The sequence below is a fragment of the Podarcis pityusensis genome (assembly GCF_964106645.2).
Source record: "Podarcis pityusensis genome assembly, chromosome: 4".
NCBI lineage: Eukaryota > Metazoa > Chordata > Lepidosauria > Squamata > Lacertidae > Podarcis > Podarcis pityusensis.
Genome location: NC_138027.1, coordinates 69,849,866 through 70,138,223, shown reverse-complemented (window position 1 = coordinate 70,138,223; position 288,358 = coordinate 69,849,866). Strand labels below are relative to the sequence as shown.

The following is a 288,358-nucleotide window of genomic DNA, read 5'->3' as shown; positions in this document are numbered from 1 at the left end:
TTTACTGTTTATGACTAAACTTTAGGTCTTGAAACTGTTAAGCATCTATATAAACATTTCAATGTTGCGACAATAGTTACGGCTTTTATTCTGCACCCCACACAAGATGCTGTGACCTCAGGAGCAGAATAATGGGTGTCACAGAGCAGAAATGGGTGAAGAGAGGCAACAAATTTATTGCCTACAGGAATTTTTGTGGGGTTCCCTAAGCATGGAACATGGATCAGTGATCTGAGAGCACAGCTGCTGTCCAATGCTCTCTCTCCTCCCTCCCAGCCCAGCTGCTGGGACCCCTCCAGGAAGTAGCCAAGAAAGGTCCCACTGTGGTGTGGTCGACTAAGCATTAGGGGTTAAACTGACTCCCTGAGTGTGTTGCAGAATCCAGCCCCTTGAGCAAAATTTTTCCAGGGGTTCCAGGTGCACTTGCGCAGAGTCTATGTTTCCTTTTGGGAATGATGCACAGCGGAGACTGTGGTATCTTTATGACATACAGTCATAACTTCTGAAACGTTAAAAAACCAAGGATCAAAGGGCTATTGGCAAAGTCTATGGTGAAAATTAAGAACTGCGCCTTGGAAGCCATTTGACTTCCAAGGCACGTTTGAAAACGGAAGCATTCACTTCCGGGTTTTCGGTGTTCGGCTTCCGAAACGTTCGACAGCTGAGACGTTCAAAAACCGAAGTTCCACTGTATATACAAGCTGAGCCTATGATGGAGGGGGTCACGGCATTGACATCCCAAGAAGGTCTTGCTTTTTCCATAGCTGAAGCCTTGGATTCAAACAAACACCAACCATGGTTCTGACTCTTTGCAGCTTGCTGACTTTTACAGACTGCAACCTTTCCCCCTAGGTCACTTCGCAAGCAACTTTTAAACTCTACTTTTAAACTTTGCTTTGTCTTCCAAACTAAACTCTGAGTTGAGGGAGGGGGCTTCTCCATTTGCTGTCTTGCAGAGAGCCCCCTCTCTTTGGATTTCCAAATGGCTCATTACCTTCCCTTGCTCTTTCTTAATGGCTCCTCTCCCAGGCAATTTCCTGACACAGGAAGCTGGCCTGGCTTATATTTTAATACTTGCTAAATCCAGTCTCTGACATTTAGTTTTCACCCTCTGAGCATTCATTAAATTCTACAGTTTGCTCAATCCAGGAATGTGGGGTGTCTAGCACCCACAAACTATAACACTACTGTTTCCTTTCAGGCTCTTTCTGCATGTGTTCTGCCATTGTGTTTCCTTCTTTTATGCTTCACTAACTGAATCAGTCTCTCTCCTTTCCTCTTTTTTTTAAAAAAGAGAGAGAGAATTGCAGGCACACATTGTGGCTATATTGTTTCTGTAAAGGAATTGCACCATTATTTTATTGGTTGAGAAGCCAGCTGAAACAGTTTGTCATCCGAGAAAAAGATTGTCAGCTGGGAAATTGTCATTAAAGAATGAAAAGATCCGAATGTGCAGCACAGTTTGTGGCAGCGAACATTGCTTGACGCAAGAGGGTATCATTTCTATTGTTTTGTTGGTGTGCGAGAGATTCCACTCAGAGGTCATAGCAGATCCTCTCCCCGTCTGTTTCTGTTTACGTGTGGTTTAAACTTGCCTTTGTCCAATTTGGGAGCAAAAAGAGAGGCAAATAAGAAACATTGCTAATGGACTAACTTTAATCCTTCGGGTATTATACCATGTGCTATGGAAGATGAAAGTTGAACTACATATGATGACAGACACAGCTGGAATCATGAATTCTAGAAGATTTTAGCAGGCCCTCAGCATGGTGCTGGTGATGGGACCCTGTCCAGTCAGAAGCAACACCCACTAGTACCGCTCCATGCTCTCCCCATGCTGATTGGTGGAGCAGCATGGCAGGCAACTGGTTACCATGTTAGAGTCCCCAAAATGCAATGTTCAAAATTTATTGTCATCAGGCATTGTGTCTTGTGAAATTTAGCATTTATTTTATTTTATAATATATTTATTTATTATATTTCTAGCCCTTCCTTCCCAAAGGAACCCAAGGTGGAAAACACCAAAACAATACAATTAAAAATAGAATAAACCTATTTAAAACCGTTGAATACATTTTAAGACAATCACATATTCTCACAGGTAATAATCTCAAGGTTGCCAGGAACAGTTATCTTTCAGCCACCAGTGGGGTTTGAGCAGGAAAGTTGCCCCATATTGGACTCCTGTGCGTTTTTTGGCATTAGTAATGCACCAATATATTTTTATTTGCTTTCCATTTTAGCCAATTTGTGTTTCATATGGCTCTTGAGGGGTTTTTTTTATCATCTCTCTGAAGCAGAGACCTTTGTTCTCAAATATTATATTACTGAAGTAAAAAAAAAGTCAAAAAGCAGCACAGTTCCGTAGATGCCCACAGTGGAGCATCTACTATATTACGTTGAATTTTCTTTAAACTCAGCAGTTCAAGATGCACACAGTGAGCAAATTCTAAATAAGGTTGGAAGAACTAAGAAAGGTCTTGAAAACATTATCTGAAAGCTGACCTCATTTACAGTTTCTTTTCATTGCAGTGTCCTTGCTTTCTAGCATAAAAAAACCTGTGTATTGTAAGGTGCCCTTACAACACCTTTTCCAAAGAAAAAGAAAAAGCTATCAAAGAGCTTCACAAATGCACAACTATTCTCTGCAATGTTGCATCAATAAATGTTCTTTTTGCTATTTTTGACCAGCGAAGAAATGAAATGCAGTGAGAGAGCTACTTGGGAGTATTCTAAGCATCTCGGCATTCTATGGCTATCTATGACATACTTCTGTCTTTTCGAGTGGAAATTATAAAAAGCCAGTTTGCTCAAAAGAAAAATGCTGAGACTTACTTATCATTCCCATCAGGGTAAGCAGAAAAATGGCATTATATGATTTCCTGTACTCCCTGGTGGCAATGGAAACTTCTAGGCATGCTTATAAGAATCCAGGCATGTTTAGGCGATGAAAATAATATCTCTTTCACTGCTAAAGCTCTTCACACCAATGCTCCTTCCTCTTCACCCAAGTCAGTTTTGGGAATGGGAAGACCAGTGGTCTTCTGCTCTCTTCTGCATGAGTCCTCTCATGCAGAAGAGAGCAGATCCACCTTCCCAACAAAATGTATGTTTGCAAGCTCGACACTCCAGCAATGCAAGAGAGTCTCACAAGTATGTGTACCACGCCTCATCTTTGAAGCTTGCCAGGAGGGATGGCAAAACTTGTTGGGGCATCATCAGTTCTGTCCACTTCTGAACTTCTTGGCCTGCTCCTGTACTCCTTAATCATGCAAGGTGTTGCAACTATGACATATTGAATTCAGCAGAAGGGAAGGTGAGAGTTGAGGGCACCAAATTTGGGCCTTGCACAGGACACAGCTGTAATTTGAAAGACTGAAGTCCGTCCCTGCTCCTGTGTCTGAAAGAACTCCTAGGGAAGGAAAGTTGTTTGTTGGATCAGCATCTTGGATTGAACTTCCTATTCACTAAAGCTGCAGAAGGCAAAAGGAACTCTTTCACTGCCACCATCTGGTAGGAGGACTGCAATGCACCCAGGGGCTGAAGCAGTAAATATTACAGTGCTCTACAAAGATTTGCCTCTGTGTGAAGCACACAGCTAACTGCACCATTGGATTAACTGTGAGGCTGAGGGAAAAAATGGTCCATCTCAACTTTGCAGAAAGTGGGGAATTTTGTACTTCTGAATATCTTTGTTGTTTTGCATGCATTACCAATCCCTTAGTGCTCCTCTAAGTTTGTGAATTTGATAAATACTAATGTTTGGCCATATTTCTAGGCTCAGATCAAGGGGAGAGGGACAAGAAGGAGCACATGCACCAGGTGGCAAGTTAGGAGCAACCGCTAGACAGTATCCTGCATGGAAGAGGTAGGAGACTCATTCAGTGTCTCCTTGAGTTCTAGCTGGGTTCCAGAGGCAGGCAGATGGCCTCTTCTAACAAGCAGAAAGAGTAAGTGAGCGTGTGGTATGGCCATAGTGCATTTCTCTCTCTTCCATGCTGGATGCTATAGATATCCACCCTCTTCCAAAACTGGCTGAAAGTTTCAAAATGAGATGGGGTAAATGAATTGCAAGGGTTAGCCACTGGCTATATGCCATTGTTACAAAAGTAAGCAGACCACTTATCTCAGCATGATACCTTACTCTCTTGGGAGAAGAGGTTCAGTGGAGAGATTATCAAGCATTATGAAAAATTTATATTTTAATCATAAATCTTTCCAGTGGTCTGGTTATTTGTGCACTCTGTATTCAAGGAAAAGGAGAACACTGTATCTGTCTTTCACTGGGGAATGGGCAAAAGAAAATCTATTTGTAGGAACCCTATAGTTAAAAAGTGAACAATTATTTTAAACATAAAAGGACATGTATAATTCCTCCTTCCCAGAATACAGTGAATGACAACTTTGTGATTTAAGTCCATGAAAGGCTGAACCTATATATTTTTTAAAATAAAGCAGGATATCAAATCCAAACTCTTCTTCTCAAATAACCCAATTATCCAAAGAGGTCCACAGTTTATTAGTTAATAACAAGCAGGCCCTAACAGAACACCAAAATACCAAAGTGAAATGGCGACAACAAGAGTAAATAACTGTAAAACAATTAAACTTCTCTCATGGAATGTAACGGGGTGGCCAAACAAGATCCAAGACAGTGATTTCTGTTCCTATCTACAAACACATGATATCATCTTTCTTCAGGAAACTTGGGCAAAAGAGGGCACTATGGTTGAATTACAGGTTTTGCATGTTACACTCAACCAGCTCTTAAAACTGTAAAGTATGGAAGGCCTAGCAGGGGGCTGGCGGTGCTGTTGTCAACATCTCTTAATGTATCAATTCAACAGTGTCCCTCACTGACCACCTCTAATTTTTTAGTATTGTCCCTTTCTGATAGTCTCTGGAGAAATACTTACTGTATCTGTATCTGCATGTACATACCTCCAGTAAAGTCTTGTGGGGAACTGAGATCATATTGGGAAAAACTTGACCAACTACTCAAAAGTATAGACTCTCTTTCTCCTAACCCTCGGCTTGTCTTGGGAGGCGACCCCTGACCATTAGGTCCAGTCGTGACCGACTCTGGGGTTGCGGCGCTCATTTCGCTTTATTGGCTGAGGGAGCCAGCATACAGCTTCCGGGTCATGTGGCCAGCATGACTAAACCACTTCTGGCGAACCAGAGGAGCACTCAGAAACGCCGTTTACCTTCCCGACAGAGCGGTACCTATTTATCTACTTGCACTTTGACGTGCTTTCGAACTGCTAGGTTGGCAGGAGCTGGGACCGAGCAACGGGAGCTCACCCCGTCGCAGGGATTCGAACCGCCAACCTTCTGATCGGCAAGCCCTAGGCTCTGTGGTTTAACCCACAGCGCCCCCTGCGGCCCTAAATATAATTGTACATTGTATTAATTAACATTATTTTTAATATATTAGTGGCCATGTGGTGATTTTAGCCTATAAATTTTATTGTTTAAAGTCTTGACCTGCATATTAAGGTACTTCTATAGCTCTGTTTAGAGTAGGTAATGTTTGGATAATATAAATGTTTTAAGTTTTTTTGTATTAATCCAGCATATTTCCTTTTAACTGTTGAATGATTCTGTGTACATTGCGGCAGCCTTTGGCTATGTGCAATAAAACTGACTGACTGACTGACTGACTGACTGAAGGTTGTTTACTTGCCCAGTCAACTTGATCTATATGCAGCTTGATCCATATGTGCTATGTGCATAGGTAAATTTGGCAGAGGCAGATATGTAGCAGAGGTTAAGCTGCTTTATAAAAAATACTGTATTTATAACAAATACAATGTCTCAGGATGTCCCAGGCTTTGGTACAGTTTGTTAATTATTTGCTAGCTACGGAAATGTATACCAAAAAAACTTGTTAATTTCCTTGTTCAGGGCAGTACCTTTGGGTTTTCACTTGAGGTGCTGTCCTGCTGCACAGCAGAAATAAAGAAAGGTACCTATTTTGGTCTGCCTTTCACCAAATATTCCTTGGTTGTGTTTTCACTCAAGAAACTCAGTACCTGGTAGCAAACTGAGTTAGTGAAACGAGCCACTCCCTTGACACTGATAACACTTTAATGAACAAACTAAACAACATAGTATAAAACTTGAGCTGAAAGAAACATATGTGGTTATCTTTTAGGGGCAGGTCTTGTTGAAAACAAGATTAGATTCAATCAAACATCCAGAGGAAGACTTCCTTGCAGCTACACAGGGAGAGCATATGCTATCTTGCTAAGGGTCATGTCATTTAACCAACTTCGAAGAAGAAAAAGAAGAGGAGGAGGAGGAGGAGGAGGAGTTTGGATTTGATATCCTGCTTTATCACTACGCAAAGGAGTCTCAAAGCGGCTAACATTCTCCTTTCCCTTCCTCTCCCACAACAAACACTCTGTGAGGTGAGTGGGGCTGAGGGACTTCAGAGAAGTGTGACTGGCCCAAGGTCACCCAGCAGCTGCATGTGGAGGAGCGGAGAAGCGAACCCAGTTCACCGGATTACGGGACTACTGCTCTTAACCACTACACCACACTGACTCTCAAGCAGCACCTCTATCACCCCATCCTGGCAGGTTCACTTACTGACAACTGAATTAACCTTTAAGTTACAAACTGAATGTGCTGTTGCATGTCCGACCAACTCCAGGATGTGTGAAGTAAAGCAAGTGCCTTTGCACAAACGCTGGATGCGTTTTAGCATCACTGATAGTCTACAGCCATTTCCATCATATCGCCTGGGTCAGAGGACATGATGTCTAAGGCGACTTAAGTCTCAGCACCTGTCATTTTTACAAAATCCAGCAGCACTCACATATATCACCATATGAATGCTCATATCACAAAAAGCACAGCTCTATTCATTACTTCTTCCATACCAGAGGAGTTTCAGAACTGGCAATTATTAGAAGAAAAGTCCAACTTCTGTTGCTTCATAAATAATCCTGTTCCATTTAACACAGAACAGAGATTTATTAGCTGCCTGTATGATTTAGCACCAGGAAATGAGATAACAACTTTTTGGGCTATTTGTTTTTGTAATCAACAGGAAATTATCTCCAGTTTAAACTAGGGACTGGGGGATGAATATATTATTTGTAGAGTGTAAGTGAACTGCTATTGTCTTTCAATATGAAGCAATTTTATTCACTGCCAATATTAAAACAGTACTGAGACAGGAGTGCATTTCTTACACAAATAATATGAATAATAGTCTGTGCATGAGACAGGACCTGACAATAGCCCTTTATTACATCACTCCCATGTTAGCAAAGTCAACTTGAATATCTTCTCATACATTTGATAAAGATCAGAAAATAATATTGAAAATATTGTTGCACTTCAACTCCCCTCATCCTTGACCACTAGCCACATGTTGGCTCGGGTTGATGGGAGTTGGAGCCCAACATCTGGAGACACACAAAATTCACCATCCCTACCATAAAGCATCCATGTTTACCCTGTCCTAATGCTGGAGGATAGTGAGGTCAATAAGCAAGAAATAGCTCTCAGGAGATGTTTTGGACAGCTCATCACCTCAGATTTTGGTTCCTATATAACAATAGATGCTTGAAGAATTCTATCGTTGTAAATTATGTTACTACGTAGTCTGAGCCACACTTCCTAGACGAATGTGTGAATGACAGTTCAGTTATATCCACCATCTTCCACACTTCCTGGGTGCTCTTGGTGCATACACACAAATGCATTTCAAAATACTTGTGCATGCAATTTAAATGTTTATTTAAATGCCATTTCTGTGGGGTTTTTAAAAAAATATTATTTCAAATAACAAATTAAGGTAGAAACAGGACAGGATAAACTCACTAGAATACACATGCCAAAGTGACATAGAATAGAAATAGACCATTACCTCATATGTAATCTGAAGAGCTTTCACCTGAATAATTTTAATAGTGGCAAGAATAAGACTGCCAACAAACAAGAGCAGGAGGAAAATCAGGGATTCATTGGCTCTTCATTCCACCCTTTTACTTCCATTTAAGCGCTGCATGATCCACTTTGGAAATCAGATGCTTGTGGAAAGTCTTTGGTTTTATGATAAATTAATTACAAGATGCTCGTGGGATGTACTGTAATCTGATAGCAACCTTTGGAACTGGGAGACAAATAAAATTATGCAAACCAAAGTAACTCAGAAGAGGACAACCAGATATAATCATGTTGCAGAGCCATCACATATAATTGCAGGAAACATAATAAGCCATGCCAGCTCTGCATCTGCTTCTGCTACTTTTTAATATATTATCCCCATACCTACTATGGCTCTCTGCAAGTATAAGTAAACATATTCACTCAGCTATGTGAATAAAAACATTTCTGAAGGCTGCAAAACAGCAGCAGAAGTATATTTTGGGAAGCAAGCTGCCTGCGAAAAATTCACATTGTGTAGCTCAATCTAAAACATTTAACTTGATTGCTCCAGATGAGAGCTTCAGAAATGGTGCAAGGGTGGCCATATTAAACCCATACCAGACTCTGGTTATACAATAAGGGCAGTAGCATGGTTACATGAAAATCCTCTTAATGCACCCATTAAGAGGAACCTGTGGTCTTTGTCTGAGTTTCATATGGTTGGGGGGAACTGGATGGAGTTAAGATGGGTGGGAAATTCAGTAAGCCAAAATGGATGGGGTGATGTAAGATGGAAAGGGGGTAAATCCTCTGCCAGTAACCAGTTCAGACCCCTAACAAGAGCAATCTGCCTCTTCTCTGGCAGCCTGCTGGGTGGGTGAGGGAGACAGAGAGAGTGGATGTGTCATCACAGCCACACTTGACTCTGGGCCCGTCCTGCTGTCAGCATATGACTCTTGACAGATTACTCCTGAGGGAACATTCCTTACCACTGCATTGGAATATTTATTACCAGTTTGGTACATAACTGTAGAGTAGGGGAGGGAAACGTTTTTTTCAGACCAGCGGCCACATTCTCTCACTTTTCTTTTAGGTATTATAGGCCCAGAGACTCCAAAGGACCAGATGAAACTATTCATGTACGCTGCGTGGATTCTTTTAGCCCAGAAATGGAAAGATGGTACAACTCCGACCAAGGAAAAGTGGCAGATAAAATTGATGAACTATGCTGTGAGATGGCAAAATTTACAGGAAGAATTAGAAACCAGGAAGAGATGGTCTTTAATAAAGAATGGGGAAAGTTTCTAATTTATTTGAAAAACTATTGTAAACAATTACACACACTGGTAGGATTGACAGAAAACTTTTAGCAAAAATTTGAACTGTGGAATGATAAAGGATTTATAAGAATAGAGTTATGAAAGAGATGCAGAGGAGAAAATCATTATATTAAGATCCACAATGGGGAGGAGGGAAGTCAAAGGCGATTATGTGTTTGTGTTTTAATTTCGCTTGTATATGTAGAATAGAAAATGCATGTGTGTATGTGTATGTTTATGTGTATGTGTATGTGTATATGTATATGTATAGCACATGGGCTTATGAGGCAAATCAAACATTACATTAGAGATGTAAAGGTAAAGGGACCCCCGACCATTAGGTCCAGTCGTGGCCGACTCTGGGGTTGCGGCGCTCATCTCGCTTTATTGGCTGAGGGAGCCAGCGTACAGCTTCCGGGTCATGTGGCCAGCATGACTAAGCCGCTTCTGGCGAACCAGAGCAGCACACAGAAACGCCATTTACCTTCCCGCTAGAGCGGTACCTATTTATCTACTTGCACTTTTGATGTACTTTCAAACTGCTAGGTTGGCAGGAGACATTAGAGATGTACTGTATGAATAATATCCCCATGATCTGAGGGCTTAAAACAAACAGCAAAGAACAGCCTGAGACTGCAACAGGGCATAGAAGAGAAGAAAGGCTGCTTAATTCTTTCTTTTCTTGCCATTAGGTCTCTCAAAATTCATTTCATGCTACAGGTAAGATCTCCAGATTGGCATCTGGTAGGCACAGTACTCAAAGGTCATATCCACACCATAGATTCAAAGGAAATGCTTATAAGACTGTAACCATTATCAAAACTAGTGCTTATGTTCAAAACCAAACTGTGAAGGGAAAGCCAACAAGTTTTAGGAACAAGACAGATGTAGAGAAGATGTCAAGCAGTTCTGGAATCTTTTATCCTTGGCACTAATACATTGCCATGGGTAATAATGTCAACCTTTTATGTAATGGCAATTGTTTGTTTTCCATTCATTTCATTTTCTATGTACTTTTAAGTATTAGTCACCAGCCTTATTTATATGGGGACATCTTTTTATAGAGCTAGCCCTTTCCCCCTTGCTTATGCTTTTTGGTTTTAAAAAACAATAACACTGCTGCATGACAACCAGCTAGCTGGTGAAATACAGTACTGTATAATACTGTCAACAAGAAAAAAGGCTCCCCCTCTCTTATCTCTCCTTTTTGCCTTCCGCTCCCAGTGTGAAGGAAGATCCATTTTAGAGAAAGGGAGAAGACATTAAGACCGGGGGGGGGGTGCACAAAATTTATTCTGCTCTGTAATATTCACATAAAATGTTCTAGCTTTGAAATCCATTTGAAAATATTTGCCAGCATTTTGACAATCACTATTGCAAAGAGGGGTAGGTACATTTAAGTTCCATTGATTTCTCTGGAAGAAGTAAGCACATTGATTGCTAATTTGCTTCGAGGCCTAATTGATGCTGATTTGGGCCAGGAGAGGTCTAAAGCATCCCAGGACCAGGGATGTAAAACATAGCTATTTTAGCTACAAGCCACCGGTACCCTTATTCTCAGGGAGTTGTCTAATGCTCTTTTGAAGCCGTCCAAATTGGTGGCTATCATTACATCTCGTGAGTGTGGATTGCATAGTTTAACTATGCACTGTGTGAAGTACCACCTCCTTTTATATGGACTGAATCGTCCAGTATTCAGCTTCGTAGGATGACCCTGGCTTCTAGTATTATGAAAGGAGAAAACACTTCCCTCTGTCCACTTCCTCCACATTATGCAGAACCCTTTTTCTTTTTATTTGAAAATACCTACTCCAGTGCACTTTTGAAATCTATTTTAGTTGATTGGGTTATAGTTTAATGATACTATAATGCAGTGCTATTCTTAATAATAATAATAATAATAATACCTTTATTGTCATTGTACAAGCTGTGTACAATGAAATTAAACAAGCCTCCCTCCCCACCCACCCGAACACTCAATCTCTTATTGAACAACACACCACCTCACAAGTCAATTCTTCTAGAAAAAGAGTTGCCAGAACTCCATGAGAGGTCTGGAGGGTGTCACATGAGAACGGGCCTTTTCTGCATGGCTCCTCAACTGTGGGATGTTCTCTGCAGGGTCGTTTGCCTGGCAGCTTCACTGTACATCTTAAGGCAAAAACATTCCTCTTTAACCAGGCCTTTGGTTGGTTGATATCATATGCCCTTTTAAAATGTGTTGGGGGGGGTGGCGATCACACAGGGCCCCCGGACGTTTGACGGTCTATTGACCCTGTGCCACCACTGTAGTTGCTTTCTTCGCTGCCACCAACCCGTTTCTTACGGGTACATACGGAGTCCAGACAGTTGTTAACATTAACAAATAATCAAGTTTATTTTATAGGCATGAACAAGCTTATGGTTTCAGTTATTTTTTCTTGGCAGTTTCTTATTCTTAGTTCCTTAACTGTCCTATTCGTTCCTAACAACTTCAAACTGATTATCCCAACTATCTATCTATCTGACTCCACCTAATAGTTCCTCTCACTCTTTCACCACACAACTCGACCAACCTACAGACTATTCCTCCCTCTTCCTTCTTCAACTCCCAACTCTCAACTAACTTTCACACAACTCTCCCTCTAACCCTAACTCCTCCTATCAGTTTCCACTGGCCAATCACATCACACTCATTTTAACCCTTTCCTTATGACCCACCTAGGAGGCAAATGCCACGGGGGAGGGTTATTGGGTTTGTTTTTATTTTGATTGTGTGTTTTGTGGTTTTATATTCTGATTTTATATTGTGAGCTGCCCTGAGACTTGTGGGTATAGGGTGGTATACAAATAATAATAATAATAATAATAATAATAATAATAGCAGCTCACCATGGACACCTCCCTTGTTCTCTTACAATGGCACCTACCTGAGAGGTTCCAGCAAGTTCCGTCTGGAAAAAAAAACCCTGCTATAATGAGGTGATTTGGTAATGCTTCAACCCTGCTTTAAATCATAGTTTGCATTTGAAGATTATGTGAGCCATGTTGGATATTTTCTAAATCATTATGGGGCATGCACGTATGCATGTATAGCATAATAATTTGGTTGACTAACCATTTTTCATCAGAAGATATTGGAAGACATTTCATGCTGGCTGGGTTGTATGCACAGTATTTCATACAAAAATAACAACGCAATCTCTAGTCCTTACTAACTGTGGAAGCGAAACAGTCTCCTCAATAGTGGGGCATCTGGGTTTAGCACTCAGGTTTCTGCCATTTGACATCTTAAAAGAACAAACCAACCCTGAAGATTGCTAGGTAAGTTCTCTATTATGCAACAAACCATTTAAAAATCTGCTTTAGGTATTCTCTCTAAGGAGCAGTAAAGCCTCCAATATATACTTGAATCAATTTTTAATATAGTTCTGTATAAGAGGTGCCCCCCCATCTGCAGTGATAAATACTTGGCTTCCTTACAGATCATAGCTACTAGTTGGCCTAGGGTTTCTTCCTTTACACACACACACACACACACAGAGTGAGAGAGAGAGAGAGAGAGAGAGAGAGAGAGAGAGAGAGAGAGATCTGTGAAATCTATACCAAAAAACCAAAAAACTTCTAATATAGGCTAGTTCCTTAGCTCAAAATATTTCCTGCTAAAGAGAATATGGAACTTATTTCCTCAAGAATGTAGCTTGCTCCGGGATTTCTTTTGAGCAAGTCCTAAAGATATTTCTTTTTCTATCTGCTTTAGATAAGGCACATTGGGACTGCCTGTTAATGTGGATACTGGTCTTGTGTTGGGAACTGGTAGAGCTGGTTTGGTGATTTTATGAGGATGTTACCATCTGTTGCTACATTTGCTTTTATATTTAAATAATTTTAAATTATGCATTGATTTTAACCATGGAGTTAGTACACATTGCTTTATCGGTTTTGTCCGTGATTCTTCTATTAACAGCTGCTTTGAGGGGTTCTGTGATCCTAAAAAGTAACACAAATGTCATTTAAATAAATACAAGCCATTTTTATATTTAATTTCTAGATGTAACTTCATAAATTAAAGAAGGCTAATACCAGTCTTAAAGTGTAAAATACTCATCATTTTTGACAGCATGGGCTTATATGTCTGACTTATTTTGCATTGCTTTAAAGTTGTGTGCCAAGGCCTTGTGACCTGCAGTTCCCTAGTGGATAATAAACACACAAACATGAGTATTTAGGTTTATGGGTTCAAATAGGCCACAGCTTTATTGGTTATAGATGTGAGCTGTTTGGCTTAGGCATTGAGTGAAACCAGGCTGTATCTCAACTCCTGCCCACCTGCAGGGAGTCCATCTAAGGGTAAATCACCAATATGACTTAAATCAAATCAGCCCCCCACCCCGAGGGATCCCTGTTGGGGTTGTGGCATGGCCCTAGCCTATGTCTGGGCATCAGACAGAATCCACACACCCCAGATCCCTTTAACAGAATACCCTTAATGAGGAGGGGCAGGTGGAGGCTGCAAACTTCCCTCCATCCAAACAAAGGCTTTGTGCCTAAACTCACAAAGTTGTGATGATTGCTACAAGGTAGACAAAAACCAAATGGCTGGTGCCAATTTGCCAAATGGGAGAAATGCCTACCCAGCACCAACAAGATGGCAGTATGATGTTTGTTCATAGCAAAGTCGTTTCAAAGCAAAGGAGAAAAAGAGGGTGGGTGGGTTGGGAGATCTGGCAAAGCGTGAGAAAGGAGGGCTCTCCGGCTGCACCATGGTTTAAATCTCTCACAGCCATGCTACCAACCGGCATTGATTGGTCAGTGGGGCCTCGCCTGGGTGGAGCCCCACCCAGCACTGGTGATGTTGCCAGGACGGCAACAAGGGGGGCATCAATTCCCATCCCCTGCCAGATCACAACAGGAACCTGGATGCCTAGCCTGAATGCAGCCCACCAGGAAAGGTGAGCGAACTTATTACAAAGGAAACCAGAGAAAACGCATTCAGGAATGTGTTGATGTCTTGCTTCACAACAACCAGTGTTGCTTCATAAAGTACCAATGCAATACGACCAATATCACTCAAACAAATGTCATTCTGATTTTGTAAACCAATACAAAACTCTGCCCAAATATTTTTTCAGAAGCATAAATCCTGTTATGTCATCAATTAATTATAAATAACTTTTCAGATGTAGACATAGGTGCTTGGGCAAAAAGGGTGACGGGAGAGATCAACTAAAAACTAACAGAGAAACATAAGAAGAGCCTACTAGGTCAGGCTAATGGCCCATCTAGTCCAGAGTCTTGCTCTCACTATGGCCAGCATGATGCCTGTGGGAAACCCACAAGCAAGACCTGAGCATAACAAAGCTCTCCTCCCCTGCAGTTTCCAGCAACTGGTATTCAGAAGTGTACACTTCCAACCATGGAGACAAAGCACAGCCATCATGGGTAACAGTCACTGATAGCTTTAGCATTACGTGCATCATTTCCTTATGACCTGCCACTAACCTAGTGACTTGTTACTGGCAGAAAGATGTTTCAAGTATATATTGCAACTAAGCACCATATATTAAAATACAGTCTTTGCTGCTTAGCCTTGATCGTTCACTTCTCAGATAACCTCTTGGTTGCCCTTTTCCATCATGTTTGCTTAGGTTTGTAGTCATTAGATCTGACATTCATTCCATAAATTGCATACTTCAGAGAAATGTACAACCAGACAAGCAAAGGGCTCTCCATGTCCTTAAGGGAAGAGAGAGACTGAATAATGCTTATTACCCATTAAGCATTGAAATGCTTGTCCTTCAGATGATTTTCTCCCCCTAAGATGCTTTGCTCTTCTGTAAGGGTGCAGATTATGTTTCAAAATCCAATGGACTTACAGTGGTGCCCCGCAAGACGAATGCCTCGCAAGACGAAAAACTCGCTAGACGAAAGAGTTTTCCGTTTTTTGAGTCGTTCCGCAAGACGAATTTCCCTATGGGCTTGCTTCTCAAGACGAAACGTCTTGCGAGTTCTTGCGAGTTTGTTTCCTTTTTCTTAAAGCCGCTAAGCCGTTAATAGCCGCTAAGCCATTAATAGCCGCTAAGCTGCTAAGCCGCTAATAGCCATTAAGCCGCTAATAGCCGTGCTTCGCAAGACAAAAAAACCGCAAGACGAAGAGACTCGCGGAACGGATTAATTTCGTCTTGCGAGGCACCACTGTACTTGGAAGGGGTGTTAATAGCATCTGGATCAGACAACATGAATGGATACTTAAAATGTAGCAAATGGAAACCCTTCTTTGGTGTGACACTGAAAGGTTAATTAAACCACAAGGTGGTCAGTGGGGCTGGGTGCACAAACTCCATCCAGTGCCACTGTTTCTGGTGGAAGGGGGCCATCTGCAAGGAGCAGCTTTTTGTAACTATGGAGACACCCCATGCATTGGAGACCCTGGAAAATCAGAAACTGAAGGGTGACCTGTGGATACAAAACCTCCTGCCTGCAGAGGTTCATCTTTCATGAGTTGGAAGCTGAGCGGAACAGCATTGGGGGTGGAGCTAGCATGTTCATTCTGGCTGCTATCCCCTCATAAGGTAACGAAACCAACTGTATGTCTAAAGAAAGGACCACAATGGGAGTTACACATTTTCTCCAAGGGAGTCCCTTTCTCTTGAGCTTTGCTATGCATTTAGTCTGTGTCCTCAGGTGACTGCACCCAACTCATACATGACAATATTCTGTTGTGCTATATTTACTGCAAGTTCTTTCCTTTCCTCTGCTGGCTACATCAGTAGGGAATCTACCTAATTTATGGTTTGTGAAACAATAGACACATCAAAACACAGTTGCCCTTCAAAATTCACACTTTCTGAATTTTGCAATGCAGTTCTTCTCTCAAGCAATGTGGACAAAAATGTATATGCTAAGTAATGTGTGCCTAAAAATGCACATATTGGTGAAAATAACATCCAAAACTTTATTATATTAGGGGGAATTGCTTGCAAAAAATGTATATATTATGCAAAAATGCATACAAAAATATGTATATTAGGAAAAAATAGAACTAAAATGCTAATGAATTTTCATGGGGTTTTCAAAAAAAGAAAAAAAGGAAACTATTGTGAAAATATGAAGAAATGAACTTAAGAGTAGAGAAATGGGAAACCGAGTGAATCCGAAAATGACAGATTCTCCCATCCGTACAAATCAGTGAGTCAATTACCGCAAGTTTTCTTCAGAAATGACTCTGTGGCACTCACAAGTATTCTATGACAGCCCTTCATGGCTGCCCATAACTGATCAAACTAGCCATTCATTTTGGTCAAACTTACTAAAGTATTCCCAGTCCCACTGCATGTGCCTTTTCCTTCAGTTTCTAATTCAGGTGTTTGCCTTCAGAGACCCTGATCTAAGTTTTACATTTATCAGAAACCCCTTAAATAAAAGATTTAGTAGGTAGGCTCAGGTGCTATAATGAACCAGGTTCACAGGAAGTCAAGCAACCTGGATTTGTCCTGGCCATCCTTCCGGTGACATTTACAGAAACAATATTACAGGGTTCACAGGTACTGAATGGGAACACAGCTTGCACATCTTATCAAGCAGGGCACCTAAAGTGCATTCAGAACAAGCTCCTTGTGTTTCCCTGTCGTATTATGATATGCAAAGCCATCATACAGTGAACATAAGAATCTAAGAAGAGCCCTGCTGGATCACATCAAATGCCCATCAAGCCCAGCAACTTGTTCCCACACTGGCCAACCAAAAGGCTATGGAGGGCCCACAAGCAGGCTCTGGGTGCAACAGCACTCTCTCAGTCTCCCTCACCTGTGATTCTTAGCAACTGGTATTCTGAGAGACAGTCTCTCTGATACTGGAGGTAATGTATTGTGACTTTTGCATAATCTCCCAACACTTCAACCGTACACCAATTATTTTCCATTTTAAAATTCACAGTATAATTCATGTAAGTAGTACTTGTTACAGTGAAGTTCACACTACTAGCTCCCTAAAACTGGTTATTTATATCATGTTTCGTCCCCCCCCTCCTCCCAGTTTTGTGCAGACCAGAATAAATATTTCCCAGATTGAGAAAATGTTGCCAGATACTGTACTTTTAGCAGACAAAATGGCCAAAAAACCCAGAATCTCATAATTGGCAAATTCCTGTTCCTGAGTCCATATATGAATTAATAAACCATTGGGATGTGCAACAAAATGTTGAAGTGTGAAGTTCTGTTTAGGGTTCCAAGGCAGCAGCCATTACTCTCCAAGATGTTCCATTAAATTTCCCCTCCCCCCAATTTTCTGTCATCCCACTCTACAAACATTCAGTATTCCATATCCACTGAACATGTACAATGTTTATTGGGCTGTGTTGGTGGGTGTCTCCTCTTAGTTCCCCCCTTAAATATTTTTTCATTCATCTAAAAAGCTCATGGTTTCCTCAAGCCTCCTAAGACCTCCCACTTCTATATGAATTTTGATTATATGTATCCACAGTGAGAAAATGAGTTCATATATGATCAATACTGAGATGTTCTACCAAAAATAAGGGCAGATAAAACATTGTCCCCCTCCTTCAAAAATAATGGCATATCTGGCAGAATCCAAAGTACTTACCAACTAGACAGATAACAAGTGTCTTCTGCTCTGCAGAACTCTAATTGTTATTTCCTTTTTCCTCACTGATGCATGAGGTGAAGGTTTCCATTTCCTTAGTTTCATTAGCCAAAAGAAATTACTGTACTGATTCTGCATCAGTGAAAACTTTTGAGACTCCATTAAGACTAACCTTGAGCACTGCTAAGTGAAAAATCCTTTCTGTGAAGCTCATCCACATTCTTTCAGAACGAAATGCACACAGGCAAGAGAAGGTTCTTCCAGTTGTTATGGCAATGGGGGTGTATTTTCTCTGACCCCATTGCCTTAACATCTGCCCCAATGCTGTTTCATGGTAGTGTGAAAAATTACCCAAAGTGAGGTGCTTTTCATAGGGAAATAAAATAGTCTGTAAGCCATGTGCCTCCATTTTTGCTACCTTCAAAACCTGAAGAATGCTCCTGTTATGGCTGCTGCAATGGTCACCTTGCCCATACTCCTGAACATGTGTTGCATTATGATAAAACAGCTAGAATTCAGATTCATCTTCAGCCATGCCTGAAATTTCATTCTTTTTCTACTTTTCAGCTCAAGATCATTTTTCAGCAGATACATAGTGGATCATTCCAAGACAGAAATAATAGCATTCAAGAGGGTCAGGAAGGACCAATTGTAAAGTTTTCATTTTTCACTGTCTTCCTTGCTTTATAAATGACACCCAAAAGACACAACCTGGCAGAGAAGAAGACTGCAAAAACAGATTAATACTTGTTTGCTATCCTTTCATCTAACTTTGAAGTTAACGGACTAAAAGTAAATCTCATACAGCTCCTAGTATCTTTCACTAAAATACTATGTAACAAAGCATTTGCGTTTCACCTTTGCACCAAAACGTTTCCATTTCTACTACAACTATAGTGTGACAGAGGTTTAATCATATAGATCCAAATATATGGCTTGACAGTTTGTAGAAGTAACTTTGCACCGTAGGTACTACCTCTATGGGCCCTGGGCCCTTTGCCCCAATAAAATATTTAGGGGGGGCACCTCCAAGATTTTCTGCAGGTTGGCACCTTTGTCGCTTGTGTTTGGAATCAGTGAATCTGGTTGTGTTGATTTTAATGGGTTTTTTCCAGTCATTGTTCTGTCAGTTTTTACATTCACAGTTAAACTATTCACATACACAGACATTTTTCTTCTTGGTCACTGCATCATCATTCTTCGTATTCTGCTTTCAGGACCTCAATCCAATCTGATCTGATCCGAGGTAAGCTGAAATTGAGAACGAAAAGACCCTCAGGAGCCCAGAGTCTATGCAACCTTTTGCCCATGAGAAGCTGTGAAGACACAAGACACTTCTCCATGAGGTTTCATCCGCAGATAAATTTTAGAAAGTGAGAGGCAGGATGAAAATAAAAGATCTTAACAAACCCTTATTTCATTCATATATATATATATATATATATATATATATATATATATATATTCATTCATTCATATATACACACACACACACACACACACACACACACATATATATATATGGGATGCAGGTGGCAATGTGGTCTAAACCGCAGAGCCTAGGGCTTGCGGATCAGAAGGTCGGCAGTATGAATCCGCGTGACGGGGTGAACTCCCATTGATCGGTCCCTGCTCCTGCCAACCTAGCAGTTCAAAAGCACATCAAAGTGCAAGTAGATAAATAGGAACCTCTCCGGTGGGAAGGTAAACAGCGTTGCCGTGCGCTGCTCTGGTTTCACTAGAAGCGGCTTAGTCATGCTGGCCACATGACCCAGAAGCTGTACGCTGGCTCCCTTGGCCAGTAAAGTGAGATGAGTGCCGCAACCCTAGAGTTGTCCGTGACTGGACCTAACGGTCAGGGGTCCCTTTAACTTTACACACACACACACACACACACACACACACACACACACATATATATTCATACATGCCTACAGGCATATGGATATGCTGTGCTTCAGTGCCAAAACAAAACTGAAAATAATTCACAGGTGTTCAAATATATTTGAATCTATTCTTCTTGTAATTCACATGCTCTTACCCAGAACCCCTCTAATAGATCTGAAAGATCCTGCTACATGCCACACAAGTCTCTGAGCAGTAAGAGATACCAGGGCTTCCATGCATTTTTTTCCAGGTTTGGTTTCCTTAGAATGAAGGTCAGAAGATACTGTGATGTCTTTCAGATAAATGGCTTTATTTACACATATACACAACTTGGCAACAGGATGGAGGGGCCTACAGCATCAAAAGCTCCATAGATCCTGCTTCTTCTTAGATTTCCAGGAGAACCCAAAAGATCAGCACAGAGCAGAGCATGTGTCTGTGTCTTCAGCTACTTCCAGCTCACTCGCACATATCTCTGCTGTTGTTCTCCTATGTAGCAGCTGGGTGAGAGGGGTGAGGGAAAGGCCCACCCATTTGTTCTATGGGACAGAACAACTTATTGGGTTATGCTAAATCATCCTACTTAACTAGCCAGCCCATGCCATTAACCTGAAAGAGGAATTGGTTTGGCAAGCTGCTCCTTTTAGATTTCACCAAGATCCCAGCTTTGGAAGTGGAAACAAGGTTTCATCCAGACTGACACCCCCAAAATCAGAACAATACATATACAGTCCGTTTTTCTATTCGTCCAACCAACCTATGCTCAAAGCAAAGCCTGATGTCTCCTCCATTTTGGCAGTTCCAATTGTCATCTATCTTCCGTCCCTCATCTCCCACTTATACTGCTCTTTGCTTCCTTTGACTTTCTATTCTGGGAACAGGTCCAATTGGTTAGCTTATTCTTAACACTTTCTTCTTAACAAGGTTAACTCCAAGTCTTTCTGATTCCTCAGAATATCTTAACTATAACATAGTCATGGCTTTGTTGTCAGCTTTTTATTTTTGTTACTTCGGGGCCAATAAGTTTATTACGCTGCCACAGGGCCAAAAAACTACAAACAAAAAAAAACCTGCTGGATTTGTCGAGATGGAACAGAATGTGCCAGAGATAGGGGAGACATAGTCAGGCCAATTGTCAGTTTTGATCAGTGGGGCCCATGACACCACCCTGGGAACATGCTGAATAGCAGGCTATAAATCCTGACAAATAAATGATAATATTTCTATATACCCAATTCAATTGTAAATAAATTTCTATTGTTTAATTATTTTAAAAAGAAGGAACTGTTTGTCAATACAAAAGAAAATCTAACCCATAAATGTTTACCTCACATTTTAATGATGGGTATTAAAGGTGTACATCTAAGAAAATCTACATAGTACCAGCTCAAATCTCAAAAGAAAGTATTTTTGGCAAGACCACATTTACAAGATAGGCAGCATCAGAATATTGTCACATATGTTAGGTATTTTAGGAATGAACCATAATCAAACATTGTTTCCAAGCAACAAGCATTTAAAGCAGTTAATTGAATTGATGGTGAATGGATTTTTTTGTGTGTCTTTCTAGGGTGCATTTTAAAAAAACAGCTCATGAATACCTTCAAATAAGAAGGTTCTCAATGTTACAAAGCACAATTTTGGGCTGCTGAGTTTATAAAAGATTAACTACAGTCTTTAATTTCCCCTTCCCTTTCCTAAGCAGTGAATGGAAATCCAGCTGACAATTAAGTTTTTTTGCTTAGTTTGGTGTGTGTCAATTCATTCAATATTATCAATTTCCTTTAATTATTCATTTGTGTTTCTCTTGTAGTAAAAATGTAACACAGGCTTTGATTTTTTAAAGGCTACATAAATCATTACTTTCTCACATGCATCTTTCACTTCTGGTTGTATTGCTGTATCAACAATGTAAATATTGTGAATGGAAATGGAAATGCTATGATTAGGGTTGAGGTCATTTTTCCAATCTTAAATTCAATTCTCCACATTTCCACAGCAATTTTCAATTTTAAAAATATCTTCAAGAACCTTTGTCAGCATTTTAGTGTGAATTTCTCCTAATCTACACATTTATGCTATTTTGAGTAATGTATACATTTTTGCAAGCATTTTTCCTAATATATTTTTGCATTCATTCATGTGGAAGATTTGTTGCATTTCTGTATATTATTTTCAGCAATATATGCATTTTTTGCATATTTCCCCCTAACACATGCATTTTGTACATATTGTTTGATTTGAGAACTTTATGGAAAAAAAATTCAAAGAAGTGTACATTTTCAAGGACAGCTAGTTTAAAAATTAGGTAGTTACACGTTGAACTGCAAGCACAACCAAACGTCTCCGTCAAATTGAAGTATCATTAGAACAAAGCAAGCACACGTATATTACCCATTTGAACAAGCAACTTGGTGTCAGATGCATTGAAAGTATCATAGATTTAGTACTGTGCTGAAAAGATCATCATCATCATCATCATAATCATCAGTAGTAGTACTTAACACAACCATTTGCCATCAATTCATAAGGAAAAAATATAATGAAAATTTCAAGGATGGGTTGCATGGTTTTTGTTGTGCTTGCCTAACTTTCAAGGTGGCCAAGGGGTGTTTGAGACTGCAGACTTCTGGGATACTTACTGCTAACTTGCACCTATACATTTTGGCATAACTGCTATGAAACACGGGGGGGGGGGAGGCTTGAGAAATGGATTCCAAAGATCAGGTCCAAAATTGGTATAGTGCAAAGATAATTCACTCATCAGACCAAACCCCACTTCTCTGTTCCAGCTTTTCCTCTCATGCACAACATAAATTGTTGCAGGGGAGCCAGAATTGTAAGGATACAGAAGTTTCAACCTAGCATATACAAAAATACATACTTAAAACCTCATGTGCATTTTTCACAACCATACAGAGCTCCTTAACCTCCAGACTAGTTCCTCCAAGGATTCACTACCATCGGTTCCTCTCCCCGTTCCACCTAGGCATCCCACCATCTAAACAATGGGAAACAGAGCCATATCTATCTTTCCTCCTCTGAGAAGATAAAAACCCTCCTGGGAGAGAATGTTGGCATTTATATTTGACTCCTAATAAGTGAATGTTTCCCCTCTCCTCCCCCCACCTCCTAGCCATGTCAAGGCAGAGATACAAAATATGGTGTAAACTTTAGCAACTAAGACAATTCCCCCCCTTGTGAGAAGCCTTTGCTACTAGGAATCCTAAGGAGAGGACAAACATCCTTTATACAAAGCACCTCAACAAAGAGTCATCTGAACAAATGAGCAAGGGCTCAACCTTGCTAGATCATCACAAGTTTTTATTTATCCCTGCTCTGCTTGGAGATTTCAATAATCAAAAAAAACACACAAAAAAACACAAAAAAACCCCAGAAACAACAACCTAGGAACAGCAAATGAATGCAGATCAGTATTTCAGACCCAAATATTCCTAAGCGTTTTTAGTGTCTAGAAGTTGAAGCCAAAACTTTTGTCAACTAGGCTCTAACCACAGGCTCAGCGAAAAGTAGCAATTCAGAGAGCTTTGAACACCAGGGAACATGAATTGGGGTTTGAGATCAAAATCCTAAAATTGCCACTTGGATACATCCCCAGCTTCAACGTTAGATATACAAGGGGATGATTCTGCATCATTTAAAGCTATTATACCTGTCCCGCTGATTAAACAATAGAATTGCGGCTTTTGCTGTGATGAGAAGGGGGAAATCATGCACCAGGGTGTTCAATATATTCCGTTCCCTAACGCACTGTGGTACATTGTGCTGCTGAAGTCTGACAAGGGCAACCTTTTGTATTAATCCACATGGAGTGCCAAATAGGATAACATTGAAAAGTTTTCAGTACACTCTGAGCCTGTTGTGTGTGTGTGTGTGTGTGTGTGTGTGTGTGTTTTGTGTGGGGTTTTGTGTGGGGTTTTTTTTGCAATCACATAGGAGGTCTGAGGAGGTTGTACGGGATGTAATAATGAACCGGATTAGAAACACCTGCTGCTCTCTCGTAAACAGGAGCAAACCACAGGCATGCTGTTAACATTCCACTTGGTGGAACTTGGAGCCTGATCAGATAAATCAGTTTATTAGTATTAAGCAAATGCTGCTTATATGACAGGAAAATCAGTAGGTATGTCTTGATAGTTTGCCTCAAAACGCTTATCATTTGTAGGCTGCCCTGTCATTTTCTTTAAATGGAACACTACCGCAGCTTGAGAAGACAAACAGGAAATGCAGATAGAAGGAAGTTAATCAAGGCACACAAAAAGCCATCTGGATTGGTTTTGATACGTTCTTGATCCATAAAACAGTTTCTCTTCTAGAGAATAGATCTCTAATAAAATGTTTGTTATTGTTAATAATAGTTATTAACTATTGTTGTTAGTTGGCATGATTTAATTTATATACTGCTTATTGCCAAAATAAGGTTCTAAGCAGTTTACAAGTATGAAGTCCTAGCAACAGCAGTGAGGCAGTAACATAAGAAGAGCCTGCTGTAGCAGGACAGTGGCCCATCTAGTTCAACATTCTATTGCAGTGGTCCACAAGATGCTTGTGTGAAGCCAGTTGTTTCCCCCCTACTCCCTTAGCCTACAGACAGGCAGCTCCTTTGAATATTGGCTTGGCTTCCTCATCATCCCTAACAATGAAATGACATTAATGGTATAGTCTCAGAGTAATAGGAAGGTACATTTAAGGCCACACTTGTAAACTGCTTAGAAGCTTATTTTGGCATTAAGCAGTATATAAATTAAATAATAATGCTAATGAATACTACTACTAATAAATTAATTATGTAGAGCATTTTATTTAAGAGCTATTGGTGCCCCTTTCCAGGAACGACTATTAAATCACACAGTCTTAGAAGAGAATCCTTGCCACTGCTGCCCAACCCATTTCAGACCAGAAGACAATCTACTCTAGGAATGGCTAACCTGGTATCTTCCAGATGTTGTTGAACTACCACTGCCACCATCCCTGACTATTGGCCATGCTGGCTGGGGCTGATGTGAGCTGGAATCCAACAACCTGTCCTAGGTATGTTATAAAGGGCATTTCATTTTGAGAGAGTCTTGGGAGGGCTCCAGTAAAGCCATTTCTAAGAGACCAGAGAAAAATCCTGGATTCAGTTTCAGGGATTTCGGCTTAGCTTAGTCTAAAGATCTGTTTTAGTATTTTAACTTTTGTATGTTTTAAAAGATGGTTATAATTTTCAAGTCTGATCTTTTTGTAAACCTCTTTGAGAGGTTTCTTTTACAGTCAAGAGGTGGATGAATGTTGTGGAATAAATAATCTAGTAAATAAAGCAGATGAAATAATCTTGGCATTTCCTTGGGTGTGGAACACTTCAATTTAGAGGAGCATAACTTGAAAGAACTGAACTTGGACTCGTTTGAACCTATTCAAGTTCAACAGGACTTGTGAGGAGATAATAAACTCACCCTACCCATCTCCATTGTTCACTAGGTGTTACAGGGTTATTGTCTGCAGCAGGGAACCCTCCTGTACTCATGGAAGCGCCTGCACATTTTGAAACCCTCAGAAATCACAGCTGTTGATGTCCAACCTCTCTGCTGTGTGGCCCGAGCTCTACTTGTCCAAAGGTCTTCAGCCACAACTAGTTTCCTCAGCAGTGTCCTAATTGCAGCATCATTTACTGGAGCAAGAGTTGTCACAGATACCTGCTAAGGGGGCATGGGAATGAGACATATGCCTTGCTGATTGGAGTGAGTGATTGTCTCAATTAAGTATAGAAGGCTGAAGAGATTAGTGACAATATGAAAGCCTAATGAGCAGAGATCAAGAGGGCTGCCATTTTCTCCCCATGTGTACAACATCTGATGGTCATATCAATCTTCCTGTAAGCTGCTTTGATGCCTGAGAGGTGGATTGAAATGAGGTAATGAACCTAACCTCATAGGAAAACAGGACACTGTTCCATAAACCACTGTTCCATTCAGCTCCGTACGGTTTACAAGGCCTGGCAGCATCTCTCTAGGGTTTCCCAGCCCTACCTGGAGATGCCAGGGATTGAACCTGGAGCCTTCTGCATGCAAAGCTGATGCTCTTCATCCCCTATCATAGAGTCTTCTGTAGTTTAGTCCTTACTGGTTACATAGCGAAGCATACTATGAGCGTCACTGAGTTCCCTTCTGTCAAACCTCAATTGATTTTATGAAATCAATTTGTATATCATCTTTTCACATGCTTGTGAAAGCAACGCCACCATATACAACCATATAAACAACAAAGGAAACAAACATCTCATAATTATTATTATTACTTTAAACAAAGATCCTATATGAAGTATATCTGAGCACTGAAAATTGCCACAGCTGATAAAACTAACTAGCTCCACCTTAGCTACCCTTGAATACTTTGATGAAAAGTGCACCTTGCATTGCTCTTGGAAAGTTCAGTGGGGAAATACTATACTGACCCTCAGGTCCAGCTCTACCATTAGGCAGAGTGAGGCCACCACCTCAGGCAGCTGATTTTAGATGCTGCAAAGGAGCAGTGAATTGTTAGCCACTTAATTCTCAGATTATTAAAAGGAGATATTTCCCAGTGCATGTAGGAGTGCCACTAGATGGACGCACGTTTGGTTGGAGAACTCACTGTGATGACTTAAATTGCTTGCAAAGTCTAGCAGTAGTACACAAGAAGTCCTTCTTCCACTCATCACAGATGTGTTGGCCTCCTGAGATTCAACAGCAGTGCAGTCAGTAGAAAGGAAAGTTGTTTCCCAAGATCAGCCTTTGCTGGCTGGGGCTGATGGAAGATGTAGTCCAAAATATTTAGAGACTTCCAGGTTGGTGAAGGGTGCCCAAGATGAAGGCTGATCTGAGGAAAGCCATTTACTTTGATAGCTGGATCATCTGCAGGTTTTCTTGTTGGATTGAGCATGATATGAACATTCTACCAACCGAGTTCCATCAGGCTAGAACACTCTACTGAAGAGATTAGTATGCTGTGACTCTCCAGAGGCTGCTCCCATCCTCCCTGACCACTGGCCATGAAACCCAGGAGCTGATGGGAGTTATAGGCCGGCAACAAATGGAGGGCCGCATGTTCCCCATCCCTGCTCTATTGTTTTAAGGCAGCAAGCAAAACTTGGCTGGATCTTTTCTTTGCCGGCTTATTTTTTGTTTTATTTTTTAATGCTGTTTTCATGTTGGCAGCTGTTTCCAAAAAGTGTTGATTTTTAAAAAATAATGACGCTAGTGGATTTGTGTTAGTTTTAGTTTTTTTTTAATGTTGCTATTAGTAAAGACGGGTGTCAGATATTGTTTTGCTATACAGTGGTACCTCGGGTTACATACGCTTCAAGTTACATACGCTTCAGGTTACAGACTCTGCTAACCCAGAAATAGTGCTTCAGGTTAAGAACTTTGCTTCAGGATGAGAACAGAAATCGTGCTCTGGCAGTGCGGCGGCAGCAGGAGGCCCCATTAGCTAAAGTGGTGCTTCAGGTTAAGAACAGTTTCAGGTTAAGAACGGACCTCCGGAACGAATTCAGTACTTAACCCAAGGTACCACTGTATTGTATTGTTTTCTGCTTTGGGGAAAAATAATGTTTAAACCTTTAAAACAAATGATAATTAAAAAAAAAAAAAGAGCTCCAATCTTAAAGGCAAACAAGGAGAGTAAACAGTCCAGAAGTCCTTAGTATGTAGATTAGAATGAAAACTACCTGGTCCAGTCAGATGCCTTTGAGAAGTCCACAAGCATAGAATGGAAGCCATAAATTTTCCTAAGCAACTGATATTCAGAGGCATATTGCTTCTGCCTATATAACCAGGTACAGCCATAGCTGCAAAGGAACAATCAGGAGCATTACAGTGCACTCCCAGTTATTCCTCTGTAAGCAGGGCTTACGTTCAGTGACTTTTAAATTAGGCACCAACTAGGAACCTTGCCATTTATGGTTTCTCTTGGGAGTCTCCCATTGCAGCCAGTTCCTGCTGCAAGCGGGGCTTGCTTTTGACACTAGATTCACATTCAGCACTGGATATAGGCTAAATATGCCCAATAATTCCATCTTTATTAATATTTTCTAACAAGTTGCCTGAAACACACATTTAGCTAACTGGCCTCTAACTTCCTCCTGCTGATTCCAGAGCTATGTTTGCTACTTTGTACTCTGTTAAAGAGATAAGTTTTAGTGACAACAGTACAGTAGTACCTCGGGTTAAGTACTTAATTTGATCCGGAGGTCCATTCTTAACCTGAAACTGTTCTTAACCTGAAACACCACTTTAGCTAATGGGGCTTCCTGCTGCTGCCGCGCCGCAGGAGCACGATTTCTGTTCTCCTCCTGAAGCAAAGTTCTTAACATGAGATACTATTTCTGGGTTAGCGGTGTCTGTAACCTGAAGCGTATGTAACCCGAAGTACCACTGTACTTCACTTCTGAGTTCTTTAAGCACTCAAGTATTAAGTGATTTCTTAACTTAACTATAACTTCATGCCTTGCCACCTCTATTAGATTCAGTTCCTCCAATGTCCATGTGAAAAAAATAGGTATCGGTAATAGTAATAGTTACTGGCCATGCTGCTCAAACAAATACCATAGCAAGCCCACAAACAAGGCATACAGATGACAGGCCTCTCCTGCTTTTGATCCCTGGGAATTGGCATTTGGTGGCATATTGGCAGGTTCCATCCCACTCACTCATGCCCACTACTCCTTCTGTAGCAAAGACAGATAGAAATTGTTCAGCTTACCTGTAATCTCACCATCCTCCTTTAGGAATCCCTTTACTCCTTTGATGTCCACCTGTAAAGGTCATTTACAGTTGCCCGCACATTCCTTTTTTTTTTTTTTTTTTTTTTAAAGCAATTTATTAAATTTTACAATAAAAATAAACATGATAAACAATGTAACATTGATCTTAACATATTTTCACATTTTCTTTGGACTTCCTCACATCTCCCGCTCCCATTTTCATCGTTAAAACATTTTGTCAGCAATTTATCCTCTTATTTAAATTCTTATATCCCTTCTATATTTCCTAATCTTATAATTCTCAGAAGAAGCTAAATTTCACAGTCTTACTTATTTTCTTAAAAACTTCTAAATTTAGTGGTGCTCAGTTATTTTGATCTAGCATCTTATTTAACATTCACTCAAATTGCAATACTTTTGTAAATAGTTCTTAAATTTCTTCCAGTCCTCCTCAATCCTCTCTTCTCCCAGGTCACGGATTCTGCCGGTCATTTCAGCCAGTTCCATGTAGTCTATCAGTTGTATCTGCCATTCTTCCAGTGTGGGTAGATCTTGAGTTTTCCAGTGTTTTGCGAGAAGTATCCTTGCTGCTGTTGTTGCATACATAAAAAATGTCTGGTCCTTCTTTGCCACCCCTTGGCCGACAATACCCAAAAGGAAAGCCTCTGGTTTCTTAGTGAAGGTATATTTAAATACCTTTTTCAGTTCATTATAAATCGTTTCCCAGAACGCCTTCACTTTAGGGCAAGTCCACCAGAGGTGGAAGAACGTTCCGTCACACTCTTTGCATTTCCAACACTTATTATCAGACAGGTGGTAAATTTTAGCAAGTTTGACTGGGGTCATATACCATCTATAAATCATTTTCATTACATTTTCTTTCAGGGCGTTACATGCAGTAAATTTCAATCCATTACTCCACAACCTCTCCCAGTCCTCAAACATGATATTATGCCCAATATCCTGTGCCCACCTTATCATAGCCGATTTAAAAGTTTCGTCTTGTGTATTCCATTTCAACAGCAAGTTATACATCCTTGAAAGTACCTTAATCTTTGGTTCTAACAATTCTGTTTCTAATTTCGATTTCTCCACCTGGAACCCTAGTTTCTTATCATTTTTAAAAACTTCTTTAATCTGAGCGTAATGTAACCAATCTCGCACTTTGTCTTTCATTTTCTCCAGACTCTGCAATTTCCAATTGTCTCCATCCTTTTCTAGTATTTCCCAATATTTTGGCCATTTAGCCTCCATATTGGGTCTTTTTCGGGCCTTGGCTTCCAAAGGTGAAAGCCACCTTGGTGTTTTATTTTCCAGCAAGTCTTTATATTTTGTCCAGACATTAAACAATGATTTTCTGACAATATGGTTCTTAAAGGCCTTATTTGCTTTAACCTTGTCATACCATAAATATGCATGCCATCCAAAGGTATTGTTGAACCCTTCCAAATCTAACACATCAGTGTCTTCAAGAAGTAGCCAGTCTTTTAGCCAGCAGAACGCTGCGGCTTCATAATACAACTTTAAGTCTGGCAGGGCAAAGCCCCCTCTTTGTTTTGCATCGGTTAATATCTTGAACTTAATTCTGGGCTTTTTGCCCTGCCAGACAAACTTAGAAATGTCTCTCTGCCACTTCTGAAAGCACTCCGTTTTGTCCAAAACCTGAAGTGTTTGAAATAAGAACAACATCCTTGGCAATACATTCATCTTGATAGCAGCAATTCGGCCTAACAAAGAAAGTTTCAATTTTGACCAACTATCTAAGTCTCTCTTAATTTCTGTCCAACATTTTTCATAATTGTCCTTAAATAGACTTAGATTTTTTGCTGTTATGTTTACCCCTAGGTATTTTACTTTTTTAACCACATTAAGTTCCGTCCCATTCTGAAACCGTTCTGACTCTGTATTAGTCAAGTTTTTCCCCAAAACCTTAGTTTTCTGTTTATTTAATTTAAATCCAGCCACCCGACCAAAGTCATTAATCAATTGTAATACTCTTTTCGTACTGGGCTCTGGCTTCTGCAAGGTCAAAACCAGGTCATCTGCGAAAGCTTTTAATTTATATTGTTTCTGACCGACCTGAATTCCTTCCACCAACCGATCCCTTCTAATCATGTTCAATAGCACTTCCAGAACCGAAATAAATAACAAAGGGGAGATAGGGCAACCTTGTCGTGTCCCTTTTTCAATTTTAAACTCTTCTGTAACCACATTATTAACTATCAGTTTAGCTTTCTGTTCTGAATATATCGCCTCAATCCCATTCTCAAAACCCCGTCCCACTCCCATCTCTTTCAAATTTCCCATCATAAATTTCCAGGAGATATTGTCAAAGGCCTTCTCCGCATCTATAAAAATTAAAACTGCTTTTGTGTTTATGTCTGTTTGCAAAAGTTCCAAAATGTCAATAATGTTCCTTGTATTGGCAAACAGATGTCTTCCTGGGAGAAAGCCAGCCTGGTCCTTATGAATTACTTCATTTAAAACTTTTTTAAATCTATTTGCCAAAATGTCTGCAAATATTTTGTAATCCACATTTAAAAGAGAGATGGGACGGTAGTTCTTAAGTTGTGTCTTTTCAGCTTCCGACTTTGGTATTAATGTGATAAACGCTTCCTTCCACGACTCCGGTGCCCTCCTCCCCTCCATAATTTCATTGCTGACCTCCATCAAAGGTTGTATCAAATAGTCTTTCAATGTCTTATAGTACTTGGAGGTCAGCCCATCTGGTCCTGGAGATTTGCCAAGTTGCATGTTCTGGATAGCTTGTTCGATCTCCTGTCGTGTTATTTTAGAATTCAGGGTTGTCCTATTTTCTTGTGACAATTTAGATAGTCCGTTTTTTGCCAAAAATTGTTTAATCTCAACCTCATCTTGCGGCCCTTGGGTGTATAGTTTTTTGAAGTATCTCTGGAAACACTTTCTAATGTCCACTGGATTCTGGATGTTTTTTCCATCAACCTCTAAGTTTGTAACAGTATTTAATCTTTGTCTTCTCTTCAACTGCCAAGCTAGCAGTTTTCCACATTTATTCGCCGACTCAAACGTTTTTTGTTTCATTAATTTAACCTTCCATTCAATTTCCTGATTTATCAATTTAGAATATTGTGTTTGATAAAGTTTAATTTCTCTCAGAGTTGGCTGTGACTTCGGATTCACTCTTAATTTCTTCTCTAATTCTTTTATTTTATCCAAGATCTTATCTTTTTTCTCATTTTGTGTTCTTTTCTTCACTGCATTCTGTTGTATCAAGAATCCCCTCATTACAGCTTTGCTTGCGTCCCAGATTATTCTTTTTTCCACCATATTATTCATGTTTATCTCAAAATAGTCCTTCAAAACTTTTTGGGCCTTCTTGGTAATTTCCTGATCTCTAAACAAATTGTCATTCATCTTCCATCTAAAGGATCCAGTTGGTAATAGTGTCATATCCATCTTTACTGCATTATGGTCGGAGCAGGTCTTTGGGCAGATTTCCACTTTTCTGACCTTAGGTGCCAGGCCTCTAGAAATCCATATTTGGTCGATTCTTGTCCAGGTCAGTTGGGCTTCAGAAAAGAATGTTCCCTCTCTTCCTAGTGGGTTCTTTGTCCTCCAAATGTCAATCAAATCCATATTGTCAATCATTTCGAAAAAGGTTTTAGGTAGTCTGCCGTCTTTTGTAACATTTTGACTTTGTGACTTGTCCATGTTAGTTGATACGACCCCATTCATATCTCCCATCATTATGATGTTGTTGTAGTCTAGATAGTCCAGCATTGTCTCCTGCAGCTTCTTGTAAAATTCCGATTTCCCTTCATTAGGTGCATAAATTCCTAATATCAGCAGTTTCTCTCCTTGATATTGTATCTCAATAGCCAAAATTCTTCCATGTTCATCTTTAAACAGGAATTTAGGTGACAGGCTCTCTTTTGCATATATCACCACGCCTCTCTTCTTAACTTTGTCCGAAGATACAAATTCCTGGCCCAATCTTTTATTTATTAACACTTTTCTGTGGAGCCTCGTCACATGTGTTTCTTGTAAACAAATAATGTCCAATTGTTCTTTTTTTAATATATGAAATATTTTCTTCCTTTTTTCCGGAATGTTACAACCATTAATATTCCAGCTCAACAGTTGCAGAGACATCCTGAACTATCTGGTTATTTTTCAAGGGGTGGTATCTTCTCAGGGTCTTCAGGTTCCACAGATGCTGATGTTGGTACTGGCGTTGCCTCAGGCCCAGAAGGTAGTTCAATTCTTTTTTGAAGGTCCTCTCCGTATGTAGACAGGAATTTGTCTCTCTCTTCAAGTGTTCTCACTTTGACCTTTCTCCCTCTAAAGGTAAAAGATAATCCTTGGGGAAATTCCCACCTGAATGGAATTGCGTTGCTCCTTAGTAGTTTAACAAGTTCAGAATAGGCGGCTCTAAGATCAAGCAGTAGTCTTGGGATATCTTTATAAATTTCAATTCTTCTATCCAACACCTCCAGTGATTTTACAAAGTGTAGTCCCAAAATCTTATCCCTTTCCTCCTTTGATCTCAATGTTATCAAACAGTCTCTGGGCCTCTCCTTCTTTATAAATCTTCCAAGTCTGAAAGCTGACACAATTTTAAAGTCCTTTTCTTCCAAGTTCCAGAACTTGGAGAATTCTTTGGTCAAAAACTCAGTTAGATGTCCTTCTTCTGCCTCTTGTAGTGATCTAATCCTTAAGTTGTTCTCACGGTTTCGCAGTTCTATCATCGAGAGATAAATCTGGTGTTCCCCGACTTGTTTAGTGAGTGGTCTTACCTCTTGCTCTAAATTTTCAAATCTTTGTCTGGTGTCCTCAGTCAATTTCCGATTTTCTGCTGAGGCCTCCGTTAACTGTCCAATTGCTTGTGCATTCTGTACCACTTGTGTGGTTAATTTATTTAGACATTCTGTGTTTTTATCAATCTTTACTGATTGCGCATCTGCTTTCTTGTCCAAAGCTTCCAATTTTTCAAAAATTTTGTCTAGTACAGAAACAGATGCTCCTGAGGCCATATCTTCCAGTTGTAACTGCTCTGCTTCGCCCTCTCCCTCCACTTCTGAGGGCAAAGTAGGCACAGATGATCTGCGTGTCTGTGAGGCTGAGGTTAGAGTTGTTAGAGTTGTTTGTTTAGCTCTCCCTCTTTTTCTTGTGCCACTCATTCCAACGTTATCTGTCAGTCAAGGTCACACTGAGTTGTTCCCATGGGAATGGAAAGGTCCAGAGCAAGCAAACAGCAAGGGGAATCGAAAGTAAAAAGTGTATGTAAAATCACTGTTATAATCCAATCCTCTAGAGGGAGCTTAATCTGTCTTTCAGAGTCTAATTTAATGTCCAAGAACCTTCAAATACAAATGTTTAGCAGAGTTTATAAATGGTCACTTTGTTGCAGACAGTGCTTATTTATCTCCAAAAAGAATGTTTCAAATTTAAAAGGTCTCAATACCCTCAGATTGTTTCAAGTTCCAATATACAGTATCCAAATCTGCAGTACTGACAGCTCCCTTAGTACTCAGGCAGCTCCTGATTCTGGGTTTCACCTTCTAGTTTGTAATCCAATAAGAGGAGGAAAGTCAAGTGCAAATAGAAATCCCAAATCTTTAGCTTAAAGTCTTTACTTTAAGATGCAAGTTCAAATAGATGCTTAGATCTGTAAAACTTAGAGTCTCTTTCTTTCAGCCTCCACTCCTCCAGCTGATTGCTTTTTTTTCAAGTTCAATGGCTGCGGAAGACGGACTTCCTGCTTCCACGTCTCTCCGCTCTCAGCCAAGTTCAAGCCAATTTAAGTTTCCCTTTTAAAGTCTCAAATTCAAGTGATTCAGTCTTTTACTCACGAGTTAGTTGCTTTTTCGTCCGGATCCGTAATTTAGCAGGAAAAGGGATCAGCGCTCACCGACAGTAGCAGCGCGGCTTCGCTCCTCAGGCTGTGAAACAGCTCACAGCGCCGCAACCCCCCTCCGTGCTCTGGAGCCCCTTACGGGGTTCCTTCTGCACTTGGAGGGTCGCTCTAGGCGCCCACCGAGCCTCAAGACCCCAGGCTCTTGCCGCCTGGGGTTTTCCAGAGTGGGTCTCCGCTTCGCCGTAGCGGACGACCCGTTGCCTGCGGAGCCTCCTCTCCCGTTCAGAAGAGGACCGCCATTGCCGTTCGCGCCGCCCCCGGAAGTCTGCCCGCACATTCCTTTGTGTTCCACCACCAAGAAATGTAGGTTTCAGAAGTTGTGTAGGATGGCAGACGGCACAGTTCTGACCTTTATATTCCATCAACATTGCAGTTTATTTTTTTAAAATCAAGACAGCAACTGTCTCTACTAACCTATTTTATATCTCACGTTCAAGCTGGAATATATTGTGAAATGCATTGTGTTTGCTATCATTTTCCCTAACGCAAAATCAATGGTAAGATACACACATTGGAAGTTGGTCGTTGTCACGGCTCCTGTGAATGCACAGCACTGCATATTTCCACAACTTATGCATTATCAAGCTGTGTGGTGCCTGGAAAACTGCCAGGATTTTCACTCCTTTATGTAATGATTGTCCATTTGGCTAGTCACAATGGTCACTGAGATTTGCTGAGCTGCAGGGTCACATCATAACTCCCATCAATACATTTCCAAATCATTTCATGTGGCAGAGGTTATGGAAAACATAAATTTGAAGTGAATATTATCAAACTCCAAAACTGTTTTCCTCCAAAAAAAGTTACCCCTTTCCCGTTCTGTTAATTCTTGTGTATTATTAGACCCAATAAAAATATCTTAAAAAACACACTCAAACAACTTAACTACAGATTGCCACCATACCGTACAGTGGTACCTCGGGCTACATACGTTTCAGGTTACAGTGGTACCTCAGGTTACATACGCTTCAGGTTACATACGCTTCAGGTTACAGACTCCGCTAACCCAGAAATAGTACCTCGGGTTAAGAACTTTGCTTCAGGATGAGAACAGAAATCGTGCTCCAGCGGCACAGCAGCAGCAGGAGGCCCTATTAGCTAAAGTGGTGCTTCAGGTTAAGAACAGTTTCAGGTTAAGAACAGACCTCTGGAACGAACTAAGGACATAACCTGAGGTACCACTGTAATGCAGAACACCCTCTTCTACCTGCTGAAAGCACAGCAGGCAGAAGTGCAAAGGTTGGGTATAAACGCAATACACACATAAATAAAAAATCTCAACCTGGTATACAAAAATACAGCATTCAAAAACAACAAATTTGTGCTATAAAAACAAAAATCCAGTAATACTGAGGTCCAATTTTATGAGTCAGGGAAAGATGGGTCTTTACAAGACATGTGAAGCAACTGGGGGATAGTATTTCATGCATTCTCTGCTGAAAGCATGGAATGATGCGAGAGTCATCACGATGATTCTGGGGGATTTTATTCTGTGACTATTGACACACATAGAGGTTTCAAGACTGACATTTTAATTCTACTGCTGCCTACATTCAGGTTCCTTAGCCACATGCCGAGTGAATGGCAATTGAACATTAGAGTGCTCTGTCATGCTCCTAGGGAAGCAAACTGATAGGATTACTTAGTGACAAGCTCTAAAAATCCTATCTAGTACAACCCAGTAGGATATCCAGCATGTATGACTAGGAATGGATTTCCCTTTTTTCTTTCTTTCTTTGTCTCCAAGCTTTATTAACATAATTCTATCACATAGTCTTCTAAGAGGCAGAAATCTCTGTCATAAACCCAACGAGGATCTCACTTTCTGTGGGTTAAAAACATTTCCACGTGTCAATAACCATTACTGTTTGCATGTGAAATGGCAAAACATGCAGACACAAGAAATCCTATTTAAACAGCTTCGGCTATTACTTAAAACAATCATAGCATAAATCCGGAGAAAATACTGCATTTGAAAGGATGCTGTACTAGGAAATGGTGGGGAATCCATAGTTTAATAAGTATTTCCGCTTAAGGTTATCTTTATCACTGACCATTTATGGTAATGCCATGAAGAACACATGCTGGACACATAATATGGATTTACAGTGATAACCTTTACAACTTTAAACTTGATCTAAAATGATGCATAAGGGACGTGGGTGGTGCTGTGGTTTAGACCACTGAGCATCTTGGGCTTGCGGATCGAAAGGTCGGCGGTTCGAATCCCCATGATGGGGTGAGCTCCCGTTCCTCTGTCCCAGCTCCTGCCAACCTAGCAGTTCAAAAGCATGCAGTGCAAGTAGATAAATAGGTACCGCTCCAGTGGGAAGGTAAATGGTGTTTCCTTGCGCTGCTCTGGTTTCGCCAGAAGCAGCTTAGTCATGCTGGCCACATGACCCAGAAAAACTGTCTGCAGAAGCGGACAAACGCTGGCTCCCTCGGCCAGTAAAGCGAGACGAGCGCCACAACCCCAGAGTCGTTCGCAACTGGACTTAATTGTCAGGGGTCCCTTTACCCTTTACCTTTAAAATGAAGCATATTTTCTGGAATCTGGGAAAAGAGCATAATCAGTCATTAGGTGCCACTGATAATAATTATGCATGCTGATTTACGCAAAAGCGGATGAGAGGTTCTGAAAGACAAGTCTTTTTTTTAAAAAAAAGACAGAAGTAAGCTCTGTGTTACTGAGAGTGATTTAACATCACCTAACACTAGCAGTTCACAGCTTCCCTCTCAGAAAATGTCAAAAAGTGAAATAAACCGTTTGCTACCTAATCTTCCTCGCCTTGTACCACTGTCTGCTTCTGACAGTAATCCTCCAAGTCTAATAGCATGATCCACCTCCAAACAAAGGACAAGGTAAAACTAAGCCTCCTACTGGAAGCAAAGGTGCAGTTCTGAAACTAGATCCAAAGATTGGTATAGGTAGGAGATGCGTCATCGTCTAGACTGGAATTGATTATGTTGACAGTAAGAGATACTTGGCTCCTGTTTGCACTAAGCGATACCATTCCTGAGCTTAACAGTATATTTGCCACCCTAAAGGATCCTTAACCATGGTATTCATCACGCTAGTACAGTGTAAAAATTAGTCACTGTGTCGATGTTTCAAACTGGTTAAGTAAGAGATGCCAATCATGGAGCGCTGTACAGAATAACTATTCTTTTGTTCATCAATCAGCAACAGAGAGTCATAACTCTAGCCAACTACCAATAAGTGGCAACACTGAAGATCAAAACTGGAGGCTTGTCATGGTGAACTGGAGAATTTGTGACAACCTGAAGCTCAGGCCTGTCTTGTAAAGAGCTCACATTGATCCACCTTACTTGCCAATTCATCTGCCACAGTTGGTTGGTGGCTGCAGGGATGGGCAGGCCTGTCTGTAGCAGTTCCACTACCTTCAGGGTCAAGGAATACTGGAATTTGCAGCATCTCAGGGTGCCTGGGACCCTGGGACACAGAGTTTTCCATGGCACCTGAGTACTTGGTAAGGATATCAAACTCCTGGCAGCTACATGTTCCATTTGTCCTTTCCTGCAGGATGCTGTCATGAGGACAAACAGCAGCACCCCAAATTTAAGGAGCCATGGGGCATGCAGTTTGCAGGGTACCTAAAATCACTCTTTTGAACCTGTGCTGGGAAAGCAAGGTTAAATATGCTTGAAATACAAGAAAGTCAATTCCCTTCACTGTCTTTAATGTCCAAGCAATTATTGGGGTATTCCAAAAAAGACATGGAATGTGTTGTTTTGATTGGCACCTTTGGATTTTTAGATAAGAACGGGGAGAAAGCCTGGAATCCATTTTATAGAGAAATAATTCTTAGCATTTCTCATGATAGTTGGATATAGTAATTATTCATTATTTGCTTTTTGTGCATAAGTAATCTCCTTTTTTCCTGACACATGATAGATAATTGTCCTTAAGAATTTGCAAGTAAAATGTGGCATTTGCATAAAGGTTTCCTTTTTAACTTGCTTTCACCTCCACGCTGCTGAGTTTCAGTCTGATGGAGAAAGGCACCTGGAAAGCAAAGTGGCTTTTAATGAGGGCATGTCTGATGGTGGAATAAATCAAGTAACCTTTGACTTCTGATGGATAGCTTGTCGCCTTGTACTAGAATGCAAAATCTGTGTAATTGTAATTCTGTGACAGTTGCCTCCATTGAGTAATATACTATAATACACTTGAAAGGAGGCCACTGGAGGCCTAAAGATGGAACAGGAAGCTTTGAAACCACATCCAGAGTCTGTTTATGATTTTTTGAGCAGAATGAGAATGGAGGCAGGAGATGGTGGAAACCCCAACGCAGTTCCTAAGCTCCTTCCTGAACAATTACATGCTGTTGAAACATGCACATCACACATTTAATCAGGAACAGGAGCCCTTTGGGTGAGAGCAATCTATCATCTGCTAGACATGGATTGTGATAGATGGTGGAACTTAGGAGAACCTGTTGCCCAGCTTGCATTCCAAGAGGTACCCACTTCTTTGAAGCATCCTTAAGGCTGTTTTCACACCAGGCAGTTAATGAGAAATTTAGCATGAGGCCTCTTGCATCCTATTTTGCCTCACTTTTAAAATATCTTTAGATTCAACAAGGTGTGCACAGCACACATGCTGTCATCTTTGGAAACAAAAATGATTGGAACCGAACGAATGTTCATTAGTTCTCATCTGGAGTCATACGTAATCACTATGGGCAAAAGCAAATTATCAGAGCTGTCATATGAGTGTTCTAGGATGGTGCCAGCTGAAACAACAGTAGGGGAAAAACTATATGTGCACTAAACACTGGCCAAAAACCTTTTGTCAAAGAGAATAAGATCATTATCATCATCAGCACTGCTACCAGCACCACCATGATTAAGATGTTTTCTATCATTACTACAAAAATCAAACCAATTTAGGAAAATAACCAAGCCAAATCTTGGCCTTGGAAATAAGTATCAGCTAAGGAAAATAACTGAGTGCTCACTAGAAGTGAGTACTCACTGGAAGGACAGATCCTGAAGCTGAGGCGCCAATACTTTGGCCACCTCATGAGAAGACAAGACTCCCTGGAAAAGACCCTGATGTTGGGAAAGATGGAGGGCACAAGGAGAAGGGGACAACAGAGGACGAGATGGTTGAACAGTGTCCTCGAAGCTACAAACATGAGTGACCAAACTGAGGGAGGCAGTGGAAGACAGGAGTGCCTGGCATGCTCTGGTCCATGGGGTCACAAAGAGTTGGACACGACTAAATGACTAAACAACAACAAGAAGAAAAATACAGTCTAGAAATTAACCACACCTTTGGGGAATAAGGATTCATTTCACCATAAAGTTGTCAAGCCTGAGACCTTAAGCAAGGGCAGCAATGGAATCAAAGGAAAAGAACCCTGAAACAATTGCAAGATGGAGCCCCATCTGCCAGTTAAAATCGATAGCACAAAAACAGGACATGATGGTATGACAGCCATTTGAAATCATAGGACTAGCCCACATTTATGAAGAGAAACACAATATTGAGTCTTTTCAGCCAATCACATGAAAATAAATGCAAAAGGGTCTGAGCTTATATGGTTCCAAAGACTGCACAGTGCACCAGTTGGGGGTATTTCAGTGGTGCAAAAGCACAGACAAAGTCCCACTGGCAGCACTGTTCACCTCAATCCTTTCACAAACCACTTGAAGATGGGGCTTTATGCTCTGGCAAGGATGAGGCCATCCCACATTAACATCATCTAACAATACACTAAAAAAAGGGGGGGCCAAGCGCAGTGCCGGACTGATTGTGGAGCAGCTATGGCAGCACAAGACACTTAATGGAACAAAGTAACACTTTAAGTAACACTTCAAAAGCTGAGGCTTGCCACTTAATAATATCAGCTAAGATTATTTCCTTCCCAACCCTGCACCAAAGTACAGGCTAAATTGATGTGAAGAACTATCCCTTTTAGAAACTAATGGTGAGATTAACTGTTGACTAAGTGGTAATGGTGGAACATTGGCTATTTAATATTCCAATGGCAATTTTCTAATTATCTAAGCAAGGAGACATTTAACAGGTCAGTGTGTGTGTGTGTGTGTGTGTGTGTGTGTGTGTGCATGCACCTCTCTCACACAGCTTGCTGGTGCTGAATCATTCTTTCTTTTTTAGCACTCCATTAACTTCCTAGATTTTTAAGTAGAAATGAGCTAAAACTTCTCAGAAGTCTTTTTTCCCCCTTTACTGGAAAATGTTTTGAGATTTTAATTTTTTCCCCTCAGCCCTGCTAGAAAGAACCAGCCACTTTGCAGCATATTATCTAATATTTCTCTATCACTTTTGGGGGGGAAGTGTGTATTGGGGTGATGGTGGTAAAAACTACCTCTTCCTCCTCCACCACTCCTACTACTGCCATGTCCTGGAATAGCACAAATCTGAAGTAGCAGCAGCAACAAAAATCGACAAAGGCCTTGGGGTAAAAGAAACTGCAGCTGTTCCCTTGCCGATGATGAGCCTCATCCATGAAAAATTGTTGAAAAATTTCTCCTTCCCTGAACAAATTTGGTGACTTTGAATTTTGAAGTTATTCTAACTTATATTTGGATCTGGTTCTTTAAATGCTCAAAATTTGATAAAGTTATGTTTGCAAAGGCAGGATACAGAGCTTATTGTGCATCCTCACTTCAGTGGAGTGTTTTCAGTTTAAATATATATAATTTAAAGTGTTTATTAAGAAACAATGTTAATAAACATGGTTGTAAAATGCTTTGAATACTCAAAGCTAGTGATTTACAAAACGAACTGGATGAATGAATTTTTGAGCAATTTGTTGTCCCAGCTGTTAGAATCATCATGAACTAGATGCTTTGAATTAAATATGTTATTGGTTATGTTTCGATGTATATTTGCAAGCCATTGTATTAAGGTTGTCTCTTTAAAAACAGGTAAGCAAAGAAACGGCAGATTCACTTCAAAATGAAAGTTTATTATGAATGCCACTTTTAAACTTTGGGTGCAATTTTAAAACATATCTACTATGGAATAAGTCTTACTGCAAACATAGGATTGCGCTTGCGTGTTTGTCTGTGATATCTGTCCTTTTGCTGCTGTTTCAGTTGAGAACTTATGTAGTGAAAAAAATGGAGAAATCTAAAGCAGTGGCCCATGAGAACCTTCTCCCACTATTATGGGGCAAATGAAAATGAGGGATCAGATCCGAGACCTAATGAAAAATAGTTCTGCTGTTCTCTCATCATACAAAGCACTACTTTTGAAATGCATCAATTGTAACCTAAGCTTGAATTATTTCTCTCCTCAAGATACCCTTTGGTTCTTTGAAAAATGGGGGTGGTGGATGGAGAATCACTTTTGTCAGTCACTCTTTGAATAGGGGTCCTTATGTTAAATCGTCATCTTGGTTTGCTAATGGCTGCTAAGTCAGCACTGTGTGAACCTTTTAGCAGAGAAGTGGAAAATTAGATAGTTTGCTTTTTAACACGCACCTCTCCCTCAGTACCCCGAAGGATCGTGAAAAGCAGACTTTAAAGGGCATCGATGGTTTGCTTTTCTGTGGGGCAAAGCAATAAATATGCAGGAAAATGGAAGTAGGGGTCAGCTGGGTTGTCTGAAAATCAGCAGAGGCGAAGAGGTGGCTCTTTAAGCATATGTGTGGTTACAGCCTAAATTGGTTAGGGATAGAGATGGCACGAGACTCTGCCTGAACCTGGCTCAGATTTGAACTCAGGGAGCTCAAACAACCCAAGTTCAAAGCACATGTCAACCTCTAGGCAGGCCCTAGAGGTTGTGGGCCCCAGACATGAGTCGTTTGTGGCCATTTAAAGGTATGCAAGCGAGCAAGGCATAAATTTCCACTTCTATGTGTGAAGCTGCAATGAAAGTAGGCATTCCTCCCTCCACAAGAGAAATACTGTATATAAAAGCTGGTTAGAATTTATAATTTAGTCCTTCCCACACTGGGAACCTGAGATCTCATTGGAGGAGGGGGAGAAGCAGAGGGAAGAGGGGAGGGATGCAACACATCTCCACATTGCCAGTGACCCTGAAAAGACAGGCACCCCTCCTAGCATTGGGCCTTACCACACCAGCTACCCATTACTGGCTAGCCCATACACTGCTCCCCTTGTCTCCCCAGGCACACAGGAGCAAAGGAGGAGACAAGTGGGGTAGGAGCTTCAGCACCACAGCTGAAGTGACCAGCTGCATGTCTGGCTCCTCAGGAGGAGATAGAAGCACATGGAAGTACCTGCCCAGATCCTGGCCAAGAGCCAAGAAGGAAGGGGTGGAGCCTTCAGATTCTCTACTTAACTCCCAGTCTGAGAAGCTTCTTGTTGAAGCAACAGCTTCTGTGCATCTCCAAGATTCCTGATCCAGGGAACTGGGCAGAGCCTTATTTTAATCTGCACTTCCACTGATCTTACCATTTTATCTCTATCTCCTAGTTCATGTATCTAGAAACAGACATGTTCATGACCCACCCCTAGCCAAACCTATTAAAATAGCTGAGAAGGCTGTAGTAAATACATTGGGAGGAGGGATAGAAATGTCCCCCTCATACCCAATGACAATAATAAAGCCAAAAGTTCAAGCCTAATTTGAATAGGAATATTTAAAACCAAGCAGCGGTTGGTTTGTTGTTGTTGTTTAGCTTGGCCTTTTCAAGAAGAAGCTTTGAAATAACAATTTACTCTTTCTCATGTAATAGAGGGGGGGACTAGGAATCCTGAGATGATTTTGTTAACTGTCTCTTTCCTGACAGATAAAAATGATTACTTTCCCCCACATTTCACGCATCCCTTTCAATCTTACTCATAAAAGGTACCAATTGCATGTGAGTCTGCTGCTTCCTCAAGTCGTAGCCTTGTATTTTAAGTGTCACAAAGCATAAATATTCTGAAGTATGTTTGATGCTGCCTAACCACAACTCCAAGAAGGTCACACCAATTACCTCATTCAGAGTAATAAACAAAGTAGAACAAAGTCTTTTTCACGTCGAGTTTGCTTGGTGGGAAAATGTGAACAATCAGCTTTTTCTTAAATAAGTGTTTTGCAAATATATGTCAAAGATGCTTCAGACCATGTCCATTCTAAGTTCACTTCTCTAATGGTGTTGTCAAGAGGTTAGACCCTGATATGCTACAATTTTGAAGCAAAACTTTCAAGGATTAAACACAGGCAACCACTTTTGCAGAAAGCCAGCTAACAAAATGTCTCCCAATTTGGTCAAAGAGGTTATTTTGGCCAAGCCTTGCCCACATGCCCTATGCCTGAGATATTAGGATACCAGGCAGATAAAGATGTGTTTGAGCCAAAAAAGGGGTTACACGTGCACATTCCTATGCATAGCTCTCTGTCCTCTTTGTGCACCCCAGCAATCAGCTGATAAGTACCTGTGCAGTGCTTTGAAGCCCCGGCATATTTGGTTGCTGGGGCTTCAAAGTGCTATTCATTCCACACAGTTTAATGTCAAATTGTGCAGATGAAAATGGGTTGTCTGCCATTATTGTAAAATCGGGGGACCTACAGGTGGGCAGCCCTATCCACTTGTCAAACCTGACTCACAAGGTGGGGGTAGGGAGACCTGGGCCCAGCCTGCCCACCAGATCCAGTTGCCCTTCCCTGGCCTGGAGAATACAATTAAAGCTTTAAGCCCTGATTACAATGATAATCCTCTTCAGGTGTTCAGCTTCAAGCATTAAGAGGAGTGCAGTGATAAGCCCTCTGGTCTCCATGTGTTGAGAAGAGAGTTTTTCTCTTCATGGAGCCTTCATATACAATTGAAAACCCCGGAAACATATCAGTGTTTATAAATCATGTGAGGCATACAAAAAGGGGCCTAGCTCTACATTCAGCCCTCCATCTCATGGGAGACGAGGGGACTGCTGACAGAGGAGTGGAGCTGGCATGATTATCCTTGCACACAATACCAATCATATGGGGAACTTGAACTCCTAAATAGGGCTAAAATAAATCATTCTACTCTTCTGTTTACCAAGAACCAGGTCATATGAAAGGTTCACGGAAAGGAGAAACGGGGCATTTAGCAAAACACAACAAAGAAAGGTAATGCATTTGTCAGAGAAAAACATTACCCTCTCCTTTATGCAACCTGAGGGCAGAAATCATTCTGAGGTACCTGCCGCAAAAGGTCTCCAGAAGAACCAAGTCTGTGTATACATCAGATCCAAATGCACCATAGGCTAGATTTCCTAGGAACACATGTGTTTCCTAACCAGTGCAGCAGCTCCCAGTGCTAAATGGTGCTATTTTGATGAAGGATTCACAAATTAGACAAGATTTTTTTAAAAAACCTCTCTAATTCCCAAACTATCCTGGTTCTTTTGATAGACAGTAAAACTACCTCCTTTCTCTGTGTTCGGCTTTGGATTAGAAGGGGTTCTCCGCCCCCTCCCCCATCCCTCGCCCTTCATTTCCCCAAGCAGATGAATGTCTAGAAGGATGTAGCTTGACAGCGCTGAGATTTCTGGCAAATTATTCCGGGGAGCTTTAATTGCAATGCAAAAGGGAAACCGGCCACTGCCCCTATGCCGGGGACACAACTCAGCAATGTTCATCACTTCTTACCTTCGATTGATACAAGAACATTTCTAGGCAGGAGCTTTCCCAATTAATGCATGTGAAGTAGTGTCACACCAAATGTGTGCATGTCTCCAGGTAACTAGTTACATTCATGATTGTTTCCTGCAGGCATTAAAATGCAAATGTTCATCTATGTGCTCCCATAGGATGAAAAATAAACTGCTTAATCAATGGCGGCGTGATGGATAGCAATTAAAGAAAGGCCTCCCTTATGTCAGTTGTAGCACAGAGGCCATTCGAAGGGCTGCATTTAGAGCAGTCTATTTTTGCATGTCTGTCATAACATACTTTAAAAATGTCCTCCGACCCAGAGCCATCAAACTACGTGCCTTCCATATGCTTTGCACTGCGCTGAGGTCTGTTCTCATGCTGATAAAAAGAAAATTAAATGTATTCTATGCTCAGGTTCTCCCCACCCCCCTCTTCACTCTCATAAGAGCTGCCTGAAAAGAGTCAAAGTGAATAGCAGAGTCAAATCTGAATCAATTTTAGTTAAAGGGAGAACTAATTATTGAAGGTTGATTTTTTATTTTGTTTTTTGGAAGCATTTTTCAGGGATGATAATAAAAGGTATCATCCAAAGGAAAATGCCAGGGGAGGTGGGAGAGAACAGTTTCATTTTTAGGTAGTAGCACTCAGTGTCTAAAAGGTGTTTGATATTCATTAAAAGAGGACGGCAGCTCATAGTAACTGATGTGTGATTAAACTTGCATAGAAGTACAAGATTAAATTTGGTCTGAATAGGAAAAACTCTTTAACCAGAGCTGTGCTAAATTGCTTAGGCAGTAAATGAAATGAATATGCGTTGCATGTAATCATTTTGCTCTCGCAAAACAACAGATTACTTCCTGAAAGAACTTGTGGTAATAAGTCAAATAGCTCTAGTTGGGGCATAAAGGAGAGCCCAAATGGGGGCCTGATGTTTGCTGACATTTTTACAAACTCCTATCAAGCATCCCACTTCTCTGCAATTACTCAAAGTATGAAAATGTTTGTGGAAGAGGAAACATTTCTCCAGTTTTAACAGAGCTAAAACACAGTGCTCAATGAAACAGGGAATGTTGGCTTGGTTATACTGGTATCTGGGATATGCTTTTTCTTCCGCACACTGTGTATGGGCAGATGACTGAACACAGCTACCATCAGAGAAGTCATCAAATATCCAAATATTACTGGCTGTGTGGCCACACGACATGCTGGCTACATGATTCCTGATTGGCTGGGATTATCTCCCAAGAAAAATGACCGCCTTTTATCCAAATGGCTCAGTGATGATCTGCACCACAATTTCAGTTCTACATGTACTTGAATATAGTGAATTGTCACTAAAAATCGCTGCCGTTGCATACTTTGTCACATAGAAACCACACAGTAAGTTCGCAAACGACATAGTCACAAACTGAAAATTTAAAAATGGTAGCAACTTCCTTCCACCTATTTAGTACAGAAAGGGAACTTTTTTTTGTTTAAAGCCCTACAATACATTCCCCAACCAAGGAAGGGCTTTTACTCCATTAAATGTACTAGCTATATAATTTGTAGAATTTTTTAGAATTTGATTACCAGTTTAAAATTAGTCATGTCAGTCTGAAGACTAAAATTAGTAATTATTTCACCTACCAATTTCTTATTTAGCCTGCAGACTCTGCAGTGTAGAGTAACATCTTAAAAACAGTAGTTCAAATGGCATTATTAATAGGTAGCATAAAAAGGGAAGCACATGAACAACCTAACACTTAAAAAACCGCACTTAAATTAAGTGAATCAGATTATGGATTTGAATATGCAATTTATACATAGTTTGAAGTTGTGTGAAGCTATTCAGGCATCTATTCTTAACACAACTTGTGAGACACCATGGCTAGTCTTTGCAACTATATTGAATATGCATGAGGGTCATTTACACACAGAACCCTTGATAGGTCCAGTTCACTCCTGCTTTCAAAGGCAGCAAAATCTACATTCATTAACCTTATTGCCTTTTTCACATTGGAGCTTGTGTTACTTCTTGAATTCATGGGAGAAGCCTGGATACGGATGTAAAAAGCAAGCGTAGGACAGTTTTTCAAATCCTGCCGCTGCTGCCCCACAAGTACCTCTGCATGTGTACACCAAAGGGAGTCAATTGTGCCTCCATTCATACTTTGAAAACAAGGAATATGAGATTACAGCTACTGTACATTTTGGGAAATTTAACATTCTTCTTTATGGTGTTGGGGGTTTTAACACATAACTGCACAATCACTATGTCTTCAATTATGTATTCAGTTTATTTATTGTGTGCTATGTAAAGCATCTCTCCGTGGCTTACAGAATCTTAAAAACATGAAGCATAGCATAAAAACCAGAAATTATTGGGGGGCACGTCAAATTTCGACCTTGGACAGGGTGTCATATCCATGGTCCATCCCTGTGCTGAGTTTTGCTTTTCTGAACAGAAATATGTAATCCATCAATAATGCCTCCCATTCTTTCACCTTAGAGAGTTGCCATTGGTATGGAATTGAAATCTGAGGGTGCATTCAGATTTGAGGATTACTGTATCAGTTCTCCCAGTTATAATGCTAGCGCTTCTATCCCACGTTCCTTTTACATTGCATTATTTGTGGGACTGTGGCTTTTTGATCGATATACTGCCATGTTGTGCTAAATTTTAAATAGTGGGAAGGAACTGTATGCCGGGATACCACCCGAAATTTCATCAATTGAAATTACAATGCAAAACTCCTGCAATTTTCTGGGTTAATGGGGCTGCAAATGGATTTTTTCTGGAAGCAAATAACACAGAAATGAATGCTAAGCTTCCGCTAGATTCCACTAGTTTTCCAGAAGTAGCTTTTACGTTGTGTGAAGTATAACATAAAATGTTGACATTATCAAGCAAGGAGATATCAGGAAAATGGAATGAAATGCTATCTGAATGCAGCCCAAGTCTTTGGAAATCTTCTTGTGGAAGTCATTTACATTTTGGCTGCAGTATTAAGCAGCATAATGTTCCATCGAAATCATATGAAATATTGAAATGAATGTTACTCACAACTATATTCTTTCACTGACTTCAGTAGGAATTCCATTCTTTTGATTGGGATCAGTATGTTTCCAGCAAGGCAGGATATAATCTTATCACAGTCTCTTGGGACCAGCCACTTGCTTCTACATTGAATTAGGTTATTTTATCCTCTCCACAAAAGTCAAAACTCCAGAAAGAATTTTTTTAAAAAAACACATAAGGAAACAAACTAGATTTTTAGCTGAAATGTTGCCTAATTTCTAAGTGCAGAAGGGTAAAAATAAAAGGATTTTAAAAAAGAAAAGAAGAATATTCATGATATCCCTGCTCTGGATATTTTGGTCTAGTGTATAATGTCTATAAGCACTGCTTCTCTTCTGCTCGTCGCCTAATATTATGTTGTGCAGTTCACATGTTCTAAATTATCCTTAGGCAATGACACCCATGTGTCATATTGTGTATGTAATTCAAGTGAAATTCATTCATGTTGCAGGAAGTACCAAGCCCCAGATCACAATGAAGCTGACTGCAAACCAGCAAATTGCTCTATTTACAACAGAGAGAAAACATTTTCTCTCTTTCCTGTCTCGAAACACTAGAACTTGGCGTAAATGAATGTTATTGGATTACTCTATGTTCAGAACACCAGCAGAAGTATACCCTTATGCTCATAGAACTCAGGAGTCTCGGCCATGATGGCTAAAAATAGAACCTCTTTGTATATTCATTTATTTAGATGAATTATATACTGTCCTGTGAAATAACTGCAGGGCGGTTTACAACAAAGGCAGCTAACATAAAAATAACACAATAAAATAACAACACAATGACTCAAACACAATAGCAATTTCCTAATAGTTGTACTAGCAACCAATCCAATTATCTCATCATGTCTCTGCTCCTTCAAATCTCATAAGGAAAGGTGCATCTTAACCAGCAGCCTAAAACTATAGAGAGATGGAACCAGACACTTGGCAGTAGGGAAAGATTTCCTCATGTAAGGTGCTACCACTGAAAAGGCACTGGGTAAGTAACATGGCTGCCACCATAATCACCTGATTTGTAGTTTCCCAGAGGCTACTGAATGGCTACTACTGGAATCACAATGCTGAACTAAAAGGTGAGAGCAAATAAGTTTCTCAGTTCAAAAGTTTATTGGTCCCTAGGTAGTGTGGCTGAGGAGCTCCTAGAGCCTGTGGGTGACCTTCTTTGTGTGCAAAACATGAGGTCCACTTTCAGAAGTTCCCTGGAGGGGCAGTGTCATAGTCTCATTGCTGAGCCACAATGTGCAGAGCTCAGTGGAGTGGGAGTCCAGCCAACCAGTCTCTGAGGTGTATTTGCCTAGAGGCAGGGTCTGCATCCGAAGTCAGGTCCAGTCCTAGGGTCAGGTGAACAGCAATCCATGTGGTCAGATGGTCCAAGGGTCAGGGAATCCAATGATCATGGGATCAAGACGAGTAGGAAGCAGCAAGGTAGCGCCAGGAACTACAAGCCTTGTTACTTGGCTACTGCTGGAAGCTCTTCTTGAGGAGGCTGGAGCCAGCTGGTTCTCATCAGCTCCTTCTCCTCTGTGTCCTTGAATGCCGGACAGCTGCAGGCGGGGCCACTCCACCTTCTTCCCCTTCAGGATGCTGTTCAGCAGGTGAAGCTGACTCCTGGCTCATGACAGGCAGCAGAAATCTCCACCACTGTTGTTCTCCCATGAAGGGAAACACGGACTGTGGTGGACCCTGAAATGGGACAATTCTAGAGGAGGCCATGGATCCAGAGAATCCTGCACCTCTTTCTTCCTCCACATTCCAAAGAAATAAAAGGCCACTCCCAAACTCAGTACACCTTAAACGACCTTGGCAAGAAAGAGACGTGGGGGACTAAAAACCAGCAGACTATAGGAAGTGGAAATTTTCTCTACCACATAATCTCTGTTCCAGGACCTGTGGATTGCTCTGTCCATTAACTGCATCAAGTCCCCACTGTAATAAATGATCTGTACATTAGACATGACTAATTTATTTCAAGGGGACCGAAGTGTGACTAATTTCTGGATCCAGCCCAGTGTTTTATGTGCTACTATACAGGCTAACTATACAGGAAATCAGCCCTGAAAGGTGCTCACTGGAAGGACAGATCCTGAAGCTGAGACTCCAATACTTTGGCAACCTCATGAGAAGAGAAGACTCCCTGGAAAAGACCCTGATGTTGGGAAAGATGGAGGGCACAAGGGGAAGGGGACGACAGAGGACGAGATGGTTGGACAGTGTTCTTGAAGCTACCAGCATGAGTCTGACCAAACTGCGGGAGGCAGTGGAAGACAGGAGTGCCTGGCGTGCTCTGGTCCATGGGGTCACAAAGAGTCGGACACGACTAAACAACATAAAGGCTAACATGATAGACTATGACTGTGTACACACAATGCATTAATTATTCAGTTATTATTATTTCTTATTATTAATAATAAAGTTCATACCCCTCCCTTTCTTATAATGCAACCTAGGATAATATATAAATAGAACATTTAAAGAAAAATCCTGGAACTATAGTTTACCTCTCACAGAGCTATAGTTCCCAGGATTATTTGAGGGAAGTCACACATGGGATGCACACAGCTTGTTTACCACTGAAACCTGCTTCTGGTGAATAATGAAAATGAGGACCTGCATTCCTTGTTTATGAAACATTTTCCCCCCTTCCATAAAGTTAAAATTATGGGTTAGCTCAGCCTTGCCGTATTCTGATGCAGTGTTCCCTCCATCTCTATTTAATCTTCAAATATAAAATAAAATGGTAGGACAATAAAAACAGTAGAGCAGAATCTCTAATTTCGGTACCCAAGTATGTCAACAGTGCATAAGGACATAAAAACTACAGAGCTAAACAGAAGTAGGTGTACATAAGCCCACATCTGGTACATAAAAGGAATATAGTTGTGGGAAGTCCAGATAAATGAGGTGTTATTTTATTTACAAATGCAAGGCATTGCAGAATAGTCAAATGGCCAAACAGTCTCTTAATGCTGTAAAGACACCTGCATAGGCACTTCCAAATAGCTCAATCTTCAGTTTAGAGTATAGATTTATAGAACAGTAGAGAAGGAAGGGACCTCAAGGATCATATAGTCCAGCGGTTCTCAACCTGTGGGTCCCCAGATGTTGTTGGACTACAACTCCCATCATCCCTGAGCTCTGGCCTTGCTAGCTAGGGGTTATGGGAGTTGTAGTTCAACAACATCTGGGGACCCACAGGTTGAGAAAGGCTGATCTAGTCCAACATTCCATCCCCGCTGCCAGCAATGCTATAGAGCCATAGTGTGAGGGAAAGACTGAAATAGCATTCCCATCTTCGATCTCCTTGAATTATTTCCATTTGATCTCCAATATTTTTTGGATCCATGCCAGTGATAACAGAATACTAAGCTGTAAAGTGGAAGTGCCCCCCAGGACCTTGCTGCTTCCCAGTACCATCTCCTTTTGAGAACCTAAGCTGTGGCGGACTTTGGGCTCTCCAATTCCAGCGGTGCCCCGTGCGAAGCCAAAATTTGGTGGCCCCTCACCTCTTGACTTCCATTCTACATCACTGTTGTAGCGCCCCCTGTGGCACTTTCTCAACTCGGCACCCACTATGGGTGAATTGGTTGCACTCCCCTAAATGTGCCTCCAGCGGCGTAGCGTGGGTTGTCAGCACCCGGGGCAAGGCAAGTAATTTGCACCCCCTAACCCGGGGCAAGGCAAGTAATTTGCGCCCCCTAACCTCTAACCTGCCGCCGCTGCCAGCTTCTTCTTGCTGCTGCCTGGGCTGGTCTGGTGTGGTTCTCTCCCGCGCTCAGCGCTGCGCTGGGCGGCCACTGCACTGTCCCTCCCCCAGATAGTCCCTCGCGCTCTCTCCGCACCGCACGCCTGGCACCCACCCCCTCCACAGTGGGCGGCGACCCAGCGGCTCGGATCGGATTCGCACAGCCAGCACTGCAGTGAGATAGAGTGAGTGAGCCAGGTAGGGGCAGAGAGCTGCGAGTGCGAGCGCCCCCCCCAGATGTTGCGCCCGGTGCGGCCGCCCCCCCTGCACCCCCCATGCTATGCCACTGTGTGCCTCTGCTCCAAGTTAGGAAATTCCTGTAGATTCCAAGGTCTGAAAACATGTTGCAACTCTTGGCCAGACTGATAAAATTGCCCCTCTTCCAGGGATGGCAGCTTATGGGCTTATGGGTTCAATTATACCTATGGTTAGATACTGCAAGCCAAGGTCCACTTCTTCCTGCAACTTCCTTGTATTCAAGCCTCCATCCACACGCAACTGTCACTTGGAGCAGGAGTAAATGTGGGGTGGAGCAGAACATTGCTGTGGGAAAGCCTAGGGCACCACTGCACACTTGCCATGGCCACAGAATGGGAAGGAGATGGTGACATGCTTCATTGCTATGTGAAACTCCTCCTCGTTTTCTTGTGTGGAAGATTAGAACTGTAGGCAATCATACTGGGTGTGCATGCTGCAATCTGTTGCCAAAATCATTTTTCATATTGCCCAGCCAGAAGAAAACAACACAGTGCCAAATCTGAAATGAAAAAGGGCCACTGCTGTTTCCATTACTATAGCAACAACACTGTAGTTTAAATATTGTTAGGCTGTGGAGAAAACCAACGCACTCAGCCTTTTTCTCTATATCTGATGTATCACTTTTGTTGTTGTTTAGTCGTGTCTGACTCTTTGTGACCCCATGGACCAGAGCACGCCAGGCACTCCTGTCTTCCACTGCCTCCCGCAGTTTGGTCACTCATGTTCGTAGCTTCGAGAACACTGTCCAACCATCTCGTCCTCTGTCATCCCCTTCTCCCTCAATCTTTCCCAACATCAGGGTCTTTTCCAGGGAGTCTTCTCTTCTCATGAGGTGGCCAAAGTATTGGAGTCTCAGCTTCAGGATCTGTCCTTCCAGTGAGCACTCAGGACTGATTTCCTTAAGAATGGATAGGTTTTATCTTCTTGCAGTCCATGGGACTCTCAAGAGTCTCCTCCAGCACCATAATTCAAAAGCATCAATTCTTCGGCGATCAGCCATCTTGATGGTCCAGTTCTCACTTCCATACATCACTACTGGGAGAACCATAGCTTTAACTATACGGATCTTTCTCGGCAAGGTGATGTCTCTGCTTTTTAAGATGCTGTCTAGCTTTGTCATTGCTTTTCTCCCAAGAAGCAGGTGTCTTTTAATTTTGTGACTGCTGTCACCACCTGCAGTGATCATGGAGCCCAAGAAAGTAAAATCTCTCACTGCCTCCATTTCTTCTTAGGTTCCCCTTTAAACCTTGTGACCTATTCTGCATGTTGCTGAAATGTGCACATCAAATTCATTGATTTGTGTGCTAGTCATTTCTGAAGCAGTGGCTCATGATGAGATAACACCTGTCTTGTATCTGAATAGTTTTAATGTTTTATTTAACTATAGTAATGCAAAAGTGCTTTTCCCTTTATGCAGATTTCACACATCACTACATGTAGTGATTGTGCAAGCAAGTAATGGATTATCTCTCATAAGGAAACGGTTGTAGCTCAGTGGTAGAACATTTGCTTTGCATGCAGAAGGTCCCAGTTTCAACCCCTAACATCTCCAGAGAGATGCACCATGCCTGAAACCCCAGAGATCCACTCCTAGTAAGTATAGACTGTATTTGGCTAAATAGACCAATGAGGGCTAAATCCAACCAAAGTTAACCTCTTTTAAAGTTTTGCTGGTTTCAATGGGAGAAATATAAATGTGTGCCTAACTCTTCAAAGTAAATAAACAGACCTGAACCATCTGAATTGTGCTCTGTATTTCATTTCTACATTGACAGTTGTCTTCATGACTGAGCAGAATATGACATCAATTGCAAACATCACCATAGTTAAAAAGTACCACTGCTGGCTGCAGAATCTATTATTAAAAGAATACTCAAAGTATCAGATAAGATACAGAAACAGCCAAACAAATTTTTCTCAGTGCCTCAGATATTATACATTCCTGTCTGTTTCATGCATTTTGAACTTTGCTTTAGAGTCTAAAGGATTGCCTACCCAATTTCTGACATTTTTGCTTTGGGAAACAACATTTCTCAAGGAATCTTTTTACTGTCTTCATCCGCCATTGATGGTGGATGTTAATAGTAACAGAAGTAGCAGCTAACATTTTAGAGCCTCTATTTTGTAGCGTAAGCATCCCTGCTGATCTGCTTTTGGAGCAAAGAGGCCTCCCTTACCCGTAAAAAATCATCCCCCATTTTCAGCTGTCAAAACAGAATGAGCTAATGGGCCACTCTGATAAAGCAGAGGAAGAATGGTCCCTTTTTCACATTTATTTTTATTTCTTCTACTCTTCCTTGGCCTTTTACAGGCAATAAAACACATAACAAACCTTTTTCTGGAAGTGCAAGAAGTTTTAGAGGTTTTATTTGAACCAAAATCCATGCTTTAACAAGAAAGGTGTTACTAAGTTTCCCTTATAGGTCAGGCTTACTGTTCAACTAAACAGATGTTGTGAAGGATTAGTAAAGGTGAACATAGATGTTTTCTCTTCAATTCTGAAATAGTTTTAAATTTTGCTTGAGGCTGAAGTACCCTAGTATTCTATGGACTGAGAAAAGAAAAGAAGCTATTCTATTTTGGTACCATTTGTCCCACTTTGAGACGTGATCTTCCAGAAGTTACATACTTAAAAACCAATAGAGAGAAACTGTTTAAGTGTCACTATCAACATTCAGAAAGAATTAAATACAGATTTTTTTTTAATAAAAAAAATGAGAATGATGGAATGCCCATTGGACTCCACAACAAATTATCATCGGACAGATGTAGAAATCTGGTATCCATCTGGTTCACCAACTGTGGCCATTCCAGAACAGGGATAGCCTAACTGCTGTGGTATAGATGTTGATAACTTAAAAGCTAGACTGTTGTGATGTGCTCTATCTGGGACTGCCCTTTAAACACCTGCTGAAAACATTTCTTTTCTGCCAATGCAGGAAACCTTTCTATTCTGCCAGGCCTAGGCAGGCAATTAAGAATACACCTTTCCACAATAGTTTACTGATGTCTGGTTTTAACTTCTTTAATGTAAGGTTTAAAGTTCTATTGTTGTGATACATTTCTATAAATAGCAACATGCAAATATTTCTTATACATAAATAAAGTCTATTGAACATTCTTTCACAGACATTCTACGGACATTTGGGTAAGATTTCTTCCTTTTATTTTAACAAGGAAAGAAGAGTGGAAAGCACATGTATGTGCAAAGACAAAACAGAATCCCAGATTTGTGGTTTGCTTAGATTTTGAAGGCAGAATTAGATATGACATCTACACGCAGCTGGTGATGATAACATAAGCTGTGTCTCCCCAATCATTTTCTTTAATACAAATTATCCTTGTTTGTGTGCTTCTCCAGCCCATTTTAAATCATTGGCTACTAACAGAATGTGGCACAGCACACAATGTTATGACATCTGAACATGAGTATGTGTACCAGACATTATGGAAGAATGGGGAAACCAAACACACAGCTGCTATTTTTGGTGCCAGATGCTTGTATACCATCATGTTTAGTTCCAGCCTACAGTGCTTTCAAGATCACAGTTTAATTTTAATTTGCTGAACTTCTGACAAAGACTAATTAAACAACACAAAAAAAACTTATCTATTCATATGCATCTGAATATCATCCACTGCTCTCCCTCTGCTGTTTGTCGCTGACTGAATGATGTACATCAGAAAATTAAATTGCCAAAGCACTTGATATAAGAAGCACTGTAATGTAGACACAAATCATAAAGATGTTTACCCTGGAGAAATTGTGTCCTAGAATGCACTTGAAAGTTATATGCAAGCTGACCCATAGAGTGAAATCTCTTTAAACACTGCCCTGGGCAATGGCATGACCTTAAAGCATATTACAGCTCCAATAACTTGCTTTGCATTTTATGGAACTGCTTGGAAGAAATAATGTTCTTGGAAGAAATAATGCTAAAACAAAGGATGCAGTCTAGATTATAACAAGCACAACACTAACAATGAGAAATAGGAGAGGAATTTTGTTTGGTTCACATTTTAATTTGAAACATCCTAATTCACACTTTCTAAAACAATATGTAAACTGGCACACAGCTATCCTTTGAAATTCACTTTTCTCTGAATTTGTGGTGCTGTTCTCCAAATAATGTGTACCAAAAAAATGTGTATATTAGGGGAAAGTCTACATTAAAACTGAATACTGTGGTGAAAATAACAGACAAAAATGCATATTTGGGGAGTTAGAAAAATGTGTATTTTGGTGACCACACTCCTACTATGGGCATAGACATTGCCACTTGAGTCAAAGTGTACATGTACCATAAACTATCACAGAACGGATTTACTGGGAAAATCCATAATCAAATTCTGTAGAATCCCTTCCAAAGTAGTTTAGAATCTAAAAAAGAAGTCAAAACAGAAATAGAAAATAAAGACAAAGAACAAAACTCTGCAATTGATCGAACACTTATACAGTATTGAGTTTGGGAAGTGGAGTGCATCAACCACAACATTATATTTAGATTCTCCCATTGTTGCTGGGAAATGTTTAAAAACACTTTAGCACATACAAAGAAGAGAAAGGCATCCTATTGAGTATAAGCCAATTTGATCAGCAGTAAATAGAAAGGTATTATTAATAAAGTGAAGAGGTCTGCATGCTCGGGGACAGATGAGATTTTATTTGTGTAACCATTGTGAGAAACTCCTGGGAGAACAATGAAGAGGTCCTCAGAAGGCCTTGTTTACGCACTATCACCATACCATAGAAAGAGAAAAAAGTTATGTCAGATGGGAAAAAAGAAGCTTTTGGAACTTCAGAATACAGGAAGATTTGGGTTTATTAACAAGCAAGAATCATGAGCCAATTAGGATCTTGATGGAATTCTGTTCTTCAACAGAAAATGAACAAGTAAAGAAAAACAATGATGTGCTTCTCAAAAATAACATGCTACATAAAGGAAGGCACAGATGTGATAAATATGGATGTACTCAAAACTGGAAGGAATAGCAGTATTTTTCTCACACACTCCAGAAGTAGAAACATAAAAACACTTGGTTATGCACAGCATAAGCTGATGCCAATGGAAATTTGAGCATTTCAAAAAGGACTTTTGCTTCCATCTTTGGAATATACTTCTCTGTTCCTCTGCTCTGACAAGATATTACAGAGAAGAGAACCACTGGCATGATTTATGTATTTGGAGGGCATGCTTATTTTAGAAAATAAAAAGAAATAACAAGAAGCCTGGTTTCCACAGTAAATTGAGATAGGGAAACAACCATATTTGATGAACACCTCAGGGAAATGATTGAGCTATCTGAAATAAGGGGAAATAAGGAGGAAATAAGGGGAAAGTTGGGGCTTTTAAGGAAGGTTACAGCTGCACTGTGAACAAACCTCTGTACAGTATACAATAACAACTATATGAACCATTTCAAAATGAGGCATAAAGACTTATTATCTGAACCTTCTCAGAAACAGTCATGTTGGGTTTTGAGTGTGATTACTTCATCCTCTCTTCTTATTTAAAACAACAGCATCTACTGGTAGCACCTGTGTCGATCACACATGGTCCCCGGATGTTTCACCATCTATTGATCCCTGTGCCACCACTTTATTTCTCGCTACCACCACCCAGGCCCTACCTGGTACAATACTGAGTCCAGTCAGGGTTAAATTGGAACATAAACTTCTGTTTATTTATTGCAGTTTAACAAGCGTGTGGTTTCATAAACGGTATCAGTCAATTACAATCATAGGGTGCCTATCCAGACCTATAACTTCCTGCTCTCACTCACTAAACCACCTCTCAGATATTTACTTGTCTTCCTTGCCCCAAACTGTTCCTGACTCAGCTTATTTCGCTACACTAACTCAACTTACCCACAGACTCTATCCCAATTCACTCCCACTCCAACCAACCACCCAACTCCCAATGAACTCCCCCTTTGGCCCTCCCAGAGCTGGTTTTATAGTCCCTCTGACTCCACCCCCTGGGTTCTGATTGGGTAACCTGTTTAACTATTTCACCTCCAGCACTCTCATATGTTAACATCACAGCACCCTTCCGAAAAATTGTTCTAGCTGGTTATAAGCTTAAATGATGAGCCTGATGCCTACTATTTAGATGTGAAGTGACCTCACCAGATGCTAAGTGACCTTGCTCTTTCTTCACTTAACCATTTCCCTCCTTGATTTGCCACTGAGGTAGCTAGCCTTTGCTGCCTTTTTCTTCCTCTCCCACTGCAGTAAGTCTTGCCCATAGCCTACCTCTTTACCCATTCTTCTGCTGTTCCTTCCTTGTTCCCTTGTTCCCTTCCTGCTTGGAACCCATACTGAATGCTCTGCCCTCCACACCTTTATACTACTGCTAGTTGAGTGTGTCCCCTCCAGTACAGTTCTCAGCCCAGCCTTTTCTGGTCTGTTTGGCTCACTTCCACAGCTGACTTTTGGACTGAGAGCATAGGTAGGAGGTTGCTGCACCACCAACCACTCCTGACCATCAGCCATGATGCCCACTGTCACCTAACCTAACCTATCTCAATAAAGCTGTTGTCAGGATAAAATGACAAGGGATGAGAGTTTATGAATGCATGGATGCTAGGCCCTCCACCTTATGCTACAGTATGGGTTATATGAAAAGATCATCACCAAGATACAAAACACCCATGCTTTTTTATTTTCTCTTCCATTATCAGATTTTATTCCTACTATATCTCTATTAATATGAGGTACAGATGATAAGAAAGCAAGGGAATTAAGATCAACATTTTTGTTTGATCCACCATGTATTCGGTGTATTGGTGACGACTGTGGTATTTTCTTTTTCAAATACATAGAATTTGTGAAACCACAACAATGTTTATGCTCTCATCATGTTCCATGTCTGCACTGATGCTTCATAATGCTTTTCCTCTGGTCGCTTCTCTGCCACTCTTCAATTTCTTATTTTATTTTCATAAATCTTTCATTTTCTTCTAATTTTAAAAACCTCATAAAAAATTATATGAAAAAATGAAAGGGGTTGGAGTGAATCACCTATGCCACCTTGAGATCTTTGGAGGATGTACATGATAAAAAATTATGAATACTGTAAATTAGATTTGTCATAATATGGCAAAGTATACCTAAAGGGCTAGCAAGTGAGAAATTAAATTTCTGGGGCCCTGAATTTCTTGTTCGGTGAACCTTGTCTTGTTCATTTACACCCTCTTCTCCCCACCACCTACTAGTAGAAACACATGCAAAGTTGTAGTCACAGAAAGAAAAGAAATCAAGTAGCTGTAAGCCCACTGTTTGAGAAAAAGGAAGATCAAAGGAAAATAATACTTAGCACTTCTTAAGTACTTAACATGTCCAAAATACAGTGTAAACATTCAATTAACTTAAGATAGCTCCTTTTATTTTTATTTTTTTAATAATGAGGAGGAAAAAGTAGGCTAGAAATGCTAATGTGTACATGTGTTGCACCGTCATTACCAGTTGTTAATTAGCAAAAGGAGGAGGCAAAATCTTTGCTACTTGAAAAGGTTCAAGCAAAAAGGGGAATCCTCTCTCAAGGATGCTGAAAGACCATGCATGTGAAGAAAATGGCTATTTTTAATCCTTCCAAATTAGTATCTTAGCAAGAAGAGGGAGAAAGGAAATCACTAGTATAAATTCCCCAGTAATCAGCTCCGCCAGCCCACACTGTCATGCCTTAAGTTACAAACTGCACAATCAGACATCCCATGAATTTGCTGAGATATGACAAGCATGGTAATTATCTCCTTTCTATAATGAACCAACAAAGGATCTCAGTTATCCCAAGTTATATTTGAACTATATATTTACCATGGATACAGGACATTCTTTAGGCACCATAACCCTTCACTAAATGCGCGCCACATACTAAAGAGAAAGCCCCCTCCTTATCTTGACTACAGAGCCAATAATTACTTCCCAGGACATCTTCTTTCTTCACCCATAACCAATAGCAGGTTTATCCTTTTATCCACTTAATGTGGAACCCATCAAATGTACAGGCATGCACTGCAAATGTACGTTTCAATCAGAAAATGGCAAGAACATTGCTGTAGTCCACACATTTTTCGAATGTTCATAGAAGAACCCTAACATGTGAAGCAGGCTTAAAGGTAAAGGTAAAGGTACCCCTGACCGTTAGGTCTAGTCGTGGATGACTTTGGGGTTGCGGCAGTCATCTCGCTCTATAGGCCAAGGGAGCCAGGGTTTGTCCGCAGATAGCTTCTGGGCCATGTGGCCAGCATGATTAAGCCACTTCTGGAGAACCAGAGCAGTGCACGGAAACGCCGTTTACCTTCCTGACGGAGCGGTACCTTCTTATCTACTTGCACTTTGATGTGCTTTGTTGAACTGCTAGGTTGGCAGGAGCAGGGACCAAGCAACGGGAGCTCACCATGTTGCGGGGATTTGAACCGCTGACCTTCTGATTGGCAAGCCCTAGGCTCTGTGGTTTAGACCACAGTGCCACCCGTGTCCCCAGCAGGCTTATTTCACACCATTTTTCCAGTTAGGAAGAGGGGGGCCTCCTGCACCTGCAAATAACGGCAAAAATAAATTCTGCTCCAGAAGTTGCAAAATCTCTTGAATGCTCTCTTCACTATTCCTTCCCTCGTCTTCCCTATTGTAAGTTATGAAAAAACATCAGATGATGTGATGGCTAATAAACTGAGCAACATCATTTCCACCACCACCACTCCAACATAACTTAAATGTGGATGTGGCAAATTACATTTGTGTGAGATAACCCGTGAGGTAGACTTGGAGATCTTGAGAATCCTATATGCTGTAGAGTCACTATTTGTTTCAGTTTAGCCAACACCTTCGGGGTCCTGATGAACAGTAGAATAGAAAATCTTCTCTGAAATCCTGCAAAGTGTCCTTGATGAAACCTCTTGATGTCATGTACCTGTGATTTGATTGGCAAGACAAGGGATAGGTTACTTGGCTTCTGCGCTCAAGCATGGGTGCTGATAAGTTCACATGATTGTGTATAAGAAGGTGGAGATGACTCATATTAGCCTTTGAAGCCCACTCTTAAAATTATTTCACAGAGCCTTCCAAATAAAAGCAAAGCAAAATAGCACATGAGGACAAGGAATCTTAACCAACAATAAGAGCTAGTGGAGGCACCCACATTCATATAGGTAGATAACAGCACAATCATCATCATGGAAACACGATTTGTAAGCATACCACTCCATTCTCTCTGTCCTATTGATCTTGAAGGGGCATTATTTCTTCCATGCTTACTAAAATATAAAGTTTTACAAGCTCATATTTATTCACAGTTGTCAACCACTTATGCAACTTTAGGTATGTGCCATAGAACAACCTCTGTTTATGGTGACTCAAGAGTACAGAGACCTATAATATGAAGATAGCTGAAGTCACTATTTCTCAAGGCAATATTCAAGGCCTCTTACAAGTTTTGCTTGTCTGTTGTTATATTTTCCATTCAATTTTAAAAACAAAGCAGACTGGAAGTTTTTGGAATAGGTACATTAGCTTTGGAGGAATTGTCAATTTGACTATGGTAAGAGAGCAAAAGTGATTCTACCCCACCTAAGGGAGTAATTTTAACGATATAATTTACTGAGATTTCTTGGTATCAATACACCCTGGTATCTAAATAATTCCACTCAAGGCAGTCAAAGGACTTGAGAATGTCTGTCATAGAGGACCCTTTTTTCCCCTTTCCTATTTTCAATGACATTTAACAATATCTAATTGGGTCCATTATGTATTGGCATGAAACAAAGCCAGCCTCATGCAGGGCAATCAATTTCTTCAAGAAGTGTTTTATACGATTGGCTAGCAGAAAAGTAAATATCTTGTAATCCTGATTTGTAATGATCCTTGTAATCATCCTTCTTGATGGTTGAAAGGATAACATCTTTTTGAGGACTTTATGAGTATAGTCACTATTCTAGAGAGAAACCAGGTTCTGGGAATTTGAGTTTCTTTTAATCTATCATTAAAGAGATGGAGTATGTAAGGCATTAATATATCCTTGAATCTTCTGTAGAATCTGGAGCTAAAACCATCAGGTCAAGGAGTTTTGTGTAGTTTCAGGTTTTTAAAGGTGGCCTCAATTTTGTTTAGGTAAATAGGGCTATCAAGAAATTGTTGTTCACTGCTGACAACTTTGATTAAGTTGTCAGAGATAAGTCTGCTAAGAATTGATTGTCTTAACTATTTTGACTATGCGAAGTGTAATGATTGAAATAAAAAGCAATACATTCAGAACATATATCTTTTGTGGAAAATGTTATGCTACCAACTTTTTTGTGATTCTATGTACTTTTGTTTTTGATTTCTTTTTTCTACATCTATTAGCAAGCAATCTTGAGTTTTTGTTTCCATATTCATAAGAACACCTCTTACAAGTTGGCAGCACTTATTTTGGAGTTTGTTTATTTGTTTTTGCTTCTCTCGTTTTGCAGCTGTTATTCCTATTTATTGAACACATTTCTCCCGACTCTCTTATTCGTTCCTTATGATCTGCATTGCATTTCTCCCTTCCTCTGAATATATTCAATGACAAACCTCAGCTGTTAGCCCAGGCAGAAGGATCATTAGTGATGAAAAAGCTAATCCGTCACAGATATAATGCACTATGTATGTTTCATACGTCTCATAAATCATCAATTAGTCTAAAGAACCTGAAGTCCTCCCTAGAGGGTAGCAAATTCACAGGATGTTCTCAGACGGTTCATTTAGAACTTTAAATGAGAATGCGTTGCAGTATGTGTGCTCAGCTATGCAGCTTCCACGGGATTTTTTGGAGGAGGGGGGGTCATTTACCTGCATATTTTTTCTGCTGCCTCCAATGTATCCGTCTGTGTCTTCAGAAAGGTACATCAGGGCCACCAAGGTTTGATGAACAGGTAGTTAGAGTCCCAATAGCAAGGTCTCATGTGAACTTCACAACCCACCAACCAGCAGTCACCAAATTACCAATTCAGATGATGTTAAAATAGCATAAACTGGCAAATAGCCCTTCCTATTGAATCAGCAAAGAATCAAAGGTAAATGAAATAGTAAAAGTAGCATCTCATGTTCCAAAATTCTTGTCTCTCACTTCCATGCTTGAAGCCTGTTGGGAATGTTTATATGTAGAAGAATGACTACATGTCACAGCCTGCAAGTTTCTGCTGTTTCAGTCAAACTTCAGAAAGTCAAGAACCCAGTGCAGCACATCACTCATGGCCACAGACAGTGTTCTAGATATTGCCCATGGTATCAGTGGAGAGGCTTGAAGACATAATTGCCCTGCATGTTCCAAAAAGTTATCATATGGGAGGCTATCATATGATACAGGACAAGCAATTTAGATTACAGCTCAGGTGCATTTTAGCTCATTGTACAAGCTCCCTGTTACTCATCTTTCTACCCCTCTCCGCCCAAAAAATAAAAAAATAAAAATGGAGACATATAATTAGATTTCAACCTGAACACACACCCTAAAAGCATGCCTTTACATAATAGCCCTACCTTCCTGTGCCAAGGGAAAAAACCCAAATCCATAATGCTCCAAAATGATTATTACATCTATTCTGCTCAGAAATATTGTACTTCCAAACAATTCCCAGTCTCCCCAACAGTAACTCATTCATGATGCAACTTTGAATATATGGTTCAAAGTATATAGATACATAAAATATTTTTATTTTAAAAATATTTTAATTCAAAATCTATATGGTCTGTATTTCAAGCCATAATTTGGTCTTTATCACTTTTTTCTTGCTTTTTGCAAACTTAATTTCAGATTGGGCTAGTACTGGTGGAAGATGGGCTGTTGTGGAATGGGGGTGGGATAACTTGCTTACTTTCCAGCCCTGCTCTACTTCATAACTGAAGCTAATACCTAGCAATATAAGCCAGTGAAGCCTGGATGGGAAGAAAGCTGTGGCAACTGCCTGCTGTGATTTCTAAATGCTATTTTCCCAGAAAGGCAGGCTCTCGAAGAATGAACAAGAAGATCCTCAACCCCCACCTCATCACTGATGGTTCAGTGGTAAAAGTATATATATGGTTCTGACCTTTAGATGACTCCCTTCAGGATTCCTTCCTTGCCATTTCTTTTGAAATATGAAATTAAATTCTGAGTCTAGCTGTTGAACTCTTGTCCTACAATTGACGAGCTTGGTTCGGAACAGTGGCGGGCAAACTCATCTGCTTTCACTGGCAGCCCTTACGCTTCCGGGTGGAGCAGCTGGGAGTGGGAATCCCCATCACAACTCAAGAGGCGTTTTGATGCCCTGCTTCAGTCTGATCCTCCAAGAAGACACTAAGAGAGGTGCATTTCAATTCTACAATGACGTGAGTGGAAAGAAACTTTTTTTTAAAAAAATGATATTTATTGAGAATTTAAAATTACAAAGAAAGAAAGGAAAAAACAAGAGAAAAAGTAAAAGAAAGAAAAAGGTAGACAAAAATAGCAATTGAACAACACAAGTCAATAAAAACCAAAGTCAAAAAAAAGAAAACAAAACACACAATACATCAAAATCAAAAAACAAAAATAAACAAAAAATTTAAAAACAAATCCAATATTCCCAAATCCTTATTTTTCATTAACTTATTTCATCGACCTCCTCGCACCTCCCTTTTTTGTATTCTAGTTATTAATTATCTCAGCAAATCCTTTCCATCTTTCACAGTATTCTGTCATTAAATTACCTTAATCTATTTTAACCTTATCTTACCATAAAAAACCGTAAAACTTAAGTCTTATTTATACCTAATTCTTTTAAGCATAACATATTACATAATTCTTTTTAACATTTCTACTAAAGCCAAATAATTTCATTCCAACATTTTTCTAGTACTCATTAATTTTACGATGAATTTCTAAATAAATTTTTAAAACTTTCTTCCAATCTTCATCCATCGTCTCTTCTTCCTGGTCTCGGGTTTTGTCAGTCCTTTCTATCCCATCCATCTAGTCCATCAACCTGGTGACCTTCTATCCGAGGCTCTTAAGTCTTTTCCATGTCCCTTCCGCAGATCTTCATGTTTATACCTGTACTTTACTTTGTCTTCTGCTGATCTTATTCTTAATTTCCTTCCTTTCTCTTGGGGAGACTCCAACTTGACAATATCTTTGTCCCTTCTCGACAAATCAGCCCGTTCTCCATAGTCGACACTGAAATCCATATAATATTTAAAGGCATGTTTCAAAGTCCCTCCAAAGTTAAGGGCCCCCACAACTCCCAACTCCCCCTGGCCCAAAGCCAAATTCGAAAGGTCAAAACATCCCTGCATAGGGGGATCTATCCAGCTTCCCATCTCCAAGCCAAACAGAACTCCATCTCTCCAAATCCGACTTTCTCCAGGTTCATTCGTCAGATCCAACAACTTATGTTCCTGCAGCTCTCTCCATTTCTGCTACTTGAGGTTCAACAACAACCTCCTCCTTTATCTTCCTCACCACTTGATCTGTCAAAGCACATTCCTGGATTAATTCCTGAGTGGGTTCTATATAGGTATTCACTGTTTGTCCAAAATTTCCGACTGCAACAGTCATCAAATCCATCTTCTCATGTAGCTGTTCCAGTAAGGCACTTGTCTTGCAAAGAGCAAGCACTAAAGCTTCTTCTAGGCACATTCTTGTTCAAGGTCAAAGTCTGGTCCCACGATCTTTAATCTCTACAGCTGCAAAGCTCCCCAGATCGACTCTAATAACAGTTTCACAAGCTCCCTCTAGGGGAAACAAGTTCTATTTGTATCCGTCTTTTTAAAAGCAGATCTAGCAACAAAGTTCCTTTCCTTTTTCGGATATTTTGTTCCTTTTAAATGCAAAAGGGAACATTGGAATCAATATGTTTCTCTTTTTTAACTATCTGTCAAAAACGTTTGTCCACAGTCAATGAACTTCCCCAAAGCGTCCGTCCTGACACCCCGCTCCCAGGTTCAAGACGGTGGAAATTTATCTTTACTCTCTCTTCTGCAGGTTTAAACAGTCTAAAAAGATTCCCTCCTCTTCTCCTGCTTCCAAGGGGGGTTTAGTAATTTTAAATGATAGAAATTTAATCCTTTACAGACGACTTTCCAGACTCTAGCTTGCAATGTCTTTGCTTCAATCTATTTACAAAAGCGGAAGGCGGACTTCCTGTTTAGACCTTCCCACTTCGGTGCCAAATTAAGAAATTTCATAGTCCAATTTTCCGTTCTACTCATGGGCAGTTGTTTAAAATCCAATTGTCCACAGAAAAAAGTCAGCGCTCTCCGGCAACAGCAATGCGGCTTCACTCCGCGAAAAGAGCAGTCAATTTGAAGCACCGTGCCATTCACCCCACGTCGCTCCGGATCCCCGAAACCGGGTTTCCCCGTGAGTAGGGGAGGCGCGAAAGGTGCCAGCCGAATCCCACGACCACAGGCTTCTCCTGCCTGTGGTTTTTAGTGGGTCTCCACCTCGCCGCGGCGGTCCAGACCCTAATTCTCACGAAGCGGATTCCTCCCGCTCAGAGAAAATCCGCCATTGCCAGAGGCGCTAACCCGGAAGTCCCGTGAGTGGAAAGAAACTGATCCATGCCCAAGGCCACCAACGATGCTTTATAAAAGAGAAGGGATTTTAACCTGGTTTTCCCACTTCCAAACTCAGCACATCACCCTCAAGGGGGCAGAAACCTTTCTGTGCCTATAGGTCACATTTGCAAACCAGAGAAACTGTCTGGGCAACATACACAAACTCTGCAATCAGTGTGCGGCAGTGTGATGTAATGGTTGGAGTGTGGAACTCAGACCTGGAAGATCAGGGCTTTAATCCAGTGTAAAGCCAGTGTAATAGAATAGAATTAGAATAGATATAAGAAGGGACCCTGGAAGCAAACTATTTAATTAAATCACTAACAGTTTTATATATTGCCCTTCGCTAATAAGGCCAACATTGGTTTACATCAATAAAAATATAATACAATTAAAATCAAGTATAACTTTAAAAAAGCACCACAGTTCTGCAACTCCAACAAACAGAAAAATGCTGCATTACTTTTATTTATAAAAGTATTTATAGACCATCCCTCATAAAATATCATGGCAGTTGTACAGCAGTTTAAAACCTAAAAACCATTAATTGCAGTTCAACAGAATTGTGAAAATGACTGGCTACTCAAGAAAAGTTCCTCACTTCTGTATGTATCTGTGAAAATAAATCAATTAGCAAATCTTCACCCCCCACTCCTCCTATGAGTATATATATAATTTATATGTGTGTATATATGAGTCCATATATACCTTGGTGGAGAGAGAATTTCACAGAAGTGGAGCCATAACCAAAAAGGCCCTTTTCCAGACCCCCTCACTGCATACTTCACCCTACACAGGGACCACCAGGAGGGTCTCAGAAGTTATTTAAGTTCCTGCACAAGGAATGGGATTACTTGCAGAAAACTAGATTCTGTAGTAATATGCTGTGTGGCTCCTTCGCTGCAAACATTTTGGAGCATCTGGACTTAGAATGTAGTGTCTACCCCTGCCCCGGCCCCACATTTTCATGGAGGTAGAAAACATATATATGGTGATGACACTCCTTTCGTAAAAGCTAGTTTATGAAATATGACAGGTTTCAATGTGTCAAGGTAGAATCTTCCTAGAGAACAACTCCCAAACGTTTCGCTGTAACTGGCAGCTCATTCTTTGAAAGATTTTTCATGGAAAAGTAGTGAAATCAAACATATGGGCAATGTGTTTGCTTGCCATCTGGATTCACAGGTCGGGTTTGGATTCACAGGCTTTAATAGGATTAGGTTTCTCTGTTGATACAAGAGATTATAGTACAGAAGAACAGCCCACAATCATCATCGTAATCATTATGAGCTTGTCAGGGATGGTCTTGTGTTGGCTGCATCTTAACCTATTGCATGCCCACTCTTGTATCTTAAGGCCAACAATATTATTAGTCTTCTCACATAGAAGCTATTCTTTGGGTGCCAATTTCTCACCAATATTTTACAGAGCTGAAAGTAGAGCAGAGGAACTGCCAAGCCCTACAACGTTCTGGGGGGATTTTCTGTTGAAAGGCAATGGACAGGAACCCCTTTCCCAATATGACTTTCTAGACTAGGAATGGCTGAATCTGTGGCCCTCCAGATGTTGTTGAACTACAATTCGCATTACCACTATTGACTCTGTTGAGTAGTGTTGATGGATGCTGAACGCCAGCTAACATTGGGGGCCACAGGTTCCCCAGCCCTGCTCTAGACTATATCATACGTATAAGCACAAGTGACACCACTTCTAATTTTATGATGCTATCACCCTTATGTGAATGAGCATGCTGAAGTCATCAGGTGTCTGAGAGGTCTGAAGGTCAGGTTCATTGAGAATTTATTCAGAAGATTCTCAGATGCCCAAGTAATGAATCCATTTCCCCCTAGATTGATTATTAATCAAACTGTGCTAATAAAATATTGTAAACTGCCTTTGAATTTGATTATGGAGTTATATAAATATTTAGTTTATAAAGAACAGAGTAAGAGATAGCTCCATGTACAGTAATACCTCTGCGAATGTCCGCCTTGTCTAGCGTCCATTCCGGCGAACGTCCGCGGCAAACCCGGAACTACCGGAACAGGTTACATCTGTTTGCCGCTTGCCCATGCGCAGAAGTGCTAAATTGCGCTTCACGCATGCACAAAAGCGCAAACTGCTCCGCATGTTCACAGACACAGTGCTTTGCCCTGTGTCCTTTTCGGCTAGTGGCCAGGGTCCCGGAACAGATTCCGGCCGCAAAACAAGGTATGACAGTAAAAGAGATTCCCTTATACCTGTCATGTGTATCATGTTAGGGAAGAAAGAAGTTACTGTTACATTTCAAGGGTCAGTTCAGAACACACTGACTGTAGGCAGTGTATGGTGGTGACCTTGCAATTCTTGTGTGTAACAGCTAATATTTAACAAATTGAGAATGTATTTGCTAAAGATTTACAATACCTTTGTAATCATTCCTTTGGGAAAAGTTCATAAATGAGACATGCCCTGGCTGTTGCATTCCAGTCATAGTAAATGGTAAATATACTTAGAAAAAGTTATTAATTCTGACTTATTAGAGTTTGTTCCACTTAATAAGTCCCCAGTTGGACTCAAGCAATTATGGAGGAAAGGGATCCCAAGAGGCACCTGTTTTACACTTGAAAGCTTCTTCCAGATAGTGACATTAGCTAATGGATGAAAAGTGTGATTCAATTCCTGTGCCTGGCAACACAAAAAGTTGAAATTTGAGTGGAATGCTTTCTTTGAAATAATATTGGCTAAAACAAGAATCCCTCTATGTGAAATCAGCCTTGCAAATACTTAGCTGGTCACATACAGTGAACAAGAATTGTTCCCAATTGATTAGGATGTGTCGGGGGATGAGAGAGAGAGAGAGAGAGAGAGAGACAGAGAGAGAGAGACAGAGAGAGAAACACAATCTTTTGAGGAACTCAAAGACTGTTTTGTTGGAATAATCAGATTGTGGATAATTACTGCTGAGAAAGACATTAGGATTATAAAATTACAGTGGTACCTCAGTTAACAAACTTAATCCATTCCTGAAGTCCGTTCTTAAACCAAATCTGTTCTTAAACCGAGGCGCTCTTTCCCTAATGAGGCCTCCCACTACCGGTGCCCTTCCACTGTTCAGCTTCTGTTTGTAGACCGAGGTGAAGTTTGCAAACAGGAACACTACTTCCAGTTTTGTGGAGTTCATAAACCAAATAGTTCGTAAACAGGACTGTTCTTAAACTGAGGCACCACCGTATTTTAATATCAGTAAGAGAAGTCCACTATTCCAAAAGAAAACAAATTTGTACGGGGGGGGGGCAGAAGAGGCAGGATTTCATCACCTATATCAGGAGTAGGGAACAGAATACAGCCAGTAGGCCACATCTTGAGCTCACGCCCTCATCCCCCACCACAGACCTCTTTTGTAGGTGGCTTGGGCCTCCCACCTCCAATCACCTGACATCACCATGGTGTCAGATAACCCAAACTCAAAGGAAAGAATTAGCAGTCCTCTTGAGTGTACAGTCGTACCTTGGAAGCCGAACGTAATCCGTTCCGGAAATCCGTTCAACTTCCAAAATGTTTGGAAACAAAAGCGTGGCTTCTGATTGGCTGCAGGAAGCTCCTACAGCCAATCGGAAGCTGCAGAAGCCCCGTTGGACATTCGGCTTCCAAAAATAGTTTGCAAACCGCAACAGTCACTTCCAGGTTTGCGGCGTTCAGGAGCCGAAACGTTTGAGAACTAAGCTGTTTGAAAACCAAGGTACGACCGTACTCCCAATTCTTTCCATTCTTCATTTGCAGCCCAGCATGAACTCAAGCTGCCCATCAGTACTGACTGAAAACCTTGCTTTTAGGACTGGCTGCACTTAGGAAATCCTTAAGATTGTACAATAATACTATGAAACAATAGAACCTATTTAAGGGATGTTTCTTTTTCACTGAGGCTTTTTCAACTCACATTCTCCATTTCAGGTTTACTTCTTTATTCTATGCTGCAAAGAAGGCACTGTTTTGCATGCCACTTCCTAAATGCAGCCTTGTTTAAAAAACAGGAGTGTTCTTAGGGCTGTGAGTACTTCTTTTTCCTTCAGGATGTGAAGTTAGGAGCAAGGGTGACCTTCTTTCCAATCTTGCACCTAGCAGATCTGAAAGGACCCTCCTCAGTAGAAAACGGTATGGATGCACACATTGCAAAGGATTCCATTACCAGACTTGGAGGAATTAAGATGCAGAAGGCTGTGTAAAGCTATATAAATAGCTACATAAAGGTGTGATATAAATAGCTCCATTAAAGGCAATTTGTCCTAGGTAATGCATGGTTAATGGGCCCAAAAGAAAATTTGAATTCAAGAATTTCTGAAAAACTGAGGGACTGAAGTCCATTAAGCATCAAGCAGTACAAAACATTCCCACATGAAGATACCCAGGACTCCCCCCCCCCCCCATGGAACTCACAAGAACTCAGTTCTAGCATCTCTGAGGTGGCAGCCATTGCTATTATAAGAGAACAAGGGAGGTGTTCATGGTGAGTTCCGGCATCCCTTTTTCTATAAAAATAGCACTCAAGATACATTCTCCTGAACTACAGCCTAATGCAGGAGCTTCATTCAAGTGGTCCATATTATGGGTGTAAAAATAGTGTTAAATCATACAGCATCTAGCACAGTGTGCTATAATTGCTGCAACGGACAGAAAAATTAGTAAGACCACTTAAAAGGTTTTGGAACCACTGGTCTAACGGATAAGACTTGAGTTTCACTGTGCTACAAATCTCAGCTCTGTGGACTCAGAGTGGCATTGGGTGCACCATTCCAAATAGTCTTCTTCTTCTTCTTTGGCGATCACTCGTAGCTGAGTAGGATTGCCTTCCATGAACATGGTTTTAACAGTGAGTCCATAAGAGACTGTGCAGGCCAATTCTGGATCCGCATGTCCTTCCACAGTGGGGACATAGGTTTCTGAGTGGGAGTTGATCACAGTGAGGGTTTGCCAAGCGTGCCTTCCTCTTAGCACGTTTCTCCCTTACATCCTGAGTTTGTGCTTCTTCAAAGCCCATGACACCTTTGGTAAAGGCTGTCCTCCAACTGGAGTGCTTACAGACCAGTGTTTCCCAATTGTCGGTGTTTAAAGTACCACATTTTTTTGCTCTATAAGACTCACTTTTCCCCTCCTAAAAAGTAAGAGGAAATTTGTGTGCGTCTTATGGAGTGAATGCAGGCTGTGCAGCTATCCCAGAAGCCAGAACAGCAGGAGGGATTGCTGCTTTCACTGCGCTGCGATCCCTCTTGCTGTTCTGGCTTCTGAAATTCAGAATATTTTTTTTCTTGTTTTCCTCCTCCAAAAACTAGGTGCGTCTTGTGGTCTGGTGCGTTTTATAGAGCGAAAAATACGGTACGTTTTTTTTTAGATTTGCCTTGAGGGAGTCATTAAAGACTCCAAATAGTACTGACCAAGTAGCCTATAATCATGTAGGTGAGAAAACAAATGTATAAGCTTTAGGGTACTTTAGGTATAAGTTTTCAGTTGAGGTGATCACACTTTGTGATTTGGTATAAGGCACAATATTGTAACATCATAAAATCCACAATCCTTCCCCCCTCTTAAAAAAAAAAATGCCTCCTTTTCTTTAGCAATAAGCTTGAGAACATGTGGGTGGTATCAGGTGAACCTTTAAGAATCCAGAGCAGGATATCCAGGAAGTGGCCCTCACCATTCTACCTGGTTCACTGTTCATTCTCTCCGGGATAGCAGAAATGGAATTACCAAAAAGAAAAACAAAAACAAAAATGCAAACACCTTGATTAGAAGAATTTATTTAAATCCAATTATTTGCTTTTTCCTGATAAAGAATTTGAATACGGGTCAGTGCTAGGTACATACAATTCTGTTTTCCATGGGCAACATTGCAGATGCCATCTCAAGACATGTGAGGATGGTGCAGTTCTGATCAAAGCGCCAGAAAAGGCAACAATGAAAACATCACCCAGCAAACTGAATCTGAACAAATGATGCAATCACGAAGTCACCAGACAAGGTTAATCAAGATAATCAAGATAAACAGGGAGGAGGAGAAGTAGAACTGTTTTGGCACTTAGCAGAGGGATCCTGAGGCTAGCAAGAGACGTTTTCTCTACCATTGGCACTGCTGGGGAAGGAAAAAGCACAATGAAAATAAAAACAGAACAGCAAAGGAACATGGCCAGTCTGTGCAAGCAAAGACAACGACAAGAGAATATTCTGTTGGGCTGGTAGCAACTGTATAAAGGAATTATAACCACACAACTAAAACAATTACTTTGAAAGAAACGTTCAAATTAGCAGAGTCCTGCCTGCAGTCTTACAACCTGTTTGTCTGGCTTTGATCCAGGCAAGTAAGAATTTTGCAACAGATTTTGTATCATGGGCTTATAGTACATAATATCCCCCATTCAAGATGAAGCCAGAACATTATAGAAATGCGGAATTTCAAGCAAGGCAGAAAAAAAACAAAACAAGACATAATTCAAGGCCCATTTAGACACAGTAAAGGAACCTGCATATACTGCTTTTCCCTATACTGCTTTTAGTGATGCGGGAGTAATTGATCTGGTTTTTTGTTTTGTTTTTTGGAATGGTCCAACCCAACTTGACACACCTGAACTTGCGGGTGGATCGGAACGCCCGGTCAGATTATGCACTTCTCCAGATTTTGCAATGCATTTTCTGTGCACAAAAGTACATAATTTATGTAAAAGAGGTGTACAAACTGAATATTTTACAGATGAAGAGCACTGAACAATGTGCACTTAATGTAAAAAGGGCAGGCAAAATGTGTACAATGGGACAGAATGAGTCTGAACAGATGGGCTAGACCAATAATTGAGTGCCAATGAGACCTAATCAGAATGGAAATAGTTGCTCAGCCAATCCCTAACTCCATGATGGCCTATGAGGATTTTCAAGATCCCAATGACTGGCACCAATGAGAGCTTTGTGCCTAAGGCTAACTGCTGTCTGGGTGGGATACATTTCTTCGCGATCACAGCTGATATGCTGCAATCCCTCTGAAAATCTACCTCCTGTGTTTAGTACTGGGTGGGCCTTTTGAGTTCCCATCTAAGTGGCTGTAAGTTTCAAGGGCAAGGGGTCTGGTGTACAATCTTTCCATCTGTGCAATTTTAATAAATGAGATTTATTTTCAGCAGTCTAATAATAAAAGTGGAACATATGATTACAATAGTCTAAAAAGCCTTTTTCCCCTGAAATCAATATGGCTAAATTAAAATGTTTTAAAAATTAAACTATTCTCAATCAAATGGTGGTAAACCGAACAATTCTGGTTTGAAATCAGCCATCGACTTGAGTACTAGAGTTGCTTCTTTCGTAAGATCTTTGTTCAGATTTTCATCTGGAATCATCACCACTTGCATTCCCGCTGTCAGTGATGCCTTGACTCCATTGGGGGCATCTTCAAAGACAAGACACTGAGAAGTAGAAAGAAAACAGAGTACCATAATCAGAAAATTGATTCTGCGTATATCCAGCAAATGAAATTATTTGGCTTTAATTCCTATGTCATATACACATTTTTTTACAGTCTTCAGGGAATACTTTACTTAGAAAATGCCAGTAGTTTAAGAATGCATTTTTAAACATATGCATATACACCAAAAGAGACTTCTTCACACAAGTGCATAGTTAACCTATGGAATTGCCTGTTGAATTGTGGAACTGTGACTTTTTGATCAATATACCGCAATGTCACACTTAATTTCATTAACGTTTACTGGCCGTAGTATGACACAAAAGCGGACATCATTCAAAAAGTCACCACTTTTTTTGTGCTTCTTCTTTCCCCATGATTCACCCATGGAAAGAACTATATGCCAAGATACTGCCCCCAATTTTATCCTGCAATTTTCCTTCTTAAATGGGTTGCAAACAGATTCCTTTGGGAAGCAATTAACATGGAAATGAGCACTAAACTTTCCAGATTTCCAAAAATGGAAATTATCCGCTAAGGAAACATTGGGAAAATGGTGTCTGAATACAGTCACAATGATGGCCATCAACTTGGATGGCTTTAAAAGAGGATTGGACAAAATCACGGACCATAAAGCTATCATTAGCTACTAGCCATGATGGCTATGCTTTGCCTTCATGGTCAGAGGCAGCATGTTTCTAAATATCAGTGGCTGAAAAATGTAGGAGGGGATAGTGATGTTGTGCTTAGGTCCTGCTTATAGATATCTCAAAGGCATGTGGCTGGTCATCGTTAGAACAGGATGCAGGACTAGATGGGCCATTGGCCCGATCCAACAGGTTCTCCTTCTGTTCTCAGCTGAAGGAAATGATCCAGGAGAAGCAGGGAAAGGCAGCGAGTAAAGTCCTTCAGACTCATTTGGGTGAACAACTTCCTTCAAAGCTCATTAATGTGCCAGCTCCTACATGCCAGTTCATCATAGAATCGTAGAGACGGAAGGACCGTAAGGGTCATCTAGCCCAACCGGTTGCAATATAGGAATCCTGTCCACAGCTATCCCTGGGTGGGCTCAAACCACCAACCTTCTGGTTAACAGTCAGAAGCACTGACCCATTTCTCTACAGGCTCTTGTGCCAATTACGTTGCTGACTCTGACTGCAGCTTCCACACTCAATGGTGTTCATGGACAATTATGACAGATTTCACCATAAAAACATTTGATCCAGTAAGACAAGCAGCTATTTCACACAACATTATTGCAGTGCCGTGGCTAGAACTGTGCATTATTGTTGTCATTACAAAACAAGAACATTATAGCCGAAATATTTCTTATTCGTTTACTTATGTATTCCTCAGTTCTCAACCAGATACAAATTTTAAGGGGGGGATGATGACATTTTATTTCAGTCATTCTTATTCTTTAATAGAGAACCAATTCTTTATTAAGCAATAAATACACATCAGACCTGTATTGTGAAAATTAAATGAGCTCATTTTGTTACTAAAATATCACTGTTCTGTATCCTCCCCCTTCAGTTAAGTTGTAAATATTAGAGATTTATATCACCATAAGAGAACAGAATCTCTTGGTCTACAGTTTGTCTCAAATGATGTGTTAGGAGTGTAGAAAGAAAAGGTCAGAATAAAACAATTTAAGTGCTAACTCTGAATTTATAAATTGAAAATGCAAGGCAAATATTTCAGTAAAACTTACTACACACTTATGGTTTTTTTTAATACAACAGTTTAGCTACCATTGCATACTACAATCTGAAGCAAAAAATTCCATATTAATAGACGTTTCATCTTGATGTGACAAGATTTCAGTGTCTATTTTTCTTCTGATTTCTTGAAAAAAATAATAGAAACCAACAAATGCATTTGGTCAACCATTTGTGGAAGGTTTGCATAAGATGTAGAAGTCTATCAGAAACAATTTCTTCATGTGTTGAAATGAATTTTTGTTGGGGGGGGCATTGGTTTCAGTTCCCCAATTCTGGTTTTAGTGCTTGCAAGAAAAGAGCACAAAAAGAGAAAGCAAACTGGGGTGGGAGGAGCCATGCACGAGCGCTTTGAACATCTATAGTCAGCATCCCTCAGCCTTACTATTGTGCAGGGCTGCTGAGAAAAATAGGCTAGCTCAAAGTACACTGCTCTGAGCTCCTAGTTGGAAGGCAAGTAATGCATGAGATGATAGATAAATTGATAACCTTGTTCAGAAGGCATCTAAGGAACTCTGGTGGTTCGCCTCACATTGATTTTATAGAACAAATTAATTATGTCAGGTGTTAAATATGTCAGTACAGGAAGGTGTAATATATTAAGCAGTAATTAATTTCACTTAAATGAGGAAGTTTCTAAAAGCTTTATAATATTCCCTTAAATACTGAATCCCTTAATAAATTAGTAATCAAACCAACATCTAGAATTCAAGCTTGCACATTTAGTGGTATGGTAGGATGTTTGTCTGTATCTGTGCATTGCTAAAAGGGTGTTCTGTTCTCATTGATAACTCTATTTGCCTTTTCCTTTCCGCAGCCTAATGTGGCACAGTCAACAGTACCCTTAAGGATGCAAAATACTGATACATGAAAGTATTTTAGTCCTGGATCAAAATTAAGAAACACGGCATTTCCCTCACAGACTTTAAATTGACTCCTTTGTGAATAAATGTAAGAAGTGTTTTCCTTGCAGACTGTAAATTGTCCCCATTGTGACTAATTATTCATATAAAAAATTCTTGGAGAAAAGGAAGAGGACATCTGGGACACTGATTAGAATCCATATGTATTCGGGGCAAGCATTCTCCCCAACAGGGAAGCCACACTTCTGAACGGCATTGATAAACGGGTAATAGGATGTCTGAAGGAACAATCATGCCCCCTGCCATTAAAAGATTCCTTATGCTTCTACAAAGCCACGACACAATGAATCTTCTGTTTTCATGAATGCTGTATCACAGGTGAACCTGCAACAACCTAGCTCCAGTGATTGTGCAGCCTGCTGTAGGGATGCAGCAATCTGTTCATTTGCAGACCATAATAAGGCAGGGCCAGCACTGGACAAAATTCAATTCCTCTGAGTTGGATGCATATCAGAGTCTATCCAGCTAGAATCTGGCCCTTAAGCTTGTGCTCATGTAAACATGTTGGAAGGAAGGAAGGAAGGAAGGAAGGAAGGAAGGAAGGAAGCTTTGCTTCTACCACCCAGGTCTAAAATTTCCAGAGGTTCAAACTAGGAGTAGAATATGCTCAGTAACTGGGAACAGAAGCATACAGTTAAACAAAACTGCAGCTATAAATCTATTTGATTTTAAAGTATAAGGGTGATTCCTGGCAGCGACACTAGGGGAAACAGAATTTTGCAAATCAAAACTGATGAATTTTCATGCAAACTTTGAGGATGACTCAATACTGACTTGTCTCCGAGTTTGGCTGGCAATACAAATCTGAGCACATGTCGAAAATACAAGGACTTGGCTTTAAGTAATGAAACATACCAAGGAGATGGCTAATCAGAGAAGCACAAAGGAATTTAGAAGCATGCACTCCAAACAGCCAAAGATACTGAATAGAGAATAAAGAGGATTTTAGTTCACCATCTTTGGAAATAATACTTTATCCTCCAGTTGGTGAGGTTACCATCAGTGGTGAAGCTGCATGGTCCGGCGCAGTGGGGGGTGCGCGGCGCATGTCCGGGGGGGCAGCTGCCATGGTACCCCCCTCCCCAATGGTGCTGGGGCGGTGTGCTCCCCCTGCTCCACCAGTGGTTACCATATGGTGGCTATGTCTACTTAATCAAGTCATAGTATGGCAGAGTTTCACTTAAAAGGTGCATGAATTTCTGACCCAGCCATGACCATAAAATATATATCTCCCATATTGCTCAAACATGGTTTTAGCCCAACATCTAGAAAACCTGTGGAAACTACAACTGGAGCTGAGGGGAAATGAGAGAGGCATAAAAGAAATGAAGTTTGAAGGATATGGATGGAGATGTCCTCATGCTATTTACAACCACTTCATTTAATGCCCAGTCTTTTTACATGGACTTATCAAGGTCCAGTCTTGCTAAGGTGTTCCCCAGGAACTCTCTTTTTTAAAAAAAATAATATTTATTAAGATGTAAAAGGTTACAAAAAGAGAAAATAGAAAACAGCATATTAAGCAAAAACAAAACATCACATCACAATAAGGGGGGGAAAAAACTAGAAAAATAAAAACAGTTAGAAAAAAAAAAAGAATAAAAAATACAATGAACCTTCCCATAACTTATCTTTCATTTGCTTGTTTCCTTGACCTCCTCACACCTCCCTTTTTTGTATTCTAGTTCAGTTAGCTATTTCAGCAAGTCCTTTCCATCTTTTCCAATTTTTGTCCTATATTTTATCTTAATATAATGTAACTTTACTTTCCCTCCTTTCACCATTTAACAATCTGTTTTTTCTTAATCCTTTATAGCATTTCTGCTAAAACCACATTACTTCATTCCAACTTCCTTCTAACATTCCTTAATTTTACAATGTTTCTGTAAATAAACTTTAAATTTCTTCCAATCTTCTTCCACCGACTCTTCTCCCTGGTCTCGGAGTCTGCCAGTCATTTCCGCCAGTTCCATGTAGTCCATCACCTTTATCTGCCATTCTTCCCGGGTGGGTAGATCTTGTGTCTTCCAGTACTTTGCAATAAGTATTTTTGCTGCTGTTATGGCATACATAAAGAAAGTTCTATCCTTCTTTGGCACCAATTGGCCGACCATGCCCAGGAGAAAGGCCTCTGGTTTCTTCAGGAAGGTATATTTAAATACATTTTTCATTTCATTATAAATCATCTCCCAGAATGTCTTAATCCTTGGGCACGTCCACCAAAGGTGAAAAAATGTACCTTCAGTCTCTTTACATTTCCAACATTTATTATCGGGCAAGTGATATATTTTTGCGAGCTTGACTGGTGTCATGTACCACCTGTAAATCATTTTCATTATATTCTCTCTTAAGGCGTTACATGCCGTAAACTTCATACCTGTGGTCCATAACTGTTCCCAGTCAGCCATCATAATATTATGTCCTACATCTTGTGCCCATTTAATCATAGTTGATTTCACCGTTTCATCCTGAGTATTCCATTTCAACAGCAAGTTATACATTCAGGAACTCTCAAGTATCTAAGCCAGTCTTCCACAGCCTGGTACCTTTGAGATTTGAATTTCAGCTCCCTTCAGCCACCGGCCAATGTGTCCAATAGTCAGGGATGGTGGATCCCCTTCCCACAGGAGACAATGATGGCCACCAACTTGGATGGCTTTAAAAGAAGACTTGGAAAATTCATGGAGAAATAGGCTATCAATGTATACTAGCGGTGCGGACTATGTTCTGCCTCTGTGATCTGAATACCAGTTGTTGAAAATGCTCTTGTGCTTGCAGGTTTCCTACAGGCATCTGGTTGGCCACTGTGAAAACAGGATGTTTTTGGACTAGATGGGTCACTGGCCTGATCCAGCAGGTTCTTCTTATGCTCTTATGATGGAAGTTGAAGTCCAAAACATCTGGAAGACGGGTGCTCTAGGTGCTCTTGCTATTAGTCTCAGTTGACAAAACTCTCAGGAAATTATTTAATGTCACCTGTTTCTAAGCAGAACCTAGGATCATCACATCTCTTCTCCAGGCATTTCCTGTTCCCTGCCATAACTTGGCACTCTCGGACAAGTGCTGCTTTTGCTCATGCTCAGGTTACAATATGAGAAACAGAAGAAAAAGGCCAGACCCATACTGACACATTTCTTAATCATCAAGTTTCAAAAGTATGCATCTGAATGGATATAAATGCCATAGAGTCGTAGTTATATAATTGTAGGGCTGGAATGGGTCAACTAGTCCAACACTCTGCAATTCAATAATCTTTTGTCCAACAAGGGGCTGGAACCCAAAACCCAGAGATTAAGAGTAATCAGAGATTAAGACTCATTCTCTACTGAGCGAGCTATCCTATCGGCGGTTATCAGCCCCAAAACTGCACACAGCACATTTATTTGTGCCTTATCCATCTAGGGACAGGCCTCTTGTGTCCATCAATATATCAGTGAACAACAATGAAATGAAATTGATTTCTAAAAAAGTCTTCTAAAAAAATACAACTGAGACACAATACTTTACAATCTGCTAATATGAATTCTTTTCAACTTCTTAACTTCTCCCTTCACAAAGCATCTTTTCATTTTCACTAAATTCTCTTACTTAGTTTTCATTTCAAGTTGAAGATTAAAGACATTTTCACAAGAGATACTAAGAATGCTTTTAAAATATCTCAAATTAGCCACTGGCAAATATTAATTTTAAAATATTAACATACATTCTGGGTAATGTAGGGTTTTAATTTGAATTACAAATGCCAACCCTCCCTACCAACACCCCTGGAAATAACGGAAGAATTCCTTATGATAATGCCTTAAAATTCTTTCAGTCAGAGACTACTGACTGTTGATACTGCCAGTAATAAGGACCCAACAACATTGCTAGGCTCTGAACAGCTGCTGTAAAATTCTGGAAGAGCTCTCCTGTCTGTGGGCTTTGTGAACAATCTAGCTAGTCTGAGACATAAATCCACACTCTTCAATTTCCCACTGCATTCAGAAAGCAGAAAAGGGAACAACTCTGGCATACTTGGCCTTTAGATACTTCTGCGTTGCACAAAACACCATTATCAAGGCTGTTCAGAAACTTTTTCTTTAATCCACACAGTATAAATAAATATACTTCAGTACGTCCCCTTGAAAGATCTAATTGACTTCCATGATGTCATTAAGCTTATTGTATGAAAAACGACAATGACTGTGGAATGCAATATGCATAATGGAAAAGCTTAACTAATTCTTTGGAACCGGAGGCAATTAAAACACTTAATTACCAATAAGCTGGGAAAATGACCCATAATTACGGTGGCTTTAGTGCTGCAACAAATAAATGTACCTAATCTTCCTTCAGTTTTTATTGGTACTGACACCTATTGTCACCATCCCAGCAGTATTTTGAATCAAATGATGGGAGTCTTGCAGAGGTCACTAAAAAAAAAAAATGGACTCACAGTGATGACCAACTGCCCTTTCCCCCTCCCTATTAATATACTAAATCCAAGGATATGAGAATACTCCAGCAGTTATTAAGAGTGCAAGCTGGAATGCCACTTTGCCTCTCAAAAAGACTGATACACTTATATTTTGTTTGTTGTTGTTTTCTTTCTCTGTACCTGAATCCAAGATGACTCCTTTGTCTATTGTAAGAATAACCATTGGGTCTAATAACATTTTTTCTTATAACAACAAAGCACAGAGCTAAGACAATTAAGCATCATTATGTGGTATCAAATATGTCCCCACACTGGTTCTTTGCTCCAACTGAGGCTTCTGTCTCTGGAATGGAGAGGGAGACAAGTTCTGCCAATTTCCCCTGCTGCCACTGCAGCACCTCCAATGCTTCCTGGAACAGATTTTGAGGAGACAGAAGGTGTGCTGAGCAGCTAAGTCCATCCCTGACACTTTATCACAGATTTGTCCTGTCCTGTTGTGTGCCACAACATTCAATCTACACAAAAGTTAGGCGTTTCAGGTTTGACTCTGAACTGTATGCTGCCTACTGGACTTCAGAGTTGGTTAATTGAATTGACCCTGAACCTTGTTCCCTGACCTTTTGACTTTGGATCAAATCTCAGATTTTGAACTTTGGACTTAGCATACCGACTTGCTGCCAGGTAGGCCAGGGGTTCAGGACAGAGTGCTTTAAGTGTGTATGCAGCCACATATCTTTTTCTCAGCTAGTCTATATGTTCTGAGTTTTTCTTGTTGATAAAATCTTCCCACCTCCAAAGCAGAATCTATTGCAGTTGAAAATGCAACATCTAGTGGGGCTATAAAACAAGTAAAGCATCTATTGATTCAAGTAGGAGTCCCCAAGCTTTCTGGGCCAGTGAGCACATTTAGAATTTTAAGAAAGTGTTACGGGTGTGGCGTAACACAAAATAGCTGCCAAGTCAAAAAGAGCAGAAGAAAGTCAAGAAAACAAAATGCTGTTTGTGGTTTTTTTCATTAGCAGCAAAAAGTTGCCTACATAAACCACTGCTGCACTGATTCACCCAGCCTTTGATCAGAATGGAAGGGAGGTGGGTGTCTGATTTTGCATCCAATGAAATGAGAGCATGTTTAAAGAGGTTTGAGACATGTGGAAGAGACCGAGCCTGTGCAAATGGGACCTCAGTAGGAGCAAACAGTCTCTCAAGCACTGTGAATTATGAGATGATATTTACTGAGAACTTTCACAGGAAATACTGGTGGCACACTGGCACTCACAGGTGACAAGTGGCAAACCCCCACACCAGTTTTTAAAACATGGAATTTGATTTTGAAATAGAATTAAAATAATGACAACAAAAATAAAAGAAGAAAAATACTTAACAGTACAATAGGGCCACTGATTAAGCAAGAATGTAAACCCACTGATTACAGATCTTAGTATAACATCACAGTGGACCCTCTGTATACAAACCTAATTCGTTCTGGGGGTCCTTGTGTACCCTGAAAAGTCTGCAACATGAGACGCTGGTTCTGCGCATGCGCAGCGCGATAGGGCGCTTCTGCGCATGCGGCGAAACCTGGAAGTATACACTTCTGGGTGTGCCATGTTCGCAACCTGAAAGTTACGTTACCCGAAGGTAACATAACCCGAGGGTCCACTGTAATAAAGTTGTGGAACAATTAGAGTAAAATCCTAAAGAGAATCACTGACCATTGACAGAGTTTGAATGTATATATTACGCACCTAAAGCATACTCAGAAATAGGTATTTAATTTAGTAGCTATGTACCTCCCATTTTACAACTGCAGGAGGATATAAGGAAGGAAAAATGCCTAGAGAAACCTAGAAAGGCTAGTTCCTCCCCACAGCAATTTATAAACACAATTTTCCTTTAAAAAAATATTTTGCTAGGCTGTATACTAACTCTTTCTAGCATTGGGATGCATGGGATGTCTATATAGAAAACAAAATGAGACAAAGTTGATGTCTAGTTTATTGGGACATTCATAAATGGTTTAAGAGACTCTTAAACAGAACAATCTTACTTTCTTAGTAATCTTACTTTCTTAGTAATCTGACTCTTAATTTTATTTTAGTGCTTTCTAGGCAAGTTATTCATATCTAGTATCAAGAACAGTCTTAGCTTTCAGTGCTGTTCTTCACTGTGGAGGGAAAGAATACTGCAGTAGTTTAACTGGATTTCATCTAGCCCTGCTTGAGTGCTACAATTAACAGCTATTATTTTTCATAATTTGAAAAAAGCAATAGGAGATGCCTAGAAATGTAAATGTAAAGCCAGGGAATGGGTGGGGGAAATGGTTTTGGTATACAGAATACAATATGATTGCATCTTATGCAAGGGGATGGTGCATATATGCCAAAACACATATACTCGAAGTGCCCCTTGGAACTGCCCCCATGTGAGCATCCTTATTTTCTGGAGCTGGCATACCAAGCGGGCTCGGGGATGCTCTCACAAGATCTCACAGGGTCATCCGAATTACCACAGAATCTCACGAGAGCATTCCAGAGCCCGCACTCTGAGCAGGACTTGCTTTGTAAGCAAGGAGGAAAACTTGGACGCTCTTTCTGTGCTGGGAAAACCCAGCCCCAAAAGAGCTTGTAAGCTCCCCACCTTGCAAGCATTTAATTTGCCCAATTTCAACCAGCTGGCTTTCAACCGCACAAGGTTGAAATCATGCAAGTTAATTGTGCCGAAGATGCAATTGTACTATATTACTGCAATAATTGCGGGATCGTGGATCTATAGAAATCAGGCTTATTGGCTCAAAAAGTGAAAAATGTATTTTTACATTTTATTATTACTACTACTCTTGATATCATAAATTAGGTACAGAGCATACAGCTTTTTTCAATAAGCCTAGTAGCTACTTTCTATAGAGCTACACTGCTGATATATATTAAGCTCAATAACATGGTTTGATGGCTATGAAAGCTAAGATTGTTCTTGATACTGGATATGAATAGCTTTTGTCTAGAAAGCATTAAAATAAATTAAGAGTGAGATTACTAAGGAAGTAAGATTGTTCTGCTTCAAGTCTTTAAAGCCATTTATGAATGGCCCAATAAACACTGAGAAGGTATAGTAGACATTCCATTAAGCTTTCAATAAGAGTGCAGACACAATGAACATCTCTATGCAGCTATGACAATAATTTGGAAGTACTGCATCAAAGCAATTTTGCAGTGGGGAAAATTCTTCCAGCTGATTCATATCTAAAAATTGGTCTTAAACCTGAAGAAGTTTTAAAGACACTTTGGAAAAAGATGAATTTAAGCACTGGCACAAGCAGTGGGAATGAATTTTAAAAAGTTGCTAGCTTCTTTCATTAATTTTATACCATTTGTGATCATAGAAACAAACAAAAAAGCCGCACCCAGACACATTTGTTCTTGTTGCTGCTGCTATAAAAATAATAATAATCTGTTTCCATCCCTGTTCAAAACAGCATCAAATAGTGTAATCTTTTAGCATAAAAAGTTATCCCTTATGAATTTTTAACACTGTCCAAAGAGAATAAAATTAGCATTTAGCTGCCTACTGACAAAGCACCTGGTGCCATTCACAGATAAACTCCACAATCTGCCTTGCAGTTCATGGATTAACAGGTAAAAATTGTACATTTCATACATCACCAATATAAATTTGCTATACTGATACGAAGACCTAAGGATATGTTGACAAGGACACAACTTCAAAAATACAGCTTGTTCACCAACCATGATAGCACACTGATAGTACGGTATGTATCATTTTCTATTAATCACTGAAGTACTTTACAACAAGATCTGTATAAATAGTGACGTGTGGGGAATTGGTGAATTCTACCCTACCTGTTGACTACTATGTCACCTGCAATTCTACAAAGAACCACGTATACCACCTTGAGCCCCGTGAGGTGGGCTGCTACAATCTAGTCATCAAAGCACTTTTTGGATCTTCTGCTGGGTCCAACTCCGGAGAAGTAAAGGGGGAAGGGTCGAAATGCATTTTTTACCTTTTAAATCAAGGATTCCATTAAGACAGAAATAATCAGCTGCCTAGATCCTGTAACTAAGACTACATCAACAGGCAAGGCATCACAGTATGACTTCATATGGGCGCACAGTTGTAGAACACCCAGTATATGTGTTGTGGATACACCACCATTTGTGGGTCTAGCTATTGATCATCTCCCCTCAAATAGTTTGTGGATACCAGCCATTACACCAAAGTCACAAACTTCCTGCAGAAAATTATTCAGCGCCCTTTCCTTATCACATATTCACTGTGAAAACCATTTTTTTAATGCCAGTGCTCTGTAACCTATGGGCAATTAAATGACTAGTTAAAACCATAAGCTCCCATGCACATACAGACTATATTTGATATTTGGTGAGGAGATAGTTCAGAGCACTCCTACCTAAAATAGAATCAGGAGTTTGAAGTTTAATATTCTCTATAAAATTCTGGAAAAAAAATAAAAAAGACGACTTTGGAAACAGCAATTTCAAAATGAGCCTATACAATCTGTTTCATTCTAGAGCTGTGCAAGTTTGTTCCTTTAACTGCTTGCAATGTTTTGCTATTCAAAAGGTACAGACATGTGCCTGGGTATCTTTTCATTCCTCAAGAGCAACTACAAAAATGCTTGGCCCGGTTCCATTTGGACCATTTCAACCTAAAAGATGCAACACATAGAGGCTATGTAATCCTAGACATATGACAATAGATTAAAATGATATTTGAATGAGCTTTGGGTTACTGTTAAGATAGTTTTGAGATAATTTAAAAATAAAGAGCTGTGTGCTGCCAAGATGTGCAAAAATAGTTATTTGTACATTATTTAAGAAGATACAAAATGGAAATTCGAAGTGCACAGTTTTAGTAATGTCATGATAAACCTTTTGTATTATTCAACTTCTGCTTTTGATGTACAGAATATCTAGAAAAAAGGGAGAATGTGTTTGAGTGACCCACTTAACAGCAGTCCTATTGAAGTACTAACGAATAAATGAATTTTAAATAGCTACAATATTTGCAATTTGGGGCTCCTGCTGTGTAAAGCGTCTGAAGAATTAGGTTTTAAAAGAACAAAAATGCTGCTTATTTTGGTTCCCCAAAGGGTGCGTCTCTCTGTTTGTGTGTGTATATATATGTGTGTGTGTGTTTGTTTCTGAACTTTCTCCCTGCCCAAGAGGAGTCTGTAAACCCACATACAGTGGTAGCTCAGGTTACATACGCTTCAGGTTACATACGCTTCAGGTTACAGACTCTGCTAACCCAGAAATATTATCTCAGGTTAAGAACTTTGCTTCAGGATGAGAACAGAAATTGTGAGGGGCCACTAGGGGCGCATCGGAAGATGGCTGACAATAACATCTCTCCGACCCACACGAGGTAATTAGGAGGCTGTGATGGGAGTAAATGGCCTCCCTACCCCTCCAAGGTTGTGGGGGGGCTGCCCTTGCCTGCTGTGCCCTATACCATCCCCGAATTTGTGGGGATGGGGCACTAGGCAGAATGCCCTCCTGTGGATCTCGGCGCTCCTGGACGCTGTCTCTGATCCGCGCCTCTAGCTGCAAGAACTTCAAAAGAAACAATTAGGAGGAAGCGAATGCACATATTTCAAGGAAGGAGGGGGAGTAAAGACTGCTAATTGAAGAGATCTCTGATAAACAAGACGGGTCGGAGGAACAAGATAAATCATGAGAAGATACGCAAAGGGACTGGATGGGGGAGGGGGGAAAACTTTCCTTTTTTCCCCTCTAAGTGATTAACCAAGAATCCCCACCCCCCACAAGTCAGAAATGTCATTTTAATGACTTAAGTTGTGGATTTATGACTGTGTGGAGATAAATTTTCTAACCAAAGCATGTTTTAAGAAGATCGTGGAAAGTATAAGAGCTTTGGAATGACGCAGTTAAAAATACCGTCGCCATGTTGGCAAGTTCTGTCGGAGGACTTAAGTCTGGGAGGAAAATAGAGCTGTTTTTATATTGTGGGTGAGACTCCTCAGAGGGACTTAAGAGCGACAGTTTTGCGAGATTAATGATGGAAAGAGCGATGTTATTTATGAAAGCGATGATATATGGAAACCATCTCGATATGCGGATTGGACGAACGGAAAAATTCACACAGGATTATAATTGGTGTTTATCTGCTTAAGGAGATTATCAGAAGAGATCATAAAGAAAAAAAGAAAAAAAATACGAACAAGATGAGATGTGGAAACAGCAAGATAAGACTGGATAGAATTATGAACTTTATTTGGACTGATTTGGATATTAACGCAGTAGCAAGAAGATGATCAGAATCCCCCTTCGGAACTTGAAATATGGGTCCCCTCAACAAAAATTTAAAATTCGGCTTTGTAATTCAGAATTTATGTGATGTGATTTGATTTGATTGGTCGGTTAATAAAAATTATTTTAAAATAAAAAATAAAAAAGAGAACAGAAATTGTGCCGCTGCCGCCGCGTGGTGACAGCACGAGACCCCATTAGCTAAAGTGGTGTTTCAGGTTAAGAAGTTTCAAGTTAAGAACGGACCTCCAGATCGAATTAAGTACGTAACCAGAGGTACCACTGTAAAACTAAATGTGTGTTCCTGAACATTCTAACAAGGGATTGAATATTAGGAAGGAAGGAATAGCAAGAGCAACCCATATAGAGCTTCATATACAGATGGACAGAACCAGTCTCTTGAGTTTGTGGGAACAATCCTATAGACTTTGGAGGTGGAACGCAATTTCCACAGAACTGCCAAGGGACCTGTCAGATTCCAAGAGAATCTATAAAGAAGCTGCGTGTTCCACTAAAATAACCCCAAAGTGGAACGTTGAACAAGGGAGTGAGTGGAGTCCTTGAGTCAACTTAGAAGGTGAAGGCTTCACCTTAAAGGCTTAAAGTTTGAAGAACAGTAAGCTGTGGAAACCTTGAGTTGGCTACAGGACTCAACTTGTTTCTTTCGTATACAGTGGTACCTCGGGTTACATACACTTCAGGTTACATACGCTTCAGGTTACAGACTCCCCTAACCCAGAAATAGTGCTTCAGGTTAAGAACTTTGCTTCAGGATGAGAACAGAAATCGTGCTCAGGCGGCCCGGCAGCAGCAGGAGGCCCATTAGCTAAAGTGGTGCTTCAGGTTAAGAACAATTTCAGGTTAAGTACGGACCTCCGGAACGAATTAAGTACTTAACCCGAGGTACCACTGTACTCTGTTAAGTTACTGCTGAAGCCTATGTGACTATCAGGGGATATTTTCTATACCATTGTCCATAGCCGTCATGTATGTATAAAATGTAGCCTGGCTGAATCAGGACATTTTTGTTGTGCATTTGGGGCTCCACAGATTGTACAGAACCATTGTTGTGACACTGCCCTTTTGACCATCCACTGGAGCTGCAGCGCTCTCTTATCTCCAGGAATACAGCCAATCCTTTCAGCCAGCAACTCAAGCCCAAAATATCAAAATGCACACTTCATAGTCAAAAATGAGGAATTCCTATAATCAACTCATAATGTGTAAATCATAGAAAGGTAAAATGTTTCATAACTGCTGGATCACTCTGATATTCAGATGTTTACATAAAGGTGATATTTAGGTAACTGCACACAGGCACATCGTTCTTTTGATCTCTATATTGAGTTACTGCCACTATACAATGGGAAAACTCCATGAAAACAAACTAAGCAGTAGCACAGATGCAAGGTTAAGGTGAGCATCATTTGAAGAAAACAAGTCAGCAGCACAGAAATAGAAATCTTTACATTTGCATGTCTTGAATGCCCTTCAGTGAGCTGTTAATTAGAATACTCGGCAACATTCGCTGTTGCATAAACACTACTCCATTTTGAGGCGGAAAAAAAGCAGCTTTTTTTTTTGGTACAGAGGAATTCACAGAATGTATTTTTACAAAGGTGTAGGGAGGGAGAAGAAATGATAACTTTATTGTATCTATTTGGGATGTAATCAAGTGAAAGGATGTATTTCTTGAGTGGCAGTTGGATAGAAATGATGTGATTCTAAAGTAACGAGGTCATATTACAAACGAGGTTATCCCAATTCTTCCAGATGGTTGGCATGTATTGCTTAGAAGACAGCACTCTCAAATTTATTTGAGACATTGCGTGTGAGGAGACCCTGCAATATTGCTATGACTTTTTGGGTCAACATTTAATTATGCCAGTAGCTTTCCAAACTCTTTCAGGAAACAAAGGGGTTTCTCAGGAGCATATGGGGCAGATATCTGAAAGGTGCCTTGCTATTGCTCTTTCCTTGGAATTCACATCTGCAGGGCTGTATCTATGACCAGTTCATGAATAACTACGATGAGGTCCAAAGGTAATGGCTATGCCCTAAATGAATTGAAAAGGGCATAAGAATATAGCTCAGTGGTAGATATACCAGCTGGAACCAGTCATAGCTACTCTTATCCCTTCACAAAGCTACATTTCCCAGAGTCTTCTGGAAAGCGGACTTGATTGTTAAACCAATCTGACAATTGTTACTCTGTGAGGGGAAAAGGGATATCCTACCAACTCTCAGTTTATCTCTTGATAAACTACCACTTCCTAGGATCTTTTGGGAGAAGCCTTAACTGTTTAAAGTGGTACGGTGCTGCTTTAAAGGAGTGCAGATGAAAAGCTACTTTTAAAACTAGGGAAGATTTGAAGGCCAGTTTGTGATGACTGTGTAGAAGGCCTGAAGAAGAATTAACAAATCTCCCTGGGCTCTAGATGATGGCATTTGTTCCACTTACAAAGATCCTGGAAAACGTAGGGACCCTGAAGTGAGGAACTGAAAACTCTGATCAAGACAAGGTTCAGGCTGCTAGCATGGGTGGCTGGGGGAACTGTCTTTTCTGCAGGGCTCTCCCTGCCAGATAACACAGCTGATGCAGTACTTCAGTCTCCCTGGCCTTAAGAAGGGAAAGATTACAGAATAAGTCAAAGGCCCTTTAACAAGCCAACCAAGCTTTTCAAAGGAAACAGAACCTTCCATATTCCAGGTCTTGTCTGCCTACATCAAGTTTCCATTTCTACACAGAGAAAACATATCCTGTAGCTACCTTAGCATGGCCCTTTGGAGCAGTCCAAGGTACTGTTCCTTTTTGGTCTCTTGCTTCACTGGAATTTTGAGCAGAACATTGACAGCTTTCCCAGAAAACCTCAAGCTCTCACAAGAAACATCTCCCATAGTTCAGTGTGTGTGTGTGTGTGTGTGTGTGTGTGTGTGTGTTCAGAAGTCTGCATTTTGGGTAAGCCCTTCCATAATCAACCTCTTATTCTCTCTCTCCCCCACCCTTTCCGGTTTTTGGTGGAGGAAACTTTCAGAAAAAGACAGACTGTACACAGTACAAAACATGCCTTGATTTAAAATAATTTGCACATTTTCCTCTGATAATTAACATTTTATGAGAATTTCCCCCTCCCCTGGGTTTCTATTATTTTAAGTTCCGAATTCACTTACAGAATTTGCAAGACTGTTAGCACCTTTGAGCGCGATGGCATAGAGGCAGTACCACTGGTTTAGGTGAATAAATTTTCGATGTTTGCATGGTGACAACTGCTTCATACATTCTGCTTGCTTTGTGGGAACTAATTCAACGACAGTGTAACATTCTTAAAATATGAAGCATTCACAGAACTGGCACATATAAAAACTGCCATAGATGAATCCTTCTAATGCCTGCAGGAAATTAGATTAGAACAAATACATGCTGATATTAGTATGAGATTTATAAACAAATGTTGTTCTTCTTCATCATTCACATCTTGCTCTTCAGAAAATGCTTACTGCTAAGTATATCAGCTCTTATGCTTGACACACCAAGCCTGCAGACATAATTAGAATCTATTACACAGAAAGAAATATTGTTTAAGAAGTACATAAAGTTGTGTGCATACAGAAAGTTATATCCCTCTAAAATTTTATTTTCTCATCCTTGAAACAGATGCATCAAAATGCCTTTCTATAACTACACCAAGCTATGGCATTTCATTATTTATTTATTTTTAGATACGATTTTATTGTGCATGAGGACAGTGGCCTTGAAGAACCAGGAGCCTGGATCTAAATTTGCAGCAAGGAAGTCATGGGATTTCCTGCAGATATATTGACTGACCTTCACATATTTCTCCATTCATTCTTATATCATTTTAATGTCATGGTGCTAAAAAGCAGTGTAATTTTCATTAGTTTCCTCCTCTAGCATTTAGACGACAATTATGTTCAGTCTTCAATGTTTTGGGTTTTCTTATTACGAAGTCTATTTCTTGACCTTCCCAGCTGCTTGTCTCAAAAGAGATTTGCTTCCTTGCAGGGGATTATTAAATTCTTATTCTCTTTTATAGGTGCATTTATTTTATGCTGCCTTTACGGCCAGTTTGAAGTCAGTGAGCCATTAACAGAGGGCACAAAGTGCATTTCTTTCAGGATCAAGGACACAAGTTTCCTTAAACATTTACAAGGGCAAGCTACCGAAAGGGACAAAATGAATAGGAGATAAAAGGTCTTAACTCTTAAAGCAATGGGTGTCATGCCATTTGTTGAGGTGAAATGGAAGCATTCAGAGGCATGCGAATATCAGGTACTGGAAACAAACTATGGGGAAGAACTGTTATCATGCCACTCTTCTTGAAGGCATCTTGCTTGTCACTGTCAAAAAGAGGACCTGAAGGATCCTTCTTGAGAAGAGGTGAATGTCTGCCCATCTCCAAAGAGCAGGTTCAGCTGTGCTTTGAGTTGGAAAGCTACCCCCAGAAGCATCTTTCCCAAGCAGGGGAAGTTAGCAATCCATAAATAGGAAAAATGAAAGAAAGAGACTTGCCACCTGCCATAAGCAGAGCTGAATCTAGCAGTCATATATACTCCCAACCAAGAACACTTCTGTGTTGTTTGGACTGAGTTCACGTGATTCAGTTCATTAGTGACTCCAGGTACCTGTTTACAACATCCACAGCTTCATGTAAATTAGATGGAAAAGCGAAGTAGAGTTTATCAGTGTGGAGATGGTACCTCAGTTAAAATCCCTAGGAAGACGCCATCTCTGGTTTCATGTAGATGCTAAACAGGATTATGATAGAAGTCAATCTTGTGACAGCCAAAATCTTGTGGGAGAATACCAGTAGGACTCCTATATGAATAGTCCTGTAGGCTGGAATGGAAGTGAAGTGCCGTGGCCCCAGCTTCTATCTCAATCTAGAAGCATAGCTGTCAACTTTTCACTTTTTTAAAGGGAAATTCCCTTATTCTGAATAGGATTCCTCGCAAGAAAAGGGAAAAGTTGACAGCTATGTCTAGAAGGTACTAGAATTGTGTTGAAAACTACCCAGAGAGATACAAAATCAACATAGACACATTCTCATTGTCATTCTTCCAATATAGGATGCCCACCCATGGTGGTCAAATATAGATAGGATATTTTCCGGAATATAGGTGGGGAAAAGCTAGCTTAGATAAGGAATGTTTGATGCTTGATGACTAGCATTCACTGAAGTACTAGCAAAGGCTAGCAAATTCAACAATAAGGAAGATGGTCTGGGTTCAAGAAGGACATATTAAGGAAATGACATGTTGTTGAACATGAGAAGCTGTCCAGCAACAAAGAAATCATATGATTTCTTTCATTATTTAAAAACCTACTTATCATACAAAGTTTTAACTCAACAATTTTGAATTGCAAGCAGAAAACTGGGCAGGAAACGGTAGAATAAATATTAGAAGTTGCAAGAGAGGCTGTTTTACTAACACTATTTTCTGAAGAGCAAATTAAAACTCAAATATCAGAGTTGACAGGTTCGTGAAAAAGCTGCTGAAACAAACTGTGACTGAAAAATTAACATGACTAGCCTTATTTTTTAAGCCCTCAAAAACGTGAGGTTGCCAAGGAAATATTCTTACTCCCAATAGCATTATAGGAATAGCTGTGGGAAAGGGGATGAGAAAAAAGAAATTAGGCACGTGATTCCCTGGAACTACAAAAACAGTTCTGAGATCAATGAGGCTTTACATTTCTCATATAGCAATCCCAAAATTAAATAGCCATATGTTTTGAATCTAAGGGGACTCTTCAAAAGCAGCAAATATGCAAGTCCTATGTATGAGTATGGGCAGCAAACTAAATCATGCCCCTTGATATCAAGTAACTGAACAGTGCAAAAGAATTTAAGATGAAAATTCTTAAGCAATAATAAAAAAGATAGGAACTTTCAAACACACAAGGGGAGAATATTGAAGCAGGCCTTGATTATCAGTCACTTTAGGTAGATGACTAGGAAGATTTTCCCCAAAAGCTTGAAATATATTAATTCTACCACAGTGTCTAGCCATTTTAAAGGGCAGAAAAGCCTTGTTTTCAAAAACATTTACAAAGTAAATGAAATATTCTTTAGCTAACAAAAAATAACAAAAGGTTTTTTTTATTAATTTTTTTTTTTAAAAAAAAGTTATCCTAGAAGCATTTAAGGGCGGAATTTTTATCATCTTATAACAAACTTTTCCAGGCTGCAGTGTATTTAATCCAATACATGAAACAAAACAATTAAAGCTTGTAGCAAATAATATTATGAATAAGCTTTTTCAAGGAGAAAGCAAAGCATGAGCTGGATAGCTCAGTTGGTTAGAGCTTGGTGCTGATAACACCAAGGTTGCTGGTTTGATCCCCGTATAGGACAACTGCATATTCCTGCATTGCAGGGAGTTGGACCAGATTATCCTCAGGATCCCTTCCAACTCTATGATTGTATGATTCACATGTGGAAGCTTCTTTGTGAGGTTTGCTTTGTGTAAGAAGGGATGTTTACAATGTTTGGGCTAACATTAATCATACAGGTAAACACACCTGTTTCAATTTACATTGTGTTCACTTCTAGGGAACACAAGAGCTAGCTGGATTAGGCGACTGGTCAATCTAGTCCAGCATCCTGTTCTCGCAGTGGACAGCCAGATGTCTATGGGACGCCCACAAGCAAGGGATATGAACTAACAGTACTTTCCCTTCCTGGGGTTTCCAGCAACTGGTTTGTATAAGGTTTAAATTATTCTTTGCAAGAGAACACCCAACAGTATTTAACAGGGTGCCTGAAATTCTGGCTTCTAGGGGTGTCCAGGGGATTTTTCTTTGCTAAATTAGGACACCCAGCAGATGTTTCCCACCACCAAAGCTACGGTTCCCCACAAGAATGACACAATCTAGTACCACTGTGCAGTTTACCTACAAATTAATTCAACAAGATTCTACATAGTAACGATACATGAGCTTTGACCACAGTGACAACATCAGTTATCTAGGATTTCTTCTATGGCCAGAATTGATACAAAAATGACTAAGAGCAAGGTGACCACAAGGCAGCATTGTCCTGTAATTACACATTCTTATAAATGTACCACTATGCAAGGAAATATAAAACCACAGGAGAAACATTTACTGAACACCAACTTTGCATTTCCTGTACTTCTGTCTCCAACATATAAATCTGTTTCATTTCCCAGCCCCAGATATTCTGCAGTGCAATGTCATCTCAAAGAAAGATTTCCCCTGGGGGAAACCGATTGTATACTCATGCTCTAAATAATAGCAGCAACAGAAACTGGCCTTGTTAAAGCAAGTGATTAGATCACACTTTTTAATATGAGGTGCCTAAATCATGGGCAAAACTTATACTGGTTTAACACCTTGGGCTAAGGGTGAAATCCTATGCACACTCACCTGAGAGCAAGTCTATTGAACTGTGAGTAGATATGTACAGAATTGCACTGTTAATTTCCTTTAAAGCTATATTAGGTTAGTAGCAATCATGCAGTACTGTGTGAACAGTACTTTTTTCTCAATTAGTCACCGCCACTATTTAATTTTTTAAAAAAGCTTTGGATTAATCTAATCAATTTAAGCATGCAATCATCACCAGTACAACCCTATAAACCACTTGCTTATAGCATTTCTTATTTCACTAACCTTCTCAAGCTGCTCTATTTCTGGTGGAAATGAAGTGTTTGTAGCTAAAAAAAAAACAACCCCAAACAAAACAACTTCTTGCAAAGCATAAATGGAAGCAAACTTTATAACACTGGTGCAACCTCCCCCTTAATAATAATAAAAACTCATGATCTATTCTTTTATTCCACTCAAAATGTGTTACAATTCCATTCCTACAGATGCATACGCAGTGACAAAAACAAATCCTTTGGAACAGGTAATGTCAAATTCTGAAAGGTTGGTAGAGTTAATTTTTTTTACAGTTCACAACACAACTGATCCTGGAAAGACCTTATAATGTCAACAGAAGGTCAGCATTTGAACATCTGTACTGAGTATGTGTGATCTGGGTGTTCAAGAACAGCAGTATTTTTAAGAGAGTTTGCCAATTAATGTCATCTGGTGTTCTGTACCAAAACTGCAAATCAGGCGGAAGCCCTGCAAATAGTAATGGAAACGTTATTGTGTGGTGTATTTATTAAGAAACACAAAAAGAGCAGCAAACATTGTTGTTTTGTCAGGCTATGCAAGCTTTTAATATCTCTAGTCATTCAGACTTTCAATTGAGATTTATTAACCTGTCAAAACAAAAAGCAATTTTAGAACATACACAATTGCAGTTCATTTTAGCACATTTATTGCTCTATAAACAGTACATCCAGTCTTGTCTTTTAAGGGGGCTAAACTCAGGTTTCTCTTCTTGAAACAAGCAATTTCTATAATAGGAAAGTTCTGAGGGGGATGGCAAACATAAAAGCAATGCAATATGTACAAGGTACATATTAAAATAAATGGAATTATATTTTTCAGAATTTCTAATACAGCATCCACTCTGATTTTAGAGGCCTGCTTTCAGGGCATATTAACAACGTAATCCTAAACATACCTACTTGGAAGAGAAATCAATAGAACCAGGGAATCTGTGTCATATAACTTTCAGAGTATGGGAAAAAGCCAAGTGATAACAATTCTTACATCACAGAAGCAACCCAAGTTCTTGCTTCTATGTAAGCATGCAGAGGATTGAGGCTAAAGTGATATATTGAAATAGGTACCCACAGGCCATCCCTAGGTCATCATGCAGCAATTAAAGAACATCATACACAGTATTTTGAATACTGAAGTACAGGTATCCCTTGTTCTTCCAACACCTGCTCTGCTCCTAAAGCTACTATTCTTATACGCCAAGGTTTTGTTCTGTACCGACACCAAAATCCTTTTATTAGAATATAAAACTTTCATAGATGAATTTCTTCATCCTTGGAGTGACATTGAGCCTGAAGTGCTTTCCCAGTAATCGCTTTACGAAAGCCCAAAAAAATCACATACTAGTCTCGCATGGTGAATCGAAGGATCAGTCATAGCGATTGCTTCTGTTTTTAACAACTGGGTGAAAGAGGAACTTTAGATCTTTTAAAAACTGTTTTGAGAAACAACACTTTCCTTGCTCAAAAACATTTATTGTTTAGAAAGAGGTGGTTTAAACCATTTCATGTCTCTCTTTTTCCTTGTGTGTATCTTAACAACTCTGCTAGGAAAGGAACAGCTTGATAGAATTTTAGAAAAAATTATCTAAAATACGCAACACAAATATGACACAACATAACCAAAATCCACATATTTTTGCTTGTTTCAATAATCAACATTTTTTGGTTGCCACCCACCCAGCCCCCACATTCCCTGGCATGCATATACTTGCTGATTGAGAGAGGTCTTTCATGCTCTGTGATACTTAGAGGGGTGTTTTTCATATTCTGCTGGGCTTTGGGGCAGGTAGCAGCTGCACTTCTGTTAGCTCCAAAGCACAGCATGACATAAGGCAATTCAGGGAATCAACAGGCCAGGGCAAGGAATTGGTAGAGGCTTTCTATTTGCAAATAGAAGTCTTGCAAATATTCGTTGAGGCATTTAGCTCCTCCAAAAGGAGCTAAAGTATCAAATCAATCATGGCCACAAAGTTATGTTCAATTATGCACAAAATCAACAACAGACTTCAACAGGAAAAGTCAGAAAATTAACCTTTCAAGTCACCAAAGTCAGAGCGAAACAGAATTTAATAGGCTGTGCACAGCTCCCTGCTGCAACAATCTGTCTCATGGCTCCAACAGAGTGGGGGTGGGGTGGGGGTGGGTTAACCTGCCCTGGGTTGACCTGGGAACCAACCCCACCCTGGATCCTGTTCCTTGTATCTCCTCCATCCCTCCCAACCAAGATCAGGGGTGCCTCCCTGCTCAGAATCGACCCCCTGCTCAACAGCTGCAGAGGCAAATAACACTGGGCAACAATTTTTTACTTTTTGAATGTTGTCTAGATTTCTACAACTGATTTAGGGTATTTTTGCACTGCTGAATCAGGAAATGGCATCCGTTTCTCTCCATCGGGTCAGGTTTACTGTAAACTGAATGGTGGGCATTGATAAAGGTAAGTACACGTAAATTGCATGTTGCTTCACCATTTTTCAAACTTTAGGGCTTGAACTTCCGTTTCTTGGAACTCCTGGAATGCTCAGCGGCAGGGAGATCTCTCCTCAGAGTCCAACAGTAGTCAGCCATCATGACTGCGTCCCAGCGACTCTGATACCTGGTCTCCATCTCTTTCATGTCCTGATGGAATCTCTCCCCCTGCTCGTCACTCATTTCTCAGGAAACCGGTCCATATGTGAAAATAGGTAGTGCATCTTGATGCTCATGTTGCAGCCCAGGTTTCTGAAAGCAGTCAGCATGTTGTTGACAAGTTCTGCGTAGTTTCTGGCCTTATTGTTGCCAAGAAAGTTCTTCACTACCAGAACAAATGCCTTCCACGCTTCCAGTTCCACTTCGTTCACTGAGTTTCCGAACTCTGGATCTCTGATGAGCTGACGGATCTGAGGACCGTCAAAGATGCCAGCTTTCAACTTCTCCATGGTCAATCCTGGAAAAGCCTGGCACAAGTAAGTGAAGCAGTCACTATCCTTGTCCAGAGCCTTGGTGAACTGCTTGATTAAGCTGAGCTTGATGTGCAGCGGTGGGAAGAGTATTCTGTCTCTGTCCACCAGAGGGTCGTTGATGACGTTCCTTTCTTTGCAAGGCACCAATTCCTCCCACACAGGCCAGTCCTTCTTCATGTAATGCTGAGCATGGTCCCTACTATCCCACATGCACAGAAAACATGGGTACTTGGTGAAGCCAGACTGTTGTCCCAACAAAAAGTTCACCATCTTCAGGTCAACACAAATAAACCACTTATGCTGATCATAACCAATTTTCTCCAGCACATACTTCACCGCTTCAAAGTTCTCCTTCAGTGTACTCGAGTGAGCCAGGGGCATAGAGGCAAACTGGTTGCCGTTGTGTAGCAGAACACATTTCAGTGCTCGCTTGCTGCTGTCAATGAACAGTCTCCAATCTTTGGGTTCGTACTGTGGCACTCCAAGCTTGAGCAGAAGCTGCGCAATATCTGCACAGTACACCAAGTCCTTCTCTTCCGAGAAAAAACAGAGGTACTCTTGATGCCTGTTGCGGAAGAAGCTGATGCGAGCACTGTCAGAGAGGAGGTTTTTTCCCTTTAATCTGGATCCCAACAGTTCGGCAGAGTCCTTTGACAAGCTGAGGTCGTGAACTAGATCATTCAACTCCTTTTGGGAAAATGGATGTAGAGCATCATCTTCAAGAACCACTTCTTCTTTTTCATGTCCTTCAAAACTGGAGGCATCTTCGTCACTAATGTCAGGAAGTTCTCCGAAGATAGGCACTGGAATTTCATCACAATGAGCTACAGGACAATGTGCTGATTGAAGATCAGGATACTTGAGGCTGCTCCGGTTCTTTCTGTTGATCCCAGCCGCACCAATTTAGGGAAGATTTCGAGGTTTTATGACTTCAAACTGATCCCTTTTCGACATAATCACCCAGAACTATCGGACCTGAATACTTCTTGTCATTAAAATAATCATTTCCAATCAAAACAATTATTCGACATGGCATTTTACCCCCACCAACTTCTTCTAAAATGCTCCACACAAGCGTACATGTGAACAAAAACGTAAAAAAAGACATGTGGCCATAACTCAAAAACTTGACCTGATTGAGCAAAACCAATTTGATTTTTGGATTCAGCACATCAGATTCGTCCTAAATCAACTGAAAAAAACACAGACAACAAATTTGTTATTGACCAGTGTAATCTATAAATTTTCAGAAGAATGGGAGCAAGGACTAGACTTAGTTGTGACTCTTGGTGCCAGTTGAGGAGAAGCCCAAAGCTAATATGACTCAAGGGGATATAGAGACATGTGATACAGAGGCAGGAGACTTGATTATCTAGCACAGGCTTCCTCAACCTCTGCCCTCCAGAAGTTTTTGGCCTACAACTCCCATGATCCCTAGCTACCAGGACCAGTGGTCAGGGATGATGGGAATTGTAGTCTCAAAATATCTGGAGGACCGAGGTTGGGGAAGCATGATCTAGCATTTGCCAAACAAGCAGCAGAACTAGAAAAAAGAAAAAAGCACAGAACAGACAAGAACAAGTTGATACCTTAACATCCCTTCCCCAAAGTTCTATGGTGCGAAAGTTCAAGATATGGTCCCTTCAATTAGATGCTAGGTCACTAAAAAGCATTCCCTCCCCTCACTCTTGTTGTTTTCCTTATAAAGTAAGATTGAAAAAAATGTTTCGGTTTTTCAGACTCAAGATACACAGCATTTTTAAAACATACAAATCTCTGCAGCACTTTGTCTCAAGATCCCACTTCAGCTCAGATAAGCCCCAAATCTTTCCTAAGTGGCCCTGCTTCAGTTCTTGATTCCGGATTTGTACAAATATTTTGCATATACAACTATACAGATCCAGATATTTATGTATACATCTATATACAAACACAAAAACTGAATAATGGATAACAATGCAAGCAGAATAAAGTAGGGTTTAGACTTAGTGAAGGGGGCTCCAATCCTAATTGTAGTTACTTGGATTAAACCCCATTGAATTCAATAGGATTTAGGTCTGCATAAAGGTAAAGGGAGCCCTGTAGACATGGTTAAAATTGTGCTGTTATTTATTTTTTTATATTTAGAACTATCTAACACAAAAGAATTGTTCGGGTGGGAAAACCAACGTCTCTACACTAAATAAAGTTTAATATACTTTAAAATCCATGATATTTATTCCCTGTTTTAACCCTGGCCAAACAAGCAGGTTTCTCTATCTTGGATTTTGGTGGATCCAGAATAGGAGAAGGTTCCATAACTGGGGACCAGCCACCCAAAACACATTTATTATGGCCTTTCTGCTTGAATCTGCTTCACAGGTAATAGTATTAAGGTGAAGGGTTTGATGGATCAGATATTATTATACAAATGGGAACAAGGAAAATCTCTGGGCTCTTCAGTGATTATTATTACAACTATTCAAATTATTGTTATTATTATTCAAATCCCATTATGAAAAGTTTCTGCCTTTTCCCATATATACAGTACATAGTAAAGAGAATTTCCCAGGTTTCATAAAACTGAAGCCTAGGACGCATTTGGCCGTCAAACAGTACTTTATAAATTACAAATTTACAATCAGCTTATAATTGCACTATATTCATGGCTGCTGTCTACTGAACTAATATAAGATAAGATACTTTGCCCTCTTTACGCAATAAATAGTTTGTTAGTGTTAATAAACTATACCGTGTATGCGGCTTTGTTGCCAACTGAGAGACAGTAATATAGAACAATAATAATAAATACAGCCCTGGCACCTCATAAACTGCAGACAAGTAAGAGAGAAACATGGAAACCCAAATATCAGGATACTTTTAAAAGCAAATTTTTGCAATATGAAATTGTTTTTTTTTTTTAAAAAAAAAAAGGTCTTAAAATAAAGGCTACGGCAACAAAACAAAATGCATTTGGCCTTTCTGAGTTTTCTGCAGACCCCTCTGGAATAATAAATTAAGAGAACAATAAAAATAACGCTTACAGAGCAATTCCTTGTTTTAGTCGGCCTTTGTTCTAAACCTGTGGAGATGCGCAGTTATGACAAGCACTGGGGCAATTAAAAAAGCATCTTCAACTATAGAGGTAAGATCAATACACTGAATCTTTTTAAGAAGAGGATTAATTCATTGCTTGCCACAACCCAGAGCACCTCTTAAAACATTTTATGAGAGAATTCCTGTAAATTAAACCTAACTATTCAATGATTGTTCTGTTGGCAATGCCAGAAGTGCTAAGGGCCTTGGAAAGAGGAAAAACACAACTCAGTGAGTAGTTTATCATGAAATAAAGTTCTTTTTTTCTCTTTTTTTGCTTTCCCCACCCTCCCTCCACAGCTTCCTATGGATAATATGCGATAATACATGTAATGAGCTCCCTAAAACAATTAGTAGTATATCTCCAGCGACCTGCTAATCTGAATATAATGTTTTTTACCAAACAACGCATGCTTTCACACCCACATCACATAGAGGGGGAAGAGGGTTACAAAATGTAATTTAGTATTCTGCCTCATATTTCATGAAGTCCCTTACCAGCTGCTTGATATATTATCAAGACGAGCGCAAGCACATTCTGCCCCCTTGACAGGGGCACCCCAAAGAATATAAGCAAATTGTAACTCTTTCCTTACATCACCACTAGTACCTAAGAGAATGGCAATGTTGACCATATTTTCGCTATAACAATGGCTGACGTGTTGTGGATATATAACAGAACCTAGGCCAATGGTTAAATTGCTTTCAATACAGGCAATATCTCATCCCACCACTCAAATAAATAAAAAGCAGGCCAGCTGGAGGTGAGGAATTTTGTAGCTGAAAGTCTTATAATCGAAATAAATTGCAAATGCCTCCAGAGTCAGTTTAGATCAGGGTGGTCCAACACATGGCCCTTGAGACCTTTTTTGGTGGCCCTTGGCAACATTTGATGGCCTCACGTTGTCTTCCCAAGCTGGGTAAGCGAGCTGCTGGGCTTTGGGAATGAGGCGTGAGTAGTAACAATGATAATGAATGCAAGCTTTAAAACACAAGTTAATGCCAGGTACAAAGATAACCTACAAAGCTTTGAATAACTCTTCTGTTGGGCATTTGGTTGTGGAATGTGGCGTTGCATTGGAAAAGGGAAATAGTCTCAAACTGGGGAGAGAAACTTTGCACTGACAGCTCAAAACTGGTAGGGTTTTTTTCTCCAAGGGGAAAAGACATGGGGCTTTCATATCAATTCCCTATAGGTGAAAAAAACCGCTTGAGGTGGGAAATTTAAAGTTGAAAAAGGACACAAAATGTTTCAAAAGCCATTTTCTTCAGCTCATACACAGCGTACCCCATGTTGCTTTGGGCTGGAGTAGAGTATCCAGAACTCTGATATTCATGTGGTTTAAGCCCAAGTGCCTCAATTCTTATCTTTAAAATGGGAATGAATACAACCAATTGTACAGTTTTATGCTGAATACGAATAAGGTAAAAATAGTGAAGGAGCATATGAAAATGCAGATTTCTGCTCTGCTACCAGGTTAGACAACTGTTTCTTCCTTGCAGTGCCCTGCAAGGTTTACGATTTGCCAGTTTCTGCTAATTCTTAGTACTCAATAGTGACAAGCTCTTGTGAAACTGAGGCAGTGAAAAATACTGGAGGAAAACATTCCATATTACAAACCAAGCCTTGCACTTGATTTAAAATTTAAAGTGGGAAATGTATTTGTAAGGAAGTTTTAATGGATACAACTAACGGGAGTTGCATTAGGGCAGCACAAGTTACCCCATTATACACAGCTTGCAAACCATGCATCCAGGGGCATATAAATAAAAAGGTTTGGAATGGAGAACATGCCTTTATTTAGTGCCAACTTGCACTCAAAAGTTCAGTTCAGCTCTCTGGTCTAATGCAGAGTTTCCTAAACTTGGGTCTCCAGCTGTTCTCATCATCCCTAACCACTGGTTCTGCTAGCTAGGGATGGTGGGACTTGTGGTCCAAAAACAAATGGAGATCCAAGTTTGGGGAAACCCTAGTCTAATGCAATCTATTCAAGGGATTATATAAATAAGTAAAATGAGTTTTAGACGTAAGCTTCATACTGTTTCAAGCACTGTGGGGCAGGGTTGACATGCATAGGGCTCCCTTGTTCCAACTATAAGTAAGAAGCCCCAAACCAGGGACAACACTTGCCTAGAAAGGGGTGAGGAGACTTGGTTCAACGTCTTGAATTAGTGATAGCCAGCCTGGTGCCCTCTAGATACTGCTGTATTAACCCCCCCCCCCCCCAAATCCCTGACTACTGGCCCTGCTGGTAAGGGGCTGATTAGATTTTTGAGTCCACCATGTTGAGAGCACCATATTGCCTTCAGCCAACTGAAACCTACACTGTAGAACAGAAATTTAGTATCTATCATTTAATCAATCACAAATACTTTAAAAAGTTACAGCTAATGAAGTTGTTGCCCATTTGAAAACCCAATTTTGCATTTTGCTTCTTTACTGCTGGGCTCAGGAGGCAAATGTCTTTACTCTGTTTCAGATACAGGACATACAGAAATAATGTCACGTTCAACACTCAAAACAAAAACATCATGAAATGTGTTACAAAATGTCCTATTCTGAACATTTAGAAGAGGTTGCTTGCACTCATACACAAGAGCTCAAATGTTGCAGGTGGAAAACTCGGTGTCCAAACAGTTAGCACCCAGATTTATAAATATATTGGACACACTTAAAACACTCCTGTTCATTAGTAGTGTACAGCAGCAAATCGATACACATTTGCATTGCAAACCATTATACACAATGAAGAAATAGAATCTTTGCCAATACTTTCCCACTTGGTTTTTTTTTATAGTTGCTATCAAATCTCACATAGAACTTACTATATTATATAAAGAATGAAATTCAAAGCATGACCTGGGATTATACACTGCTGCTTTTATTACTATGATTATTCCTACCTTTTCTGGAGGCGGAGGAAGGTTAAATCTCTTTGCACAGACTAAAAACACATCAGGCTCTGGCTTGCCAGCCTTCACTTCAGGGTCATCTCCCAACACAATATGATGAAATAAATTAAAGAAGTCTTTGTGTCGACTTGTTTTCATTTCAAATGTCACCCGAGATGAGCTGGTGGCAACAGCTATGGGTATGTTGTGTTGATGCAGATGGCGGATTAGTTTTTCAACACCTGTGAAACAGAAAAAAATATATATGAAAGTGTTAAAATACACTTGTTTGAGCAAAAACAGAGGAGCTAGATTTACTGGAGTTGTTCACCCCACCTTCTGAACTTGATTTAGTTAGTTCTCTTTCCTGCCTTCATCAAAAGACTAATGGTTGATAATAGAGCTATTTGGGTGTTTGTACCTTGTGTGGGATGGTTTTCGTTGCTGCCTCCTGTATAACTCTGTATAACTCTCGAGAGTCCCACAGATTGCAAGAAGATCAAACCTCTCCATTCTGAAGGAAATCAGCCCTGAGTGCTCACTGGAAGGACAGATCATGAAGCTGAGGCTCCAATACTTTGGCCACCTCATAATAAGAGAAGACTCCCTGGAAAAGACCCTGATGTTGGGAAAGATTGAGAGGATAAGGAGAAGGGGATGACAGAGGACGAGATGGTTGGACAGTGTTCTCAAAGCTACTAACATGAGTTTGACCAAACTGCGGGAGGCAGTGGAAGACAGGAGTGCCTGGTGTGCTCTGGTCCATGGGGTCACAAAGAGTCAGACACAACCAAACGACAACAACCTTGTGTGGATTTTAACTGTGTGAGGGGGAACATGTGGCTGCATCTTCTGCCACTGACGTTACATCCTCACTGGCTGCACCACCCATCACCCATCTATTTTAGTCCTTGTCCATAGAAGTTCCATCTCTCTAGTCTTGCATAGGCTTTAAAAAAATAATTCTGTAGTCCCCAGGGCTGCTAGTGGTGGCAAAATGCGCCCCCCTCGAAAGAATCCTGTTGCCCTAACACGTCCTTGGTGGTGGGCTGCATTTCTCATACATCAGTTAATCCCTGTCTAAGTCAATGGAGAGTCTGTCTCAATAAACTTGCACAGGGGGAGGGAGTTAGTAGCCCAAAAATTGGTGGAGCAAATGCCCCCAAGGACCTTTAAAGCAACAGAAACCTTCATCCCTACAAGAAACCTTCATCCCTACAAGCTGATTTAAGCGTCTGTTTAGCAAGTAGAAATACACAGTACAAATGAAATGAATCTGAACTTTTTAAAAAAGGTGATGGATTTTTTTATGAAAAAAAGAAATAGCAAAAACAATTTTGAATATGAAACAGGAAAGTAAAAAAGGAAAGTTTTCTACTGCACATCCCTGCAGGTGTATAGAAACCATGAAGTGCATTATACTACATAAAATCAAGATAGTATGCAGAGAAGACATCTGTAGACTAAGAGGAACTGTGTTGTAATACATGAACTTCTGGCCAAACAAAAACAAATAAAAGGAAGGGATGTAATGCATATTTAGTAGGTCTGATGTAGTTAATAAAGCTGAAAGGATCAAAATATATAAACCTCAAGAACTTTAAACAATAATTAGTCACATGCCAAATTTAGAACTCTGAACACAGATGTATTTTTAAAAAAAATCCTGACAGAATTGAAGTATTTCTCATGGGACAATAGAAGCTTTCAGAAAGGAATAATTCAGCATTTTCCATTTGACAGCTCTGAAAAATACATAAAATATCTCAAATTAAACTTTTTCTTGTGGCTTTATTTTCCCCCTGGTGCTTCTGCTCTTTCTAGTCTGCTAAAAACTCAAGTAGCAGCAATTATTTTGGTGAGAACGATTCTCTTATTTACATATTTTGCTTTCCACAATGTATTTGCATTTATCCTCTGATATTAAGGATACATATGGGGCTCCTCAATTCAATGGGGCTTTCTTTTGATATGGAATGCACAGCATTACACTGCAAAGCATGCACAAAAAATGTGTGTTCATTTATGTATTATTTCCATATACAGACAGCTTGCTACCTGAAAATCTTGAAGCAGTTCGCAATTGATAAAATACATATATAAACACAGTACGTACAATAAAAACCGTGTCAAATTATTCACATAAAAACTGAAATATAACCGTATACTTAAACACAGTATCACTATAAGGTCGAAGAGCTTTACACAGCAACAAAATGTAAAATTCCAACAAACCAACTTTTCGCACAACCACTCACTCAATCTCATTCACCACTACTTTCGCACAACCACTACAATCACTCACTGCTTCATACATTATGTCTGTCAACCAGCCAGCACATTCATATTCCACTTCTACTCAGCAATATGACATACAAATTTATTGAAATGCTGGTATTATAAGCTTTTTTCTAGCAACTGGTCTGTCCTTGTTTTTAATGTTGCAATGCATATCAGTATGCTTTCTGGGGCCCTCCAAAACAGCAAGATAAGTTTAAATCCAATTGCATGTCTTGACAGTAGAAAATCCAGGTCCCTTTTGTTTAAAAAGGAGGAGGGGAATGTTTAGGAGGCATTTCACCCTCTCTGCAGACTATAATTAATGCAGTGACCCTTTACAGAGGTCATTAAACTTCCTTGCCAACTGTTATTTTGAAAGAAAAACTATCACTTTTATTCAAAACAGCAATAGTTTAGCAAATGTTTACCAGTCTTTCCACTTGGGACTTCACAAACCCAGGTGAAAGGATAAAAGAATTACTACATAAAGCCTCAGGATACATACATGAAAAATGATGCAGTCTGCACATCACTTAGAATTTATTTAAACCCTTCCATTTTTTTTCTTATGAAGCGGGTCTGTGTTAAACATTTAAGGTATTCTCAAATACTGTGGTATCTGTGAAGCTGTTGGGGATAAAACATAACTGATTAATGCCAGGGTGGGTTGATTTAAATCATGCCCTTTTAAATAAATGATTCCAGTCAAGTTTCCCACAATATTATTTTTCAACCAAGTATGGATACTAATTAGCTCCTGTAGCAATTTTAGAATATTGGTATGCAACTAAATAGATCCTGTATACTACCTAGGAACATAATGCAGAACGTTAATCATACGGCCCCATGTACCTTTTGCACTATCTGGGTAGTCGGGTCAGCTGAATTCTGAAATGCATGGATTTCTGAGCAAATCCAGGAGCACGCAAGTGCCAAGAGATTTCTAGAAAGGGCTTGTAGTTATTGGGCATAACATGAGATCAACAATCAATAGCTGCCTTGTTTGCTTAGCAGTCACAAATAATCAAAACTGATTATATTGCAGACCTCATCTATTTACATGGATCTTCCAGGTTTCTCTTTCATTTTCTTAAAAAACCTGGTTTTGACCAACTTTCTTTTATAATGTGTCAATGATTCAAAATAGACTTCAACATGTTTCCATTAAATTTAAATTTCACTGCAGGGGGGTGGGGACGGACACAGTCGGTTTTTTAAAGAAGGAAAGCTGGTTTTGTTTTGTTTTTACAAAAGCAATTCTGATTTCCAGTGCCAGATTTATGTATAAGCTAAACAAGCTATAACTTAGGTCCCCACTCTTTTGGGTGCCCCCCAAAATTTAATATTAATATACTTCTTCTTAATTGCATTTCAGTTCAGCAATTACTTTGATAACATACATATTTTGTTATGTGCAAATGGCATTTAGATACCTATAAGGTCCATAAATTACCATATAGCATATATTCAACACAAAAAAAACAGCGACGATTTGCTGTTGACAAAGGACAGCTGGACATATAAAGGGCCCTATTACCTTTAGTAGCTTAGGGCCTCATCAAACCTAAATCTGGCCCTGCTGATTTCTGATTAACATGAGCTAAGAGAATAGCTTGCTCTATACTTTATCAGTTTGGAGCATCAGTGGAAGCGGCTATGAAACTAGCATCACATCCCACACTATAACTAGAAGGGGTGGGTATCTCAGATTTTAGGATCACAAATGCAGTACCCCAGACTTCTGCTATTAGCCCTTTGGACTCTTCCCAGACCGTACCCCATCTCCTTAGAGAACTAGAGCTACAATAATGCCTCTTCTTTAAAGGGATATTGTTTGCACAAGGGTCTGGTTGGGGGATCTCCAAGTTTCAGTGAAAAACAAAGTAGAGTTGGCACACCTTTAAAGGCCATATTCTGAAAGATCTACAACAATTTCTACAAGCTGATGTTATGTTAACAATACTAGTTTACACATATTTTCCCTTTATTATATCTCACATTTACACCTTTGAATTGCATGGAGCATAAGATGTGTACAAGTCATGTATTTTTAGTCCACCAGATGACCCCAAATCCTGCCACTATAGCATTAACATTTGATGCTTAATTTTTCTAATGTTCAGATTCTCCCAGCTACAGCAAACATCACTATGAAACTTTGCTTACAGGCATATTCAGCATTGCACTGACTTTGGTAAAGGGTCGATTTTTTCAGCTAGAGAAACAGTAGTGGAGATAATATTGAGAGGAGTAATTTGTTTCCGACACTTAAAAACACACCATTTACTAGCTTTACTTATGATTCATCTGGGCTGAGCAAGCAGTCCTCAAAGGGTATTCAAATCCTTTAACATATTAAAAGCAAGTCTCTAGCAGTCCTTAAAGGGTATTCAAATCCTTTAACATATTAAAAGCTAGTCTCTACCACAATTTTTGACCAGACATTAAGTTAAGATAATGTGGCACCAGGCGCTGTGCAGTTGGTGCTGACCCATGACAGGGCCTTTTCGGTGGTGGCTGCTTGCGCTCCCTAGTGATGTGCATATGTCTCCAACATTATCAATTTCAGGACAAATACTCAGGCATTTGGTGGCTGAATAATGCTGTTCCTGGCAACACTGTATGAAAGGATTTTAAAACTGTTAACAGTTTTATTAAGTTTTTAAAAAACAAAAACATGGATGTGTTTGCTGCCCTGGGCTCCTTTGGAAGGGAAGGATATAAGTTCAATAACAATATCTATATAGGAAGGCCTATACAAAATATGGGGATGCGGATGGCGCTGTGAGTTAAACCACAGAGCCTAGGACTTGCTGATCAGAAGGTCGGCGGTTCGAATCCCCGCGACTGGGTGAGCTCCCATTGCTCTGTCCCTGCTCCTGCCAACCTAGCAGTTCAAAAGCATGTCAAAGTGCAAGTAGATAAAAAGGTACTGCTCTGGCGGGAAGGTAAACGGCGTTTCCGTGCGCTGCTCTGGTTCGCCAGAAGCGGCTTAGTCATGCTGGCCACATGACCCGGAAGCTGTATGCCGGCTCCCTCGGCCAATAAAGCGAGATGAGTGCCGCAACCCCAGAGTCAGTCATGACTGGACCAGGGGTCTGGTCAGGGGTCCCTTTACCTTTTTATAAAAAATATGGGAACATTGAACTTCCATCATGTTCTTACTTGTTGACCAATCAGACTTACTTTCTCTGTCTGTCTCTGTCTCTCTGCATTTCCTATCAGATAGGGCTGCTAGGCTAAAATTAGCAATCTAGAGAATATCGTGTAAGAGGCACTTAGTCACTTTCTGCTGCTTAAGACAGATGATTAAAAACTGTGTCTTGGTGGTGCAATAGCTCCCAGGGATTTAGACATCAGTATAAAAGAAAATGTAAAAACTGTAGAATCTGTTATGTTTTGGTCTTAAATAGGAACAGATGTACCAGAGATGGATTCTCAACAGGAACACAATCAATTATCTATTTCTTCTGTTTCTTTTAAAGTAAAAAATAAAAAATAAAAGTCTTCATCTACAACAATTCTATGCAAATCCCTAGAACTGCAGGCTCAAAGCAGAGAGCCACCATTTTTTAAATGTGTGACAAAGTAGAACAAAGCAGTTCTTGGAAAATCATTAACACATCCATTTGGAAAGTTACTCACATTTCAACAAGCAATATAAATTAAAGCATTATTCCCAGTGGAAAATCCAGTAAGCAGCAATTGTCTTTTTAACTAGCTTAGGAAGAAGAACACAATAAACAGCAGCAACAGAAAACATGGAAATCATGGCAGTATTGTGGTACAGCTCTCTGCTATATCCCGTAGTTTGCCAAACACCACTTTATAGAACAATTACAGGTGCAAGCTGTGAGGGGGGGCAAAGGCAGACTAGTAGGTGCTGACTTGCATATTGGTTTCCCATCACCAAAGTAAAATAAGCTTAAAACTATTTGGAATGTGCAATGGCCTTAAATAACCATTCCAGAAATTCTGTATTTTCTGCTATTATTATCGTCATCATCATCACAAACTCCCATTAAAAAGTCAAATACAGGGATATTATTGCATATTGTCTTTTTTGCACCTTTCAAAAAGCATTACTTTATTATGCATGACTCTTTAAGTGAAGGCAATGGCCATAGCACTGGCTTTCAGATTCTGGCATGTAGAAACTTTGCATAAATGGGGAATTAAGAAGAATAAATGCTCCATACTGTTGATTTCCCAATTCTTCTGTAATGAAGAGTGGCTCTTGGATATGACAAGAGTTAATTATTTGTATGTAGGGGTCAATCCACAAACAGGCTATATGGCCTATTTTTGTCCATGTGATTATGCATGTGAGTGCATAGCTGAATGGGGTAACATCTGAGTGAAACAAATGCAGACATTTTCATGAACTGGAAAACATGCAGAAAGGGAGAACAGAAGCAGCTCCAATTCCATCAACTTTCTTAACATACACTTAATATATCTGCATTCATTTTATATATAAATTGATTTTTTATGAAAGAGCAGTAGTTTATTTGCTTAATATAGCTATTCAACCCCTAATTAATGCACGGTGTGGATTCAAAGGTGTAGAAACTTGAGTATCGCATACTAGCTGTGGCATTCTTTTTACTCACTACTGATGCCTTCCTTCTTCCAAGTCTTCTGGCATAAGCAGAGAGCTTGTGCAAGGAAAGCTCAGGTCTCTCATATTATGGCAGGAGGCAGAAGCCAGGGGCAAGAGGACTTACACCACTTGTCTTCTCCAATGCCCAGCACAAAGAGAGAGAATAGACACTCTCCTTCTCTGAAGTTCTTTCCCCCCCAAGTTTGTGCTATGTTTTTAAGAAAGCATGAATGATGCAAGTCACTCTTGTTGCTTCTGCAAAAACCCAGCCAACATTTGTTGTGTTACCGCTGTATTCTGCCCAGTTGGCACTGACCCTTAAAAGGACTTTCTCATTGGTGGTTTCCCATTTGTGGTGAGCTGCACCCCTCAATGTTAACATTCAGGGCAAATTTAAAAACATTCTTTTTCACCCAGGCATTTGGTGGCTGAAAGACACACCGTTCCTGGTAACTTTGAGATTATAAATTGTGAGAATGTAAAACATGTTGTTAAAAGTTTTTAGAATGCTTTTATTGCGCTGTTTCCTATTTTGCAGGTCCCCCCCACCCCAGATTCCTTTGGGAGTAAGAGTGATCCAGCAGTACAACAATAGTCACCCCTCCCAATGCACATGCCAAATCACTTGATGGGGTATCGTGCCTGACAATGTGGAAAATGAACACAGACACACATCCTAAAGACAGTATTCCCTTTAATAGGTAGAGGGTAGTGGAACTTTGTTTTTGGGCATCCATGGGACACTACAGAAGGTGTGGAGAGGCCTGTGAAAACAGCTATCAACAGCTTAAAAACACACGGCAACTAACCATACACGCATTCAGAGCTGTCAAGTAGAACAATATCACATGTTCTCTCCCTCCCATGTGCAATAGACAGATGGCATTGCTGAAAAGTGCATCATATTTATTCTTAGAAGACACCTCAGTGGGTTTTTTGAGAAATAAAAAAAAACGTTCAATCTTCCAAGGTGATGAGGAAACAACCAGGCACCAGAGAAAAGCATTTTGTGAATGTAACTATTCAAATTCAAACTGCAAGATTTAATTGGATATACACACATTTGATTAGAGGAAATACAACCTGGCATCAATGCAGCTGTGGGGAACACTTTTTCTTGCTTCGTTTTACTTTCATACAGTAGTTCTTCTATGGTTATCGGAAGGTCCAGGGCATCTCGCATGATCGTTAATCCCTCCAGTGTCTTTTTACCCATTGCTAAGGATTTTACATCCCAGGTATAGGTTTTTCCAAAGCGGTTGCAGATTTCTTGGAACACAATAGTATAAAGACGTTCAGTATCTGAGGAATGAAAAAACACACAATATTAGTGGCATGATGTCAGAATGGGGCGTAATTACAAATTATGTTGCATTCTTGGAGGGAAAAGACAGCGCTCCTATTGGTGAACATGTTGGCAAGAATAAAAGACAATACAATAGGGTCTTGAACTCTTGGCCATAAGGAATTCATCTTGAACATCATGTAAGCCTTTTCTGACAGGCAAAACTAATAACTTCTGACTTAAGGTCACAGCCAGGCCACCCAAATCAGGGTGCCACATAACCTTTAACCTTAAATACATGGCAACAAGATTATAAATTCACATTCACACTGCTATAGAAAGCAAACCCTCATATTTTCAAAACACACTATTGTGGGCTGCAATGCACGATTACTGTACGTGTTTGGAACATATTTGTGGAAGAAAAGGAATGCCTTAATTGGGAGGTAATCTTTATCTTGGAACTGAAGATAACAAATGAAGAAGGAAATCTGGTACTCAAGGGATGTCATTACATATTCTATTTAAACTATAAAGTAATTTATTTTGCAAGCCTTTGAACAGGACTTTAAAAGTTCTTCAAAAGATGCCACAGTCTGCATTATATTGCCAGAGGCACTGTTACATTTACATCTGACTAGATTTCAATTACAACCCTATAACCTATAATCAAGGGGGTTTAAGAGCAAGTAAGTTCTCTTCAGGCCACACTCATGCATATAAAGTTTCAGCCCAAGGAACCAACCTTCTCCTGAATTCATTAGTTTCGAAAAAGATAAGCAAACATAGCCATTATGGTACAGTTTTACTGCGGCTCTTAAAAGCAAAGTTGTTGAGCACTTGTCCCCCAGTAAGGTTAAGGGGTCTAATTTTTTTTAATTTGAGGCCTACTACACAAAAATACAAAGGTAGGTTGACACCGCTGGTTCACGTGATGAAGATTCATTGCTATCCATTAGTCAATCATCATGGCACATTTGGCCATAGCATTCTTGACTTCTTTTTAACATTGCCTTAATGTACCAGTAAGTGTTCAATTATACCACTGCAGCTGGCAGTGGTCAGTTTCCAGTTCTTGAAATATGAAATGACATCACTGGATGCCAAAGGATCTCATTACCTTCAGCATCACCTTGAATGCTGACAGTGTAGACCATTTCTAATACTTCCTTGGAGAAAAAAAGATAGTTTCCCCAAAAAGCATGTCCAACTAATCCATTAACAGTCATTCCATTTGGCTGCAGTAGAGCTGAAGACCTGCTTAGATGAAGTCTCATTTGGCTCTTCCCCTTCTCAAACTGTCTCCCTCAATGGCCATATAACTTTAACAAGTATTAGTTCCTGAATTTGCTTGTCTTCCTGTTTCCTTCCCATCTTCCCCTCACCTCTGCTGTATTATAATCCATTTATCGAAAATCTACAAAAAGCAACAACAAACAGTGCATGAGCACCACCTGTTTACTTCATGCGAGTTTCCAACTCCCAAGTGGCTCGCAACTCAACGTTTCTAGATTCCGCATTCTTATCATGAACCTGACTTTAGCTGCAGTAATTTCATGCAGTAAGCATTTGAGGTCGTTTCAGCAGGTCAGTTTGCTAGTGCCCAATGGAAGGGTGATCCATATACCTCACAGAAGCCATTACATCAGACTGGGATAGAGGAGTGAAAAGACAGAAGTGCAGGGCTACCATCAGCTCTGCTGAGAAGCTGTCATCTGGCAGCAGACATTACATCAGGCTGCAGCAGAGGGAGGAAGAGAAGGGATGCAGCCTCACTCTATCATCACAGCTGAAAAACCAGCAATTCTTGAATCCTCTCCCTGAACTTTTCCAACTTTTGCGATCAGAATCATGGATTCCTCAAAAGCTCACAAAGTCTCAGTCAGCACTATTCTAGTGACTAGGCTGGAAAAGATGCCATGACTGATAGCCTGATGATGCATGCAATACACAAACAAACTCATACCCTGTTCATTTGGCACTGCATGATGCTCTCAGCAAGCTTATGTGAAAAGGAATTAGCAACATAATTAAGATGTATATCCTTATTTTAGCGCTGAAAAAGTTCTGCTTCTATATTGGTTGCAGGGAATCACTGATCTACCAAGAGATTGAGGATGACTCCTTTCTATTCTTATACCCTTCAATAATATACCAAAATATAGTAGAAATAATGACCACACAGAAATGACCATAAAACCTAGATTTCATATTAAGTCTAGATGCAGGCCTATTCATAGAAGCAAAATTCCCATAATGAAAAGAGAGAAAAAAATCTCCTGAATCTGGGCTTGAAAATAGATGGGCTATAATTTTGGAAATTTGTTCAGAAGCATCTTCTGCTAGATTAGACCAATTACACCAGAGAGACCCAATAGGCACAATGATTAAAACTAATTTCCTCAGTTGGGTTGTGTGATAAACTGTCTCCAGTGTAACAAGCATATCTGAATTCTGAATATTGTTTCAAAGTTCCTATAGCACATGCTACACATATATTGGGAGTGTAGTTTAAAACCATTAAACTGGATGGAACCTCAAAACAATTAGCAACCTTTGAATGATGAGTCAAAATTCTCCAACAATACATTAAAAGACAGGTGCAAGCTACACATATTGCAGCACTTTTTTTTATATATAAATCTCTTCTGAAATAAAAATAATAATGTGATTGCCAACAACTAAGGATTGCAACTAATTTAATCAAGCAATGATTTGAAATTAAGTTTTTTGATTACCACTTAACATAATTCAATGAAAGTATCTATAACTCATCCTAATGGGGAGCAGGTATTTTATTCTTTTAGGCTTTAGCTGCTGCAAACAAGTTTTTTGCCATATTACTCAAGACAGCATAAGTACTTGCTATAAATGGATGCTACTGTATGCACATTATGTTTACTGTTGGTTGGGTGTAAAAAAAAATGGTTGTAGTTTGCTTCTTGATTTATTAAAAATGTAATTCACTAGTGCGAGAGTTTGGTTGTTCAAATAGTGTAGTATTGTCACCAACTGTTGTCCCAAGAAGGCTCAAGCAGAGAATTATTATTCTTATATAGTTAATCCTTAAAATATGAAGCATAATCACACAAATTTAAAGTGTACTCACACTAATTCATTTAACAATTTTTACTGTATACAATGGTGTTTGGCTAAGGAAGTTTGTAAATTTAAGAATTTTTCAACCAGGCAGCTTTTTGAATAGTCAGGTCTCTTAAAAGGCAGAATGGGGACTATTCATACTTTTTCCTACTTGCATCTCCGGAAGGGAGTATTGGTAAAGGATAGTCATGATTCTGGTATCATGAAGGTTCAACTTTTGACTTAAACCCTTAAGCCTATCTGCACCACAGTTATCAACTGATGAGCTTATATCTGAGGGCTGGGACAAAATCACACAAAAAAAATATTTATATTTTCAGTAGGATAAAAAATTTCCCACCACACCCCCAACAATGACAATACTGGTTACAAAGTAACCAAAGAACAAAGTAACACATTGCAAACAAGCCATGTGCTTCAGTCTCTTAAATCCTTTATGCAGTTTGGTGAACTTTCCTCTCTGTGGTCCCAGAGAGAGATCCTAAGCTTGTTCATCACTGCAGACCTTTTCTGTTACTAGCTGCCTCTGATTTCAAGTTCTGCTATGAGATCTGCAGCTCAGGTTTTTGGGGATGAGTCATCATGGATTCTTTAGCACTGCAGGGAGGTGAACTAGATCAGCCTTGTGGTCCTTTTCCCACTCTATAATTCTATGATTCCAATATTAAGCTGTGATTATTAGTCATTTTAAAAGATCTATAATGCCTCAGTGGTGCTTTTGATTTAGTTATCACTTTAAGGATATAGTTTAATTGTACAATGATTGCCACCCTCAAATCCTTTTAATGAAGGGCAGTGTAACAGTGTTTTAAATAATAAAATGTGAAGCACATTCTACCCATGTATAACGGCTGCTGCAAAATCATCTTACCCAATTCCCACACACTGCAAGCCAAAACAACCAGTTTCAGATTAATGGGAACCAATGATTCATCCACCTTCACGCAGAAGTAAAAAGAGCCAAGTGAGAAAAAGGAAAGCAAGACCACAGTTTTTACAGATATATATTAACACTTAGATTCAGACGGTGGTGCTGTAAGACAAGGAGAAGAACTGCGAGAAGTCTCAAAAGCTAGGTTTACAGCGCTGATTTGCCCTAGCCCAAAGCACACTGGGGAGCTATTGTAAAGCTGAATGTGCACAAGTTAAATGTGCACAGATTGCAGGCTTACTCTATACCAAAAGCCAGAAACCAACCAAATAGTCACTTGAACCACTGGATAACAATGCACAAAGGAGGACAGAGTAAATGGACAAAAACTCAATGTTTATCTTCATCTTGACAGAGGTTGTAGAAAAACCCATATTATAACTGTTGTTGGGGAAGGCAATGGAGGGATTATATCAAGCTAAGATGAAAAAGAACTTGTGAAAAAACCATATCAATAAATTTCCAGACCCATATGACATTTGTTCTTTTTATTTGTCCAAGCCTTTTAGATGAGCTTTATTTGAAGTATTTTTACCTGGCTCTTAAATATTAACAAAGAGCAGTAGAAAAGTTATTTGACACTGCTGAATTTTGTTATCTAATGTTTTTTGTTTTTTTAATGTGTTAGCCAATTGGGAAGGCTATTCCCCCAGATTTAATAAATAAAATAAATGATATTCATACATTCTTAAAAGAGAGATGAAATTACTTGTAATTTTAAAAAGGGAAGATTTTAGCCAGCTAACTTACTACATGATTGGAAGTTAGCTTAAGTAAAACGTACTTTTAAAATGTGCTTGACACGTTTTAAATGGTTCGCAAACAGAAGAACAAATTATCCAGTATTACTAACATGTTGATATTCTTTTGAGTGTTAACATGTATGTATGGAAGGACCAAATTGTAAATATGCGCTGGATTATGGAGAAAGCTAGAGAGTTCCAGAAAGACATCTACTTTTGCTTCATTGACTATGCAAAAGCCTTTGACTGTGTCGACCACAGCAAACTATGGCAAGTTCTTAAAGAAATGGGAGTGCCTGATCACCTCATCTGTCTCCTGAGAAATCTCTATGTGGACAAGAAGCTACAGTTAGAACTGGATATGGAACAACTGATTGGTTCAAAATTGGGAAAGGAGTATGACAAGGCTGTATATTGTCTCCCTGCTTATTTAACTTAGATGCAGAATTCATCATGCAAAAGGCTGGGCTGGATGAATCCCAAGCCGGAATTAAGATTGCCGGAAGAAATATCAACAACCTCAGATATGCAGATGACATAACCTTGATGGCAGAAAGTGAAGAGGAATTAAAGAACCTTTTATTGAGGGTGAAAGAGGAGAGCGCAAAATATGGTCTGAAGCTCAACATCAAAAAAACGTAGATCATGGCCACTTGGCCCATCACCTCCTGGCAAATAGAAGGGGAAGAAATGGAGGCAGTGAGAGATTTTACTTTCTTGGGCTCCATGATCACTGCAGATGGTGACAGCAGCCACGAAATAAAAAGACGCCTGCTTCTTGGGAGAAAAGCAATGACAAACCTAGACAGCATCTTAAAAAGCAGAGACATCACCTTGCCGACAAAGGTCCGTATAGTAAAAGCTATGGTTTTCCCAGTAGTGACGTATGGAAGTGAGAGCTGGACCATAAAGAAGGCTGATCGCCGAAGAATTGATGCTTTTGAATTATGGTGCAGGAGGATACTCTTGAGAGTCCCATGGACTGCAAGAAGATCAAACCTCTCCATTCTTAAGGAAATCAGCCCTGAGTGCTCACTGGAAGGACAGATCCTGAAGCTGAGGCTCCAATACTTTGGCCACCTCATGAGAAGAGAAAACTCCCTGGAAAAGACCCTGATGTTGGGAAAGATGGAGGGCACAAGGAGAAGGGGACGACAGAGGACGAGATGGCTGGACAGTGTTCTCGAAGCTACCAGCATGAGTTTGACCAAACTGCGGGAGGCAGTGGAAGATAGAAGTGCCTGGCGTGCTCTGGTCCATGGGGTCACGAAGAGTCGGACACGACTAAACAACTAAACAACAACAACAACATGGAAGGACAATGTGGTATACAATATATACTTGCAGAGAGTCCTTCACCAAATGCTCCTAAGAAGACTTAGCACTCAGGCATGGGATAAGAGGAGAGAAAACTGGATAATGAAAGAGAAGCAAAGGGCTTCCTTTTTTCTGGGTATGTGAAGAAGAAGAAGAAGAAGAGTTTGGATTTGATATCCCACCTTTCACTCCTTTTAAGGAGTCTCAAAGCGGCTAACATTCTCCTTTCCCTTCCTCCCCCACAACAAACACTCTGTGAGGTGAGTGGGGCTGAGAGACTTCAAAGAAGTGTGACTGGCCCAAGGTCACCCAGCAGCTGCATGTGGAGGAGCGGAGACGCGAACCCGGTTCCTCAGATTACGAGACTACCGCTCTTAACCACTACACCACACTGGAGTGAGTAAGTGACCATTGCAATTGTTTCACACAGCCTTACATACAGTTACATTAAACACACTAGTGTTTAAGACCCTAAACAACTTAGGCCCCAAATATTTGAAATACCACTTCTTTCTGTACTGACCCCACCAGGTATTAGGAGAAGGCAGAGAAGGCCTTCTTGGTAACTCTGCTGTTCTTAGAGGTTCAGGGTGGGTGGTGGCTCAGAAGAGGGAATTGTCTATGAAAGCTTCTAAATTGTGGAATTCCTTCCTCACAGGTGTGTCTGGCACCTTTACTACAGTTTTCAGCAAATGATGGAAGATATAAATCTTCATTCTGGCCTTTGACTCCCAGCATGTGCGTTTTTAAGAACTATGCTATTCCCGTGACTGCAATTATTTTTAGCTGTTTTTAAATACTGATTTTTAAATTGTGGTAACCTGCCCTGGAACCTGCTAGTGAAGGGCAGGTAATAAATTGAATACTACTACCAACAATCCCTGTTGGATCAAAGGTCCCATCAACTAAATTCAAATTATGCATTACATTCCTTTGCAGAAACCAAATGAATGTTCTAGAAATATTTTGCATGTACCCACCATTTCAAGGAGGCCCCACTCTAGTATCTGCATGCAAACATAACCTGAGGGGAACAGTCAGTACAAAAAATTACTCAGTGAAATAAGAGAAAAATATTGCAGCAGGCACCTTTTTTGCTTCAAAAACAGGCACGGAGAGCTTTTACTGGCCTAACCTTAACAAGATGAGAGTCTCATAGGCCATCTATTTCCATTAATTAGGCCTCTAGGCAGCAGTTCTCAGAGAGAGATGGGAAACTGAAGCACAAAATAATTATAACAAATTCCATTAACAAAATTGTTCGGTGTGAGGGCTTTTTCCAACTGCAGCTCTAGATGATATTAGTATACTCTAAGGAACAAATGTCTACAATACAAAGAAAGAATACCTGAACATTATGGAAAAACCTTCTACTTTGTTCTTCCTACTGCTATATAAAGGATAATTTTAATCACCATTTTTGTTCAAAGCTTCTAAAGGCATTTTTTTTTCTTTTACAATACAGACAGTTTCATGTGGTTATCCTTGATGTTGTGTCAGCAAGTCCTTTATAAACTGCTATTGTATTAAGATGTTTATCACTTGGTAATAAGAAGCAAAACAACATTTTTAAGAGTACGAGGAGGCATTTAAAACAAGCTAGTTAATTCAGAAAGGTGTATTATTCTGCCATCACTGCATTTTTTTAGTATAGAAAAAGGGGGGGAAAGGATCCAATTCATAGATCTGATTTAACTGGTACTTATTACAATGGGAGTCTGATTAAGGGCTCAATGGATGATAGCTAGATCGCCACAATAGACAAAACCATTACACTGTACCATTCAACAACCTTCAAAGAAAAATTTACTGGGCAGCGTAACTGATCAATAAGCTTCATTTTAGCCAGCCAACTGAATAACCCTTATGGCTTTGCTTTACTATAACAACTCTCTATCAGATATACTCCCAACAAATAGCTTCTGAAGTTATCTGCATTTACTAGACTGGTGGAGCTCTGCTTGTCTGCTACTGTCAAGAACTAATTCTACTCTGGGCGACATTTCAAACCACCAGAATTTCTCAGTGTGTGTCAAATAAAATTTCAAAACAACTTAAGACATAACTCTGTAATTTCCTACTTCAGCAACCCTCCACTGTGATAGTCCTTTGAAATTCCTGCACCTTTATACATAACAGGCAGGAAGTCCTTAAGATATATAAGGAAGGCGCCAGACGAACCTCCCTGGGGAGAGCATCCCACAGTTCTACATTCCTGTTCTCGTGTTACCACCTTCTGGACCTCACGTGGAGGAGACACACAAAGAAGGGCCTCAGATGATGAATGCAGAGTCCTGGTTGGTTTATATGGGGAGAGGTGGTCCTGAGCCACTTATTGCCAGAGCTTGCAAACCCCCTTTGGGCCAAGCAAGTTTCTTCTCTGCCCCGCAACTGGTGACATAAGCAGGACAGATGGATGTGGCTTGGCCAAATTAGCCTTGCAGGCCAAAAGGGGAAGACTGGGAGGTCCAATTAGGCATCAGGCTGGAGATTCCACACCCCTGCTCCAGAGGATACTTTTCACCGGTGAAGTTCAGATCATCAGATGGTCTGGTTATATATAGAGTAGACTTTTGGGGCCGAATTCAACTATTTAGGTGTGCTAGCAAGAGCCAGTAAAATGAAGTCTCCCCCCCCCCTGAAATGTTTGTGTTGGTGGGACAATTCAAAGTGTGTGGCACAAATTCATTCCCTTTGAAATCAATGTGGTTTATGACATACTGTATTCTTCTTTGGCGATCATTCGTAGCCATGTAAGATTGTCTTCCATGAATATGGTCTTAACAGTGTGTTACTCACAACTAACTAAAGTCCTACTGATTTCTGTGGGTCTTTCCTAATCATGGCTAAGCCTAAACTCAACTCATCTGTTTCAAGAATTTATTCAAAATCCCTCCTTGCATGAGATGAAATGTAATTGCCCACAGATAATTAGCCTATTGTCAACATGAACTTCTGCCTTCCCTTCCCACCACACAATGCAGACTGTCAGCCCAACAGTTCCAAACCCATCAAGCCAAGACAGGTATTTGAGAAGGCTGTGGAAACAGAAGCATTATTGTTGCTTGCTGTAATGAGCCAGTGGAGAGAGCACCTTTGCCCTTTAAAGCCAGGAGAGAATATGTACTTGGTTCTCGCAGTACTACTATGCCCCTTTCAATTTACCACATCATAAAATTAGAGCTACCCAAACAAAAAGACTGCAACAGTGACAAAAAGATGTGAACCTTTTTATCCATTCAACACAGTGGTTAAAGTCTTAAAACTGTCTCAATGTTTACATTACAATTAGTTTTTGCTACCAAATACCTGCTTTGGAAAGCAGAAGCTTCTTACTTCTGAAAAGTTAAGAGACAGAAGCCCTAGTCTTAACTTTTCTTTCAAGGAAGTGGGATTGAGTCATATGGCTTTGTATTCCCAACCTGCACAGTTCAGGGTTGAAGGTTAGAAAAAGATATACATGTGTCACTGTTCCTAATTGTGCATTTAGTAGTATACACAGCCTTCTCTCACTTTCAGCCTAACCTATGGAGGTTGGAAGGTCAAGTTTTTTAAAAAAAAAACACACAAATATCTGTTAGGCGCATTTCTAACCCACTCTTCATCCTAGGGTACCAGAGTAAAATAAAATAATTCAGCAAAACAATAGAACATTTAAAAATTCGATCAAACAACCAACAAATTAACATAATGCATTGAACATGATTATAATGAAAAGTTCAGATAAGAACTAACATTCCTCTTTAACCAGGTCTTTGGCTAAGTAACATATGATGCCCTTTTAAATGTGTTGTGGAATGAGAAATAATTGGCTTGTCTTTGTTCTTATTCTTATGCATTTTTTTGGTTTTTATATTGTAATTTTATGTTATGAACCACCCTGAGATCTAGAGGTATAGGGCAGCATACCAATTTATTGAATAATAATAAGAGGCAATTCACACATTTATGACAACAGGAGTGACTGCCTGCCTCTATGATAGGTAAAATGTGGGCTAGATTATTGTTAATGTTAATTTGGCTGACTGACCAAACCCAGAGTACTCACTAATGGTTCCTCATTATCCTGAAAAAAATGACAAGTGGGGTGCCACAGGGTTCTGTTCTGGGTCCAATGCTGTTCAACATCTTTATAAATGACTTGCATGAAGGAATTGAGGGGATGCTCATTAAATCTGCAGATGACACCAAACTGGGAGGGGTAGCTAATGCTACAGAAGACAGAATCAGAATCCAAAATGACCTTAACAAATTGGAGAACTGGACACAAGCTAACAAAATGAATTTCAATAAGGACAAATGTATGGTTCTGCACTTAGGCAGAAAGAACCAGATGCACAAATATAGGGGGGGGGGGGCACTAGCAGTACATGTGAAAAGGATCTAGGGGTCTTGGTGGACCACAAGCTTAACATGAGTCAACAGTGTGATGCAGCAGCAAAAAAAAAAAAAAAAAAAGAAGCTAATGCTATTCTAGGTTGCATGAACAGAAACTTAGTGTCCAGATCAAGGAAAGTAATAGTAGCACAGTATTCTGCCTTAGTCAGACCACACTTGGAATACTGTGTCCAATTCTGGGCACCACAATTTAAGAAGGATGTTGACAAGCCGGAACGTGTGCAGAGGAGGGTAACCAAGATGATCAAGGGTCTCAAAACAAAGCCTTTTGAGAAGCGCTTGAAGGAGCTGGGTATGTTTAGCCTGGAAAAGAGGAGAGTGAGAGGAGATATGATAGCCACCTTCAAATATCTTAAGGGCTGTCACATGGAGGAGGGAGCATGCTTGTTTTCTCCTGCTCTGGAGGGTAGGACTCAAACCAATGGCTTCAAATTGCAAGAAAGGAGATTCTGACTAAACATTTGTAAAAACTTTCTGACTGTATTTCTGACCACTATTCAGCAGTGGAATAGACTGTCATGAGAGATAGTGGACTCCACTTCCTTGGAAGTTTTTAAGCAGAGATTGGATGGCCATCTGTCATGGATGCTTTAGCTGAGATTCCGGCATTGCAGGGGTTGAACTAAATGACGCTTGGTGTCCCTTCCAACTCCAAGATTCCATGGTTCTATGATTCTATGTATTGTTTCAGAACCATGAAGCCAGGAAAAGAAAGGGTTTCTCAGGGTAGAACCACACAACTGTAACTTCTCCATACAAAGCAAATTTCTCAGGTCTACCCTTTATAAACTAGAAGAAATCAAAGAGATAGCTATACCCACAACTTAGGACTGCAAGTGTAAAAAGAGTGGCAATGTGGGCAAACATAGCAGGGTGGCCATTAGCAACTTTATTATTTACTTCCTGAGATATATGCATAATGACAAGGTGGAGAACTATGGAAACATGCAATGCACTGCATTTTCTGTACAGTAAAGGGGGCAGATAATTACGATTATGGATGGAAAAGGTGTGTGTGAAAGGACTGAATAGCCCATTCTGGATCATATTAAATGAAAATGCCTCACCTGAAAATAATTACCTATGCTGTTTAATTGCATCATTTGTAAACACCAAGAGAAAATCAAGGGCTTATTCAGTTACAAAGAACTTTGTTAAGTACAGGGTCGATGTTTGTAGTTAGGACAAGTTAAACTTCACTGTCAGTTTTAATGCCTTTGATTGTCACGGTGAAGGTAAGCTTAAAATCACCAGAAAGAAAAAAAGCAATGTGTGAAAAGTCCCTAAGAGATGTATTCAGATTAAATCAAAATGTAAAAACTACAGCAAAAAGAGCCCATGAGTGGATAACTGAGGAGGGTCAGATTATTTATTGATTGGGGCTTAGGTTCATTCTCTTTCATTTGCTCTAATACTACATTACAGCACTTTCTACTGTTTGATTCTTTTCACCTGCTGACTACAGTCTCTTTGCAAATCTATACCCTTCAACGGATTTCTTTAAAAAAACAAACAGGTAAGGCAATCTGTCAAATCTTCACGAAGTATAGAAATATGCCTCTTAGTCCAAAATCAAATCAGAGGAAAGCGAAACTATGATTTACAAACCCCTTAAATTGATGCAGTCACAACCCTTTCAATGGCTGACACTTTATTTCAGCGGAAGCCAGGACCGCTTTGGACATTACTTGTCCCTACATATATCCCCATTGCCGCAGGGCCAACTGCTATCAGGGATTTCAAGTTGTGCTGCTGTTACTCATTAGCAACAAAGGTTTGCCTCTTCAGAACATTAAACACTGTATCCATTCCAGCAAGTCACTTGCCCAGGGTTATCAGCAAGGCAAGCAGCATGCCAGGACTATCATTCTCTGATAAATAGGTCAGCATGGACGGATGAACTGCTAACGTTTTTGATCATTTTGTCTTGTTTTTGTCAGTCGTTGCTTAAAAAGTAACTCTGAATTTTCTGCTACAAGTACAGAAAGTCAACTAACTCCATTTCCCATGCTTATGGAAAATACCAGAACTATCTTCTGATTAGAGATGAGAAGGCTTGGGGGGGGGGGGAATTGGGGGGGAAATTCCAGTGTTTTTCCAGGACTTCTCATCTCTACTTCTGATACAGAACTACCTGGTTGCTCTTCAGAAAAATAAAGGCTACATAGCTTAATATGGCTGTTTTTCAAGTAAGGGAATCCCTTACAATTAGAGAACTAGGAAGTGTTTTGAGATAGCAAATGTAGAGGAAACGCGGAATACCACTGTAATTTTGAGGAGTTAGATGACATGTCTCTTTCCCTTTTACATCCCTGGTTTAAGGTTTGCCGATTCATGATATAGTGGTACCTCGGGTTAAGTACTTAATTCGTTCTGGATGTCCGTACTTAACCTGAAACTGTTCTTAACCTGAGGCACCACTTTAGCTAATGGGGCTTCCTGCTGCTGCCGTGCCGCCGGAGCACGATTTCTGTTCTCATCCTGAAGCAAAGTTATTAACCTGAAGCACTGTTTCTGGGTTAGTGGAGTCTGTAACCTGAAGCGTATGTAACCTGAAGCATATGTAACCTGAGGTACCACTGTACTTATTCTTCATCCACTGGTGTGTTTATTGGCTACAGATCTGGAAAGAATCCTGCCCTTGGCAGAACAGCAAAGAGGCCTTGAAAACAAAAAATATGGCACGTCACATTGGCCTGCAGATCAGAGGGTCCTCACTCCAAGATAAGGAAAAGGGACACAGTTATGTTATTCAGCCACCTGAACATAACAATGAGGAACACAATTTATGAAGACTGCTATGTTAAAGCTTAACAAGATTAATTGCATAATAAAGAGCAATTTACACAGAAAGGTGAACTTAAACTGAATTGGTACTATTTGCTATGCTGCAGGAGAAAATTCACCTAGGAACCAAACTCCCACATAGAAACGCATTCTAACTCAATACACAATAAGACTGCTATCCATTTCCTTTTTAAACAGCCTCCAGCACAAGTTCCGTAGAAGTAAGAGGCCTAATGAAATTTATTCGTTTGAGTCAAGTAGGGTAAGTGTATTGATAAAAGAAAAAAGAAAATGGATAATTCAAATTAAGTACACATGCAGAAGAGATCTATTTCTGTAAACAAGTCTGTTGTAATTTTTTCCCCATTCTGGTTCTTTTCGTATTATCTATGGCAACAAAAGTGAGCTAATAACTTGAAGGCCAGGCTGAGCTCTAAGCTTAACCATAGAGCACTTACACTTTTCACCGAAAGATACAATAGCTCAATAAGCAAAGCAGCTCTTAATGTCCAGAATTTCATCTCCACCCTAGGGAGTACAGAAATGTTGGCTTGGTTTACCAGCTGATTGTTTAAAGCTAACTCCTCTATTTTGCAATGCCCATCAGAACATGCAGAGGACTTGGAAATAGGTATGGTCTTCTTTAACTTGAGAAGGTAAGAACTTAGGGAGTTCCTGACTCTCAGTAAAGACACATCAATTAAGAATAAGCAACTCTAAGCAGGAAACTAGAACAACTTGATCAGGTGCTCTATTACTCCAGCTACAATCCTTTTATCAACTTCATAAGAGATTAGCCAACTAAGTTATACTCACTCGACCTACTAAAATCAATGGATAAGTGAGCCATGACTAACTTTGATTTTAATAAGCATATTCACAGTATGAATTAGTCAGATATTACCTGAAGCTTTTGGGGTCCTGCTGTATTCCTAAAGTAACGTGTTTGCAAAATTACCTTTCTTTTGTATTGTTCAAATATACCGTATTTTTCACCCTATAGGACGAACTTCTTCCCCTCCAAAAATGAAGGGGAAATCTGTGTGCGTCCTATGGGGGGAATGCAGGCTTTTGCTGAAGCTTGCGCACCGACCCCTCTCGCTCTCCAGGCTTCAGGAAGCTATCAGCAAGCCTGGGGAGCCCACGGGAGTTCCCGCAGGGCTCCCTAGGCTGCGGATAGTGGCCTGCTGCCCGGAGCGTGGGGCGCGCTGAAGCAGAGCGCCCTGCGCTTCGGGCAGATACCCACAGCCTATTCTTATCCAGATCAGTCACACTGCCGAGCATCATAGTCACATGAGATTATTGCTGAGCTGCAATTATTATTTGCAATTTGACACCAGCATTTTAATGGGCACAATAAATTTGATGGCAAAGCTGTTAAACCAGTATTTTTATTGACAGAAAGGAGAGGCATCCAGCAGGCAATTCAGAGCAAAACCAACTCTGGGCCAAATTACGCAATATAGGGAAGCAGCCTGCTGCCCGGAGCTCGGGGCGCACTGAAGCCGTGGCTGGGGGGGGGGGGAGAATTTTTTTTCTTTATTTCCCCCCCCAAAAAAAACCTAGGTGCATCCTATGGGCCGGTGTGTCCTATAGGGCGAAAAGTACGGTACATTAAAAGCAAATGGTCCCACCTGTCCTCATCAGGACTCCAAAAATGATTTACTGTTGAAGCTGCCAGAGACTGTCACTTTACAGATAGGTCTCTGCACATTGGCGGGGCATATAGCTCCATTCAAAACAATTTTCAGTCACCATATGAGACAGTAAAACTTCTAATAAATATATAACATCTCCCCACAGTGTCTCTAGTTCACACTAAATACTTTGAAGAACTTAAGAGAGTCTTTATGCTAGATTAGGGTAGCCAATGTGGTGCCCTCCAGATGTTGCTGGAGTACCACTCCCATCATCCCTGACCATTGTTTATGCTAGCTATGGCTGACAGTATTCCAACATCTGGAGGGTACCATGTTGTCTATCCCTGCACTAAATAGGTTTTCTCATTATTCATTCCTCAAGATTCTCTAGTTTGTATGCATGCATTAACTGGGGACAGCAGAAAACTGGTTCTGATTACTCTAGCTCTACGTAGAAAGGTGTTCACAGAACCAACGTTTAATGTCATGCCCTCTGCTTTTTTGGATAGCCGCTATACGAAATTACCCTTGGAACAGCAACATTGTGCCTGTTATCCATTATATTATATTATATTATTCAGTGTCCACTTTACAAAGGTCCCCATGAAAAATACTTGCTGGAGTTTAGTTGCAGGAAGAACTTTGCATGTTTTTGATGTTTTGATAGTTTTCATTATATTACATTTTGTGCTTCTTAATTTACACTGACAGCCAGGAAATTAAGACCTAAATTTGAGACTCAACTCCAGTTTGTTTATTTTGCTTCCTATTTTGCTGAGGTTTATAGCTAAACAAATATAATTAGTACTTACTCACCACTAGACGCTTGACACTGATACCACTGACAGAACTATTCCCTCCAATTTGTCATGGGACTGAATGACAGCATGTTTCATAACATTAAAAAAAATGAAATTTAGATTTCCATTCACTTAGGGATTTTGAAGAAGAGCAGTTCCTGTGCATCATTATGTTGGTCTGTGCAGCCAGACACATATACCAAGTGCTAATTTCATCATACTACTTTCTACCCAAATCTTCAATGTCAGTTTCACAGACCCATTCAAATGTCTAGATTAGCCAGAGATTCCATAAACCCCAAGTGCTATACAAAATTATGTTGCTGCAAGCTTTGGAAAGCTCCAGCACTTATTTGGGATTCCATTTTATCCAGCAAGCCCACAGAGTAAAAGTGAACATACAGATATGCTGTTAAATTTAATTGTAGTACAGTCTAACAATTTTTTCCTTGGTTGGGGGGCTGGTCTTGTAAATGTAACTTACCACCTATGCTACAAGTATTTACTAAGAACCGGAATGTTTGCCTTTCTTCTTCTGCCCCTACTCCCCTGCCCACACATACATAAAGATCAGCTTCTCTTCTTTAAAATTATTCAGCAGTACATCAAAATTTTAATTCAATTATTCCTACTCCCCTGGCGTTGTGCTACACAGTAAAGTGTGCTCTGCTTTTAAGCTGCCTAGCTAAATCTTGTTGCATATGCATTATAGAAATTAGACTTTGAACAGAATTTTAAAACAGCATATTAGAATTCAGATAGACTTGTTCTGCAATTATAGAACTATTCAGGTTTCCACTAGTAATAAAACACTAATAATCTTACAAAAAGTGGGAAGCTGATGTAGCATGTTTTCTTAGCTCTAAAAGTTTAAGGATTTTTATCATTTAATCCAGTGTTCCTTCTTATTGCTTATAATGAGAAGGGTGCAATCCGATATCTTAGGGGTAGTGTGCCTCATCTAAGGAGGGAGGGAGAAAGAGAGAGAGATCTGGCTTTTCCTGATTTGAATGTGGTCGCAACATTTTTCTCCTGTGTCCAAAGAATAAGAAATGTAATATTTCTCCAGGATGTTCAGGAAGAAAACCCTATAACAAAAAGAAGTCCATGTAAACACAGAGCAGCACCAAGTCTGGAAAACAAGACCAAAAGTATGGAAAGATCAGAAATCAGTTTGAATGAAAAAGAGAGATGCTAGCTTAAATACAGAGAGCAACCAAATGCCAAACAGTTATGGAACCCCTAGCAGACTGAGCTTGAAGAGAAGGGAAAGGGAAGCAAACACCAGCTACTGAGAAGATGGAAAACATGGACTTTTCAATCAGCATCATAGTTGAGAAGCACTGGGTCTGTATAAATTCAGTAAGAAAGATTAAGTGATATTAGGAAATTAAATAACTCATTTATCCAAACTGCATTCCCACAACCACAAGGGAAACATCTGTGAAAAGCATATCTCATTCTCTGACAATATAGCACTCTCTTCAACAGTGGATTTAAACAATGGGGTTGTTGTTTTTAACGATTGAACATATTGTTTAATTAATGTATGCAAATATTTTCGTTAAATGTACATTCGTTATGGAAGAATATGCTGCAACACTTGCACCAATACAAGATTCACTAGAAACCAGCTCTCTATAACATCCGAACAACTGGATAAAACAAGTTTTCACAACACTGGCAGTGTCCAGGGTGCGCCACATTTTGCAGAAACATCAAATCCTTATCCTACTTACAAATAAATACTTGGTTGAAGTTGTTAAAGAGCTCAAAACAGAGGCTGAAATAATCCATATGTTATTCAGTACCTGTTTAGGTATATATTTAAGTCATTATCACAGCATCCCATTGTGTTTGTGTATTTGGGATCATGTGGTACATTCTAACCCCAGTTATGAACACTCTCATCTCCCCATCATAAATATTGGTTTAATTATGTTTATAATGTATTTTTGGTAAATAAAAATGGAAAAACTAGTGAATTGGTTCCTCAAACATAGAATCACCCAAACAAACGAAAGAAAGAACACTATTTCAACCTAACCTATGTGTTAATTCAGGCTTCCTCAATCTCGCCCCTCCAGATGTTTTTGGCCTACAACTCCCATGATCCCTAGCTAGCAGGACCAGTGGTCAGGGATGATGGGAATTGTAGTCTTAACACATCTGGAGGGCTGAGGTTGAAGAAGCCTGTGTTAATTCATACACTGAACGAGTAAGAAAGTGTCAAGGCTTTTTGTGGCTCAGTGTGTTTGGGAAGTTATGGAGGAAACAAATATGAATAATGATCATTGCCAAGTAATAATCCTATGGAGGTTTGGGATTCGGGATTGGCATAGATATGGTTTCTATGTGGATTTTTAAGAAGGCTGGTTCAGAACCATTTAGGCATAAATAACTGGTCACTGTTGGGTCTTGAGTTGAGTTTCATGGTCCTGAGCAGATTTCTGAAAAAGTTGGTATACTAGAAGCAGCTTCTCAGGCTACTCCTGAATAGGAGAAGTAACTGGAATACAATTCCATAGTGGACAGATTAATGCAGTAAGGAGCACAAAGCAGCCTTCTAAAAGGTCAGGCATATGTTGGAGGGAAAGTTTTAATGGAATACCAATGACAAACAGCTATAGTTAAAAGTGTTCTCAAGAAGGCTAAACAATATAGCTTGAGGCAAGTTTGTGGAAACCTCTTTATAGATACACCAATTGTGTTGCTTTACAGGCAGATAAGGAAACTGAATGTTATCCAGTATTTTAGCTTTGATTACTGAGGATAAGAAACTGCATATAGCGAATGTAGAGAAAACTGAGGTGCTGGTGGCTGCTAGAATGCACAAATATCTGCATACACACTCAGTAGGAATGTGTTCATAGCAAGATGGATAAAGTGACCAAGAGGAAATTAAATTGAAGATTTAAGTAAGTTAGGAGAAATTGGGAGGGTTGTGGGATTCTAATTTTATCTGCGCAAAACTGTGGGTATGGTGTTTTCTAGGGAGATTACATTCTAGGGAGATTACCTGAGGGGATTACATTGAATCTTTTTTGGAAAACAGATACTTATACTCTCAAGTTACAAATTTCTAAGTTTCATATATATACACACACACACACAAACACACACACACACACACACACACACACACACACACTTGGAAGCAGCATATTTTGTATACAATAAATAGATGTAAAGTGTTACCAAATCCAATGAAGAGCTTTTCAGGTGGTACATGATGGTGGATAGGAAAACCCTATTGATGTTCTAGTGTGCATTTATTATATCTATTAAGGAGTACTGCTGTCAGGCACATGTATCTTCCTCAGCGTCCTTACTGTGCAAACTTAATGCTATTCATACAAAGACTGTGGTATAGGTATGATATAATGTGGTGCTAAATCAGATTGCTCATTAAATGCCTGGTTGTTTGTTTTATGGGTGGGAATGGGTGATTTTGATTTGAGTTGTGAGTTGAGAAGTAAAAAGTTATTGCAGACCAGTAGGGTCCAAGAATAACCATAAAGAATATTTTTTCCTGGTGGGATGGTGTTTAACATATACAGACGGGTCCTGGAAGCCATGGCATGCACAGGTGAGTTTAGCTTTTCTATGTCCCAATGTTTAGGATTCAACTATCCAATTGAGTTTCAATAGCAATGGTGAGCGTGGTGGTTATGAAATATAATTTGTAACTTTGGGGGGGGGGGGAAGATTCTGAAACACAATATTACCTTTCAAAGAAAAAGTTGGCTTTTAGTAACCTAAGGATGTGAGACCCAGTGGGGCACTGGGCTTGTCCCACCTTGTCTTGGTTGTTGGCGATTGAGAAGAGGGGTATGGGATGCAAGTGCAATCTAGGAAAGGAAATATGGTTGCCGAATTCAGAATTACAGTTAATGGGTCTTTGAGTCTGTTAAACTTCTGTTAAATTCTAACTCACGTAGCATTTGCTAGTAATGAGATAGCAGATCAGACAGCCAAGGACACTTTGGGGTATAAAGACTTGACACTGTGTTGCCTTTATCCTCTCTGAAAGTAAAATGTTGGGTCAAGCGGATGAGTGATGATCAAAAATTATGGAAAGCAGATCTCACAAGTGAGAGGTAATTTTCTTTGGGGAGATTTCTGGATATTTAACCAGCAGCTAAAGATGAAACAAGTGGGCCTGTTTAGGATTTTGGCATGGCACTGTACATTTCTGGAGTAATTTATTCAATGTCAGATAGATTGACACTTTTCTTGTGACATCTGTGAGTTGGAAGGAACAGTTGACCATGTGGTATGGGATTGCTTGAGATACAGGGGATGAGAAGAAGCCTCTCCTCTGGAAGCTGAATGGCTTGGGCATTATACATTAACCTTTAAGACTTTTGCAGGGGAGGGGGCAATATTTGAGGTCCAACGCTGTCAATTTTGTGGACATTCTTAGGTGGTACAGTACTATACTTTTTGTACAACTTTAACTGAGTATTATTATATTCTAGCAAGAGTCTGGCAATAACAGGTACTCTCCTTTTTGCTATTAAAATCTGAGGAGGAGAGGGAGATTTCAAGTTGGTTTTTTTTGCTTCTACTGTCTTAAGTTTTGCACCCACTTTGTGTTTGTATCTCTGGCAATGAATATGACACATCATTTGGAACCTGGAAGGGTTTAAAAAAACAACAACAACCAACCAGCTAATTAACACTGGACACATCACATTTTTCACCTTTCCCAGGGCCAAGGAGGCCTCCGTTGCACTTGGTTGCCTAATAATTCATCACAACTTGTCAGATGTGCTGGTGGTGGATGAAGAGCCAGGGAGCTGATTAAAAGGCAGGAAATATCACTTGTGGCATATAGAAGAAGTTAGGACAGCTAGCTGACCTGTTGTTGCTTTGATAGTGGGTAAAATGTCAGACAGGTAGCATTGCTGGGTGGCTGTCATATACTCACAGAATGTTAGCAGACTTGTCAACAGGAGCAGCTCATCTCTGTACCAGCCCCTGGAGGCCATTTTTGGTGGGACAGCCAGGCCACAGGGGCAAGAGCTCCATCAATGGCCTAAATTGTTTGGGCAAATCTTGTGTAATTAATACCTTGCCTATTAAATTCAATTAATAAAACTGTTTCCCATTACAATCCAATTAATTTATGTGTGTCTTTCAATGGTACTCACAAATCATTAGTAATTATACACCCAACATGGGTTTACCCAAGGCTTTTTATTTGGACTTGAGGAGATATCCTCAAGCACAAAACAAACATACATTGTAGCATGTACAAAAGGGAAAACCGGCTCCAAATGCAGCTGGTCTTTCAAAGGACAGCAAGAATTAGCCCTATAATTTACCACTTTAGAGAACTTTAAGCCATATCTGTAAACCATGTGCTGCAGCCTTCAAACCAGATGCAATGTGTAAAAATCGTGTAGTAATTATGAATGATCAAGTACAATAAATATTCCTTTGTTGCAATACTGCTGCTTCCCCACTTTGAGATTTTAAGGCAGAGCGGATCAATAAATTACCTAAATAAATAACATGTTAATACCATACTGACAAGTATCGGCCATACAAAATTTCTATCTTCCGCAAACAGCTTTGCTAATATTTCCATGTTAAGTATTTATGGGGAGAAACTTGTTTTCACTGTATTCTATGGGCACAACATACTTACTACAGGAGTCCCATCCAGCAAACAATTACACTAATATTCTATTCCCAATGTGAACCAATGCCTTGGTTAGCATTGCAATCCTGAAGGCCATTTAATCGCAACTGCAAATTTTTCAAGCAAGTGCTCTCATTGTGATCAATACCAAACAAATGCAAGACTATCCTTCTGTTTACAACTCTATAATAAAATAATAGGAAACAAGCTGCCATTGCTGCCTACTTCACAACCTTATGTGAACAAGTGAATACAGTATAGGATTACAGTATCCATTTAGAATTGCAATCCTAGACACGTAATTGCTATCAAAAGTCCTGTTCATTTCAGCAGAACTAAAACTACTATATTCAAAGTCGCCTCCGCTAGACTCATTTATTTATTATTTTATTTCATAAAATTTAGATGCTGCTAGATTGTTTTTTAAAAAAAATCAAAAGAGTTTACAAAAGGAATAAAATTATCAATAAAAAGAGTTAAAAACATTCAAAAGAAAATAAAAGCAACAATAAGCTAAAAGCAAATTAAAACACTGGTCAACAATCTACATTTATGGGTAGGCCTATATAAACAATAGATGGGACGCGGGTGGCGCTGTGGGTAAAACCTCAGCGCCTAGGGCTTGCCGATCGCATGGTCGGCGGTTTGAATCCCCACGGCGGGGTGATCTCCCGTCTTTCGGTCCCAGCTCCTGCCCACCTAGCAGTTCAAAAGCACCCTTAAGTGCAAGTAGATAAATAGGTACCGCTTTATAGCGGGAAGGTAAACGGCGTTTCCGTGTGCTGCGCTGGTGCTGGATCGCCAGAGCAGCTTTGTCACGCTGGCCACGTGACCCGGAAGTGTCTCCGGACAGCGCTGGCCCCCGGCCTCTTAAGTGAGATGGGCGCACAACCCTAGAGTCGGACACGACTGGCCCGCACGGGCAGGGGTACCTTTACTTTACCTTTATATAAACAATAATGTTTTAGCAGGTGCCGAAGAGAGTATAGTGAAGGCAGCTGTCAATAGGAAGTGAGTTCCCAAGTGTGAGAGCCGACACACTAAAAGGCCGATTTCTTATAAATGCAGAACAAGTATTATGTGACACCTTTCCGGATCCAGTTTATCATGCATTTATTAATTTGTCAAACCTTGCGTTAAATCAGCTCTTTGTTGAGCCTCCATTCTGAAGGTCTGCAGGGAGGTGAGAGGGCACTGCTTCATGAATCATTGTTACGCGGTGCTACCTCCCCACTCACCCTATCACCTTTCTTTGCTATAAAAAGATCGATTTGGAGAGAGAGGCGGGGAGCAGGAAAGAGACAGCAGCTCCCTTTCATTCGAGTTCAATCGTGCAAGATGCGTTTGCCGCTCCGTGACCGAATCCCATCCAAAAAAAAAAAAACCATGCAAGAAGCACCCCAAGTGACCAAACCGGGTTATGGCGATCCCCATCCACACACCACCCCTGTCAGCGTGTGCACCGTTCTCCAAAACCTGCCCTTCTTTTGATTTCCTGTTTGCGGAAGTCACGCTCTAGATAGGCGCGCGCGCACAAGACGCATTTGCACAGCCCCTAAATAAATGCAGCGGGACGACGACGACAGCCTGGGAAAATACATTAAAATTCCTGGAATTGGGCGGGCGGGGAGTGAGCATGTCCACACACTACTCATCTGCATTTTCAGACCAGCGCCTAAGAAATGGGAAGTGGGTGCGGGGTGGGGAACTGAAGCACCACATGAGGAGGGATATCGCCGCCCTTCTTTGCACTTTTGCTCCGTGACCCCGCCGCCGAGGGCAGCCCGAAAGCCACGCGCCCGAGCTCTCCACAAGCCCCGCGGCGGCGGCGAGAGGAAGCGCGCACTGCGTAAGTCCCAGTTACTATTACTATACCCGGCAGCAAGAGTGGAGGGGGAAAGGGAGAGGAGGGCGGCGCGCTACACACCCAGGAGGAGACCGTCCATGTCAAAGATGAGGTGAGTGACGGGCTGAGGCGACGTCGGAGGAGGAGGGCAAGCGGGCGAGGCCATAGCGCTGCAACAGCGACCCCCGCCAACAGAGAGAGAAAGAGCGATAAAAGAGAGCGCCAGGGAAAGGGGGCGGAGCGCTGCGGCGAGGAGATGGGCGGCCGGAGAGGCTCTGAAGTGCGCGTGCGCCTCTGGCGGTTCCACTCGCGTCCCGCAGATGGTTGGGGAGGGAGCGGGGGACAAGGGAACGCCGAGCGGTGGTTTGCTGGCTTGCTGCGCATGCGTGCCTGCGCTGCCCGGCGGCTCTGCTTTTTCCGAGGCGAGGAGCTCAAGCGTCGCGGTGGCAATTTCAAGATGGGGAGGAACTGGAAAGGGCGTCCGGTTTCGCTGCGCGCGTGCGCACAGGATGGGGGCGATTAGCATTTCGGCGGCCGCTGCTGCAAACGTGCCTTTGGGAGGCGAGACTGCGGGGGAGGGGATAGATAAATAAATGAATAAATGCTGCGCTGGAGGAGGGGGGCTTCGCCATCGACACACAATGCACAAATGCGTAATGCACGCCTCAAATGGAGTTGCGTCGTATAAGCCAGAAGCAGCCCAAGGAGACATAACAGGTCGACGCTAGGGCATGGATACAGGGAAGTAGTAAGCGGTGTTCTAGGTCCCACAGGTTTTAATCCCAAGTAAATGATTTTTGGAAGGCAGCGCTAAGGTACAATAGCGTTTAACTTCGGGGTGTTTTCAGGTCAGCGTGAAGGCAGCGTGTTCCAAAAGTAGTATTGCGCCAAGGGTGAGAGCCGCGGCTAAGTGTGGGCAGGTGGAGCTCTCTAACCAGGAGTGCTAATGTGGTTTGAACTATGTGCTTTTCTTTGGGTGCAGAGTTGCTACCTAACAGTGCAATCCTATACATGTCAGTTTAACAGTAAAACCCAGGTCAGCAAGCTTAGGATTTCAATTTTGCATGTCAGAAATTAACGATAAAAGACTTCCAAGGTTGCAGTCCTAAATACACTTCTCAGGAACTGAATTGAACACAGGCATGTGTCCTTAGGAGCAAACGTGCAATCTGCTCAAAAATAAAGTTGCCTAATTTCACACACACAGCCAGCAGCTCCCTCCCCGCCCCCGCCCCCGCAGATGCTTCATTTCATTATCTTACTATTGTTTGAACCCCATCTCTGCCCCCAAGTAACTCAATGCATTTTTAAAGGGGTGTTTCATTTATCCACACAACAGCTAAATACTGAGATAGGTTGAAAGATTGTGAATTGAACTCTAAGGCTGCAGTCCTAAAAAACCTCATCAGTAAGTCTCTTCAATGATGCTCCCTTCTGAATGAACTCTAAGCTACCCAGTGAGTTTTAGAGCTGATCAGGAACTTAAACCTTGGATTTGTACACACCCACACACACCCACACACCCCAACACCACATCTGTCTTTACAGAAGGATGGTCTTTTATTTTGAGAGGCAGATTGTGTGGTGGATTGGGCAGCAGTTGTCAGCTTTTGGGGCCCTTGGGGCACCATTGCATACTAAAGAAACTGCCATGATGAACACTCCACCCCACTACAAACAAGGACACATTCTGCCTCCAATGGAATATTTATTTCAGGTCTGATTTTAGTGGTGGGAAAGGGACCCTGCAAGAAGCAGTGAAGACTTCTGTGGGTATTTGAGTGCCTGCAGGTACCTCACTGACAACCCCTGGTTACTGTGATAATTGTGATTACATTGTGATAATAAAATGGGTGGAACTCATGAGCTCCTTGGGTGAAACTCATGAGTGCATTTAAAGCACCATGATACCATTTAGCCATAGCTTTCCCCCCAAAAAATATATGAACTCTAGTTTGTTAGGAGTGATGAGGGTTGTTAGGAGGCCTCCTGTTGCCCTCCCAGAACTACAAGTCCCACAATTTACTATGAAGAGGGATTGATGGTTAAACCACTCTGGGAATTGCAGGTCTTTTAGGGTCTCCTAACAACTCTCAGCATCCTTGACAAACAACAGCTCCCAGATTTACATCTATCAAGACTTTATGTGGTATCATAGTGCTTTAAATGTATGGCATGAATGTAGCAAAGGATTGGTTGAAAACGATGCAGGTAGAAAATTAAATGCATGTGAATGAATTCTCTACATGCAGTCGGTCCTTTTAGAAGGTGTCTTCTTTATAAAAATGCTTGGGGAAACAACTCCCTTCTGCATCATTCTGTTAAATAGAGATGGAATATAATAGGTTATAATGTAGCACCCTCTCCTTCACCAAAATATCTTATTGAGTGTTTGCTACATAATAATTATATGTTTTGGATCTTGGCTTTGATCCAGAGAACAAGGGACATATTTATGGGCAATTGCTGCCTCCAGGAAACAAAAAATCATGAGTGCCTGCTGTTGCATAGTAGTAACATTTATAGGTAACTACTAGCTTCATTTGTGGAACAGTCAAATTGGACTGTGGACTTTAACCACTGTATTCTTCTTGCTTCCCTTTTTCAGAGGGAAATGTTTTAAAATGTGTTTGTTTTCCTCTGGAAGAATGACAGTCATTGCTTTGAGTAGGGGCATGGCTTGCCACAGAGAGAGAAGGAGAGATTAAATTGGTTTCCACAAGTTCAGGTTGGCTGTGTGGGGCTGTTTTCACAGAAGAGGTAAGATAATTACATCAATGAAGCTTCAAAGTGTGTCGTGTGCTGTTCTGTCATTTCAGATTCTGGACTTAATGGTCATACTGGGCAGGGAGTAGGATAGGGGAGTCTCTAAGTGGTAATGTATATTACTTTTTTGATCTTCAAAATGCTTTGTTTTGGGGCCCTCCTCATTCTGCTGAGTGGGGCCCAGGACATCTTCTATACAGGTCTTCCCTTGGTGGCACCACTGAAAGCATGTTTTGTATTTGCTGCTTTCACAGAAAACAGCCCTCAGGGTGAAGTAAATGCAGCTGCCCAGCAAATGAGCCCCAGACCTGGAGGTTATCGCTAGAAAATTCTTTTATGTCCAAGCAATCCCGAATATGTCATCTAGCTTTTATCAGAGCGATGCCTACAACTTGATAGTGTGGCACGAATACAGAAAACTTTTCCTTAGGATATAATGAGGCATGACCTGTTTCAATAACAGTTGTGGGAACATTCGGTGTAGGGAGAGAAGTAGAATAACATCTAATGAGCTATAGCTAATGAGCCATACCCCTTTACCTGTTGTGTGCTCAGTGAGATAGATGGACATGAGCTACAGAAATATAATCTTGTATTTATTCTCTATTGGCAGGTCACATCTGGAAACTCATTTATATTTTGCCCCATATGTGCAATGCTTTAGAAGTATCTTGCTTTAAAGCATTTAAATTTTATGTCATCAGCTTTCAACATGTTATGTGCAACCCGATCCTATGCATGTTTACTTGGAAGTAAGTCCCACTGTGTTGAGTGGCATTTTCCTGCAGTAAGAGGATTGAAACCCTGCTTGGCATTTAGATACCACCTTTTAATGGCCAAAAAACCCACCAGCGAGGCAGTTTTGAAAGAAATGGAAGATTTTCTTTTAAAAAATTTTTTTCCAAAAAACGCTTCTAATAAAATCAAAATAATCAAGGGAGATAATTAAATCAGAGGACAAGGAGAAGAAAAACAACACCAGGAATAACATAATCTTCCATGCCTATGAATTTAGCTAAATAAAAATGTCTTGCAGTACAATATTATGTGTTCCTACTATGCCCAATGAGGCCATACACCTAGTTAAAATTACAGTCTGAATAAGCCTTCTAAAGATTCTAAGATACTAAACTTGGTAGACCCTACTAGAGAGACATTCCCTAGAAATTCTCATAGCTGTGGTTTCATCACAATAGGACATGGGTACACAACATGGTGCTCTCTAGTGGTTGGACTCAACTTGACTAGCATGATCAATTGACCAGCATAGTCAATGATGGGAGCTTTCTCTGCAGTACAACATGCGCTGAACGTGCATCTGTCTAACAGACGATAAAGACAATGAAGATGACACAGGGTGAAGGTGACATAAGGGAACAATGTCATCTTACACTATTTAATGGAGCAGAGATGCAGATTTATTTTGGAAGAGGTCCTCTTTAAGATTTTGATGATGATGATGATCGCAACACAAAAATACAAAATGAGAACACAAAATAGATGTGGGTATCCATCTGTCTCAAAAGACAAATGGAGTGTGCTTCTGGGGGCAAAGTCAAACCGCTGGAGAATCACAGCACCCACCAAGGCTGCAGAGACCCATAACTCATAACTGCTGCCTCCCATGTTGCTTTTGCTGCAGGGCAATGTGTATGGAGCTCCTGGACTGCCCAGATGACAATACCCTTTTCTGGCTTCACTGATGTGGTCCAAAGGAAAGCAGACCAATACATTTGGCACCAGGTTGGGTGAAGGAGTTGCCAGAAAGAGGCATACAAGACACCACCCACTCTTGTGTAGGGTTTACTCCTTGGCTTTTTCTTCTTCCAAGTATGCCCCACAAGGCAGTGGGTACAAAATTTTCCTTGGGTTTACTCCCAAAGCCTTTCTCATGAAAGACTATAGCCTCAAGGCAATGGAGGTTTAGAATCAGAGTTTTCCTTTTCCTGGGATGTTAGGATATTTCCGTTCCTCCTTAAAAAGGGAACAGGCTGTTGTGTGTCACAAGCGTGCGTACTTCCTGCTCACAGGGAGTTTCCGTTTTGTATATAGCTTTTGTCTCTGACTGTCTCCTCGACACGAAGGCAAGCAGTCATGTTTTTCCTTTGTTCTGACCAACGTTGAATAAAGCTGTAAATATGCTCTTCTGGGTGCATCTTCTGTTGCAGAGTCTCCTGAAAAGGGCGTGCATGAGTCTTGGAATGTGTCTGAGGCTCGTGTTGCTAATTGACTGATGCTGTTCTATGGGAGATCGAGAGATCGTCTGGAGACGATGTGTAGGCTGCATGATGGCCTTTGTCTCCCTGGCAGTATCCCAACATGGGCTACCTTCCCAGGTTTACAAGCCCCATCTGCTCCTCATTTCCCTTTACAGCACATGCATCAACTGCCTTCTTGACTGTTGGAGGCACTGTTAGTCTTCTACTGTCTTCACAGGCAGAGGAAGTTCTTAACTCACCAAGAGTTTGAGACTCATTGGCTATCCAGTCAAAGCCATTCCCAGGGTGTGGCTGCTGTCACATGCTGACAGCTTCTAGGAGCCAAAGGTGAGAACTGAGTGCATGTTGAGGAGCCAAAGGTGGATAAACTTTCAAGAACTTCTGTATGTACTGATGGGCCAACACAGGTTTTTGGGTGTGTAGAGGCAGTTTGGACCTGTGTTCAGTGTAACATGTGAACAAGCCTAAAATTATGGCATATCAAGTGGTAGTTTCCTCTTTGGAGCAGATCCAAAGCTCCTTAAGGAAGGCAAACGTCTGAGACTAGAGGCTTCCAGCACAAGCTGGACATTCTCTTTACCAAGTGCTCATACTTCAACAAATTACTATTGTGCATGACATAGGCTCTGCTGATGTTGCAAATGCTGATGGCTAACTACCATGGTCATTAAGATTATTAATTGAATATTGCCCCTTGTTAAAAGTGATCACAGTTAACCAAGCACTTAATGTGAAATATAAAACAATTTGTTTAAGCATCAAATATGATTGATGAATTTATCATCAATATCATGATGTAGCTATCTCTCTCATACCCAGAGCTGCTACAATAGTGATTTGTTGTATAATTATTTCATAAATGTTAGACATGCCATTTAAACCAGTCCTTACCAGAAGCTGTAACAAATTAGTGTTGTGTTTAACAACTATATTTGACAGCTTTCTTTCACATTCTAACATAATAGTTTTCAATAGAACGTTTTAGCCTAACAACTTTGCCCTTGTCTGGAGCAGAAACAAATTAGCTTAATGTAATTTTCAAAAGATGAATTAAATAGCAAGATGTTCAACATTAATATTGATATATGTTCTAATGAAGTAGGAAGACCAACATCCCGAGGCCAACTTCCTGTATTATGATTATCCTTTCTTATATTGTGAACTGCTTAGAAAATAGGAAAATGAGATATTTTGAAAAGGAAATTTCAAACCTAAAAACAGGCTCTTCTATCAGTGTTACCAGACGTTTTCTGGCAGACATCCTATTCCTTCAGAAGCTATATAACCAACAAAAACATCATGCTTTCCCAGTTACTGTCTATCCATGCTAGAGAATGTTTTACACATCAAATCTTTGTCTCTCATACTGTCGTTAAAGATATTTCCTTGTCAGAAATTGTTACTGATGCATGTGATCTGTCAACAGCAGCAGCAGTAAAATCTTGGTGGTTCATTTTAGGCAGGAGGTAGAGGTTGTTTGAGAAGAGGCATCACCTCCTATAATTTACAATGCACAATTGTTTTGTCCAGCTGTTGACTTTGGTTAAAAAGACTTTTTTCAGGATTTTGTCACAATTCAAAAACTGTTTTCCAGAGTAAAGGTGGTTTGAATACATCTGCCAGATTAAGATGAATGTATTGCCGAAAATGTTGTTTTTATTTCAACCAATCCCAGTGATAAGTAACACGAATTGTTTTAAGGATTGGCAGAGAGACATTTCAAGATTTATCTAGAGAGGCAAGAAGCCAAGAATAAAATATAAGTTATTAACGGATCTTAAAGAAAGAGGAGGCTTCTCGCTACCAGATATAAAACTATACTATGAAGCCTCTTGTCTGTGCTGGGTACGGGATTGGATAACATTGAAGAATGTAGATTTACTAGATTTAGAAGGACATGACAATAGATTTGGATGGCATGCATATCTGTGGTATCAGAAGGCCGAGGTACACAGAAGCTTCCAGAATCATATAATAAGAAAGACAATCTTTAAAGTTTGGGAAAAATATAAATATCTACTAGAACAAAAAACACCATTGTGGCTTTCGCCACTGGAAGCAATAGCATTGAAAAAAGTAAATATGAAACCCAACTGGGGAACATATAGAGAGCTGTTAATGGAAATAGATAATAAATTAAAATTAAAACAATATAATGAAATAAAAGAAGAGGTAACAGATTGGTTACAATATTTTCAATTATGTGAAACATTTAAAAATTATAAAAAGAAAGGATTTGCGTATGAAATCTCAAAATTTCAGAGGGAAATAATAGAAAGTGATTATAAATTATTATCAAAAATGTATAATATACTGTTGGAATGGGAGACAAAGGATGAAGAGGTCAAATGTGTAATGATAAAGTGGGCAAAAGATGTGGGACACAATATACAGCTGACAGACAGATTGCGGAGAAATGATATAGTATTCACAGCATGTACAGCACTCAAGGAGAACTATATGAAAATGATGTATAGATGGTATTTAACACCAGCTAAACTATCAATAATGTACGAAACAAAAGATGCGGGAAGTGTAAAGAGGTAGAAGGTACATTTTACCATATGTGGTGGCAATGTAAGGTCATAAAAAGCCTTTCAGAAATGATTTATAATGAATTGGGAAAAAAATGTTTAAAATAACCTTTGTTAAAAAACCAGAAGCGTTTTTAATAGGTATAATTGGAACAGATATACGGAAAGAATATAAAGCTTTATTTATGTATGCAACAACAGCCACATGGACATTGATAGCCCAACAATGGAAAGAAGAACAAGTCCCAACTAAGGAAGATTGGCAATGTAAATTAATGCAATATGCTGAAATGGGCAAATTAACTGGAAGACTAAGAAATCAAGAGGACAGCAAATATAAAATAGAATGGAGAATGTTTATTGCATATTTACAAAAGCATTGTAAAGAAGTTAACATAGTAGCAGGTTTCTTAAAATCACTTGTAATACTAAGTACAATGTTTGAATTTGGAAATATTTAAAGGTAAGAAAATTATATACATGTATAACACAAAAGAACTGGGGAAGGGAATGGGGGGAAGTCAAGGGATCAGAGGAATCCCAAAATATGGATTTAATATGGTATGTAAATGTCTTATTTTTAATTTTTATTGCATTTGTTTATTAATGTATGTGAAGATAATGTTTGATTGTGAATATATATATATATATATATATATATATATATAATGAATAGATCTGCCAGAAGCAGCAATCTATGTTTCATATTGTCTTCAACCATTGGCTGTGGCAGCACAGGAACTCTCTGTCTCCTGCCCAACATGATGACCAAATTGTCGTGCTGATGGTTTGTTTTGAATTGTTCCAGGAAGAGTTCAGCTGCTGCCAGGACCATATAACACTGGTCCTAAAAGATCTACATTGGCTCCCAGTACGTTTCTGAACACAATTCAAAGTGTTGGTGTTGACCTTTAAAGCCCTAAATGGCTTTGGCCTTGTATACCTGAAGGAGTGTCTTCACCCCCATCATTTAGCCCAGGCACCGAAGTCCAGTTCTAAGGGCCTTCTCGGTAGTTGCAACCACCCTGTGGAACGCCCTCCCATCAGATGCCAAGGAGATAAAAGACATCTGAAGGCATCCCTGTATAGGGAAGTTTTTAATGTTTGATGATTTACTGTGTTTGATGTTTTAATTATTTGGATGCTTACTAGAGTGGCAGGGCAACCCAGTCAGATGGGTGGCATATAAAGAAATGATGATGATGATGAAAGGTCTATGATTATTTCATCATTTCACATGTTCAGTTTCCAACTCAGCCATATTTACTAGCCTTTTTCTTCTTCTCTCAAACCAGTTTTGGTAATCTTGCAACCGTGTTGTAAATATGAAATGAAATGAAATTTATTATGGTCCCAGACCAGATTCACATACTGTACTAAGCAAACATAAAACACAATAGAATTAAGTTTGAATTAACAATTGGATATGACAGTAAACAATACGAATATGATAGTCATTGGAAAAGGCTACCTGTTGCAAAGATGGGTTCAGAGTAATGGGCCAAAATCCTCATGGATTATTAAACTCATATTGGGAACAACCCAGTTCAGTCTTGTGGATCTGATGCTTCCTTCCACATGTGCAACTATCATGAAAGTGGCTAGGTGCAACACAGTCCATCAGAGGCTGCTCCATGAGGCAGGCATATCATCAGCTTTTCCTTACATACTTATGGTTTTATGACACCACTTGCACTTTCCCCCAAAGGTGATTATGCCATGGTATGGTGACACTGCAATACAGAAACACTTTATGAAACCAGGTTGCCAGCTGTGTACTATTACCTTGCTATGATTCTATATGATCCCGAATGGGGTCATTATTTCTGTGAATCAGTCATAAATGAAGCTGTGGGGAGGTTTTATGTGATTCTGTGTTTTTGTTTTGTTTTTATATCTGGTATCCATAAGGACTAAGTTCAGGAATCCTGATTAGCCTTGAGCAGATGAGTTTCCTGCACTGCAGAGGTTTGGACTAGATGACTCTTGGGATCGCTTCCAACTCTACAATTTTATGTCAGAAAGGTGGCTTGGGGGGTGGGGAAGCAGGAAACCCATTTCTTTGCCTCCTTTCTTTATTTCTTTCAACTAGTAATGTTATGTGATGTAAACAATCCCCTTTATTATCCCGCTAACGCTGCCACCAAATGTGGAAGATTATAGCTACCATTATGTATTGCTTATTATGTTCAATACTATTTCTCCATTGCCACCATATATTTAAAATACCATCCAATAATAAACCTTAGTTCACTCACCGTGGGCTATGATTAACTGTGGTACAAAACACTACAGGCAGACCCAGCATAAAGCACAACAAAAATGTAAGTTGTATGTTATTATTGATTAACTGAGAATATAAGCAGATGGTTTTGTTTAGCTAGGAAGGGTACTAATTGTTTTATCTGTATGCCATCTTTCCACCAAAGAACGGTGCTCAAAATGGCTTACAAAAGAGCAATAGTAAGACTAGAACATAATAGCCGCACACATAACATCATACAAAGATATTTCAGTAATTAGACCTCCAAGCAATAGCAAAAATAACAAAGGAGCTGGACAGTTTCATCTTCCATGCTCTCACCTCGGACACTGATTCTGGGCCAGAGGAGCTAGGATATGGAAGCAATTTTGCAGCTCCAAAGACAAAGTGTGACTCATGACTGTCCTTCTGTGCATCACATTCCTCCAGTGAGGTTAGTCTCTTGCAATCTTCCTCCTCCTGCCTAGGGGGCACCCCATCTGTGGTGTTGTTCCATCACAGTCAGCTCAGCTCTTGAGAAACACTGCATGTTGTCCTGTAGCTCCAAGTGTGACTAGGCAGGCCTCAAGTTGCTGTACCTTCTCTTCCAGCAAGACAACCAGCTTGCACTTGCTGCAAGTGTGCTGTTGCATGTTCTCCGGCAGAAAGACAAACATAGCATAGGTGTTGCAGGTCACTGGAGCAGCTCCCTTACCCTCCATGCCTCTTGGTCCTATACACTGTGAGACAGTACTCTGGACCTCCCTTAAACTCCTTCACTGTGAGTGGAAGGGGACCCTCTTCCCATCCTTTGGATCCCCTGGGAAATTCAACAAGCCTGGAACTGGGTGTGGAGAGTGCAGCTGAATTGGACACAGCTGTGGACAACCTAAGGAAGTACCATCCACCTTGGGCCTGCCCATAAAAAGCAAGTCTAGAGTGAGAACCTAAGGTGATAGCCACTGTTCTCACGAACTCTTCTTCTTGTGAGACTTTTGTGAGTGACCCAAGAGTGTGTTGGACCCTGGGTGAGAACCTGCAGGCTGAGAGGGTGGGTGCATCAGAAGATAATGAATTGATATTTATAGACATTTAGTAACTTTATACAGTCGTACCTTGGAAGTCGAACGGAATCCGTTCCGGAAGTCTGTTCAACTTCCAAAACCAAATTGTGGCTTATGATTGGCTGCAGGAAGCTCCTGCAGCCAATCAGAAGCTGTGGAAGCTGCATCAGACATTTGGGTTACAAAAGAACATTTGCAAACCGGAACAATCACTTCCGGGTTTGTGGCGTTCGGGAGCCAAAACGTCCGAGTTCCAGAGCGTTCAGGATCCAAGGTACGACTGTATTAATGTAACCTTTTTATATGTAACCACATATTTTTGTAATATTTTGTTTCAGTTGTCTGTTGTTCCTTCAATTTTCTATACACTGCTTAGAGCTATTTTAATTCATTAAGTAGTATAGAAGTTAAAATAGTCAATCAACCTTGCAGTTCCCAGCAGGTCAAGACAGTATACACAATTAACTGTATTCCAAAATGTGAATTTCTATGGGCAGGATTCACAAAATAATTCCCATCCATAGAAGCCCTGCTCAAAGATTCCACTTGTGCAGTGGGGCTCCCCCTGCATGCCCCCCCCCATTGGCCGGGGTCTGGGTGGGTGGGAGAACTCCCAGAAAAGTGTACAGGGAGAGAAAAGCAAGAGATCGTTCAGCCTGCAGTGGTGGAATTCTTGCCCATACATGCAGAAAGTATGCGTTTTTTGAATGGCTTTTTAGCCTGAATTATAAAGGGCTTTTATAAAATGAAAACAACAATATTTTGCATTAAAATGTACTTATCATTGGAAATTTTCCCAAAGAAGAATTGAACAGAAGGTAAAATTTCAATGTGTGACTTCTCTTGTCACTCACTAACGTGAGGGGAAAACACATGTAATCTTGTACAATTCATGAGGTTAAAATCATTGGAGAAATGCCCCCTGTTTGGATTATTTCAAATGCCTGTCTGGCCAAGGTTAATTGCTGCATGACACAAATTCAACAGGTGCAACTTGTAGGAGCAACAAATCTTACACTAGCTGACTTTTTGCCCAGCATGCTCTTCTTAAATTCATGAAGTCTCTGTAAAAGAAGAAAAGCTTGACAATCCTACCTTAAGGCTCTGAATAAAGTCACCATAAGTACTCGAGCACATAAGCAAAGTAGGATACAGCTGTCAAGGTGAACACAGGAACTTTCAAGATAAAGCATTATTCCCTTTATCCATACCCCTCAGCTTCCAGCTGATAGTATTTTCCCATACCTGAAATTTCCATGAAAGTTCTTAGCTTCATGCTCAAAAGCAAATTTATATCACTATCCTGTAGGTGCAGGTGATGTCTCTCCACAGAAAAAGACAAGAAGTCTGGAGATTACGGTGGAATCTAAGCTTTTGCCATATTTACTCCTAGGTGGACACAGGTGGCTCTATGGGAGTTGTAGCGCATCTCAGCTTCTGAATAAACTGGGAGAATTTTCAGCTTTCTGTACTGGAGTCTTATGTAAGATTTCCAAATCTGTTGGCGCTCGGGACAAAGGGAGGGGCGCAGATGTAGCACCGCCTGTATTTTATTTCCTCAGGGCCATCCTAAGTCCTGTGTAATGTAGACTCATTAAAACAACACTGTAATTAAAACAGGAGACCTGGGTTGTGAGATCACGAAATGCATGTGTAAACAGATACATCTTCAAAAGCTGTTAGAGTACAACTACAGATGGGTTCCCCCGTATTTCAGCAGGGAACACATTCCATAACACCAGTTCCATGAGTGAAAAAGCCATTTGTGTCAGAACCTGATCAGAACCTTAGAATCAAAATCTGAGACAAGAATTAAGCAGACAAGGCAACAATGAGTATTGTGAGAATTCAAAGAGAGGGCTCAGCTAAACTGAGGCAAGTATAGGCCACTGAGAGTAAGCTTCCTTTTTGGACTAGTGGCCTAATGCTTAGCATGGGGGGGAACCACTTCTCTCGGTCTGTAGAAGCACCAGCCTTCACTATCATTCCTAACCAAAGCCACTGGTATAAAAAATATGGCTTATAGAATTTGTGCAAACATTGCATTTTGTTATTGATTACAGCTTTATTCTTATACTTAATTGTCTGGGAATAAGTCCTGTGGAACTCTGTTGTACTCACCTTTGAATAGACAAGCATAAGATGTCTACAAAGCAAAAATGTATGATACAATTCATAACTGCTTTTATGTTTACAAACTATTCTTTCCTGCTTTCACTTAGTTCTAATCCTACAGGTAACTTGCAAATCCTAGATCAGATAGGATCAAATCAGATACAGTTGGGGAACAGATTCCATGAAAGATCATGGATTCATCCTTTTGTAGGCCACCTAGATAATTGTATTTGTGGATAGTTATCCAAATTTAAATAAGAGTAATTATAGTACAAGTCTTCAGGTTGTGAAAAATCAGGTTTGGGATAATAAATAGTATCTCTAGATTTTTGTTTATTATTTTAAATTGGACATTAATAATAATAAAAACCCATAGAAAAATGTCTAGAAGAAAAGCACTGAGTACATTCCAGTAGTTCCATCTGTTGGGAAGTTTTCAAATTATCATCTCAGAAACATCTCCTATACCCCATGGCAATTGGTACTGTATATGGAATGCCACAATTTCCCATCTTGTCTCCAAAGCTATTTAGCATCTATATGAAACTGCTTGGTGAAATGTGTGGGATTCTGAAGTGTCATCAGTATGCGAATAACACCATACTCTGTTAATCCTTTTCATCTAATCCAGGCATAGCAGCTGACATTATGAGCAGGTATTTGGAGTCAGTAATGAACTGGGTGAGAAAATAAACTGAAGCATAACCCAAACAAGACAGAGGCGTTGGTGGTAAGTAGTTCAACAGTTCTGGATTTTTGTTTTCACTTCTGGATGGGTTTTGCTCTTCCCTTTAAGGATTGGGTTTTGTAGTTTGGGAGTGCTTCTGGACCCTGCTCCATGTTGTTCAGGTGGCATCCGTGACCAGGTGTGATTTTAATCAGCTTTTGTTGTTTCACCAGCTGTGTCCTCTTCTGGGAAAAGAAAATAGTCATCCATGCCTTAGTAACTCTAGGTTAGAATACAATAACATGCTTTCTGTGAGTCTGCCTTCAAAGCTTCTACAGTTCCCCACACCTGGTCCAGAATGTGGCAGCCAGGGTAGAACAGAGAGGAATCATTGCTTTGAACATATTGCAATAGTGCTCAAAGATCTGAATTGGGTATAAATTTGTTTCCAGGCACATTTCAATTGATGCCTACCCTAAGCAGAGTGGGCCCAGGTGCTTGAAGAATCACCATATAAATCTACTGGTGTGTTAAAGTTGTCACTGGAGGCCTTTAAAAAATATTCACCTGACATCAAAAGTGAGGGGGATAGCCAAAAGTGAGGGGGATAGTGATACAGCCTTCTCAGTGTCTGGATGGAAGTTACTTCCTAGAGATGTACCAAAGGCACCTCCTTTCTCTCCATCCAACAATAAGATAAGGTTGCGTGCCAAGGTCCTGTGCCCCGCAGTTCCCTATTGATTAATAACACAGAGACATGCGTATTTAGGTTAATGGGCTAAAACAGGCCACAACTTTATTGGTTACAGATGTGAGTGGTATGGCTTAGGCATTGGGTGAAGCCAGGCTATATCTTGACTCCTGCCCATCTGCAGAGAATTGAACTAAGGGTAAACGACCAGAAGGGTGAGCCCTATGACTGAAGGGGTTCCCATTGGGGTCGTGGCATGGCCCTAGCCCATGTCTGGGCTTTGGACAGGATCCAGACACCCAGATCCCTTTGACAGGATACCCTTATCGAGGAGGTGCAGGCAGAGGCTACAACCTCCCCTCCCTTAAACAAAGGCTTACCCAATGCCTAACCTTACAAAGTTGTGACGATTGCTAGGTAGGCAAAAACCAAATGGCCGGTGCCAATTAGCCAAGTGGAAAAATTCCTACCTGGAATTTGTTTTTGTTTTTGTTTTTTTGATACTGCTAAAATATGGGGGGAGGTTTCTGTTGCTGTATTGGATACCATTTGTGGCAAGGCAAAATACAAATGTTTTAAAGAAACAATTAAAACTTTGAACATGATAACTTTATTTCCCTTTTAATCATGCTTCTGGACTTTTTATTATTTAAGGGACAATGGAAACAGTTTGGAAAACTAGCATGTAAAAAAACAACAACTTAAGAATGTAGGAAGAGCTTCCTGGATCATGCAATGATCCTTCTAATCCAACACTCTGTTACAGCGGCCAACCAAAAGCCTATAAGAAGCTTAAAAGCAGGCCTAACTGTACTCATTTCAATGACTGGCATTCAGAGACGCATTGCCTCTGATATGTGCCCTGTAAAATTTCATTTTACATTAATTTTGTGGTGAAATTCAGTTTTGGCAGTTAGAATCTGAGGGTCGATTATTATTATTTTTGGTAAGTTACTTTTTAAGTTACCTTGGCTTGCCCTGGGACCTTATGGTGAAGGGCAACAAATAAAGAATAATTATTTCAAAGGTTTTCTAATGGTAACATGTGTCAAAGTGGAAATAATTCCCATGTTCCCTTCAAAAAGTCACATCATAAAAAGCATTGATCATCAAAGTAACTTTCCCAAATAAAAAGAGATTCTAACAGCCCATTCTTGTGCAGAATTATGCATACTCAAGTTGGTTGTTCTAGAGCAAAATAATGTAACTGGAGAAAATTCCTATACAAAACATTATTGGGTTTGCTGTGTGTTTTGTGTTACAAAAGGCAGAAAACCCTTTCATACCTTTTTAGTCTGATGGTATAGAAAAAGCAGTGGGATTCCTAAGAACAGCCTTTGCCTGCTGTGAGACACTGATTTCTTTCCAGCATTTATACCATTGTGTGCTCAAAAAAGGGGGGAAGAAAAGTTAAATTCAAGAAATTTGTAATTTTTACCTGGAGATTGATTTTCCTCAGAGTGAAAGCTAGTAGGTTGTAATGTGCTTTCTTAAGATATGCTGTGTCACAAGCCTTAAGTTGTGAAATATGTAATGTTCCTTGGCGACGTATGTTATATAACAAAGTTAATGTGTAATGTGACCTACCCAAGGCTGTCTGGTCATGAACTGGAAATAAAAAACAGACTTAACACTGTTACATTATGTGCATGGTTTTGGAATTTGGACTGTTCTTTCTCTTACAGGTCAAAGCAAGATAAGTAACTGAATTGAGAAATTGTCCATAAAATGTGTTGATAGAGCAGAAGAGGAAAAGATAAATAGATAAAAAGAGAAAGGATGTTTTAGTACACATGCAAAAATAGCAAAAATACTTTCATATAGTTTTCATCAAAATAGAGAAAGAAGTTCTAAAAGAAAGCACAATGTATTTTATCCTCTTTAGGGAAAAGTGGAACCAACATTTTGTCATTTCAAGGAGAGTGACTCCCATGATGTAATAAAGATCTTAGACACAAAAATGACATAATAATGCATGTAGGTATTTTCAGAATGGGACTATATTACTTGGTTTTGTTTATTATTATTTATTATTTTGATTATTAAGTATTAAATTTTTATGTCACCCCATACCCATAGATTACAGGGTGGTTCACAACATAAAATTACAAAAATTGTTTAACCTTGTTGTTGTTGTTGAGGTAGTAAAACCAGCAGCAACAACAGCTCTAAGATGTATCTAGAATGACACTAATCAAAATAGGTGCCATGGGGGGGGTGAGGAGCCGAGCGCCCCCCAAATTTTCAATGAGGATGCCACCCTACCCACCACCCCGATATTTTGCTGCCTGTGGCTGGCCTCCAATTAATCCCTCTCTCAAACATACATTCATTCACAGTGGCACCACAGCCAATTTTTTTCCTTACTATTTCTGAACTATCGTTTCAATATACATAAAGGCCTATTTGTGTCATAAAGAACTGATAAAACTCTCTGTTGACTCTGTTAGACTTCTTAATGAGAGAAGTGAAGCAATGCATTTTCGCTCTTGAATCTTCCAAAGAAATATGTAAATCTTAATACCATAAAGATATTGTTCATTTCTAGATAGAATTAATTTTGTTTTGTTTTTAATATGTTTTATTATGGCTTATTTCTTTCAGGCTTTGTAAGACCTATTTGGCCTTTCTTCTGATTCTTTACTTATGGAACTTATTTATTATCTTAAAGACCTTAATACTTTAATTCTTGGGTTTCTTTTCCTAATCCTATTATGTTTTCATTTTTATTTACTTAATAGTTTGCCTAGTTAAGCATATTCAGTCGTTTTATTATTCATAAATAAGAGAGTAAGCCTATGAATTCATTTTTTCTCCAGTGTTCTATACATAGCTGTCAACTTTCAGATTTGAAAATAAGGGATCAGCAGCCTCACCTGTCCCGGGGACAGTCTACGGGATATCTAACAATCCAGGATAGCAGCGGGAAACAGCGCTGGAATAAGGGAATTTCCCGCAAAAAAAGGAAAGGTTGACAGCTATGGTTCTATAGCTCGGAAATATTGAGTTCATTTAGGCGGCAATCCTGCATATACAGGCACCCCCCAAGTTACACAGGGGTTACGTTCCAGGCCCCTGCGCACATAAGTAAAATTGCATAATGTGGGGAGGACACACTAAACACCCCAGCTGCTATTCTGTCTTCAATCCATAACAAAAATATGGCATCCATTAATATCCGCAACTAGAATTGAAGCTCTGAGGCTGGCAGAAGGCTGGAGGATGCACAGGAAAGTGGGGACTGCTGTTAGGCAGAGAGGCTGAGCAGCCTAAGTAACGCCTCACTGTGCTTCTAGTCTCTTTGGGGCTCCCTTCACCCTCACTTGATGTCCTCTTTGGGCTCCATGGAGGGTCTGCTCATGAGCCATGAGGACTCTCCAGCTCTCTCCCACCATTGGGCGGGGGGGGGGGGGAATTGAATGATGAAATTATTTCATGGCACAGCACATATATGTGGTCATACGCAAGTCGATCGTGTGTAAGTGGGGGGGACGGGGACGGCACACCTGTACTTATCTCCAGAGAAAGCCACACTGAATTCAAGAGGATTTACATCTGAGCAGGCATGTATAGGATTGTGATCTTAAATGGGTTGGATCCATTCATGCCCAGTGTAGATCCAGTGAAAGCAATGGGTCTTGTTTGGATTCAGCCCAGTGTGTGTGTTCTAATCTCAAGGGGCTTAAATTAGTCACAACCAACAAGGATCACGGCTTTCAAACTTATTTTCCAAAAAAGCAATGCTGCGATCTGGGGCTTGGGGGTGGGGTGGGAAGAGGGGGTACCAAATCCCTAGTTTAAATATCCAGGCAAGTCCTAGGTAATAGAACAATTTTACATTCTCAAACATACATTGTGTTTCTTAGATGGCAGACTCAAATTAATTGCTACAGTTTTATAGATTATTGTGTGGCTTTCCGTGTAAGTTTCTCCCTCCCTCTCTCTCTCTCTCTCTCTCCCCCCCCCCCCAAATATTAAGTTATATTTCAGGTGTGGGAAACCTTTGACCATGCAAATATTGCTGAACTTCAACTCCCAACATTCCTAGCCATTAGCTATGCTTGCTGGGACTATGGGAGTTGTAGTTGAGCAATATCGGCAGGACAGGTCAAGTCAGTTTATTGTATTTTAGCAAACAGTCATTATACACATGGAAATAATAATAATAATAATAATAATAATAATAATAATAATAATAGAAATTTACAATTCTACTCCATAACCTTTAAATGTTCCTTATATCTGTTATACTTCATGCTCTTAAAATTTTGTAACAAGTGACTGAGAAATTAAATGTGTTGTTATTGGTGTTGTTGTTTTGAAATTCTTTCTACACACCGTTTTGTTGAGCTCTTTGCAACTGGCAAGTTGAAATATGTATGTCTTAGGTAGTTTAACATTTGTTTAATTAAAGATTGGTTTAAAAGCTGACAACGACTTCTTCCTTGGATATTTTCCATAAGATAAAACAGCCACAATCTCTTTTCCTAATGTATATATGTAATTATTGCTGTAGTTTACAGGTAATTAATAGTGTCTATGTTAATTGGGCTTCATACTGTCTACTGAAACATTCTTTTAGTAGCTTTGTTTGTAGTATCAGGATATTAACAGGACTTTTAATTAAATTGTGCTTTGATGAATATCAAATTCACATTTTATTTGGGCAACACAACAAATGATTCGTTGCTAGTGGAAGGCAGAGGTTGAGTCTCCAGTTTTTCAACCCAGGACTAATTTGCACTGCAAATAAACATATTTGGATTAATGTATTTGGTGTTTTCTGCGAACAGGTTTTTGTTGGTTTAGTTCCTTTTGCATTTTGAATCAAAGTGGTGCACCAGCAAAACATGTCCACTTGTGTCTTGAATTAATGATGCATCTCCTTTAATGGAAGCATGCAAACATTAAATGTCTAGACAGATTACAATATTCTGTATTATTGTAGAATTATGCAAGCCAATTGATGCCATTGCTTTGACTATACGCCCATCTACTTTGGCGAAGTTGTTTAAGACATTAAAATTCCCAGGATGTCAAGGTAGTATGAGTCCCTTGTTATTCATGTAAATCTGCCTTTCCCAAGCTGGTGCTCTCAATGTACTTTGGTCAACTTCCATCAGCCTTACCCAGCAAAAGCAATAGACAGGGATGGTGGCAGTTTTAGTTCAAACAAGGTTGGGGAAGATATAAAATCTGAGGCTGTTCCATATATCTGATTAAATGAGCATTTGTTGATTTATTTATATAATAAATGTTCACTCTTGTCTCTCTCGATGCCACAGTGTTGTTGTACAACTGTAAATCAGATCTAAGACATTCCATATAGCCTGGAAGTTCAGTAGGTGCATGGAATTTCATTTGACTTCTCTATCATGGATTCTTCTCCTTTTCCCTAAGAGTAATTTAGTATTTTCATAAGATTCTTCTTTTATCATGGAATTCTGTCCTTTAGCAGTCACAAGCCTGACATAAGCACTCTTAGGATTCTCCTCAAGGCTTGTTTCCAAACCTTATATTCAGACACTGGAACCAGACTGTCATGAGTGAGAGGTGGCCAACAGCCCGGAGGAATAGGGCAGGGCCAGAATAAGGAGGTTATTAATTTCATCCAGATGCTGAGGAAATTACATTGGAGAAGAATATCCTTGAGAGCAGCAGGCAGTCTCTCACAAGGGTAGAGACTGTGAGGATAAGTTCAGAGACTGGCTATATGCAGAATTTAAACTCTGTCCTGCCCATAGTATTTTTAGAACTGGATGACATGCCGGATACGGACAGAGCCTTCTAAAGGTAGGATTGATCAGCTCCAATTCTAGAATTCTGAAGGATTGAATGCTCACCATCCCTATACTCTATGCTCATCCACAAAGTGAATGAAATTGGCTCCTTCTCAGCCAAGACTTACTGAAGTTTCCACATACACTAGGGGTGGACAACATGCTGCTTTCCAGATGTTAGACTACAATTCCCACTTTCCCTGACCTTTGGCCGTGCTGGCTGGTGTTGATGGGAATTGTAGTCCAACAGCATTCTGGCTATCCCTGACACTGGCTGATCTGATCTTTTCTACTCAGTGCAGAGAGAAGTGGCAGTATATTTTGAAAAATCGCTGATGCTCTTTTGTTTTGTGGAATGGATTAAAACACATACACAAATGTACGCTCACCCGAATGCTTTCTACATTTGTTACCTTATATTGTAATGTGCTCCATGCTTCCCTGAGTATAATGTTTATAGGTCAAGGCTTACCTCAGTGTGGCCTTCTGTGGAAGGAGATGCTCACATCACTCCCCTCTGACATGGTTTTGCCCCAGTGCCTTCTCTATCAGGGGGGAAAAAAAAAAGCTGTGTTTGTATTATGGTGATGACATTGGTTGAAGCCACATGTGAATCTTGAAGGAGTAGATCAGTGAGAGAATGGTCTCTCCTACATCCTGCCCCCGGATGCTATCTGTGTCATGTGACTGGCATCTGAGGTGACTTTGAGTTACAGCACAGCCAGATGTCTCAGGGATCCTGCCACAGATCATGTATGGGAGACAGTCTTCTAATTGCTTCCTTCACCACCCCACAAAAATAATAAAATGAACTACCGAAATAACAGGATACCCAGAACCTAGCTTCACATGTCCCAGTGGGCAGAACATAATAAGCATATTTGTTCAAACACACAAATGCCCATTGTTGGGTGTGTGGCCCAATTCTTAGTCACTCCATGTACATTTTTAAATTCAAAAATTAATTATATGTGATTGTTAGTTATAGGCGTTCCTAGTGTAATATGGAATATTTTATTTTGTCAAATCTGACAAGTTTAATACTTGCCTTTCCTAGATACTCTTGATAACTCCTTGAACCAATTAATTTCTCACGGTTCCTTCTGTATTTATATGTTGATGTATTCCTCTGAATATTGATTCTCTTAGTAATAACATCTTACATGCTAAACAAGAAAGCCAGGAGCAACACATCTAAAACACTTCTGCAGAATATTGAATTAAAGAAACATTGTAAAAATCAGGCAGTTATTCATTGCTTTGAAAAATGTGTTAGGGGGTGAAAATGGATTTGAAGGTTCTTCAAAACAAAGTGGGCTGCATCTGCTATGTGTTTCTGGAATGATCAAGTGATGACAAGCAGCTAATAGGTGAGAAGACTGAGCTTACTACTTTCTCAGCCTGTGAAAATATGTGTACAGGATTGCAGATACTAATGAAGTGTCAATTTATTGTGTAGAAGACCAGAGGGGAGTGGGAAGATAGCAAATATTAGAGAGATCATTGTAAAGGAAAAAATAATATAGTGTGGTGTGATGGAATCAATCTCTGAGCATTCCTAGGCACAGGAGAAGGGAAGAAAGGTTTTGTATTATAGGTTTAAACTGTTCATTCCCAGACAGGTTGAACATAACATTTCCCGTGTAGCATCTTGTATTGTTTGTGTTCTGTTGGCTCAAGGGTGGTTTCTATCAATGGGAGTATTTCAGTAACTGATGCTGGGACTATACAGTAAGATTCGTTTGAAAGCAGGTTTATTATCTCCGATGTCAAATGCATATTCAAAAGGTTGCAATAACATTGATCGCTCCTGCCCTTAACCCTGGGCTCATAAATATGTTTGGTATATCAATATCCTTTATACTAATAGCAGACCCATTCTCTGAGTACTGATCCTTATCAAGCCAACATCTACACACAAGGGAGAGATAGCAACAGGCTTGGAGAAAACTCAAACTTTGCATAATAACAACAACAACTTTAGAAAAATATTGAATATCATGGGAACCATATTTGAATAATATGATCCTGCTTTGCAGGGATGCTGTGTGAATTGTTATGCAACCACATGAACAGGACGGATCATGTGGCTCTTTCCCACTTGATTGGCAACTTCCTTCCCTGCATCCCTTCTCTGCAGGGTCCATATTGCATGAAAAAAGACCCACGCAATCAGCCCCTTCTATGTGTTCATGTTATCTGCACACCTAAACCTGGTGGTTTAGCACTACAAAGAATAGATTTCCCATGCACTGACACATGTGTGAAACAGCAGCATAGTCTGCCTTCAGCTGTGGCATCCCCCCCCCCCCCCGCGTAACATTTTATTAAAACTGGAAATCCTGTCCACCACCAGAAAAGGGCATTGCTTCTGGTGAAAGTCTTACACTAAAAGTGAAGCTGAACACTTAGTAGGCTTCGTTACAGGATAAGATAGCAGCTAATGCCTTTGCTTGGTTGTGAATGTTTCATTTTGCTTAGAGTGTGGCAGACGTCAATTATTTTTAATTAGACTGGCAAGCCCTTTTCCTTGAGGCTGACACAATGACACCTACGAGGAATATTGTGCTTCTCAAACAGAGGCATTCTTTGCTGTCATCAAGTATGCACATTGGTTTATTGTTATGGAACATTGTGCAGTACTGTGCAAACTGTACTCTTCAAAAGATCTGGCTGGGCTTCAGGACTGCAGTTTTCTTCCCCAGAAAATATGAAAGGGAAAGGGAGATGAAGCAATTGCTTCTTGCTGAATCAACGTTCACTGCCAAGAGCATTTCAAGCTTTTCATCCCCTTTCTTCAGGCACAAAACACACCCAAACTTGAACCCCCTCCAGGTGTTTGTTTATTATGTTATCCATCTATTGTGTGCCTCCCTTGCTTCAGCCTGAATTTATGCATGGATGTTTGACTAGGGAAAATCTGCAAGCATGCAGCTGTAGGCACATAAACTTTCATGTGATCTGAAATGCTACATACTGTAAGTGGAGCCCAGTTCACATGGAAGCTGACACATGATGCCCCTCTGTTTAATTTTGCAAGCTCTCTGTCTGTTTCACACATGTGACCCCGATCACATCTTTAGTACAAGTTCAGTGCACAGTGTAAGTTTTTCTGACTGCCGTGTGCTCCCTACTCTTCCACTCCAAGAGAATGGTCTGTTTAGGTCTTCATATCCTGCTCCTGTGTTTGGGGTTTCACAATTTTATGGAGCTCTCAAGAAGCTGTTTGTTCACTAGTTTGGACTGCACTACTTTGGGCTTGGGCAATGCCTTGCGTGTCAAGACCCTCAGCCCCCCCCCCCATTTGATGAATAATAAAACACATGGGCACCGGTATTTTAGGTTAATGGGCGAATAAAGGCCACAACCTTATTGGTTACAGAATATGAGTGGTATTGGCTTAGGCATTGGAATTGAACCGACTATATCTGACTCTGGCCCGCCATGCGGGTAGTCCAGTAAGGGTCAATCACCAGTAGGGGGAGCCCTGTTGATGTACATCAACTGAGAGCTGCCCCAGGGTCCCCGATGGGGTTGTGGCATGGCCCTAGCCTATACCAGGGCTTCGGATGAGATCCACACCCCCAGATCCCTTTAACAGAATACCCTTAAAGAGGAGGGGCAGGTGATGGCCACAAACTCCCCTCCCATGAGCCAGGTTTTACCAATGCCTAAACCGCCAAACCTTACAAAGTTGGGACAATTGCTACGAGGTAGGCGAAAACCAAATGGCTGGTGCCAATTTGCCAAGTGGAAAAATTCCTACCAGGCCCCCTCAACAGGTGACCAACCGAGGTCCATAGCAAGGCCAAGGTGTCAAACACATGAAAAGAGGGTGGGAGGGGGGTTGATCCAGGGAAGCAGGAACCAAGAGGAAATTCCCCGGCCACATGGCTGCTTAAATGCTGTAAGCCACCGTCACCCCGGCCAACCGGATTGGTCAGCCGGGGGCCGGGACATGGCCGGCACCCCTCTATGATGCGGGGGCACTTCCAAGCCCCCACTGTGCACAGGGATAGCATGTGGCCTGCCCGCAACACCGTTCCACAGGGAAGTGGAGCGGCCTTCTCAGCTTCCTTAAACAGACTGTCAGTTTCACCAGCATAAACAACTATTGGGTTCTTTAGGTATCTTAAAATCATGTCCTCACCTTCGCCTAGATGGAAAATGTGAATATACCTTAATACTACTTTATGTCAGATGGTAATTCCACAGAATTTTTTTTTGCCAAGAAAGTACATTTTGGAAAAATATATTCAAAAGTCCTTGAACATCATCTAATATGTGAAAGATTGACTCCTATTGTTTGCTACATTTCAGCTTTTCTCTTTCAGCAAAACTATGAAAGGAAATATATTAAAATGTTTTAAAATTTGAAAGGTCGGACTCAACAGGCTGCTTCTAAACTTTAATAACACGAGTAATTGCTAGAACTGTGTTTCCTTTTCATGGTGTTCTCATTGTAATGGCAAGGTCAATTATTATGCCGATTATGAAAATAAATATAAAGCAACATTTTATATTGTTTTATATAAATTATAAATGTATAAAACAAATTTCTTTTATCAAACAGGCAACTTTTTGAAACATCCTTGCCCTAAAGCAGTAGAATGATGATCCTTCTTCCTGTGATGCTTTATCTGTGGCCTGTAAGCAATGCTATTAACGAAAGGATTTCAAAGCCCAATATTGTATTATTCATGGCTGATGATCTTGGCATTGGAGACCTGGGATGCTATGGAAACACAACTTCAAGGTTTGCCAACACACTTGATGATATCTATGTACATTTGGCTTTAGCTTCAAAAGAGATTGTTCTGGGCAGAGAGCTTGTGGAAGATCACAACCACTATTGTAGTAGGAAATAGAAACATGTCCCATGGTTTGGTTGATTCATGCAAGTGCTGGATTGGTGGTGTTAGTCCCATCCTAATCCAAGTAAGGATTAGTGAAACTGGTCTCAAGGGGATGGCTTTATGTCTCTTTTCCCGCCACTCGTGCCACTACTGATAAGAAAACAACAGTAAAAATCCAAAGGGCAGCTACCTAAGCAGCAGAAAATAGCACAATCTTCTTTTTAAAGGTGTAGCACCAGACCCTCCAAGTGTCCCTATTTCCCAGGGACAGTCCCGAATTTATAAAACCCATCCTGGTTTCTGATTTGATCTTAGAATGTCCCGCTTTTCCTTAGAAATGTTGGAGGGTATGGAGTTATGTGACCCCTGAGCCAAGAAGATAAGTAACTATACAACCTTTAGAAGACATCTGAATACAGATAGGTAGCCGTGTTGGTCTGCCATAGTCAAAAAAAAAAAAAAAAAAAAAAAAATCCTTCCAGTAGCACCTTTAAGACCAACTAAGTTAGTTCTTGGTATGAGCTTTCGTGTGCAAGCACACTTCTTCAGATACACTGAAACAGAAGTTGCCAGATCCTTCTATATAGTGAGAAGGTGGGGAGGGGTATTATTCAGAAGGGTGGTGGGAATGGGAGATTGGCAGATAGCTGGGATGAGCCTGCTGACGACTCTTAACGACTGTAATGGGTAATTCTGACATCAAGAATCACAAAACAGAGAAACCAGTAGGAGAACACTTTAATCTCCCAGGACATTCTATACAAGATCTCAAAGTAGCTGTTTTACTACAAAGGAATTTCAGAAATAGACTGGAAAGAGAAGCTGCTGAATTGCAACTCATTACCAAACTTAAAACCATGGAGAAACCTGGTTTGAACAAAGACATTGGATTCTTATCCCATTATACATGACTAAGCCATTTCTCACCTTCTCACCCCTTGCCTTTTCCTGTAAGACCCATTACAGTCGTTAAGAGTCGTCAGCAGGCTCATCCCAGCTATCTGCCAATCTCCCATTCCCACCACCCTTCTGAATAATACCCCTCCCCACCTTCTCACTATATAGAAGGATCTGGCAACTTCTGTTTCAGTGTATCTGAAGAAGTGTGCTTGCACACGAAAGCTCATACCAAGACATCTGAAGACAGCTCTGTATAGGGAAGTTTGTTTAAAGTTTAATGTTTTATTATGCTTTTATATGTAGGAAGCTGCCCAGAATGGTTGTGCCAACCCAGTCAGATGGGTGGGGAATAATAATAATAATGATGATGATGGAATACAAAATCCCAATTTTCATTGGAGAAATGTTGGAGTGTATGTAGTCAGTTAAAAAGCTGCTTTACCTACTGCAAAATGCATGAGAGTAGGCCCCAGGTAAGCTTCCCTGGTAAGCACATCTTACAAGACAGCTGCCAGCACTAAGAAGGTCCATTCTCCCAATGCTACCTATCTCACCTGAGGAAAGGCCACAAAATATTATCTCAGTGCGTAGGCAGGCTTGTGCTGGAGGTGATCTGTCAGGTACCCAGGCCCCAAGCTGTTTTAGACTTCAAAAGTAAGCATGATTTTATTTATTTGTTCATAAAAATGTATACACTGCTTGATTGTTAAAAACAAAAAACCCCCCAAAAACTCAAAGCAGTTGACAAAAAGATAACACCAGGGAAATTTTACAATACATTAAAATGTACAAGAGTTAAAATTCTAAAACAGATAAAAATTCACACCAACATTTCTAAGCATTAGGAGTTTGAATCATGCCCAGAAATGGATTGGAAGGCAGTGCAGCTGTTTACGTTCTGGCAATATAATATGTTTCCATATTCAATCTAGCAGCTGGATTTTGAACTAAATGCAGAAATTCCAAACAGTCCTCAAAGATAACCCCATGTACATTACAGTAGTCAGAGCACAAACACACACCTATAGACTGAGAGAACAAAACTATCGTGAAAATACATCTTTCTGTCTCAAATATTTGAGCGTAGACTAGAAAAATGAAGAAATACAATGGATTGGGAAATATTAGTTACAGTTTGTTTCAGAACATATAGCCCTTAAAATTTAGACTCACTTCATGCATCAGGTTGCAAGATTAAAACACAGACATGTTGGTTCTTAGTGTATTGATTTTGATTTGATGATTGAAATGTTAAAAGAAAAAAGGACTATGGACTCAGCTATAAAGCCGCAAATAAAAAAATAAAAAAGTGTGTTGTAAAGTTCAATATACAAATGTGAAACTAGATGGAGACAGTGAGCTATACCAAATTCAATGTCTTTTTCAAAATGTATTTTTTTTTTTTTTTAAAAAGCATTTTCACAGTGTTTTTTATATGTGTGTAGATTCCACCTATAACTCTGGCTGCAACCCTAGACAAATGTAGATACACCTAATTGCATTAACTCCAATGATCAAAGGTGCACTCAATTCACCATAAAATTTGGCTTCATGTTGGATTTGTATGACACCAACTGATGCACTATAAGCCATAACGAGAACTTTAAATAGTCTGAACTCACTCGTGTTTACATGTTCAGAATACATGCCCTTGAATTTGTCTTCTTCTTTTTTCCCTCCAGGACTCCTAACATTGACAAGTTATCTAAAGAAGGAGCAACACTGACTCAACACATAGCAGCTGCACCACTATGCACCCCAAGCAGGGCATCTTTCTTGACAGGCCGCTATTCTGTCAGATCAGGTAAAGGATGTTCTTACGCCATTGTTAGATATCAGGGCACAGCAATTCAAAGTAAGGATGGAGAGGAACAAAGCAGAAGACCCACCACTGCATCCCTTGTACTGCTGGGTCTTGGCCAACACAGAATGCAAGGGCATCGTAACTTGTCCACCACACCAGCTCCAGGCTGGCATAGCTATGGAGTCTGATGATCAGTCCCTTGGGGGATCTGCACGGCTCTGGTCCCAGCACATCCTAAGTTGCCCTTGCCCTTGCCCTTGCCCTTGCCCTGCCCCCAGCCCAGAACACCTTGTTTTGGGGCTGTGAGTGGTAGCTTTCTGGCTTGGCACAGTTGGGGCTTCTGATGTGAAAGAGTCCTCCCCAATACTGGTGCTCCTCACTAGTAGGCATGCATCTACATGGGTGGTGCTGTGGTCTAAACCACTGAGCTTCTTGGGCTTGCTGATCAGAAGGTCGGCAGTTCAAATCTCAGCAACGGGGTGAGCTCCCGTTGCTTGGTCCCAGCTCCTGCCAACATAGCAGTTCGAAAGCATGCCAGTGCAAGTAGATAAATAGGTACCGTTGCAGCGGGAAGGTAAACATCATTTCCATGCGCTCTGGTTTCCGTCACGGTGTTCTGTTGCGCCAGAAGCGGTTTACTCATGCCAGCCACATGACTGGAAAGCTGTCTGTGGCCTGAAAGCAAGATGGGTGTTGCATCCCCATAGCCGCCTTTGGCTGGACTTAACCATTCAGGGGTCCTTTACTTTTACCTTAGACATTCATCCATTGGTTTCAGTGCGTCTCCTCATCTGACTATGACCAATGTTATGTCACCCAAAGTGTGTAACTGGTTTGCCTCCTATTTGAAAGTAATTTTTTATTCCTTCAGGAATGGCTAGCCTGCACAAAGTTGGGGTCTTCTTGTTTTCTGCTTCTTCTGGTGGACTCCCTATGGAAGAAATAACATTTGCTAAACTTCTCCAGCAGAGGGGTTATTCTACAGCTCTCATAGGTATGGCTGATTAACATGCTTCCTTTATCTATTGGTCTTAAGAAATTTATATCCTGCTTTTCTGACCCAGACTTGTCCCTCAATGTAATCTACATGCTAAAGATGGGCTATCAACTAAGTAAATGAAGCAATTAAGAAAGAAAAAAAACTGGAAATGCCTACAGAAATTCCAAACAATAAAATAGAGTCACTGAGACTTTCTGAAATAACTCTTTTTTTGAAAATGACTTTTCAATGCAGGAGACAATTCTTTGGGGCGAGGTTAGCCATTAGTGTAGGGACGCGGGTGGCACTGTGGTCTAAACCACTGAGCCTCTTGGGCTTGCCAATCAGAAGGTCAGCGGTTCGAATCCCCGTGACGGGGTGAGCTCCCATTGCTCAGTCCCAGCTCCTGTCAACCTAGCAGTTTGAAAGCACGCCAAAAAGTGCAAGTAGATAAATAGGTACCGCTCCGGCGGGAAGGTAAATGGCATTTCCATGCACTGCTCTGGTTTTGCCAGAAGCGGCTTAGTCATGCTGGCTACATGACCTGGAAAAACTGTCTGTTGATAAAGGCCGGTTCCCTCGGCATATAGAGTGAGATGAGCACGCAACCCCAGTGTCATTCCTGACTGGACTTAACTGTCAGGGGTCCTTTACCTTTACCTTAGCCATTAGTAGTAACAGCAGCCCCACACCTTGCCTAAACAGGAAATGGCAGCATTGGATCTGTGAGATGGTTATAGTCCACCTGAAAAGAAGATAAGAAGCATCACACCCCACTGTGATCAGATATCTAAGCCAAAACTAAGCTTAACGGGAAACAGAACATTCAGGGGGATGACAAATCCACCTAGTGGTTGTGCCCCCTTTTGTAGGATCAGATACATTGGCAACCAAAAATACTGGCCTAACTTATCCAACCTGATTTACTTTCCACCATGAGGGTAAAAATAAAAACAAAATAATGGCATCTGCATTTCCAAACGCTTTTGAGGAAACTAGGCGAAAATTTAAAAATGAGAATGTTCACTGAAAACAATTGATAGCCTTTGCATTTGCTTGTGGATTCAAAAGTGCAGTTCTTCAAAACAAGATGCTGAATACATTCTGCAGTTTCCATGGATATTATGGTCATGGAATAAAAAAGTGTGTGGGGGGGGAGCACTGCAGATATAAAGGTATTGGATCCATATGTTCGTAGCCCTAATCTTGAGTCACTGTTTCAAGATCCCATATGATTTGTTTGCTTTTTTTTTTTCATTTGAAGAGTTTATACATTGCTCTCCAAACAGTAGTCATTTAGCCTGGCTAACATACCTCTCAGTCAACATGACAACAATAAAACATTGATCGCTCACATAAAAATAAAACAGAAGAACCAGAGAATAATAATAGCAAGATTAAAAGAATGGTTGTTTCTTGCTACAATATTAGATAAATATCTGTAATTTATCCTATTTATGAATCTTTTCTAAAGCATTTACAAACTGCTCAATGTTTTAAAATCCCTACTCAGTATGCAACATGAAAAACCCAATATCATTAAAACAAATGTGCAGCATAAAAGCAGTAAAACAGTAGTATAAAAACAAAGAAAAATAATGCATACACAGGGTCTGATCTAGTGGGTCAGCAAAAGCCTGGGCAAAATGTATGCCTTTACAAGATTTTTGAAGCAACTAATTGTAATATACACATATACACACAGCTTGATTGCAGCCCATAGAACCGAAATGTATCACATATGGAAGATGGAAGGGCATTCCATTGTATAAGGGAAACAGCAGGAAATGCTCATTTTTGATAACTGCCCTATGATGTTCTGTAGGGTGCTGTACTGCAAGTAGAATTTTCCCCAGAATATTCTAATTTACTATCTGGAAGCTAAATAGATATAATGCTCGAGTTGTCCTTGGGTTATTAAATCATGTGTGCTTTCTTGATGGGAAAACTATAGTACGGATCTTGAAAGCTCTGTTAATTTCATTATTACAGTCATCTACATTCACATTAAAAGCTTCCCTAAAGAGACCTGCCTTCAGATGTCTCCTAAAAGTTTGGTAGTTTGACATCTTTGGGAGGGCGTTCCACAGGGTGCGTGCCACTACTGAGAAGGCCCTCTGCCTGGTTCCCTGTAACTTGGCTTGTCGCAGTGAGGGAACTGCTGGACCTCAGTGTCCGGGCAGAACGATGGGGGTGGAGACGCTCCTTCAGGTATACTGGACCGAGGCAAAAATTGCACAAAATTTGCACAAAAGAGGAAGGAGGTGTACCAATTGTATAGATATATACATACAGTGGAAAAGATACAAGTCTACATTTTATTTAAATACCTGTTTGAAATATGTGTCTTTCCCCTGCATTTAGGAAAATGGCATCTTGGGATTAACTGCAACAGCAGTGATGACTTCTGCCACCACCCTTTAAATCATGGATTTGATTACTTCTACGGGGTGCCTGTGAACAATCTTAGGGACTGTAAACCTGGTCACGGAAGCGTGTTTGCTGCTGGACTGAAGATGCGCACTCGTGCAGCGCTTCAGACCACGGCGATTGCTCTGATCTCTTTGGCAGTACTGAATTACATTGGCCTTGTCAGAGTTCCCCGCAGAGTACTGGGCTACTTCTTCTTAATAGCTGCAGTGATAGTTGGAGTTTTGCTGCTCTTCTTTTATAACTTCCGGAATCTTAACTGCTTCTTGATGCAAAATCACAGTATTATCCAGCAACCCTGGAACTATGAGAACCTCACTCAGAGATTCACAGAGGAAGCCAAAAGATTCATAGGAAGGTAAGGGTGTTCAGTTTTAAAGTGTTCGAATTTCAGAGTGATGGCTTGTTTACAGAGGTGCCTGGGATTTGGCAGGTGAACAAAGCGCTACTCATTTCCCATCCCTTTGTGGCGTTATTGTTGAAAGGTAACAAATTGAGTGTGAAGACAGGATAGAGCCATATATTTGTAGATGCCCTCTAATTCAGCCCAGAACTTCATCTGTGTTCATTCAGAAATCTCTGAGGTTCAGCTCCTTGCATGAATTCTTACTCGTCTCTCCCCATCCTGCCTACAAACTACTGTCCAAAGTCCCAGTCCTTTTCTTGAATTCCTGCTCTGATCTCTAGGCCCTGCTGTCAGCTAGCCAGCTGCATGCGTTGCTGCACTTAGCAGAAAAACACTTCCGGCAGCCAGCCATAAATTCCTTTCTTTATTTTCTTCTGACAAAATTACATGCAGAACAAACAAAGCGACCCGTCTCTCATGATGCGTTGCTCTAACTACTTTCTCTTTTCCCTCTCCCTCGAGACCAACAGAGCCAACGGCTCAGCCCCTTCCGTTTTCCCCTGTGATGTGGATCCCCCTCTCTCTGAAGCACCCTTTCCTCCCCAGACTCACTATCCTCGTCTCTGTCTTCTGAGGAGGACTCAGTACTGAGCAGTGGAGATCGTTCCCTATATCCTCTAATTCTTTCCTCCCTCGCTGCCTGCAGTTCCCTGACACATGCCTACACATTCTACAGCTCAGGATCGCTGCTCAGCTTGTTGTCATGAAGTCAAATGGCAGCCATCAGCTTACCAGGGATGCAGAAAATCTCCTGGATCTGCTGTCTGTGTAACACCACAAATGGGCTGTCAAGATCCTGGCAGGCCTCAGCACATGGCTGGTAGTTAGTGTTAATGGTGGTGACTTACAAATTTTGCAGCTTGCTCTATATAATATAGAAAGATGTATACTAATCTATTTGTCCACCTTGACAAATATTGTCCACTCTTGACTGTCAGCAGCTGTCCATGTTCTCCAGCAGAGGTCTTTTGTAGTCACAGTGCATGAGGTAGGAGCTGGGTGGGTGCTACCCTCACAGCTGTGGAGGTTCTGCTACTTGCCAGGACCAGGATGGTTTAGTGAAGTGGTGAGGAGAGCACCAGGTTGGCAGTGGCTCAGGAGGGTGGGTAAGGATCATGTGGTCTCTTGTGCTCACTCTTCCTTTCATAATTGGAAGTGTTGCTAATGTTAATTTGATGGTGCAGTGAACCGGACTTTGAGGGCCAACCCAGACTTCCTCCAAAATTTCATGGGAATGCAATATGAAGGGAGATACCCTGAGGAGGAGCAACCCCCTGTTTAGATATACAGGTGTGGGTCCCCAGTAGGCTTGTCACTTTTATTTATGCAAGGAAAAGAGGTCTAGGACAGGCGTAGGCAAACTCGGCCCTCCAGATGTTTTGGGACTACAACTCCCATCATCCCTAGCTAACAGGACCAGTGGTCGGGGATGATGGGAGTTGTAGTCCCAAAACATCTGGAGGGCTGAGTTTGCCTATGCCTTGTCTAGGAAGTAAGTGTTGCACTCTACTCTGCCAGAAAACTATAATTTGGAATAGCATTCCACCCTGGAAGTTGTGTTTGATTTTTTGGCTTTGACTCTGGCACTGAAAAAAAAAACAATGAGGTGCCTCTGAGCATGTGCAGAGTACTTTCCCCTCTGTACTGCAGAACCACAGCCAACCCTCCCAGATCTGCAATTAGAGGAAAGGACTTCTGGGATTTGACTTCCCAGCTCTGGGTTTCTGGGAGGTGTATTCTACGTGTCTTCTACCTACACATTTGTGTCCACAGTCATCAACCTAAATCTCCTATGTCTTCACCACCATTCTGACTTGCCATCCCAGTCCTGTAAGCAGCAGCACTGCTGCACCCAGCCTCATGCACCATGGCTGGTTTTTTGTATCACCTGTTTTGCTAAGCATTGAAGCGGGGGTCTTCTGCATGCAAAGCATATACTCCAGGTATGGCCCCATGCTGGGCTGGCTGCTAAAAACTAGCAAGGTGAAGATGCATTTTGCTAAAGTGAGCACCTCTTGAAAAAGGAAGGCAAAGGAGATATACATGAGTCCCAGTTATATCCAACAGAACTTATTATTTCCCATCTATATAGCACATTAATTTCAATTTACAAGTGGTTAATGGTGTAAAGACAGCAGCCCTCATGTGTTAATTATTTTAATTAACACTATAGTCAGTGTATTTGACACTCATGCCTTACTAGAGCAGTTTTTAGGAGATGTTACCACATTTAAAGGGAATTTACTTCTTTCGAATTAGTCTAGAAGCTATTGTTTTCTCAGTGCATTTCTGCACTGGGATGACGAGCCACTACTATTGGAGAAAAAGAAACAAAATCACATTCACCTAACTCTAAATAGAAAAAAAGAATGCTTCTTAAGCACTTTTTTAAAAAAAAAAAATTGGTGAAGCTTCTGATTTCTCTGAAATTTTGTGTGGCAAAAGCTTAGAAAACCGTCTGTGGGGTAGCCCACAAGAATTATGAGTAAAACATTTGTTTTATATTTGGGATAATAGAGAATGGAGAGTGTGTGCATTTGGAAGAAGAAGAAAAGTTGGACATTTGCTTGAGACTGACAAAGCCTGTTTATAGTCTCATGGATAGCAAAGCATATATCATTCTCTGATGCTGTATATCTGAAGATTTAAGGCTGTGAAATAGGGATGAGAAAGTAAATGTCAAAAATGTATGTAGCTGTTTGAGGGCATAGAAAAATGACTCTGCATAGGAATAGATAACTGAGACATACAATTATTTTGTTTAAAAATATATAAATCTTAACCTTTGAATGGAAGCCAAGCTCTTCTCATTTCTATTCTATATTTGAACAAGATAGTAAAACTCAGCCTTTATTTGTTCCTGACACTTCAAGTTTTTATTTTACACTCATGTTTAAATTTAGTCCTACTTTTAAATGCCATTTTGATATGACACACTTAAAGCTATAAAATGGGAGCTGTACCAACATCAAACTCTCTTTGGCTTAAATAATATTTTGTTTAAATGGCACACTTTTCAGTTTTATAGTTACAAGCAGGGCATTTTTTCAGCCGGAACGCTCAGGTGGGCGCCATTGCCATTGTAGGAGAACAAGGGAGGTGTCCATTTTGAGTTCCGGTGCCTCTTTTTCTAGAAAAACAGCACTGCTTACAAGTATATGTAGTTTACTAGTGAGAAGGCCATAAAGCGTTTCTTTTTGAGGTATGAGCTTTTTAAAAAAATAGGATATAACAAGCAATATCGTAGTTAAAGAGTGCAAAATGAGTACATAGGTATGCAGAGAGGGCATTATTGGAACCTGGCAAGTCCCATATCCTGGCCTGCTGTTCTTCTGCTTTGCTATTTCGGCTTATTCACCTGCCCTCTACCAGGGAGAGAAAGAAACAGAGAGAGCAGTAGGATCCCCATGTATTTTCTTACTATGTGAGATGGTGACAACTGAGCCCATTTGCAAAGAAATAAAGAGAAGGGGGAGCAGTAAGGAAGAGGAGGAGCCCAAACAAGGACAAGGTGTACCAACAGCATCCTATGGTACCCTCCAGTTGGCATGGTAGAGACATTCCATAAGTCTACAAATCTGCATTTACCTATAACCAGTGGACCCAAAATCCATTTTTCCAGGTACTTTCTTCCATCCCTTGCAAGGCCTCCAAATATTTATTGTGAGGCATTTTAATCCAATTCACATTTTATCAAAAGGGAAATGGTCCAACTTTAAAGTTTGACCTTTAAATTCAATTCAAGGTGGAATTCAGAATGTATCTGCAGATTTTTGACTTTTTGAGAAAAATTAACAGGATATCTTTTGAAGCCTTATTTACCTAGGGATCCATCAGCCACGCCATCCCCGGACCTTGGAGGGAACAAAAGTACCAGGAAAGCAAAATCTTTGGAGAAAAAGTTTATTGAAATCTGTGCACAGAGACAATCTGTACACAGAGACAACCAGCTGGATAGCTCCTGAAAATACACTGGCTGTAAAGCAAGACACTTCAGCAAACTTTCTTATACTTTCTGAGCACTCTCCCCCCTCCCATACCTTCTCAAATTATTCCCTTACATGGCACATCCATATTGCTTGCTAAACACATTTTATTGCTTGCTAAACATTCCTGTCTTTCTGCTAGCTAAGCATTCCCTCCCCTCTCCTTCGTACACGTGTCTTTTGCATTAGTAAGCATAAGACAGGAAAAGGGGCCTCTTTAGCAGGCCTGGTTAAATCTGCACTTTTGACCTGCCAGCCAAATTTAGCAGGTCTGGTTAGTTATTGCTAACAGCAGCAGTTTCTTGCTAGCTGGCTAGGCAGGAAACGAACTTTTGACCTGCCAGCCAAATTTAGCAAGCAGTCACTGGCGGTGTGCTAACTGTCTGGCCAAAATTTGCAGAAGTAAGATTAGCACAGGATTAGCACAGGAATTTACTGCAGATAGTATTTGAGAGCAACCTTTCTTAGGTACAGAGTTCTAAGCACAGAAAATATTGAGAGAAACCTTTCCCCATCTCCCTTTACTCCCTCCTCTTCTTTTGAACAATCTATTACTTAGATTCGTTCTGGGGTAGGGGTCTATATTCTCTCATTACAGCAATCACGCGAGGTCCCATCATGCGAGACATCATCTTTCCCATCATATTCTGCAAGCATTGCATCAAGCAGGGAATACAAAAGCAAAAAAGCAATAGAAGCATTATTGGGCCTATCACCATAGTAAATATCCTCCCCATCCATCCACCATCGGGCAACCAAGAATATAACCAATTCCATGGATCACCCTCTGTAGTTTTTAGCGGGTTTTCAGCTATCATTGTTTCCATGTGGTCAATTGTGGCCGAAATGCTGACATTATTATCTGGGATAAACATGCAGCAATGAGAATGAACTAGCACACAAACTCCTCTCTATGTTGGAGATGTTACCAATGGGAATTCCATGTAGCATCAAACCTGGCCATTTAGCATAAGGTGGCATGTGCATACACAGCCAACAATTGGAAAGATTTAGCATTGTGGTGAACTTAAACATATCCTTGATATAAATATTGTCTTTCCACATCTTATGATAATTTTCTCCTCGTGATATTTTACTCAATAATCTAGTCCCCATCTGACCATGTTCACCAGGTGCAGCACCTTCCTTGTCTCCTGCAACTAGGAGAACGAGGAACACTAGGAGGATCATCAAGGGGATAGAAGGATCGGGTCGTCGTCTCCCGCAGAGCCTATGACGCTCATGCCAGCAGAAAAAGAGACACATCCATGTGGCAAGGGCAGTTGAAATAACTCCCATCCACCACCCCCAATCACTCCATGGTTCCTCCCAGCAATATTCAGGGGGTGTGCTCATTGTTGAAGAGCCCACTGATATTTGTGCCCGATTACCTGTTGAGCCTCAAGGATGAGAGCCCACCGGTGAGCTGATGCTCCCACTATGTGGGTCAACTTTTCTACTAACCCTGTTGGGTGGATTGAACTCTCGTGCTGCCTCCCTACTGACCAGAGCATATGGAAGCTGAAATCCTGGGGTGGCAATTCTTACTGGCACTTGTTTAGCAATTTCAATGCACACCTGGTTAAGGCTCCCACCCCTGCAATACTTGCATTAAGATAGGTTCCATCCCATCTAACGCCTGGATTAAGATTAGAACCTGGTCCATCAGATGAGGTTGGTATAGTAACCTCATCAAACCCCTGTTTCCAGTAGTCAATGAGCACGCCATCTCTTACCACCGGCAAGACGAACCAGTCGTAGCAGAGGCCAGCAGGCCAGTAAGGGCGGTATGGCTCGGTAGGGTCAGGGCTGTGGGGCATAGAGCAAATCAATACAGAATATAACAGAAAAAAAGGAAAAGAGAAAGTCCTTATGAAAGTATTAAATGTCCTGGTGGACTTCCTGGATCAGTCCCGGCACGGGTTTTCACGTTGGGGACGCTGCCCGCGGGCGTCCCTCCCATCCATTTCTTCAGCTGTGCGTTGAGATATCAGCTTCCGGTGTGATATCAGCAGAGCGGTCATCAGCGGAGGGTCTGGAGATGGTCAGCCGAAGGGGTTAATCAGGATTTAACTGCACAGTTCAATCTATAGTGGTCACTCTGGTGTGGTGGACCCAAGGGGTGATGCCGGCGAATTTCACGGCGGTGGGTGTGGAGAGCAGGACGGTATAAGGTTCCAGCACGGTTGTAGCTGCGTCCGTGCCCAATCGTTTACCCACACTTCATCACCTGGCTCGAACTGATGCAGCCAACACACAGGGGTTGCGAGCCTGGGTCCACCTGTCGAGACAAAAGAAAACTCGGAATAATATCTGGACTTAATTATTCAATTGCATATCCTGACCAGCATGTGGGGACAACATTCTGACATATGGGACCGGTCTCCCAAGCACAATTTCAAAGGGTGACAGGTGGGTTCGCTTTGACAGGAGACTGCGGACCCTGAGTAATGCCAAGGGCAACATGGTCACCCAATTAGACCCGGTTTCCTGCGTCAGCTTGGACAGCTGATTCTTTAGAGTCCTGTTCATTCTCTTCTACCTTTCCAGAACTCTGGGGTCTATAAGCAGTATGCAGCTTCCAGTTGATCTGGAGCGCTTTTGCCAGTCCCTGTAGGACTGCATGAACAAATGCTGGTCCATTGTCAGATCCTATGGACCTTGGCAATCCATAGCGAGGGATGATTTCCCTAAGCAGGCACCTGGTTACTTCAAATGCCTTTTCAGTCTTTGTTGGCCATGCTTCGGCCCATCCGGTGTAGGTGCACACTGCCACCAGCAGGTAGCGGTGTAGTCCACAACGGGGTAATTCAGTAAAGTCCACGACAAGATCTTCCATAGGTGCAGTTCCACTATGCTGAATCCCTGGGGGAGCCAGTGGTCCAGCTCTGGGATTATTCTTTTGACACAGCAGGCATTTCCTGGAAATCTGGGCTGCCAGTTGGTAGAGGTGGGCTATATAGAAGCATTTCTCCAGCTGCTTGGTTGTAGCATCTGGTCCTATGTGGGTTGAATCATGGTATCTCTGAGTAACCTGCCGAGAAAGGGACTCTGGAATCCATATCCTGTCATCAGGGGTAAGGTACCATCCTTCTTTGGACAATGTCAGCTCCTGAGCGTCTGCAGTGTCCCTTTCCTGCTTCGTATAAGCTGGCTTGTCAGTGGTGCTTAAAATTTCTTCTGGGACCAGTGCTCCAATAACCGAGGCGGGGGCCAGTTCTTGGGCTGCTTCCTTGGCCACTCTGTCTGCCAATCGGTTTCCTCTGGCCACTTCTCCTGGTCCAGTCTTGTGTCCATAACAATGGATAACTGCCACTGCCTCGGGCTCCCATACAGCATCCAGAAGGTTCAACAAGGCTTGTGGGTGGGCCACCTGGCGTCCTCTGGAGGTAAGCAAACCTCTTTCTTTCCATAAGGCTCCATGGGCATGTAAAGTCAGGAATGCATACTTAGAATCTGTATAAATGTTTATCTTCTGTCCCTTTGCCAGGCTCAGGGCTCTGGTAAGCGCAGTTAGCTCTGCCAGCTGGGCCGATGTTCCAGGCGGGAGTGACTTTGCTTCGATCACCTGGTCTTCCAGGGCTACCACTGCATAACCTGCCTTCCGGTGTCCAGCCTCAATGAAGCTGCTTCCATCCATAAACCATGATGGCCAGTGGGGGTCTGCTTCATCTTTAAGGTCAGGCCTGCTAGAATACACCTCATCCATTACTTCAATGCAATCATGCGTGGGCTCCTCACCTACTCCTACCGGTAATAGGGCAGCTGGGTTGAGGGCTGTGGTGACTTGGAATTTCTAACGCAGATGTAGTAGCATCTGACATTTCCTCATTTTAGCCTGGGAGAGGAAATAGGTGCCTTTCGGCAGATGGCACGCTGACTCTTTCCTAAGCGGCCTCGCCCTCCTCTTCTTCTTCTAACGGTGGACCTCCCGTCTTCAGGGCCATCAACTTCTTTGCCTGGTACTTCTCCTTTTTTCTTCTGGGCCTCTTCCTCTCTCTGATTATAAGTGGTTTGGGCTATTTTCTAACATCCATTTCAGGGTGTGGCCCATCTGGATTTTTCGGCAAATATCGGGCGCTGTTTGGGCTACAAAGGCAGTTTTTATGATAGGGGCATGGATATACTGGCGGTAGGCTTCCTTCAGCTTCTTTAAGTAGGCTCCAGGGGCCTCCTCTGTTCCTTGCACTATTTCTCTGGCCTCCACAAAGTTGGTGAGTTTTTTGGCTGCCCTCCTCATGCCATTTAAGACATTCTGGCGATAAGTGGTGAGGGTATTTTGCCCTTCAATGGTCTGATAATCCCAATTCAGTGTAGTTTCAGGATATCCTGTTGCAACAGCTTGATCTCCTGCCCCCTGCGCTCTCATGTGTGCTCGGGCTTCAGCATGAATTCGCCTATCCTCCTCTGTAGCTAGCAGGGCATCCATCAAATATTGCACATCATAAAAAGTGGGGTTGTATGTTTTAAAAAAAATTCCCTCAAACAGCTTAATGATTTTGGCAGGGTTTTCTTCAAATGAAGGGTTTTGGTTCCTCCAATTACAAACATCTGCACTAGAGAAGGGGACATGTTGAACTGTATAAGTTCTATTGGGCACCACCCCGTTAGGTCCCGCGGGGGCCGGAGGGTCATACACTCTATGGAGAGGCATCACTCTGGCCGCGCCCTCCTCCTGTGCTTTATGTGCCCTATGGAGGGTCACTCTTTTCACTGCCTTCCCCACTCTTTCTGCCACTTTCTTCTCTGTTCCCCTACACATCCCGCTGTTTTTAACATATGGGGACTGACGTCCACTTCTCATGCATAAGGTTCCACATACTTTCTCAAACGTTCTGCCTGTTCTTATTATCACCTATCAACTTAACTAATCTTTTTACAAATTCCTCATCCTCACCATCCTCTTCTCGTTCCTCCCTTTCTCCATCCTCGCCCAGGTCTACCAATGCATTGTCCACGGGATTGGGGGCTGGGCCATCTGTTCCCTGTGGCGGGGGTGGTGCCAGGGCTGTTGCCGGGGCATGAGGTGGTGGGGCATCAAAACTTTTATCTTCTTCCCTCTCTGAATCCTGGAGGACTGGGGGGTTGTCCTCCTGTCTTCCTGACTGAGCAGATACGGCTGCCTGAGACTTTTTGGCAGCATGACTTCAGCCAGGAGGGGGGGGGGTCTGTTCCACATTGGTCTTCCATGTGGAAATGTAGGGGATTTGATCAGGGTGGACATTCAAAATGTTCTGATATAATGGATTAATGAGTTGCAAATCAAGGGTCCTGATGGACGGCCAATTTGTTATTTTGGGGTGGGCCAATCTAATTTACACAATGTCCTCATCCTCCCCTCTCATCAGCTTGAATCCCCAAAAGCATTTCAAAGGGGTACTTTTACTTTGGCCAGAACCCATTTCTTCCAGATACTTCACACACAACAGACCTACAATCGCTCGGCCAAGGGGACACTAAGCCCTGGCCCACACTTGACAATTCAGCCACTAGAGTATCTTGACATGCAACATACAACATACAAAACACACCAATATAATTTCAACATGTAACACACTAAACACACCAAAATAATTTCAGCATGCAATACTCAAAACACACCAAAATAATTTTCCCTCCTTCTTCTGTTCCAAATTTTTGCTGGTGGCACTCTCCTGCACAACCAGTCCCCTTTATTCCTGGTGGCTGGCACTCTACTGCGCAACCAATCCCCTTATTCCTGGTGGCTGGCACTCTACTGCACAACCAATCCCCTTATTCCTGGTGGCTGGCACTCTACTGCACAACCAGTTGAGGCTGATCAGGCCTCGCCCTTTCCGTCGGGCTGCCCTTTCCGTTGGGCTTACCTTTTTCCGCTGCGGACCGGTCCCCTCGGCGCCGTCCTCTTTGTTTTTCTCCCTCAACAAGATGTCTCCACTGCAGGACAGTGTGGCTGGCTCCCCCCACGAAACAGGCGGGGTGCGCACGGGAGCCTGCAAACGCTGCTGAGCTGTTCACCTTGGTTGAGCCTGGCCCTCCGGTCCGTATTGGGGAGAGGGCTTATCCCGGACGAGCCCCCAAAGAAATGAAGCCTTATTTACCTAGGGATCCATCAGCCACGCCATCCCCGGACCTTGGAGGGAACAAAAGTACCAGGAAAGCAAAATCTTCTTTGGAGAAAAAGTTTATTGAAATCTGTGCACAGAGACAATCTGTACACAGAGACAACCAGCTGGATAGCTCCTGAAAATACACTGGCTGTAAAGCAAGACACTTCAGCAAACTTTCTTATACTTTCTGAGCACTCTCCCCCCTCCCATACCTTCTCAAATTATTCCCTTACATGGCACATCCATATTGCTTGCTAAACACATTTTATTGCTTGCTAAACATTCCTGTCTTTCTGCTAGCTAAGCATTCCCTCCCCTCTCCTTCGTACACGTGTCTTTTGCATTAGTAAGCATAAGACAGGAAAAGGGGCCTCTTTAGCAGGCCTGGTTAAATCTGCACTTTTGACCTGCCAGCCAAATTTAGCAGGTCTGGTTAGTTATTGCTAACAGCAGCGGTTTCTTGCTAGCTGGCTAGGCAGGAAACGAACTTTTGACCTGCCAGCCAAATTTAGCAAGCAGTCACTGGCGGTGTGCTAACTGTCTGGCCAAAATTTGCAGAAGTAAGATTAGCACAGGATTAGCACAGGAATTTACTGCAGATAGTATTTGAGAGCAACCTTTCTTAGGTACAGAGTTCTAAGCACAGAAAATATTGAGAGAAACCTTTCCCCATCTCCCTTTACTTTTACTGTTCTTATTTTATTTATATTTGTATTGTTTTGTTGCTTTGCTGTTCACCAGCCTGGTGTCCTTAGGAAGTATGCTAGATTGAAATGTAATATTAATAAGGATAGCAATATGGCTCCTGGCAGATTATGCCTGAGGGAATGCAGCTCTCAACAGAAGAATTGTTGCTAATCTCTGTTGTGATGCCACCTTTATTTGGTTCAAGGAAGCCTGGCGCCAATTTCAACAGGCCTGGCACTCACTAGGCATAAGCAGTATGAGGGAGAGTAACTACAGCTACTTGCTGAAACAGCTGAAGAAATGAACCTATGCTTCCAATTCTCTTACTGGTCTACTTGCTGAAACAGCAGCTTGAAGGCTACTTTCCTCCATTCAAGCTTTGGGATGGTAATAATAGGAGCCATGTTGGACACCAGAATGGTACAATTCTCAGCACCCTTAACAAACACAGTTCTCAGGATTCTTTAAGGGAAGCAATGCACTTTAAATGTGCTTTAAAGGTATGGTGTAAATGTAAACAACTGCTAATGGAGGCCACTCCATTTCAGGCTTATTGATGCTTCTTTCCTTTCCATAAAACAAGACATACATGAGAAAGGAGGATGGGAGGGGTTACTCAGGTTCTTTTTATCTCAAAAAATGTGACACACACACAGAGAGCAATATATTTAACCACCATGAAGAAGAATTATTCATATGTTAAACAATGTTGTATTGGGCTTCTAAGGTTTCATGGCCATATGAATGTGTATGATGTTTTCTTTATTCAAGCTCAGAGTTTACTTTATTGTCCCCTCAATGAATAAAACTTAAGGTGTGTTGAGAAAGGAAGGTCTTGGTAAATTGTGTAGAAGGGAATGGCAATAAATTTTCAAAGGAGCTGTTTGCTGAAGTGCTTCAGTTAATAAAACAGGACTTTAACTGTTATTGTCAAATCTCCCTCCCACTTACAAGCCGGTGTGCCATTCTATTTTCAAGGTTACAGAAGAGGTAATCAGTTATGATCCCCACCAGGGTTTGGTGTAAGAAAAATAGCCATCTCTGATTTTCTAATCTAAAGGATATTAATAGGTGAGATTCTTCTACTGAAAGCTAGCTGTCAATCAGTGCTGGTAGACTGAAAAAGCAAAAGCAGTGAATGATTTTAAATCCATTGGTATGAACCATTGATTAGATACCTGTTCTTGGAGTAAGAACTCTGTGTTGTAGTGGCATCCTTTATATTGCTTCTGGGGTTGTTATCTCCTGAAAATGGGCATTTGTAATAGAAGTGGTGACTTGTACCTGTCCTGTATTTATCGCTCTAATCCTATGTTCCCATTAGATGCCTGTTGCAAGAGATATAAGTTCTCCTTTGCTACTGTTTTTAATCAACCTGCCTTAGTTATTTGGTCCTACTACATGGGAAATGGGATTGCTGTCTCGCAATTTTAGCTTTGGGCTCTCAAGATCTCTGTTTGATTCATTGGTAGATGACAAGAGTTAAGCATTTCCATTCCCAGTCACAACTTCTTGCATGGGAAGGAAGATGACAGGAATCGCTGTCTGGATAATGTGTGTAAAATGATTTTTTGTACAAGGCAAATTATGCAATATGTAATTGTTTGTGTATTGTGTCTATTATGATTTATAATGCAGTCCTACACAGGTCTACTCAGAAACAGGTTTCACTAAGGCTTATGTGTATAGGATTGGAATCTTTATCAATTAATAAAATGTACTTATTTTCAAAATGTATGCCCTGCATCTCAAGGCAAGAAACCCTTCCACTGGTGGCTGGTGTGAGAAATTCAGGTCTTGATCCTTGGTGCGAGTGAAGGGATATGTTACGAATCATTGTTCTCACTCCTGACACTTTAGAGGGCATGGTTTTACAATGAGAAAGCCATTTATTTTGTTGCATGGAACTTGTTGTTTTGGGTTCCTTTTGAAGGAAATGTCACGGCTAAAATGGCCGCTGTTTCTTTAATGCGAATAAAGCTGGGTCAGCATGACTCAGCGGCCTGCAGCAGGTTGTATATATAAGTGAGAAATGTTAGTTTCTCGTGGACTCTTTTATGCAGACAGGGTCCGAGGACCAGGCTGAAGAGACAAAGGGAGGTCAGAACCCTTTCCTTCTTTTTTTTTGCTTTTTACAAACACTGACAGGTTATGGGCCCAGTGTTTCTGAGCATGTGCAGAGTGCAAAACGACTGACAGCATCTCAGCAGGGAGCTGGTGAGTCCTGGTGGTATACGGAGCCAGTGGCTGTGTGACAGGAAAGGTTGGATATAAATTAATAAATAAATGGGAGTCGAGTCACAGAGAAATGACCTCAAACATATCTGAATGGTGGAACCAGAATGAACCAAGAAGGTTGCTCTAGAGAAGGTGACCAAGAGGAAAACTCCAAAGGCTGGCTTTTATTTGTATAAGGGTGGCAATGGTTTTTATGTATGCCTTGCATTGCAATTCACTGCATATTATATTCTCTCCTCTCTCTTTTTCTGTTTCAGGAACACCAATGGACCATTTCTTCTTTTTGTGGCTTACACTCAGGTCCATACAGCTCTTTATGCATCCCAAGCTTTCAGAGGAAAAAGCAAACACGGATTATATGGAGATGCCCTGGAAGAAATGGACTGGAGTGTAGGTATGTTATGTGGCTTTACATCACCTGAGTTAATTGCCTTTTAGAAATATATGTAGCTTTTTATTTATTTTTTAAAAAATATTTTATTTATTATTTATTATTTATTATTTATTATTTATTATTTATTATTTATTATTTATTAGCTAAACTGCTTAATATGTCAGAATTCTCCAAGTGGTATTTATTTCACAACATGTATACAGCCCTTGGTCGTAATAAAACGTCAGAGTGCTTTTACGAAAAGAGTAAAACAATAAAACTATCAGTAAAAAGCAGTTAAAACAAGTATTCAGAATATTAGAAAAATAATTAAAATCAATAATAAACTAAAAACCAGATAGAAACACAGGACGGCTTCTGAACTTGTTTGAACAGGCTCGCCTGAACAAAAATCTTAAGCAGGTACAGAGAAGGGGCCTGCCTGATGTCATGAGGCAGGGACTTCCAAAGTTCCTGTGCTGCACACTAAAAGGTCTGTTTGTTACAGCCTTCCCTACTTTATCCCTTTTCACACATACAAATGAAGCACTGGCAGTCAGCTGGTAGAGACTGCACAGGTCTCTGCCGGCACTTGCAGCATCTAAACCTACTGTCAACCTTGGTTCCCTTTTGAAATCAATGGCAGCTAAGTGTGCTTCTCCTTCTGCTAGACTGTATCCATTAGTTAATGCTAGTTATTATTTTGAATTCTAACATACAAAGTGGTGACTTTTCACAAAGGATGGCATAAGACAAACAAGAAAGAGCAAGAAATTGCTCAGGGCACGGAGTCTCGCAATGCCCAGGCTTCCGAGGAGTGCTAATCTACCCGTTTCTGCAAAGGGTCCTGATTTATTTGTCAGCGTATTGGAACGACTCTCCATTTCTAGAGGTAATCATCTGTGAAAACAAGTTCGTGCTTGAAACAATCAAGCTGAAGAGCAGGAACACTAAAAGATCATATTCACCTTTCATTCCTCCCACCCGTTCACCTCCAACTCATTTCTGGTTCAATAAAGCAAAGTACAAAATTATTTTCAGTAAACAATGCCATATTTATTAAATTACCGCAAACTGACTTTCACCTCTGCAGTAGATGCCTGCTTTATAAGGAACGTTGAAACAGCACGCTCTGATTGCAAGTGTACATAGTTCAACCTCATTCACATTTCTAGTCCAAATTTAGCACCAAACGTCCGCTTATGAATTGCAAGAGCAATACAAGGCTACAGTGATGGGTCCCCCCTCCCAAGAATGTAGTTTTCTCATGGCAACTAGTATTAATATAGGAATGTAGGAAGATGCAGGAACGTAGGAGATGACGAGGATTGATGCTCTACCCAAAATTACTGTGTAATCTTTATTGAAACACAGGAAATAGTGGTCTACCACTCAGAATTCAGTAATTTTAACAACTTTACCAATAATTTCTCCAGGATTTAGTTGGCTAATACCCTTAAATCTTCTCCTAACTCATATGTTTATGGTTCTCATTCTCTTTTAGTCAGGAAAGCAGTGGCACTCATTATCCAGTTTTTCAGGTAAACCCATAATTATACTGCAAGGTTTTGAATACAGGGACCTGTGTGCATTCTTTCATTTCATTGTAAAATCAAGTTACAGTTTTTGCATAGAAATTGTAATGATACCAGTTCATTGTGGAAATATATCACTCACAAACATTCAGGCTTACTGATTTTTATTTTTATTTTGAAATTCCTCTGTAGCATGTGTGATAGTAAAAAATGTATACTGGGCAGATTTGATAACATCACTGAGTACTGTGGTAGCAATTAATCTTGAACAAATCCAACAAATAGTTGTATTGTTCAGAAAACAATGGGAGGCACTTTTTTGTTTGCATAGTCATTTATCAAATCAAGAGACACGCTCAGACTTTTTGATACAATTGAAAACAGCCAGTGAGTGATGAGATGACCAATAAACTGTAAGGGAATAAACCAACATATCCAAAGCTATGATGGATGTTCCCACTCCCTGACTGTTAAGGCATTTATGAATTGCTATTTGAAATAGTTTGAAAAGTGAGGCTACAGTCATCAAACGATGACTCTTGTAAGCAGTGCCGGATTTACGTATAAGCTAAACAAGCTGTAGCTTAGGGCCCCACTCTCTTGGGCCCCCCCCCCCCGCAAAAAAAATCAAAGTAAAAAAACACACCTGGATGTACATTTCCAAAATATAAGATAAAAAAACAAATAAAACCTACATACAGCAACAGTGTTTTGTGTTGTGTTGGCTCCTATGATGTAAGTAATGCCCCTACTGCTTGCCTGCTCTCTAAAATATCACTGGTTTGCTCATTTCTATATATAAGGTGCCTACATTCTGCATGTGCAAATGGCTTTATATATTAGGTCCATAAATTACCATATTTCATATATTCAACACAAAAAACAGCAGCAATTTGTTGTTGACCAAGGACAGCTAGACATATAAAGGGCCCCATTACCTTCAGTATGGGATGCGGGTGGCGCTGTGAGCTAAACCACAGAGCCTAGGACTTTCCGATTAGAAGGTCGGCGGTTCAAATCCCTGCGATGGGGTGAGCTCCCGTTGCTCGATCCCTGCTTCTGCCAACCTAGCAGTTCAAAAGCTTGTCAAAGTGTAAGTAGATAAATAGGTACCGCTCTGGCGGGAAGGTAAACGGCGTTTCTGTACACTGCTCTGGTTCACCAGAAGTGGCTTAGTCATGCTGGCCACATGACCCAGAAGCTGTATTGCCGGCTCCTTCAGCCAATAAAACGAGATGAGCGCTGCAACCCCAGAGTTTGCCACGACTGGACCTAATGGTCAGGGGTCACTTTACCTTTACCTTACCTTCAGTAGCTTAGGGGCTCATCAAACCTAAATCTGGCCCTGCTTGTAAGACTACTGAAGAGCAAGTAACTTGAATATAACTATTGCCCAATACCGTCATTCATCATTGCATTAATATTTGGTTAAAACTTGCATTGATTGTAGATCTGTTTCTTTAAAAACCCACATTTCTATGGCTAGAAATGAGCGTACTTGTGTACTATGTAGCAGCACTCATGACATTGTTCTGCTGGTATACATTTTCCCTCCTTTTCATTCCCTGAGAGAAACTAGAGGATTAAGCAGTCTCTGATGGTGATAATCTATTCTAAAAGTGCTAAAGTCTGTGACAGCCCCAGTGGTATCCATTCCAAAGCTGTCAGCTTGAACGCCTTTGCTCAAGCATGCTCAGTTTTTCCCAAAGAATAGCAATGGCCAAATTCAAGTGAGTGCAATCTGTAAATGTTGTGAATGCTGATTTTTGTACTGGGGTCAGAAGCAGTGCACAGCTACAGGTCCGATGTACCATCAACCACCTAAAACAGTAAAGCACGTAGAATCCGTTGTGAAGGCCAGCTGTCCACCTGATATGGAATCTGCAAGTCATAGACAGATAGGCTTGCAGATATGACAGTGTTATAGGTGTTTCTACTGTTTCAATGGCAGTTACACCTCTGGGTTGTGCAATATGGTATTGGTCCTCTGAATATTTGTGGCCTGTTGTTTTATTTAAAGCATTTGAACCTTTACACCATAAGATATTTGACAGTTACATTTTTTAAATGATTTTTTCCAAACAACAACACCCACATACATTTAAAGAATTATAGGGATCATGCAGCCATGAGATAGTCCTTTCCACAGCATCAACTTAACAGTGAACATAAACAATGGTTCCACGTACAGAAAAAGTGAATTGGAGGAATCCCTTTCATGGGAAACAAAAGCTATTCTTGTAGACCATTAAGGGCTTTATTCATCATGCATCCAAGTCAGCAGAAAAGGATAAACTTTGGACAGCCAATGATATCTTAGTTCTGAACGTCAGAAACTTGAAGTTAGAATTTGCCTGTCAACTAGTTTGATATACAAGGCTATTTTTTCCTGACAGGTTGCATCAGTGATAATGTCCTAACAAATATATTCATACATTTGCTTTTAAAAGTTGGAGGTTTTTTTTAAGGACATGTAAAGGGAATCAAAGCAAGCTATTATGATACTGCCAAAAACATCAAAGCTGTTTTGTAAGAACCGGAGCTTGGGGGTGGAGGATTGTATTTAAGATTCTTTCTTGACACAGCTTTGCTTTTGTTAATTGAGTTAATCTGTAAACAGTGGACAAACTGAATCTTCACTTTGCTGCATCAATAATGTAAAAGTATGGGTCTTTTTTAAAAAATATATATACAGAACCTTTGCAGTCCTGTGCACGCTTCCAGAACCTGATGCTTCTTTGGACTGTACTGAATGGTTCAGTGAGCATTTCCTGGAAAAACATTATGTGCTTCAGGAGGGTGGGGAGGATGTGTTCTGAAAACTCATTGCTCTTACATTTCACCCCAGCATGATTTGCAGATGTTCATAGCTCAAATTTCAGCAGTGCCCTGTGCAACAGTCAAATTTGGTGCCCACCCCCACCTTCCCTTCTACATCATAGTTGTGGCACCCGTGAGACTCTGTACTCGGCAGGTTTTGTTGTTGTTGTTTAATCATTTAGTCATGTCCGACTCTTTGTGACCCCATGGACCAGAGCATGCCAGGCACTCCTGTCTTCCACTACCTCCCGCAGTTTGGTCAAACTCATGTTCGTAGCTTCAAGAACACTGTCCAATCATCTCGTCCTCTGTCGTCCCCTTCTCCTTGTGTCCTCCATCTTTCCCAACATCAGGGTCTTTTCCAGGGAGTCTTCTCTTCTCATGAGGTGGCCAAAGTATTGGATCCTCAGCTTCACGATCTGTCCTTCCAGTGAGCACTCAGGGCTGATTTCCTTCAGAATGGCTCCCCTTTATCACATACACAGCCCAACAAGACAATGACAATAATCCACCAACAGCATACAAATCAATATGGCTAACCTGATCCAAAACACCCACCCACCCACCCCACTCACACACGAAAAAAAGATCACAACAGCCAATCACAAACAAACAACCACACCCTAGGCCAACCCCAACCTCTCTCACCACCAAAGAAATACAAATGAACAGCAGAGAACCTGCACGAGCAACGCTGACACCAAACCCTACATACATTAAGCAAACTAGAAACATCGCCACCTGACCCCCCCCGCCCATCTTCCCCCCTCCCCCCCCCAATGCCTCAACAAATGAAACTGTTTTGTAAAAATGTTACATGGAAAAAATACAAGACACATTACACATATTTCTGTAAAACAAGAAATTTTTTAATAAAGAAATAAAAAAAGAATGGATAGGTTTGATCTTCTTGCAGTCCATGGGACTCTCAAGAGTCTCCTCCAGCACCATAATTCAAAAGCATCAATTCTTCAGCGATCAGCCTTCTTTATGGTCCAGCTCACACTTCCATACATCACTGCTGGGAAAACCATAGCTTTTACAATACGGACCTTTGTTAGCAAGGTGATGTCTCTGCTTTTTAAGATGCTGTCTAGGTTTGTCATTGCTTTTCTCCCAAGAAGCAGGCGTCTTTTAATTTTGTGGCTGCTATCTCCATCTGCAGTGATCATGGAGTCCAAGAAAGTAAAATCTCTTACTGCCTCCATTTCTAAATCTGATTCTGTTAGCATGAATTGGAAGTACATATATGTTGAACTAGGAAAACAATAATACATGTATTGGACAAATTTTTGCAAATATTGGTTTGTTGCTGATATCTGTAGAATTAATTGTTGCCATCTCTGGAAAATTAGATTCCGATTGCTCCATTCCCATTGCTGAGGATTTTTACTCAGAAAAGCTCTTTCCCCTTTCAGTCAGCACACAAGGATTCTTCAGATTGCGGAGAACACATATGTGTTCTATGGTACATCCTGTAGGCTACTCATTGCCCATCTGAGGAAATTGTGCCCTGTACAGAGAACCAACTATAGTAATCAATCTGTTCATGCATAGATGTTTATTGGGGAAAAGAGTAAGATGTATTTGAACTATATGCCTTAAAGCAAAATGATCAGATCACATAAAACTAATATAATACCAGTGATTTGGGATGACTTGTCCCATCTCAAATCTGGCTGTCTTGTAAAATGCACAGCATTCCTTTAAGAGAGCTTTGAAATGCATGAGGCATGAGTGGTGCATATTTGGCTTCGAGGTACAGCAATAAAGTCAGCGGTGTGACAACCAAGTAATGTGACCTTCCAAAAAATATGTCCAAGATTGTGCAAGGTCTATTTCTGTCAAGGATTGGCGAGGAAGATAAAGCAATACACGAGCAGCTTTTTGTGGATAGTTTGCAAGAAGCAACACACATATAGCTGCCAAATCCCTTGTCATTAGAGGATGAAAGTATGCTACCTAGCTCTATGGAGAAGTATGTGCTTTGCATACAGAAGGTCACAGGTTCAAATCTCCAGCATCACTATTTCAAAAGATATTTTGTGGGAGGGCTGGGGCAGAACTTGATCAGCCGGTGCTGTCAGTCAGAGTTGATGTTTCAGACAGAGTTTAGCAGCTTCACATATGTTTGAAGGGGGGGGGGGAATAGAAAACTGAGATCAGAGGAGCAGAGGTGTAGAGGTGTAGAGGACTCCCTGGTCCTGAATGGGGTAACTGTGCCCCTGAAGAACCAGGTGCACAGCCTGGGAGTCATTTTGGACTCACAACTGTCTATGGAAGCGCAGGTCAATTCTGTGTCCAGGGCAGTTGTTTACCAGCTCCATCTGGTACGCAGGCTGAGACCCTATCTGCCTGCGGACTGCCTCGCCAGAGTGGTGCATGCTCTGGTTATCTCTTGCCTGGACTACTGCAATGTGCTCTACGTGGGGCTACCTTTGAAGGTGACCCAGAGTGGCTGGGGAAGCCCAGCCAGATGGGCAGGGTATAAATAATAAATTATTATTATTATTGTTATTATTATTGTTATTATTATTATTATTATTATTATTATTATTATTACAACTAATCCAGAATGCGGCAGCTAGACTGGTGACTGGGAATGGCCACCAAGACCACATAACACCGGTCTTGAAAGACATACATTGGCTCCCAGTACGTTTCTGAGCATAATTCAAAGTGTTGGTGCTGACCTTTAAAGCCCTAAACAGCCTCGTTCCAGTATATCTGAAGGAGCGTCTCCACCCCCCATCGTTCCGCCCGGACACTGAGGTCCAGCGCCGAGGGCCTTCTGGCGGTTCCCTCACTGCAAGAAGCCAAATTACAGGGAACCAGGCAGAGGGCCTTCTCGGTAGAGGCACCCACCCTGTGGAATGCCCTCCTACCAGATGTCAAAGAGAACAACAGCTACCAGACGTTTAGAAGACATCTGAAGGCAGCCCTGTTTAGGGAAGCTTTTAATGTTTGATGCATTGCTGTATTTTAATATTTTGTTGGAAGCTGCCCAGAGTGGCTGGGGAAGCCCAGCCAGATGGGCAGAGTATAAATAATATGTTGTTGTTGTTGTTGTTGGTTCGCTGCTACTTCAGCAATGGCAGCAGCTTTCTGTTATTTTTCCACACAATCCTGATGTTGTCACCTGCCAACACACATACTAACCCAACATCCACATAGCAGTAGCTGCCATGCTCCCCTAAGGTGAGTAGTGTTGTCCTGAAAGATCTCCTGGGAGCAATCTGGAGCAGTTGGAGTATGCAAAGTGACTCTTGGTATACGGATAAATGTGGTACAACGAGCATCTCCCTATTTCTATCTGGAAAATATGTGGAAGGCATGTTTCTGCCTACCTAGACTTCTGCTGTCTTCTTTATGAAGTCCATTTCTTTCCTACTACTTCTTCCCTAGATCATATTGGCTGCCCTCTGTGATGGTAGAGAAGCTTGGCCAATATCTGCTGGAGTGTCACCATCACTACTGCAACCAAATCCTTTAGCACATATGTTGGAGTGCATTGGCAGATAAGAAACTGAATGCAGCTAAATCTATTGCTGCTTCTTGCTGCTTCCTAAATCCAAATGTCAACCAGAAAGACAGAGAGCAAAGTTTACCTTCAGCAATGTGAGACTCCCGAGAGGGGAATTCATAATTAGGCTCCGTTTTCTTCTTCTTCTTAACAATGTCTGCAAAGAGATTCATTCACAGCTTGCATTGTATACAGATGGCAAGTACAGAACAAGCTTCAAGTGTCTTAACAGCATTAAGATATACAAAGCTAATAGGGCAGTGTAGTGCAAGGCAGAGATGCAACAGTGCCGGCACCTTTGTGAACAGAAGGGCAAATTAAGGGAGGGAAACACAAAAGCTGGCCACAGTTTCTTCACCAGAGTTACACATTGATGGTAACAAAAGTGATAAGGAGAAATAGGGAGGTGGGATGTAAACTAGCAGCAAGATTCCATAAATTGTATAAATATTGGATAAGTTGTTTGCATATTCAAAGCAGAATCTTATTTCTAGATATACACACAACAAATATGTATTACACAGCGATTGCAACAATAAATATTCAACCTGCCTCCCCATCTCTGTATTACCTTGTAATACTGTGGGTATCCTCATCGGTGAACATCCCCTGTGGGTGTTTTCTGTTGCATATTGATAGTCAGTTTGGGTGCCACTGTGTATTAGGCCACATATAAGACCACATATTAGACCTATGGAGGACTGCTCAGTGCATGCTGCTTGCTTTGAGATAAATAAGGATCGTAATAGATGACCTCCTAAATAAATAACTGTGACGTGCACAGGATGCCTTCATTATGTCAGTAGGCTCAGTGTTGTCGTGACTTAACAAGAAATTAATGTAAGATCTTCTTGAATTCACCTTTCTCACCATAACCAGGTATGATAGAGTTGTAGTCCACCTGGAGGCTAATAGGTTCCCCATCCCTGCTCTAATACGCAAGGAGCCATGACACATTCATGGAAACACAGGAACAGCCAGCACTTTCTCCATTGATTCTTATACAGAATTATACAGGCTGGAGGCAGTGGAAGCTTTGCTAAACTGATTTCTTCTGTTTATCAGCAATTTGCATGCAAAGATGCTGACATTTATGATTTAGAAACCTGAAAAGCAACCACCGAAGAAAGGGTTGTATCTTCCAGAGGTTTGTGTTGTAGTTGGGGTTTCTGTTCCTTGACAGGTTCTAATCATGGAAGAAATGGACAACCTAAGCTGGGAAGGTCATGTCTTTGGGCGCAAATCTTAAGAACAACTAATTTTGACTTATGTGTAGGGGAGCCTTTATGTGCCTTCTCAAGAGGACAGTGAGGGGAAGAGTGGTGTAAACTTTGGCCTGCTAAAACACTGCCAGTTTACAAGAAATTGTGCTGAATCACAGAACTGTGGAGTTGGAAGGGACCCCAAGGGTCATCGATTCCATCTCCCTGCAATGCAGGAAGGTCAAGTAGATCATACGTGACAGATGGCCATCCATCCTCAGCTTAAAAACCATAAAAACCTCCAAGGAAGGAGAGTCCACCACCTCTCACAGGAGTCCGTTCCACTTTCCAACATCTCTTACTGTCGGAAAGTTCCTCCTGATGTTTAGTCAGAATCTCCTTTCTTGTCACTTGAAGCCATTGGTCCAGTTGCAGAAAAGGAGTTCCATGATACTGGTTCTGCTATTGGAGCCAGTGTCTCCCTTGAGAAAAGTCTCAGTGAGCTGCCTCTGTGTTGCAATTATCCTGCCGTCTTCCAATCTCATAAGGAGATTGCCATACTCAAGGGCATTTCTTCACTGTACTTTCCTTTCAAAAGCACTGTCCATCTTCCCCCCTGTAATTCCTCTTGATTCTTCAAGAGATACTTCAGAGTAGATGAAACCGCAAAGCTTTCCACTGGGGGGGGGGGGGAATCAGTACTAGAGCTTATGTGCATCAAATATCATTGAAGAAGAAATAATTTTAGTATGTGCTTCTCATCAACTCCAGTGCTATGGTGCATTGAAAAACCTTACTGGCCATAATTCCAAGCTCTGGTATTTTAACTTTGCTTGGTATATCTTTCCCCCTTCCATATGCACAGGACTGAACTCATCTGTATATATCAGGGATGAGGAACATGCCTTCCAGATGTTGTTGGACTCCAGGACTCCGCAACAGCTCCAGTGGTCAGGGATGCTAGAAGTTTCAGTCCTACAACATCTTGGGGGCCAGAGATTCCTCATCTTTGGTACATATTCATCTTTCCTCTCTACTTCAAGTGCATACATCTGAATATGTTAAGTTTTTGTTTACAGCAGCTGATGCCTCAACACATTTTTAGCTAGAAAGTTCTTGCATGAAAATGAAGTATTTAAGCGTCAGTAGTTCTTCTGTATTAGTGCTGGGCTTAAGGAATTTTGCCTTTCTTATTCTTAGCATGCAGATAGAGGTGCCATTTAGAAAGGTAGCCTTTCCTCCCCTTCCCCATCCTGTCACTGTGTCATAGTCTTAGGTCTGTGGGTGGTTATTTCCCAGGAGCGCCCCAATCTCTAGGCAGTTCCACAAAGTGCATAATGATAGTAAGGATTTAAATGGGCCAACAAAATAGCTCAGTTGGTCAGAACATGGTGCTGATAATGTCAAGGTTGCAGGTTCGATCCCCATATGTGGAAGCTGCATTTTCCTGCACTACAGGGGGTTGGACTAGATGATCCTCAGGATCCCTTCCAACTCTGTTGTTCATTGATTTGACACACAAAGAATCCTAAATGCAGGTAGGTAGCTGTGTTGGTCTGCCATAGTCAAAACAAAATAAAAAATACCTTCCAGTAGCACCTTAGAGACCAATTAAGTTTGTTATTAGTATGAGCTTTTGTGTGCATGCACACTTCTTCAGATACCATGGACTTCCATTTCATGCGGCTCAGTGTGATGCCTTCCATCGTTCTAGTCCTAAATGCAGGTAGGTAGTTGTGTTGGTCTGCCATAGTCGAAACAAAATAAAAAATTTCCTTCCAGTAGCACCTTAGAAGTCAAAGCTCATACCAATAACAAACTTAGTTGGTCTCTAAGGTGCTACTGGAAGGAATCCTAAATGCATTAATCATTTTGCCCACAAAGAAAACCGTGCACTTTGCAGTTAAGCAATATGTTAAGAAGACTAATGTAGTTATTGTTCAATTGTTGTTTTAAAACTATTTTATTGTAATAGTTTTAGAGCAGGGCTTTCGTAGCATTATATCAGAATCTGGACAAACTATGGTTAATAATAATAATAAATTTTATTTATATCCCACCCTCCCCAGCCGAAGCCGGGCTCAGGGCAGCTAACAACAATAAAACAGTACAAAAGTACAGCACAGACAACACTCTAAAATCATTCATTATAAAATTAAGTTACTCTTACCTATGGTTGAAGGAAGCCAACTTCAAACTACGGTTTATATGAAGCTAGCTTGTATCAATAGAATCTGGTTTAAACTAGTCATAGTTTAGCACTATGTACAAACCCTAAGCTAATGTGAACTGAAGATTGCAGCAAAACATTCTGAGCTCCCACTTAGAGCTGCACCAGAGGTGGAGAGAGTAGGTGTGAGTGCAAGAATCTGAAGCTCACTCACAATCCATTAAGGTTAGATCATAGTTTATCATTATCTCAGAATGAGGCCATAGAGTAACTTGGCCTATGGGCACCTTTCTGAATTGCACCCGCTCTACCTTTGTGCCAACATCTTTGGATATAGATTGTTGTGAGAAGGGCCAGTGGTTAGATGATCTGGGCTTGCAGCAGAATGTCGGACTCTGTGGTGTTTTCTTCCTCCAGTCCAATCTTTGAATGTATCTATTTTTCTAGGTGTATTTTTGAGTGTATTACATTTCTTCGTTGGATAATAATGTAAAAGTGAAACATTCTCCAAGCCATCCCAGAGGCCTCTTTAGGTTCTATTGTGTCACAGTTCTTCACTCTAATAATTAATGAAATTCGGGCACAAAGAGACTTTTCATGAAACAGCACCTGCAGGTCTGCCACCTCGTCATAATTTAAGCAAATGTGAAGTAGGATTTAAAGAGACTGCAGGAATTATATTTTCTCCTTCAGCGCTTTGAGAAGGGATGTAAGTGGACTTTAACTCTTACTTCTATTGCTGACATCAAAGTCAAACTTTTAAATAACCAACCCACTCCACTAATATATCTACTAATTAATAGAACCATAATTTAGTAGAATGTGCTCCAGTTTGAGATATTTAAATCATGGGCTAACTACTCAAAGGAAAATCTCAACGTCACAACTTGTTTACTCAGTGAATTGTGTCCTTCATGATGTGTGCCTTGCTCACATAGGGTGTGTGTGTGAGGAGGGGGAGAGACATTTGCAACTTTTTTGTTTTCAGAATTTTTGCTGAAGAATACGTGCTATTCACGGATGGAATAACACAACTGTCGCATCTAACACTTATTCCTTCAAATTTGCATTTGGTCTTATCTATATTCATTTTAAGTTTTATACTTTAGAACGTAGATAGCATTTGTAACTAAAAAAGTGTTAATCTAATAAAAACAAGGGAGGAAAAACAAGATGAAATACCAGAAAAGACAGGGGCGAGCATTTTATGTCAGTATCATATATATTCATAAATATATCCTTGATGGTCCCCACCACCACTGCCACCATAATATGGAAAGATGTAAAGCTGTCATTGAACAGCTCTCATTGGACAATTTGTTATACTGCACCACAATCCTGAATTTGCATGAAGTCAGGGTGGAATAAGGGAGCAAAAGAGAAGGCAGACTGCACAACACTAGTGGTCATGGTATGGGAGTGAGGAGGGAGAACCATAGAGGGAAAAGTGCTGGTTTAAAACAATGGCAGAAGTTTAATTAAAACAGGTGGAGGAAATTGAAAAGAAAGTGGCAGCTTTAAACATCAATAGACGTTTGACTAAAGCAGGGATTGGGGAAATTGAGCAGAAATAAGTGGCAATTTTAAACAAAGACAGAGGTTTGAGCAGAGTGAACAGGGGAAGACACTGAGTGGGAAGAGGCTTGAGAACAGCAATATGAAAGTTATGAAAGGCTCTGCTACATGAGCTTTTTGGTTTTAGCTTCTGTGTTGAACCCATTTCTGCTATTTTTCCTTGCTGAAACTGGTTTTGTTTGTGTGTTTTGTTGGGCTATCTACCTTCTACCCTACTAGTTTCAACAAACACCAGCTGCCGCTGGCTACAGCTTTTCCTATATGTTTTTCCCCATGCAGGATAGCCTCTTTTCTCTCCCTTGTTGGGCAAAACTATAGTCCTCTTTACTTCAGCAGGTGGAAGTGAAGTATCAGGCTTTGGAGAGAAAGTTCTGGGTTGTACCCGCTTCAAACCTATTTTGACATCTTCATAGTGACAGGAAGAGTATGTGACTGTACTTTTTCAGGAATCAATTCCTTTGTGATTTGAAATGTGAGAATTTCTCTTAGACTGCAAACAATCCATGCCCACTCCCCCGGGGGCAAGCCCAACTGAAGTCAGTGGGAATTACTTCTTAGTAACCTGTATAGGTTATTATACAACGATTGTGCTATCGCTGACAGAGAGCTTCCTTAACTATTTATTCTTGAGAAAGAGCCATATGAACAAAATACATTAAAATCTACACAATTGTAAATGTTGTAAAATGACTTTATTTTTATTTTTAAGTGAACATAAAACATTTACAATAGGACTATGAATATTGTTACTGGTATTGTGTCACAGCCATGTAAGTAAGAGTTGTAAAAGCACTTAAAGGGCATTCCTAGTGTGTGTGTGTGTGTGTGTGTGTGTGTGTGTGTAATGCATTTATCACACTGGCTCATGTATTACATTTCTATAATGTTGCTCATTCCACCTGTCACCTCTCAATACTTCTGAGCTCATTGTATATAGTATGATCATAAAAACACCCATTAGATTTATTTTCACTTAAAAGACGCAGACATTGCCTTATTTGTCCTTCATTCATCCATCCCAGTCTTCACAAAGGAAATAGAGAGGCAAGTTCTATCTTATTTTCATGACACCTATTTCTGAGGAGCAACAAAATGTGCAGTTTTGAATGTCGTCACATGTCAAATACAGATGAGAAATGATTGCTTCTAAAAATAACTTGTCATTTTATCAGGTTTTGTTTTTTTATTCTTCACTCTACTGCATCATAACCAGTTCACTTGCTTCTTTCTTGTGTTACTGGGGCCATTGGTAAAACAAATATAGAAGCCAATAAATTCCCCTTTGATTGTTTTTCATGAAATACTGAGGTCCGGAACAGGTCATACTTCACCAATATATTCTTTCCACATCTGTAACATATCTAGAATGTAGAGATGTGACAGAAATTTGTGTCAGTTTGTACCTCAGGGTAAATCTGCCTAATTCACACTTTCTGGAACAATAGTCCTCATGAATATTCACCAGCATTTTAGCACAAAATTGTGCTAAAATGCTGATGAATGTTTATAAGGACTTAGAAAAGAATAAGGTAAGATATGCAAATGTGGAGAACTGAATTTAAGATTCGAAGAATGAGAACAAAGAGAAACCAAAATTGACAGTTTCTCCCATCTCTGCTAGTATGGTTATGGCCAAGCCAATATTGGCAACAGCATCACTGCTAAGGAGATGTAATGATCGCCATTCAGGGAAGGAATTCAATCCTACACCTTTTCCTCAGCACCTGGATTATTATTTGTTATTTATCGTATTTATTCGTCACCTTTTCCACAAAGTAACCCAAAGTGACTTACACAATAGTATAAACATTAAAACCAATTATAAGAAACCAGAGCAGAATAAAAAGCTACATAAATAGGTAATTTCCATACATATAAATGACAGGTCTAATGCATACAAGCCTGAATTTGACTGAACACTAATGGGAGCAAGATACAGTTCCAAATATCAAATCTGCCTGATCAATTCTAGAGAAGTGATCTATCTAGCTCTTGTGGAACCATATCAACCAGCTACAGAGTGTTTCACTTTTATATATATATATGAAAAAGCTGATGTGGAAAGTGTCTCTTATTGCTCATTTATGGAGTACTTGGTTTTTGTTTTTTTAAAAAATAAAATCTATGGTAAAATAAGTGTTACCGGTCTCCACCGGAGATGCATAGTTCCACAAAACAAGGAAATGGGTGAAGAGAGAGGAATGTAACAAGTCTATGTGACAAGGAACTGCCTGGCAGAATAAAAAGTGAAATAGCTATTAGGTCTGCACTCTTCTGTGAGGAAGAACGCTGGTCTCTGAAGTTGGATGGGAACTGGCTTGAAAAGAGTGCAAATGGAAATGTCATGATGCATCCTGAGAAGTCTGAAGATGCACTACGTTTAAGCGGAAACAATTAATAGAATTGTGAATGTAGCAGTGAATGCAGGGGGAAAAAGGGAAGGATCTTGTTTGGGCATGCAAAAAGATACACACACAATGAAATACTATATACAGTCGTACTTTGGAAGTCAAACAGCCCAGTTCTTGAACGTTTTGGCTCCCGAACAATCGAAACCTGGAAGTGACTATTGAGGTTTTCAAACGTTCTTTTAGAAGCCGAACATCCGATGGGGCTTCTGCACCTTCTGATTGGCTTCAGGAGCTTCCTGCAGCCAATCAGAAGCCATGCTTTGGTATTCAAATGTTTTGAAAGTCGAATGAACTTCCAGAGCAGATTCTGTTTGACTTCCAAGGTACGACTGTATATCTATTTAAAAGTAAGTCTCATTGTGCTCCATGGGGGTTATTCCCAAATATTCCCAAGATTACAGGAAAGACTAAAAATTAAATAGATTTGATTCCCTCCCCCCATGTATTAGAAGTAACCATTGGCTGGAAAGAGCAGGTGCATAAAAAGGCTGCTCTCTCCATCAGATATACTTATATACCATAATATCTTGTAGTGCCTAGAATACAGGCTTTACAGCAAGGTTCAAATGTCTTCTCAGATATATAGCACTTATTTACTTCATGGGGTATCTTTTTGGCCATTTTATTTCTAATCAGCTTATTACAAAAGCATTCATCTACATTCTGTCATCTTAAACATTGACATCTAAACTATGGAGCTTTATCCTGAGATGGTGTTTGGGCTGGTGTTTGGGACTAGGATGTTTGAGCAAATGCTGAGGCCCCCAAACCAGACACCAGATACTGAATCCACCCATCTCCAAATTTCCTGAGATTTTATTACCTCTTTCAAGATACTACAATCCGGGGTCATCCAATGACGCTGAATGTTGAAAGATTCAGGACTGACAAAAGAAGATAGTGCATGGTTAAACTATTGGATTCACTCAGTTGGTTACAGCGTGGTACTAATAGCACCAAGGTTGCAGGTTCAATCCCCATAAAGGACAGCTGCATATTCCTGCATTGTAGGGGGTTGGACTAGATATCATTAGGCTCCCTTCCAACTCTGATTTCATGATTCTAAGATGTATTGATAACATCTTGGATGGCTTTAAAAGTGGATTAGACAAATTCATGAAATTTCAGGTTTTCCATGGCTACTAGTGATGATAGTTATGTTCTTCCACTGACAGAGGGATTTAATAAGTTTTTATCATCCCCCCTCCTTTTCCTTATATTTTTAAAGGGCAGATTCTCCATGCATTAGATCAATGGCACCTACGTGAGCAGACCCTTGTGTACTTCACATCTGATCATGGGGCACATGTGGAAGAAATATCAGCCAACGGAGAAGTCCAGGGAGGTTACAATGGAATATATAAAGGTATGAGCCATTTGCTGTTCTTACTATTGTGTTTTACAAGAGCTGGGCGGAAATGTGCGGTTATAACCTTCTTCTTCTTCTTTGGTGATTACTTGTAGCTGAGTAAGATTGCCTTCCATGAACACAGTCTTAACGTTGTGTCCATAGGTGACTGTGGAGGCCAATTTTGGATCCATATATCCTTCCACAGTGGGGACATGGGTTTATGGGCAGGAGTTGATCATGGTCAGGGTTTGCGAAACGTGCTTTCCTCTTAGCACATTTCTCCCTTTTGTCCTGAGCATCTTCAAAGTCCATGACACCTTTGGTTAAGGCTATTCTGCATTTGGAGTGCTTGCAGGCCAGTGTTTCCCAATTGTCAGTGTTTATACTACATTTTTTTAGATTTGCCTTGAGAGAGTCTTTAAAACTCTTTTGTTGACCACCAGCATTACGCTTTCCATTTTTAAGTTTGGAATGGAGTAGTTGCTTTGGAAGACGATAATCAGGCATCCAAATAACATGACCAGTCCAACAAAGTTGATGTTGAAGAATCATTGCTTTGACAATGGTGATCTTTGCTTCTTCCAGTATACTGGCATTAGTTCGCCTGTCTTCCCAAGTGATATGTAAAAAATTTTGGAGACACCGTTGGTGGAATCTTTCGAGGATTATAACCGTACTCGAATGCTCTATGTTTTTTTCATGAAAGTGAATATACATTTAGTATAAGACTGTGAATGTTATTGCTTTTCGGATGTCACAGACATATAAGCAATAGTTGTAAAACTTGAAGAACATATATTAAGTATGTGCATTTAAGTAACACATTTATCACTGATATTCAAGTGATAAATTTTATACAGTGTTGTTTATTTTAACCCAGTGTCTAGTAATCTTATTGTGTAGCTTCTGTTAACATGCATAAAATCCTAAAAAAGACACCCATTAGATTTACTTTCTTTCAGAATAAGAACATGCTCTCTTACAGTGTATTCCTAATGACCTCCACTCAGAAAGAAATCCTATTAAATTCAATGGGGCTTACAACCATACGAGTGGGGTTAGAAGTTTAGTTTATTTGTTTGTGTCTCACTTATCCAACTCTCATTCTACAGGAAGGAAATAGTGATGCAAATTCTGCGTTATTTGGGGAGAATGCCTTGCCTAATGAGACCGGCTGCTCAAAGAACTGCAATCTTGATCAGCCTTTTCCTAACTTCAGGCCCCTAGATGTTGTTGGACTACAACTCCCATTATTCCTGACTACTGCCCCTACTGGCTAGGGATGATAGGAGTTATAGTCCAACAGGATCTGGAGACTCACGGTTGGGAAAGGCTGATCAAGATAATAGCATGAATTCGCATAAAATGAAACAGACTCACATTGCAAAAAACATCATCAGTAACAAAAACTCTTGATTTGAGAGGACTGTGGCCAGCCAATAGCCCATCAAGTCCAGCATCCTGTTCTCACAATGGCCAACCAGTTGCAGCTTGGGAAACCTGCAAGCCGGATTCAAGCAAAAGGGCACTCTCCCCTCCTGTGATTTCCAGCAATTGGTACTCAAAAGCATTACTGCCTCCAACCAGGGACGCAGGACATAGTCATCATGGCTAGTAGCCTTTGATAGCCCTCTCCTCCATCTATTTTTCTAAAACTTCTTTAAGACAATCTACCGTATTTTTCATTCCATAAGACGCACTTTTTTCCTCTTAAAATCTAAGGGAAAGTGTCTGTGCGTCTTATGGAGTGAATGTGTGGTTCCTGGGGCTGGGGGGGACCTGGGCTTTCCCCGCCAGCCCCGACAAGCTCAGGGAGCAGCGGGAAGGCTGCGCACAGCCTTTCCACTGCTCCCCGACCTGCTCTTTGGGGCTGGGGGTGGGGAAAAGCCGGGCTTCCCCCATTGCCAGACCCACAAGCTCAGGGAGCAGCAGAAAGGCTTCTCCTTTCGCTTCTCCTTTCACTGAAGCCAGGAGAGTCCTGCTCTCCTGGCTTCAGCGAAAGGAACCCGAAGCTTCCGGAGCGTAGCGGGAACTCCCACCACACTCCGGAGGCTTCGGGTTGCCTTCACTGAAGCCTCCAGAGTGAGACCCCTCTCGCTCTCCAGGCTTGCAAGGTAGCCGTCTGAAGCCTCCAGAACTCCCGCTGCACTCCGGAGGCTTTGGGTTGCCTTCACTGAAGGCGAAGGCAATGTGGGAGAGGGAGAGCTACGCAGCACCCCTTCAGCGAAGCGGGAGGAGAAATGGAAGGGGCTCCGTTTCTCTTGCCGCTTCGCTGAAAGGGCGCTGTGCAGAGAGGGGGAGATTTTTTTTTCTTGTTCTCCCCCTCTAAAACAAGGTGCGTCCTATGGTCGGGTGCGTCCTATAGGGCGAAAAATACGGCAGGTTGATGGCAATCACTGCTTCCTATAGGAATGAGTTCCATACTTTAACTATGTGCTACATAAAGAAGTACTTTCTTTTGCCTGTCTTGAGTCTTCCAACATTCCACTTCCTTGGATGCCCACGAGCTCTAGTGTTAGGAAAGAGGGACAAACATTTTTCTCTATCCACCTTCTCCATGTCGGGCATAATTTTATTAACTTCCATTTTGTCAACTCTTACTCTCTTTTTCTCGAACTAAAAAGTTCCAAACACTGCAATCTTCATAGGGGAGTTGCTTCATCACCTTGATAATTTTGACCACCCTTTTCTGAACATTTCCCAACTTTTTTGAAGCGACACAACCAGAACTGTATACAGCATGGCTATTTAATATTTAAGAAGCATACAAAAATCACAGTAAACCACACACATTCATCCACTACTATAACTTCCCCTTTCACTTCTTACATTATTTTTTTATTGTAAAATGTCATACTTTTAAATTCATAAATTAATGTAAGGCTTGCTTTTTCTTTCTTATCAGAAGAAGCAGAACTACATCAGCATCTGAATTGAGTACCTAATTAGTTTAATGAGCTTCCCAAGCTTGAGAGAAAGTTTAGAAAGCTATATAAAAATCTGGTTGTGCCTGTTTATAGAGTATTTTTGGAATTTAATTTTATTAAAAAATTAAACAAATGAATGGCTGTGTAACTCCATATGATCCAAAGTTTGTATGATTAGGTAATTAAAAAGGACATTTTGGAAAATGTGATCCAAATGTTTGAATAAAATTACTAATTGCTGCTAGAAAAGTAAAACAGAGGGTCCCATCTCTTAAGTGTGGATTTGTATGTTACCATAGTGACACGGTTGCTGTTTCCCTGTGGAAACAGCACTGCTCTGTTAATGTCTATAAATAAATAAGAACATGAGTTGGATGAATTACACTATTCCTTTCTATACTAGCTTTGCTCCTCTAACAACAAATGAGTTAGCCCTATAGAATTTTGGATATCGTGATAACAGCTGCCAGAATAACATAAGAAGGCCCATGATAGATCCGAACAAATGCCTATCTTTTCCAGCATGCTGGTCTCACAGTGGCCAACCATATGACTATGGGAAGCCCACAATCAGAACATTAACTCAAAGCATTCTCCCAGTCAGGTTTCTGGCATCTGGTAATTAGAGGGTCATATTGCCTCTGTTACTGGAAGGAATATGCCCAATGTGTTGTTGGATGACTAGAGTGGAATTCAGCACCACATTATCACTGTTGTTCCAATGATGATGAAACAATCTCCACTCCCCTCTCCCCTTGTGCTGTCCTGGGGGGTCCCTTAACTCTCGAGAGATTATTTGGGGTGGGGTGGGGGAGGCAGGGAAGCCCCATTGAACTAGTGGAGCCAGTGTGGTGTAGTGGTTAAGAGTGGTAGATTCGTAATCTGGGAAACCGGGTTCGCGTCTCCGCTCCTCCACATGCAGCTGCTGGGTGACCTTGGGCCAGTCACACTTCTCTGAAGTCTCTCAGCCCCACTTACCTCACAGAATGTTTGTTGTGGGGGAGGAAGGGAATGGCGAATGTTAGCCGCTTTGAGACTCCTTCGGGTAGTGATAAAGCGGGATATCAAATCCAAACTCCTCTTCTTCTTCTTCTTCTTCTTCTTCTTCTTCTTCTTCTTCTTCTTCTTCTGACTCCTGTTAGTGCAACTGTTTAATTGAATCCATCCCAAAGCCCCAGTATCCCTGATCATTGATTGGCCTTGCTGGCTGGGGCTGATGTGTATTGAGTCTAACAAACATATGGAGGCCCATAGCTTCATCACCTCTATCATAGGTGCCAACTCCCTGGGGCCCTGGGTACCTGAGCACCTGCAAAATTCCCCATGAAGGGGCCGGGCACCCAGAAATTTTGGTGCCAGGGCAGTGCACGCTGTATGGCACCCACAGCCCAGGGCACCCACAGTCATTTGAACTCCCGACCTCTATCATCCACAGGCATCTATTCTTCTGTACATTTTCTGGCCACCCAGAGTCAGGCATAGAGGGCAGGTTTTGCAGTCATGTAAAGTCCATGACTTTACTTTTCCATGAAGATATGATTGCCACCCATTCCTTTTACAGGAGAAAGTAAAGGATTGCACACTATTCGGTTGGGGCTTAAAGCTGATTTTTGCCCCTGGTGACTCCAAATCTGCTCCTATATTATTATTTATTAAATTTATCTACCACCCTTCATCCAAGGATCACATGGCAGTTTTCAATATAAAGACAGAAAAATACAGTGGTGCCCCGCAAGACGAATGCCTCGCAAGACGGAAAACCCGCTAGACGAAAGGGTTTTCCGTTTTCGAGTTGCTTCGCAGGACGAATTTCCCTATGGGCTTGCTTCGCAAGACGAAAATGTCTTGCGAGTCTTGAGATTTTTTTTCTGCTTCCCCCCCCTTTATCTAAGCCGCTAAGCCTTTAATAGCCTTTTAGCAGCTAATCCGCTAAGCCTTTAAGCCTTTAATAGCCGCTAAACCGCTAATAGCGCTAATCCGTTAAGCCGCTAATAGGGTTGCTTCGCAAGACGAAAAAACCACTAGACGAAGACACTCGCGGAACGGATTAATTTCGTCTTGCGAGGCACCACTGTACATAACATAGTAACAAACAAAACACACACACTCCCAGCAGTTTAAAAAGGCATAGATTATAATTATTTAATTAGCTAAAGGCATGGGAGAAGAAGAATGTTTTTGCCTGGCACCTAAGATGGTGCCAGATGTGTCACCCTGAGGAGAGCATTCCATAAGTGAGGAGGCACTACAGAAAAGGTTCATTCTTGTGTTTCCATCCTCCAGAACGCTTGTGAAGGAGGGACATGTAGGAGGGCCTCAGCTGATGATCACATAAGTCAGCAATTTATCCCATTCTGTCCCATTCTGAGTTATTTTTCTTGGTCATGCTAGGATGAGGAAGACTGCTGGGAGTCGTTTAGCTACTCATTCTATTTTCTTTGCTTTGAATGATGTTCACCAATCCTGGGAATAGTCTATCACCACACATTTCTGTTTAAATATTCAGAACCATATTTACCTTTTCCTTTGTCTTGTACCGTTTGCTCAATATCAAAATATAATTTGATCTTCAATGTTTAGATTAAGAAGATTGATTTCAGAAAGGTCTCTGCGTGTAGTTAAATGTTTAACTAAGTATGCCCAAGTTTATCCTGATATGTTTTCCTTTGGAAATAACGATTATTAAGGCCTAAGGTCCAACATATCAAACATTTTCAACTCTGGACTATAGAAAACCAGAAGAGAAAATAAAACAAAACATTGCATATGTATTGTTCGTGAGTTGAACCATGTGGTTATCGGTTTTTCTAAACAGAAATTGTAGCATAATTTTCTATAAATATAGTGTTTGCGATGAGGATTCTCAATAATGTATCTTCCATATATGAACTTGTGAAGATCAATCCAACCAATTAACCCTCTCATCAGAGATGCCATTATCTGCTCAACAGTAATTGGCACTAGTCTAACTTGAAAGCTCTCAGTGTATTCTCACAATTTGAACTCAATCATTTATCATCATGCACAGCCAGATCAGAACCAATAATGAAGCATAAGAGCTTTTGGAAATAAAGTGCCTGGCTGCAGCTAGTGGGAATTCTATAAAACAAAATGGCATCAGTTGTGTGGACTGAAAACTCTGGTTGTGAGGATAGTCTCAACAGAACATTTTCAGCTGAATTTATTTATTTGTAAAATCAATTATATCTTGCCATTTGGCTCCCAAAGGGTCCAAGGAGGCTTGCAATTAAAAGTGCAATTTATACATGGTTAATATAATAACCATTATATTATAATGGGACGCGGGTGGTGCTGTGGGTTAAACCACAGAGCCTAGGACTTGCCAGTCAGAAGGTCGGCGATTCGAATCCCCAAGACGGGGTGAGCTCCCGTTGCTCGGTCCCAGCTCCTGCCAACCTAGCAGTTCAAAAGCACCTCAAAGTGCAAGTAGATAAATAGGTACCGCTCCGGCGGGAAGGTAAACGGCGTTTCCGTGTGCTGCTCTGGTTCGCCAGAAGCGGCTTAGTCACGCTGGCCACATGACCCGGAAGCTGTACGCCGACTCCCTTGGCCAGTAAAGCGAGATGAGTGCCGCAATCCCAGAGTCGGTCATGACTGGACCTAATGGTCAGGAGTCCCTTTACCTTTAATATAATAACATCTGAGAGCACAGTGCATCAACATATATGCATTAAACCAGGAGCCAGACCAAAAACTGTAGAGAAGAAGAAAAAAATCAGCACAGGTCCAAAACCCAGCAAAACAAGAACTTATGGACATTACTTAAAAATGAATTCCTTCTGTCCTTATGAAACATTGTTCATCTTGAATTTCTATGTTGCACATTTGGGATACACTGAATACTCTCTAGTCCGCTCAGTCTCACTTTCAAAGTCTGGTTAGTTTAGTTTCAATGCTGCTGCTGTTGCAACTGCCATTTTTATTGCTGCTGTGAATATCATGCCATTATCATCTTTGTTCTCTTTCATGGTTATTCCAGTACTTGCTCATGAGACCGGATATCCGAAGTATCTCTATGTTAGTTGAATCAGAGGTTATTTAGACATAACCTGGTCATAAACACAATTATTGTCAATTTTATTTCCATTCTGTTGAATCCAATCAAGGTCCATTGAACCTGATCAGATCATTAGAGCTTAGTTAAAACAGTATTATACATTTTATTTTTGCTTACTTTGTTACTGAAGAGCAACTCCAACTGTCCCTGTCCCTGTATTCTTTTGAATGCCTTGCATTATCTTTCACATTCTGTACACTAGAATTAAGTGTTCAAAAGCCCCAATGGCAGGACTTCTGGGTTTCATGAATTCCCTGACATAGCTCAGGGATGACCCTCCCATCAGGTAAAACTGTGTCAGATGCTGGGGAAGCAGGAGAAGCTCCCCTGTCATTCCAGTCTGTTGGAGGAAACAGCTGGGGATATTAAATGACCCGTATTTGCTAGGCTGCTGTCACAAGCACACCAAAGAGCCCTCTCATGTCACCAGTGCTGAAGTAATATTTCACTACCACTCCAGTGGGCGTTTGCATGTGGAATGCGGGGAAACAATATTGCTTTTTGCCTCAGGCAACAATATGTCTTGGGCCACCCTGACACAGCTCAAGGGCATTCCTGAGACTTGTGAGCAAAGCAGTTTGGCATTCCATGAGCTTCTCAGGCCATGCTCAGGGTAGATTTATGTATTTCAACCTTAGTGTGCTGTCTTTCACATCTGACTCTGCCAGTGCAGCTCGCAACATATTAAAACTATAAAACTCAGCAGAACAATAAGGGTCACCATCTACAGTACAACACACATAAACACACAATTGCACCAGCAGCCATTTAAAGCATTATATACCTTCAGTCAGCACAGCGATAAAATCTCCAAACCATGGAACTAAAATTATGACAGATATAATATTTATGTATAATGTAAACCTGGCCCTGCTAACAGTTTTGCCTTACCCTGACACTAAGGCTGGGCTGAGGCGTGGTACAGAGTGCCTAAACTCTGCCAGAAAAACTCTGGAATTACATAGCTCATTTGTCCTGAAAACATGGCAGCTTCTTTGGGCTGTGGGCTTTGGACTATCTCAGGATTCCACAGTTCCCAGAGCAACAGGGTTGTGTTCAGCTAAATCAGGCTTCCTCAACCTTGGCCCTCCAGATATTTTGAGACTACAGTTCCCATCATCCCTGACCCCTGGTCCTGCTAGCTAGGGATCATGGGAGTTGTAGGCCAAAAACATCTGGAGGGCCAAGGTTAAGGAAGCCTGAGCTAAATCATGGTGCACATGGGACAACTTCTTCAAGCAGAATGAAACGTCCCCTCCCTCTCCTCTTCCTGTGAACCCCTGCACTACTCCCAAATATCCTCCAGATACTTGGGGGGAACCCCAGAGCAGATCTGAGCAGTTGCAAGTTGGGGGGGAGGCTGGGGGAGGGAGGGAAATTCTGTTGTGCTTGTGGAAGTTGCTCAATGCACACAATGATTTAGTTGGATTCAACCATTGGAACCAACCTTTGAACATTTTTGTCTGAGCTATGATTGGTCTTCAGGACTTTGGCAAAAAAAATAATGCACAGCTTGATTCTGATATGGCTTGCATAGCTGTTCGACGATAGCTTCTCCCTTATCAAACAGGAAGGTTCACACTGAAATTCAAATTGAAACTACTAAATATTCAGTGCTTTAACTGTCCACTAAGAGAGATTGAAAGCAGCTGATATTTTCATGTTGGGATTTTTTTTCTTTTAAAATTAGTTTAGATTTTTAAAGCCATTTTTATGGGTTTGATCCTTAACATAGTTGTCATCTTCAAACTGCACACAGTATACTATTTGTGATCAAAATATAACAACACAGCTGAAATGAAATAACTCGTGGACTTCATCGGCCCTGGTTTATTCTTTTGAATTTCCCTGTTCGTTTCTACTGGGCTAGATAATAGAGTAGTTGAGCATTGCTTTGAACTTTTTTTTAGTGTGGTTTTAACTCCTAAACTTCTCAGCTGTTTCCACTTGTGATAATTGCTATATTGACATGAAATGAAAGACTGCCCTTGATCCAACATTTTAATTCACTGAAGAATATTGCGTTCCTAACCTCACATTCAGCCGTAGCAAAAAGAAACACAAACTACTAGCATATTGATTTTAAATTTAATTCATATTATACTGTCAAGAGGATACACCTATTGTTGATATCACTTGCTGAAAAATATGGCACAAATAAGCCTTTTCATTTCCTGAAATAATAGATCTTTCTACCAGTTCTTTGGTTGCCTTTTGTGAAATTCTGTTCAGATTTTTTCTGGCCAACACATTCCAAACAGATAATATATATATATTTGGGGTCTTCAAAATAATGCATATTCCATGTCCATTCTACATTTTCATACTGTGTTGTTGTCTGCCTCACAAAAGCGTGCTTGCTATTCTTTCTCACTCATGAAGTAGGGATTTTCAGTTTTGCTTCTTTCTCTCTTCACCCCTCATGAGGTGTTGACACTGAAGGTGACATGCTCAAGGAATGTTTGGTAAGGTACAGAAAGGCAGCAAACAAAGCTGTTGACTGCAATCACACGCCTTTTTAAATTGCATTAAATAATGTTAAGTGTGCAAAATGCATTTGCCAGTGTTTTTGGAGACAATTAATTAACTGCCTTACTGGTTCAGACCAAAAGTCCATTTAGGCTGCAATTCTATACAGTGGTACCTCTGGTTGTGAACGGGATCCATTCTGGAGGCCTGTTCGCAACATGAGCAGAACGCAGCCTGCGCCCGCGTGTGTGCACGGGTTGCGATTTGCTGCTTCTGCGCATGTGAGTGACATCATTTTGCACGCATGCGCGAGTGGCAAAACCCGGAAGTAACCCTTTCCAGTACTTCCAGGTCGCCGTGGGATGCAACCTGAAAACGCTCAACCTGAAGCAAACGTAACATGAGGTATGACTGTACTCATGTTCCTGAGAGTAAGTCCTATTGAAATCAATGGTGCATACATTTGAGTACACATAAGTAGGATTTCACTGATAGTCCACTATTATATCTGACATCTAGTTGGTTTTGGAAGGTCAGAGTCTGACACTAACATATGGAATTAAGAAGTATAGTAGCTCTGTAAACATGGACAGAGTTCTTCCTAATCCCCTTTCAACATGGTTTAAGTTGTGTTTACTCTTTCCAAACCATCCATAATTTTAATAAATCTCTAGTATATTGCCTGTGGGTTAATTGGCAGGAAGCAGCTCATGCAACTACGACTTTATTGTCATCTCCTCTAAAGTACCCTATACCTCCCCCCCCAAAAAAAACCCCCACCCTATCTCTCTGTCAGGATGCTGTCAGCAGCTCCCGGCTGGTTGCCCAGGAAATTATAAAGACAAGGAAAACTTTTTTTACCATCCTTTTTTATTTCAATCTTTACAGAAAGAGGCTATAGAACCCAGCCTCTTGGATTATGGTGTTGTCCCGAGTGAATCTCCACCGCCCCCCCCGTCTCTCCCACTTCCTCGTTCATCATTCTCATCGTCTCCTCTATGAGTGCTGCTACATGCCCTCTGTCTTTGAGTTCTTTGCTCTCTTACTTTTAAGGCTCACCAGGTTCTGGGAGATGAAGGGTCTGGAATGCTTTCTAAGAACAGCGTGTCAGCTGGGTGTTGTTCCAGCTGTCCCATGATTTCCCAGCTTTTCCCCTCATCTGCCTCTGAGCTGCTACCTCCCTCAACCCCCTGTTGTAAATCTATACTGTCTTCCTCTTCCTCCTCCCTGGAAGGGTTAGGATGGAGAGACAGTCTCCCCCATTCCTCCTCTGCCCAGTCCCTGACACTCTCCAAGGTCAGTTCCTCACCCACCCAGCAGTGCATCATACAGAGCTGCAGTGGGAGGTGGGAATCACTAAAAACTGGACAAAGGGATCTTGTGTCAGTAGACAACTAGAGCAAGAGGCATTCTCCCTATTTCAGGCAATGCTCTCCTTGTATTACAGTCCCACCCTCTCTCCTGATAAGCACAGCAATGCTGTTGATGGGGTACCCTTCCCTGGCAGCTACCTCCTGCTTGAATGTTGATGGGGGGCAACCCCCTGGAGAAGGTTTTCTAGAGGAAGGAAGGGAAAAGAAAGATACACAGCCATCAAATACCATCTCTGAGCAGGGTCCCTGCTTACCATTAGGCAGAGTGAAGCAGCCACCTCAGGGGGCAGATACTGGAAAGCAGGCAGCAGCCATTAAGTGTTGAAGAACAGAGCTGCCTTGCCGCCCCGAGTAGTTTGCTGACTGAGCTGTCTTGGAGAACACTGTCCCATCATCAATGCTGAATTAAGGTTCAATTAACAGTCCAATTGGCTTATTTATGTAACGTGTGGGAGAGGGCAGACTCCATCTTTTCCTTCAACGCAGTCAGCAAAACATATTGAACTTGCCTCGCCTCATGGTCATCTTTATTCTAAAGAGCCACAATTTCTTGGCAGGAAAAGATCTCAGTCTCCTCCCCACAACAATCATCTTCTCATTCTATTATATCCTTTAAAAAGAAAAGAAAAGCGGGTGGCCGCAACTGCGCACAGTTCAGTGTTCCAAGTGTTGCTGCAGCATAGATTTATAGAATGCAATTACAATACTCGCTGCTTTATTTTTGCAATCCACTCTAATGTTTCCCAACATTTTCAGTCCTGCAGCACAGAGAGAGGTAATTTTTGGTGAGCTAGTAGCATCACAACCCTAGGATTATTTTTGTGTGGGGTCACGGACAATTCAGTTCACAACAGTATTTAAGTTAAATAAGCATGTTGTGGCCCTTTTGGGAGAGATGCAAAATAAGCTGGAGTTTATACTTCAAAAAATAATAATTCTTCAGTTGGGCAAAACTTCCAATTTTTAAAGGACATAATCTTGCCATTGCTTCCTTGCTTCTGGTACATAGGCTTGTGTCCTTTGGCAAAAATCATCAATCAGGGTTGCAGTAATGATGAAAAACTGTCTAGCTCATAAGGTGGTGGAATCCATTATCTTAAATATTTTTATTCAAGATGCTGCCAGAATGGTGGCCTTACTTATGTGAACAGAAATTTAGATCTGGACAAAATGGATTGCTTCAAGAAGTGGCAGAGAGATATTTCTAGATTTGTCTGGCAGGGCAAGAAGCCTAGAATAAAATTTAAAATATTAACGGATGCAAAGGAAAGAGGTGGATTTGCCCTGCCAGACCTTAAACTTTATTATGAATCAGCAGCCTTTTGCTGGCTGAAAGAATGGCTGCTTCTTGAAAACACAGATATTTTGGATTTAGAAGGCTTCAATAATGTATTTGGATGGCATGCATATTTGTGGTATGATAAGGTCAAAGCACATAAAGCATTTAAGAATCATATTGTCAGGAAAGCATTGTTTAATGTCCGGATAAGATATAAGGATTTACTGGAAAACAAAACTCCAAGGTGGCTGTCACCGATGGAAGCAAAAGCACTGAAAAAGCTCAATATGGAGGCCAAATGGCTGAAATATTGGGAAATCTTGGAACAAGAGGGAGATAGACTGAAATTGCAGAGTTTTGAGAAACTAAAAAACAAAGTGCGAGATTGTCTTCATTATTATCAGATAATGGAGGCATATAATTTGGACAAGAAAATTGGCTTCCAGGTGGAAAAATCAAAATTAGAAACAGAACTGTTAGAACCCAAAACTAAGATTTTGTCAAAGATGTATAACTTGCTGTTGAAATGGAATACTCAGGATGAAACGGTGAAATCTGCTATGATTAAATGGGCACAAGATGTTGGACATAATATAATGATGGCTGACTGGGAACAGTTATGGACCACAGGTATGAAGTTTACGGCATGTAATGCCTTAAGAGAGAATATTATGAAAATGGTATACAGGTGGTACATGACTCCAGTCAAGCTTGCAAAAATCTATCATTTGCCCGATAATAAATGTTGGAAATGTAAAGAAACTGAAGGTTCATTCTTTCACCTTTGGTGGACGTGCCCAAGGATTAAGGCTTTCTGGGAGATGATCTATAATGAATTGAAAAAAGTATTTAAATATACCTTCTTGAAGAAACCAGAGGCCTTTCTCCTGGGCATAGTCAGCCAACTGGTGCCAAAGAAGGATAGAACTTTTTTTATGTATGCCACAACAGCAGCAAGAATACTCATTGCAAAGTATTGGAAGACACAAGATCTACCCACTCTGGAAGAATGGCAGATGAAGGTGATTGACTATATGGAACTGGCGGAAATGACTGGCAGAATCCGGGACCAGGGAGAAGAGTCGGTGGAAGAAGATTGGAAGAAATTTAAAGACTATTTACAGAAATATTGTAAAATTAATGAATGTTAGAATGATGTTGGATAGAAATTAAGTGGTTTTTAGCTGCAATACTATAAGGGAATATGAAAAATGGATTACTAACAGGTAAAAATTTAATGTTACAATATTTTAAGATTAATGATTAGGATAGACAAAGAGGGGAAGGATTTGCTGAACCAACAAACCGAACTGGAATACAAAAAAGGGAGGCGTGAGGAGGTCCAGGAAACAAGCTAATGAAAAATAAGTAATGGAAAGATTGAGTTGTGTTTAACTATTTTTATTTTTTGTGTTTTTCTTTTTTCTATTTTTATTTTGTAATATTTTGAAAATCTTAATAAATATCTTATAAAAACAAAAACAAAAACAGAAATTTAGATCATATAGCCTTCATGAGGGATGGACATGAAAAACCTACCCATCCTTTTCTGGTACTTAGACTTCTCTCTACATGGTGATGTTGTTGTTTTGAAGTATGTCTCACTATGGCTAGTCTGAGAAAGATTTATCAATTAGGAAACAATACAAAAACCAGAATCCTAGTTTTCCCTTGAAATTTCAGCTTTCCACTACAATTATTACAATATCAGTGGGTCCACACTAAATGAAACTTAGTTGACTACCATCTTTTGTGCCCACTTGCTGATTGGGCAAGCTGCATGTGTTATCTTTTCAGAAGAGATGTATAAGAATGCAACCTGATTTAATAAATCATGAATTTATTATTCATTTGAGTTTGGGCTGGTTTGTCTGTTGATTAAATTTATGCAAGCAAAAATAATCACTGTAAAGCCAACAGTGTACATCCTTTGTTATTATGCAGTGTACAGGAAACATTTTCTTCCTCTGTGTGTGTGGGGGGGGGAGAATGTCTCTTTTAAGGTGGTGCTTGCATCTTCAGGTTTCCAAGGACTTTTATTAAAAACAATGCTGTTTTTTAAAAGATCAAAAGATCTGTTCCATGATTAATCATGATGCTGTATCTAATAATTGAGACAAGAGTAAGACATCAAACATTTTACTGTAAAAGCTGAAAGACAGCAACAACAGCAAGACTTACTTCCTTGGTCTAAACAGTGTTTCATAATCCTGTCCTTAAACTGGCGAGGCTCCCAGTTGTGCTAAAGGTAGGCTGCCTACAAAGTTAACAAATGGGGCACCATTTGGGTTGATAACAAGGTTAATGGATCAATCTGGCAAATTGTTTGATTGGACTGTTACAGGGATGGAGAACCTGTGGCCTGCCAGATGTTGCTGGACTACAACTCCCATCACGACCCTGACCATTGGCCATGCTCTCTGAGTATGATGGGAGTTGGAGTCCTATAACATCTGGATTTCTTCAAGTTGCCCATCCCTAATTTTTGTGATCCTTTTTCTCTAGGTGGAAAGTCTACAAGTTGGGAAGGAGGGATTCGAGTACCTGGTCTTCTCCGCTGGCCTGGAGTGTTTAAGCCTGGCACACATATTGATGAGCCCACAAGTAATATGGATATATTCCCCACAATAGTTAAACTTGCTGGAGCATCACTGCCCAGTGACAGGTATGGAATGTTGTTTCATTTGTCATAAAAGACATAACATCCAAAAATAACAAACCTCTGCTGCCTTTGAAGGCACTTTCAACAGTCCTAAGGATAACTTATTCTCAGTATTATTTATCATGTCTTAAACTAGTATGTGTCAGGCATTTCTTCAAATAATAACTGGTTCATAGTTGCCACTTCTTTCTTCACATTGTTTCTTAACCTTCTCCATTGTCTCATTCTGAACTTCGTTGTTTCAGCTCCATAATAATTACTTCACTTAAAATGACCCCAAATCAATTACTCACCTTAGATGTCTCACTACTAACAGGAGCTGATGTATCCTGTGAGGCAAGTGGTCATGTATAATGTGTGAATATCTCCATATTCGTAAAGCAGGCTGAATGGCCCTGTGAGATGTTCTATGCACATAGGTCATCATAACTGCTTCAAATGGGTTTTTTTTTGGGGGGGGGTTACAGTCAAGCTGCCTATAAATTTTATTAAACAAATAAATACTATCAGACAGTAAAACTTTTTCTGGGCTTCAGCAAGCAGGTATTGCTGAAATTTCTCCATATAACTTCCTGCACATTAGCATGGGAAGTCAAGGAGAAGAATTGCAGTTTACCTTTCTCTATGATGTGTTGAATTTCTATGGAAATTGTATATACATTTTACTTTTTTATGTCTTTTACTAGTATTTGCACAAGGTAGCAGTCAAGTCATTACTTCATTATAACTATAGTTTCCTCACTGGGGCTATGATGAGTAAAGGAAAGCCAGTTTCCATATTTTATTTTATTGGTGGTGGTAGTAGTAGTAGTAGGATTTTCCTAAGGGGGCAGTCACTCACCTAATTAACCCAGCTTTTCCCTACTGAAGTCATTTTGAATGCTGCAGGGCTATTCTAGAGTGAAAGGTTATCTACTGCTGCATTATTAGTATGTTTAAGCTGCAGTCCTATATCTACTTACATGGGAAGAAGGCCCGTTGAGCTCTTTGGGACTCAGATCTGAACAGTCATGCATACGATTGCTCTGTCAATAAGCATGTTGTAGTGCATACTCTTAATACATGATGTGATGCCTAGGATGTTGGGTTTAATTTTAGTGGTTTAGGTTCAAATGCTTCCTGATTCTGGTTTAAACATGCAGGTCTGTCATTGGTGGTGGTTGTTGTTGTTTAGTCGTGTCCGACTCCTCGTGACCCCATGGACCAGAGCACGCCAGACACTCCTGTCTTCCATTGCCTCCCGCATTTTGGTCAAACACATGTTAGTAGCTTTGAGAACACTGTCCAACTATCTCGTCCTCTGTCTTCCTCTTCTCCTTTTGTCCTCAATCTTTCCTAACATCAGCGTCTTTTCCAGGGCATCATTTGATGATTTTGCGAACACTGAAAAATAAGGTTGACATGAAGCTTCTATCTGTACTGTATTCTCTCTGATGGCTCTTTCATGCAGACCATTTGCTTGATTTTGCTCTCGTCAAGTGCTTAGGTTGCATTTGAGATATCATCTTTAATCATTAAATAGAAGGAGTAAACATTGAACAAGTCACTGTCTCAGGCCAAACTATGCTATAGGGTTGATGTGAAGATAAAATATAAGGTTAGGTATGCCATAATGTTACCTGAACCTTTTGTACAGGACATCAAATGAGAACATGCTACATTAGACCTGCCTTTAACTTTGCTATGACCATATCATACGTAACACTATTTTAAAAGCTGTTCTTGCTGACTGCAATGATTTGTCATTTCCACAGCATGCTAAATAGCTGAACTTTCAGGTTCTCCATAAGCCCTTCAGGTGCTTTGATCTTTGAGTTCCGTAATAGCATCAGTAGGAGTGTTTTAATTACTTTTTCTCTTCGTGGCTGAAGAAGATGGGTTTTTCTTCCTGACAGTACTCTATACGTACCTTACACGTTCCTTTTGATCAAGTCATAGATGCTTGGGCGTGACTCCAACATCATTCTGCTCTTTCTTATATACACTCAATAAATCACCAGCTGTGAACTTTTCCCCTGCAGATCTAAAGTAATACTAGCCTGACAACTGGTGTTCATTTACATCATGCAAATTTAAAAGTCACCCCACCCCCCTGATCTAAATTCAGAATATCTTTTCTACTCTTTGCTTCAGCTAGCAAGCTCTTTCAAAGCAGACTTGCCATATGCTGCTCTAGGCTGTTTTTCGGGTTCAGTCATTTCTCCAATTACCAGTGCACAGATAGGCGACATTTGGTTAGGGCTCTAATAGTTCATGGCAGAGTCCTGGGAATCCCAGCAATGAAAACTTTGTCAAGAGGGTAGAAATGTAGCTCTTATGGTTGTAGGTGAAAAGTGAGAAAAAATGTGTTTCAAAAGTTAGTTTGCTCTTGTGATGAACTCATTCTCCTGCCTGACATGGACATATTTGGGCCTAAAACTTATTGGGTACTATTCAACTAAGTAAACTTTATAAATTATTAGACCTGACTTAGTAATATTGAATAATTTCAATGGGTCTTAAGTGAATACCACTGATGAGGAATGGAAATCTGCACATATCTGGCACATTCTATTTTTGAAGTCCCATGCCAAATAACTGACAATACAGTTGGCTATTAACTCAAATATTTTGTTTAAAATATGATCTATTTATTTCTTATTTACAAAATGTCAGTACTCAACACATCTTAGGAGTATCTTCTTTGGTGATCACTTGTAGCTAGTTAAGATTGTCTTCCATGAACACGGTCTTGATGTTTTCATCCCTTTCGTCCTGAGTTCATGCTTCTTCAAAGTCCATGGCACCTTTGGTAGAGGCTATTCTCCAGTTGGAGTTCTCGCAGGCCAGTGTTTCCCAATTCTCTGTGTTTATACTGCATTTTTTAAGATTTGCCTTGAGAGCATCTTTAAGCCTCTTAGTTGTCCACCAGTATTTCTCCTTCTATTCTTAAGTTGGGAATAGAGTAGTTGCTTTGGAATATGATAAACAGGCATCTAAACAACATGACCAGTCCAACAAAGTTGATGTTGAAGAATCATTGCTTCAACACTATTGATCTTTGCTTCTTTCAGTACACTGACTTTAGTTCGCTTTTACTTAGGAGTATAGTAATATAGGTGAAGGATGCCACTCAGTGAAAGTTAGGCTTCCTTGTTCTACTGGAGCCACTGGGAGTTAAGCATACCCACTAAGCTAAGTTTTTCTATAATGTAGCAGGATTAGCCCCAAAATATAGAATATTACAATTCTGTGCATGTTAAGATTCATGTACTATTCTATTCTATGTGAACAGAATCCTCCAGAATTAAGGTACCATTTCTTGGGCTGTCATTGGTCCTGGCTCTAATAATTGAGCTGCCTGAAAAAGAGTCCATATGATGCTCCACTTCAGGGCTAACACAATTGCTCTGAGAGTGCTCCACTATTCAGGCACCAATTAATCTCTCTTCATGGTATCACCTGAATCAGACCATTTCAACCTGATGCATAGCAGGCTGCTCCTAGACAGTATCTGTACCACCATCTGCCCCCAAGTCCATCTGCAGCTCTTTTGCTTTCTCTGTATAGAGGGCACAGCCTGGAAGCTGGACCATATTGCCAGAAACTAGAATAGGCTGCCACACAAATCTTCATATTCTTTTAACATAGTGCTCCTGTTTGTGGATTATAATTGCAAGCTGTTTTGTCTGAAATTTTGGCTAAAAAGTGAGATAATAAATATAATGACTAAATGAAGCATAAAACACACACACGGGATATTGCAAAATCCGTTATGGACTTGAACACAGTATTCTTGAAGTCCCTAGCTCACGGTGAAGAAGTGGGTTGATGCACCACTATGTGATATTTTCAGGGTTTATGTTAAATTGGTTAGGGCCATTCTTTACACCTTTTTGCCAATCACTGACTTGCATTCTCACCTACTGTTGGTGACGTGTTCAACCAAGCATTCTGAGCGTTTTCTCCCATTGCTTTTCAAGCTAATAGGCTTTGAATCACCCCTCTTCTTCCCATTTAACAGATTGAAATATTGATTCCAATCCAGCATTGCAATGGGTTGGACTAGATGACCATTGGGTCTCTTCTGATTCTACAATTCTATGATTTGATAATATAGACTGTGCTAAACCTGCCAACCTAGCAGTTCGAAAGCACGTCAAAGTGCAAGTAGATAAATAGGTACCGCTCCGGAGGGAAGGTAAATGGCGTTTCCGTGTGCTGCTCTGGTTCACCAGAAGCGGCTTAGTCATGCTGGCCACATGACCTGGAAGCTGTACGCCGGCTCCCTCGGCCAGTAAAGCGAGATGAGCGCCACAGCCCCAGAGTTGTCCACGACTGACCTAATGGTCAGGGGTCCCTTTACCTTTACCTAAACCACATAGAGAATTCTTGCTGATGCTTAAGCACCTGATCATTGCAGAGCACAATCCTTTGTGATGGTTTACTTCTTTCAGTGTTGATTTATTCATAACACAGTTTTAAAGACTCCAGACAAATTATCCAAGCATTGGCAGTCCTTCTTCATCCCCTTCTCAAATTTGACTGCTCCAAAGGCTGCTTGCCATGCAACCAATTACAGTATAAGATGCTCACTTCAGCAGCCAATTAGCTTTCAAGCGACCTAGTCCATCTCATTTTGCTAGGGTATCAAACTATACTGAGGGCAAAAAAGGCAAGGTCACTTTTACTTTTATGCAACACACACATATACATAGCACCAGCTAACAGACCAGACAGTGGCATTTCAGCAGAACTGCAGTCAAGAGACACTCTGGTACAACTGATGGTTTATCAAATGCCTGTGGGAAAAGACAGGGCTGGAAGGGTACAGGATGTGAAAGATTAGATCCATCATTGCCTTGGGACATCCAATATAAATAGTAATTCTGTCATGCTTCCATTTGTCCAGTCGTCTCGATGTGTACAGATTTCATGGAAATACAACCCTTTGGAATGTCTTTCTTCTTTATAATGCAACACTGTAGTCATCACTCTAGTTTTTTTTTAAAAAAGAGGCAGTCGCAGCACTAGAAGAAAGTGCTTTCCCTATTCTTTGTTCCATGCATTTGTTAAGAATGCAGCGATTTAATTTGAGACATTTGGGCGGGGCTGGCATTGAGAGTAGGCATTCTTGGACACCTGAAAAGGCCCACACCCATGCCCACTGTTGACTCTCAGAACCTTCATTTGCATGGGCAGGCGGAGTCCCCCAAACCCTGAGCGTCCCCTGTGTGGAATAACGACTCAAGACAACGTGCTATGGGATTAAAATTGGCCACAACTTTATTATGTTTCAGATGTGGGTAGACCTTGGCTCAGGCACTGGGTGTTTATCCCTCCCAGTCCTCCGCCGGGGATCTGGGGAACATCAGGGTTATCCAGTGTGGGGGGTGGGATGGGCTGGCTCTGGAGAACATATGTTCAAGCAGAGAGAGCCTGCCCCCATTACGCCACCGTTGCAGGGGAGAGCAATGACGACCTCTAGGCATACGGCCAAAGCCTCCCCTCAAACAACGCCTTTAACAGGGAACCCTGGTATTGCCACCACAAAGAGCAGGGGGGCGTGGGTCACTACTGCACGCCCTTCCGCCATTCAGGGAAGATAGACTAAAGGATTCCACCCAAGGCCTGATACTGCCAAAGTTGTGACGTTTTGCTACAGGAAAGGCAAACCTGCCAATGCAAGAGAATTCCTTTCCGGCCCTTCAACAGTGACCTTGATGTACTTGTGGAGAAAAGGTTAACCTGCAAAAGAAATCTTAACTGAGGGTGGGTAGAGTGGGAGAAGCACTGGAGCCAACTGATGATTCCCAGGTAATATCCTCCCTCTATTGTGTGGGCAGGTGGTCCCTCCCCCTACCTGGCCTGATCACCTTGGCAACCCCTCCCCAGATGAGACTTGGCAACTGACTGAGGTAGGCAGAGACCTCCAGGTATCCCACCTGGGGGGAGGCAAAGCCAAGCCTGTGCTAATGGTGCCATATAGAGTCCAGGGGCTGCACGTGACCACTCAAAGGGCGCCCTCCATTTAAAGTGGGGAGCGGTCATTGCAAAAGTAAGGAGATGGAGAAGGCTCCTCTTGCTCTTCTCTGGGTAACTGTGCTATCAAATGGGCAACCGTCAGTGACAGTGGGATGGATCTTGGCCCACTGGCAGAATTTGGCCAAGGTCACCCAAACGTGAAGCCAACACCACATATATATATGAAATCTATTACACTGGTCCTGGGGTGGAAGCCCTGAGTGCACGATTTGCATCCAATATGCTTCAGAGCATCTTCAGACTTTTAATATACAATACGCTTCAATCAAAACATGCTCCAGATTGAGTTAATTCTCTGTAAACAGTTGTAAATGTTGTGATTCGCACCATGCCAAAACTGTAGCTTCGTTTCCGCCCTGTGAGTAAATATGAGATATTTGAGAATTTAATGAATGGAAACATGTTTGGTTAGCTTATAACTTCAACTCCTACCTTCTCTGCCAACAAATTGAATTCTGTACTCTCTTATTGAATGCATGAAGCAATTTGTTATGTTATGAATTGCATGGGGCTCATGCATGTGTATGGGGTTTTTTTTAAAAGACAAAATGAGCCCTATAATCAGGAATATGAAGGGAAGACATAGCCAATATTTTAAAATGTACACCTCAAATGTATACTATGAATGGGACAGATGCATCTCTGGAAACATATGAATTATACTGATCAAAAAGAGTCAGGCTTGGCTAACAGTCCCTACAAATTATAAGATACCTCCCAGCTACCTATTTATTTAGCAGCCATCCTGATTTTCTTACAGAGAGGTTAGATTATATTTGGACTTTATTGAGCATTCATTCTCATTTGTTTGAGAGGTGGTTATGCATTCATCTTGATTTGCTTGTGGGATGTTTTCACATCTTCCTATCAATCAATCTCTTTATTATCAGTCTTTATACAAAGAAAGTTTGTATAAATGCATAAACAATACCAAGCAAAACAAAATAGAGAGCCACAACAATAAAATGGCTAATAACTATATTATACTATAGAATACCAGGAATATAAAACAAAATTACAAGTTTGCTAAAATTAGTCCTGGGGAGGGGGCGGGGTTACATGCAGCAGCACAATAGTTAGTTACCCAGGAAGAAATGAATGTTGTGATGTGAAAGGAACAACAACAACAAAAACCCACAAAATGCATCTGGGAATTTCCATAAAAATTGTTCAATAAAAATCTTATGTATATCATTATAAAAAAGAGCCATAGATAAGGACATGAACAGGGACATTTGCATTGATAATAGGGGAATTGGGGGGGGGGGACCCCTCCAGAACTGCTGACATCTTTAAACAGAAATACTTGTGAGTAATAGATTGGCCTAGGATTTCAATATGTGAAATTGTATAATCTTAAGGATAGAAGTCAATATGAAAAGAAAGAAAGATGTTAATTGACTAAGTAAATTTTATGTGAAAATAGTTTTGGAAAACTGCTATAATGATTGATATGGAAACTCAGCTGCGGGGATTCAAGGAAGTCACTTAACAATATTAACAAAAGTGGAATTATTATAGTTAAGATAAATGTTTCTTTCTTTGTTTGTATTTGATGTTTTCGTTTTATTTGTTTGTTATAAATTTGGAAAACCAATTAAAAAAATTGGGGGGGGGGGAACTGCTGACATCTTCCCATTAGTCGTTCATCGACCCCACACTTTTGACTACATTTCCCTTTCAATTTACAAACTGGAAAAAGTCTGGAGTTTTTTTGCTTATTTTTAAAAAGTGGACTTGTTTAATCCACTTGAAATGTGCAAACTGAGAGTTCTTGTTTGCATCTGAATTACATAATCCTGATAGACTGGAGGTTACCTAACTTGATGCATGAAACTCAGGTTTGCTTTCATGTAATGTGATAACTGGTCATAACACTCTTGGTGCAATGGTACCTGTGAAAAGTATTTGTTAAGAAATGGAATTGCATAGTTAGAACTCCTTTTCAGGCAGGCAGCTTATGGGTTCTGCTCCCTGATTTTGAAATGCTTTCTCATTCAGAATTATTGATGGACATGATCTGATGCCCTTGCTTCGAGGTATTGCTCTCCGATCCAAGCATGAATTTCTCTTCCATTACTGTAATGCATATTTAAATGCAGTGCGCTGGCATCCAGGAAACAGTAAGTAAAATTGTCTGATCCCGTTTTAAATATTTTATGCAATTTTTATTGCAACTTGAAAAGAATTGGGGGCGGGAGAGAAGGAAGGCCTTGGGCTATGGTTACAAATAAATTGCTTGAAGTGCCTAACCCTTCTCCTTATTTCCTTTATCTCTGCTATTCTTTTATCATAGTGAAAAAGCCAGTTTCTATAAAGGAAACAATTTGGTATTGGATAATTAATTTCATGCAGTATAACAAAGTTTAACATTGTCACTGTGCTAAAGCCTCTGGTATCAGAATAAATTTTAAAACTTTGGGCAGAGTCTGTTACATGAGAATATGGGAAGCCGCCCTATGCTACCTCAGCAATGAAGAGGCCTTCTCCACCTGGAAATTTTGGTTCTTTTCTAGTATATCCCTAAGGACCTGCTAGGTGTGATATACTTTTTAGTCTGGTTTATTTTTACCTCTGCCTTTCAACCCAGAGGCTTCCACAGCTAACAACAAAACAAAACAGCAACAGCAGCAAATAAAAGAAAGGGTAAAACCTAATCATAGTTAAAAACTAAATTACAATGAGATAAAAGCAAAAACAGCAGAGCAGCAAAACAATAGCCATAAATGCAGAAGACTATAATGACAATAACAACAGTAACAGCAATCAAAGCACAAGGCAGCATATAAAATATCATGCATTAAAAGAGAATGGGATTTAATTTTAGCTGGCAGCCAACATGGTGAGCACCAGCTAGATGTTCCTGGGCAGAGAATTAGATCCCTGATTTCCACAACATTGAAAGGTCTATATTCAGTCACCATCTGCCTAACCACCAAAGGTGGGAGGATCCTCAGAAGATCCTGAGAAGATTTATCATAAGAGGTGGACAGGTTTGCATGAGGGCAAGTGATCCTTCACATACCCAAGCCACATATTAGGAATGCCTTCCACCAGCTTCGGATAGTAAGACATCTAGAGCTGTTTCTGGACTGGTATAGCATCCAGGCTGGATTATTGCAATGTGTTCTATGTTGGGACGTCCTTGAGGTTAGACTGGAAGTTGCAACTGGCAAAATATGGTGGCTTGACTGCTTGTTGGGTCAGGATATCACCAACACATCAACCCAATTGCACTGCATGCCAATTAGCTTACGGGCTTAGTTCAATGTGCTATTTTTGCCATATAAACCCCTATACAGTGGTACCTCCAGTTGCGGACCGGATCTCCGGTCGGATCCCAAAGCTTCTGCAACCAGAAGGACCATTTCTGCGCATGCGTGAGCGGCAAAAACCCGGAAATATACTTCCGGGTTTGCTGCTTACGTATCCCGAGGTTTACGTCACCAGAGGGATACGTAAGTGGAGGTATGACTGTACAGCTTGGGATCAGGATATCTGAAAGATATGTACTCAATCCATCACTGCACTCTGCAGTTGAGGAGTTGAAGATCTCCATTCTGCACAATGTAGGAATCGTGCCTTTAGTGTTGTGGCACCAGCCTTTGGAATCTTCCGTTGTATTTCTGGTGCTTACTGAAGACCTTTCTCACACAACAAGCCTTTTCACTCAAGTTCTTACCCATTCTGCATCTGTATTGTAATTATTTTTAAGTTGCTTCTTATTGTTTTATCGCTTGTGTTTTGCTGCCCTAGGCTTCTTCGAGAAGGAGGGTGATCTATAAAATGAATGAATGAATAAAGGGCTTGGCAGTCAAAGCTAGCATATTGAATTGTGTCTAGAAAATAATAACATTCCAATTACTGCTTAAGCCAAAGTGCTGGCCACCATATTCTCACCCAGTTGGTGGTTTGACTGCATTGCACATAAGTCTTGAATGGCCATCCTATGTGCAATGCATTTCAGTAATCATCTGGATATTACCAGGGTGTGGATAATTGTGGCAACCCTATTTCTGCCCAGGGGGGGCTGCAGCTGGTGTTTAAAAACGGTTGAAAACTACTTTGTACCAAAGGTGTTGCTTGACTTCCAACATTAAGACCAGTTCTAACATGACGCTCATGCTACAAATTTGATCTTTATGGGGGGCTGAAGCCCACCCAGAATACTACTTTTCAGGTCCATTGAATTATCTACTGTTGTCTGGGTTAATCACTCCCTCTCCAGTTTATTGCATTTTAGCATCTATATAAAGCTGCTGAGAGACGTCAGCCAGGGAATTTGGAACACGGTGTCCCCAATATGTGGATGACACTCAGCGCTGTCTTTCCATACTCTTTGCATATTTTCATAAGTATCTGACTGGCCGCTGTGAGAACAGGATGGTGGATTAGATGGACCAGGGATGAGGGGGATGGCCAGTTCTAGATTGAGTTACATTCCCCCTTATGCCAGTTAGGGTCTTCTTGACACCTGTGGGATTCTCTCCTCTTCAAAGTTTGGTTGTCACCCTCACTACTGAGTTTTCAATGGTACCTTAAGACATATCTCTTCACTCTACCCTTTGGAAGTATTTTAGGTCAGATATACAGCACGCAGACCTAGTGGTGGGAGGAAAAAATCCTTAAATAAGAGACACGGGGGAATGATTAATGGACTTCAATGTCTGTACACTAATGCGCAAAGCATGGGAAATAAACAAGATGAGCTTGAGCTCTTGGTACAGCAAACTAAATATGACATAATAGGCATCACTGAAACCTGGTGGGATAAGTCCCACGATTGGAATGTAATAATGGAGGGATACAATCTATTTCAGAGAAACAGACCAGACAAGAATGTAGGAGGAGTGGCGTTATATGTCAGGGATGTGTATACCTGTGAAGAGATCCAAGATTTAGAACCTCAAAGCCAAAGTGAGAGCATTTGGGTCAAAATTAAGGGAGAGAAGAATAACAGTGACCTCATTGTGGGAGTTTACTAGAGATCCCCAAGCCAAACGGAGGACATAGATGATGCCTTCCTGGAACAGATGGCCAAGCATGCAAAAGGAAGGGAGATAGTAGTAATGGGGGACTTCAATTACCCGGATATTTGTTGGATGTCAAACTCAGCCAAGAGCATAAGGTCAAACAGATTCCTCACTGGCCTTGCAGACAACTTCATTGTCCAGAAAGTGGGAGAAGCAACAAGAGGAACAGCCATTTTAGATCTGGTCCTAACCAATGTTGATGACCTGGTTAGTGGGGTAGAAGTGGAAGGATCATTAGGCGCGAGTGATCATGCTCTTCTGAAGTTTACTATACAGCGAAAAGGAGCAGCCAAGCATACTAGGACTCAATTTCTTGACTTTAAGAAAGCCGACTTCATAAAACTTAGGGAAGTGCTGGGTGAGATCCCATGGACAGTAATACTAAAAGGAAAGGGAGTTCATGATGGCTGGGAGTTTGTTAAGAGGGAGATAGTAAAAGCACAACGTCAGGCAATACCAATGAGACGGAAACATGGAAGGTGCCTAAAGAAGCCAGGGTGGCTATCTAAAGAACTTTTAACTGAGTTAAGATTAAAAAAGGATGTGTACAAAAAATGGAAAAGGGGGGAAACCACCAAAGAGGAATTCAAACAAATAGCCAGCACGTGTAGACACAAAGTCAGAAAAGCTAAAGCACAGAATGAACTCAGGCTTGCTAGAGAGGTTAAAAGCAACAAAAAAGGCTTTTATGGGTATGTCCGTAGCAAAAGCAAGAACAAAGAAACAGTGGGGTCACTCAGAGGAGAAGATGGTGAAATGCAAACAGGGGACACAAAAGGGCTGAACTCCTCAATGCCTTCTTTGCCTCAGTCTTCTCCGATAAAGAAAACAATGCCCGACCTGAAGAATTTGGAGCAAATGATTCAGCAGAGAAAACACAGCCCAGAATAACTAAGGAGATAGTACAAGAGTACTTGGCTAGTTTGGATGTATTCAAGTCTCCAGGGCCAGATGAACTGCTTCCAAGAGTATTAAAAGAACTGGCAGATGTGATCTCAGAACCACTAGCAGTCATCTTTGAGAATTCCTGGAGAACAGGCGAAGTCCCGGCAGACTGGAGGAGGGCAAATGTTGTCCCTATTTTCAAAAAGGGGAAAAGAGAGGACCCAAATAATTACCGCCCAGTCAGTCTGACATCAATACCAGGGAAGATTCTGGAGCAGATCATTAAGCAAACAGTCTGTGAGCACCTAGAAAGGAATGCTGTGATCACCAATAGTCAGCATGGATTTCTGAAAAATAAGTCATGTCAGACTAACCTGATCTCGTTTTTTGACAGAATTACAAGCCTGGTAGATGAAGGGAACGCAGTGGATGTAGCCTACCTTGATTTCAGCAAGGCATTTGACAAGGTGCCCCATGATATTCTTGTAAAGAAGCTGGTAAAATGCAGTCTTGACTATGCTACCACTCAGTGGATTTGTAACTGGCTGACTGACTGAACCCAAAGGGTGCTCATCAATGGTTCCTCTTCATCCTGGAGAAGAGTGACTAGTGGGGTGCCACAGGGTTCGGTCTTGGGCCCGGTCTTATTCAACATCTTTATCAACGACTTGGATGATGGACTCAAGGGCATCCTGATCAAATTTGCAGATGACACCAAACTGGGAGGGGTGGCTAACACCCCAGAGGACAGGATCACACTTCAAAACGACCTTGACAGATTAGAGAACTGGGCAAAAACAAACAAAATGAATTTTAACAGGGAGAAATGTAAAGTATTGCACTTGGGCAAAAAAATGAGAGGCACAAATACAAGATGGGTGACACCTGGCTTGAGAGCAGTACATGTGAAAAGGATCTAGGAGTCTTGGTTGACCACAAACTTGACATGAGCCAACAGTGTGACGCGGCAGCTAAAAAAGCCAATGCAATTCTGGGCTGCATCAATAGGAGTATAGCATCTAGATCAAGGGAAGTAATAGTGCCACTGTATTCTGCTCTGGTCAGACCTCACCTGGAGTACTGTGTCCAGTTCTGGGCACCACAGTTCAAGAAGGACACTGACAAACTGGAACGTGTCCAGAGGAGGGCAACCAAAATGATCAAAGGCCTGGAAACGATGCCTTATGAGGAACGGCTAAGGGAGCTGGGCATGCTTAGCCTGGAGAAGAGGAGGTTAAGGGGTGATATGATAGCCATGTTCAAATATATAAAAGGATGTCACATAGAGGAGGGAGAAAGGTTGTTTTCTGCTGCTCCAGAGAAGCGGACACGGAGCAATGGATCCAAACTACAAGAAAGAAGATTCCACCTAAACATTAGGAAGAACTTCCTGACAGTAAGAGCTGTTCGACAGTGGAATTTGCTGCCAAGGAGTGTGGTGGAGTCTCCTTCTTTGGAGGTCTTTAAGCAGAGGCTTGACAACCATATGTCAGGAGTGCTCTGATGGTGTTTCCTGCTTGGCAGGGGGTTGGACTCGATGGCCCTTGTGGTCTCTTCCAACTCTATGATTCTATGATTCTATGATATCTATGTTGCCTTCTGCTGTAGTGGTTTAGACACTGCTTTACAGTAATGATCAAGGTTTAAACTTTTTTAAAAAATAAATGGATGTATAGTATTAATTGTATTTTGTAAACTACCTGGGAATCTTAAAAGTTGAAGTGTGATTTAAAAACTGAACAAATAAATGCATTATTGATCCTAGGCATCTGCTTATCACTTCTATAGCCACACATGTGTTGGATGAAAAGGAGTGAGAGAGTTGTGCAAGCTTGGAAGTGAGATGTCATGAATATCAACAAGCATGCTAATGACATCTCACTCCAAATCCAAACTTGTCAGTAGGCTACATAGAAAAGTATTGATTAATAAAAGACTAGGCCAGGAGTTTATCTCGTCGGATAAAGTTAAAAAAAGAGGAGTAGTGATTTATGCAAAGGAGAGACTATCACCGAAATTTATCTTTAAAGATGACCAAGGAAGATTTGTGGCAATTGAAATTCAAATACAAGGAGAGATATTCTTAATAGTAGGAGTTTACGCACCAAATGAGGGGAAATCTGAATACTTTAAAAAGTTGCATGAGACCTTGATGGACTATTTGGACTATAATGTGATTTTGATGGGAGATATGAACGGAGTGGTATCTACACATATGGACAAGGCACAAAGACAGGTAGTCACTAAGGATGGCAGACTACCGAAAACCTTTTTCGAGATGACAGACAACTTGGACTTGATATCTGGAGAACAAAGAATCCCTTGGCTAGAGAGGGAACCTTCTTCTCTGAAGCCAAAATGGCATGGACAAGAATTGACCAAATATGGGTAACTAGAGGAATGGCACCAAAGACAAGAAAAGTGGAAATCTGCCCAAAAACCTGCTCCGACCATAATGCTGTGAAGATGGAGATGAAACTAACACCAACTGGCTCCTTCAGATGGAGGATGAATGACAACTTATTTAGAGATGAAGAAGTGACTAAGAAGGCCCAAAAAACCTTGAGAGACTATTTTGAGACAAATATGAACACTATTGTCGAAAAAAGAGTAATCTGGGACGCAAGCAAAGCTGTTATGAGAGGGTTCTTGATAGAACAGAATGCAATAAAGAAGAGAATTCAAAATGAGAAGAAAGATAAAATATTGGAGAAAATAAAGGAAAGTGAAAAGAAATTGAGAGCAAAACCAAAGTCGCAAGAGATCTTGAGAGAAATAAAGTTATATCAAGTACAATACATGAAAATGATGAATCAGGAGATAGAATGGAAAATTAAACAAATGAGACAAAGGACATTTGAGTCGGCTAATAAATGTGGGAAATTGCTGGCTTGGCAAATGAAAAAAAGACAAAAACTGAATACTATTATAAATTTAGAAGTGGAAGGAAAGAATATACAGAACCCAGTTGAGATTAGAAACTGTTTCCAGAGGTATTTTAAATGACTATATACACAAGGGCCACAGAAAGAAATTGATGTAGACCGATTTTTTAAAATAAATGGATTACAAAAAATCTCTCAAGAAAATAAATTAATGCTGAACTATAAAATAACTGAACAGGAGGTAGAAGGTGCCATTCAGAATATGCAATTAGGTAAATCTCCAGGACCGGATGGACTGACTTCTAGATACTACAGATCTTTAAGAGAATGGTTAGTACAACCTTTAAAGGAAGTATGTAATGAAATAATGGATGGGGAAAAGGCACCAGAGTCGTGGAAAGAAGCGTATATTACACTTATACCGAAAACAGAGACTGAAAAGACGCAGCTTAAGAACTACCGCCCTATATCACTGCTTAATGTGGATTATAAAATCTTTGCAGACATTTTGGCTAAAAGACTAAAAAAAGTGTTAATGGAAGAGATTCATAAAGATCAAGCAGGCTTTCTCCCGGGTAGGCACTTGTCTGATAACATGAGAAACATAATCAATATTTTAGAAAAATTACAAGTGAATATTAATACCAAGGCAGTTTTGATATTTGTGGACGCGGAGAAAGCTTTTGACAACATTTCTTGGAGTTTTATGAAGAAGAATCTACAGGGGATGGGGGTAGGTCAAGGCTTTGGAAACGGTATAAGTGCAATTTATTCAGAACAAAAGGCTAAATTAATTGTTAACAACGTGGTGACGGAGGAATTTAAGATAGAAAAAGGGACACGACAAGGTTGCCCAATCTCCCCATTGCTTTTTATATCAGTCCTGGAGGTCCTGTTGAATATGATTAGATGGGACCAGTTGGTTAAAGGTATACAAGTCGGAGCTAAACAGTACAAATTGAGAGCATTTGCAGATGACTTAGTATTGACATTACAGGAGCCAGAATCTAGCACCAAAAGAGTTTTGGAACTGATTCAAGAATTTGGTCAGGTTGCAGGATTTAAACTGAATAAGTTAAAAACAAAAGTTTTAGAGAAAAATTTAACAGCGATTGAGAGAGAGAGGTTTCAGAATGAGACAGGTTTAACAGTGGTTAAGAAAGTGAAATACCTGGGGATTAACATGACAGCTAAAAATGGGAACTTATTTAAAGACAATTATTAAAAATGCTGGACTGAAGTGAAAAAAGATTTAGAAATTTGGTCAAATTTGAAGCTTTCACTGCTAGGCCGTATTGCTGCGATAAAAATGAATGTATTGCCTAGAATGTTGTTCTTGTTTCAAACATTGCAAGTTTTGGACAAAATGGATTGTTTCAAGAAGTGGCAGAGAGATATTTCTAGATTTGTCTGGCAGGGCAAGAAGCCTAGAATAAAATTTAAAATACTAACGGACGCAAAGGAAAGAGGTGGATTTGCCCTGCCAGACCTTAAACTTTATTATGAATCAGCAGCTTTTTGCTGGCTGAAAGAGTGGCTACTTCTTGAAAACACAGACATTTTGGATTTAGAAGGTTTTAATAATGTATTTGGATGGCATGCATATTTGTGGTATGACAAGGTCAAAGCACATAAAGCATTTAAAAATCATATTGTCAGGAAAGCATTGTTTAATGTCTGGATAAGATACAAGGACCTACTTGAAAATAAAACCCCAAAGTGGTTGTCACAGATGGAAGCGAAAGCTTTGAAAAAGCTCAATATGGAGGCCAAATGGCCGAAATATTGGGAAATTTTGGAACAAGAGGGAGACCGATTGAAATTGCAGAGTTTTGAAAAACTAAAAAATAAAGTGCGAGATTGGCTTCATTATTATCAGATAATGGAGGCATATAATTTGGACAAGAAAATTGGCTTCCAGGTGGAAAAATCAAAATTGGAAACAGAACTGTTAGAACCCAAAACCAAGATTTTGTCAAAGATGTATAACTTGCTGTTGAAATGGAATACTCAGGATGAAACGGTGAAATCTGCTATGATTAAATGGGCACAAGATGTTGGACATAGCATAATGATGGCTGACTGGGAACAGTTATGGACCACAGGTATGAAGTTTACGGCATGTAATGCCTTAAGAGAGAATATTATGAAAATGATATACAGGTGGTACATGACACCAGTCAAGCTTGCAAAAATCTATCATTTGCCCGATAATAAATGTTGGAAATGTAAAGAAACTGAAGGCACATACTTTCACCTTTGGTGGACGTGCCCAAGGATTAAGGCTTTCTGGGAGATGATCTATAATGAAATGAAAAAGGTATTTAAATATACCTTTCTGAAGAAACCAGAGGCCTTTCTCCTGGGCATGGTTGGCCAATTGGTGTCAAAGAAGGATAGAACTTTCTTTATGTATGCTACAACATTGGAAGACACAAGATCTACCCACCCTGGAAGAATGGCAGATGAAGGTGATGGACTATATGGAACTGGCGGAAATGACTGGCAGAATCCGAGACCAGGGAGAAGAGTCGGTGGAAGAAGATTGGAGGAAATTTAAAGACTATTTACAGAAATACTGTAAAATTAATGAATGTTAGAATGATGTCAGAATGAAGTTATGTGGTTTTAGCAGCAATATTACAAAGGAGTATGTAAAAATGGATTGTTAACAGGTGAGAATCTAAAGTTACAATATATTAAGTTAAAGGATTAGGATAAAAACAAAGAGGGAAAGGATTTGCTGAATTAGCTAACTGAACTGGAATACAAAAAAGGGAGGTGTGAGGAGGTCAGGGAAACAAGTAAATGAAAGACAAGACATGGAAAGATTGATTTGTTTTTAAGTGCTTTTACTTTTCTGTATTTTGTATTTTTTCTTTTTTTTCTTTTCTTTTTCCTATTTTTGTAACCTTTTTTGAAACTTCAATAAATATCATTTTCCAAAAAGAAAAAAACAAACTTGTCAGTAGGCAGAGCCAGGGCACTAGTTCTCACAAGTTCACAGAGACTGGGAGAGAGAAGTACAGGGACCTAGGAAGAGGGAAATGATGGCATGTTTAGGGGTAGAGATTTTGCCTCTCATAAAGAACACAACAAACAGATCCAGGATTCAATCATTCTCCTCCACTTCCCTTTTTGATTCCTCTGAATGGTTTCACCATAAGTACCATTTGCTGCGTGAGAGAGAGAGAGGGTTCTTCAGACATCCTTCTGGGTTCAGTAATATGTTTCTAGGAAGAATGAGATGCTTCCTTTGAAAAGCCACAGTGGGGAAAAGAGCCTTTCCTTGGCCTCGTCTCAGGTCTTTTGGAAAGACATAGCAGATTTCCTCCCAGCATGTTCCCAAGTGCAGAACCTGCTATTCTTCACTCCTGTTGCATCGTCCGCTTGAGCTTCTTCACACTGTGTAATAGATAGATGCCTGGCCGATTGCAGCCCTGATAGTTTCACATTGCTTTATCTTGGGAGCAGAGGCAAGCGGTAAGACATTGTTCATGCCTCTTTCAAGCTGCTAGCCTCCAGAGAGAACTTGAGCGACTGGTCTCTTGTCCAGTACCGATCTTCATTTTTTTAAAAAACCCTTTCCCCTGTGGACAGAATAGAAAAATGTTCACAGAGAACATTCTCAAGATACCAAAAGGTCCTCCATGTGGGCTTATCTCCTTCCAGCACACTACAGTTATACAAAGAAAATATCTCTGCAGTTCTTTAGCTCTCTTATTCTGATGTGTGGTTGATTTTATCAGGCTGGGCATTCAGAGAATTGCTCTTTGTGATGGTTTTGTTGTCATCTCTCTGCCTTTCCAGTTTTTCAGCTGCTCTGTACAACACTGCTCTCATGCTGCCAAATGTTGTTGGTAAATAATAAGAAAATCGCACCATAAAATTTTGGTCAAGGAAATGCATTGCTAGCAAGTAAAGGCACTGAATAGATATGGTACCAAATCTGTTGTTGCTGTCAAAATGGCAGCCATGCACTTCATTCTCCCAACCTCACTCTCTTTAAAAACTGAACATCAATACATTGCCTTTCTGTTGGTTTTTGTTAGGGGCCATACATTTAGCATCTCATCTACTTTTGCCCCCACCTCTAAAGACATTTACATCAAAGTAAACCTTACACTGATATCAGCAGATGTTACATCCAACTAAAGTACGGTATGTTTAGGAATACACATCCTTAGCTTTTCAAATGTGATGTACAAGTTTCAGTCATCGTCATCTGTTTATTTCACCACCATCTGTTTCTTTGTATATTACGTCCCTAAAAAATTGTGCCCCAACTGGCTAACAGGCAGCATATCAAATGAAGGATAATAATAATAATAATAATAATAATAATAATTAAAAAAGACCCATTGAACAGGACTTTCCCAGATAAGCATGTATAGAATTTCAGCCTTCAGGTTTTGTTTTTTTTGTAACTTACCTAATGTGTGGTATGCATTCTGTATATGATAATGGTTTTGAAAATTATCCAAGCATCCTAGAAACATGTGATCCTCCTCATTCTCCCTTGAAATGTAACTTTTAATGTATCTATCCCCCCCCCCCAAGTTTCATTTCATTTTATTTTTAAGTTAACTGTGAACACAGTGGACTTTCTGGGCAACTTACGACTTCCACATATTACATCAAATTTCATAATGTTATGGTAAGCTTTCAAAAGTGACTGACAACACATACATCTTCCACCAGATCTTGCTTTTAGGCATGGTCATTTATCATATCTAGTAATCACAGTATGTGTGTCATACCAAGGTTGCTCAGGATTCCTTTCACAGGGTACTGAGAACACATGTTCCTTAGGCTACACTCATGTTCACCATGCATAGGAGGTTGCTAATATCTGCACCAGCTTCTTCCCCAACCCACCCCGCCTGGATGACGCAGATGCTTTAGGCTGTAACAGTTCAGAGCCACAACGGGAGAATTTCAGAGTGCCTATTAGAACAGTGTTGGGGCTAAGACTCTACCAAATAAGGAATACAATAATAAGTTGTTAGCGCAGATCTGCTTGAATGATTCAACTTGTTCTAAGATGAGAATGCTTCCCCCATTTTCACTGTTCTCTCTTCAGTGCAGATTGTGCCATTGTTGTATATGCTGTGCTCATCGTGTATCAGAAACTCAGACAATCTTTTTCTCTTGTGGTATAATATAGGGTGCCCGGGGCTGTGTGCGCCTTTCCATTTGCAGTGCAAAAAAAATAGTTTTTCTTAGTATGGAATTGTGCCTGAAGATCTTCAACATGCTGCTTTTAATCTAGATTGGTTTTAGATCCTGCCATCTACAACAATGGCTGTGGTTATTTGATACTCTTATGAAAACCCTCCCTTTGATTAAGTTCTCCATACCACTTCCTCCCTGCATGTGCCCCAGATGAATGAGGAAGGAAATGGTAACTGCGACCATGGTATACACCCACCCATAATGCCAATGGGCAGTCTGGATATACTCCTCCATCTATTTTCAGATAGAACCACTGGGAATCAATCTGCAATGACATTTTGTTTTTGGAGCAAAACTTTTTTTTAACATGCTATTCAGGGGCATAAAATGTGCAACAGATCCAGATTGTGTGTGGACTAGGTAGAAGAAAAGATATCCATGTACACTGAATGTGGAGTGTAATGTCATGTATAGCTTTTTCTTCTTCCTAGTGCCTCAATGAAAGGAGAAACTGCATGTGGTAATTCCCCCATATCTATTTTTTTCAGCCTTTTTTTGTACCCAATCCTTTTCAAGATCTGCATTTCTCTGTTCTCAGATGCAATTTTTATGTTATGGTTGGAAAAATTAAAATAAAGGAGTAGGGTTTTAAAATACCATGAGCAAAAGCTCTGGAACTTTATTGGCCTATGAATCAGAGTTATTAAAAATGTATTGCTTTGACAACTTCATTACAAGGAGAGCAGTCACCCGATAAGGAGCAGATCTGTGGTTACGTGGGACATTTGCATCACTCAAACTCAGGGGATCGTTTAATGGCCATTTACAGAGTTGTAGTCATATTGGAGCAAATGAGTCTATACTAATGTGTATGGCCGCTGAATCTCATTTTCTAAGGTATTTTTTTCTCACTGAAGACAAACAAAGTTAACATAAACAGATATACCCAATAATTCCTTTGTGTCTTGTAAACATTCTTTGGAACTATGCATCAAAAAGATTTAATAAGTCTAACGTTGGTTTAGTATTCATAAGAAAAGCATTATTGTAATGCTGATAAATGCCAAGACAATTGATTCATCAGCAACAGTATATCTGGGTTTATGTTACCTATCAAGATTCCTTTTCTATACTACAAACTTCTATTTTATTAAGAAGAAATAAATATATTTCTCTTTTATAGCACATGCTTATATCCTTTTGGGGGAAAAACAAGCAACACAAATATTTTTTAAAATCCAGCATAATGTAATCATTAGTGCCAAAACAGGATTGGGAAGCTTTGGTTCAAATTCCTACTTAGTCACAAAACTGTGTGTGTGTATGTGATTTATTTAAAAGAATTATACTCTGTGTTCCCCTTCCAGAAAGGAGTTGCTCAAAGTGGCTTAAAGACATAAATGGAAGTGTAAAAACAACCCTAATTCTACCCAATAAAGCACAAATTATTAAACTAAGAACAGCAGTGGAACACAGGAACACAAACTGCAGCATTCACAACCACTACATTAAGCAGTAACAGAATCAAAAGCTTGTTTGAATAGGATTGGGTTGTATCCAGGGCTTTTTTTCAGCTGCAACTCGCAGAATTCTCAGGTGGGCGCCATTGCCATTACAGTCTTACCTCAGGTTACAGCCGCTTTAGGTTGCAGACCGCCGACACCAGGAAGTACTAGAATGGGTTACTTCTGGCTTTTGGTGGTCGTGCATGCACAGAAGCGCTACATCGTGCTTTGCGCATGCGCAGAAACGCCGAATCGCAACCCGTGCCTGTGCCTCTCGCACGGATCACATTCGCAACCCTAGCAACCACTGTATAAGACAACAAGGGAGGTGTTCATGGTGAGCTCTTGCACTTCTTTTTCTAGAGAAATAGCACTGGTTGTATGCAATGCTGTGCACAGTGGGACTTCAATTTTCTTTCCTTCCCCTGTTTTGGAGGGGTCATGTTATGGAGCTGCTATGAACCGCCCTGAGACCTTCAGGTATAGGGCAGTATATAAATTCATTCAATCAAACAATCAATTAAAATATGGAGTGTGCAGAAGGGGCTCAGGGGGATAGGAAAGAAAGTGGACATTCCAACCAAAGTGGAACCACATCAGTGAAGCCATATGGGAAGCCCAGGACCATACTCCATACACACTGCCCGGACTTGTGCCCCAGGGAGATCACTTGGTTGCTGCTAATGCAGCGGTTTCACTTCTCCCCTGGAGGCACACTCTGTTGTCTCACAAGACAGATGGATGCCAACACAACTGAGGAATGCTCCCTGTTGTTATTAGATAGCAACGCCATCTCTCTCCCTCTGTGTAATCAATATTATGTGATTTCCACAATCAGGACATAGCTGACATCCTATGGTAAACAGATGGTTGTCAGGTTTGGTTGTCTCTCTAATTTTTTTTAATGCCATGTTCTCCCTGGCAGCAATTTCGGGTTATACCATGCCCCCATAGCAGCCTTAGCTTAGGCCACACACTGCATGGCAGCCATTTTGGGACTCCCTCCCTCACAACCTTCTGCCAAAACTTGAAATATTCTCACTGGTCCAAAACGATTAGAGACACCTGACATACCAGGTGCCACCATAAAGAAAGACTTCTCATGCATTGCCACCAACTGTGCCTTACAAAGCAAAGGCACACACGAGTGGGGCACAACAGCTGATCTTAAATGACAGATTCCTTGAAGGGGAGAGAGTCCTTCAAGTACCCTGGCGTCAATTTGTATAGATTGTATAGAGACATACACATGCCAGTGTAGCCAAGAAATTTTCAGCCTGTACACTATAGCTAGGCATGTTATCTGTTTTCGATTACCAGCAGTCACTGGTAACTGCTAGTAGTACTAGTTGCAGCAAGCTGATAAATTCCCATTTCTGTCTAGTCCAGTTCAGTCCTTCTGGCTGACTTTTCATCTTGATAGGAAAAACACAGTTACTAGAGCATACTTTTGCTTCCTTGAACTTTATCTAATATTTTGGTCCTTCAAATGCTGGAGTAAGAAATAAGGAAGCAGTACATTTGATTCACAAAAAATTGATGAAGTTCTAAGCATATGATATACCAAAAGGTTGTTAATTGTACTCGCTGTCATCTGGCAAATGAATGCTACAGTAGTTTCATATGTGAAATGTCAAATGTATTCATTATGCTTACATTACTACACAACACAGCAGAACGGAGCAACAGGCTTCTCAGAATGGATATTGCCTCTCTCTCTTTTTCTTTCAGTTTTCATTAATCTTTTTTAGAGAAGCAACTTCTCACTCCCCTAGCTCAGGATATACTATAGTACAACCTAAGCTAGTGGAATTGCATATGAACCCTCTGCTGTTTAGATAAACAGGATTCTTGTTACACTGATGCTGGGCCACTGGGGATGAAGCACATAAACTATAGAGCTTATTCGGTTTTCGGGTGTCGGTTAGGGCTCCACATGTAGCCAGAGATAAGCTAGCATGTGAAGACAGGAAAGGAAAGGGAAAAGACTATGGACTTTCCATTCCACTTCTGGATCTTCTGCGTGGCTGAGAACAACAGAACACTTGGCTTTTAAGTTTTGTAGCAGAAAATTTCTGTTGGCGCGAGTTGTTCCTGTATGGTAACACATTGTTCAGGGGCCTATGCATAGGTCATCTGGCTGTGTACTTCCTGGAAGTACCTACAAAATGCAGACATGTTTCACTTGCAATGGTATAATGATACTCCAGACTGTGTAAGTTCACATTCCCCTTCAAAGTTGCCATCTGGATATACTCTAAGGAGCTTCCAGGAGATGTTTTTCTCCTGGGTAGCTACAGGCTGACTTTGCAGCTGGCCTGGAGAAGCGAACCAGGAAGGTGTTTAGACTTCCCAGTGTCTGTTCCACATGGCCAAGAAAGCATATCTATAATTTAAAATATGGGTAGTCTGGAAGTAGCCTGAGATACTCCCACTGTGCCATGCTATTTCTCAACAATTAGAAACAAGTAAGAATAATGAAGGTGGAGATGTACAATAATATGAAGAGGAACTAACACACTGGAGAAACAAAGTGGAACATATTATGTAGAACCTGGCAGGGTTCTTGATGACAGCCATACAGCAGTGCTTTAAAATTCATTTATTAGTGATATTTACTGAGGCAGTGAATGGGTTCTGAATTAAAACAGCATAATTAATTGATTAAAGTTTAACGTAGTGGGGAAGTGCGTTAGAACTAAATACTGTTCCTAGCATCAGTTTGAATTAAAACCATCCTGAGCTAAAACCACCCTGAGCTAAATTAGGAATGTCTGTGAGGCGAGAGAAATGTTGACAGGTCTGAATTATCATATATCAACACAGATGTTTTAAGGAGGCTAATTCATTTTTTAAAAAAGAAAAACATTGGCACTGTAAAATATATTTGTGAAATCTTTCTTCTTTCTTTCTACATCCAGCCCTGTTGAATTATGGATTTACATAATAGAGTTAAAAATAAAGTAAGTCATTCACAGGCGTTTGTTGCAACCCAGAAGGGACAACAAACATAATTAATAAATGTGTAAATTATTTATTTTACACCATTAATTATATCATTGTTACATTATTACTTGAACAATTTATATACCACTTTCCACTCTGAGTTCCCCAGGAACAATATGCTGGTATGTTAAATACAGCACCTTATTAACAGCAGAGTTCAGTTCAGGCATTTGAGATGCAGATATTTACAAGTGGAAATCTCCCACTCGTTCCTCTTTCCCAATACAGATATGTTTAACCTGACATATTGCTCTGTACACAGTTCTTCCCTAATTATCTGAATTAACTCTATGAGTACCATTTTTAAACTTAAAGTGCAGTAGATCCAGTGCACTTTTCCAAAATATATTTAATATTTTTTCTATAAAACCTTATCTAATACCTAAATACTTTTCTATATAAAAACAAGTTCTATGTAGCTGTTGATTTTGGAAAAATTGTTCTATTTCCACCAGGTTGTCATAACTGCCACAAAATGTACATCAATGTTAGGAGAAATTTACATGCTGATGAATTTTGATGTATATTTTAAAACAAAAAAATAAATTGCTGCAAAAAAATGTGCAAATCTAGATTCAGAAAGATGAAAAAATAATTTTTTTCAATTCAGCCTTCCCTGCTTCAAAAAATAGATTTGTGCACAATCCACTTTTGTGAACAGGGGATGGAGTTACTATAGATGAATATCTTCTCCATGGTCTAACAGTTGAATTAAACAGGGTTTTAGTTAAACCTATAAATTCTTCCCAAGCCTTGCTTCTCAAATCTACTAATTTGGAACTTACGAGATACTAAATTAACCAAATGGCTTTTAGTTGCTATATTGGCCGGGTGGGTTTTTCTAAAAGTGCTGCAGGAATTCATGGAGATGAGGAAGTCCACTTCGAGCATTTATGAGATTAAAGTGAAATGAAAGAACTCTGCCAATAAAATGTAAGCACCACTGTCTTCCATAATAAAAGGAAAAGAAATATTGTAACCTGAAAGCTTTATTAGAAATCTCCATCCATCAAGGCAGAGGACTAGGCAATGTAGTGTGAGAACTGCAAGTGGGATTTACCAAGAAAATAATAGTGTGTTCCAGTTCTGTAACCCTTAGAAAATGTAGTGTATTTTATTTACATGCATAATTTTAAGAAACTAGTAGAACATAACAGACAGTGGGGAATGGGGGCAGAGAAGGCTGTCCAAGAAATGGATTCTTGCTTGCAAATTTTCATTTTTGGGGTGGGTTATGTTGAGAGTGTCAGGTTCAACTAAGTTTCAATCAGTATAGACCAATTGAAATTAACAAACATGACTAAGTTAGGTCCATTCATGTCAGTGGGTCTACTCTGAGTAACACTTAGTTGAATGCTGCTTAAGAATTGCAAAAGGGACAGTAGCATTTAATGCCAGGCAATTCATTTAACCTATTGGGGTGGGTAAATAGTAACAAGTTAGGGAGAGGCTGTAGCTGAATGGCAGAGCATCTGCCTTGCCTCCTAATGGTCTCATGTTCAAAAATCAAAGCATCTTTCATGGCTTCAAATAATATTCATATATTAGGGAAATCATGGACATAAATGTTTATATAAACTTCTTTAGTGCAACATTATTGGTTAAAAGAAAAGATTGACTGAATTACAGAATGTCTGGATACACATTCAGCAGCATAGATAGTAAACTATGGAAGGAAGAAACTTAGAGATTGTGTAATATCCCTTTACCACAACCACACCAAGAAACAAATGAGTCTTTGGGTACCTACTGTGTTGCCTTCAGTTGCTTGAGTCACCTGAGCACCACTCATTCTACAAATGATCTTTATTGTACTTTAAATTGAATACAGTTGTACCTTGGAAGTCGAACAGAAACTGTTCTGGAAGGCCATTCGACTTCCAAAACGTTTGGAAACCAAGGTGCAGCTTCCAATTGGCTGTGGAGGCTCCCAATTGGAAGCTCCTGCAGCCCATACAAAGCCATGGAAGCCACGCCAGACATTCGGGTTCCAAAGAACGTTCACAAACCGGAACACTCACTTCCAGGTTTGCGGCTTTCGGGAGCCAAAACGTTCGACTCGCAAGGCTTTCGTCAACCAAGGTACGACTATACAGAGATTTAATGGTTGAAGGTTTGGCACTGGACTTAAAAGACTCTTTCTAGTTCTCTCTCTGTGTGTGTGTGTTTGTTCTGTGAAGAGCTATGCCAGTGTAACTTTATATAATTGGAAGCTTCTTATTTTTGAATGTCTGGCTATCCCATGGGCTGTTTTGAGATAGACGAGTTCCAAAGCTTTTGTTCCACCCCCACAGGCATGTCTGGTCAATATTTTTCTTAGAAACATGTTCTTCTCTTGTTTTATTTTCTTTTTGAATTCTTTCCTTGACCCCACAGGAGATTAGTTTTATTTTTCCTCTGCATGAGAGATGAGGACCCGTAGCCCTCCAAATGTTGCAATCCAGCTCCCATCAGATCCAGCCAGCATGGCAAAGAGTCAGGGATTATGGGAGTTGTAGTACAACAACATCTGGGGGACCACAGGTTACCCATCTGTGCTCCTGACCTTGACTAAACTTGTCCAGAAAACAGAAAAGTAGGCATAAGTATCAGAAAGCCCAAGCATGACCCTGACTGTCAGAACAGCTAAAGGAGGCAAAGCAAATGGGAGTGCAGCTCAGCTAAGATTCCTTATTATGCTTTTTAATTTTTCCATTTAATGGCCACCGTGAAGCAGCCATGGAGGAATTTGTGTGACACATTTTGGATATTTGACTTGGTAACTGTGAAATTACATAACTGTCAAAGGGGAGGAGAGCATTTCTAGTTAAGCAGATATTGTCAAACTGCTGAGATGGAGTCTAAGAAAAATTTCCTCTAATCAACTGATGCATACTTCTTCTCACGCTATTTTCTGTGGAAATGTGTTTCTCTTGACAAGCATGAAAAGCCGTCATATGATAGTTTATTGACTTTGCTCTGTGTTATCAGAGGCATTGCAATTGTTCAGCCTTGAGGAAGACTTATTTATATCCTGATGCATTCTGGTCTTATTTGACTGCTGGTCATCTTCCCTCTGTTTCAGGAAAGTAGCCTACCTAAAAATAATTAGGTAAATTGCAGTTTAATTATGTGGATGCCAGTTATATTAAAAAAATTAGCAGACCTCAAATAAATGTATTTTTTCTCCACGCTAATGCTGTTTATTACCATCTTTGACTTCAAACAAGCAAATGCAAGGCATTTTCCTGCTTTCCATTTGCTGATGTTTGGATGCTGAATATCATGTGTGAATACTATTAATGAGTGACGAGAGAAGTGGATAGGATAGACCCAGAAAATTTTGCTGACATCCCATAGGTTAGAGCAAGCCTGGTTTTGTTTTGTTTTTTCTTTCCTGCAAGTCTGCCTAAGGCTGCAGTCCTAACACAATTGCCTGGGAGTAGGCCCCATTGAACTGAATAGGACTTATTTCTGAGTAATGTGGCAAGGATTGTGTAGTCAGTTTGCACCTATTCATTTAAGGTGGTGCTCAATGAAGCAGTTCCATTTGTACAAGGATTTCCATTTGTGCAATAAAGCTTCCCCTCCCTTTCTTCTTTCTGTGCAGCCCTGCACCCTCTCCAAATTTTCTCTGGAAAAAGCACAGAACCCTTTTAGGGAGCACACAGGGAGACAAGTGTGCCAGCTTGCGCCCACAATTGAGGGGTCAGGGCTGTACGCACGCCTTGCATGCTGACATCACTCGTGCATGGTGCATGGCATCCTGACAGGTACAACAGCCATGAAATTTTGGGGGGCGCTGGTCCCATCCTTGAAAATTGGGAGGTCCCCCGCCCCACTAGATGGCGCCTTCAGGGAAAGGAGAGGAAGGGACAGACTTTAGCACATCCATAAGTCCTTGCACTAATGGAACTACTTTACTGTATGTTGTATATGCAAATTTGTGTCATGGGCCTTCAGCCCCAAGTCTTTGACTTAACATGCTGGTTTAAGACTCTTATCGAACAACCTACTGAAAGCCAGGGATGCCCTGATGCACCTGATCCCATTTTCAAAACAGAGAACATTTTTCTATTTCATTTTTGCAGACTGCAACGGCACACTGGGAAGGAAGTCTATGTGTTAAAATAGTTTGATTCTTCATTTACGATTGCAGATTTCATTAAATAATGGCATTGAACAATTCCAGTATCTAATGAAGCCTCACTCTTAACAGGAATTTACCAGAACAAAGGGATTATTAATTGCTGGAAGATTAATTGAATCCTTGCAATGATCTTCTGACACAATGAGATTATATACCAGCTGGGAGACGTACAGAGAGCAGCCTTCCTTTTAATGACCAGCCTTATAACAGTTCATCAAATTTACAGATTACAATTCTGACAGCTCTTTGTGTCTGACAGCATATTATATTGGTCATTCCACTAAAGTAGCATCCAGCTACTGCATTTTACTTTTCTATAATGACGAGAAAGGCATCTATTAATGCTCTGTTGCTGTTGTCAAGCATCACAGCAGCATTTCACAGTCACATAATGCAGTGGAGCATTATGACATTGCTGTGGAGCTGAAATTTATTTCCCCCTCACACTACTTGTGCGCTGTTTTGATGCAGCTTCTTCCTAAACCAGTTTCTCTGGGCTTTTAGCATGCTTCTTACCTTCCCTCTTGAATCCCTTACGAAGCTTTATAGATTGTTTGCTGCTTCCTTTGACTCCACTTACGGGCATGCTCAGCCTCCTTTATAACTGTCTGGATTTTGAAGACAGTTCGAACTCTGGAGAAGAGAAAACTCAGAATAACACTGCTTGTCCAACACAACAGTACTTTTCAATGCATTGCCATATCTCTGTCATTGACCATCTAGATGTTTTAATGGTTTTTAGCAAGTACTGTACAAATGACAGGTTGAGAAGCAGCATGAATTGCCACGCAGTGAAGGATTCTCCAGCACCTGCACACCCCACTCATACCTTTTGAGTTGCCATAAAGGGGGTAACACAGGACTGAGCCTTCAGAATCGGCTCCTTGAAAAGGAACAGGCTTGCTTGGCATAGGAAGATAAGAACGGGAGAAGGGGGTTGCCTTTTATTTGTAGATAGGCTGTTTTTGAACCTAATTTGTTGTTGTTGTTTAGTCGTGTCCGACTCTTCGTGACCCCATGGACCAGAGCACGCCAGGCACTCCTGTCTTCCACTGCCTCCCGCAGTTTGTTCAAACTCATGCTGGTAGCTTCAAGAACACTGTCCAACCATCTCATCCTCTGTTGTCCCCTTCTCCTTGTGCCCTCCCTCTTTCCCAACATCAGGGTCTTTTCCAGGGAGTCTTCTCTTCTCATGAGGTGGCCAAAGTATTGGATCCTCAGCTTCAGGATCTGTCCTTCCAGTGAGCTCTCAGGGCTGATTTCCTTAAGAATGGAGAGGTTTGATCTTCTTGCAGTCCATGGGACTCTCAAGAGTCTCCTCCAGCACCATAATTCAAAAGCATCAATTCTTCGGCGATCAGCCTTCTTTATGGTCCAGCTCTCACTTCCATACATCACTCCTGGGAAAACCATGGCTTTAACTATACGGACCTTTGTTGGCAAGGTGATGTCTCTGCTTTTTAAGATGCCGTCTAGATTTGTCATACGCCCAAGAAGTAGGCGTCTTTTTATTTCATGGCTGCTGTCACCATCTGCAGTGATCATGGAGCCCAAGGAAGTAAAATTTCTCACTGCCTCCACTTCTTCCCCTTCTATTTGTCGAACTTAATTACAGTGGGAGAATGTTTCTAGTGGAGGGTTTAATGGGGGACATGAACCCTTCCCTTCCCAGATGTGACCCCCCCAACTCCAAAATTTCCCCACACTTCAATTAGGCTTGCAAAAACCTTCCTATATGGCTTCCCCCCACCACACACCCCAAGACTAAAATCTGCACAGGGGCAGAAAAAGGATCTGGTACTGTGTAGCTGGTTGGAGAGGCACCAGTACCACATCACCCCCAATGCACTATCAGTTCCCCACCCCTTCCCTATGATGACTGCTATTGTCAAAGCTGACCTTACTGGCAGTCCTGTTTTAGGATTTAGGATTTAGGGTCCACCTTCCCCACTTAACCATCTAATAAGTGAGCATTGCTTTTGAAGCAATCCCAATCATTTATTTGGCGCTGCATTGCATGTGGGGGTCGCTGTTTCTGGACCACTGTCTGTTTCACCTTAGAACCAACTTCGTAGTGTCTGCATGGGCAGGAATACAAAAATTACCCAGTTTTCCTTCTTAGCAAAGTTTTAAAGGCACAAAGCAGCACATAAAATATACTTTTATCCATAGACATTTATTTCCTCTACCTCCTGTTATTCTGAAAGTCTCTTGAACAAAGAAAGAAGATGAATTAATATGTGGGAAATAGTCTGTCTCGATGGCCTGGTATTCTTTTTCAGAATAGTAGGGCAGAAGAGAATGCTGCTTACATTTGTTCCAGCAAGGCAACAAGTGAAACCTTGTTAATGCCCCTTAGGATTTCAAAAGTGTGATTTATTGTCTGCGCAGGCAATTCAGTCTCAGAGATCCTCTGCATTTTCAGATATCCGAGCTGCGCCCAGGGCTTTTGTTCCCTCATCTCCTGTAGCCCTCTCACCCACAAGACCTTGATTATTGAGTGTAAGTGCAGAGCGAGTCAACGAGAAATTTCCAAGCTCTGTCAGCCTGTCACTGAATAACTTTCCCATAGCTTATATTGAGAGCAATGATGTATGATAGAAAAATGTCTCATGTGGAATTAACTCTTGAAATACATTCACTGCCAGTATTCGGAGCTCACGTTTTCATTTGATTAAAAAAGAAGAAGGCAGTTTGCAAGTCTAATGTTAAAACCAGCTCCAGCTTAATCCACTTCATCTGTTGGGAAAGGTGGAGACGTGGTGTTGTGATGTTCCCAGTTGTATAAATACCGGTAGTTGAAGGCACAGCTTAAACAATGCATTTGTTTTCATTTTTGATATAAATATACAAAACACAAAAATCCATCTAAAATGCCTCAAGTACAACAAAAACATATTAAAATAACAATAGATTAACTGGAAAGTCAAAACCATATTCACCTGATGCTAAAAAGATAGTAATGTTGGTGCCCAGGCACACTTCTTTGGGGAGGAAGTTTCATAAATGGAATGCAGCCATTCTCTTTCTAGTCACCATCTAGATCCTCTCAAGTGGTAGCAGCACCTGAAGGAAACTCCCAATTGAACTCCCAATTTCCTATTTCCTATTCTCTGCCATTTTGTGTGTTGCATAGTGAATCATAATTTTTGGACAAGAGCATTTAGAAAAAAATATTAACATTATAGACGCTTAGCAGATAATAAGCATGCATTATCTGTGGTGCTAGTAGTATAATGCAGGATTCCTGTCTGTATAAATTTACACAAGTAACCTTACTCTTTGGAGATCTTGAAGTACAAAAACAGTTACTTGGGGAGATTGGAGAAGCTGTGATTAAAATGTGATATTCATAAATGTGACTAGTAGACATGTTATTCCTATGAAGACACCATGGAGGGTAGATAGGATTAAGTGCAATGGAGTTTGAGATTCCAAGATGGTAATATATTACCCCGGTTAAATTAGCTAAAATGTACAGAGTGAGCAACAAAGCCTGCTGGAAATGTAAATTAAAAGATGGTGAACTCTTCCACATGTGGTGGACTTGCAAAAAAATGAAAAACTTTTGGGACCTGATTTATAGCGAAATGAAAAAACTGTTTAAATATACATTCCCAAAGAAACCAGAGGCCTTCCTGCTAGGGATAATAGGAGATAAAGTAAAAAAAGAGGATTAAGTTATTTATGTATGCTACGACTGCTGCTAGGATTCTTGTGGCCCAGAAATGGAAATCCCAGGAGATCCCAACGTTAGTGGAGTGGCAAGAGAAGATGTTTGAATACGCGGAGTTGGCGAAAATGACTAATAAGATTAGACATCAAAAAGTAGCAAAGTTCGAAGAGGAGTGGAAATAAATTTGTAGTATATATACGGAATAATTGTAGAAGTTTAAAAACTGTAGCAGGATTAACTTAAATCTTGTGATGTGGGTGGAGGGTAAATAAGAATCTGTAGGGGTAGGTGTTAATGTGTGGAAGCTGAAGCAGGGAAGAAAGGAAGTCTGAGTGCGACAAAACGCAGTGTAAATAAGAAAACACTAAGATGCTGGATGCAAGAGTTTATGTTTAAGTGGACTTTGTTTTTGGAAATTTGACTTATGTGCTTTTTTGAGTTTGCTTTTGAAAACTTAATAAAAAGTATTTTTTAAAAAGAGAGAGAGATTCCTAGATGGTGAGGGAAATCTCTTGCAATAGAAGTGGAGTAAGATGTTTTGGGGAAAATGTCCCCCCCCCCCAGTTTGATCAAGTACTTTATGCCCACCCCCACCCCCCTTTTAAAAGAAACAACAGTTTTATGAAAGCACAGCCCCATCACCTTCACTGCTGGTGCCTGCTGTTCACACGTACAGTCCTGACAGCAGTGTCAGTAGCTCTTGGGGAAATGAGCATTTTAGAGGACTCCTGGCAACTACCGAGTGTCAGAAGCGGAAAGAAGAGGAAAGAAATATTGATCTCTCTCCCCGCCCCCACCAGAACACCATCCTATCAGTGACTAGATATATGGTGTTGGGAGGCAGGGAGAGGGGCCTTGGAGGACTGATCAATGGTTGGGTTGGGGAAAGGGGTTCAAAGTGTCCAAGAGGATCTGAGGAATCGCTGGTCTCAGATTCATTCTTCATTGGCCCAGATAAAAATCTGAGCTGCAGAAAAACGGTTGTAATGCTTTCCTTTCCATCCCCAATGACAATGTTCTCTCAGGATATGACATCTGTGTGTTCAGTGGAAAGGAGATTCTATGCACATGCAAAGGATTGAGCAGTCCCGTAGAGAGATTTTCTCACGGAGATGTTTCTGTTCTTTCTGAGTAGTGTTGTGTGAGCAGATAAGAACATAAGAAGAGTCTTGCTTGTTCAGACCAAATGCCTGTCTAGTTCAGTATCCTGTTCTCACAGGTTGTGAGGGCGAAAACACACAAAGAGGTTTGAAGGGGAGGTTGAATGGATAGTCCACACAGCTTGCTTTCATGTGTCAAACTGAAAATCTGCCAAACACTCACATCCCTTGAGTATTTTCAAGAACTGGTGATAACCAAATCATAGCTTCACATTGAAAATCGTTGTTTGTTTGTCAGAGTGAAAGATGCACACGCCAGAGAATTTTATAAATGGCTACTGTGTGTGTTCTTTCATTTCTGATAGTTCACATTTCTGAATATAACTTTGTGACGTATCTTCTACGGTTATTTCTCTTTCCCCCTCCTCCATTCTTACAGGTAAATCTATCTGGAAAGCATTTTTTTTCACTCCAAATTTCAGTCCAGGAGATTCCAATGGCTGCCATGATGATCATGTGTGTTTTTGCTATGGAAAATCAGTCACATACCATGACCCACCGTTGCTTTTTGATCTTTCCAAGGACCCAGAAGAAAAAAACCCACTGACACCAGAAACTGAGAGTCATTTCCATGAAATCATTCAAGTCATTCAACAGGCAGTGAGCAACCACAGCAAGTCACTGGTCATGGTTCCGAACCAGTTTTCCTTGGAAAATATCTTGTGGAAGCCCTGGCTTCAGCCCTGTTGTTCTTCCTTCCTCCAGTTTTGCTATTGTGACCATGAGTCAAGAGAAAACAAGAAATTGCCAGAAGCATGACATCGCTAATGTACAATCACACCGATGCTTTGGGGATAAACAAGATGAGGGTGGGGAGCAGATCATACTTTGGCCTAAAAAAATGAGCCTCCTCGGTGGTTTTGCTCAAATAGTCAGTGATGTGCAGTGATACTAGTGCTGTGCAAAATTGCTCTCTCAGATTCATAGTTCCATAAACAGGCCGTGCATTTTCAAGGATGCTTGCAGAGGGACTGATGAAAGTGTATACGTTTTCAGAGAAAACAGGTTTCCAAGGAATGGAGCAAGCAGCAGCAGCATTATTAACACAGTGGGGACACCATCTTTTTTTATCCACAATGCTTTGGTGTCATGTCATGATGTAGCATCATTCTCAACAAGTTCTTATAGGAATATATGGCAGCCTGGCTAACTGGCTGCAGGGCACTGCTGCTTCCACCCTATTAAAATGGCCAAGAAATTGGTTGAGGGGAGGGTGGGGGGCAATTAAAGGAAGATGCTGATAAACCCCCTCTTACTCTGAAAATGTATATGCTTTTGTTGGGCCCTCAGGGGAAAAAATGCACAATGATGCTGCAAGCTCTAAATCAGGGGTCGATAACCTAAGGCCCATGGTCCACAAGCAGCCCACAAGGGTCATTTAACCGGCCCACGAGCCGCCCCCAATCTGAGCCGCCCGCTCGGCGAGTCCCCTCACGCTGCACTAAATTGTTGCGGTGTGGTGCGGGGACTCGCTTCTGCAGTGCCAGAAATTGTGATCCGGCCCACAGAGGGATCTCCACTGGAGTGAACTGGCCGACCCCTGCTCTAAATGATACCATGTTCTGCAAACTTATTATAGTTTAGTTTCAGAACACCTGTAGGTTATTAACTTCACAGAGACATTACTTTTATTTTAAGTATCTAGTTGAATACTACCCCACCCCTCCATTTAAGCTAGGTTTGGGACACATCTGTATTTTCCCTTCATGTGTTTATAGAAAGTGTGAGGGTGGATGCCCCTAAATGCTGATATTTGCTAGCTGCACCTCCCGCAGCCACATGTTCAATGTTAGCAGGATGAGGCCCTACATGTTTGCACTATGTGTGCAAACAGATGTACACATGTAAGAACTCTTCTTACAGTACTGTCAGACATGACCACCAATGTCATTATCATTGTGAGGTTGTGGGCTAGTGTGCACAGCTCCACACAACCGTCGTGTCCAACGATTGGGAGGGAGTGTTGTCTTGAGCACCTCTTTCAAAGTATACTTTGCGGCACAGCTTTTTCAACACAGCTCATCCCACATGCTACAGATATACATGGCACATGTATGTGGTTTACACCCATTATTGTTCTTCAGGGTTTCGGATGACAAAGACATTGACATGTTAGGAACAAATGGAATGTTCAGACGTCACTGCAGTTGCACTACCTACATGGACATCTTGTGACTGGAAGATTGTACAAGTATATAACAGCATCCGAAGAGCCTGCTGAATCAGACCAATGGCCCATTTAGTCCAGCATCCTGTTTTCACTGTAGCCAACCAGATGCCTTTGGGAAGCCTGAAAAGCAGGACCTGTGTGCAACAGCATTCTCCCCACAGCCCCCTTTAAGGACCATCAACTGCAATGGACATGTTATTATCAAGCATTAGGTTCAAAGGGTCAATGCGACTGTCTTTGTGGTGGCCAAATTACTTGAAGGGATGTTCATAGATGAGTCACCCAGATTCCTATTGCCTTGTTACCATATCCCTTCTGCTAACTTCTGTGTCACGCCCCCGATGGCATCTTATATAAAGACAAGGGCTTGCCAAAAAACATTTTTGACCTGAGGCAATGGACAAGATGCTTTGTCTCCCTAATTCCTGATTACACAGGCAGCAGAATTTTATTTCCACAGTGGTGAAAGTGGAGAGCATCCCTCACTGAACTTGAAGGCAACAGGACAGTTTAGGGTGAGCAGGGCAGGCTGTGTGGCACACATAGACCCACCACCCAGGATTTGCCCCCGAAGGTGGCCACCACATTCTACCTAATTTTAGGGTTGGCTTTGTAACTTGAAAATGAACATACATACTTCCTTCACAGTTTGAAAACAAAATAGGGGAAAGCATCAACTTATGACTAGAATGAATAATATCTCATTAGATGATTGGCGCTGTTGGAGAATGGCTGATAATATTAATTATTCACAATCATCTCTGAACAGCGTTATAATAATACTGAAGCACTTTATGTTACAACACGAGGCATTTTAATTATTTTGTAGTGCAGAGTGCCAAAACGCATAGCTATTTGTAAATCTCTTACCTTACTAATGTAAATTATTCAAACTATTGGGTCATATTCAGTGGCTTTTGGAAATGAAATTCTCAGGACATGGACAGTAAATGGCTACTCAGAAGTAAGTGCTATGGAGTTCAGTGGAACTTGCTCCCAAATAAGTGCACCTAGGAATTCAGCCTAAGGGAAAGGCAAAATTAATAAGCACTTATTTTAAAAGTCTAAACGTGAAACTGCTCATTTTGTTGAAATTAAATAATGGCCATATCATAATAATTTGACAGATGCTGTGATTATGAAGCATCTCTTAATAGTTTACAGAGAAATATCATAGTAGACAAACAGGTTGCTATTGGATGAGTTGTTCTTATCCAAGATAAAGGATGTGAGAGGATAGGAGAAAAGAAAGGAAGTAATAGCTGAGAAAGTGGTTGCAAAAGAGAGCAGAAAGGCCCAAGAAAGTGAGGCTGGTAAGGGGTTTGATGCGGATGTGAGGGCGATCTGGCTGCGACATCTGTCACCCCATTGATCGCCAGGGTTGATTCGGCTGATCTGGCTGGCTAGGCGGATGTCCCCTTCCTCCCTCACCGCTCCATGTGCGTCCCTCCCGAAGCTGCGCGCTCTGTGGAAGAGGACGACCGTCCCAGATAGAAGGAGTGTACTGTTCTTCGGTCAAGGGTATACGATAGCTGCGCTCCCCTGCTAGAACATCCAAACAAGTTCATGGTAAGGGGTTTGATGCAGGTAAGTGGCTCATCCAAGTTGAGCAGAGTCATTGCTGCTCCTTAATAGCCTAAACCTTTGCTGAGATCTGTATTTAATAAACCATGGACCTAGTTCAACCCCACATACTTGTGTCTTGTGCCTGCTCTGGCTACAAATCTGTGCCTTTAGGCTTCCAGTAAACAGTGTTATGTACAGAGCCCATGTTGCTCATCGAAAACCCAGTGCATTTTTGCCCTTATGTAGTTTCCCTTATCCCTTAACCCAGTGGTTCTCAAGCTTTTTTTCTCTGTGCCACACTTCCAGAAGAAAAATTTTCTCGCACTACACCAACTTTTTTATTGATAAGAAATTGGAAAACATAAAGAATCAGCTCCTAGCAGTGTTTGATTTATAACACAGAACACAACTACTTTATAGTTTTCTCGTGGGACATCCATAAAAAAATAGAAAGCAATGCAGCTACATGAGAACATGAATCATTCCCAAAATATAATTATAAATGAGTCTCTTACATTTATACCTTAAGTATGTATACAAACTCGAAGAGCTGACTTTTGCTGTTTAATCTCATGTATATTTGGTCTGATTTGAGACAAACAAATTCTCATTTCTTCATCAACACAAAGAAGCTTTTCTCTTTTCTGAGCTTGCATGTTTTGTCAGTGTTGAAAATCCCTATTCAAAACAATATGGAGAATTGTAGAAAAATAGCCAATGCTATTGAAGAGATGCATGGATACTGCCCCCCCCCCCCACTATACCATACCAGTAAACTAAGTAAAAGTAAAGGACCCCTGGACGGTTAAGTCCAGTCAAAGGCAACTGTCAGGGGCGGCACTTATTTCTGCTTTCAGGCTGAGGGAGCCGGTGTTTGTCTGGGTCATGTGGCCAGAATGACTAAACTGCTTCAGGTATAATGGAACACCTTGACGGAAATCAGAGCACTTGGAAATGCCAGTTACCTTCCCACCACAGCGGTACCTATTTATCTACTTGCACTGGTATGCTTTCGAACTGCTAGGTTGGGACAGAGCAACGGGAGCTAACCCTGTTGCGTGGATTCGAACTGCCGACCTAATCAGCAAGCCCAAGAGGTTGGTGGTTTAGACCACAGCGCCACCTGCGTACCATACCATACTATACTTACTATACTATACTGGAATGTTTAAATATTTCTTTGATTGTCCTTGAATCATCCCATCACACTTGTCATCCTCTCCCACCACATCAGTGTGGTGTGTCACACTTTTGAGAATCACTGCCTTAACCTAAACCAAAGCTTTCCAAACTGTGTGTCATGACACGTTAGTGTGTCAGCTACAGGGTGTAGGTGTATTGTACAAATACTCCCCGCGCTCCTCCTGGGGCTGGAAAGGGGTTTGTTTAACTTCTGGTTTGCTAGGAAAACTGAATTACTGTGTCGCGAAATTATGCATGTCTAAAAAGTGTGGCACCAACATGAAAAGTTTGGAAAGCTCTGACCTAAACCTTTGTTGTTCCAGATGCATGCCAGGCATGTATGTATAATATCACAAAATAATTCTGGGATAACCAATGCAGTCTTTTTATATATTGCTATTGAAACATAGGTGATGACCATTCAGCTTGCTTGAATGCTTTATTTAATCACAGGATCCATTGACTACATGGAGCCTTGATGTTTGTTTTCTCTTCTTGCCAGAATTGTAAGTGCTTTCCTGCTGTTAAATGTCTATAGATGCAGTAGGTGTTTAAAAAAGGCATTGTGCACCTTCTTAGCTTATTGTGCTTACATCAAACAAAAGTAAACAACAACAAAAGCTGTATATCTTTCGAAAACCCACTTGCACTTCTTGAAGCAAAAAACAAACGTTTTGTGGATTCTCCCTGTGGTCTTCCTGACATCCTACATGGAATAGCATTTCTTAAGCATTGTTTTCAAAGGCCTCTGCAGTACCCTGTCCTGCATAGTCTTCCCAGCTCCATGCTAGAGATTCTAAGCCAAGAAGAAAGAAATTCTTGTTATGCTGAGAGAACCATGATAGTGCTGACCTTTAAAGCCCTAAACGGCTTCGGTCCTGTATACCTGAAGGAGCATCTCCACCCCCGTCCTTCAAACACTGAGGTCCAGCTCCGAGGGCCTTCTAGCGGTTCCCTCACTGTGAGAAGTGAGGTTACAGGGAACCAGGCAGAGGGCCTTCTCGGTAGTGGCGCCCACCCTGTGGAATGCCCTCCCATCAGAAGTCAAGGAAATAAACAACTCTCTTACTTTTCAAAGACATCTGAAGGCAGCCCTGTTTAGGGAAGTTTTTAATGTTTAATGCTGTATCATGTTTTTAATATTCAGTTGGGAGCCACCCAGAGTGGCTGGGGAAACCCAGCCAAATGGGTGGGGTAATAATAATTATAATATAGGCTGAGGGGTCCTGCTTCTTCTAAAGGGTTATCATGGTCATGGGAATTTGGATGAAGTTGTTGCTTTTTTCTGTAGAGGACTGCAACCACTTCTACAATGAGCTAATGCAGCCAACCAAGTGACCTTTCTTTTTCCACATAGAACTTTGAAAGCAAATAAATAATGGGTGAGAACCAAACTTAGCCATACAGCAGGGCCATTGAAATCAATTGATTTAAGCTATTCCAAGTACGACTTAGTTAGATATCACTCAAAGTGACTAAATAATATTCTTCAGAAACCTCAATTTCTTCTTCATTGCTATTATAAATACTTTTTTCCTCCACCTTGTGAAATGCAAACTTATAAAATAAATTTAATTGCCATTTTATTGGAATGATTTTTCTTCCATACACTCAAATAATTCAAAACCTTCTATGTCTAATGCCCTCCCTTGCGCTGACATACCAATATAATACAAGTATTATGAAGAACTAGACAATAAAGCAAATGCAAAACACAATATCAATATTTTAAAGAGCAAGTGGTGTGGATTTGTGCTGTGGTGACATATTCAACATGGAAACATGAAGGGAAGAAATAAATTAAATATTAATTAGTCAAATAGAATAATGATAACTGGTTTCATGCTTCACCACTGTTGAATAAATCCAATTTTTTAAAAGGATGTGTATGTTTGCATATGTGTTGCCTGGTTTGATATGTATAAAATGATTATTCTAAGGGTTTTTGATATGCAAATGTTTATGTCTTCAGCAGTTCCTTTTCATTTTTAGAAAAGGAAGAATTGTAATGGAGGCTAAGAAAATGAACACAATCTATTGCTACTTGGCAAGAGTCTGCAAGAGTCGATCTTAGATAACATGTTGGGAACATTTGATAAATGCCCTTGTCCATGTAAGTGTTTAAGCTCCGGAGAGATGGTTAGGAATAGGAAATCCAGGCCATAGCACCCCTCTGTCAGCTACATATGAAAAGTGCAGCAATTCATTGTCATCTCATCATTCACTGGGCTTTTAAGAGACATATTACTTTGCCGAAGGACCCATCTCGGTGTTCCAGCCGTCTTCATTCTGATGAAGCGTGTTCTCTATAACAGAGAGCACGTGTTGCGGTTGGGAAGAACAGGCCACCCTGTAGTGACTAGGCAAATTTGGTGAGGAACCCAAGCCTTTAAGTGGTTAAATTGGGTTGCTGGGGAGTTTGAATTGTGGCAAATTTGTGGGAGGGGACAGAGTCTTTAAATACAGGGGCCAGACGTTGGACGCTCTCTTGGCCGTTTTGCATCGGATCACCCGCCCTCCCGCCCTTTTATAGGGTGGTTTTTTGTTTTGCTCGCTTGACCTTGCTATTGCCTGTCATGGGGTCGTCCGCCTTGGTGCGGGGGCCTAGTAGGAATTTTGCCATCTGGCTGATTGGCTGGTGCCATTTGGTTTTTGCCTACTACGTAGCAAATCGTCACAACTTGTAAGGTTGGCGGTTAGGCATTGGTTAAAGTGGTGCTTGGAGGGGTAAGTGCCTACCCCTCCAAATGATGCGGTAAGGGAATTCCGTTAAAGGAATCCAGGGGCTTGCCATACAATTTGTCCTTGTCCCCGGAGTCGGACCTGCGGCCGTGCAAGCCCCACCGGAACATGAGGGTGAGAAGTGAGGGACTGTCGCCCAGTTTCAGATTTCTCACCCAATACTTGTTTCCCACGCTGGCTTCCGTTGGTGTCCGGAAGGGCCAGCTCTGTCCTTGAGGGCAAGGACAGATAGTCATAACCAATGCCTAAGCAACCACTCACATTTTTTGTATTTAAATAAAGTTGTGGCCAAAATTATGCCAAAAACCTTAAACAAAAATTTACGTGTGAAGTGTGAAATTTTTGGTGGGTGGCACTGTGGGACTCAACACGCAATTGCTAAAAATGAATGGTGATCCTTTCTGAGGCGCTGAGATTTATGCAGCTGAACGGCAACCCTCTTTGATTATCTTTCAATGAGATGCTGTCATGAGCAGGCGTCCCTGGAAGCTAGATGGCATCCTGCCCTCTCTGGAAATTCATGACAATGACAAAAGTGTTTCCCCAAAGACCAAACAACTGCTTTCATGTGAACTGTGCAAGCAGCGAATTATATTTCGTTCCCCCCACTTCACTGTTTAAATCAACAATTGCTGGAATATACAAGGGCTCTATACCATAGATGATAGATATATAGATAGATAGATGATAGATAGATAGATAGATAGATAGATAGATAGATGATAGATAGATAGATAGATAGAGACAGACAGACAGACAGACAGATAGATGCATATATATCCTGGATAGTTCTTTTACTTCCAGGCACAAAACCTCAATGTATCAACAACCAAATTATATTGAAAAAAGCAACTTCAGTTGACTGTTCCTCTTCATAAGAAATAATATGAAGAAATATGCATCATTTCTTAAAGTGTTCCCCCACAAATACCATTGCACGAGGGGAAGAGTGGAAATACACTCATTGGGCCTTCACTATATAAAATTGGAACAGTAATAGTATTTGACATCCTAATGAATGAAAACATAACACAAGTTGTCCTAGACTTTCCTTCTCCAGTTTTGTTTTCTAGCTGTATCCGTTCTTATCAGTTTCCTGTGAAGTAATTTGGACTAAGCTGATTGAACATTCATACCTTTAATTTTATAGTCAGACTCTTAAATGCTGGGTGACCTTGGGCTAGTCACACTTCTCTGAAGTCTCTCAGCCTCACTCACCTCAAAGAGTGTTTGTTGTGGGGGAGGAAGGGAAAGGAGATTGTTAGCTGCTTTGAGACTCCTTAAGGGGTGAAAGGCAGGATATCAAGTCCAAACTCCTCTTCTTCTTAAACCCTAGCAGAGATGAGAAACCTGTAATCCACCCAACGTTGTTGTACTTCCACTGGAAACATGGCCAGTGGTCAGGGATGATGGGATTTGTAGCCAGCAGCACAAAGTGATTCACAGATTCCTGCCTCTGGTCTAGGCATAGCAATGCTATGCCTGAGGATTAGGTCTTGGAAGCTTCAGTATCTGCTGCACAATGATAAAGGAACATGGTTTCCAGTTGTCCCTGTGCATGTGCACCCCTCAATGTGGCCTTTAGCTCCACAGTCAGTGTTTCTCTGGCCATCCTTTTGAAATGGAGAGCTCAAATGGGGAAATTAATGCTTGTAGAATTAAAGGACCATCAGGGAGTGAGGCCTTTCATAGGATCAACTCATTCTGCTTGCATGAGTATTCACCGGAGAAATGGATAATCTCTTCTGCATTTTGGCCATGTTGCAATTGGAATAAACAATGGGTTTTTATCCAACAGAGTTGTCCCTTTACTGCAGGGACTTCTGTCTACCCAATGGGACTTCCTCTTCCTTTTCTCTCTCCACATGCCCCCTGAGCTCTCCCCACTGCCCACAATCTGCTCCAGAGTGTTGAGGGAACTCCCAGAAGAGATTTCAGGTTACACAGGGAGAGAAGAGGAAGACATAACTCTTTGCACTAACAAGATGACTGTCAGATACATCTTGAAGAATGTAAGTGGCAGCAACTTGACAAATAAATGTGCTATATCTCTGAATAAGAAATCGGGGACTTTCCCAGTATGATATGTTCAAAATACTGTTTATGGAGGAGAAGATAAACACACCAGAATATATTGGCAGAACCTGGCATGGTGGAACAGGAAGGACTCAACCTACTACAGTGGTACCTCGGGTTAAGTACTTAATTCGTTCCAGAGGTCCGTTCTTAATCTGAAACTGCTCTTACCCTGAAGCACCACTTTAGCTAATGGGGCCTCCTGCTGCCGCTGCGCCACCACTGCACGATTTCTGTTCTCATCCTGAAGCAAAGTTCTTAACCTGAAGTACTATTTCTGGGTTAGCGGAGTCTGTAACCTGAAGCATATGTAACCTGAAGCGTATGTAACCTGAGGTACCACTGTACTTATATGTTTGCAAGGCTAGTCCTACCATTAGGAAGAGTAAGTTGACTGCCTCAAGTGAGCAGTTCCCCCTCCTGTTCCCTCTGAGCCCCATTTCTGTACTTTTCTGTTGGCAAACAAAGCTGCATGTGCCCTACAGTCTGTCCCAGGTGTGGTGGTGGAGACCATCCTGTTCCTAATATTGTAGTAAAATGCAGCTGCCTTCTGCATGTGGAGTAAGAGTGGGGTGCCCTTTTGTCCTTCATCTCTGGCAGAAAACTGTCTTTGGCCAGTCCTGGTAGTTTGCTCCCATTTTTATGATATCCTACTTAGAATTTTTGGGTTATAGCCAACACCACTGCTCTGCTCACGCAGCAGATTTCAACTTCCACATCTGAACTTCTCCCTCCTTTCATGTGCCCAGCAGTCTCCCACACAGCACCTCTACTCCAGATGGTTGGGATTTTGGTTTGGATTTGGACAGCATTGGATACAATTATTTATGTATTATGTCAACTCCGTGTGTGTTTATGTGTGTGTGTTAGTATTTTAGCCTTGTATGAGTTTTTTATCTGATGGGTTACATGACAGGCTTTGACACTCGATTGCTCAGTATTGTAGTGGGAAGTATGTCATATTTAGCTATTGCAGAAGTGGCCAATCTATATTTTCAACACCATTATAAGAATTCTGGGGGAAGAATAATACTTTGCCGCACACCTTTAGAAATTATTACATGCACTTTTATTATTCTTTAGTATAAAGTCATCCTTGCAGCCTAGGAGCGAGAACTTCGCCATCATGGAGCAGATGACTGTCAGATACATCTTGAAGAATGTAAGTGGCAGCAACTTGACAAATAAATGTGCTATATCTCTGAATAAGAAATCGGGGACTTTCCCAGTATGATATGTTCAAAATACTGTTTATGGAGGAGAAGATAAACACACCAGAATATATTGGCAGAACCTGGCATGGTGGAACAGGAAGGACTCAACCTACTACAGTGGTACCTCGGGTTAAGTACTTAATTCGTTCCAGAGGTCCGTTCTTAATCTGAAACTGCTCTTACCCTGAAGCACCACTTTAGCTAATGGGGCCTCCTGCTGCCGCTGCGCCACCACTGCACGATTTCTGTTCTCATCCTGAAGCAAAGTTCTTAACCCGAGGTACTATTTTTGGGTTAGCGGAGTCTGTAACCTGAAGCATATGTATCCTGAAGCGTATGTAACCCGAGGTACCACTGTATTCGAATACTCATATTATTATTAACTTCAGTGGCACTAGCATAGAGTAAATTAGTGGTGCTTAGCTGCTTAAGGATCTAAGAAATTATACTAGCTCGTGTGCCTTTGAAATCATTATAGAAGATATTATTGACAGAATTTTAAAGAAGGGCTGCAATTATGTAGGTCAAGCAATTTGTTTTTAAGGTCATTCTAATCATTCAGTATGCCAACATTTTAATTGGGGCACTAAGATGAGTTATTTCAGACAGAATAGAGTTTGGCCAGTAGTAAATTAAGATCTTTTCAAATTTACATTAGCTGTTAACATTAATTATAAACAGGAGTCATAGTGATGCCATCCATTCATCCATGCAAACAGACATTTTGTTCTTTAGCTGACTATTTTAATTTTTTATTCTTATCATAGAAAGGGAGATTTATGTTTTCAGCCATCGACTAGATGTGCTGTGACAAAACCCAAGGACTCATTTCACATTTCTATTTTAGGGCTCAAAGTCTCTACGCTTGTGGTAAAGTAAAATATAGATGTCATCCACTATGATAATTTGATTTAATGATGGAAGATAAAAGTCTTCATTAGACACTGAAAAGAAAACTGAGATGGTGCCTGTCTAATGTTGAATGGGAAGGAATTCCAAGGGGTAGGTGCCACAACCCTAAAGGCCTGATTCCTATATTTCACAGAAAAGACCTCCTAATAAGGCGATAGATACTGGAGGCCCTCACACAGCAGAACACAGTGATATTGTTGTAAGGATGACTAAGACAATATCTGTGAAGAGGTTTGAGCGCCCAGAAACTACTTTATAAATTCGAAAGACCACTTACCTTCTCTCAAGGAAGTGGCTATTGTGATATGGTGAGACTAGGCACCAGGGCAGGGCAAGGGATTCAAATGGCGGGGGGGGGGGGTATCATGTCCTTCTATGCTGGCCCTAGGGATTATGGGGCCACCATGCAGCTTTAGCCAATCACAGGAGATGGTGGTGGTGTCTTTGTGAACAAACTTTGAGAACGAACCTGACTGGAGATTTCCCATCCGGGACATAAATAATGAGCACATGAGGTCTTGGCAGCCCGGTTGGTGGATAAAGCATTGGGATGGATTTAGACAAGGCAGCGGAGAGGGACTCAGAAGCCTCAAACCCCCCAAAGAATGGGTTATCCTGCTAAAGGGGTCTAGAAGGTATAAGCTTCTGTCTGGATGCCCACACAGGGGTTGATGGGCCATAGCAATCCCCACTGTGATGATCCTGGCGGGTCATACCTATTTAATGCATGCTATAGGATGGTCCTTAATCCAGAATCAACCTCACTGAACAATCATCCATTTTTAAATGGTTTTTTTTTACTGGTTCTTCTGGTTCTTCTGCTGTGCCTGTGCATGCAAATGCTTCATTCTATGAAACAGGCATGTTTTATATAAATATACAAGTTGTGAGCATGGGGAAGCATTAAAACATCTGACAGACAGTGGACTATACTTTGAATCAGCATCTGTTGAACTTGCACCTAAAAAGGGGTGAGAAAAACAGAATGCATGTGCTTAGAGCCCATCAATGTACCTTCTTGAAAGTCAAGTATAAAACTCAGAATTCTGTGTCTTTCATTCAGTACATTACAACTTCCAATCAGTCTCTCTCCAATCTTTACTCAAGTATGTGGGGGTGTACCTTAGATAGATGCCACCATATAATAACTTCAAGCCATCAAAAACAAACATTTCAACTGAATTTAGTTAATACTGAATCTTAATCATGTCTACTCAGAAGGAAGGCCCATTGGATTCAATGGAATTTGCTCCCAAGAAAGTGAGTCTAAGATTGAATATTTATTTTCACTTGACATAGTACAACAGGATTTGTGTTACAATATTTTAGTGTGTCTTTTCCTCTTTAGCGCTGGCTAAATTGGTCTCATATATTTCTGTTAAATCTGTGGCATTAAATTTTTGATATGTCAAGCAAATAAGCACATACTTGACTTATAGCATATTTTGCTTTCCACTTTATTGCTACCCCAGACAATCAACAATCACAAATCAAACAGTCCTTTTTCTTTGTATTTGTCGCCTTTTTGTGGGGGTGGGTTTGTTGTTGTTGGGAGTGTGTGTGTGTGGTTTGCAATTAGTAGGGTTGTTTTTTTTAAAAAAAAACTAAGGTAAAAGCACAAGGCATCGGAGGGGCAGTGTGGTGCAGACTGAGGTTCTTGCACCCTGGTTTCTAAAAAAACCTTTCCTCTGTACTTTCCACAACTGAAAATAATGATCCATATTATTTTTGCCTCATGCAGAACAGAAACAGATATACCCACAAGGACCCTATATGCTTTTCTCAACAGATCACCTGCCTAAAAAACAAGATCTAGCCCCCTTAGGGCACATGTATAAAAACTACCTATACCAAGAGTGGAATTTCACTTCAATCAAATTCAACACTGGTGTCAGGAGAATGTCCATTGCACCTGAGGGCGGTAGGCTAGTACAGAGTAGGCTGCATTGGCAAACCAAGCTTTGTCCTCAAACCCCTTGCTGCTGCTCTCAACCCTCTAGTATCCGATGCCTGAAGTGGCTGCCTCACTTTTCCCTTAATGGTAGAGCTCGGCTTGATAGAGCAAAGAGCAACTTCTGGGAGTTAAAATCAGGAAATGGTGCAAAGAAAACACCTTATTTATTTGTTTCAGGCATTTATTTACCTGTACCTCTTAATATTCATAACGTCTAACTTCTTGATCCAATTTGCCCTGGCACCTCTGTTTCTTTGATGGTTTTATTTTTAAAATGTCAAGGTTTTTAATGGATCTGTTGTTCTTTATGAATGTAATGAGCCACTTTGAGGTCAAAACAAGAGGTGCAAAGCGAACAGATCAATAGATCTTGAGTGGTCTATAAGAAGATCCAGGTGCCTGCAATTTAGACATTATGTTGTAAGCAGGGATTCAGAAACATGAAAGATTTCCACTTCTAGAATTTCTGTTTCAATGCGATGCCTGAGTTAGTCTACTCTGTAGGACTAAGTGGAGGGGGAGTCGAAATCAGGATTATTATCAGAAAAAGCACCCTATGCATTGCTTAGAAAGGAGGCCTCAGGGAAGGAAAGCTTATTGTAAGGGGAAAGTGATGCAACCTGACTGAAACTATCACCAAGATATAATTTATATAGCTGACTGTCTGATACGAGTAAGTAGCTCCAGATACAAAAAACCTGAGTGTCAGTTTTGCACTGCCAAATCCACCCCCTGTATTTATTTAATTATTTGCTACTTCATTTTAAAAGAGCACCCCCATCGTTCTACCCTGACACTGAGGGCCTTCTGGCAGTTCCCTCACTGCGAGAAGCCAAGTTACAGGGAACCAGGCAGAGGGCCTTCTCGGTAGTGGCACCCGCCCTGTGGAACGCCCTCCCACCAGATGTCAAAGAGAAAAATAACTACCAAACTTTTAGGAGACATCTGAAGGCAGCCCTGTTTAGGGAAGCTTTTAATGTTTGATGCATTACGGTATTTTAATAGCTGCCCAGAGTGGCTGGGGAAGCCCATCCAGATGGGTGGGGTATAAATAATAAATAATAATAATAATAATAATAATAATAATAATAATTGTTGTTATTATTATTATACAAATCCATGGAGGATAAAGCTGGCTACTAGCCATAATGGCTATTTTCTACATCCACTGTTAGAGGCAGAATGTTTCTGAATACCAGTTGCTGGAAATCACAATTTGGTAGAATTCTGTTGCTAGGCTCCCTATTTGTAGCTGGCTGGCTAGTATAAGAACAGGATGTGGTGCTAGGTGGGTCTTCAGTTTTATCTTAGTATTTTCAGAGGTAAAGGAAACAACATATTTGTCACCAGTGCTTTTAAAAAAGATGTTTAGAGCTACTCTCATTTTGACTCAATAAAATCACCATTTTATAGTTCAAATCGGGAAAAACAAATATAGTCAATGAACAAAAGTACAAAGATTCACAAAACGTTTAGGGGTTTGCGTACCCCTGCAAACCCCCAGAAAAAAAGCACTGTTTGTCACTGAGATCCAGGGAGCATGTCAGGACTTAGAGAAAATTGTTAAAGCAACATAATAGGAGAGGTGTTTCTAGCAATGCCACCCCTTGCCCAAGGAAGTCTTATAAGCAGTTGCTGCCCCACTAACACCAGTTCACCCTCGGTCAGACCCCCACCCCCAAATATCTGCCTCCTTCCTCGCAAATAGTCTAAGGGATGGCACTTCCAATCAGTACTCTACCTGTACACAAAAAAGTGCTTCCAAAAGGAGAGTAAGAAAAAGGAGTGCCAGCTCATTGAAACAAATCACCCAAGGAAAACAAAGGGTGAAATGAAAAATGAAAAGACGTTCTTCTATATACACAGTTAGAAACTTGCTAAGATGAGCATTTGCCACCATCAGAATAAATCCTTGTTCCATGAAAATAAAGCATATTTGACTTTATGGTGGAAAGATAAGAACATCAACACCAGGAAGATAAAAATACTCCCAAAATGGCCAGAGACCTAAACAAACAAGGAAGAAAACATATATCTATATGAATGAAGAGAGACAACTTAGAATAAAATATTAGCCAAGCCATACGGACTTCTGTATGCAGAAGATGATCTATGTGTGCTTTTATTTAAAATGCATCTCTGGGTTATTTGTGAGGCATAAGAATTTGTTCATATTTTTTCAAAATATAGTCCGGCCCACCACATGGTCTGAGGGACGGTGGACTGGCTCACGGCTGAAAAAGGTTGTTGACCTCTGATCTAGAGCTATGCTGTAAAGTGAAACCTGTACTACCTACAGTACCTACTCTAAGGTATTGCACACCTTTGTATAGGTGTGCTCACAGTTTCATTTCTATCCATTCCAAAATTAATGCAGGGAAGAATTAAGGAATAATATGGGACTTCTGTCAAGGATTTCCAATCATACAATTTAAGAACTGAAGGACTTCCCTTATTTCGGTAGTGGTAATAATACTAACTTTGGTAGCCATTTCTAACTTTGGCAGCCATTTCTGGTGGCTGCCATCCCCTTCCCCCATAATAAAAATGGGCCTTTCATTGTTCTGTGGCATTTTGTTGAGGAAATATGTAAGTCTCACTAGCAGTCACCATTTTTGTGGTGGCTGCCATTTTGGATCTGAAATGCCTCACACCTAGTGTGGCATGGGGTACTTGGAAATGTTGATCAGACAACAAACTATCATTTTTTTCTGGCAAACACGATTTCTGGGGCATTCGGGAGAAAAACTGTGCTGCTGAGAATCCACCACCCAGTTATAGACTAGAGCTGCTACTTTGCTTTGAGATGATTGCAATTAAATGGTATATATATGTCTAAATAAATAAATAAGGTAATACATTGCCTTCTTTTGCCAACACTGTTACACATGACAGCCAGAAGGTAAGACAAATGGAAGTACCAGAATGAATGCAGTGTTAACGAATGAATGAATAAATGAATAATAAAATAAATGAGGCTTTAGTAAATTAATAACAAAATGAATATTATGAAAAATGTGTAGCACTCCAAGAAAAAAAAAATCCTTGCACAAATCTACTGTTTTCTCCCTGGCTAACTAGGCTAGAGGCACAACCAGTTCAAGACACAACGGACTGCATAAGTTAATTGAGTGCATGCTAGAGTAGCAGTAGATCTGGAACCACAATCACACACACACCCCACACCTCACACATTGGCCACCCATGATATAGAAAATGGCTAATTTATAATGGCCACACAAAAATTGTACATTGTTAAGACAACGCTATGGTTCATGATGGTTCATTTTCCTCACCACCACCACCAAATCATTGCTGCTTTTGTGTAATCTGATATTTAACTGTTCTATAGGTGTATTGATTGGTTGGTTTTAAAAAAACTGCAGTTGAGACTATTCTGGGAGGACTTGTGCTCAGAAAGGTGAAGTATAACCCTTGCAAAAATAAATAAAGCTTTCATGTGACATCTTTTTTTAAATTATGTGAATACAGACCATGATTTTAGCTGGGATAGCTGGATTAAACAAGCGTTTGTATTGTAACCACTGTAGAGCCTTTCCTCTGCTTTTTACTCAAGAAGAGGTAAAATCCATTTCATTTATTAAAAAAAAACTAGAATGAAATTCTATTTATATTAGTCCACATTAGTGTCTATTGTGTCAAGAGTTCATCTATATTTATAAGCTGAAGTCAGTTCTGGCACATAACTTACATTCACCAGGGAAGGGGGGACACCCTGCATAATTCTAAAAGCTGGCACAGAGGAGCAATAACATCACGTGTCGTATTTTTACATTGCCTGCATTATTTTCATTGCAGAGAACAGTGAATTTAACAAGGGATAGCACTGTGGCTTTGAGGTTGCAACCTGACCCAGATAAATGATGCTGGAAGGACCATTTAGCCCTAATTAACCACATAAACTGGCTGCTTTCCTCACTAATCAATCCTAAAGATAGTAAATGCAGATGGAGAACCTGCAAGAGGGGAACCTTGAAATAATATGCTCAAATTGTGTGTGTGTGTAATCACTTTTTCATAAGCTCTGAAATGGAGAGCATGGACACACAAGGAAAGTTGAAGTTCCCTCTTTCTTATGCATTACTAATTATCTTAACAATAATAACATGGGCACATCAAGTTTCATTATAAAGTTTAGCAGCATATTAATTTATTTAAAGATTGTCATACCATGAAGCTTACCCAATGTCTCTGATTGTTTAGAAGAGATAATTCACTGTCTACAAGTTCTACTAATTGCCTCGAATGAAAATCATGTCTAATGATGAGAGACACAGCACATGGGTACGTTGACTGTGTTTCAACATTCATTTACATTTGCTGCTCCTAATTGAAATTAATTGTAGTAAATGTGTCAAACTGTGAAGCTGCCAGCACCCTGATTCCAGCAGAAGGATCCAGCTGCCATGCATACAGAAACAATTGTCCTTTTTTTCATACTATGGCCTCATCATAGAGCACATAGAATCAGGCAATTGGTCACAAACTCTCTCTTGCGAAAATGAAATGCTTCCTAGAATATGGAAACTGGAAACCTTGCTATGTAGTAAGTAAAGCTTTCCTCCACCTCCGAAAGGGAGAGAGAAAGATTCCGATAGAATTGATTACATGTGTATTACATTAGTGGTCATCTTCACAATATGGGGGCTGGAACCAGCTTTTGAATACATGCCAAACATTTCCTTCCCACTGACAGACCTGTATGGAGTGGTGATGCCACAGAAGGTCAGTGGCAGATTTAGGGGATTGTGAGTAGTTCGGCAGGACTGGGTGCAGAGCTTCAGGGTCCCTGCAGGAGACACCACAACTATAATTAAGAATGGAAAGCAACAGGTGGGGAGGGTGCTGAATTTTGAGACTCCAAGGTCCGCCACTGCAGATGGTGTCCAGGGTGGAAGGTGTGAGAAGACAGTAAGCAGATGAATGGGCTAGGCTGGACTTGATGCCCAGATCAAATCCCTTGCCATCACACATTGGCAATGAGACCAGCTCAGGTCCCAGCAGATTCTGGCGCGATCAGCCCTGGCCACTCCCTGTCCTTTGAACACTCCATTTGGAGGCTTTTTGCTGACTCCCATCAGCAAGAATCCCATCAGCAGAACTACATGCCACCTGCATTATTGCTAGATGGAAGGGAGAAGTTGGCACCAATGAAGTAATGCTTGTGTCACTCCATTGGCAGCAGCTAGCAGAAGGTCAGCTTAGTTGGGAAAGCTGGCAAAGCGACACCTCTGCCCGTTAGCAATCTGATGTGTCGCTTCAGGCAGTCAAATGTCTTGGGGCAGCACTGTTGATTCTCAAGCAGACTCATATTGTAAAACGTGCCAATATGAGTCTCTTGGAAAAAACCAGAGTTGCGAGCAGAGGAAAAGTTGGTGTGCCCCACAGAACTGCAGTAACAACGAAAGCATTCTAGTCATATTTCACCTCAAACAATTCAGCTTTCTAGAAATGTTTAAACATGCCAGTGCAGAGCTTTCTCTACAATTTGTACTTCTTCCACAGTTGTTCCTGGAGAAGTCGTCTTTTATATGTTTGGAATTATGTCCTTAAAACTGTCAGCCCTGATGCAGTGGCTGTCAATAAATTGTTCAATATCTTTACATGCATATGGATTGCAAAGATTCGGCAAGCATTTGAAGAGGATTTATTCTCTCAACTTTGTGCTCAGCATGTCAAAAATGTTGAGTTCTCTGTAATCAGAGTGCCCTAGAAATAGCTTTTGTGTTCATGTCGGCAGGATTCAAATTCTTAAAGAACCATGGAAAAAAATGAAGTTGATTGATATGACTTTGTATGCTTGAAATGAGAGGTTATTTTTGTCATTGTCAGTTTGATTGACCAGAAAAGTTGCAGAGTTAATGTATCTGAAAACAGGTATTTCTTACAAAAGGAGCGGGTGGTAAGCAGGGCATAAAAGAAAGGTCCCGTCCCCCCGCCCATGTTCTAGAAGTCTGGGGCATTTTGCAAAAAATAAATGCCTTCTATTATCAATGCATTCGTTTCCTTTAGCAACAATATGCACATTGTTTTCCTCAGTGATGGGAACAATAATGAGGATTGGGGTGTTCCTTGAAATGCTCTCTTGCTCTGCTGGAGCTGCTTTGTTAACTTCCCATCAGGTGGGTTACTATTGCTTACTGAGAAGAGCGGGGCAGGGAGGGAAGATGGGGAGGTCGCTGTGGTGGTGCCAGATTGCATCCATTGGTTTATTTGCATTGTGCCAACCTCTGCACTGCATTGGGACACAACTGACAGGAAGCTAGTGTTGTGGTTTCGCCTTACCTGGTGAGCCACTTCACTTGTGGCTGGCAGAATGCAGCTGGAGGGGGGGTTGCTACCAATGGACTGGTGCTTGTGATTCACCAGATCGGTAAAGGTAAAGGGACCCCTGACCATTAGGTCCAGTCGTGGCCGACTCTGGGGTTGCAGCGCTCATCTCGCTTTATTGGCCAAGGGAGCCGGCATACAGCTTCCGGGTCATGTGGCCAGCATGACTAAGCCACTTCTGGCAAACCAGAGCAGCGCATGGAAACACCGTTTACCTTCCTGCCGGAGCGGTACCTATTTATCTACTTGCACTTTGACGTGGTTTCGAACTGCTAGGTTGGCAGGAGCAGGGACCGAGCAACAGGAGCTCACCCCATCGCGGGGATTCGAACCGCCGACCTTCTGATCAGCAAGCCTTAGGCTCTGTGGTTAACCCACAGCGCCACCCGTGTCCCAGCGATTCACCAGATAGTTCCCCCATATAATTGCACAGACTCTGTTGCAAGTAGCATCTTTAGCCACTACCACCAACTGTGCAGCATTCTTAACATAAAGAATTCACATGATTTCCTGAGTGACATGGTATAGTGTTAAAGAGAGAGGAGAGTTCTAAGGCCCATCTGGAACACCCAAAGAAAACAAGAAACACCAGCCTCAATTTAACATCTATGGCTACATCTGAGAAGCCATCCCAGTGTTCTTAAAAATGCCGCATGACAACCCAATCCTTTGAGCTGAATCTGTAATTGATTTTGCACCTCTAGTTGCCATGACACCCAGAATGAAAGGTTTGCATACTTTCCCCTGGGGGCAAGGCATCAACTAACATATTCGAAGGACATCACACTGGTTATATCGTTTGTTTCTGGCATATTGATGGGAAACTCTTCTTTTTCAGAAACTTCTCTGTAAGTACAGTTCTCCCAGGTATTCTTCCAGAACAAAACATATGAACACTCCAATCTCTGCCAAGCGGTGCACAAGATTCCGAGGGGGTCTTTACACTCAACCAAGGTCTGTGTTCCTTTGGGGAAAATGAGGCACAGTAGAGTCTGCAGTGTCTTTGAAATATGATTTATTTACACATATTTATACCAGAAGCTTCGAAGTGAGAGAGATTTCACAGCATTCACTTATTAGGAGGAATCCTGGTATGTGGTAGCTGCTTAATAAAACTAAGTTTCCATAACTAAGTCTGTTGCAGTTATTAAGAACTGAAGATCAGCCATATTGGATCTGACCATCCAGGTCATCATTCAGTTTTCTGCAGTAGCCAGTCGCATCCCTGCAGTAGCCAGCAAGACACAAGTGCAATAGATAAATGGTTCCTACACATAGTTTAAGAGTTGTGAGCCATTCCTTCCATCTGATTCAAAACCCCCCACATATTATTGATGGTATCAGCCTGACTTCCTCAAAAAATGTGGGTGGGTAACAGAATTCTGGGTGTATAATCCCTTGTGTAAGCATTCCACAGTGCCACCCACTGCTTGGATTCTGGAACAGTACATTAAAATATCCTATGTTAATTTTGTTTCAGCCTTTCAGAAGTGATCAGTGTGAGAAATGGTGATGTGTTTGTGATGTATGAAATCTAATCTGGAACAAGCATGGAAATATTATTTATTTCTTTTTTTACTTAAAGAGCCACAAGACTCCTTGTTTTCCTGCAATAGACAAATACAGCTGCTCCATTCAAGTTCCACTTAGATGACATTTTGGCACAAAGCGAAATTTCCCTTTGCATCCATTGAGATTAACAATGTATATAAGGAAGTGGGATAATTTTTATTCAGCATAACTGTCTTCTGACGAAGTCATTTTCATTATCACCCCTTATCGCTGATAGTATATAAAGCAGATAATTGTTTTTAATCAACTCCCTGTGCCAAACCTGAGGTTTATTATACTGAAAGCCTGTGTTTTCCAAAGCCACATGATGAATCAGCTGTGACCCTCTCCCCAGTTGACTACAATTTACTTGAATCAATTAGGCTTGACATAATATTTTGCATGTCACAAATGCCTCAAAGTGTTTATCTCCTGCAAACCACGTTTTTTTAGCCAAGCAGCAAATATGATGAACATATGGAAGCAGGTTCCATGGACACATCTGAGATGGGATCAGGAATGTGAACAGGTGTACACACACAGCTTCTAGTGCTGGAACCCCCCCATGAACAACCTGCCCCATTCACTGAAGTCTACATGTGCAATTTCAAAGTTTGGATCACAAAATGAGTCAGTCCCAGTTCTGGCATTGCTAATCACTTGTTAGAAGATAAAGGGAGCCTTCCTTGTAAAACAGTGGCGGCATTAACCCTTGTTCTATTTCATTATTATTTTTAAAGTGTGTGTTTTGGGGCTGGTTGTTGAGGATTTTTCATTGAAACATCACTCAGAAACAGAACAGACTGGACTTTAATTGGTCCATTCATCTCTAGAGGAAATAAAACTGTACTGGCCTAACAACCTGCTGTTACTCAGTAGCAGTGGCGTAGTGTGTGTTGCCACTGCCCAGGGCTGAGTGGAAGGAAGAAAACAGAGTACACATGCACATTCAACTGCCAAACATTTTCTGCGTCACTCAGGAGATCGCAGCTGCAGAGATAACAAAAGAAGAGTCTTTCTGTTGTCTGGAGAGGTCCCTTCCTAGTTCACATTTCGAAGCCATGTTCAAAGGAGCCTGGCAATGGAAGCGCACAACTGTATAGAGGCAGTACCAGGAGTTTAATTTTTGTGCCCCTAACAATTTTGCACCCATGACAACTGCCCCTGTGGTTCTGCCCCATGCTATGCCACTGCTCAACAGTAATATCAAGATCCCCCCCCCCCCAAAAAAAGAGGGCCTGGTATGGGTATATCACAGTTGCTAGCTAGGTCTGCCAGTTACCTCCATTCCAAGAAACCTTAGTGATTTGTTTCTTGACTTTGTGTGTTTGAAACATGTATCATTAAACCAAAAAATTCAGATTTGACAAGCAATCCTTGAAACAAGTTTTAAGACTACAGCACAATCCTAACCCTGTCTACTGAGAAGTCCTACTGGAATTCAATGGGGCTTATTCCCAGGTATATGGGGTTAGGTTTACAGCCTTTTGCTCTTTTGCAGTCAGGCTTTCCCCCCTTTGAAAGCTATTATTTAGCGATAAGTGAAATAAATGTTGCCAAACAGAAGCTTGCCTATAGTAGATTTTGTCCTTGGATAGCTTCCATTTGTATTCATTTTAGAGTTTACACTGTTAATTAGAAAAGGTTATAAGATTAATAACTAGCCATTGCTAATATATGCATTGGACTGTAAGTTTGAGTTGATTATCCCCCCACCTGCTCCGAAGAGGCTTTAATGATTATTTCATACAAATTAGAGCAAGCACATCTTTGTTTCCCTTCAGTTCTGGTATTCTGTTACTATTCTTAATCTTCGATTGAGCTCAAAATAAAGAAAGCAAATTATGGTGCCTTGATTTCTATGGAACAAAAAACCTAATTGTTCAAAGCAAATTTAATAGGAGACTGGCATATAACTTGATGATTGGAGCCAGCCTGTCCCTAGGATAGCAGTATATTTTATTTTGGTGTCAATATTCAGGATGTACCTTGATAGCCTATATCCTGTCCTGTTTTCTGCACAGCCAGGTAAAGCTGCTATCAACAGGACTTAACACAGGGCTGAGTAACCTGTGCCCCGTGTTGCTGGGCTCCAGCTCCCACCACAGCTGACAGCCATGCTGTCTGGGACTTATAGGACTTTAAATCTAACGATATCTGAAGAGCTATCAGCCTTCCCTGACTTAATGGCAAGTATTCAGTATATTAAAACTGGGTTGTCTTTGACTTAGTCTTACTCAGAGTGAACCTACTGAAATAAATGACTAAATTAAGTCCACTTATTTCAGAAGGTTTGCTCTGAGTATGACTTAGTCTAAGAAAACAAGGGCCTTTTTTGTGACAATACTCACTGATACAAAGTACTGGCCTCCCTCCCTCTCTTTCTCTTTCTCTGGACTCAGCTAGACTGGTTAAAAAAACAATGATTTATATGTATTGTATGTGTGATATAACGTTGTGCCACCAGATGATGACGTGGAGTCCCATTTTTCTCTACCTGTTTTCCCTGTTTAAATTTACAATGCTTTAAACTGAAATGCTTCTTTGATGTGTCTAAATCCAGCCTCCCTCCCTCCCTTCCTTCATCTCTCTCTTTCTCTCTCTCTGCCCATGGCAGCCATTTTGTACTGGAACCCATGACACTTTTATCAGTTCCATTGCCAGAAACACATGGTGGATGGGGAAGGAGATATCTGCATCAAACATAATAATATGTAGGTATTCTTGAAATCACATCTGCTTATCCAACCCTTCAAACTTTAGTTATCTGAATGTAACCAACGATAGGCTTTGTTTGTAGCTCCATCGCACACCCAAACAGTAACAAAATCATCTTCTTCTGATCTCAGCTTCCTGGCAAAATCAGGTCTTAGCAGACCTGGAGCTGGCCCTGCCATCTGCTGATCTGTACACACTTTGATGGATTGCACATTATTTATTTAACTCCTGCTTCCTGTTAGTGGTGCATTATGAGCTGCATTGTGTATAATATACACAATAGGAGGAATTCAGCATAGTGCGAAGGAGCATCATTTCTGCTTCCTTGATGGAACAATCCCCCCCTCCTTCCCCACATTCAGGAGGATGTCCCATCCTTCCCCACCAAAGCAATGGGGGTGTCATGGGGGAGAAAGCCCCACTGCTCCAGCAGAAGACTTTGCTTGGGCTTCTACTAGTGGGACCCATTAGTTGAATCTGGCCCAATATGATATGCTTTTTGGACTGAATTGTGTATAACATAGCACCATCTACACATAAGCCTGCCAGAAGTTAATATGGTGTGTAAATGGTGCTACCAGCTATGCCAGGGGTGGGGAACTGGATCTGACTGGTGGGATAGATCTTTATCTCCTCCGTTCTAATTGTGATGTCACAACAACCCCATTCATGGTGCTATATAGGCCTGTTGATTGGTGGGGCTTGCAAAGCCACTTGTACAACATTTCGCAAACCCTTACAACTGATTGTAAATGATGTCAGATGTATAGCAAGTGGGCACAGCTTGGGCAAACCACTTACAAGCCATATTGGGAAGTCCATGCACACTTTGCTGCAATTTATGTTAAACTCGAATCCTAGGTATGTTACCTCAGAAGTTAATCACACTAACTGGACTTGCTTCATCCAGTGAGCTTTATGGCCAAGTGGGAATTTGAACGCTGGTTTCCCAGGTCCTAGTCCAACACTCTAACTGATATGCCACATTGGCTGTCAGTATTAATTCGTGTTGGTTTGATTATGCCACCCTGGAGAGGAGATTGAACTTCCCACCACAAGTGTTCAAAGGCATACAACTGTTCTTCTCCACAGTGACAATGGAATATAAATATGTGTTTTCGTAAGTGGAAGGGAAAACAAAGTCCTCTTTGTTCCATTTCCATGAAATTAAAAGACCAGCATTCTACCCTGCTTGATGGGAAAATTCAGTCTGTTCTCTCCCCATTATAATGCCATTAGAGTTCTCTAAATTTAATGTGTAAAAATAGCTTGTATTAAACCATCCCCATTACAGTACTGAACTATATTACAGTTTTATCGAAACTCAAATAACTTTGTCATAAAACAGGAATATTAGAAATTAAATATTCATGCTGCTACGTCCCAAATATACCACTTCTCCAAGCTCCAAATAAAACCAATAGATCATCAGTGACATCCCGGTGGCAATCTCCCATGAATACAGTCAAATTAGCTAACTCACCGCTTGCACGAGAGAACCTCAGCAGCAAGGCATCACAACTCTTGTGATTCTCAACAGGTAATTGGAAAAACCACAACATCTGAACTTCATATCATTTAAATAAAACCACTTTGAAAATAAAAACCCTAGAAAAAGACTGGAACACATCCTTGTTCTCTTATAATGACAATGGTGCCCACCTGAGAGGTGCCAGAACTGATTCTGACGAGTGAGTTTTGACTCAAAAAAGCCATATATATATATATATATATATATATATATATATACACACCTCTATATATCTATCATCTATCTATCATCTATCTATCTATCTATCTATCTATCATCTACCTATCTCTATATCTACACATACAGTGGTACCTTTGTTTACAAACTCAATCCGTTCCGGAAGTCGATTCTTAAACCAAAGCGTTCTTAAACCAAGGCATGCTTTCCCATAGCAGCGGGGGATTCGGTTTACAAATGGAACACACTCAACAGGAAGCTGTACTTATTTCAAGGCAAAGTTCACAAACCAAAACACCTACTTCTGGGTTTGCAGCGTTCTTAATCCAAGTTGTTCATAAACTAAGCTGTTCTTAAACCAAGGAACCAGTGTGTGTGTGTGTGTGTGTGTGTGTGTGTGTGTGTGGTTGAGGAACAGATATCATTACATCCCAAAGGTGAGAAAGAGTTTGAGGGGTTCTGGCCATGGAAAATTTGTTAGCTATATCCACTGGTGGAAGAAGAGGAGTGCAGGGGGACTGCACTGCCCCCGGCAGCGCGATCTTGGTGGGGTGCCATCGTGGCTTTCCCCCCACCCGCGCTGGGTGCCACAACCCCAGGACATGTGCCAGCCCTGCCCCCGCCTGCTCTCTACCTCCCGGTGGCAGAGCTATATGGAATGTTTGTGATTGGGATGTTAACAACATGGTAACTTTCCTGCTTGGTGGTTATGAACATCATATACTGTGCAGATAGGGTGCTAGATAATGAAGTGGGAAGACAGTGGTTTATAATCCTTCAAATATTATCTTTCTTTGCAAATAACTAGTATTCTGAAAATATCACAGGAAAGTTAGTGCTAACATTGTACAGTAACAAACCAGGAGGTAAAACTACAATTGAGGAAAATTAGTAGTATGAAACAATATCCAGGGCAGGATGCAATAGGTTCTCACACTATTTTCACAAATCTCTCTCCCTCTCTCTCTCTCTCTCTCTCACACACACACACACACACACATACACACAAACAAACAAACACAATGAGCTAATGATGACATACCCTGAAATGCCCCAGAATTCACTCGCCATTGTATGTCTGCAACTGCTGGTTTTCAATGTGACAGATTCATTTACTCAGGGCTGCAGACAATCTCTGTCTGTATCTAAAAATAGCTTAAACAGCTGTACACAAGGAACAATGGGGAAGGGGGTAAATGAAAGTAAAAGACATCTGAGAAATGAACTGGAGACAGACATGTTCAAGGGCAGGTTTCTTTCATTAAGAAAAATTGTTAGGAGCATCTGGTAGCTGCTGCTGCTACTGAATTCCACCCAGTTGCTTTGTTGCATGAGTTTTCCCATTTACAGGGGGATATAGATGATACCTGACCACCACTACCCGCCACGCACATGGGACACATAAAGGCAGTAGCAGGACACCATTGCTCTGAACCACAGCCACACTATTTTCTGTTCAGACCACATCTGAATGGCTTTTACTTGCATATTAACCTACATTCAAGAAGCCCTCCCCATGTGAGGTGCTGACCCTGGCCCAATAAGACACTTTGCATAGAGGAGTCCTAAGCACACCTTTGCACACCAGACAAATATGAAGACGTGTAGGTACCTACCAGGAGGTATATGAAAAGGCAGGTAGTCCACACAGTCTGTAATGCCCATACATGTTCTTTCAAGGAGGATCATCTGATTATCCCTCATCATTCACAGGACACAGGCTAAGATGCAAGAGGTTCACAAGGACACCCAAATGCATGCAATTAGGAAAGGGGTGGGAAAATGTACTAAAGGTATTGGATGAACAGGAAGATGTATAAACACAACACAAGCATAACAGGGTGTATTCTCATTGTCCTATAACCTCCCCACAATGTTCAGTGAATGAATGCTCAATAAAGACTGTCCATAGTCTAAACTGTGTAACTTTGTGCAAGCAAATCGGGATGAATGCTCAGACAGCACATGGTCTAGAGAAGCCCTCTGTTTTTCAACACTTTACAAATACTGATATTTTGCTTGATAATCACTATGGGGTGGATTACCGGGGGTGAAGGACCATAACTGGCTGGGGAAGGTTGTAGTTGTTGCTTTGTCTCAGGGAGCAAAATGTCTTGGGCTGACTCTGTTTACGAGTATAGTGAGCTACGCTTCCACTATCTAGTAATTTCCTTTTCACAAACAGAATACATTCTTCCATGTGTTATCATGCTGGTGAATATATGTGGAATTATTAGCAAAAGGTCAATCGAAACAAGAAGAAACAAGGTGACAGGAAACAAAGCGCATCACACTGGTTTAAAGGGTATATCAAAAAGGCAAAGTTTAAAATGCCATATTTATTTATTAGCTTTCGTAAAAAACAAAAAGGCCAAGTCCACCTGTTAGAATTCAAGAGTTAAGGCTGCACTGTTATGACTTGATGGAATAAATCGCTTTACTTTATGAATATGTAGCGATCACCTACACAATAAAGCTCACAATATTTCAAAAAGATGCACATTTTAAATGAATATCATATTACACATCCTCCTGAAATCTCAGAATCTTTATTTTCGGAATGAGTGGTGGTGGTTGGGGGAGGGGAATCACCTAAGGTGGGAGTGTCAGACTCAAGCTGAGGAAACACTGTTTGCAGAAATAAATCTGATCATAACACTATCCTTATGGCCAATCCTCATATTGCTCTTTGGAGCATTTGGGGCAATCCCATAGCTGGTAGTTAAGTAAAGAACTTATAAGATACCATAGCTACAAGAAAGCTAGTAGTGAAACATTGGAAATATTTAGAAGGTGTAAACAAAGGGAGTTCCTGCATGGATGCAGAGAAAATTACCTATAAGCCCAGATTCAGCAGAGGCCAAATGAATGTATATATATTCTGACTACTTTGCAATACTTTATATTTCATGCAAATGCTGAACAAATATTCACATTATTCCAGTACAATATGCCAACATCTGGAACTCATAACTGTCTCTCAATACCGCACAAACAATTTGCATGTTACATTTGTTTTTCCAAAAGACCTCCAAATACCCAGGTAAGAAAGATAAAAGTATACCTGTGAATTCTCATTGATTTTCCAACTCAACAGAATACTTCTGACTTACCTTTAAGGCTTTAATTTATTAATATTTGTTTTGCAATTTGTGAATTTTAGCCCAGGTGCATGCAAAGGATATTAACTGTATTTTTCTTTTGTGCATTCTGTTTTATCTTATTTCATTTATTGAATAAATACATTTAAAAAAATAAATGAACTACTATAAAATAACATTCTTACTAAACCAAATACTTGTTGGAAGCAAAAATCACACTGGGGGGGGAAAAAAGAATTCCCTTAGTAAATGAGAAGAGGAATGAAAAACTTTGTGACTAAAAAGGGAATGAGAGGCATCCAATTATTCTGAAAGCTTGCCTTTAAATGTGTTAAATGTGGTGCTCTTAGTGTGGTGACGTCTGACACACTGTAAATGGAGTTTAAATGCTGGCAGTGCCTTAACATGGCTACTTCAATGATTCTTCCTTCTATCAGAAGAAGATAGTTCACCGGATCTCCTTTTATAGCACTGTATGACTCAACAGCAGCATTGCATAGAATTTAGAGAAATTGAAGAGACTCAACACAGAAATATTATTGTTCTTGGCAGAGGCAGAGATGAAGAGAGAAGGTAAGAGGTGAGTGTGCTTAGATGTAACATCTACAATTGTGAGATGCAAGTTTTGATATCCTTGATTCAACACTCATGTCAGCCATGAAGTTCTGGGGCGGCTTTCAGAAAGCCACTATTGGCCTTGGTTTTCAATTGCAGTGCAGTACAACAATGCAGGCATACTAATTTGTCATAAGGACCACTATGATTTAGTAAAGAGAGAAAATGCTCTCCTACTGCAAATATTTTCAATAATCAAGGGAACATTTTGAGGATGGGGAGCATTAAATTCAGGACTTAAGTGGCTCCTCATGGATACTATCTTCTCCCAAATGCCACAGAATGTTACTATAGCATTTTAATAGCAGTGTGAAGCCCACTTCTTACCAATTGACATTGAAATATTTCTATATTGTGATGAAACAGGAGAGGCAGTTATACACCTCTGTTGATGCTTAGCATCCTAAATATGAGCCAATACTTTGGGTCAATACTGCATCAAATAATGTATGTGAAATACATTCCTTTTAGGCTACTCTCAAAGAACATAAAAACATATGCACATTCATTTTTAGAACTATAATGTTATAACTGGGGTACCAGAGTGAATATTAAAGGGACCCCTGACCATTAGGTCCAGTCGTGGCCGACTCTGGGGTTGCGGCGCTCATCTCACTTTATTGGCCGAGGGAGCCGGCGTTTGTCCGCAGACAGCTTCTGGGTCATGTGGTCAGCATGACTAAGCCGCTTCTGGCGAACCAGAGCAGCGCACGGAAACGCCGTTTACCTTCCTGCCGGAGCGGTACCTATTATCTACTTGCACTTTGACGTGCTTTTGAACTGCTAGGTTGGCAGGAATAGGGACCAAGCAACAGGAGCTCACCCCATCGTGGGGATTCGAACCGCTGACCTTCCAATCAGCAAGTCTTAGGCTCTGTGATTTAACCCACAGCGCCACCCGCCTCCCTTAGAGTGAATATTAGAAACTAATAAATGGTAGCGTTTAGATAATATTTGAGATATGAAGGGAAAATACAAGCTGCAGAACTATGCCAGATAATAAATTCTTGGTTTAGCTTATGAAAACCAGCCTGAGCAGATTAGCTAAGTGCAGAGCCATTAAGGAACAATGGGGAACCAAGCACTGAGCCATTAAGGGCCATTGGCAATGCAAAAGAACTGTCAACCTGCTCTGAGCAGTGGACAGAGACAGGAGAGTTGGCAGGTTGCCAAGATGACAAGGGGGCATGATGTCACAGGGGGGAAAGTCCTTTTCAAATCTAAAAGTTTGTTGGGAAGGCTGGGGCAGAATTCCATGGGCTGCTGTGGAGGGGAGAAGCAGAAACAAAGAGATAGTGAGTAGGATGGCTTTGAATGCAACGCCAGGTGGCAGGGAAGGCTAAGCCGCTCCTGAGATGTAAATGTTGCACTTCCTTCATCTACACTCAGATTGTACAGATGTGTTAATAAACCATATTTCAAAGACACTGCCTTATTTCTCCCTGAAAACACCCTGGTTGAATGCCAAGTCCCTGGAATCTCATGCATGGCTCGGCGGAGACTGCAGTGGCTTGTAACAATAAGATTGAAAACAGACTTTGAAAAAAAACAAACCACCACATTGCTTATCTCTAAACCAGTTCATTAATGGGCCCAAGATGGCCAAGGTTGTCAGCATGAACTTTTCTCCTTTAATTTTGATATCATTGTAGTTGTGGATAGTTTGAAAGGCAATCAAATGGAGATGCTCAGAAGCCCAGGAGAAATTTGATAATCTTATCAAAGCTCTTTCAGTTTTCCTCACATTTGGCAACAGATAAAGTAAACGGTAGCTGTGAACTGGATCAGTCAATGAGAATATTCTTGCAATAGGATTTTTTGTTGTTGTTTCTTTCAGCTCCAAAATTGAAATGGGATAACATTTAATGCAGCCCTAGTGCATAGCAGACTCACTTTACTAAGCAGACTGAACATATTACACAGTTTATTCATCAAGTTTATAGTTTACAGAAATGGAGGAGCCATCTGAGTTATTGCATTTAGCTCCCAAGAAAGCCAGGAAGCTGCTTTAGCTATTGTCAGTAGAAGAGGTCACCCAGAACAAATTGTGTCACACACCGTAGTGAATGCTAAATTCCAGAAGTCACCTAAACCAAGGATGTCCAACAGGTTGATTGCAATCTACTGGTAGATCCCCGGGAGGTTTTGGTAGATCGTGTCTGATTGCTGTCTCCTTTTCCTTAGCATTGGTAAAATCGAATCTGGCCCCATTCCCTGGCCTGGCCCTCCAGTGTTGCACAACCTGCAGAACGGAAGATGGAGTGTATTCAGTGAGGCTGTTTGTTTCCCCAGTGATTTGTTGGTGAGTGGCTGTTTCTTCCCGAAAAACCTTAAAAACATGGCTTTCCTCCTCCCTAAAGGGAGCTTTTAATCCTGTAAGTAGATTGCAGTCTCTTGGGAGTTGGCTACCCCTGACCTAAACCATCTTCAGAAATGTCTGCTTATCTTCCAGCTGGAGGGGAGTGCTGGTTGTGGGTGGACAAGGGAAGATTTTACTTCCTCTTCTGCTGGCTGTATTGATGTTAGAGCTTGACCTCAGTTGCAGCTAATCATGGGCAAGTTATCATTTGATAGCTGTCATTTGATCATTGACAATGATTAAACATTAGATCTATCTTGGGCCTCTCAGCCTAACCCACTGAGGAGAAGTTCAATTGTGCAGCGTAGATACATGCAGCAATTCCCAAACTTTGTGTTTGGTGGATAGAACAAGAAGTAACTTCCTAAATAACTGTTCTGTAGAAAGGTAATATACAAGCAAATGACTTATTGCAATTACGTGACATGAGTTAAAAATGCAAACAGTCCGTCAAGTCTTCATGGCTGCTGAGTAACTAGCTCAGCTCTCATTAATTCCCTCAGTTTAACAAATTAAGATGTACTGTCCTTTCACAGGGGCACATAAAAGAACTTAAGCAAATGGATATATGTGGCTGTCAAAACACACACCCTGACAAATAGATACCTTGCAGATAAAGTCTAGTGTGGCATCAGTCTCTTCACTTGTTTACTTAAGGCTCAAGGTACATTTCAGTTTCCTCCACTCCCCATTCTTCAACAACCATTGTAATCAAATGATAAAATAGTAGGAGAAAAGTAACATTTGGCTGGTTTTGACTATTCATTTTTTAAAGTGGCATCTCTCAAGATAAACTCAATACTGAAGATACAATCCAAGAATTCCAACATCACAGAACACTTGTCCCTTGTTATATGATGGCAATCCACTTCAAATATTAACGGCATCATTGGACCTGCTCACATTTATTCATTGCATTTTAAACCATCCTTCACTCAAGGTTCTGATAGGTAGTTTATCCCGAAATTGTTGTGAAGTAAATTAGTTTAATGAACAGTGACTTACCACCAGCTATTCTGTCTTATTAAAGAGTTGAAGACAGTTCATCCATAGCCTCTTGCTTAGAATGGGAGGGAGTCTTCTGAGAAAATTCACTAGTCCTATTGAAATGCTTTTTTGATTCACTCAAAATTTTCATTCTTTTCCCAAGTCAGAACCCACACATTTGATTTGACAGATATTTAAGCAAAATCAGTGGTAACTCGTCTTGAAGTGCTATATAGAAATAGCCTATAAAGGAAATAGGTTGATCCAGACACCTGTCACATCCACTGGTTTCAGCGGGTCTATTCTAACCATGACTAACCTGAGAAGAAAATGCAATAGAGTAAAATGAACACAGAGTTATTCTGCCAGAGCAAAGAGTTATTTCTGTTCATTCAAATACCGGTAGGTGTCCTTCACATTGGTGGCACACATGAAACAAAAGTTGCCTTTATGGTGGCATTCACGTTGTCCTAGATCCATGAAATGACTACAATTATAGAGCAAGGCAAGTTTAATAAGTACATTCAGTCAAATAAACTAAATATTTGTGCACCACACCTCAGGCAACAAACTTCATTTCTTGGCGCTAAGATGCATTTCTGGAGTGTTCCCAGTAGAGGAGAAACATCTGGTACTCTAATCGTAAGGTCCTTGATGTTAATGTACTTCCTCAGGCATTTCTAACAGGCAGAAAAATAGGCCAGAATGGCGTTCTGTGCAAAATCTACCGGTATATATAGTGTGTGGAATTCAATACTAGGCCTACTCAGAGTAGAGACACCAAAATTAAGGAACATGTCTAAATTGGATCCATTAATTCCAGTGAGACCACACTGAGTCAACATTAGTTGAATTCCACCCTGTTTTTACAACAACACTATATTTGAAACAGGCCGCTGTGTTGCTGTTAAAACAATGGAGGCTGCAGTGTATCTATAGATGCAAGAACCAGGATTAGAAAGAGTAGATTAGCATCAATCTCCTGGGTAGGAAGGAATTTGTTTCATTGCAGAGGTCAGGCAAGATGACTTTAAGGTCAGTTCTAGGTTGGTATTGGGATTCAAGCATCCTTCTGACATTCCAATATGCAGTTGTGAATTTATTTGCTAACATAGTATACTGTATATCAGTCCTGAAAAAGCTGCTCTGGCTGGAGGGGAATAATTTATTTTGATGAGCAATTAAAATCTCATTAGTTTTTCATTATCATGGTAAGGGTGACCGAGCAAATTCTGTACCTTGGCTGGTCAATTTCCATGTTGATATTGCAAGACATCTGTACCTGCCCATTGGCCTTATTTTGGTCATGCTGGCAATCAGGTCTGTGAGTTCCCGGACATGCTGGACTTGTGTTCATGCAACATAAGCACATTATTGCAAGTCAGTAGCCTTTGTAATAAAACTGTCAGGGCCCATTCTCCACACGTCATGCTTTTTCACAAACAAGGTGAAGCCTATAACTAACTATCCATTTGAGAGAATATCTAAGGTAAGGTGTACTGGGAATGGCTGAGCCAAGAGCCGTGGTCTGTGCTGATTCATAAATGATGAGTAGACTCTCACCAGTTAGAATTCTTTAGGTTTCCGGTGAACAATTTATGCTTTTCATGCAACGTCTTTGCCTGTACAGCCAAATCTCTGGTCATCAGCAGAAGAGAAAAGTACCCTTTTCCCATTACATTGCGTCAGGAATAGCTGGTGTTGGGTGGGGTGGGGGGCGGTACTGCAGAGTCACCCTCCCAACCCAGATAGATGATAGATAGATAGATGATAGATGATAGATAGATAGATGATAGATGATAGATGATAGATGATAGATGATAGATGATAGATGATAGATGATAGATAGATGATAGATGATAGATGATAGATGATAGATGATAGATGATAGATAGATAGATAGATAGATAGATATAGATAGATAGATAGATAGATGAGAATGTGTGTGTGTGTGTGTGAGAGAGAGAGAGAGAGAGAGATGATAGATATCTGACATTAGGAAAAAGGTGCAATAGTTTTCTATAGTTTCTGTATAGAAAAATATAGCCTATGATGTGCCATCTCCTTGCATAATTTCATTGTATTTTTTCCTCTATATGGAATTTATAGACGTTGAATTAACAAAAGCAAATCTTTTGATTTCTGAAATATTTGTCATGTTGCTCTTCTTGAATAGCTTGCATGGATTCATAAAGCTGTTTTATATGAAGAGTTAGTGCAGATGTCACTAAAGCTGGTTTCCCCATGACATAACTACTCCCACAACTCGAGTATTGCTGCTGTGCATTCTTTACGCCATGCGCAGTAAAGCAAAACAACAAGACTGTGGCTCCTTGGGCCCCGTCTTGCGAGTCCAAACTCTTACGATATGTGAATCCTTAAGGATACACAATATTCTCCATGAGTGGGCATAAGTCAGGTTGCCTGGATACAGTGCAACTTTTCATATGTTTTGAATGGTCCTCTCATCTATTTCTAGCTTATGAAAACAGAGACATAGACTGCTGTGCTTCAACACCCATAAACAAGCCAACAAAGAATTTAGATGGTAACCTGGGAGTCAACCCCATTAAATGCAATGGGACTTATTTCTGAGCTGACAACGCATAGGATTGCACAGGGAGAAGCTTAATCTGTTGGGAAAAAGCACCAAGGCAAAAGCCAGCTCCAGATGGCTGGAATGCAAAACAGGATGTTATGTTTTGCAGATGTACTGTTGGAGAAAAGGTGGAGCCTATTCTCTGTACTGAGCACCGGATGTTAGCTCAGAGTGTCATATGACCTGTACTGGAAGTACAGGGGAGGAGTGTGTGACTCTTCTGATGGAGACTGAAGGGTGCAGTCGCATTTCTATGTACTGCTGAGTGACAGGAATAAAACATGTAAATAGGACTCCTGTCTGTCTCATTTCCCCTCCCTGGGGAGAATGCAGGGAGGGAGAGAAGCAGAGAAGCAGAGGGTGTGTTTTCCTCACATCTAATGAGGGAAATCGCCGGTTTATGACCTAGCCTGCCGGGAGACACAGCGGAGAGGTCATCAAGTATCTCACTCAGTTGCCCGGGGGAGGCCAGTTTACCTCTGACTGAAAGCTGAGATACTGACATATGGCAGCCTTCGGATGGTTGCGATTCATCGGACATCTGCATGAGAGGCTGGTGGATTGTCCTCCTCTGCTCCAAGGAGGAAGAGGAGCGTCTGAAAGAAGCCAGAGGCTCAACAGACAGCTGGTGGAAAGAAGAGGTGTTTTCCAGAGCAACAAAGTTCAAGGTATGCTGCATTTCGGGCTAAAAGTGTGAACGCAGTTTGATTAATTCACTGGTTCACGGAGCTGCGTTTTGGAAAAACAAAAGCTCCGGGAGGAAGAGGCCTGCAGCTTGAAGGCTGAAGCCTGCATTCCACAAATTCTTGTGGTTGATAAACTGTCCTATTGAAATGCATTGTTGCTAAGTAACGGAAAGTTGGAAAGTTACTGGCAAAGGGGCTGGACTGTGAGTGTGAGCCTGGGAAAGCGAAACAAAACCAGAGAGTGTTTTGGCTACAAGTTTACGTGCCCTTGGAAGGGACTTTCCATAGCAGCCAGAGTTTAGCTGCCAGGTGCAAAAGGGCGTAAACAACTTGCAGTTTGCCTGCGTGAGAAAGAAAAAAACAACTGTTGGATTTTACAGTTTGTTTGACTGTGTGAGCTGGAGGCTTGGCTTCAAGATGGATGCCAAGAAAGGGGGAGGTCTGCCTTACCCACCTCCCTTAACCAATGACAATTATTCATCTTGGTCTGTAAAGATGAAGGCCCTGCTGCAGAATCAGAGGCTTTTTGATGTAATTGAAAACCCCATCCCTGCAGCACCAACCAGAGGTTGGGAGTCACAGAATGTAAGGGCCAGGACTGCTATAATTCTGTGTGTCTCAGATGATCAGTTGGTGCATGTTCAGCATTTAGAAAATGCGAAAGAGGTTTGGGACACGCTGCGTACAATGCATCAGAGAGATGCTGGTTCTTCAGCGTTGCTGTATTTTGAGAAATTGACCAATCTGAGACTTGCGCCTGATGGAGATGTTCAAGCGCACCTGACAGAAATGAAGTTTCTGCGTCAACAGATGGTGGAACGCAATTTCCGTCTTCAGGAGGAAGTGTTTTGCTTCATGATGATAAACACCCTTAACCGCACCTACAAGGTTGTTGCCAGTCAGCTTGGTTCCCTACCGGCCGCGCAGCTGACCGCGGAGAGAGTGTGTGCTGTGGTCCTGAATGAACACGACACACTTGCTGCACTGGAAGTGAAAGACAGGGGGAGGGAAGAACAGAGTTCTAATTCCCCCACTGCTGATGCTACTAGGGAGCATGGTGTAGCATTGAGTGCTGTCCGATGCTACAATTGTGGACAGACTGGGCATCTACAGCGAAACTGTAAGAAGCCGTGCCAGTCAAGAGGAGCAAAGAGCAGCTCTACGAAGCCTGAGGCGTCAGGCAAAAGCCGTTCCAAGTGCCAGGTGAAACCTGCAAAGGCTATGATGGCGAAAGGAACCACGCCAGGTGTTGGGAACTCGTTCATAATTGACACGGGCGCAACGGTTCATATGTGCCCGCACAGACAACTGTTTACGACGTTGAAGAAGCAAAGCTTCGCTGTGAAACAGGCCAACGGTCAAGAGTTGGAAGCGACTGGAATTGGGACTGTGTATCTTGAGAGTCTGAACTTGACTATAAGTGATGTTTACCTGGTTCCAGAACTGAGATTTAATCTGCTGAGTGTGTCGCAGATTGCAAAGAAAGGACTGAAACTGTCCTATGATGCTAAAAGCTGCAAGATCTACAAAGATGGAGAACTGTTTCTTACTGCCAAAGAGAAAGATGGACTGTATTTGTTGACTTTTGATCAAAGTGATTACATGAAATGTAATTCTTCTGTTTCTAACGAAATCATGCTGTTGCATGTGTTGCTATTGTTAACAACTCAAAGCAGGTTAAAGCAGTGTCTAAGTCAGAGACAAAGACACAACAGAGAGTAGCTAGCCAAGGTAATGCAGAAGCACTCATTCCTTGGAAGCCAGACAACCAGAGAGGTACACTGGTGAAACCAGTGGTGGGGAGTTCCAAGGGTGGAACTGAAACAACAGGGGACTGTTATATGTATAACAACTGTTTGTTCTCTTCTCTGGATCATGTTTTGCCAATTGATGCTTTTGGGGGAGGATGTTGGGAAAAAGCACCAAGGCAAAAGCCAGCTCCAGATGGCTGGAATGCAAAACAGGATGTTATGTTTTGCAGATGTACTGTTGGAGAAAAGGTGGAGCCTATTCTCTGTACTGAGCACCGGATGTTAGCTCAGAGTGTCATATGACCTGTACTGGAAGTACAGGGGAGGAGTGTGTGACTCTTCTGATGGAGACTGAAGGGTGCAGTCGCATTTCTATGTACTGCTGAGTGACAGGAATAAAACATGTAAATAGGACTCCTGTCTGTCTCATTTCCCCTCCCTGGGGAGAATGCAGGGAGGGAGAGAAGCAGAGAAGCAGAGGGTGTGTTTTCCTCACATCTAATGAGGGAAATCGCCGGTTTATGACCTAGCCTGCCGGGAGACGCAGCGGAGAGGTCATCAAGTATCTCACTCAGTTGCCCGGGGGAGGCCAGTTTACCTCTGACTGAAAGCTGAGATACTGACATAATCTACTACTACTGATTTAAGATTAACACAGTAAGAAGCATTCAGAAACCTTCAATATATCAACTTGAGGCAAAGCATGGCATTTCTACCTGTTGCATAAGGGATAAACAAGAGAGTATAAAATAATTACTATTGAACCAGCCTTTTGCCTTTATTTTACCACTTTCTCTTTGTGTGGCGGGGAGGGATACACTTCAGATTCCAAATAAGGGAGTGTTTCCGATACACATTTAGAGCCATCCTGCTTCCCTTGGGTAGATATGCAAATCAGCTTCTGCCTGCAACAGGGAGGTAATTATCACCTTCATACCTAGTTGTTGAGCACAGCACTTGAAGAGCAAGAGATGAATAGTAATAAACTCCAAGCATGCCACTTTGAACAAACAGAAGCCTACAAGTTTGCTATCTTGCCTGCTAAGGATTGCATATGCTGTTCTTTATTTTGCTTGGAGTAGTTTTTGAATGTGGGTGGGTAGAGATTCACTCCACTACCCCTCTTTGGCTTTTTCTCATCCCTAGCCCTGTTTTAAATGAAATTATAGCTTTCCAGAGACAAAGCCACAGGAATGGATTCCCAAGAGAGGTGGTGGAGTTTCCTTCATAGGATCATAGAATTGGAAGGGACCCTGAGGGTCATCTAGTCCAACCCCCTGCAATGGAGGAATCTTTTTGCCCAATGTGGGGCTTGAATCCATGATGCAGAGATTAAGAGTATCATGGGAACACAGCAAATGCTTTCCTAAAAATATATAGTTACTATGTCTCCTTCTGTTCCTGTACCTTTGTTCTGGAGTAAGAAAAGGAACCTACAGGTGTGATTGACTCAATTTCCTTTCCTTTTCCTTTTTGCTTTTTAATACCTCACATTCCCCTTCTTTTGTTAAAATATTGGTGTGTTTTGATTCTCTATGTTATTGGCTCTATTGTTTTATGAGATTAGTTATTTCTTAAGATGGCTTTTTGTCTGATTTTTTTTTAGATGTTCTTAATTGTTTAAAAACGCTTTAAATATATTTTCCCTTATTTTAAAATGTATTGTTTTAAAATGTATTGAAAGCACACCCAAAGAATCCTGGGAACTTTAGTTTTCCCCTCATAGAACTACAATTACCACTACCTTTAACACATGCTTTAAATGTGTATTAGATGTGCTTTCAGTGTATGGCTTGTATCTACCTTTCTTTGCAGGGAAGAGTGGGATTGAAATAAGTAACAAAATGTTCTTTTGTCTTTGGCTTTTTGTCCTTAAGAACACTTGCCTCTAAGTAAGTTCTGTTGAAATAAATAAAACTTATGGCCAGATAAACACGCTCGGAATCACAACAGTTCAATAGTTTCCCCTTCTTGTCTTCCCGTGTGACCTGCATTAAATTATTATTATTTTCTGCACACATACGCAGCAGACAAATCTTCCACACTGCTCTTAGGAGGTCATCCTTCACAGCTGGTGGCAGAGCATCTTTAAAATGAAACAAAAGCAAAGAGTAGCCTTTGTCATTTCCAACTGTTAGTAGTCCTTGTTACCTTGGTGCTGTCATGTCTTTTCTAGAGCTGTTACCCAACAAGCAACAAGGTGAACTTTGTGAATTCCTAAAAAATGAACACTCAGATTTATCCTTCTCAGCTGCAACACCACCATTTTTAATGTGGAAAATTCTCTCCCCTTTAGTATTTGGTAACTTCAGCTATGTCCCCCTTCCCTTATTCAATGAAAGTTTGATATGAACTATGTTAAGACTGGGTTGCATAGCTGAGAATGGTGAAAAAGAGCACGGTGAATGGATAACCATTTCCACAGGGAAAAAAAGATTCATTTCTTAATGCATGCTCAACACAACTGCTTTTGTGGCAGGATGAGATGAAATAAGAGGAACCTAAAAAAAAATAATGACATGGATCATCAAGGCTGACTATATTGTGAATTCCTTCACTATCACACAATTACTGTAGATTCCGGCATATTAGGCGACTGGGCATATTAGACAACCCCCCCCAAATTTGGGGGTTCGTCTTATAAGCCCAGTCGCCTAATACCCTGGGCAGCTCCACGCCGGGAGAAAGCCGCCTGGCATGGAGTGGAGCCCACCACTTGCTGCTGCTGTGGCGGCAGCTTCGGCAGCTTCGGAAGCAGCAGTGGGTGGGCTCTGCGCCGGGAGAAAGCCGTGCCCGGCGTATAAGACAACCCCCAACTTGTTAACCTATTTTCAGGGTTAAAAAGTCGTCTTATACGCCAGAATCTACGGTATGAGGGGTTAAAAAAATTAGCGGCAAATTGATCTGAAACACAATACAGACTAGAGTGCTTCCTGCACCCTCAGCCCACTTCCTAGGGAGCTCTGGAGCCTCTGAAACTCTCAACTGAGGACCAAATGTAGACCTCCAGGTACTCATAACCCCCTCCTCCTCTTGAGCCCAACCCAGTTCTTTTTCTTCCTCTACATTTCCTCACACTACTGCATCCTGAAGATTAATTGGGAGGGGGGAAGTGTGGACCCCCAGAGATTCAGTGCAATAATTTGCAGCTTACAAGCTGCCTGCATCGTCATCATCATCACCACCACCACCAACAACAAAAGGCTCTCTCACCCAGCTGGCAATTCAAGCCCTCCACCTGTCACCTGGAGGGGGGCAGACAAACTTGGAGACTCCAGGTTGGCTCGGGAGGCCTGTCAATCCAATAGTGACCACCAGTGCTATTTTTCTAGAAAAAGAGGTGCCAGAACTCATCATGAACCACCTCCCTTGTTCTCTTATAATGACAATGGCACCCATCTGAGAGGTCACTCCCTGCCTTCACCACTGCAACACCAGGGTAGAAAGCAAGAAGCCTTATCCTCTATATCATATCAGAGCTGTCAGTGGTTTTGCCCAGTAATCTGCCCAGTAAACAGCCCTCCCTGTTTCAATGTTAGAGCCAGGGTGAGAGGTTGGCATCATTGGGTACCTGCCAAGGGTCACAGAAGGGATAGGTCAGCCGATGTCAAGACTTACAGAGGGGAAAGCCATATTAGCTACAGTATCCCCAACTGTGGCGCCACATTTCTTTACCCTAGTTGTAGTGAGGGTACTAGCTACCCACCACCACTGCTGTTTTCAACTAACTTGTGGAAGGTGGTTTTGTGTGTGTGTGTTTGTGTCACAAGTCTTTTGCATCTGTGGAAGTTCACCACGGGCTCTGGAACCCTGATATCTCCCGGGTCTGAAACATGTGAGGAGCCTCCACAGATTAAAAAAAGGCAGTCCATTGTGGATAGTCACCTTCAGTGAGCTGGAAGGTGTTGAAACAGAAATGGTTGGGGCAGTGGAGTTCACACTTGTCCCCCACTGCCCCCTCATGTGTTTTTTGTTGCCAGTTTGGAACACTTCAAGAAGGCTAGAGCTATTCATTTATAAGTGAAACATTTTAAAAGGCATACTCAGTAGGACAACAGAGATGGAGCTATATCTATCTCCCATGCCAAATGAAAGACAGGTTCAGCACCCTCTCAACTACATGAGACATTTGAGTTGCTTGGTCACACAAGAGTATTATGGGGTGTTGGGAAACTGTCCTTTATAGAGAGATTCCAGATGGAAAATGCAGAAGGACAGTTTATTAAAGAAGAGAAAAACAGCATCCAAAGTCCTTGAAAGATTCATAGAAACTTCAAGGCTTGCTATTATTGGAATTTGCTCTTGCTGTTTCTTAGTTCTTTTCTTATTTCCAAACCACCTTCATCTTCTGGGAGCACACTGAGATAGTCATGCCTCCCAACTATCACTTATGTGGCATTTTCCTTCTAGAGGTAATGGTGATAAAAAAAAAAGATGAAGCATGAATTGAAATGTGTGTATTGTTAACATACTGATAAAAGAAATGTACCAAACACCGGGACACCATAAAGCATTTAACTGGACACTTCAGCAACACTGCCCCCTAAATTATAGCTGCCTTTCAACCACACTTTGAAAAAAGAACAATGATATCCCCTCTGACCTCCTGAATGTGAGGCTACTCATTCTTGCAGAAATGTGTCTTCATATAAATAAAGCAAGAAGGACGGAATAGATCCCAATTAAGTCATTATTCCTGAACATGGCACCCCATCTCTGTAGAGTTGGGGTTGCCAATACCAGTCATCCACCAGCAAAAGTGTGGTTATTGATCACACATATTGCTATCTCTATGACAAACTAGGTCACCTAGGCTGTTCCTAGGTACTTATGGTTAAGTTTCACTCTGGCCAGTGATCATACTGTAATGGCTTAGATGCCAATAGAATAGTTATCCCCAAACACCTGTCATTTCCACTAGCAAAGTCTCAAGAGAAATTGTCCCTAGACTTTTATTACTTCACTTGTTTTGATTTCCTTAACAATAAGTACCCTGCCAGATTGATTTCCGGTTGACTGTTCTGTACTATAATAGAGCATGTTCTTATGACCACTGGAGAGCAGTCTTTTGTTCAAATTCATGATTTGAAGGCTGCCCTTCAGTCCATGGCATGGCTGAAAAGGAAATATTCAGCAAGGCATGAATGCACAGCTTTCTCTCCCTCCCAATATGGATTTTTGTCCAAATGGAGT

At 40.8% G+C, this 288,358-nt stretch overlaps 2 protein-coding genes and 1 long non-coding RNA gene across 8 annotated transcripts; 1 reads left to right on the top strand and 2 right to left on the bottom strand.

Annotated features, from left to right (window-relative positions):
• Positions 1–72,257: 72,257 nt before the first annotated feature.
• On the bottom strand, positions 72,258–135,481 carry PUDP (pseudouridine 5'-phosphatase). Its single transcript, XM_081001453.1, has 4 exons — positions 135,326–135,481; positions 111,829–112,047; positions 103,875–104,104; positions 72,258–73,923 (listed from the first exon to the last, which is right to left on the bottom strand). The coding sequence occupies exons 1-4, from the start codon at positions 135,408–135,410 to the stop codon at positions 73,747–73,749; spliced, it is 711 nt and encodes a 236-aa protein (XP_080857579.1). The 5' UTR covers positions 135,411–135,481; the 3' UTR covers positions 72,258–73,746.
• On the top strand, positions 135,229–246,412 carry STS (steroid sulfatase). Of its 6 annotated transcripts, none has more exons than XM_081001360.1 (12): positions 135,338–135,356; positions 147,463–147,552; positions 148,816–148,914; positions 159,896–160,078; positions 162,761–162,882; positions 163,754–163,876; positions 166,226–166,649; positions 179,955–180,091; positions 196,535–196,672; positions 211,289–211,448; positions 219,471–219,592; positions 245,303–246,412. In XM_081001360.1, exons 4-12 carry the CDS (start codon positions 159,933–159,935, stop codon positions 245,680–245,682), a joined length of 1,752 nt encoding a protein of 583 aa, XP_080857486.1. In that variant the 5' UTR covers positions 135,338–135,356; positions 147,463–147,552; positions 148,816–148,914; positions 159,896–159,932; the 3' UTR covers positions 245,683–246,412. The 6 variants fall into 6 exon arrangements, with proteins under 6 accessions (XP_080857487.1, XP_080857484.1, XP_080857486.1 ...); XM_081001359.1 differs by lacking the exon at positions 135,338–135,356 and adding an exon at positions 137,667–138,004; XM_081001361.1 differs by lacking the exon at positions 147,463–147,552 and having other exon boundaries at positions 135,229–135,356; positions 148,816–148,911; positions 245,303–246,355.
• On the bottom strand, positions 138,126–147,452 carry LOC308474889. The gene is made up of 4 exons (XR_013985005.1): positions 147,315–147,452; positions 146,928–147,133; positions 140,330–146,048; positions 138,126–139,956 (listed from the first exon to the last, which is right to left on the bottom strand). It is a non-coding gene; the product is annotated as an uncharacterized lncRNA (long non-coding RNA).
• Positions 246,413–288,358: the final 41,946 nt, after the last annotated feature.

Bases quoted from the DNA above. Each gene is read 5' to 3' on its own strand.
- PUDP (XM_081001453.1), bottom strand. From the start codon at position 135,410: ATGGCCTCGCCCGCTTGCCCTCCTCCTCCGACGTCGCCTCAGCCCGTC. The intron at 112,048-135,325 runs GTGTGTAGCGCG...TTCATTCCTCAG, and splicing joins CATGGACGGTCTCCTCCTGG to ATACTGAACGTCTTTATACT. The intron at 73,924-103,874 runs GTAGGAATAATC...TCTACTTCTCAG, and splicing joins TTCCTCCGCCTCCAGAAAAG to TGTCTTGTCTTTGAAGATGC.
- STS (XM_081001360.1), top strand. From the start codon at position 159,933: ATGATGATCCTTCTTCCTGTGATGCTTTATCTGTGGCCTGTAAGCAAT. The intron at 162,883-163,753 runs GTAAAGGATGTT...TTATTCCTTCAG, and splicing joins CCGCTATTCTGTCAGATCAG to GAATGGCTAGCCTGCACAAA. The intron at 219,593-245,302 runs GTAAGTAAAATT...CCATTCTTACAG, and splicing joins GCGCTGGCATCCAGGAAACA to GTAAATCTATCTGGAAAGCA.